Genomic DNA, 269,993 nt, shown 5'->3' with positions numbered 1-269,993 from the left:
GATTTAAAGGTAGAGGGAGTTGGAACACAAAATATAAAAATCAACAAGGTCAATATTGGAGTGATTTATGTAAAACTAACTTATACATTTGTTCATTTCAATTGGCAGAAGTTTACATTTGAAGTCATTCACAGAAGCCTGCAACTCCAAAGTTTTTGTGAAGTTAAAGAATACCTTCAGTATTAGACATATATATGCTATTATATAAGCTATTACCTTAATCTGCTGTTGTAATTTACAATTTGGAGCAAAGACTCCTTGTTGAGGCAAAGAAGTCAATCATTTTTATATGACAAATTATATAATTCGAACAACTTTTTAATGGACTATATTGAGTGCAAGAGCATCTAGCCAATTTTAAATCTCTGAAATTATTAGACTTCAAGTGGTTAGAAACATTAGTTTTCCTTGTTTTTATATTCTAATACTGTTAAGACTGAACCAATGCATTTGTGTCAAAACACAAAAGTGACAGCAGCATTTAATGAAGATGGTGCATGTAATACAAGATGACACCCATGCTAATAACCGAATCTTACCAGGATGGATTATGTACTTGCAAAGCAAGTATTACATACAGCAGTATTACTCAAACTAATTTCCAATGTGACCTAATTTTAACTTAACCTCAACTTCACAATGGCATTTGGAGATGGATGAAAACTGCTGGCCTTGCCAGTGGTGCCCGCATCCCATGAACAATATGTAAATTAACATATGACAAAGCAACAAGGTAACATTTGGTATATAATTATTCAAATGTTCATATTATACATCAATATGTAATGCATCATATAAATATGAAAGTCTGTTGTTTTTTTTAAGCACTTTATAGAAGTATCATAGAGATATACAGCATGGAAACAGACCCTTCGGCCAACTTGTCCACGCCGACCAGATATCCTAAATAAATCTCGTCCCACTTGCCAGCATTTAGTCCATATCCCTCTAAACCCTTCCTATTCATATATCCATCCAGATGCCTTTCAAATATTGCAATTATATTAGTCTCCACCACTTCCTCTGGCAGCTTATTCTATGCACACACCACCCTCTGTGTGAAAAAGTCATCTCATAGGTCCCTTATAAATCTTTCTCATGTCAGTTTAAACCTACACCCTCAAGTTTTGGACTCCCCCATGCTGGGGAAAAGACCTTGGCTATATATCCTGTCCATGCCCCTCATGATTTTTTAAACCTCTATAAGGTCGCCCCCTCAGCCTCCAATACACCAGGGAAAATAGCCCCAGTCTATTCAGCCTCTCCCTATAGCTCCATCCCTCCAACCCTGGCAACATCCTTGTAAAACAGTTCTGAACCCTTTTCTGTTTCACAATATCCTTCCTATAGGATGGAGACCAGAATTGCACAAATATTCCAAAAGTAGTCTAACCAATGTCCTGTACAGCTGCAACATTATCTCCCAACTCCTGTACTCAATGCACTGACCAATAAAGTAACGCATACCAAATGCCTTCTTTACTATCCCATCTATCTGCAACTCCACTTTCAAGGAACTATGAACCTGCACTCCAAGGTCTCTTTGTTCAGCAACACTCTCCAGGGCCTTACCATTAAGTGTATAAATCCTGCTTTGATTTGCTTTTCCAAATCAGCACCTCTAAATTAAATTCCATTGTCACTCCTCAGCCCATTGGTCAATCTGATTGTTATCCCGTTGTCCTCTGAGGTAACCTTATTTGCTGTCCATTACGCCTCCAAACTTACTAATTATTCCTCCTATGTTCACATCCAAATCATTTATATAAATGACAAAAAGCAGTGGACCCAACACTGATCCTTGTGGCACATCGCTGGTCACAGGCTTCCAGTCTGAAAACCAACCTCCACTACCACCCTCTGTCTTCTACCTTCAAGCCAGTTCTGTATCCAAATAGCTAGGTCCCCCTCTATTCCATGTGATCTAACCTCGCTAACCAATCTACCATGAGGAACCTTGTCGAATGCCTTACTGAAGTACGTATGGATCACGTCCACTGCTCTGCCCCCATCAATCCTCTTTGCTATTTCTTCGAAAAAACTCAATCAACTTTGTAAAATAGAATTTCCCATGCATGAAGCCATGTTGACTATCCCTAATCTGTCCTTGTCTTTCTAAGTCCATGTACATCCTAGCCCTCAGGATTCTCTCCAACAAATTGCCCATCACTGATAGGTTCACTGGTCTAAAGTTCCCTGGCTTTTCCTTACCACCTTTCGTAAATAGTGGCACCTATGTTAGCCAAACTCCAGTCTTTTGGCATCTTACTTGTGGCTAACGATGATACAAATATCTCAGCATGGGGCTCTGCAATCATTTTCCTAGCATCCCATAGAATTCTAGGGTACACCTGATTAGGTCCCGGGGATTTATCCACCTTTAAGCATTTTAAGGTGTCCAGCACCACCTCCTCTGCAATATGGACATTTTTCAAGAGGTTGCTATTTATTTTTTTTGGAAGGTAGGGAAGAACCTGCCAGAACCCAAACTGGTCATCACTGAGCAGGTTATTGCTGAGGAAGTGCTGTTTGACAGTGCTGTTGGTGACACCTTCCATCACTTTGTTAATGGTTGAGAGAAGACTCATGGGAGTAATTGGCTAGGTTGAATTTGTTTTGGCAATTGTATACATGGCATAGCTAGGCAATGTTTCTCCTTGTTATCCCACACTAATTGGCTGCCACGAGTTTGGGGATTTGGTGAGCACTTTCTTTTCTATAAATGTGTACAACGGCTACTTCATAACATTGGCAGGAGGCCATAAAACCCATTGCTGCCCATCGCCTGCACATCCTGGTCTCTGGGATATGATCACAAAGAAACCTGTTCTTTCATTCTAATGTAGTCAGTCATTGTATCTTAAATGAAGCCATCATGGAAAGTTTGTCAAGGTGTGACCCTTGAACTGTATGACTCAAATTTTGACATCACAGAGCAAGTCTTACTCTCCCAATATGCATTAGATTTGATTCATAAACAGTGTATATTTGAGGTCGTAGGTTGTCTAACCAGTTTAAGGATGTGGAGCTGCACAGTCTTACAAAGCGGATGATCTATCTCAGACTGAATATTAATGATGAGAGGATCTGAAAAAGTTCACTTTGTGAAAGCAGCAAGAGCAGTGGGTACACTCAACCACAAAATTCAATAGAAGGAAGGCTACTGATATCGAAAGGTTAGTCACAATGTTGTTATCTTGTATTGCAAGTGGTGAAGGACAGTGGAAAGGCACCTTTGGAAGGAATAGCTATATTTATTGTTATGTGTCTGCAGCCTGATTTCTGTTGTAACTAGCCCTCTCTCAGATTCTGCACTGCCAATCTGTGAGCATAATGCTTATTCCACTACATATCACAAATGATATTGTTTATAACTCTAGAACTATCATTAAAATGATCATGTTTTGCTTGATATACTCTAAAGTTCCAGGTAGATATTTATTCCCAGCCATCTGCATGTCTAGAATAGAGATTAATGTGACAGCCTCATCATCTCATGTAGCCTTTCTTCAAAATCTCTTTTCAATATGTCTGGCCCAACACGTATAGTACAGCAAGAATTTAGATTAAATTGAACTCAGATCTACACCAGCAGAATGGGCATCACTAACCATGCCGATAGCCCATCCCAGCATTTGTGATCCTGATCAGTGCTACCTGGTGCTACAGATGATCTGCAGTTTCTAGCTCACTGTGCTTCATAGCTAAGGAATAAAAACATTGTTTTAAAACATATTGCAACATTGGAGCTATTCTGGTGTTGAAAAAGCCAGCAATACAATCACCATTGTCCACCACCAATGTTTCTAACCAAGTAGAAACCAGGTTTTAACATTTTACCTGTTTGTTTGCTCAACAGTTTGAACAAGCAGAGGTCCTTAGCACAGGAGTCTCACTCTGACATCACATCACAGAGCAAACCTCACCATCACACAGGGCATCACAAAGATTTCAGACATCACAATAGGTTTATAAACTCGTTTTATTTTGAGGCAGGAAGATACAAAACTAATTTATAATAAAAGAAACAAGCAAAAGTAAATGAAACTGTCACTATGGACTGCTTTATCTAGGATGAATGTAAGCTCCTGGAAGATCTGAACATGTTCTCTTTGTGAAACATGGAGAATGTTAACATCATCAACCAGTAGATTCAAATGAGAGCTACTATAATTGAAAGGTCTGTCTCCTTTTGGTTAACTTCTAATTTGTGTGGACCTACTCTGTTAAGACTGTTGACAGGAGGTGGAATAGTACTTGTTGCCATGAGTAAATCTGGGCCTCATCTCGAATGGTGAATCAGTCTATCTCTCAGCTTTCTCCTTGGAGTCTCTGACTGATTAGTGCTGCTACGAATTCACATTAATGAAATGCATGTTATCATAGAACTAATTTAGATCCAAACTATTCTTGGGATATGGATACATTCCCCATCATAGCAACTGACCAAATTAATTATTCTTCAACTAATTATAAACTAATCTCAGTAATAATGACGATGAAACTATGTTGCAAGAGCTTCCTAATGTCCTTTGGAGAAGGAAATCTGTTATTCTTACTTGGTCTGATCTAGGACATAGCATTGTGGTTGACTCTTTATCTGATTTCAGAAGTCACTGAGTTCAAAAAATGCTAGCCTTACTGGTGTTGTCCACGTGCCATGAGGGAATTTAAATACTGTATATGCTGAAAGGAATTGGTTTATCCACCATGCCATTCTCTCAAACAGTTTACTGTTGAAAAGCTGCTCTGTCACCAAAACATAAAATGCTGGTGGAATTGGATGCAGATCCATGTAAGATCCCTGTCAGTGGGCCTGGCTCTCTATTTAATTTCTAATTCATTTTGACACAATGACCTGAATGAAGCCTAGTGAACATGGCAAATTGTTGCATCACTTGGAAAAGTTCTGTCTAACAGTATGATCAAACATGGCAACAAGTTTATAAAATGGGAATATTTCAGATTAAAGGCTACACCAGCAATGTAGTGAGCTACCCTAGTTCTTAATTTCTGGTTGATTCCCTTAGGAGTGAAAGCTTTTTGAAGGGAGCATGAAGGATGGAAATATTGCGAGCTGGTTCACACGTAGAATGCTGTTTTCATAAAAAGTTGATTTTTGCATGTAGCTGAAAGATTTCATATTGAGACTACTGATTGGTGTTCACTATTTTCTTGGGATAAAATGAATGATCAAATGAGGGCAGAGGTCAAGAGAAAGAGTGCACATGTTATATAATCAGCTTCTTAAATTTTCAAACTACTGAGACCTGAGGGTTAAGTCTTGAAGACTGAAAGGTGGAGAGTTGAAGGCATTCTTCACGTAGGTTAGAAGTAGTAGTTATGAAGACAGAAATTGCAAAATGCTTTGAAGAAAATGTAGAAGAACTGGCAGTAATAACAATACAAAGAACAGAATCCGCCAATCAGTTTTGTCCCTAGTATCTGTAATTAGAATATTTTGGGTAAAATGTTTTTGCAATATGAGGAGTATTAGTGATTTTTGACAAGATTTGTAGCTCAGATTGATGATAAGTCTGAAAGTTAGCTCACTGAGCTTGAAGGTTTGTTTTCAGACATTTTGTCACTGTACTAGGTGACATTATCAGTGAGAGTCTCTGGTGAAGCGCTGGTGGTATGTCCCACCTCTCTATTTATAGGTCTTGATTTCTTAAGGTGGGTGATGTCATTTCCAGTTCTTTTTTCAAACATCAAAGACATATCAGAAATGACTTCCATACTACTCAGACCCCCTTGGCATCACAGTAGTCTACAAACTTACCAACACACCTAAACAGCGACTAATGAACCTAAAAGATCTATCAGATACCAGCAGCAAAACTAGCATCATTTACAAGATACCGTGCAAGAACTGTAAAAAAACACTATGTCAGTCAAACTAGCAGGAAACATGCCACCAGGATACATGAACACCAACTGGCCACCAAAAGACATGACCCATTCTCACTAGTTTCCACACATACAGACAAAGAAGGACACTACTTTGACTGGGACAACCCACACATTCTAGGACAGGCGAAACAAAGACACGCACAAGAATTCTTAGAGGTGTGGCATTCTAACCAGAACTCCATCAATAGACACATCGATTTAGATCCTATCTACCTTACCTTGAAAACGAGGACCGGAAATAACATCACCCATCCTAAGAAACCAAGACCTATAAACAGAGAGGTGGGACATACCAACAGCACTTAACCAGAGACTGTCACTGATGATGTTACCTCATATGGTGACGAAACATCTAAAAACAAACCCTCAAGCTCAGCAAGCTAACTTGCAGACATATGAGGAGTATTTTCTGACTCTAATTTCCTTTTCTACCACAGGTACATAGCAGTTGCCCGGCTGTGTGAGAGGAAATTCAGTCCTTATTAAATAGCTCACAGACTCAAGGCAAGTAAAATTAATTCAAGTGAGAACAATCCTGACCCTTTAAGCCCAATTAATACCAGCAGGGATACCGTAAAGAAGGAAGACGTGTAATTGATGTTTTCTTCGTGTCATTCCTGTGTCAACTTTATTTCTCAATGCCAGCTGTACATCCTCTAAGTTATCTTTTAATTAACAACCAACAACTAATGCCTCCCTATCAATCTTTCTAAGTACCTTGTGAAATTATAACAAATAGTTGAGACAAAGATCATTGTGTTTTTTTATGGAAAAGTATGCCTGAATATTGGAAGCTGCAGAACTTCAGATTTCAGGACCTTAAAAAAGTTATCTATTATATTCTGAATGTTAAAGTCAGTGGGAGTTTTATCAATATCATCTCAGCTTTGCTTATATTGTTTTTTTCCACTTTCAGGCTGGGCAGTTCAGGTCCAGACCTCATGGAACTTTATCAGCATCAAAAACCATCTCTGTTCCCACTTAAGATTCAATTTAGCACCATCTGATGTTACCTATATTAACACATGTTGGGGTACTGCATAGGGCAGCACGGTGGCTCAGTGGTTAGCACTGCTGCCTCACAGCGCTAGAGACCTGGCTTCAATTCCCGCCTCAGGCAACTGTCTGTGTGGAGTTTGCACATTCTCTCCATGTCTGCGTGAGTTTCCTTCGGGTGCTCCGGTTTCCTCCCACAGTCCAAAACTGTGCAGGTTAGATGAATTGGTTGTGCTAAATTGCCCGTAGTGTTAGGTGAAGGGGTAAATGTAGGGGAATGGGTCTGGGTGGGTTGGTCTTCAGAGGGTCGGTTGTGGGCTTGCTGGGCAACAAGGGCCTGTTTCCAAACTCTAAGTAATCTAATCTAATCTTATCTCTCTCGGATTGTCAATTGGGCATCCACCCCGTTACTGATTGGGAACATCTCAAGGAGAGAATGATGCCCCAGTACCTTGAGCAGGGTCAAATCATTTGAGAGCACCATCCAACTTGTGTTGGTGTCAAATGGAGGCCAATTTTCTGAGGACTGAACTGATGTCAACAGAGAGGCAATGGTTGCCTCTTGCAAATAACTGACCAGTCTCAGCTGGTGGAGTTTGGGAACATCCATTCAGGCATCTGCATAGATGGCCACTTCAGAGCTACTTGATTTGGGACAAGAGTCTTTCATTTGATCTTGGAAGCTTCTGTATATATTGGTACTACTAATGCATCTAATGGTGGGAATAGGATGGAAAAGATTAGTTATTAAGCATAATTAACCAGCCATGTCACTCTTCAATACCAGAGAGATTCTCTGTCTCTTTTAGCTTTTTGTGTTCAGAGTAAACCTGTCAAGAATCAGAAAGGTGAGAGAACAAAGAGGAAAGTTTATTCAGAGAAAATGTCAAATGATATGCTTTCTGAAAGTGTGCTCAGACTAGTTAACAGACGTCAGTTTATAAATCTGTGAATTCACTACCTTTACTGTTCAGCCTTCACAACAGCAGTGTCAGATTTCACAACCACACTTTGAATTTGGATGTAGGTTTGCTCACTGAGCTGGAAGGTTCGTCTTCATGATGTTTCATCACCATACTAGATAACATCATCAGTGAGCCTCCGGATGAAGCTATACTAGTGGTATGGCCTCCTTTCGATTTATGTGTTTGTGTTTCCTTGGGTTGGTGATGTCTGAAAACGCACCTTCTAGTTCAGTGAGCAAACCTACATCCAGAACCTCAACCAGAGTTACAAATCTTCTCAAAACTTTTTAACACCTATGGGCACAATATGCAAAAATGGGAAACCAATGCCATCCAACAGAGCATCACCCGCGAACAGCTGTACTTCCTGCATGAATACCTAAGGAAACAGGTACTACCTAAATGTCTTAAATACATATCTCCACTTAACACCCCACTAGCCAAGAGAATACCAGAGCAAAATGGCCGCAGACTGCTTAGAGAAATGATTAATGATGCCCACAAATGAGTTTGTAAATACAACCGGGAAATTTCGCGTCAAAAATCTTTACTCACTATTGCAACAGACCATGAGTGGACAGACACAGTACAATAAGCCATAGACATTAGACAGCAGAAAACATAGAAAATGAAAAAGCTAGACCTACCAAAAAAAACTAGACAAACTTACACAAAATAACAACACAGACAACACAGAAACAAGGATAAAAAACTTATCTGACCGACCCTTAACAGACACTGAAAAAGCCATCTTAGTAAAAAGATTAAATTACAACTTCCTGGGTGCGGACAAGGAAGATTTCTTAGCAGCATTAGAAACAACACTGAAAGACAACCAGCCCACAGAAGAAACCCAGCAAACCATCAGACAGACAATTGCACCAACATTAAGCAGGAAAAAGGAAGGAAACACACTCAATACACAAGAAAGGAAAGCACTAGAAAGACTAAAAAAAATTGTTATCATACCTGCAGACAAAGGATGCTTAACAGTCATTTTAAATCAAAGAGATTACATTGAAAAAGTGAACACACTACTTGTAGCTACCAACACTTACCAACAAGTGGTGATAGACCCAACCCCACAACTAGAGAACTGAATCACAGCCCTACACAAAAAACTTCAGATGTCTGGAGAAATAAATAAAACTGACTTCCAAAAAATGAAACCAGATGGATCCAACACACCACGCTTCTATGGATTACCTAAATTCACAAACCAGGACCCCTCCTCAGACTCATAGTTTTGTTACCTGGAACACCAACTTACAGATTGGCCAAGGAGCTAGACCAAAGACTAAAGTAGAAGATTCATGTCACTCCATCCACTCCACTCAAGAATTCCTGAAGACCATCAAAGACATCAAGACAGAAGAGGATGAAATAATGGTCTCCTTTGGGGTTACAGTCCTGTTCACATCCATCAACATCAACCTGGTCAAGGAAACACTGACTACACTATTAGAAGACCCAAAGACACATACACCAAACACCACCAACTTCATCAGCAAGGACAGTATCATCAAGCTAGTGGACCCAAGCCTTACCACCCACAAAACCTACAGACAAACCAACAGAACACCCTTGGGATCTCCGATATCAGGGTTCTTAGCAGAGGCAGTAATGCAGAGATGTGAACAAACAGCTCTGCCAATCATCCAACTCAAACTTGGGGTCCGCTACTTGAACGACACTTTTGTCATCACTAAATGAAACAAATTAGAGGAAACCTTCAAGACCATCAATAATACCCTTACTGGCATAAAATTCACTAAAGAGGAGGAAAGCAACAATAAACTGCCATGTCTAGGTGTCACAGTACAGTGAACAGCCAATGGGGAACTTCAAACTAGCGTCTACAGGAAAACAACAGACACAGACCAAATACTCAACTACAGAAGCAATCATCACAACAGGCACAAACAAAACTGCATGAGAACATTACTTCAATGAGCCACTATGTGCTGCAGCACAGAGAAACTATGAAGAGCAGAGGAAAATCACTTATATACTTAATGGTAAGGTGCTTGGAGTGCTGGTTCATAGTTGCTTGAAAATGGAGTCACAGATAGGTAGGACTGTGAAGAAGGCGTTTGGTATGCCTTTATTGGTCAGCGCATTGAATATAGGAGTTGGGAGGTAATGTTGTGACTGTACAGGACATTGGTTAGGCCACTTTTGGAATACTGCATGCAGTTCTGGTCTCCCTGCTATAGGAAGGATGTTGTGAAACTTGAAAGTATTCAGCAAAGATTTACAAGAACGTTGCCAGGGTTGGAGGGTTTGAGCTATAGGGACAGGCTGAACAGGCTGGGGCTGTTTTTCCTGCAGCGTCGGAGGCTGAGGGGTGATCTTCTTAGAAGTTTACAAAATCATGAGGGGCATAGATAGGGTGAATAGCCAAGGGTTATTCCTTAGGGTGGGTGAGCCCAAAACTAGATAGCATAGGTTTAAGGTGAGAGAGGAAAGATTTAAAAGGGACATAAGGGACAACTTTTTCATGCAGAGGGTGTGTGTGAAATGAGCTGCCAGAGGAAGTGGTGGAGGCTGGTGTAGAATATATTGAAAAGTATAACAAGGGTTAAATATGCAAATTCTAAGGAAAAGGAAACTTGCCGGGTCAGTTGAAATCAGTTCAAGGTAGACATGAGCATATGTCACAAACAAGTAGCATTCTAGATTTTGTGTTTAGAATGTGTAAACAATTATGAGAGTAAATACACCATAAGAATTTGAGATAAACCCAGATCAGACACAGTTACACAATTATTCTAGGCAACCAGAATATAACTGTTACTGTTTCTACTAATAATTGCATGACCATTCACAACTGGTTATGCTACGGAATGAATAGATTATCCATCAACTTGGCTTAGTCGGCAGAATCGCAAAGATTGCGGAGACCCCGAGGATATCCCATACACCCATCGGGGCCCCGAGATAATAAAAGTCCACACGTGTAAAAATTTTCAGAGACAGTCAAATGCTTTCTGAGGAAAGAACCTTATTGTCAATAGGAAATAAGAGCCCAAAATATAAACTAGATGTCTATAATCCGGTGACTCCACACCCTTGGCACATAAAAAGCCCAAAGGTCACAAAAGATCCAGGGCCCCAAAATAGGCCGAATGGCTCTAAAAGCAGGAGCATAAACATCACTTAAGATGTGTAAATCTGAGTTGCCCATGACCGTGCCCTGCCCGGCATATTGAAAATCTCCAAAATTTAAAGAAATATATCGAACTACAATCCAACCTCTCTACAATTCTAACAGAAGTGCATGAGGAATATAGAACCTCCACAGGTCAAATGTCCCTGGATGATATTAAATGTGTTTGGGGTTAAACCACCCAATCAAAAGATTTAAAAAACAGATTTGCTGGTCTCTATGTATAATGAAACAGATTCAACAGCGACAAGAAATCATTGACGTATCTAATCAAGATCGTGAAGTGAATAATTTAAACAAACAATTGAAAGCTGTTGTGCAGAACTTAAAACAACAAAACAAAAATTGGCTGAGGAGGAGAAACCTCCAGTAATGAAGAATCCTTCACCTTCACCAAATCCAAGTACTCCCCGATATAATTGGCTATGGGACACTCTCTAACCAAATCCTCCAAACTCTACTATTCTGAGCCCAGTGGACAACAACACTACCCCTTGCTCAATCAACTGGAGAGCAAATTATGAAAGAGAAAGAGAGCTGAATCTTCCATTGATCCAGTGACAATGTGGAGCCCTGTTTTGCCCCTTTATGGACCAAGCAAAGATAAATCTGGTTCTGGCAAACACTTGAAAAAGGAGGAAGGATTGAATACAAATATGAATGGGTCAACTGGCACGGAAATGACCCTGCGCTGCCAAAAATGAGAGACAAATGGTCCAAAGAACTACCCCCTCCCAAAAGGAAAGATTTTCAGACCCGGAAGCAACTGGATGGCTGCTCTTTCAAAACAGGTCAGAGAGAGAGACAGAGAGAGAGAGAGATTGCTATTTGAAAAAAGGTCAGAGAGAAAGAGAGATACCAGTTTTTGGTGGTGCGTTCATTGAACTAAGTGTTAACACTTTATGGTCTGGTTTGAATGCACATTTGTTCGTTGGAAGTTAAATGTTATCCTGTGTAATATTTGTGTTTTCGTTTCCTGGAGCTTGAGATTCTGGAATTTGCATTTTGGGCATCTGTGGTGATTTGAGAATGTGGTCTGTGCCTGTATCAGTGTGAAACATGTATGATTACATCGCTTTAAGGAACTAGCAATGGTAGTATAAAGCAACAATTTGCAATGAAATGTTCACTTAAAATTTGTGTAATAAAGCTTAGTAAAAATTACGTTTTAGCGTTGAAAATTATCACATTTGGAATTTCATTTTCTGGCCAGAGTGAACTTCCAAATACTGTTTTAACACATGAGTGCATCTAATTCTGTATAAGATTTGCTCATTGTACTTTGGTGTGAGAGAATCCAAGTATTAGGAAAATGGGAATTTTGGAAATTCTGATGGTATGTTCTAAAATCTGAAAAGACTGACATCAAGGAGTTTTGGAAAGGAGAGTACTATCCAACAAAGGAGGTAGGCTTTTCCTTTGTTAGTTATAACACACTTATTTTCTGTACAGGAGGAAGAGAGATGTTTGGTATAATTATGCTGAGGAATTTTCACCTCATCCCTTAAACCACCACTAATTAACCCATTCTGCTTGAAGTGGAATGGATGGATACTTTTAGTCTTTCAGATAAGAGTACAAACTTCTGAACATGTCTGCAGACACAGAGATAAATGAGGAATCCTCAACTCATCAAGCCATTCACGTTAAAAACGCGTCATCATTGAAAAACCACTGTGAAAACATTTAGGAATTTTAATGCATAAAAATTGTTCGTGACTTTGGGGTAGAAAACAGAATTTTAAATTTGGGCAAATGTACATAGAGATAGAGCAAATATCTAGATTGAGCTATAAAATAAGTTTAAATGTGGGTTGTCTTAGAGAAAGATGATGTTTTGCCTGAATCAAACAGAAACTTTTTATTTCTGTTTTAAACTATTATTAGATGATTTACCACGGACAACGAATCTCTCTAGGTCTCTGGAATTAGATAGGTGGCAATAGTTAAATGGCAAAATTGGATGAGATGAAGCAGTAAAGGATGGAGAGTAGTGGTAGAAGGAAAACAAAATTAGAATAATGGGTTGAAAAGGCAATTGAAGTTAACTGCATTTTAGTGAGAAGGAAGTTTAAGTGAGATTACTAAACTGATAACTTTCTCTTGGTGATGTTTGTGTCCTTGTCTTTCCCTGGTGAACTTGGTACTCAAACCACTACCCAAGGCATCAGGACTGTATGTGGAAAGATAAGTAAAATCTCATAGGTATTTTAATAAGATCATATGAGAGTCAAGGATGGCCTTGGTTACTAATGTAAGTTTGCAAAACTGAGTGTTACCTCGGAAGTAACAAACATGAGTGAATGCTTGGTTAAAAAAGTTGCATTAAAGAATGGGCATGTGCAGACATGCGGTGGTGGTGGAAGCAGAGTCATTAGGGACATTTTAGAGTGGCTTTGAAGGGCACAAGAGCATTGGTTAAACGATAAGACACCGACACAGTATCCATACAGAAACTCATTTTAAAACAGTAATGAAGTGAACAAGCCCAAAACATGATGACGCACAGATATGTCAATAAAGAGAACTGGTGAATTTTGAGTCCATATATGATGTTAACAAGCAACCAGTGACTGAACTTGAAGCTTGATAAGAGTTGTTGCAATTGCCCAAAATGGGGAAGTTGATTGTATTGCATTTCTGTTGTGATTCTTATTCTGTATTTCATGTTCATGTTGCTTAAATGTTGAAGTCAGCAAATGCTGTAGCCTGAAGTTTGGAATTTTACTGCTCTCAAATGTACTAAGTGACCTACATATTATTGTTAGCCTGCTTTACTTGTGTGATTCTGTTTGGAAAGACTCAAAGGGGGGGTAGTTGTGGAATATATTGAGAATTGTGTGATTAACTACAGCATAACAAGGGTTAAATTTGCAAATTCTAAGAAAGAGGAAGCTTGCCGGCGTGATTGAAATCAGTTTGAAGCAGACATGAGCATCTGTCACAAACAGGTTACTGTCTAGACTTGTTGTTAGAATGTGTGAGCATCTACTAAGTCCAGTCTGTTCTGATGCAATGTGATAGTTCAGTTCCCGTGCGATCCTGCATTATAAGAAAATCATAGAACATAGGACATAGAAAAGTACAGCACAGAACAGGCCCTTAGGCCCACGATGTTGTGCTGAGGTTTAATCCTAATGTAAAATATAATAACCTACACACCCTTCAACTCACTGCTATCCATGTGCATGTCCAGCAGTCACTTAAACCACTTAAATGTCCCTAATGACTCTGCTTCCACCACCACAGCTGGCAATGCATTCCATGTATTCACAACTCTCTGCATAAAGAACCTACCTCTGATATCTTCTCTATACCTTTCTCCTAATATCTTAAAACTATGACCCCTCAGACTAGTCAATCCTGCCCTGGGAAAAGTCTCTGGCTATTGACTCTATCTATTCCTCTCATTATCAAGTAAAAGCAGCACCATTTAAAGCAATGGGACCAGAATTGCATTACAGCCAATACAGATAAGGAAAGTTCATGTTTTACAAATAGTGGTCTAAATTCTTCAGTCACGTTATAGCTAATTTGTGTTGAAGAAACACGCATTATAGCAGAACCGACTGTAAATGCACTAAAAGAATGTGAGCCAAATCCAGATCTGACGTAGTTACACAGTTATTCTCAGCAACCAGCATGTAATTGTCACTGTGTCTGCTAATAAACGCTTGACCATTCATGACTGGTTATTCTATGGAATGAATAGAGTATCCATCACTGGTACAATTACAACATTTAAAAAGCATCTGGATGGTTAAATGAATAGGAAGGGTTTAGAGGAATATGGGCCAAATGCTGACAAATGGAACTAGATTTGTTTAGGAAATCTGGTTGGTATGGACATGTTGGACTGAAAGGTCTGCTTCTGTGCTGTACATCCCTATGAGTCTATAATGATCAGACTTGATGGGCAGACTTTCCTAATTCTGTTCTTTTATTATGTTGAAGTCTCTTTGCTGTACCTCACATCTCACAGCCAGAGACCCAGCAATGCATCAGAGACAAAATTCCTGTTTATTCCTATTATTGAGCAACAATTTATAGTTCAGCTGCTATGGTCAAACGTGCTTCAAAAGCTGCAGATATCAGCAATGAGTTGCCATGTAAGCCTGAGCCTCCTGAGAAAACTTTCACTTCCTAAGTTCAGTGCATCATCCACCCCTCTAATGCCCCAGCCTGACTGGACTGCAAATACAGAAGCAGGATCCCAATTCTATGTCAAAATCTGTTCCTGAATTTATTGCGTTCCCAAATTCCAACGGTCTCTCTAATGTGTGCATTTTCATGAAGATATGATACTACCTATTGCTTTCCACAGGCTTTTGAACAATTTAGTGAAATTCTCTGTGAAGATTCAGTTGGAATGGAAACACATCAGTGAGAACAATCAATTTCTCTGTCATCCATCCTTACATGGATGATCCATTCTGAGGTATTGCAGTATATTGCAGAAGTAGCGGCTACAGTTAATTATTTATTGGCCCACACCTTGTGGTTCTCCGATGCCCCTGTTTCTTAATGCTGCTGTGCCAGAATAACACAAAGATGACAGTACATTTACTAAAGGGTGGCATGGTGCCTCACAGTGCCAGAGACCTGGCTTCAATTCCAGCATTGGTTGACTGTCTGTGTGGAGTTTGCACATTCTCCCCGTGTCTGCATGGGTTTCCTTTGATTTCCTCCCATGGTAAATTGACCATGCTAAATTGCCCATAGTGTTCAGGGATGTGTAGGTTAGGTGCATCAATCTGGGGGAAAATTCAGTACTAGGGTAGGGAAATGGATCTGGGTGGGTTCCCTTTCAGAGGGTCGGTGTGGATTTGTTGGGCCAAATGGCCTGTATAAAGAAGGCTTTCTGTAAAGAAAGCCTTATGTTCTCCAACACTGTACAAATGTTACTCCAGATGACATTGCTTGTCTTGCTTGGCCACCTAGATGCTTAGTGTGGTATTCATGGTTGCTAGATGTAAACAGCTGAATACTGGAATTTAGATTGTGCTTTTTGTTAGTTGGCTGCAGTGGTTCTGTCTACTTCATTGTAGATCCATCAGCTGTCTTGCATATTGATCCATTGTAGCTCCTGTCCATGCTTCATCTGCCATTCATTGTTCTGCTAGTTGTTTCAACTAATCTGTTGACTTGTGAAATTGCCTAGCTTTATCTAAGGTGTGCTATTTCCTTGTTTCAAAAGCAACGTTATATCTCAAATACAGATACACACTGTTATTCAAGTTCACCGACTGCTGATTCTGCCATGTCTTTCCATCACCCATAATGGAGCCTACAATAGTCATCCAGCTCACTGCTAATTGTACACTAAAAATTCTGCTGCTGATAGCTGAGTGTACATTACGGACGCCCAGTTTTGAAGGTGAGGTTTTGTCTCCACCGGGTCTGTGTGATGATCCCTGCAACAAATGCTATCATGAATCAGCAGGGGTAGATAAGTGGAGAAAAGGTCAAGTAAGTACTTCTCTTTTCTTCTCCCATCACCTGCCACTGTAGGACACAATTCACTGGCTATGCAGTGGTGCTATGTATGAACTGTGACATCTGTCTCCAAACTCCAAACCCTTGCTCAGAGTTTCTTCCAATTGGTGCTCAACATGGAAGGGAGCACTGATCTATCAATGGGGTTTTTAAAGATCTAAAGTCAGAGAGCTTTAGATGGAATTCTGTAGCTTAAGCAAATGAAGGCCCAGGTTTGACCTGATACCACAAGACCCCATATAGGGTCTGAAGTTAATGCTGGAGTCTTGCATGTCTTGTCTGTGTATCACAATGCTGTACCTTCAGCGTATACTCAGCTATGATGGTAAAACATTACCAGCATGCTGGATGACAAGTATGTTTCTGTGAGTAATGTTTGTCAGGTTGTTACTTGATTAATACGTGGAACAATTCCCAAGTTTTGCACATTTGTGAGGAGGACTTTGCTGGGTCAGCCAGGCTAAGAATGTTTTTGTTGTTTTTCTGTATCCATTGCCTATATCCAATGTTGAGAGGTCTTGTCTTATTATTCTTCTGCTTTTTTTGAAGGAATTTGGAACATGTGGGGGCTCTCTAGGCCAAAGGTGGACCTGGAGTCACACATACACCAGATAGGAAAGGATGACTGGTTTCCTTTCCATTCTGAAGAAGGGTCCATGGAGTCTAAGTGTTAATTGTTTTCTTTTTACAGATGCTGCCAGACCTGCTCAGTTTCTCCAGAAATTTCTGTTTCCCAACAGATTTCAGGTCTGATGGCCTCATGTTAAAATTGCTTATACGAGCACTTTTTAAAAAGATTTATTTAATGAACCGAATTCAAATCCACAAATGTCATGATGGGATTTGAACTTTCCTTTCCTATTTGTGAATCCTGTTTTCTGGATTATTAATCCCATATAATTATATTATAAGGAATGGGGATCAGATCCCAGTTAATAAAAGGATAGTTACAGCTGGCATTTTAAACAAAATTAGAAGTTTTGTTCAAGCTTTAATGACAAAGGTGGGAATTCTGATCTGCTTGTCAACAATTATCAAGTCATTTTCAAGAAGTGACTGCTGGTACCAAACAGGGTGAAGATTGGCCAAACCCAGGATTTAAGACCGGGTGTTAAGATAGTAGCTGCAAAGTAGGAATGGAAAATAAATCACCTCATTTCATGAGAAATATTTAGAGGTATAGTCATAGAGATGTACAGCATGGAAACAGACCCTTCGGTACAACCCGTCCATGCCGACCAAATATCCCAACCCAATCTAGTCCCACCTGCCAACACTCGGCCCATATCCCTCCAAAGCCTTCCTATTCATAATACCCATCCAGAGGCCTTTTAAATGTTGCACTTTTACTAGCCTCCACCACTTCCTCTGGTAGCTCATTCCATATACATACCACCCTCTGAGTGAAAAAGATGCTTCTTGGGTCTCTTTTATAGCTTTCCCCTCTCACCCTAAACCTATGCCATCTAATTTTGGACTCCCCCACCCCAGGGAAAAGACTTTATTTATCCTATCCATGCCCCTCATAATTTTATAAATCTCTATAAGGTCACCCCTCAGCCTTCGACACTCCAGGGAAAACAGCCCTAGCCTCTCCCTTTGGCTCAAATTCTCCAACCCTGGCAACATCCTTGTAAATCTTTTCTGAACCCTTTCAAGTTTCACAACATATTTCCAATAGGAAGGAGACCAGAATTGCACACAATATTCCAACAGTGGCCTAACCAATGTCCTGTACAGCTGCAACATGACCTCCTAACTTCTGTACTCAACACTCTGACCAATAAAGGAATACGTATCAAACACCTTCTTCACTATTCTCTCTGCCTGCGACTCCACTTTCAAGGAGCTATGAACCTGCACTCCAAGGTCTCTTTGTTCAGCAACACTCCCTAGGACCTACAATTAAGTGTATAAGTCCTCCTAAGATTTGCTTTCCCAAAATGCAGCACCTCACATTTATCTAGATTAAACTCCATCTGCCACTTCTCAGCCCATTGGCCCATCTGATCAAGATCCTGTTGTAATCTAAGGTGACCTTCTTTGCTGTCCACTATACCTCTAATTTTGGTGTCATCAGCAAACTTACTAACTATACCTCTTATGCTCACATCCAAATCACTTATATAAATGATGAAAAGTAATGGACCCAGCACCGATTCTTGTGGAACTCCACTGGTGACAGGCCTCCAGTCTGAAAAACAACCCTCCACTACCACTTTGAGCCAGTTCTGTATCCAAATGGTGAGTTCTCCCTGTATTCTATGAGATCTAGCCTTGCTAACCAGTCTCCCATGGGGAACCTTGTCGAACACCTTACTGAAGTCCATATAGTTCACGTCCACCGCTCTGCCCTCATCAGTCCTCTTTGTTACTTCCTCAAAAAACTCAATCAATTTTGTGAGACATGACTTCCCACGCTCAAAGCTATGTTGACTATCCCTAATCAGTCCTTGCCTTTCCAAATACATGCACATCCTGTCTCTCAGGATTCCCTCCAACAACTTGCCCACCACCAACGTCAGGCTCACTGGTCTATAGTTCCCTGGCTTGTCCTTACCAACTTTCTTAAACAGTGGCACTATGTTATCCTCCAGTCTTCCGGCACCTCACCTGTGACTATCGATGATTCAAATATCTCAGTAAGAGGCCCAGCAATCACTTCTCTAGCTTCCCACAGAGTTCTAGGGTACACCAGATCAGGTCCTGGGGATTTATCCACTTTTAAGTGTTTCAAGACATCCAGCACTTCCTCCTCTGTAATATGGAAATTTTTCAAGATGTCACCATCTATTCCCCTACAGTCTATATCTTCCATATCCTTTTCCACAGTAAATACTGATGCAAAATATTCATTTAGTATCTCCCCCATTTCCTGCGGCTCCACACAAAGGATGTCTTGCTGATCTTTGAGGGGCCCTAATCTCTCCCTAGTTACCCTTTTGTCCTTAATGTATTTGTAATAACCCTTTGGATTCTCCTTAACTATTTGCCAAAGCTATCTCATGTCCCCTTTCTGCCCTCCTGATTTCCCTCTTAAGTATACTCCTACTGCCTTTATACTCTTCTAAGGGTTCACTCGATCTATCCTGTCTATACCTGACATATCCTTCCTTTTTCTTATCCAAACCCTGAATTTCTTTAGTCATTCAGCATCCCCTATACCTACCAACCTTTCCTTTCACCCTAACAGGAATATGCTTTCTCTGGATTCTTGTTATCTAATTTCTGAAGGCTTCCCATTTTCCAGCCATCCCTTTACCTGCAAACATCTGCGCCCAATCAGCTTTTGAAAGTTCTTGCCTAATACCGTCAAAATTGGCCTTCCTCCAATTTAGAACTTCAACTTTTAGATCTGGTCTATCCTTTTTCATCACTATTTTATAACTAATAGAATTATGGTCGCTGGCCCCAAAGTGCTCCCCCACTGACACCTCAGTCACCTGCTCTGCCTTCTTTCCCAAGAGTAGGTCAAGTTTTGCACCTTCTCTAGTAGGTACATCCACATACTGCATCAGAAAACTTTCTTCTACACACTTAACACTATAGCAGTCCCATATGTTTGGAAAGTTAAAATCCCCTACCGTAACCACCCTATTATTCTTACAGATAACTGAGACCTCCTTACAAATTTGTTTCTCAATTTCCCTCTGACTATTAGGGAGTCTATAATGCGATCCCAATAAAGTGATCATCCCTTTCTTATTTCTCAGTTCCACCCAAATAACTTCCCTGGATGTATATCCTCCCTAAGTACAGCTGTAATGCTATCCCTCATCAAAACACCACCCCCCTCATCTTTTGCCTCCCTTTCTAACCTTCCTGTAGCATTTGTATCCTGGAACATTAAGCTTCCAGTCCTGCCCATCCCCGAGCTATGTTTTTGTAATTGCTATGATATCCCAGTCCCACGTTCCTAACCATGCCCTGAGTTCATCTGCCTTCCCTGTTAGGCCCCTTGCATTGAAATAAATGAAGTTTAATTTATTAGTCCTACCTTGTTGTCTGTTTTTTCCTTGCCTGCCTTGACTGTTTGATTCGCCTTTGTTCTCAACTGTACCAGTCTCAGATTGATCTCTTTCCTTATTATCTCCCTGGGTTCCACCCCTACACCTTACTAGTTTAAATCCTCCCGAGCTGCTCTAACAAATCTCCCTGCCAATCCGTCCTTCTTGTACAGGTCACCTCTACCACAAAACAACTTCCAATGATCCAAAAATGTGAATTCTTCTCCCGTACACCAGCTCCTCAGCCATGCATTCATCTGATCTATCCTCCTATTCCTGCCCTCACTAGCTACTGGGAGTAATCCTTTTTAAATTTCTGCCTAACTCTCTGTAATTTCCCTTCAGAATCTCAACCTTTCCCCTTCCTATGTCATTGGTTCCAATGTGTACAATGACCTCCTACTGGCCCCTCTCCCCTTTGAGAACATTCTGCACCCTCTCTGAGACATCCATGATCCTGGCACCAGGGAAGCAACAGACCATTCTGATTTTTTGCTGTTGGCCACAGATACGTCTGTCTATACCTCGGACTAGAGAGTCCCCTAACACAATCAATCGCTTGGAACCCAACGACTTCTCATTACATTAGAGCCAGACTGAATACCAGAAAATTGGCTGTTTGTGCTACGTACCCCTGAGGTTCCATCACCCCCTACATTTTCCAAAACAGCATACTTGTTTGAAATGGTCAAGAAGACCCCTGCTCTACCTGCTACCTCTCTTACCTTTCCTGGAGTTAACCCATCTATGCGATTGTATCTGAGACTTTCCCCCTTCCTATCACTGCCATTATCACACCCCCTTGCTCTTGTAAATTCCTCATTGCCTCTAACTGCCTTGCCAACCAATCAATTCGATCTGATAGGATTTGCAACCAATGGCATTTATTGCAGATATAATCCTCAGTAATCCGTAGACTCTCCCTAAATTCCCACATCCGACAAGAAGAGCATATCACTCTACTAAGGGCTATTTTTGCTTCTTTCAATTTACAGACCCAGAAAATAGCTCCGTCTTCCTTTACAAAATACTGCTCCAGGTTAAATTAATACTTATGGCTTATATTTTAAGTTTAATCAAAAGACATAGCTCAATAAAACATACTATCAAGAAAGAACCCACTCTATTCCTTACTGCCAACTTATTTTAAGGCCTCGCTTAAAATCCACTTATCTGCTTCTGTCCTGTGACCTTTCCTAAACAGGTTCCTCCAAGATCAATTGTGGATTTCACTGTTTTTTAATTTTCCCAGACACACTCCAATGTCCAGCGATACATGAATTCAACAGCAAAGGCAGTAACTGCTAACTCTGTCAGTTAGCAATGTGGGTTTCTTGGAATCAGACTGATTGCCTGGACTAGTTTTTAAACACTTAAAATGTTCGGAGAGGAAATTAACTTATATTTTCTCCTGTAAATTGACCTTTCGCTTTTAAATTGTTTTATTGACAATCCTAGAAAATGATCTGATCTTGACTGGAGTGACAAACCTATAGATTAAGGCACAACAATTGATTGTCATTTTTGCATGTGCTTTTGTTTAAATTAGAATGTAAGAAATTTATCATTTGGAACTTCATTAATTTTGTTTGGTCCAATTTATGCAGGGTACAGTACGGACCAGATAAAGGAAGAGATGAGATGGGAATTGCAGACTGGGGTCTAATGAACTTTGAGTGAGAGTTCAGACAGAGTACAGATATAAAGTCCAATTAGTATATTATTAATGTAAAATAATGGATCTTGAAGCTTCTCCCAGCTGGTAGAAATAAACTACTAAGTTGCACACATAATAATTTTATTTGAAATAGACCAAGAAATGCCATTTCAAGTAAACACTCAGTAATTCTACCTCTTTTCCCAAAGTCCCCAGACAGTCTCACTTACTTAACCTAACCACTAATTCCCTTTAACTGGAACTATTCTCTCAGGAACCTCTCAAGGTGATTTTTTTTTAGGGATAGAAGATACAAGTCAATTGTATTATTAAGCCTTGGTCAGACCCTGTCTGAAGGAATGCATTCCATTTGGAGCATTATATTGGAATTTTTATTGGCTTTGAAGGGGTTGCCGTGCAAATTTGTCAGGATGCAATCATAAAGAGGTTAGATTATTAGGATAGGTTATATAAATTTGGATTTTTATTTACTTCAAGTTCAAGAAAGGTGCAGGATGCATTTAAAATACTGAAGGATTATTGATTAGGTCACCTGCAGAGAAGCTCTTCTGATGGGAATCCAGAGTAAGGAGGAACAATCTTAAATTAAAGCAATGCAGTTGGAATAAAGGTTAATGAAAATCTGAAACTTTACTCAAAAATCTCTGGATGTTGGGTCAATTTTAAGGTTCAAGATCACATTAACTGGACTTTGTTGGGTAATAACATGAAATGATATAGTTAAAAAGGTATGGAAATACAATTGAAGTTTAGATTTGCCACTGATCTTGGCTCAATTGGCAAAATGTTCCAAGTACCCTGCATGCAGCCTTGCTGTGAACATTAATTTCTTAGAAAGCCAATTCAGTTGTAGTCTTTTCATGGTATTGAGAGTAAGGCTAATTAATTTGCCAGACTCTAAATCAGTCCAAGGGATGAATAAAATATGTGGAAGTTAAATTATCTAAATTTGGGAAAAAAAAGGAACACAGAATGGCAATGTACCAAGATACATATCACAAGGTTACCACTCCAGGGAAAAAACATAAAGATCAATCATATCATGGTGTACACAGCTTTTAGCAAGGTGTTTCACAAGGTTCCCCATGGTAGGCTCATTCAGAAAGTAAGGAGGCTTGGGATACAGGTAAATCTGGCTGTTTGGATATAGAATTGGCGAGCCCAGAGATGACAGAGGGTGGTGGTAGATGGAAAGTATTCAGCCTGGAGCTAGGTGACCAGTGGTGTTCCTCAGGGATCAGGTCTGGGACCTCTGTTCTTTGTGAATTTTATAAATGACCTGGATGAAGAAGTGGAAGGGTGGATTAGTAAGTTTGCTGATGACATGAAGGTTGGTGGAGTGGTGGGTAGTGTGGAGGGCTGTTGTACGTTGCAACGGGACATTAACAGGATGCAGAACTGGGTTGATAAGTGGCAGATGGAGTTCAACCTGGAAAAGTGTGAAGTGAGGAGAAAGTGAGGATTGCAGATGCTGGAAACCAGAGTTGAAAAATGTGGTGCTGGAAAAACACAGCAGGCCAGGCAGCATCCAAGGAGCAGGAGAATCGACGTTTCGGGCATAAGCCCTTCTTCAGGGCTTATGCCCAAAATGTCGATTCTCCTGCTCCTCGGATGCTGCCTGGCCTGCTGTGTTTTTCCAGCACCACATTTTTCAACTCAAAAGTGTGAAGTGATTCATTTAGAAGTTCGAATTTGAATGTAGAATACATAGCTAAAAGCAGGATTGTTGACAGTGTGGAGGAACAGAGGGATCTTTGGATCTGTGTCCATAGATTCCCTCAAAGTTGCCACCCAGGTTGATAGGTTGTTAAGAAGGAATAAAGTGTGTTGGCTTTCATTAGCAGGGCGATTGGGTTTAAGAGCCATGAGGTTATGCTGCAGCTCTGTACAGCCCTGGTCAAACGCACTTGGAATATTGTATTCAGTTCTGGTCGCCTCATTATAGGAAGGAATTGGAAGCTTTAGAGAGGGTGCAGAGGAGATTTATCAGGATATTGCCTGGACTGGAGGGCAAGTTTTATGAAGATAAGGGTGAGGGAGCCAGGGTTTATCTCATTGGGGTGAGGAAGGACGGGAAATGATTTGATAGAGGTGTACAAGATGATGGGAGGCATGGAGAGAGTGGATAGCCAGAGACTTTTTCCCAGGGTGGAAATGGCTATCATGAGGGGGCATAATTTTGAGGTGATTGGAGGAAGGTTTAGGGGAGATGTCAGAGGTAGGTTTTTTTTACACAGATAGTGGTGGGTGTGTGGAATGCACTGCCAGCCGTGGTGGTAGATTCAGATACAGTAGGGACATTTAAGCGATTCTTGGAAAGGCACATAGAAGACAGTACCATGAAGGGTATGTAGGGGTTGATCTTAGAGTAGGATAAAAGGTCAGCACAACATCGAGGGCCAAAGGGCTTGTACAATCTCTGAGCCTTTGGGCAAGCTTTGTGGAGATGATATCAATGATTTTTCATTCAATTATACAATCAATTACTTGCTGAATAATCACATGAAAGTGTACAAACAAGATTATTCTTTGCTAGTGAGATATTACAGCCTATTCATTATAAAGTTAATATCGACCATTTTTATCCAAGGGAACAATTTCTAGGATGCCAGGTGTAATGTTGAAATCTAATACCTTCGAAAGCAGTTAATTTTAAAGGCACATCTAATAATAACTTGTCAGTTGACCTTCAGTGTTCTATTTACAAGAAAAAGAGGAGAGCACTTTAGAATATTAAAACAAACAAGTGTTAAGTTAATTTTAAACAAGTTGTTTCAACATTTCTTAAGAAAATTTGTGTATATTTTGTGCCGTAACTGCAGATTTTGTACCAACATACAATTTAGATGTCAGAGGTACACCATACTAGTAAATTAATGTGCAAGGGTAGTTGATACATTACCCAGGAATTGGGAAATTGCGGACAATGTCCTGTTCCACAGGCAAGACAGACACACCTGACAATTGAAGGGACTGACATTGAGAGTCTTCAACATTGACTCTGGCATCTAATTAATCCTATCCAGCTCTGTCCCTCTATTGGTGAAAAGCATGCCATCATGTTTAAAAATCACTTGAAGGAACAGTTTCACAGACAAAAAGTATACTCAAGGCACCTGGAGATTTGAACACCTATCACCAAATGCAGACTGGTAGCAACATTACCTACCAAGAGGCTTGGATACAGAGTAGGCCAATGTCAGTAGTGAGGGAATCAAGATGGAGCCTACATACCTCAGCCTCATCAAAATTAGCTATCATGGATATATCTGCCCATGACAGTATTGGTGAAGTCCCATTTTCATGTGCTGAGTTATAAGATGTTATTCGATCGTCCATCTCACTTGCTGATGCTTTGCACTATGGTGGTCAATTCTGTTTTAATCATAACTTGGTGTGCCTCAGGAGTCCCACTCTGGCCTAGCAGTGTCAACTGCAAAGGAAGAGAGTAGGCTGATAAGATGACATACTTGACCAACTGAGTTTATCATTTTCCTGTCCGGGAGCAAGCAGGAGACAGAGTGGAGATGACGTGGAGACCAGGAGGGTGCTGGGAAGATGAGGACTTAGTATAAGTTTGGGCAGCGGCTAATCCCAAGAAACTACACGTGTAGTATCTCCCTCCCGCACTCCCCCTTCCTCCCCTAACCAGAAGAAAAAGATTCTGTAAGGTAAGGCTTTTAGTTTTTCTCTTTCTTTTCTTTCATATATTTAAGTGCATTGTTTGGTTTTAGTTAGTTGATATAAAGCTAAGGCTTACAATGGCAGTGGACCTCAGATCCGTGGCATGTGCTTCTTGCTTGATGTGGGAGCTCAGGGATGTGGCTGATGTTCCTGACTCTTACACTTGCAAGAAGTGTGTCCAGCTGCAGCTCTTGTTTAACCGCATCACGGCTCTGGAGCTGTGGATGGACTCACTGTGGAGCATCCGCGATGCTGAGGAAGTCATGGATAGAGCATGTTTAGTGAATGGGTCACACTGCAGGTTAGAATTGCTGAGGGAGACAGTGAATGGGTGACCACAAGGCAGAAGAAGAGTAGCAAGGCAGTACAGGTGTCCCCTGCGGTCATCTCCCTCCAAAACAGGTATACCGTTTTGGATACTGTTGGGTGAGATGGCTCACCAGGAGAGGGTAGCAGTTGTCAAGACCATGGCACCATGGTGAACACTGCTGTTCAGAAGGGCAGGACAAAGACTCGTAGGGCCATTGTCATTGGAGATTCTATTGTAAGGGGAGTAGATAGGTGGTTTTGTGGCTGAAAACAAGACTCCCAGATGGTATGTTGCCTCCTGGGTGCTCGGGTCAGGGATGTCACTGATCAGCTGCAGAGCATTCCGAAAGGGGAGGGTGAACAACCAGTTGTCATGGTGCGTAGAGGCACCAATTATATAAGTAAGAAAACGAGATGAGGTCCTGAAAGCAGAATTCAGGGAGCTAGGAGAGAAGTTAAAAATGAGGACCTCAACGGTAGTGATCTGGGGATTACTACCAGTGTCACGTGCTAGCCAGCGTAGAAAAGAAAGAATAGACAGGATGAACACGTGGCTTGAGGGATGGTGTAGGAGGGAGGGATTCAGATTTGTTGGACCTTGGCCCTGGTTCTGGGGAAGATGGGACTATTACAAATCGGATGGCCTACCCCTGAACCAGACTGGAACTAATGTCCTTGGGGGAGTTTTGCGACTGTTGTTGGGGAGGTTTTAAACTAATGTGGCAGGGGGCTGAGAACCAGAAGAGAAGACTAGTAGACAGCAAGGTGGAAACTGGAGACTGTAAGGATCATGAAGTTAGCATTACCAGGAGGAAGAGTAGGCAGAGAGCAGATGAACACAAAAGAATGGTGGCCTGATGTGCATATACTTTAATGCAAGGAGTATGGTGGGTAAGGCAAATGAACTTAGGGCTTGGATTGGTGCCTGGGAGTATGACATCATTGCAATCACAGAGACATGGTTGAAGGAAGGGCATGATTGGAGACTAAATGTTCCAGGATATAGAAGCTTCAGACAGGACAGGGAGGGAAGTAAAAGGTGGGGGGAGGAGTTGCATTGCTGGTCAGGGATGATATCACAGCTGTGCTAAAGGAGGACACTATGGAGGGCTTGAGTAGTGAGGCATTATGCGTGGAGCTGAGAAATAAGCAGTTACATTGTTGGAGCTGTATTACAGGCCTCCCAACAGTGAGTGTGAGGTGGAAGAACAAATAAGTAAACAGATTATGGAAAGATATAGAGGCAATAGGTTGGTGGTGATGGGAGATTTTAATTTTCACAATAATGACTGGGATACACTTAGTGTCAGAGGTCTGGATGGGGCAGAATTTGTAAGAAGTATCCAGGAGAGATTTCTAGAGCAGTATGTCAATAGTCCGACGAGGGAAGGGGCCATATTGGACCTGGTGTTGGGGAAATGAGCCAGGACAGGTGGTAGAAGTTGCGGTGGGGGATTTCTTTGGGATTAGTGACTTCAATTCTATAAGTTTTAGAATACTCGTAGATAAAGATGACAGTGGTCCTAAGGGAAGAGTATGAAACTGGTCCAAGGCCAATTATATCAAAATTAGGCAGGAGCTGGGAAATGTGGATTGGACACAGCTATTTGAAGGGAAGTCCACATTTGATATGTGGGAGGCTTTCAAAGATAGTGCAGGATAGGCATGTCCCGTTGAAAGTAAAGGATAGGAAAGGCACAATTTGTGAATCGTGGATGACAGGAGAAATCATACGACTAGCCAAGAGGAAAAAAGAAGTGTACATAAGGTCCAGGCAGCTAAGAACAAAACGGGCCTTGGAGGAATATCGAGAGAGTAGGACCAGTCTTAAACGAGGAATCAAGTGGGCTAAAAGGGGTCATGAGATAGCTTTCGTGAGCAGAATTAAGAGAATCCCAAAGCTTTTATTCTTATATTAGAAGTAAGAGGGTAACTAGAGAAAGGATTGTTCCACTAAAGGATAAAGAAGGAAGGATTTGTGTCGAATCTGAGAAAATGGGTGACATTCTGAATGATTACTTTGCATTAGCATTCACTGAGGAGAGGGTCATGATCAATGTTGAGATTAGAGATATAAATTTGAATGGTCTGGATTACGTTGGCATAAGTAGGGAAGATGTGTTGGGTATGCTAGAGGTTATTAAGGTTGACAAATCCCCAGGACCGGATGGGATCTATCTCAGGTTGCTGAGGGAGGCGAGACAGGAAACAGCTGGGGCCCTGACAGATATCTTTGTAGCATCCTTAAACACAGGTGAGGTGCCGGAGGACTGGAGGGTTGCTCATGTTGTCCCCCCATACAAGAAGGGTAGTAGGGATATTCCGGGTAACCATAGACCAGTGAGCCTGACATCAGTGGTGGGAAAGTTGCTGGAGAAAGTGCTGAGGGATAAAATCTATTTATAGTTGGAAAAGTATGGGCTTGTCAGTGATAGGCAACATGGTTTTGTGCGGGGGAGATCGTGCCTTACCAACATAGAGTTCTTTGAGGAAGTGACCAAGTTGATAGATGAAGGAAGGGCTGTAGATGTCATATACATGGACTTTAGTAAGGCTAATTGGTTTGATAATGTTCTCCATGGTAAACTACTGGAGAAAGTGAAATCACATGGTGTGCAGGGTGTTCTAGCTGGGTGGATAAAAAACTGGTTGAGCAACAGGAGACAGAGAGTAGTAGTTGAAGGGAGTTTCTTGAAATGGAGGAAGGTGACTAGTGGTGTTCCACAGGGATCAGTGCTGGGGCCACTGTTGTTTGTGATATACAGAAATGATCTGGAAGAGGGCACTGTTGGTATGATCAGCAAGTTTGCAGATAACATCGAGTTTGATGGAGTAGCAGAAAGCATAGAGGACTGTCAAAGAATGCAGGAGAATATAGATAGACTGGAGAGTTGGGTGGAGAAGTGGCAGATGGAGTTTAATCCAGGCAAATATGAGGTGATTCATTTTGGGAAGTCTAATTCTCGAGCAAATGATACAGTAAATGAAAGAGCCTTGGGAAAAGTTGATGAGCAGAGAGATCTGGGAGTGCAGGTCCATTGTACCCTGAAGGTTGCTGCACAGGTGGATAAAGTGGTCAAGAAGGCATATGGTATGCTTGCCTTCATCGGACGGGATATTGAGTATAAGAGCAGGCAAATCATGTTAAAATTCTACAAGACATTGATCAGCCACATTTAGAATACTGTGTACAGTTCTGGTTGCCACATTGCCAAAAGGATGTGGACGCTTTGGAGAGGGTGCAGAGAAGGTTTACGAGGATGTTGCCTGGTATGGAAGATGCTAGCTATGAAGAGAGGTTGAGTAGGTCAGGATTGTTTTCATTAGAAAAAAGGAGATTGAGGGGGGACCTGATTGAGGTCCACAAAATCACGAAGGGTATAGACAGGGTGGATAGAGATAAGCTTTTACCCAGGGTGAAGGATTGAATAATGAAAGGTCAGGCTTCTACGGTAAGAGGTGAAAAGTTTAAGGAGGACACATGTGGCAAGTACTTACAGAGAATGGTAGGTGCCTGGAACACATTGCCAGCAGAGGTGGTAGATGCGTCTGGACAGATGCATGAATAGATGGGGAGCAGAGGGAATCAGATGCTTAGAAATTGGGCGATAGATTTAGACAGTGGATTTGGATCGGCTCAGGCTTGGAGGGCTGAAGGGCCTGTTCCTGGGCTGTAAATTTTCTTTGTTCTCTTTGTTCTTTCTCTTTGCCTCTTCCAAACAATTGGCCTCCAGAGATCATGGTCATCTACGACTGCCTTCCGGTTGTCAGTGTGCGCCAACTTCACATCTTGCTCGTAAGTGTGCTTGCAGCTGAGGTTTCAACAGCGGAGGGCTGTGACCTCACGACTAGTACATAGTAGAGAAAGCATTTGGGTACATGGCTATAATCAATGGAATGAATTGAGGCAACAGACATCCTTAGCTTAGGAATGAATTCATGATGGAATTAACAGTTTCCAGAAGATCTCAGTTAGTGGTCTTGTCCTGCCAAAAGATGCTGACAATTGGCCGAAGATAGTGAGGTGGAAACTTGTTTAAACTGCCTTTTCAGGGGATCCAAGATGGCGGCGACCCAGCAAGTCTGAGTCTATAGTGCTCCTCCCAAGACTTGGGCAAAGTGGGCCACCCACCCCCACCACACTCACTAAATCATTTAAAATTGCTGTTTAATTTAATTAGTTGCTTAGTATTAAATTTAAACAATCTAATCTTTGGTAAAAATGACTAAAGGGAAGGGAGCCCGCAGCTCTCAGCAAGCAGGAACCCCTCCCCCACCCTCTCCAGCTGCAGCTGAGACGTCTGCAGCCGCCCCAGGGGACTTACCTACGGTGGTGAGCCTTGTGGAAATCATCTCCAAACTGGATGTGAAGATCGACGTTTTTATTGAAGAATCCCAAAGTCAATGGGACTCACTCTCGGCTGCGCTGCAAAACCACGACCGAGACATTAAAGAAATCGAGCGCCGAGTCGGAGGGTCGGAGCTAAAGGCCGCGACCTCCGAAACTACAGTGTAATCGGCTGTGGATCGGGTCCGGACTCTCGAACAGCGAGTCCGGACCTTAGAGAATCACATTGGTGACCTCGATAATCGAGGTCGTCGAAAAAATATTCGTTTGCTGGGCCTTCCCGAACGGGAAGAGGAAGGCCAGCTTACAGCTTCCTCTTCCACAGTGGTGCACCTGGAATGTCAAGGGGAGTTATTCACCAGTCAAAAAGGAAGAAAATATTATTAAATCTCAAGAAAGAGTTGATATAGCTCTCCTACAGGAGACACACCTGTTGGATAAAGAACACTTGAAATTACGACAGGGTGGATTTGATCAGGCCTTTTTTTTCTTCTTTTAGCTCCAAAAGTAGGGGAGTTATTATTCTTATTCAGAAGAATTTCCCTTTCAAAATCCTAAATCAGATAAAAGACGAATCTGGACGATATATTCTGATTAAAGCCCTTATAAATGGAGAGGAATATGGGATGTTAAAATTTGTACTGCCCCCCAGCACACCCCTTTAAATTTATAACGGAAGCCTTCTCAAAATTGATGGCTCTTGGTGCCCGTCATACAATTATAGGGGGAGACTTTAATTGTATTATGGATCCAGAAATAGATAGGATTCCCAAGAGTACTGCAGGAGTATCTCCCAGATCTAGACAACTGGTGGATTTGAACAAAGAATTAGGATGAGTAGATGTATGGAGATGTCTTCATCCACAGGGCAGAGATTTTTCTTTTTACTCCAATCCACATAAATGTCATACCAGAATTGATATGTTTTTCGCCTCCTCGATTATTTTAAATTCCAATCATCCTGTAAAATAGGTAGTATAGCAATTTCTGACCATGCTGCTGTACATATGGAAATCAAGGCGAGGAACAATGAGACATCCCCTCGGCATTGGCGTATGGACCCCTTCCTGATGAAAAATAGTAAATTTGTAAAGTACTTCTCTCAAGAATTTAAAACTTTTTTAGAAATTAATTTAGGTACGGCTAGCAACCCATCAATGATGTGGGAGACCATCAAAGCTTACACGTGAGGTTTGATCATCTCCTACTCAGTGACCCAGAAAACATTAAAGGGAGAACAACAGCGTCTGCTCGAAGCTCGCTTAAAAGCAACTGAAACAGCATACGCCGATAGACCTTCTATTATCAAATTGCAAAGGATTACGGCCCTTAGGACAGCTCTAAACACCACCTTACCCAAACGGCTAAGAGGGAAATATTATTCGCAAAACAAAGGTTATATGAATTTGGCAACAAACTGGGTAGATACTTAGCATTTCTTGCAAAAGAAAAGGCCCCTCAAACTACCACGTCTATCAAGGAAAGTACAGGTATTTTGACTCATGATCATAAAAGGATTAATGCAATCTTTAGAAAATTTTATTCTGATTTATATAAATTGCAGGATTGTGAAGACAGGATCAGGAGAATGCAATCATTTTAAAAAAAATTGACCTTTCTGGGCCTAACTCCGGAACAGGTATCGGTCTTAAATGCTCCCTTAACAGCCCAAGAAATACTTGATGCAATCAGGCAACTTCAGAGCGGTAAGGCATCTGGCCCAGATGGTTTTCAAGCTGAATTCTATAAAGAATTTACAGGAATATTGACTGGTCCACTGATGGACATGTATAACTACACATACAGTCAGGGCTGTCTCCTGCCTTTGCTGAAAGAGGCAAATATCTCTCATCCTTAAAAAAGGAAAGGATCCAGAAGATTGCACGTCATACAGACCAATATCCTTGCTAAATGTAGATTTTAAAATCCTTTCTAAAATGTTAGCATTGAGACTAGAAAGGGTACTGCCACATATCATAAAGGAGGATCAGACGGGGTTTATTAAGGGCCGTAGATCATCCAATAATACTAGAAGGGTTTTGAATATGATTCAAGCCTGCCATCAGGGAAAGATACCAGGAGTTGTAGTCTCATTAGACACGGAAAAGGCATTCGACAGGGTTGAATGGTCATATTTGTTTTACACATTAGAAAGGTTTGGCGTTGGAAAGGTGTTTACCAAATGGGTCTCAACATTGTATAGTGATCCCAAAGCAGTTGTGGTTACCAATGGATTAGGTTTGGATAGCTTCAGTGTGGATAGGGGCTGCCATCAGGGATGTCCTCTCTCGCCATTGCTATTTACGCAAATAATTGAACCACTAGCAGAAGCTATACGGGCTGATCCTAATATAACGGCCCCGAGGATTGGTACAGGTAAACATAAAATTACCCTTTATGCAGATGATGTTCTTCTATTCCTCAGTAATCCTCTGATGTCCGTACCTCGCTTAATCCAAGTTATTAATACATTTAGCGCATTCTCAGGCTATAAAATTAAATTCTCAAAATCGGAGGCTATGCCAATGGGTGGCCTTGCTATGATACCCCACTTAGTGGACGGATCCCACTTTCCCTTTTGGTGGTCCCTGGAGGGTTTCTTATATTTAGACATTTTTATTACCCCAGTATTTGGTCAGTTATACAAGGCTAACTTTGTGCATTTACTGGAAAGGATAAGTTAGGACCTCCAGCGATGGGGAGACCTTCCAATTTCCTGGCTGGGTAGAATAGCACTAATTAAAATGAATGTCCTGCCCCATCTCCTATACCCTATAAGAATGCTTCCGGTGATGCTGCCGAGGCTGGCACTACGTAAATTATATGGCTGGTTGGGTTCCTTTATCTGGAATCATAGACGGCCCCTCATTAAGCTGAAGAAGCTACAGCTGCCACAGGCAAGGGGCGGATTGGATTTCCCAGATTTTAGGAAATATCAGTTAATTTCCCTATTAAGTTACATAGCTGATTGGGTCTTGTCTGACCCGCAATCAATCCGGCTGGACATCGAGGCTTCTCAAGTAAAATGCCCAATTATTAACCTTTTATTTTCAGACAAGAGGAAAATCATTACGGATCACTGTAAAAACCCTATAATACTAAACACAATTAAAGCTTGGAATATAATGCGGCAAAATGAGGGCAACTCACATAAAACATCCCCCTATGCGCCGATAGTGGGAGCATGGGGGTTCCAACTGGGGTTTACAGATGCCACTTTTAAACTCTGGAGATCCAGGGGTATCTCATGTCTAGGGGACCTATTTAAAGATGGGGTCCTGATGTCTTTTGAACAGCTGCGTCAGAAATTCGGATTACCTAATGGAGACCTCTATCGATACTTCCAAATTCGAGACTATATACGGAAGAAAACTACATTATTAGATAGTCTTTATAAATCAGATAAAGAATGTAGAGTACTACAACCAATGGGGGTATCCGCCATTAGTACTATTTATCATTTACTACATGATGAAGTATTGGGAGATATGGACAATCTGCTTAAAACATGGGATCAGGATTTGGGACTAGAAATCTCTATAGAAACGTGGAATGACATTTGAGAAAACGCCAGAAGAATCACCATCTGTAACAGAACTCAGGCTATCCAGCTGAAGATACTTCATAGGGCCCATATAGCACCGGATCGATTGGTAAAATTTAAGGCAGGAGCATCTCCAATGTGTCCCAAATGTAAAATAGAGGTGGGCACTCTTGTACATTGCCTATGGACCTGTCATAAGATCCGTAGATACTGGACTAAAGTAGCAAGTACCCTGACAGAAATTTTAGGAATAGAAATTAAAGTGGACCCTGTATCTCTCCTTTTGGGCTTTTCGAACTTACCCTCCCTGGATATGCACGGGAAGAGACTATTTTCTATTCTCTCTTTCTGTGCAAGGAAAAATATTTTGGTAAACTGGGTGGCTGAGGGTCCCCCTGGACTTTCAAATTGGCACAGATTAATTATGGAATGTATTCCCCTCGACTTCCTTGCAAATATGGTGCACCGAAAGACCAAATTATTTTATAAAAAATGGCAGCCCTTCTTGAATTATATGAATATAGATATTTCAGCTATCTTAACAAGGGCTTTTATTTAATTGAGATTACGAACCTGGCTGGTCCGGGGCCCCTTGGGAGAGGAATCCCGCACGAATACGGGTTTTGTTACATTTGATGTTAATACATTCCGAGCGTGTATCTCAACGTGGTGTTCTCAAGCAGGTTGCTGTTGCTTCATGCTCCTTTACTTTCAGGGGTTATCATTGATAGCAACCTAAACTAGGACAAACATACAAGTATTGTGTCCATTACAGCAGGACAGAGAGTGCCACTAAAATCAATGCTGGGGCTATAATTATGTACAATATAATGAATGAGGAAAGTGAATGTACTAAAGCCACATATGTGAGTAACACAAAATAGGTGGGGAGGAAAGTGGTGAGGACGACGCAAAATATCTGCAGAGTGACAAAAGATGGTTAAGTGAATGGGCAACAACTTGGTGACTGGAATATAATAGTGTCATATGGCATGGAAGCAGGTCCTGCAGCTCACATGTCCATAACCAATCAGGTTTCCCAAACTGAACGAGTCCCAGTTGCCTGTGTTTGGCCCATATCCCTCTGAACCTTTCCTTTTCACGGACATGTCTAAGTGTCTTTTAAATGTTGCAATTGTACACAACTTCCTCTGGCAGCTCATTCCATATATGAGCCATCCTCTGTGTGAAAAAGCTGCCCCTTGGTTATTTCTAAATCTTTCCCCTCTCACCTTAAACCAACACCTCCTAGTTTTGGACTTTCCTACCCTGGGATGACCTTGTCTATTCACCTCAACTGTGCCCTTCATATTTTTATAAACCTCTATGAGGTCACCACTCAGCCTCCAAACCTCCAGGGAGGAAAATAGTTCCAGCCTATTCTCACCTGTCATTATAATCAAACCCTCCAGACTTGGCAACATCCTTGTAAATCTGTTTTGTATCTTTTCCAGTTTAATAACATCTTTCCTATAACAGGGTGACTAGAATTGTATGCTGTACTCCAGTTGTGGTCTTACCAATGTCTTGTACAGCTGTAACATGCCATCCCAACTCCTGTACTCAGTGCTCTGACTGATGAAGGCAAGTGTGCCAAATGCCTTTTTCACCATCCTGTCTACTTGTGATGCCACTTTCAAGGAACCACATAACTGCACCCCTTGGTCTCTTTGACAACACTCCCCAGGATCCTACCATTAACTGTGCAAGTCCTGCCCCTGGTTTGTCTTACCAAAATGTAACATCCTGCATTTATCTCAACTGAACTCCATCTGTCACTCCACAGTCCACTGGCCCAGTTGATCAAGGTCCTGTCACTCTTAGATAACCTACTTCACTGCCCAGAATGCAATCAATTTTGGTGTTATCTGCAATCTTACTAATCATGCCTCCTATATTTACTTCCAAATCTTTTAGAGAAATGACAAACAACAGCATAGCCTGCATCATTCTTTGCAGCACACTGCTGGTCACAGGCCTCCAGTCTGAACAAGAACCCTCTACTACCACCCTCCATCTCCTACCATCAAGCCAATTTTATCTCTAATTTGCTAGCTCTCCCTGGATCCCAGGTGATCCAACCTAATCCAACTAATCAGTTTAACATGCAGAATCTTGTCGAAGGCTTTGATAAAGTCCATGTTAATATTTGCTGCTCTGTCTTCATCTATTACCTCTTCAAAGAAACTCAATTAACTTTGTGAGACACAATTTCCCATGCATAAAGCCATACTGACTACCTCTAATCAGTCCTTGCCTTTCCAAATGTATGTAGATCCTGTCTCAGAATCCTCTCCAACAACGTACCCACTACTGACATCATGCCCACCAGTCTGTAATTTCCTGGCTTTTCCTTGCAACCTTTCTCAAAAGAAGGCACAACATTAGACATTCTCGTCTTCCAGAGCCTTACCGTGGCTGTCAATGATATAAATATGTCTGCTAGGAGACCTTCAATTTCTTCCCTAGCTTCCCATAATGTCCTGAGATAAACTTGATCAGGTTGCAGGGATTTATCTACCTTTGTGTGTCTTAAGACCTTCAGCATTTCCTCTTCTGTAACATGGACTCTTCTCAAGAAATCATTATTTCACAAATTCCCTAGATTTCATATCTTTCTCTATAGTAAGCAACGAAGCGAAATATTTGTTTTAGATCTCATCCATCTTCTGTGGGTCCATACATAGACAGCCTTGTTTATCTTGAAGAGGCACTCTGCTCTCCCTAATACTGTTTTGTCCTTAATATAGAATCTGTTATGGTAAAGGAAAATCCAATCTGCCACAACACTTTCATGTCCCCTTCTTGCCCTTCTGATTTCTGAGTATATTCCCACACCCTCTATACTCCACAAGGGAGTCACTTGAACCCTATTATATGCCCTCATTTTCTTCACCAGAGCCTCAATGTCTTTAGTCATCCAGTGTTCTCTACGCCTGCCAGCTTGGTTCTTCACACTAATAGGTGCATGCTGTCCCTGAGCTCTTGTTCTCTTGCATTTGAAAGCCTCCCACTTGCCAGATGTCCCTTTACCTGCAAGCAGTCTCCCCCAATCACCGTTTGAAAGTTCCTGTTTATTACCATAAAAATTGGCCTTGCCCCAATTTAGAACTTTTAACTTGTGAACCAGGCTATCTTTTTCCATAACTATTTAAAAACTACTAGAATTATGGTCGCTGGTCTCAAAGCGCTCCTCTACCAATATCTCAGTCACTTGCCGTGCCTTATTTCCCAAGAGGAGTTCAGGCTTTTCCCCTTCTCTGGTTGGGAATTGATTGAGAATGTTTTCTTGAACACACAAATTTCTCCCCATCCAAGCCCTTAACACCATGGCAGTCTATGTTTGGAAAGTTACCATCCCCCTCTATTATTCTTAGAGCTACCTGAAGTTTCCCTACATATTAATTCAATTTCCCTCTTGGGGGAGGGGTGTGGGAGTTAATCCCATCAAAATGATTGCCCCCTTCTTATTTCTCAGTTCCACCCGTATAGCTTCAATGGACGATCCTTCAGAATACACTCTCTAAGTACTGCCACGATGTTTTCCCTAATCAAAAGCGCCACTCTCCTGCCTCTCCTCTCCCCTTTCCTTCCAAAAGCATCTGTACTCGGGAACAATGAGCTCCCAGCTCTGTCTCTCCATCAGCTGTATTTTTGTAATAGCAATGATATCCCAGTGCCATGTTCCCATCCATGTCTGGAGTTCATCTGCCTTACCTGTCAGGCCTCTTGCATTGAAATAAATGCAACTTAATTCATCAGTCTTCCCTTGTTCCCTGCCATGATCTTACCTGCCTTGTTTATTTAACTTGCTCCCTTGAACTTTTTATCAGCCTCAACCTTCTCTCGTCTCACTACTACTTAGATCTCCACCCCCGGCCAAACTAGTTTAAATTCCCATGAGTAGCTCTAGCAAATCTCCCTGCCAGGATTTGATCCCCCTCCAGTTCAAGTGCAACCTGTCCCTTTTGTATAGGTTCTGCCCCAGAAGAGATTCCAATGCTCCAAAAATCTGAATTCCTGTCCCTTGCATCAGCACCTTAGCCATGCATTCATCTGTCCTTTCCTCTTATTCCTGCTCTCAGTAGCATGTGGCACCAGAAGTAATCCAGTGACTACTATCCTTAAGGGCCTGATTTTCAACCACCTGCCTAACTCCCTACATTCACTCTCCTTGACTTCATCCCTTATACTGTACTATCTATGTCATTGGTCCCAATGTGTACACCTCTGGCTGCTTACACTCCCTTTGAGCTTGCTGCAATCGTTCTGAGACATCCTTATCGCTGGCACCAAAGAGGCAACGCACCATACTGGAGTCTAACTCGCCTGTTTGTGTTTCTGACAAGAGATTCCTACAACAACGTAGCAGTATTTAGGAGTCATACTTTTGCCTACTGCTTTGCCAAGTGATAGAATACACTTCAACTTTAGACAGATCTGTCAAGCAATTGAGCCTTCGATTACTAATATACAGCAGTCCCTTCAATGAGCAATACTGACCAATTAAGAATGCAGAGCATGTTGAAATCAAAGCATTTGGAGAACATCACGTCTCATTTCATACCTCAGAATCTCAGAGCATACGAGAAACAAAATAAAACAACTTATCAATGACTAAAGCTCTTCTCTCCCAAAATACACAATCAGGAATGCAGACAGTTGACTGTAAGCTGTTATCAAAGTTAACATAATAAAGCCTTCAATCCTGGAGAATTAGTATCAATCACCAGTTTGTACTAGATTTTACTCATGGAACAGTAATTTCCAAAATGAGAAGTGATACATGACCTTTACAAAGGAATATAATTCAGACAATCACACCAGTGAAGTGTAACATCACTTCAAGACTACTACACCTTCACAGGGTGGCACGGTGGCACAGTGGTTAGCACTGTTGCCTCACAGCGCCAGAGACCCAGGTTCAATTCCTGCCTCGGGCGACTGACTGTGTGGAGTTTGCACATTCTCCCCAGGTGCTCTGGTTTCCTCCCACAGTCCAAAAAAAAATGTGCAGGTTAGGTGAATTGGCTATGCTAAATTGCCCATTGTGTTAGGTGAAAGGATAAATGTAAGGGAATGGGTCTGGGTGGGTGGCAGGTCGGTGTGGACTTGTTGGGCCGAAGGGCCTGTTTCCACACAAGAAGTAATCTAATGTGGGTAGCACAGTGGTAAGCACTACTGCCTCACAGCGCCAGAGACCTGGGTTCAATTCCCGCGTGGGTTTGTGTGGGTTTCCTCCCGGTACTCCGGTTTCCTCCCACAGTCCAAAGATGTGCAGGTTAGGTGAATTGGCTATGCTAAATTGCCCGTAGTGTTAGGTAAGGGGTAAATGTAGGGGTATGGGTGGGCCGCACTCTGGCGGGTCGGTGTGGACTTGTTGGGCCGAAGGGCCTGTTTCCACAGTGTAATGTAATGTAATCTAATCATACTGTTCCTCAAAACAGAGGAAGTCTGAGTAAATAGAAAGGGATAAAGGGTTTATTTTTAAATAGACACTTGCCTTTACTGATGATTCTGCAAAAGATTTAAACTTGGTGCTCTGTACACACACACAATTTTCACAAACTACTGCAATTCCCAAGCTTCCATTGCATCTCTCCCCCCCCCCCCCCCCCACCAACCTGATTAACTAAGTCACAGAAAGATTTGTGGATGGTCAAAGACGGTTATAAGTCAACAAACGCAGATTCTGGTTTGGGCCATTTTAAAAGATTTCACTGACAGTCTGCATTAATGGGCAAGAGGTTACAGTTTAAGTTGCAACCCAAAATCAGTGTGTTTTACATGTGGAAGCATGAATAAAATGCTAAGGCAGACAGTTTAAGGAAGTTCGCATTTGGTCATAGATATTATTCATTGCAATTTATTGTCTCTAGAGAGGAGTCATTTTCAGTGCAAATTGAAAACAGTCTTTCCTCAATACATCCAATCCTGTGTCCTTAGACAAAATAAGCTACTTTTATATTACTATATTGCTAGGGAATTACATTAAGATGTACACAATCTGAATGGTGAGCTGACATTTACTCCAAATACTTTGGTCTGCTTGAAGGTTGCGCGCTAACTGCATACTATGCTAATGTGTCATTGTATCAGGAAATTGTGCTTTAGGGCTTGGCCTTGTATGGAGAATTTTGCGACTGATATTAGTCAGTATTTGCCATTGTCAGCTGATAAGGGAAAGAGATAATAGTGTCTTGATCTAAACAGACAGCAATGTACATCAGGACTGTACTCAATTGCCCTGTTAGAGCCAGTGTGGTAGGTGGATGGGAGAAATAGAGATGATTATTTAAGTAGTCAAACAGTGGATCTGTGCAAATGTCTGCACAAAGCTAAAATCTATTTGAAAAAAAACCTGCTGCTTATTACTGAGTTCCCAGTTCAATAGTTTGTGACAATTTTAAAAATTGCATCTTTCAGAAGCATGCAGACGCTCTGCATGTCCTCTACTAGCCTGCTCCTGCCATATAACATTGTCCCTGGATTATCAAGGTCCAAGACAAGTCATTGAACAATGTGGATCAATTCCTATAACTTGGAAGCCTTCGAGTGAGGACCGACATCAACAATGAATTTCAACATTACCTCCAAGGTGCCAGCATAGACTTTGGGGGTCTAATGAACTGAGTACTACTTTAAAGATAGATAAAACAATAAGTGTTCATTCAGTCTGTTTAATTGTCTCTCTGCTCCTTTTGCTGTTTGTATCAGCTCTGTTGGAGATGCTAAAGTTTGACAACTTTGTAAATCAGTCTTGACCCAGAGATTCCCATAAGTCAATGGGGATTCTGCATTTCCTTCTTCCTCCCACCCACTCAGGAAAGGTGGAGGATATCCTTGAAGCATTTTCACTGCCTTGCTAATCAATACCAAAGAAGAAACTCGGATTGTAGAGCTGGCTTTGGAGTCTTGTGTCAAGCTTGAGAATAACATGGCCTGGCTAATGCAGCTGTTTGACAGTAATTAGTGCTTCCACACAGATGGTGATGGACCAAGAGAGGAAAATGACATTAGAAAATGCTCATTTCAAAACTGATTTGCAGATGTATGAATGGTCATATTTCTCTCAGGATTAGAGATACTTGCTGTACAATGTCCATGTCACTGAAGCAAATACAATTGTCCTATTATGTTACTTGCCCTTACCGAAAACTTGGTACTGGGTTTGAGGTCTTTGTCAAACACTCAGTTCCTCAGACAGCCGGGTCTATGCTGGCACCTTGGAGATAATGTTGAATTTCATTGTTGATGTCTGTCCTCACTGGAAGGTTTCCAAGATACAGGAATTGATCCATGGTGTCCAATGGCTCATCATGGACTTTGATCATCCAGGGACAAAATTGCATGGCAGGTGCAGACTGGTAGAGGGCACACAGAGCTTCAGCCTCAGGCACTGAATGAGTTGACAATGGCTCAGGGAGGAACCTGAATGTCACATAAGTATTTTCTGTGTACTGCAGCTTGATGACAGAGGTGGGGTGATCTTAGTTTTGGACTGGAAGCTACACAGATTGAAATGTGTGATGATTATCTATGAAGAAGCTCCATTCCAGTTTGAAGCTTCAAGAACATGCACAAAATGTTATGGTTAGGAAGAGGGGATGATGATACAGCCTTGCCTGACCCTAATTTGCACATATATTGGGTCTGGTGGATCCATTAGCAAGCATCATGATAAGTGGAGAATTGTGACGACAGAACATTGCACAATACCCCCCAAACTGTGAGTCAAAAGGTATCAGATGGTGAAGAGGACCATGGATGAAAGGTAGCTCTTTCTCTCAATTTTTCTTGGACTTGCTATGAAAAATCTGTCCACTGTGCCTCTTACTGAACAGAACCCATATTGAGACTCTGCTATTAGGAAGCAGCAGTTTAGAAGGATTTAGTGGCTTCCATTGCCAGACAACAAAGGAGACCACTATAGTTACATTAAAAAAAACCCTCATTCCCTTTCTTAAAAATGATCACAATTATGGCACCTAGGAGATCTACAGACACACTTGCCTCCTTCCAGATAAGGGAAATTAGGTCATATATTTCTCCATTGTATTGCAGTATTTTGGCAGGGATTGCAATGCCCTTTTCAGCTTCATTTTGGGCTGTGGTCATGAGGAGATGGTTTTATGTAGCAATGCTATGGAATGACATTGAGGCCACATGTTGAGGACAGAGTCCTTTTTGTTCTTCTTTCATGGCTAGGGTAATGTTTAGCCATGTAATGAATGGCATACACTATTTGAGAGCAGATAAAAAGTTACCCACATCACACAGTGGACCTGGAGTCATGAGATCCCAGAGCAGGTACACACAGAAGAATTTGCTTCACTAAAAATGGACATTAACAAACCAGATGTGGAAGACAATGGTCACTATTATTGAGACTAGATCTCAATTACAGATTTAATTTAAAGTTTCATTCCTTGCCATTGTGGGATACATCACCTACCACCACATCACTTCCCCTTAAATATATACAATCATACATTACTAAGCTGACAGAGTCATCCTGGAAATTTAGATCAAGTATTATTGCAAACAGCCACACTACACTGAAGGCAGTCAAATAATGCGATGAGTAATCAGTTTCTTGATATCCCCAAACCCCAGCCTGACCACAGTACTCTCTTCACTATTATGTTATTGGACACCATGGAGGGTGTTATTGGAGGCAAACCTCCACTGACTGAAGACATTACTCAAAGTGAGATAGCTTATTGAAGGCTAATCATCTCAGTCACAGAACATTACTACAAATGCCTTTCAAACCAGCATCCTCTGTTGATGCAGCTGCTTCACCATCCCTCTGCCACAAGTTTAGAAATAAGACTGGTCACTAATGATTTTGCAAATATTCAATTCCTCAGATAATGAATCATCTACATGTAGCTAGACCAGGACAACTTCTAGATTTAGGGCAATTTTAACATTCAAACCAAACCAATCCAGCCCAATCCAGCATGCACATCACTAGCAAAAGACTAAATTAACATATAATGAAAAATTACTGTCACCAAATCTTCCACCATAAATATCTTAAGTGGTTACTATTGACCAGAAATTGAACTGGGGCAGAAGTGTCACTTCATTCAGATTTCCAGTATCTTCAACATTTCACTTCTACAAAAAGAAGATGGCTACTTTAGCCACTCTCTACCCAACAGCACAATGATCTTCACCACAAGGAAGAAAGAAGTTAATCACTATCTGATTGCCCTTGATCAGAGTTAAATGTTGGCCTTACAAGTGACACTCATCCTAAGAATTAACAGAAAAGAACCTGACTTAATACCTCAGTGTTTAAAAAAAAGAGAAAGCTAATAAAAGCAGTAGTTCTAAAGCCACAGATAAACAAAGCATTTGATTACTATACCTTATCTAGAAAAGGCATTTAAAAATTGGCTTTCTTTTGTGATTCAATCAGCAGTGAAGTCAGTAATCTGACTCTTCTGAACAGCAAGGTAAAAACAATGACTGCAGATGCTGAAAATCAAATACTGGATTAGTGGTGCTGGAAGAGCACAGCAGTTCAGGCAGCATCCAACCTGAAGGGCTTTTGCCCGAAACGTTGATTTTGCTGCTTGTTGGATGCTGCCTGAACTGCTGTGCTCTTCCAGCACCACTAATCCAGTCCTCTGAACAGCAATCCAGTCAGTCACCCCCCCTTGTATTTTCCCTACATCTCAGTATTGTTTTAATTCTCCAGGCATTTATTCAATTCCCTCAAACTTTAAATTTGTTTTCCCTGCACAAATTCAGAATTTCTCCAATATGCAGTAACCAGACTAGATGGATTAGAAGCCTAATAAGGTATGGATTTGTAATTATCTAGAAGGTTAACATTTTTGTTAACTCAACAAAAAGTGTGTCATGATAAATCTTAACCCAGATATTGAGGATATGCATATATTTGTTATATAAAAATGTATCAAACTTTTTCATGAATGAATGAATGAATGAATGAATGAATGAATGAATGAATACTTTGTAGAGTACAAATATTTTCATAATGTAGTGAGTTTTTGACAAATTATTTTTTAAAAATTAAACAAGCAAAGACAATGGTGATAACTCTGCATGGAAAATCTAATGTCAGGCACTTTCTGATCTGCAATTTGGACACCAAACTGTAATCACTTGAACAGAATACAGACAAAAAACACACAATGAACAAAAAGAAACTGTAAGAGGACAGAAAAAAATCCATTCATCTAAAGCACACTTCTGTATCTCTGGAAATAATGTTATAATTTAGTGGTATTTATTAATATATTCTAAAACATACATCCATAATGTTACACAATTTCAGCACAATGTTAAGATCTTGATGAATGAAAATTGACTTCATTCTCTAAAGTTTCACCAGTTCTGAAATCAGTCCTTAAAAGTCAAACACCAGTTTCCGGGGAGTCATGAACTGTTTCACTGTTTCATTAGTCACCTGTTTGCGTCGCACTTGGTGTTCTGTTACGATTGACTGCAGTGTTTCAATAAGAACCTTCTTCAGCTCTCCTGTAAGCATCTTTCCACTTGAATAATCCTAAATAAAATCAATTTTTAGATGTAATTAACATGTATTAATAATACTAAGGTAACTATGGATGAGGAAGGCCATTCAGCTCATTTAATTCATCCATGCACATAGATCTTTCCCTTACAGTATCCAACTTTTAAAAAAATTAAATCTGGAATTTACACATCCAATACCTACAAAAGATCTAATGTACTCAGATTCACACGTTTACAGCAGAGAAGACAGTCAGTCATCATGTCCCTGGTCTGCCTACACTAATTCCATTTTTTCAGATTTTGATCCATAACTCTTGGATTCTATGGAAACACAAGCAAATATCTAAGTAATGTTTAAATGATAGGAGATCTTCTGACTCAGTCACATTTTCATGCAGTGAGTTTGAAACTCTCACCATCTCAAAACATTCTAGACACTCCATCTACCCCCCTCAATTGTGTAGACCTTTACCAGATCCCCTCTCAACCTTTGCTATTCGAAGGAAAACAACCGTTGCATATCCAATCTTCTCGTAGCTCAGACTCTCCAGCCAAGGAAGCATCCTGGTAAATCACCTCTGCACCTGCTCTCACACAAATCACATCTTCCTAAGAATATCTCAGTTACAATCTAATCAGCATTTTATGCAGTTCCAGCATAACCTCTTTTCTCTTGCTTTCTCTACCTTGGCTAATAAAAGAATCTCATGTGCCTTCTGAATTATCTTATCTCCCTGACCTGTGATATCCTGTGGATATACACAAAATTATCCCTCTGATTTTCAGAGCACAGGAGCCCTGCACAACCCCACTGGAATCAGAGTCACAGAAACATCGCTAACATCACCTATTGCTTCCCACCATCAAGCCAGTCCTTGGATAGAAGGGGGATAGATAAGGCAGATCCTGAGGAAGGATCACTGGACCAGAAACATTAACTCTGATTTCTCTCCACAGATGCTGCCAGACCTGCTGAACTTTTCCAGCAAGTTTGTTTGATTTCCAGCATCTGCAGTTCTTTCAGTTTATCAAATTGAAACTGGTTGGTGTATTGTTTTCTTTGATATGATTTATTGTAGTCACGTGTACCTAAGTACAGTGAAAAGCTTTGTTTTACAAGCATTACAGATGAATCTTAGCAAACAAGGACATACAGACCCATACAATAGATGCCAACGTAATAATTTCTATTCCATGAACATTAATCTTGTGCAACATTCTCTCATGAAGTATCCTAAATGAATGCATAATGAAATGGCATCAGTGCTAGGGTTTTAAATTATTTACTATCTCCTTGAATGGCTTAGGTGAAGGGTCTGATTGTGACTATATTGCAGCCCAATTACATGGTAAAGATAAAGTTAAAAATCACACAATACCAGGTTATAGTCTAGCAGGTTTGTTTGGAAGTACAAACTTTCGGAGTGCTGCTCCTTCGTCAGGTCCTTGAGTCTGACTAAAGGTGTGACGTTGGACTCTATGTATTCCAACCTTGTATTGTCTAAGCTGTCTTTTTTTAATATATAAAACCTTAAGCTATCTCTGGAATACGACTTTAAAGTGGTGCTTGGATTTACATATTAATGAATTGAAACATGAACCCATTCGAAAAGATCAAAGACTTAACAGCAATCTAGGTTTGTTCAAAACATTGCATCAGTTGCATGATATTGTGATCTTGTGCTATAAATTCTGTATCTTATGATCCTGCCCCACTAGCTACCTGACAAAGGAGCAGCACTCCGAAAGTTTGTACTTCCAAACAAACCTGCTGGACTATAACCTGGTGTTGTGAGATTTTTAACTTTGCTCACCCCAGTCCAACACTAGCACTTCCTCATCATGGCAAAGATAGATAGGAAAGTGGATTGTGATGAAGAAATTAGAAAAGGTTAAGTGAGTGGATAAAAAAAATTGGCAGATTGAGTATAATTTGGGAAAATGTGAGGTTGTCCACTTTAGTAGCAAGAATAGAAAGGCACAGTATTTAAATGGAGAGAGACTGCAAGAGAGTGATCTGGTGGTCCTCGAATATTAGTCAAGATGTAGCATCCAATTAAGGCAAATCTAAGTATAGCAAGGATTAAGAATAGAAACATAGACCTCTATTGTGGGGGGAAATGGAGTTTTAAAGTAGACAAATTTTGTTACAGTTGTAGATATTGAATAGTGAAACTGCACCCAAGATACAATTTTGGGCATCTTACTTCAGGGCAGGCACATTTGCATTTGAATTCATTTGAAGAAAAGTTAACTCAGCTGATTTCCAGGAAGCTGGGGGTTATCTTATAAGGATATGGTGGAGCAGGTTGGGCCAATACAGAGACTTTAGAGGAAAGAGGTAATATTCTTGGCTTATTATGCTTACTTAGATCCAATTCACTACCTCACTCTCCAACCTTGACATTCAAGCTGGGATTTTGAATTTATCATTCCCAGAATCCTCCACCCACCAGCAAATCATTATTTAAAGCCTTGGTTATTCAAATTATTAGGCACTGGCCCAAACATGATTTAAGTGCAGAACATCCCAGTGGAGCAGCCTTCTCTTCTGCCATGGCTGGCGTCAATGCTCAATGAATTGAAACTTCTACTTCCCACACCACACATTCAGCCATGTTCTAGTCTGTTTGTCCCTAGCATCAACTTTTGCATGGCGCAATTAAATGTTCAGAGATTACTACCTGTGAGGTTCTGTGCTTTAATTTCAACCAGGTCAGATAAATTAGTGTGCAGTGATACTATTTGGTCAAGGTGAGGGAATGGAAGATAATAAGTGCTAAGAAGTCTTGAAAAAAGTGGCAAATAAACTGCACTGACCTGTCTTATTTTCTCCAATTTCTCATCATCTTCTAGGAAAAAGGTTAAGTACATGTAAGATACGTCCACTTCACAATTCCCACCGAACTGTTGGTGTTCTTCAATAGTATCCTTACCACCTGAAAAAGCATGCTTGTTGATCTGAGGAAACAAAATTACAATTGACTGCATTAATGCTTCTGAAATAAATATATTTTATATTTAATGGAAAATAAAATGCATTCAGTGAAATAACAGTTGTTGACAACTTCAAAAGAACAGTACACAAAATAAAATCTTCATTAAACCTTATTTTACACAGGAGGAAAGCATTTTAGCCATGGCTAAAAAATGGGGAACATTACCTTTGTTTTGATCTGTTTTGGAGTATCTGTGAGAAAAATGGATGAGTTGGAGTCACTGGCACTCATCTTTGTTTGTGCTCCTTGCAGGGCAGGGAAGAAGACTGAATGCAGCAGTGCTGGCTTTGGGTAGCCAATCCTTGGAGCAACATCCCTGGTCATCCGAAAATATGGGTCCTGTGAAGAAGTCATCCAAGCAGTTAACCAGAATTGAATTCTTACCCACCCCCCCCCCCCCCATCCAAAGCTATTCTGAGTATATAGTATATTGTTTAGAAAAAATAAAATTTAGAAAAATGAGGAAGGCAGAGGTAAGAGGCGGTGGCAGAGAGAGCCAAAACAAAAATGAAGGAGCCACACCACAAAATGGAAGAAACTGGAAGAAAAAGAAAGGAACAGAACTGAAGGAGCACATGCTGGAACAAAATAGGTAGGGCCTTCAGGGAGCACGAATATCAGAAGTGAGAAAACAAAAAACACTGAATTAACATCAGCATCAGGAAAAGTGTTGACTGGTGGTTTCTGGTTTGATTCTGTGAAGTTTAGACTAAAATAGAAGGCACAGCACAGGAGACTCCTCGTGTCCTGGACTATCATAATTGCAGGAAGCCATCAGTTTGAGTTTCACCACAAAACATCAACAAGGTTAATTGCAACATGAAGAATATGCTTCTGGAGGTGATCACATCACAGCATAAGGATGTGCAGCCACACAGGGAAAGGGTACTCAGCTGACAGTCAAACACAAAAGCAGGTAATGCAGGAACTCTGTACGTTTTGCTCTCCAACTGTGGTATTTAGTTCTGGATACTGAAGATGTTGGTTTTGGGGAGTACAGTGAAGGCCAGCCCAAAGGCTGTTCAGCTAGACAGTGAAGGTTAGGAAAACAATAGTGAAAGCCAATTAGTAGTTAAGGGAATACACAGATGTTTCATGCGATTGCAGATAAGATGTTGCCCCTCTGTTGACAGAGTCAAGGCTGTCACTGTATGAACTGCAGAACATTTGAAGGTGGTGGGGGGAAATGGTGTAAAAAGAAGTAATGGCAAACTGATAACAATGACACAGGTGTAAAGAAGGATGAGACCCATAAGCAGATTCCAGGAAGTAAGAAATTAAAACAAATCTATGGAAGGAATACATCAACAGTTTGAGCCTGATTTCTGAGGTGGCAGGACTAACGTTTAAAGAGATACTGGCTCAGTTAGGATTATATTCAATTAGAACACTAAATTTCTGAAGAATTTCTCATTGTAATACATAAAATTCTAACGAGTCTAAACAGAGTAAACGTAAGAAGGATGTTTCCTGACCAGGGTGTCCAGACCCAGGGATCACAGTTTAAAGGATATGGGAGTGGCCATTTAGGATGGAGGTGCAAAGAAAGTTCTTCACCCCTGAATGGTGAGTCTGTGGAATTCTCTGCCACAGAAAGCAATTGAGGTCAAAGGTTTGAATATTTTAAAGTCAAATAAAGTTCTAAAGAGATAAAAAAAAAGATCATGGGGTGAAAGCAGGAGCAGCGTACAGAATTGGATGATTGCCTATGTTCATACTGAATGGCAGAGCAGGCTTGAAGGGCTAAATGGTCTATACCTAGTTCCATTTTCTATGTGAAAGAGAAAAATACCTCAAAAGCATAAATAAAGAATGATTGAGCTGCTATTGTGTAGCAGGAAACTGTTTGACTCATTGTGTCTACACCAGTTTTGAGCACTTTACAATTTTAATTACACTAGCTTTGTATTCCAATTATACTAACCAATCGAATTTAAATCCCATCAACAACTGAAGGACTTTAAACTCAAGTCTCAACAGCATTAATCTGTGCCTTGGATTAAGCAATAACGTTACCACTATGCTCCAATACCATTAATCTCTGAAAGACATTAGGTTTCTGTGATATTGGGACTGCTTTTGTGTAAGTCAGGCCTGTACAAGAAGTTCAGTCTCAACAGAGCTAGGAACAATGTCTTGGCGGGGGAGGGGAAATTTCCAAGCCCTTGGGGAAGAATCAAGACTCGCTGAACAGGATAATAGAAACCAACTTTTAAATTTAGAAGAGAGTGAACAAAACTGCAAAGACAAAGCTAAAGAATTAAAGAGAGAAAATGTAAAGTCATGGAAGCAAAGTTGGAAAACAGAGAACAAGTGATAATTTCTGCAGAACTCAATCCAAAACAAACTTCATGCCAGGCTAATCCTCAAAGCATATATACATACACAGACATCTTTTCTGACCTTGTACTATTCAAAATTTGCACAATGAAATACTTTTCAAAACGATATTAGAAAACATGGAGCTCCTTTTGCACAACAAGATCCGAAGAAACTAAATTAGATAAGTGGCCAAATAAATTTCTTTTGATCATGTTGATCAAAGGATAAATATAGACTAGAACACTGCCACGTTTGGAATAGGGCAGCTTAGTTGTCAACTTTGCCCTGATATTGGCATATATCTGCTTGTTCTCTGGCCCCTAAGGTTACAGATAGTGTCTGATGAAAATGACTTGTAGGGAATAAAAATGTGTAACAAAGTGTAAACAATTAACATAACTCAAAAGAGTGACACATTTCAAGCATATGTATTTTCTTTGATTAACAGCAAGCTCTGACCTGGTCAATAGCACAGGGAATGAGACACGGAATATCCTTTTGACCGTTAAAGATTTGCGGAAATGAGGTACTGAAAGATGGAGCAGCTTGTATAGCAGGGAAACTGATCTTTCCTGTCAATTAAAAGTACTGAGTTAGACATTGCAAGATAAGTTTCTACACAAAAGCAGTCAAATATTTAAAGTGACGAAAAATAAGGTGACTTCTACTATAAAAGATTTGAAGTCACATTTTGCAGTACAAAAAATGTATAGTAACAATGTATTATTGTTGTTACTATACATTTATACCACTATAGCTCATATTTACTCATTGTATAACCCAGAACCAATGCAATATCTGTTCAGTTTAAATTAGCTTAATCATAGCAAAAATCATTTATAGAATGTTCATTATTTAATTATGATAGAGGTTCTTGCAGAGATTCTCATTGTATGGTGGTGTTTAGAAGCTAGTCCAGTCAAAAGAAGATTTTAATTGGAGGTCACAAGTCTATTCTTGGGACTATGTAGCATTTTCCAGTTTACTGGAAAAACAAACAATACAAGCCTGCTCAAAAAAGACTTTTGACAAGGTTCTTGATAGTTTCAAGAATGGTGAAGATGTTGTCCGAAACCCAGAGTAAGGATAGAAAAGTAACAAATTAAATGTACTGAAGATTATACAAGCATGATGGATTCAGTACAATGACAAGCTTTCAACTAAAATTTTAAAAATAAAAAAGTGCTATAAATCCTACCTATACAGTCACTATCTCCAAAGCCAAAGATCCCCTTCACTTGATTAAAAGTAACGTGTTTCTGGATCTTAACCACATTCTGATAGAATCCTGAGCTCTGTCTGCAGCCAGAAGAGAATTAGCAATTTACACCTTGCAAATAGTTAAAAAATAAACACATGACTTATGGTTAAAAAGCAAACAGTTCTAAAAAGTTACCATAACTATAATTTTAATGGTATAACCTATCCCTAATATGGAGTGGAATCTTGGTTAGACAAGTAATTTAGAAGAACATCCTCTTGCACAGTGCACCACAGCTTCTACACACAAAGCCATGGAGGCAGAACATATTTTTGATCGCACGGTAAAGAGACACAATAAGGACAAAAAAGTCCAACTATCTTCAGCTGATCGCACATCCTTCCAAGAAGTCAGTTGTAGTACAGTCCTAGTGCGACATGCGTTGGGAACAAGCCTCCCGTCCATTTTATCAGCCAGTTATGAGGGTGAGTAGCAGTCAACCAGAGCAAACGTAGGCCTTATGTAAATGTTATGAATTGCAAAATTGAATACTCATACTTTGGTATGGCTTTTATTTTGTAATTTTAACATAGTAAATTTTAATTATTTGCATTTTTTCCCCTAATGATAGATGCACTGCTATTATTAATAATAGCAGTGATAAGCAAAGTTTGTTCGATTTACTCTAGTCATACCTTCATGTCAAAAGTCATGCTTTTGCCATTCAACATTACACTGTCACTTTTAATAGGTATTTTCTCCTTCCTACAGTGTGGAAACAGGCCCTTCGGCCCAACAAATTCCTGGCACTGTGAGGCAGCAGTGCTAACCACTGAGCCACTGTGCCGCCCAAATTGCTTCTTCCTCTGCTACAGACATAGCATGCTTCTCTGAGCATGCAACACATATTAATCATTGTAATCAATGGCTGATAGCGAGGAACAAATGTCTTTCCAGACTGCAACTATACAGAACACCAAAGGGAAAAAACAAGTAATGTGCCAAGTGTTATTTTTATTAACAATTGTTTAGAAATCAACAGTTGATATATTGGGAATATTTCACTATATTGGGAAAATGCAGGTGCACAGTAACAATGCCAATTCACGCAACTAATCTGCAGAAGGAAAGCAGATTAAGTGTTAAGCTTTTATTCTCAAGAGTCTACATAATTTCTAGTTCCACTAATAGAAAAAAAAGGGTTGCATAATTTACACAATACTTTCAATTAATGCAACCTACATTCCATTTAAAATTCTCTAGTTAATAATCAACTCTCTCATTTCACAGAAATGGCATGGTGTAGAAAGATGCCATTTGGTCCATTGCATCTGCACTGGCTCTCAAAATGAGTATGATTTGGTTCCTTCTCCTAACTTTTCTCCATACCCTGCACATTTAAATTTTAAAAATCTTATAATACTTTCTTGAATATATCAATTAAATCTGCCTCTACCTCACTTCTAGGTAGTGTATTCCAGAACTAAACCCGTGTGTCAAAGGTTCTCTCTCTCACCACATTTGCTTCTTTGGCTAATCACTAAATTTCTGCTCCTTGTGCTTAAATCCTTTTATGAGCAACAAGTTTCTCCTTACCTACACTAACCAGCCAAACGTTGTATGGTTCTCCTTTTAAAAAAAAACTTATTCTTTCCAAAAAGTGTCCTGACCTTTCCAATCTATCCTCATTACTGAAGTTTCTCCTCAGAAACATTTCTGTAAATCTCTTCTGCATTTTGTCTTATGCATTTGATCTTCCTCATTGTGTGGTCCTGCACATAATACTCCAGATGATGTCTAATATGTGTCTTGCAGAGGTTCAGCATTACCTTCTCGCTCTTGTACTTTATGCTCCTAATAATAAAGTCCAGAATACTGTATGCTTTATCAACTTAGATTAAAACCATTTTTCCAATAAAAGTATGACAGAAATCATCAGTATATCACACTGCAACGTACATACCCCATGTAATCCAGATCAGAGAAGATAAAGGTTTTATTGATATCAAAGCCACAAGCAATGATGTCTTTGGCATTCTCAACTGCATAGTTATAGGCTTGTTCCAGCGTCATGTCTTTCCACAGATATTTCTCATCATCAGTCAGCTGAATTACAAGAGGTACATTAAAAATATCTTGGAGCCACCTATTTAATAAAATGTGAGGCAAGGACTTTAGAAAAATATAAAATCAGTCTTTAGATTGAAATGATATTTCATTGAAACAATGGTCTCAACTAGACAAGATGCACTGCAGAAATCAACCAATGCTCTTTTTTGTGCTTATGACCCAGCTACCTTTTGCTGGGTCAAAACCCTGGAACTCCCTCCTTGACAGTAACCTTGGTGTAACTACATTAAATAGACTGCAGCAGTTCGAGAAAATGGTGAACTTCTTTCTTAAGGGCAACGAGGAATAGTAAATAAATGCTGGCCCAGCCACAGCCCACATCCCCTGAACAAAGGAAAAAAAAGCCAGCCAGGAAAGCTTTTTAAATGAGCACTTCCTGCTAACACAAAACTTGACAAAGATGCAAATACTACCTGAAAATACTGCTTTGCAACATTTTACTTGTAAAGTGATGGACATAACCAAATCAGGAGACTGTTGAATAGAAAATTCATTTGCAGAGTTTACAAATAGTACATCCTTAAATTCAAGCTGCTGAACAATATTTTCTGTGAATAGAGTTTTAACACAGCTTTTGGAGCTCTCAGGCCAAGGTTAAATGTTGAATTAACTTGTAAGTAGCCAGCAGGCTAAACAAACCCATAATCTGCCAGTTCTGGCAGTGAAGAAGGCAGAGTCACTTCCAGGCTTCAGCATCATTTTAACACAAGTGGCAAAATGCAGATGTTAAATGAGCACCTCACCTCTCAAAGTGGTTCATCAATTTCGGTTTGGTGCTATTAATCCCCTACCTGAAGCCCACTCAGCTAGCCTCAAAAGGTTTGTCCCACAAAAAAATACTAAACTGATAACTAGGGTAATAGGTTTGCCAAATAAGGTGTTTGGCTCCTAGTGGTAAGCCCTATGAAAAGGTGTCAGCAGGAAAAATGTTAGCATTAGCAGACAAGTCAATGGCACAATATTAACACTAATTTCAGCAAATTAATTTTAAACACATATCGGCATTGTTCTCTTAGTTAAAGATGAACTGCACAAGTAATATCCAAACTTACTTTGTGAAGATGAATGGAATAAGGTGGCCCACATGCATTGCTTCTGATGAAGGACCACGCCCTGTATACAGGTAAAATGATTTTTTCGTCTCAAAAGCATCGAGGATCTGGTGCATATCCCTTTGAGAAAAGGATGATTAGAAATACAACCTGGAGTATAATTCATATAGCTTTTCAACACAGATAAACAAGATTTGAGGGCTAGTTTTCTGATGCTTGCTCACAATGCAAACTCCTTTCCAAATAAATTCCATTAGTCAAATAATTCCATGCATCCTTTAAAAATTAGAATACATTAGAATATAATTAGAATACGTTTTAGTTGAACTGATTTCAATAACGTTTTACTTATGGTGAGATTACAGTTTGTACAAACCTACTTGGGATTCATTTTCACAATTTCTCCAGCAGTTTAAAGTCTTTAGGTTTTGATCTAAACACTCAGTTAAAGCTAAATAAAAGATTATTCCTTTATATTATAAATATCAAATGACAATCCTATCTTCAAATGATGCTGAAACAAATCACTAACATTTGTGGCTTTGTGACAGTTAACAACAAATGACTGAATGAGGGATGATGACAGTTAATAGATTGGTGAACATGATCGTGGTAATATTGAAATATCACTTTTAATCACTCTTCTGTCTCAGTCATTCTGAACAGAATATATTTAATGTGAGGTTCCAGAAAATCAAAAGATGTTGAAAGATTATCTTTTAAAATAGTCCAGGAACCAGGACATTTAAGCATATAACAAATTGTGTTATAGACAAGTTGACAAGATGACAGTTGCTATAATGACAATTTGAAAAGGAAAATTCAAACAGTTGGAATTAAGTTACATGCACTGCAGAAACATTTTATGGGTACAAAGAGAGATAAAACTTTACTAACCGATGAGAGAAAAAGATTCCTCTACGAAAGAAGCGATGAGCTTTCTGACCAGTGACTTGTTCCATTCGGTTAATTAACTCCTGATCAATTTTGCTGCTTCCAAACCGAACTGTAAACAACAAGGTTTGCAAAATTACTGGATTAGTATGATACAGGACCATAGGCAATATTATTAATAAATTGAAGAAACATTAACACATTACAATTTATTTTAAAATTATAAAATAAGTTTAAAACATTAGTAGAATACTCCAGCTGAGTGACCAAAACTGTACAAAAATAATGTTCCTGTGCATGCAAGCAAGATGGTTAAATGGTGTTCCAACACCAATATTGTAAGCCTGTCAAAAGGCTGAGGATTTAATTTTTATTTACACTCAAAATACAAACTGTCCTGTTTACTTAGTATATTGTAAGAGTAAGAAAATGTAATATACAAAGATTATTTATCTATTTTACACATCAGTCTTCATTCCACATTGACCGATCATTCCTATGTGCTGCTAATGACTCTAACCAGTGGCAAATTTTCCCTTGGATTCCAATTGACTCCAATTTTCTAACACTCCTCGTTTCTACATAGGCAAATGCAGCCCTAGGTGTCAAGAATAGTCACCTTGACCTCATGTCTGGAATTCAGCTCTTTTGCCCACGTTTGAAGTAAGGTTGTAAGTGAGGTCAGGAGCTGAATTGCCCCAGCAGAACCCAAACTGAGCATCAGTCAGCAAATGCTGTTTGATAGCATCATTGGTAACACTTTCTATATCATCAGTAAAGTGATGGAGAGTAGACTCATGCACACGTAACTGGCCATGTTGGATTTGTCCTGCTGTGTCTAGGACACACATGCAATATTCTACATTACCAGGCCATTGCCAGCATTGTTGCTGTATTGGAACAGCTTGGCTGTGGAGCACAAGTCTTCAGGACTATTGTTGGAATGATTTCAGGGCTCACAGCCTTTTCGTAATACCCAGTGCCTACAACCATTTATCGATATTATGTGCAGTCAACTGAATTGGCTGAAGACTGGCATGTGATGCCTGGAGGAGACCAAGATGACTCATCCACTCAGCACTTCTGGTTGAAGATTGTCAAAGTTTCAGTGTTATCTTTTGCACGGATATGCTGGGGTTTTCAATGAGGATGGGAATATGCGTGGAGCCTCCTCCTCCTCCTCCTCCTCCTCCAGTGAGTTGTTTAATAATCCACCACCATTCAAGATGTGGCAGCACTGCACAGCTCACATCTGATCCATTGGTTGTGGAATCACTCGACTGTATCATACTTCTGCTTATGCTACTTGACACACAAGTAGTCCTGCTGTGCACTTCTCAAAGGGTTGATGTCCCATTTTTAGGTATGCCTGGTGTTGCTCCCAGCATGGTCTCTCACACTCTTCATTGAGCCAGAGTTGATCCCCGGCTTGATGGTAATGTGTCAGGAGATCAGATAGTGCCAGAGTATGAATGTGCTGCTGTTAACAGCCTTCACTGCCTCGTGGATGACCAGCTGAATTGCAAGATCTATTCAAAGTCTAACCCATTTAGGGTGCTGACAGTGCCATACAACGCAATACAGAGCAACCTCAACATGACAATGGGAATTTATCTCCAAAGGATTGTGGGGTGATCATTCTTACCAATTGACGTGGACAGATACATCAGTGGCAGGCAGATTGGTGGAGGAGGAGGTCAGGCAGGTTTTTCCCCTCTTATTGGTTCCCTCACCACCTGCAGCAGTCCCAGTCTAGCAGCTCTGTACTTTATGACTTCACCACCCCAGTCAGTAACGCTGCTATCTCACCACCCTTAGTCACGGAAACTGGGGCCTGATTATGCAACAGCTACAAATTCTTTTCTGGGAAAAGTACATCAGTGAACCAACTGCACCTGCAGTTATGAGCACTTCATGGTCAGCTTTCTTCACTTTTTTTGAATTGTCCTTAACTTTGATTTTTTACAAATTTTTTGCAGACTTTTTAAATTGACCGTTCCAAGACAATGCAGAGCTCGAGTAACATTCAACCTGCAACACCAAAACGTGCAAATTTACATAATGTCCAACAATCAGAAGTAAAGAAAATGGATATTCACCAATCAATTTGTCATAGTCCACTCCTTTAGCACTGGATGTCTGCACAGTCCATGGATCCACATAGTCTCCACCATCTTCTGTAATAGCCAGACTATTATTGTTAACTGTTGTGCTGTTAGTGGGTGGAATACCAACCTTGTACTCCTGGCCTGCCAGTGTTTTATAATCCATTTTGAGTGCCAACAGTTCCTTTACAGCTGCATCAATTTCTTCCTGTATAAAAAAATTGAAATTTTGCACAATGAATCATTCTTTTTAAAATGAAAGAAAGTTGTCTATTATTTGCATTCCTTTAGCTACATTCACTCACTTCAGCTTCCAATGCCAGACCCCAGAAACCAGCCAGGAAGATTAACTGGTGACTTATACCAGAACTCTGCCAAATGTTGCTCTGAAGCTTATATATTAAAAAAAACAAACTCCAAACGTTCATTTAACTTCCTTTTAAAAACATAACATAAATCGTAAGATTGGGCATTACTTACCTTGGTGGTAGCATCTATGTGAAAGAATTTTTTTTAATTTTATAATTCACAGTCATGTGGAAGCTGGCTGTCTTTCAGTTCCAACTGATTAATAAAGTCAACTCAACTCAATGCTGTTTTCAATAGCAAAGCTATAGGTGGCCTTAACCTTTTGAAGATAAAAAAATTTCAGTAGGAATCCAAGTGATTTACAAGAATGTTGCCAGGATTGCAGGGTTGGAGTATAGAGAGAATAATGTGGGACTGTTCTCACTGGAGGCTGAGAGGTGACCTTATAGAGGTTTATAAAATTACGAGGGGCGTGGATAAGGTAAATAGACAAGGTCTTTTCCCTGGGGTGGGAGAATCCACAGTTAGAACGCATAGGTTTAGCGCGAGAGGGAAAAAATTTAAAAGGGACTTGAGGAGTAACTTTTTCATGCAGAGGGTAGTGTGCGTATGGAATGAGCTGCCAGAGGATGTGGTGGAGGCTGGTGCAATTACAACTTTTAAAAGACATCTGGATGGGTATATGAATAGGAAGGGTTTGGAGGGATATGGGTCAAGTGTTGGTAAATGGATATCTGGTCAGCATTGACGAGTTGGACTGAAGGGTCTGTTTCTGTGCTGTATATCTCTACGACTCTCGGCTAAACTTTTAGACACAGACTACAGTAGATATGGAGATCTGTGGATGCATAAAATTCGTGCTGCCAGCTGCCATACAAATTTCCATTTCCCCACTCTGCCCATTCGCCAAACACATTTCGAAGCAGCTAGTGCACCTTATCAAATCCTTATTAAGATTCATTTTCAGAGTGAAACAGAATTTCCCAGCCACATCCATAGCTTCCTAAAGGTAGTCCCCTCAGGGCAAGCCAAGGATCAGGTTGGCTTTGAGATCTTTCCTGTCTGACTCCAGCTATTGTTGCATGCCACCTTGTGGTGGACCACCACTGTGGCAGCCTGGTTACTAGGTAATAAGTTATATTAGTTGGAAAAAGCTCACCTCTATTTTGGGTGTATCGTCTCCATCATTTATCTAAAAGAGCAGTTTTTGCTTCTCCAGTGTTTAAGGTCTGTTATTGGATCTCTAGCTTCATCAGGTTAGAGTCATAGAGATTTACAACATGGAAACAGACGCTTTGGTCCAACCCGTCCATGCCGACCAGATATCCCAACCTGATCTAGTCCCACCTGCCAGCACCCGGCCCATAACCCTTCAATTCATGTTACCATCCAAATACCTCTTAAATGTTGCAATTGTACCAGCTTCACCACTTCCTCTGGCAGCTCATTCCATACACGTACCACCCTCTGCATGAAAACATTGCCCCTTAGATCTTTTTTGTATCTTTCCCCTCTCACCCTAAATCTATGCCCTCTAGTTCTGGACTCTTGCCATATTTAATGACAATGCAAGCCCATTGCTGGCCTATTACAAGCACAGGAATGGGAACAGGCCACTTAGCATGCCAAGCCTGACCACATTCAATACCTTAAAACAATAGTCAAAAGACTGAGCCTCCACAGACCTCTGTGGTAGAGAATTCTGATGGTTCATAACCCTCTGAATAAAAGAGATTTTGAAACTAATTGGCAATTTGGGGACAATTACAGACGACTAGCTATTTCCTCCTAGCACAGGCTTCTGATCCCCATTTCACAGAGAGGTGACCCAAAGCACAGGGAAAAAGCCTGCCCATGCTATATACAATACAACACAACTTATTGGTTTTATACATTTTAAAATTCAATTTCTTGACATGTACACACAATCACATTGAATTTCCACTATAGAAGGACTAAGGCACTTTCAATTAAATCAGCAAAATAACATGCAGCAATTAAGTTTCATACATTCTGGAATCTTCTTTGATTTTACAAGTTGCTGTAGAAGGCAATTTCATGTATGGTTTGCCATATGTCATTACCGGTTCTGCACTGAGGCAAGTCCAACCAAATTGCTCTAGAAAGCCAGCACAGACACAACAGGCCAAACGGCCTCCTACCATATTGTATCCATTATTATTTCAGGGACTGAAAGATTTCAACTTTTCTGTTTTATCTATTTTTATATTCTAAAGTTTGAAGTTTAAAGAGAATAATAACCTTTTGATAACATCTTTGATAAGTGTCATTAGTAAGCTTTCAGAGCACAAGCAATTACTTGGTTGAGGGTAACGTTATGGCATGAATAGGAACACAGAAATGATCCATGTATTCTCAAAGTGCGCTTCTTCAAAACAGCTCAGTGAGAAAAGACGCAAATAAAAACTGAATAATAAACTAGATTATTATTGAAATGATTGAAACAATGTGAAATATTCAATACATTTTATACACAAAAAGGTTGTGACATCAGACTAAATTTAAAAGTTTAGCCAAATTTACAGATAAAATTGTTAATACTATGCACTAGTACAATTCGGATAAAATCACCTTTGGCGCTTTGTTTGACTTTAGCAGTCGGACAGTACCCCCTTGGAGAGTCACTTTCTCATACAACTCCAGGAGGGTCGCCGGTAAAGACATCTCACCATCAGGAGGAGCTGACATTCTCTTCAAAGCTTAATATTGGGACCTGCCAATAAGTTCAGAAAGTAGATGTTATTGATGCAGGAGGCCGAGTCCTGAAACCCCTCACGTACCCGGTGTGATAGAGGGTTAGTATTGCCAGGCCCTGTCTTACCCCTAACCCTCAGAACCCCCCCCCCCCATCCCCCATCCTCCATCCTGCCGGCCTCCGCCTCCTCACTTACGGCCCCGATTGCATCAGAAACGTGCAGCTATCGCCACCTCCCGCGCTGAGAGCACCCGCAATGGTACTCCGGCCCCTGAGTCGCCGGGGCTCCCGTGTCCGCCTCCGCGTACCGAATATCTTGGGGAAAGATTGTCGAATCTGGAGCAGACACGTTCGCAGCCAGCCTGACTCTCGGAACTAAATGTCAATCGGGTTGTTGCGCGGGGGAGCGGAAAGGAGGAGGGACCGGAAGTTGGTCAGTTTGCGGTGTGGCTTTAATCGTTGACGGTGATAGCGTTCACCGAAATAATTACTTCCGCTACCTAGTGTCATTCTACCCACCGCTGACAAAGTTTTAAGGCAGATCCCGCAATAATCCCAGAGGTGAGGGGAGAGTGACAGTCCTTGAAATCAGGCCGCATTTAACTGAGTGTGGCATCAAGGAGCCTGAGCAAGACTGGAGTCAGTGAGTATCAGGGCGCAAACTCTCTGCTGGTTGGAATCATAGTTGGCACGGAGGAAGATGGTTGTGGTTGTTGGGGGTTAGTCATCTCAGCTCCAGACCACTTCTGTAGGAGTTTCTCAGGATAGTGACCTAGGCCCAACCACTGCTCCTGTTTCATCAATGACCCTCCATCATAAGGTCAGGTTTGGGGATGTTCACCAATGATTGCACAATGTTCAGCACCATTCATGACTCCTCAGATACTGAAGCAGTCCAGGTTCGAATGCAATAAGCTGACAAGTGACGAGTAACCTTTGTGCCACACAAATGCCAGGCAATGACTATCTCCAATGAGAGACAATCTGACCATCATTGCTTGATATCCAATGGTGTTTCCATTACTGAATTCCCCTACTATCAGCATCCTGAAGGTTATCGTTGACCAGAAAGTTAACCAAACTCATCACATCAATACAGGGTGTACAGAGCAAGCAAGTAACTCACCTCCTGACTCTCCAAACTCGTGTCCTTCATTTATAAGGCACAATTCAGGACTGTAATGCAGTACTCCCCACTTGCCTGGATGGGTGTAGCACCAACCCCACTTAAGAAACTTGACCCCATCCAGGACAAAGCAGCCTGCTTGATTGGCACAATATCCACAAGCACCCACTTCCTATCACCAATACCCAGTTACAGAAGTGTATACCATCTACAAGATGCACTTTAAAAATTCACTAAAGATCCTCTCATATCACCTTACAAAACCACAACCACTTCTATCTTAATGGACAAGGGTAGCAGATACATGGGAACACCACCATTTCCCTCCTTAAGGGTATTGCAAGTGAACTTACAGAACATGGACTGTAGCTGTTCAAGAAGGCAGCTCATCACTGCCTTCTCAAGGTCAACTAGGAACTGACAATAAATGCTGGCCAGCTGCTGACACCCACATTCCATGAATGAATAAGTAAATAGTTGAGCGGAGAGGTGTACTGGTCAGGGAATCAGTTACTCGCTGCTAGTAATTAGCATTCTGATAGCCTCATCCAACACTGACATGCTTAAAGCTCTTTGACATCCTCAGATGATATGGTGCACTAGAGCCTGGTGAGTGAAAGTGTAAGAAGGAGACAATTCAGAGATGAGCAAGCTGTGCAAGAGTTGAAGGGAAAGGATTATGGGAAAATGGCACAGGAATAGAGGGACTCAATGAGTATTTAGAGGATGAATTATGAAAATAGCTGCTTCCAAAATGCTGCTTCTCCTTTCAATGTAACCCCATGTCATGTATTGCACCACATCACCTGCCATAGGATAAAAGAGGATAAATATTAAATGCTGGCACTATGTTAGATTCAGAAACGGAGAGAAAAATGCATCATAATGTCTAAGAAACCAGTTTTCGTTCTTTGAACTAATAAAAGTATTATAATTACAGGAAACTTCTACAGCTTCAATGCCAGGAGTGGAGTGCAGATTCTATCCATTACAAATTGCCATATGGATTCCCTGGTTGCTTATGAGTCTTCAGATTCAGAAACAGATTATGACGAAAGTGATGAAGTTATTTCTCTTCAGAGAGAAGATAATTTTGTTCATTCAAAATTTCAATCTGCATTTCCAACTACCACAGAATGGGAATCAACTAGATGTGAATTTGCATTACAAGTTGCATCTTCTGAATGTGCACATACGGAACGCAAATGGAACAGTACACAGAATTGTACACAGACAAATATTTGTGTAATTCCAAGACCTCCAGAGCAGTTTTTGAATGAGGAGCCATATTTTCAGTTTCCTCGAAAGGACCACAAAAATACATTGAATCTGAAGTGGAAATCTGACAGAATTCCTGTAAAGATGGTCCCCTCAGCTCAGAAGAGAGCATTTCAAACATCAGCGGCATCTGCTCAAAACATTAAACCTTACATACCCAAAAGACTAAGGCAAAAGGATGTAACTTCTAAAAGCAATGACTTCAAAAACAGCACAGAAGTTTTGACCTCTGAGATAAACTGTACTGCAACAGAAGAACACCAGTTAAGTCATTTGAACAGAATTTCAGACTTCATTAAGCCTTACCTAGAAAATCAATACAAAGTTACAAATATTCCAAAATGCTTAGTCTTTCAGATCTCTGAGCACAAGGGACCAGTAACTGCAATACATTGGTGTCCTGTGCAAAAACACAGTCATTTACTGCTCTCTGCTTCCATGGATAAGTCTGTAAAGGTATGGTTCCATTTTGTCAAGAATAGATGGTAGCTTAACTTGAGATTTTGAAACCAGTTTATCATCTTTGTTGAGATAAACTTTAATACATTGTGGTGGCTGATATGACGAATGAAAATACTATCCTAATGCAGTAAGGGAAATTCCTCTGCACTTGAGTGTTGTGGTAGATTGTGTTGAGAATAGATTAGACACTATCTTCTAACTGATCTGTGACATAGTTACTTCAAGAAAGCTTTATTGTGACACTGCCTCTAAGATTCGACAAAGTGAGTTATACTGGATTTTGGGGTTTTACCCCATAATGCACTACCAGAGCTTAATCAACTGTAATTTCCTGGGCTGATTGTAGGCTATCCAGTCCTCAATTCTATTTTAAAATAGAGTAATGTGATGGGAATATCAAAATATTGGAAAGTAGCCTAAAAAACATTGTCTCGCTTTCTTCTTTGAGATTCCAGCAGCAGATTGGTACAGCAGGTAAACTGGAAGATATTTGGATCACTTGGGTTCACTATCACATGAAAATGCTTGACTATTGGCTTAACGGCAGGAGATAGAGAGTGGTTCTGGAGGGTTGTTTTTCAGACTAAAAACCTGTCACCAACATTATTCCACAGGAATTGATTCTCGGTTCTCTTGTTTGTCATTTATGTAAATGATTTTGATGAGAATGAAGAAGGCATAGTTAGTAAGTTTGTGAACGACACCAAAATTAGTTGTATAGTAGACAGTGAAGAAGGCTTTCTAAGATTACAAAGGGATTTTGATCAAATGGGTCAATGGCTTGAAAATGGCAAATGGAGTTCAATTTGGATAAATGCAAGACATTGCATTTTGGTTCAACAAACATGGTAGGGCCTTGGGTAGTTTTGTAGAACAGAGCAATCGAGGGGTTCAGGAATTTAATTCTTTGAAGTTTGCATCACATGCAGACAGGGTGGGTAAAAAGGCGTTTGGAATGCTTACCTTCATTGCTCTGTCCTTTGAGTACTGGAGTTGGGACATTATGTTGAGGTTGTCCAGGCTTCTTCTGAAGTAATGTGTCCAGTTCTGGTGGCCCAGTTATAGGAAGGATTTTATTTAGCTGGAGAGGGTTCAGAAGAGATTTACCAGGATATAGCTGAATATGGAAGGTTTGAGTTACAAAGACAGGCTGGATAAGCTGGGATTTCTTTCACTGGAGCATGGGAGGTTGAGGTATGTCCTTATAGAAGCTTATAAAATCACGAGAGGCATAGATATGGTTAGTAGTAGTGTTTTCCCTAGGATGGAGGACTTTCAGACTGGGGGCACATTTTTAAGGTGAGAGGAGAGAGATTTTTTAAAAAATGAGAAGCAAATCCTTTATACAGAGGATGGTTCACGTGTGGAATGAGGTTCCTGAGGACTTGGTGGATGTGGGCACAAACACAGTGTTTAAAAACATAAGATAAGAACATGAATAGGAAAGGTTTGGAGGGATATGGGGCAGGGGCAGGCAGGTGAGACTAGTTTTCTTTGGGTTTATGAACAGCATGGACTGGTTGGACCGAAGGGTCTGTTTCTGTGCTGTATGACTTTATAAGTTTGTACTCTAAGGTGATTAATTTTGTTCAAATCCATTTTGGCTGAATTGCATCTGATACATTTGGAAATATATCTTTCAAAAGTATATCTTTCCTAATGTACATTCTCTTATCTTACAATGAAATGTCCTGAAACACATTTTGGTGCTTTTGGGCTGTCTTTGCAAGTGACTTTATTTTTGAAATTCCAAAAAAACTGTCAAAAGATCATACGATCTGAACAAAGGAACGTAGGAAATGTGAAAAAAAGGATACAAGTTACCATAGACCTACCATACCAGATGACTGGTGGTGTTTTAACCTGAGGGTCTTAATGCCTCAGGTAAGGGGAGAGGTTGAGAAGGAGAGCTCTTCACAGTAACCTCAGCTGGCGCAGGAATTGAACCCATGATATTGGCATTACTCTGCTTTGTAATCCTGCTACCCAGCTAACTGAACTAAATGAGTAGGTCAATCACTTCCTCGAATCTGTCCCACCTTTCAATCAGATCATTGTTGATAAGAACATAAGAAATAGGAGTAGGTCATCTGGCCCCATGGCTGATCTTTTCATGCACTCAGCTCCACTCTCCAGCCTGCTCACCATAAATCTTAATTCCTTCACGTTCCAAAAGGTGGAACCTTTGCCTTAAAAACATTCAGTGAGGTGGCGTCAACTGCTTCACAGGGCAGGGAATTCCACAGGTTCACAACCCTTTGGGAGAAGAAGTTCCTCCTCAGCTCAGTCCTAAATCTGCTCCCCCTTATTTTCAGACAATGCCCCCTAAATAACGTTTCACACTCCAATGAAAATAACCTCCCTACTTTTGTCTTGTTTATTCTCAGCATAATTTTATATGTTTGTAAGATCCCTCTCAAACTCCAATGAGTATAAAGTTAAAAATCACACAACACCAGGTTGGACTATAACCTGGTGTTGTGTGATTTTTAACTTTGTACACCCCAGTCCAATACTGGCATCTCCAAATCATGACTCCAATGAGTATAGTCACAGTCTGCTCAATCTCTCCTCATAAGCCAACTCTTTCAACTCCAGAATCAACCCTGTGAACCTCCTTTGCACCTCCTCCAGTGCCAGTACATCATTTCTCAAGTAAGGAGAGCAAAACTGTACACAATACTTGAGCCCTCACAGCGACAGCATAACCTGAAAATAACTAATTTCTTCCTTTTCTAATTTTGGTCAGTTCAGAAACCTCAACCATATCATCCCCTTTAATGAGCAATATTATGTAATTATCACTTGTACCGCGTCTTCTCAAATGCTCTTCGAAAATCTTAACATATTACATCCACCGGTTTCACTCTTAACTCCTCCATCAGTGACACCCTGAAAGAACTACAGTACAATTGTCAAACATGGTTTCCTATTCATAAACTGTGGTGGCACTGCCAAAGCCCATTATGATTTCCTATGTTTCCTCTGTTATTATGTTCTGAATAATAGAATTTTGTGTTCTCCTATTGATTAACATTAGGCTAACTGATCAAAAATTTTTGTTTTCTTATTATTGCATTGCACCTTAATTGTCTTGTATTTGCTCACCAATGTGATAGTTGAAACAGACCTTTTATGTATATGATTGTGGTGCACTGCTGCTTTCCATGTACCTATTAATTACATGACTAAAGAAAGACCTCCTCACAATAGTTAAAAATGTTTTCCCAGAGTACACAAAAGCCAAGTGTGTGGTCATTTAATGACTTTGAGTGATGATCTATTATTCTGTAGAGAAAATACATTTCTGATTCTAATTACAGAGCTCTGATGATGTAAATAAATAGACTAAATCTTATAAAGGGGAGGAAATACATCAAATTGTCCAGTCACTGAAATAGAATTAGTTTTGGATTGTTTTCAAATTGAGGTAATTCTGGGACACACTATAAAATTCAGAAAAAGAAAGAAAATTGTGACTAAATCACATTAAGCATGATCTGTACACTTGCTTTTCGTTCCTCATATAGAAATAACCTAATGAATACCTGAACGTAAAAAAAGGAGATAGCTGAAAGTAGGTAATATGATGCAATCATAAAGTAATGTTACATGATTTGATGGGTTTTAATGGTGCCATTAATATGAACTGTATGCCTTCCTTTTCAGTTGTGCCATCTGTAGTGATTGTAATGAGATCAGCCAGGTGGACATCATAGAATAGGAGTTCCCTGACTGGGGCTGTTAACCTGGTCCAATCAGGGAACTCAAGTTGACAGTTAAAAACAGGAATGTCTCCCATACCTGCACGCATACAACATGGGTGCTGGGGAAAGTAAGCACTACCGCAGTTAGGTGGTAGTGTGGGAGTAAATGAAAAAAAAAGAACAGGATTGTCAGACATCCTGTTCACTCTGAGGGCTGGCTCTGAGGGAGCTGGATCAGTGTCAGGGAGTAAAAAAAACAGGAGTGTCTCCCTGCACACACACAATATGGGTGCTGGGGAAAAAATAAGCACTACTGCAGTTAGGCGGTAGTGTGGGGGTAAAACAAAAAAGAAAAAAAAAAGGAGTGCCCAAAAAAAACAGAGGATTCAGAATCTCCTCAGCTCAGGGACTGATTCCAAGCCAAAAATAAGAGTGTCTCCCACACCTGCACACACAAACATGGGTGTGGGGGAAAAATAAGCACTGCTGCAGTTAGCCAGTAGTGTGGGGATAATGAAAATAAAAAATTAACAGGAGCATCAGAGATTCTGTTCAATCTGAGAGCTGGCTCTGAGGGAGCTGCATCAGTGTCAAGGACTCTCCTTGATTGTGTCAGAGGAGGGGACTGATTCTGAACTAGCTGGCCCACAGTCAATGCATTGGAAAGAGAAGAAGGAAAAAAAACAGGAGTGTCAGACATCCTGACACTCTGCAATTTGCCTCTGACGAGATTGTACCGTAGTCAAGGACTTTCCGTGTATAAATAAAGGGTGTCTTGGTAATGGATTATATCAGCCTCTGTGGAGTTATTTCACCATGCAGTAATGGTTTATGTTTTGCATTGTTCTCCAGTGCCTTAATTTAAAGCTGTGATACAGGATTGTTTACAAATATTTTGATGTCTGTGATGCTTATGGGAGTTAGTATCCTGTGGTATCTACTATTTAGAGTCATAGAGATGTACAGCACAGAAACAGACCCTTTGCTCCAACTTGTCCATGCCGACCAGATATCCTAAATAAATCTAGTCCCATTTGCCAGCACTTGGCGCATATCCCTCTAAACCCTTCCTACCCATGCAGATGCCTTTTAAATGTTGTAATCGTCCCAGCCTCCACCACTTCCTCTGGCAGCTCATTCCATACACACACCACCATCTGTATGAAAACACTGCCCTTTAGGTCCCTTTTATATCTTTTCCCTCTCACCCTAAACCTATGCCCTCTAGTTCTGCACTCTCCCAACATGGGGAAAAGACCTTGTCTATTTATCCTATCCATGTCCCTCATGATTTTATAAATCTCTATAAGGTCACCCCTCAGCCTCCAATGCTCATGATCAACAAGAGCCAGATTAACTTCTTCTCCCCGGGCTTAGAAGAACAGAAACCAATTGTTTTGCTGCCACTTATTGCTCTGGTTGGAATTGGATAACTGAGCAAGGATTGATGCTTGAATTTGGGATCTTTCTAGCTTATATGGTTCATCTGTTCACTGTCTTGCACACTCAAGGCATTGAATTTCTTTTGTACATTTTGTAAGGAAATGTTGGCGAGTTAGTTGAATAAAATTGCAATGAGGACACAATTAAACCAGATTAGATTACAGTGTGGAAACAGGCCCTTCAGCCCAACTAGTCCACACCGACTCGCAACCCACCCATACCCTTACATTTAATTAATTGATGCAGTATCTTAATTTTTTTGTGATTTCTCAATCCACTATATTTTATGGAGAAATTAATGCAAAATTATCTCTTTGGATTTGCTTCTGTTGTACATTAACATTAACATCACGCAAAGAAAATTATTTCATAGAATATATAGAACACAGAACATTACAGCGCAGTACAGGCCCTTCAGTTTTCAATGTTGCGCCAACCTTTGGAACCAATCTGAAGCCCATCTGTCTATCCTACACTCATCCATATGTTTATCCAATGACCATTTAAATGCCGTTAAAGTTGGCGAGTCCACTACTGTTGCAGGCAGTGCCCCTACTCCTCCCCGAGTAAAGAAATTACTTCTGACATCTGTCCTATATGTATCACCTCTCAGTTTAAAGCTATGTCCTCTTGTGCTAGCCATCACCATCCGAGGAAAATGTCTCTCATTGTCCACCCTATCCACATCTCTGATTGACAAAAACAGCCTCAGGTCCCTCAGCCTTTCCTCATCCTTGCAGTACACCACTATCCTGTCAGTGCTTAGGATCTAGAATGCCCTACCTGAGCACGTTGTGGAGGCAGATGGAATTACGGTTTTCAGTAGGGGATTGGATAAGTGCCTGAAGAAAAACACAATTGCAGAGCTTCCAGGAAAGTGTGGGGTAGATGGACTACTACCCATTCTTCATTGCTTTAAACTGAGTGGCTTGCTAGGGTCGTTATAGAGGGTACCTAAGAATCAATCACATTGCTGTGGATTTGAAGTCACATATCAACCATACGAGGGAAGGACAGCAGATTTTCCTCTTTAAATTTAGTGAAGCAGAGGGTATTTTAAGGCAATTGCTATTAGTTTCAAGGTGACTGTTACTGTGAGCCTGAAAATCCTGTTATATGTATATGCATTTAATACTTTGCTGCCCACATCAGTGTTTGTTGTTGAAAGTCATACATCAAATGTCCACTTTCTGTCCACACTTTTACTCTTTTCTATCCACATATACCATTTTAAATTGCTGTGTGGTGTATCCCATTCTGATTTAGTCGATGTCAACAAGTACTAAGTTAAAATCACACAACATCAGGTTATAGTCCACCAGGTTTATTTGGAAGCACTAGCTTTCGGAGCGCTGCTCCTTCATCAGGTGGTTGAGTCATACAGTATTGCAGATAATGGCCACGAGGTGGCTCTGTTTACTAATTTGTAAATAATTAATGTGCCCTTGCTCACCACATTGTACATACAAAATGCCATTGATATTTAGATATATCATCATTAAATTGAGGACTTTTTAAAAAAAATCTGATAATAAATCTTAGCTTTGATCATGTTTCTTTGATTTGTTGAATATTGTTCTATTTCTGGGTGGGTGCAATTTTTATGGTTGCTGAAGCATTTGATTGCTGGGGTTGAGGTGTTGAAATTTGTCTGTACAGTATTACTCTTACAGAATGTGGTGCTTATCATGCATGATTGAGATTCAGATTTATATTTATATTATGCTGATGGATATATGATACTTGTTGAATCTCCTGCATTCTTTCTATCTGTCATTTGTTCTGTATAACATACAACTGTCTTCAGGTGCTAGTCAGGCTGCTGCTTCTCCCTTGAGTGTGGTGAAGATTTTTTAAACTCATTCATGGCTGCCTCGGCCAGCAGTTTTTGCCCATTCTTAATTGCTGTGGAGAAAGTGTGTGGTGAACTGGCTTCTTGAATTACTACAATCCATGTTGTACGAAGCTAAAAAGGAGGGAATGCCCGGATTTTGACCCCATTCAACAGTGAAGGTACAATGATGTTGGTCCATGTCAGGATGGTGAGTGACTTAGAGGGGAACATGCTGTTCCCAGTTGGTAGTAGTCCCGGTTTTCAATCAATGAAAGCTTTATGTTTGGGTCTTGTATTTCTTGTGCATTTTTGTCAAAGTGTTGCACCTCTCTGAGGTAATACACAAGTCAAGCCCCACTATTCCTGGAGTCATCAAAAAAATTAATGATTTTATAAAATATGCAAAATTCTCCAATTTTCAGTCTTTTAGACCCAAGCTGATAGGAAGGACAGAACAAATTTCTGTGCTTAACTAGGATTACTGTTAATTACAAATAAATAGATACCAGTTACAAGTAACAATTATGAACCATTGGCATATAAAGCTACTATCGAACTCTCTAACCTGCTTATATAAGTCCTTGTACAGACACATATAGACAGAGAGAGAGAGAGAGATACAAAAATTATGAGTTTTATGGGTGGAGGGAAAGAATAGGAACGCGTTCATTAATCCCTGCCCACTAGGTTTACAGCGATGATTCTTTTGGTTTAAGAGGATTTGTTGCTCCTCGATTTTTCACTTGCTTACTGTAGGCAGAAGGTGGCTGGTTCGCCCTTATGAGATCTCTGCTTTATTGGTTAAAAAGCCACAGCTTATAGCCACTGGTGGGGGAAATAAACTGCTTTCCTTAGGCTTGACATGCTTTTTACTACAGAGAGTAGGACAGCATCTTCCTTTTTGGATGTCTGCTGGCTTCTAACCAGGTATTCGCATCCACAAGCTGTTTAACTATCCAGGAGTCAATCATATAATTGTTGGATGGCAGGAGCCTTTGTCATCAATAATGGTCACTATTGGACTATTGGAGTTGCTGTCTCAGGGAGAAATAACTGGTAATTTAACCTGAGGGTCATAATTCCTCAAGTGAAGGGGAGGTTGAGAAGGAGAATCCTTCATGATAACTTCATCTGCTGCGGGAATTGAACACACGCTGTTGATGTCACTCTGCATTGCAAGCTAGTCATCTCGCCAACTGAGCTAATTGATTGCCAACCAACTCTGGGGGTTGGACTTGGACTTACCTGAGCATCAGGTAAATATTGACCCTTTCTCTGAAGCATATGAGAAAATGGGCCCTTCACTACAGACCCAGAAAACCAAGGTCATCTTCCAATCTACTCAGTGAAACATCTCCTCCCTCTCTAGGCTAAAATCAGTGACAAAGTCCTGGAAAATTGTCCATGTTGTATACTTTGGGAACCTCCTTTTGACAAACTGGGTATAAGCAATGAAATTCAACTGCACCTCAGGTGTGTCAGCTCAGCCTTTGACCAACTGAAATATTTGGGGACCAGAGTCTTAAACTCGAGAGCATAATCATGATTTACTTGACAATTGTGATTTCTGCTCTCCTATATGGTTGGACTTCGAAGCGCTGGAGAGGTGCTACTAACAGTGCCTTCACAAAATTCTCCAAATCTGCTAGCAGACCAACATGCCCAGCAAGAGTCACTCAAAACCAGCTCTGCTTGGTGGAACATGTCATTTGTGTGCCTGACACCAGACTTGCGAAACAATACTCAGAACTCAGTCACAGCTGGAGACTTCCAGGGACCCTGAGGAAATGCTTTAACAATGTCATTAAAGCAGCCTTAAAAGGATCAAACATACTTGCTGACTTATGGGAGATCCAGGCTTATGAGTGACCAAAGTTGAAAAAAGCTCATTTGAGAGGGTGCCATGCACATTGAGTGACTTTGTTTGGAACATGCAGGAATGAAATCAAGCTGTTGGGGAAGCCTACAAACAACCAGCCTGTAGATTGTGGATTGGACTGATCAGCCATTTCAAAACCCACCAAACTAGAATAGAAACATGTTATCCTTCATTCCAAGGGAAGAAGAAATGCTGATTGATGTGACTTTTGGATCGGACTATTTTTACAGGGTAGATACAAGTGAGTTTTTTTCACATTCAACCTAATAAAATTTGTGCAAATTTAGATTGAAGATCTAGTGTAAGTTTGCAGTCGAGATTTCACAACTGTTTGACAACACTGTTGACTGGTATCGCTATGTCCCTCAAGAAAAATGCACATATTTTCTCAGCTTTTGCTTTCATAGTATGAATGCAACCAGTATTAAGATAATATTAGTACTCTACTTTTCTTGAGTGGAATCTTCCTGGTACCATGGAGGCAGCTGTCAAGGGAGGACCAGAAGAAATATCTGAGAAATTCTCATCCGGTCAATCTTCCTGGAGATGAATCAGTACCTACAGAGGCTACCCATCTGTCAGTAGTGACTAGCCAGTCTGCATAAATAAGTACCTGTTTGTGGGCTAATTAGACATTCCGCTGTAAATCGTTTTGGTGGTGAGTGGTTCCCACACTGAGTACTAGGTTGACAGGCGACTGATCTGCAAGTTCGGAGAGGCCATCAGTCTCCTCACCACAACCAGTGGCCTCACAACTGTTACTCTCATTCACTTCATTGAATTTAATATCACTTCAGAAGGTACCTAGAAGTGTCAGCATCCTAATGTTCTCTCTGACAGTGTCAGAACCCATCACTAGAAGCAGGACTGCTGTCCTTCCAAGGCTGAGGGTCCTCTGGGTGTTCAACCTTAGGGATCTGCCCTAGACAGTCGATACAGAAGCAGCCTCCTTATTGGTCACACCTCAGCAGATCTCCCAGTTGGGTGCCTGTCAGGCACAGCAGGGTTGGGGCCTGCATGCTCGTTGTCTAAGACTAAAAGATTCTGACCTGATGATGGCAGCAAAGTAAAATAAACTGCTAGCATGACCTTTCCTATATAAATGGAATAAAATTAAACAAAAAATCTGTGAATGCAGAAAATCTGAAATCTACACAAAATAGTGTAAACAAATAGCTAATCTAACTGTACCTGAGTAGAGAAAAGATGGGTTGTGATATTTGTCTTTCATCAATCTAAATATATGTCAGATCTATATGTCTGTTGTGGTTCTGCTCGCCAAGCTGGGAATTTGTGTTGCAGACGTTTCGTCCCCTGTCTAGGTGACATCCTCAGTGCTTGGGAGCCTCCTGTGAAGCGCTTCGGTGATCTTTCCTCCGGCATTTGTAGTGGTTTGACTCTGCAGTCAGCTGGAACTGACAACCGGAAGCAGCAGAGTCAAACCACTACAAATGCCGGAGGAAAGATCACCGAAGCGCTTCACAGGAGGCTCCCAAGCACTGAGGATGTCACCTAGACAGGGGACGAAACGTCTGCAACACAAATTCCCAGCTCGGCGAACAGAACCACAACAAACGAGCACCCGAGCTGCAAATCTTCTCACAAACTTTGACCTATATGTCTGCTGAACATTAGTATACAAGCACCTCTTGCATTTGTGAGATACTGTATATTGCAAGTTCTCTATTCATGACATTTTATGGGGTGTATGTGCGAGCAAGTAATATTAGAGTTTTTGCAGATGCATTGATGTTGATAGTGGCCATTTACAGTGTGTAGGAATGAAATTGAATTTTATAGAGATTTCTATTTTAACAGCCTGTATTTTATTTAGAAATCATAAAGCTAAATTAATAACAGAATATTTAGTTACTTGCAAGCTGTAATGTTTGATTTTGTATGGAAAACGGTGTTCAGTTACATTTCAGTTACATTTCCACCGAACACTGTAGTGGGAGTATTACTCCTTCAAGAACTGCAGTGGTTCAAAGAATTATACAATGCATCCAGTTGAAGTGTGGATCCGAAAGTACAGCTGTTACAGCTTCATTTTTCTTACTTTCGTGTTATGTGGGCATTGCTGGCTAGGCTCACATTTATTGCCCATCCCTAATTACTGTGGAGAAAGTACTGATGAACTGCTTTCCTGAACTTTTGCAGTCCTTGGGATTTAAATAGACCCACAGTGTTATTTGCAAGGAATTACTGGATTCTTACCAAGTGACAGTGAAGGAGTGACAGCATAGTTCCAAGTCAGCATGAGACTCAAAGAGAACTTACAAGAAATTATGTTCTCATGCATCTGCTACCCTTGTTCTTCTAAGTGCTAGAAGTGAATTTGGAAGCTATTGTAAAAATAGCCTGGATAAGTGTATTGCCACAGTACATTGGTGGTGAAGGATATCCCACAAGAGAGTAAATTAGAGTACACTTGGTAACATTGTGCTTTGTATATCATGTGAACTACTTAGTTAATCAGAGAGTGGTGCTGGAAAAGCACAACAGGTCAGGCAGCTTCCAAGGAGCAGGAGAATCAACATTTTTGGCATAAGCCCTTCATCAGGAATGAGGCTTGTGGGTCGGGGCTGAGAGACAAAAGCGAGTGGCTTGGGGTTGGAGGGAGGTGGCTGGCTGGGAAAGCGATAGGCGGATGAAGGTGAGGGAGAAGGTGATAGGTCAGCAGGGACAGTGATGGATGGGTCGGAGGGCAGTGTCGAGTTGGAGGCTTGGGATTGGGATAATGTGGGGTGAGGGGAAATGAGGAAGCTGTTGAAATTCACATTTATCCCATGTGGTTGCAAGGTCCCAGGGCGGAATGTGAGGCGTTCCTCCTCCAGGTGTGGGGGTAGTAACGGTTTGGCGGTGGAGGAGGCCCTGGACCTGCATGTCCTTGACGGAGTGGGAGGGAGAGTTGAAGTGTTCAGCCATGGGGCGGTGGGGTTGGTGGGTGTGGGTGTCCCAGAGATGTTCTCTGAAGTGATCCGCAAGAAGGCGTCCTGTCTCCCTGATGTAGAGGAGACCACACTGGGTGCACTGGACGCATCCATCAACCCCACCACCCCATGGCTGACCACTTCACCTCCCCCTCCCACTCCACCAGTGACATGCAGCTACCTCCCCCCCCCCCACCACCCCATTTAACTCTCAGCCCTTACCCACAAGCCTCATTCCTGATGAAGGGTTTATGCCCAAAATGTCGATTTTCCTGCTCCTCAGATGCTGCCTGACCTGCTTTGCTTTTCCAGCACCACACTCTCGACTCTGATCTCCAGCCCTCACTTTCTCTTACATAGTTAGCCAGTCTGATTCTGCGATCACTACTTTTGTCAATGCTGTGTTCTCAATTCTTTTAGAGGCAGTTTTTCCACTCAGTTGAACAGAAAGATCCTGCTGAATAACACATTTTTGCCACCCAATGCTTGTAGCAACCAGCAACAGTAGATTTTGTGCACTCAGAAGTAGAAAGATATTGATGTGCATTAGCATTAATTTGGGGTTTACATGGTTGGAAGATTTATATCTAAAGAGCACAGCTTTAACAAGATTGACTAAAGAACCAAAATGACAGGAAATCTTTTTCGCTGAACAGTTAATATTTAAAATAAGGTGTCCGTTGAGTGATTCAATGGTAGTTTTGAAAGGGAATTGGATAGGAGTTAAATTATAGAAGGATATAAAAACAGCGGGGTGGAACCTAATGCTCTCCAGGAGGCAAACAAGGCCACATCATTGAGCAGTCTGGTGTGGGGTAGGGGACGTAGTCTCCCCTTCTGACCCCAATTTATGTTCAGTGAAGGTTGGCCACGAGCAGACCTTCCTACCTGGGTGTCAAATGAGGCCCCTAAGTGAAGCAGTTTTCTGCATATCCCCCTACTGGTGATGTTCAAACAGTGGCAGGCAGCGGCTCGACACAGAGAGAGATGACAAGCACAGCCTCTTGATTTAGTTGCATCTATGTAGGTGGAAACCCTCATTCAAAGGCAATTCTTGATGGGATTTCTGTTCTAATGGTAGAAGTGCAGCAAATAAGTGGAGCGCTGAGCCTGAGAGATTTAATTCCTTCCGGGCTCCTGAAGACCAAGCTGGTGCCACCAAGTTTTAGTAACAAATGCCTAGGTTTTAAGGAGTGTTCAGGCAGAGGTAGGACCTTTGTACCTTCAGTCACCTGCATCCTACTGTTAGGATGGATTGGATCACTGTTCCTCATCTGCACCCAACTGTCACTGCTCACTCCCAATGACCATAGTTTAGTGAAGGGAGAAATGAAAAACATGACACCACCTGGGCAGATGTCTTCTTTCATAAAGGTAACTGCCAGGGTAGAAAGGTACCAAGCAACCCAACTGACTCAACTCATCATCACACCAAAGGCGTGAATATCATATTCTCGGGGTTATCATTGTTGGTTACCAGCTTTGGATGACATAGCAAGGGAAGGAGAATCCCATCAAGCTTGGTTTGCAACCCACGAGAAAAGGGAAACTTTGAATCCAAACTTATTGGAGACCTCACGGTCACTTTCCTAGTTCACATGGCATTGGAGTTCTAGGCTTAAGCGTGAGGTCAACTGGTGCAAACTGTACTCACAGTGAAGCCCCTTTGCACAGGCAGGAAGGAAAACTATTGTTCACCACAACTACAATGCAAATAAGTCCTGTAGCAATGGGAAAGGTGGGAAGATTGCAAGTGTAAGATGATACTGGAAGTTGCGGTTTCAATCCTGAAAACAAACAGCTGGGCTGAGTAACCAAATAGCCTTTTTGAAGGACATCACTATTTGCTGCTGAATTGAAGGGGAATCTAGTAAAGGTGGCCTAAACAAATGCTTGTCTTCTCACCTCCCAGTTGGCTTGCTGCATTCAATGTGCATCACACAATACAACCAAACTGTGGCAGAGAAGAAAATATGAACTCCCAACCTTACTTCAAAAGGTCCCAAAAGAAGTAAAATTCTGAAAGGCAGCGTTTAAAAAAATATTTCATGAGATGTGGGTGGTGTTGACTAGGCCACCCCTAATTGCCTTTGAGAAAGTATTGGTGAACTGCCGTCTTAGCCTGCTGCAGTCCTTGTGGTGTAGGGACACAAACAATTGTCAGGAAGGGAGTACCAGAATATTGACCTAGCAACAGAGAAGGAATGACAATGGAGTTTCTCGTTAGGATGGTGTGGGGCTTGGAGGAAACTTGTAGGTAGTCATAATTTCCATGTGTCTGTTGTTCTTGTCTTTCTGGGTGGTTGAGGGTGCGAGTTTGGTAGGTGCTGTTGGAGAAGCCTTAGTGTGTTACTGTAGTGCATCTTATAGAAGGTACACATTGCTGCCATGATGCATCAGTGGTGAAGGCAGTGAGTGTTGAAGGTGTAGGATGCGGTGCCTACCAAGTGGGCTACTTTGACCTGTATATTGTCACACCTCTTCAGTATTGGTTCAGATGAGCTCATCAAGGCAAGTAGCCGTCAACTGGATCTGACACATCTCCCGCACATCCGCCCTCACCACTTCTTTTCTCTCCCGAACAGCAATAGGATTCCCCTTGTCCTTTCCTACAATCCCACGAGATCCATATACAGAAGACTATCAGCAGCCATTTCCACCACCTCCAGCTAGATGTCACCAGTAGACACATATTTCCCTCCCCTCCATTGTACACCTTCTGCAGGGACTGTTCCCTCTGCGACACCTAGTCCATTCTTCCTTCACTCCCAACACCCCCGACAGCCACACTGCACTTTGGCCTACAGTTGCTCAAGAGGTAATCCCTACCCATTTACCTTCTCCCTCCTCAGTATCTAAGGACCCAAACATACCTTCCAGACGAAGTAGCATGTGCACTTCTTGCAATCTAGTCTGCTGCATTTGCTGTTCACAATGTTGTCACCCCTACATTGGGGGAATGAAGCATAGACTAGGTGACTGCCTCGCAGAATATCTATGTTCTGCACACAGAAAAGTCCCTGAGCTTCCAATGCCTGCCACTTTAACACACCAACTTGTTCCCTTGCCAACATCTTCGTCTCAGTGCAAGCTGGAAGAACAACACCTCATTTTCCATTTAGGGATCCTACAGCCTTCCAGACTCAATATTGAGTTCAATAAGTTTAGGGACTGACCTCTCCCATGTCCTAGCCCACTGCCCCACACACCAGGCCTTGTAATCTTTTAGTCTGCCATTACAGATTACCTATTGTTAGCCACTAACAGTCTCCATTAACAGCTATTCATTCTCTCAGCCTGATCGTTATCCACTCCGTGTCTGTCCAACTGTTCTTCTCTCTCTTTGCCTCTATCCCCACCCATTATTTACTCTTTATCCCCCTCTGCCATCCTATCTTCTGCATATAAACTGACATTTTCTTGCTACCATCAGTTCTGAGGAAGGGTTACTGAAACCGAAATGTTAACTCTGATTTCTCTTCACAGAATAGCTGAGCTTCTCCAGCAACGTCTGTTTTGTTTCTGATTTACAACATCTGCAGTTCTTTCAGATTTTAGCTGTAGAGTTAAAAATTACACTACACCAGTTTATAGTCTCACCAGGTTTATTTGGAAGCAGTAGCTTTCGGAGCACCGCTCTTACATCAGATGGTTGTGGCGAATCAGATCATGATCACAGATTTTATAGCCAAAGCTATAGAGCATATGTATTTATATTACTCCTGGAAATATTTTTCTGTTAAAATCCAGACACTATATAAATGTAGGGTACATTTAACTGAAGGGTGATGATTACAAAGAATCTGAAGACAAAATCCTTATAAAGAAAGATCTGATTTTATCATGAAATATAAATTATTTTGTAGTTATATAATTGTGCTGGCCTGACCAATCAGGTATTCAGAGTCAAAAAGTGTGGTGCTGGAACAGCACAGCAATCCAGGAAGCATCCGAGGAGGAGGAGAGTCGACGTTTCGGGCATAAGTCCTTCATCAGAAATGTAGGAGTGAGGGGAGGTGCCCATGGGGCTCAGAGATAAATGAGGTGGGGCTGGAGCGAAGGTAATTTGGAAGGCTACCAATTGAGATAAATGAAGGTGGGGGCTGATGGTGATAAGTCAAAATGGAGGTTGGAGCGAATAGGTGGAAAGGAAGATGAACAGTTCAAAAGGGCGATATCGAGTTGGAGGGTTGAATCTGGTATAAGGTGGGGAGATGGAAAAGATGAGGAAACTGGTGGAATTGACATTGAGGCTGTGTGGTTGAAGGGTCACAAGGCAGAAGATGAGGTGTTCTTCCTCCAGGCATTGGGTGGCTTGGATTTGGCAGTGGAGGAGGCCCAGGACTTACATGCCCTAGGCGGAGTATTCAGCTTCAGTGTTTGCAAAAAACAAAATCATTAAATTTGATTCTGCCTGATATGCACTCTCTATAATGGATAGTGTGATGCTCATAAAGTTACATTTTAATACAGATTTTTGATACATGCCATGTACAACTTTATATTTATTATCATCATTGTGAATACCTCTTTCTCCGACATATTGAAACACTTTCTATACTTAAGTCTAGGAAATTCCTTTTTGGCTAAATGTACCTAGTTTTGGTGATTCACTTGATGGGCTGAAGGGCCTTTTCTGTACTGTATGATTCTATTCCTACTGTAAAGTTTCTCTGACATGGTTCAACAGCATTTATTATGTAATAAAGTCATATAGCAGGAAGAGTCAAAGCATCATACAGCATGCAAACAGACTCCTTGGTCTAACTTGTTTACACCAACCAGATACCTTAAGCTGGTCTCGTCTCATTTGCTAGCATTTGGCTCATATCTCTCTAAACCCTTCCTATTCAGATACCCATCCAGATACCTTTCAAATGTTCTAATTGTCATGTCTCCATCATTTTCTCTGACAACTCTTTCCATATATGCACCACCTTCTGTGTGAAAAAGTTACCCCTCAGGTCCTTTTCAAATCTCACCCCTGTCACCTTAAACATATGCCCTCTAGTTTTGGAATCCCACCTCTGGGAAAAAGCCTTGTCTATTTACTCTAGCCATGTGCCTCATGATTTTATAAATCTCTATAAAGCCACCTCTCAGCCTCTAAAGCTCCAGCCTATTCAGCCTCTCCCTATAACTCAAATCATCCAGTCAGTTGTCCCATATCCTTGAATATTTTGATATTTCAAGTGCTCATCCAAATATCTTTTGAAGGTTGTAAGGTTTCCAACCTACACTACATTCCCAGGCAGTTCATTCCAGATTCCCACCACTCTCTGAGTAAAAACGTTTTTCTCCAATCCCTTCTGAATCTCATGCCCCTTACCGTAAAAATATGCCCTCATGACTGACCATTCAACCAAGTAGAACAGCTGCTCCTTACTCACCCTGGCCATACAGTTCATAACCTTACATGCCTGAATAATGTGCCCTCTCAGCCTTCGCTGCTCTCAAGAAAAGAATCCAAGCCTATCTATTCTGTCCTTATTGCTCAACTGCTCCATCCCAGGCAGCACCCTGGTGCATCTCTACAGCAGATCTGTGAGTAATTATCCCAGATCCCTGTGTTCCTCGAAGCTAACCAATGGCTGGCATTCATTGTTTCCTCTTTCAAAGTGCCTCACCTCACTTTTTATCAGGATTAAATAGCATCTACCACCATTCTGTCCATCTGACAAACCCATCTGTGCATCATCCAATAACCTACAACCATTTTCTTCATTATTAACCACTCTACCTATCAATCCTGGTATCATCTGCAAACTTGCTTAACATTCCCCATACATTTTCATCTGTATCATTTATGTGTATAACAAGTAGTAAGGGTCCCTGTGCTGATCCCACTGCTGGACATCGATCCCCAGTCACTTAAACACCCTTCCTATTCATATACCCATCCAGATACCTTTCAATGTTCTAATTGTTATGTCTCTATCATTTTCTCTGACAACTCTTAGTCCTTCACTAAGCCAGTTTTTGATCCATCTCACCAAGTTTCCTTGAGTCCTATGTGTTTTAACCTTTTCAATCCATCTCCCTTGTGGGACTTTGTTAAAATCTTTGCTAAAATCCATTGAAACGATATCAACAGAACTTCCTCATCCATTTGATCACATTTGAAACAATACTATGCCTTTAAGAGGAGTATTTTGTCCTGGATTTTTTATGAAGAAAGCTTGAAACCAGGACGGAAAACAGCTTGTGAGGCCTTGGGTTTTTAAAAAAATGTTGGAACGATAGAAGCAGCCTGAATGGGTGGGGTCAAGCTCCCATAGAACGAGGATTTTTAGTTTTTGCTTTCAGCAATTGCTAGGATCTTGAATCTGGATGTAGAAATCTTATTCCTCTCTCTCTGCTACACCAAAGCTGAAATTCTCTTCCTGCTGCTAGAATTGTATGTGAGACAATCTACTTTACTGCATTTGCCTTTGCTAAGGGTGTGTTTATGTGATGTTACTATATCGGATTACTACTGCATTAATTAGAAGTAGTTTATATATATTATTTTTTTAATCATTTCAATAGAGTTACAGTTAAGCCAATTCTGTTCTTTTATTTTTATTTTTCTATTATTTTAGCTGTAGTATAAAAATAAAGTGCGTTTTGCTAAAAGTCTAGTAGTTTGACCAATCAAATTGCAACTGGAATGCAACAACTAACACTTAACTATAAAATAAGGAAAGTTAGGGTCTGGGTTTCTTAACATATTTTGAGGGGATTTGGTTTGGGCCACAACACATTTTTGAAAAGTTCTAACAAATTTTATGGGCCTGACTATCCACAATTAACTTATGCTTTTCTGAGTAGATATTAATTCACTCCAACAAAATTTTCTCCAATAGTTTTCCCACCACTAACATGAGACTCACTGGTCTGTAGTTTCCTGGTTCATCACTATTAACTTTCTTAGAAAGTAGAACCACATTAGCCATCCTCCGGTCTTCTAGCACATTTCCCCCCCTGCCCAGCAACCGTGGCCGGAGAGGAAATCAAAATTTGTGTTCGAGCCTCTGCAATTTCCTGCCTCAATTCCCAAAGCAGCCTGCGATGCAGTTCATCTGGGACAGGGGATAAGTCCATTTTGAAGCCCATCAGAGCCTCCAATTTCCTAGCTCAAGCTGGACAAGTCCCTCATAGCCCCTTTTCCTGAGTTCCGTACCTACATTCTCCTTTTCCGAAATGAAAACCAATGAGAAGTATTCATTTAAAATCCTTTGAATATTCTTTGGCTTCACAGACAGATTACATCTTTGGTCCCAAATGGCCTGTACTCTTTCCCCAGTTAATAGAACATAGAACATAGAAAAATACAGCGCAGTACAGGCCCTTCGGCCCTCGATGTTGCGCCGACCGAAGCCTACCTAACCTACACTAGCCCAATAACCTCCATATGCTTGTCCAATGCCCGCTTAAATGACCATAAAGAGGGAGAGTCCACCACTGCTACTGGCAGGGCATTCCATGAACTCACAACCCGCTGAGTAAAAAATCTACCCCTAACATCTGTCCTATACCTACCACCCCTTAATTTAAAGCTGTGTCCCCTAGTAACAGCTGACTTCATTAGCAGAAAAAGGTTCTCACTGTCAACCCTATCTAAACCCCTAATCATCTTGTACACCTCTATCAAATCTCCCCTAAATCTTCTTTTCTCCGATGAGAAAAGCCCCAAGTGCCTCAGCCTTTCCTCATACGATCTTCCTACCATGCCAGGCAACATCCTGGTAAACCTCCTCTGCACTCATTCCAATGCCTCCACATCCTTCCTATAGTATGGCGACCAAAACTGCGCACAATACTCCAGATGAGGCCGCACTAGAATCTTATACAACTGCAACATGACCTCAGGACTCCGGAACTCAGTTCCTCTACCAATAAAGCCCAGTACACCATATGCCTTCTTCACAGCACTATTTACCTGGGTGGCAACTTTCAAAGATCTGTGTACATGGACACCAAGATCCCTCTGCTCATCCATACTACCAAGTAGTCTACCATTAGCCCAGTAATCCATCTTCTTGTTACTCCTACCAAAGTGAATGATTTCACACTTAGCTACATTGAATTCCATTTGCCACCTTACTGCCCAGCTCTGCAACTTATCTATATCCCACTGTAACCTGCCACATCCTTCTTCGCTGTCCACAACTCCACCGACTTTCGTGTCATCCGCAAACTTGCTCACCCAGCCTTCAAGCCCCTCCTCCAGGTCATTTATAAAAATGACAAACAGCAATGGTCCCAAAACAGATCCTTGTGGAACACCGCTAGTAACTGCGCTCCAAGATGAACCTATACCATCAACTACTACCCTCTGTCTCCTTCCAGCCAGCCAATTCCTAATCCAAACCTCTAATGCACCCTCAATGCCATACCTCCGTAGTTTTTACATTAGCCTGCCATGGGGTACCTTATCGAACGCCTTGCTAAAATCCATATACACCACATCTACTGCTTTACCCTCGTCCACTTCCTTGGTCACCTTCTCAAAGAATTCAATAAGGTTTGTGAGGCACAACCTGCCCTTCACAAAACCATGCTGACTATCCTTGATCACATTATTCCTATCCAGATGTTCATAAATCCTATCCCTTACAATTCTCTCTAAGACTTTGCCCACAACAGAAGTGAGACTCACTGGCCTATAGTTACTCGGGCTATCCCTGCTCTCCTTCTTGAACAAGGGGACCACATTCGCTATCCTCCAGTCTTCTGGCACTATTCCCGTAGACAACGACGACATAAAAATCAAGGCCAATATCTCCGCTCTCTCCTCCCTAGCTTCCCAGAGGATCCTAGGATAAATGCCATCAGGCCCAGGGGACTTATCTATTTTCATCCTTTCCAGTATTCCCCAGACCTCTTCCCTACGTACCTCAAGGCCATTCATTCTAATCACTTGTGACTCAATATTCACATCAGCAACAGTGTCCTGTTCCTGAGTGAATACTGATGAAAAGTATTGATTTAGTGTCTCACCAATCTCCTCCGCCTCCACGCACAACTTCCCACTACGTTCCTTGACTGGACCGATACCTACCCTAGTCATCCTTTTATTCCTGACATACCTATAGAAGGCCTTTGGGTTTTCCCTAATCCTACCAACTAAGGACTTTTCATGTCCCCTTCTCGCTGCTCTTAGCTCTCTCTTTAGATCCTTCCTGGCTACCTTATAACTCTCAATCGCCCCAGCTGAACCTTCACGCCTCATCTTTACATAGGCCGCCCTCTTCCCTTTCACAAGGGAATCCAATTCCTTATTAAACCACAGCTCCCTCACAAGACCCTTTACTCCCTGCTTGACTGGTACATACTTATCAAGGACACCCATTAGCTGTTCCTTGAACAATCTCCACATATCATTTGTGTTCTTCCCTTGAAGCCTATTTTTCCAATCCACGCATCCTAAGTCATGCCTCACGCATCATAATTTCCCTGCCCCCAGCTAGAACTGGTGCCCTGCAGTGCACACTTATCCCTCTCCATCACTAGAGTAAAAGTCACCGAGTTGTGGTCACTGTCCCTGAAGTGCCCACCTACCTCCAAGTCTAACACCTGGCCTGGTTCATTACCTAGAACCAAATCCAGCATAGCCTCACCTCTTGTTGGCCTGTCTACATATTGTGTCAGGAAACCCTCCTGCACACATTGGACAAACACCGACCCATCTAACGAACTCGAGCTATAGCTTTCCCAGTCAATATCTGGGGAGTTAAAGTCCCCCATAACAACCACCCTGCTACTTTCACTCTTCTCCTGAATCATCCTCGCAATACTTTCCTCTACTTCTCTCGGACTATTAGGAGGCCTGTAGAAAACTCCTAACAGGGTGACCTCACCTTTCCTATTTCTAACCTCCGCCCAAACTACCTCAGATGGCAAGTCTTCCTCCATCACCCTTTCTACTGCTGTAATACTATCCTTGACAAGCAATGCCACACCTCCCCCCCTTTTACCCCCATCTCTGACCCTACTAAAACATTTAAACCCTGGAACCTGCAACAGCCATTCCTGTCCCTGTTCTACCCACGTCTCTGTAATGGCCACAACATCGAAATCCCAGGTACCAACCCATGCTGCAAGCTCACCTACCTTATTTCTTATACTTCTGGCATTGAAGTATACACACTTCAAGCCACCTTCCTGTTTACAGGCACCCTCCTTCGAGATCGATGCCATGTTCCTAACCTCCCTACAGTCAAGGTCCTGTACCCTAAAGCTACAGTCCAGGTTCCCATGCCCCCGCAGAGTTAGTTTAAACCCTCCCGAAAAGCACTAGCAAACCTCCCCCCAAGGATACTGGTGCCCCTCAGGTTCAGGTGTAAACCATCCTGTTTATAGAGGTCCCACCTTCCCCAGAAAGAACCCCAGTTGTCCAGAAACCAGAATCCCTCCCTCCTGCACCATCCCTGTAGCCACGCATTTAACTCTTCTCTCTCCCTATTCCTCGACTCTCTATCACGTGGCACAGGTAACAAACCAGAGACAACAACTCTGTTCGTTCTAGCTCTGAGCTTCCAACCTAGCTCCCTGAAAGCCTGTCTAACATCCTCACCCCTCTTCCTACCTATGTCGTTGGTGCCAACGTGGACCACGATCTGGGGCTGCTCCCCCTCCCCCTTAAGGACCCGGAAAACATGATCAGAGACATCACGTACCCTTGCACCTGGGAGGCAACATACCAATCGTGAGTCTCTTGTCGCCCCAGCAAAACCGCCTATCTGTGCCCCGAACTATTGAGTCCCCAATAACTATCGCTCTACCTTTCTCCACCCTTCCCTTCTGAGCAACGGGGACAGGCTCCGTTCCAGAGGCCTGAACCTTTAATGTCTTCCCTTTAATGTTTTTGTCGAATACCTTAAGATTCTCCCTAATCCTGTTTGCAAGTCCTTTTGCATGCCACCTTTTTTGCTCTTCTAGTTGCTTTCTTCTGTTCCCTGTTGCATTTCCAATATTCCTTGAGGGCCACAGCTGAATTGCTCACTTTGGGCCTGCTAACAGCCTTTCTCTTCTTCCTCATTCAGTCCTTCTTTGTTGTCCAGGGTTCCCTGACCATACTGCGCCTATATTCCCCCCTAAAGGGTACATATTGGACCTGTATTCTCCCCAGCTCCTTTTTGAATGCCCTCATCTGCTCCGCTGTAGCCTTACCTGCAGGAGCTGTTCCCGGTGAACTTTGGCCAGATACTGCTTTATTTTAATAAAATCTGCTTTCCACATTGCAAAGCTGCCTTTTGCAGGCCATCTTTCTCCTTGTCCACAGTAAACTTGAACTGTACCGTGTTGTGGTTGCTTTTGCAAAAATGGTTTCTACACTGCTACATTGAATATTTGTCTGGCTTCATTCTCCAAACCAGTCCATTGCTTGTTGGGCCGTCACCTGGATACATTTCAAGAAATCCGCCGTCTCTAAGCCCTTGTAACTATGACTTTCCTAATTTATGTTGGGAAAGTTGAAATCCCCTCATATACTTACCCGATTATTATTCTTACATACTGTCTACATATTTGCTCCTCTATTTCCCACTGACACTTTGAGAACCTGTTCACTCCATTCTTGTAACTCTTTAGGTCTTGCTTTTGTAGTATAGGCCTTAACCTGCTCCAGGAATCAGATTTAACAAGTTTATTTAATTTAAAAAGTAAATTTTTAGCCGTTTGAACCTATTTTGCTAATCAACGTATTCAGTGACGTTATTATACACCTCTGGAGTAGTTGGGACTTGAACTAGCTTGTTCAGCTTAATTAGCTGCACCCTATGTGTGATAGCATTAGGAGAACCTGTTTGGCCAGCCTGTCCTGTGTGGCCATTATCACACTGTCACATACAATAATCTGATACATATTCCACTAAAGAGCCAAGCTATTGATTGAATAAAGAATAATATCAGCTAAGCTGTATCTAGCCCCTGTAAATGTCACACTATTAATCTATTTTCCCAGGCAGGTCAAGTCTTATCAGCCTGTGAAACAGTTCTCCAGTGTTGAAGAAAATAGTGATTCCCCAAATTAAAAGATTGCCAGTTTTGCTCTTTAAGTGGCTTGTTATTCTGAGGCACTTTAAATCAAACCTGCAGTATTCAATAGTAATGATGTGAGTAGCATGGATTACAGAGTACATGAATAATCTTGACCCACTTCATGTTGCAATATACTGCAACATGTGTACACTCTAACATATGGTCATCAAATGGTCGGAGATGGGGGATGTGGAGGTCTGCTTAAAGGAAGACGCTTGTCCTGAATGTTGTGATTCCACTCCAATTAAATGCTGCCCTTTGAATTTCATGCTAGCCAAACAAGGAGGGAGGGAAAATTGATGCACTAACTCTATCAAACATATCTTTTTTCAGGAGGGTCAAGCTTTCATGGTGGTTCAGTGCCAACATCTTTAACGTCTGGACAATGGCCGCAGCTGGAATTGGTGAAACACAGGGATACAGAAGAGAACGGCCACATTTCCTGTTGAAAGAGCTGACTTTCCCTCTTTTTAGGGTTTTCACCTCCTCCCAGCATGGTCTGTGAGCCCATTTTCTGCTTGTTTGGGAATCATAGAGTCCCTGCAATGTTGAAAGAGGCCATTGTCCCCATCGAGACTGCACGGACCCTCTGAAGAGCATCCCCACACAAACTCTTAACCTAACCTTGTAATGCCACATTTACCGTGGCTAATCTACTTAACCTACACATCCCTGCACACTATGGGCCAATTTAACATATCCAATCCACTGGACCTGCACACCTTTGGACTGTAGCACCTGGATCACCTGGCAGAAACCCAAGCAGACACAAAGAGAATGCGCAAAGTCCACACAGACAGTCACCCAAAGCTGGAATTGAACCCGGGTTACCGGTGCTGTGAGGCATTGGTGCTAATCAGCATGTTGCTCTATACCCTGCAGCTCCTTATTATGGTTGTTGCTGCTTCACTTGTTTCTCAACTGAGGAAATTCAAGGTGCAGTTGTGAAATCTAACCCAGTGCTGTTTGTGAAGGCTGAACAGTAAGGGAAGTGCAGTGCAGTGCAGTGCAGTTTGAGTGAGATCACAGACAACCTGTCAACTAGTCTTAGCGCACTTTCAGAAAGCATGTCATTTGATGACTTCTGAGGCTGATACTTACTGAAAACATTTTCCTCTCTATTCTCTCACCTTTCTGATTCTGGACAGGTCTACTCTGAACACAAAAAGTTAAAAGAGACAAAGGGTTTCTCTGGTTGTTACCTCAATATTGAAGAGTGTCATGAGCTGGTTAATGATACTTAATAACCAATCTTTTCCATCCTCTTCCCACCATTAGATGTATTAGTAGTACCAATACATACAGAAGCTTCTAAGAATCAAATGGAGGACTTTTGTCCCAAATCAAATAGTCTGAAGTGGCCATCTATGCAGATGCCTGAATGGATGTTCCCAAACTCCACCAGCTGAGACTGGTCAGTTATTTGCAAGAGGCAACCATTGCCCCTCTGTTGACATTAGTTCAGTCCTCAGAAAATTGGCCTCCATTTGACACCAGCACAACTTGGGATGGTGCTCTCAAATGATTTGACCCTCCTCAAGGTATTGGGGCATCATTCTCTCCTTGAAATGTTCCCAATCAGTCATGGGGTGGATGCCCAATTGACAATCAGAGAGAAATCTATGCAGTGCCCAAACATGTGTCAATATAGGTAACATCAGATAGTGCTAAACTGAATCTTAAATGGGAACAGAGTTGGTTTTTGATGCTGATATGTTTACATGAGGCCTGGACCTGAACTGTCCAGCCTGAAACTGGAAAAAAAATACAATATAAGTAAGGCAGGGATGGTAATGATAAAAAGCCCAGTGATTTTAACATTCAGAATACAATTTTGAGGCTGTGAAATCTGCAGTTCCACTGTTTCGAATATTTAGGCATGCTTTCCCTATTTGTTGTAATGTAACAAGTTATTTAGAAAGGTTGATAGGGAGGCATTAGCTTTTGGCTGTCAATTAAAACATAAATCAAAGGATAGACAGCTGGCACTGAGAAACAAGCTGGACACAGAGGAATGACATGAAGAGAACTTCAGTTAAATGTCTGCCTTTTTTCTGGTATCCCTGCCGGTACTAATTGAGTTGAGGTCAGGATTGGCTTTCACTTGAATTAAATTCACTTGCCTTTGAGATTTTGTTTCTCACGACTTTAGTCTGTGGGCTATTTAATAAAACTCCATTTCCTCTCACTCAGCCTGGCACGAGCTGTATACAGAGCAGCAGCACGGATGGGGAAAATTTAACCCATTGTGTCTGTGCCAGTTTTTTTTGAAACAGCCGTCTAATTCGTCCTGCTGCCCTGCTCTCTGTTGTCCATTTTTGATTATCTTAAACTCGGGTTTGGTGTTTACAACTTTGTAATCTTGATATTTTGGTGTTTTTGTATTTTGCATTGAGAAGAATATCACCTCCAAAGGATAATACATCTTTTTCCAATGTCCTGCATCTAATGTACATATAGGTCTAAATGTAACATGGAATATAATCAGGGTGTATGGTGACTGGATCAGAGAATTAGATGCTTTCACCTCTGACATCTGTGATCAAATTACATCTTAGTTAATGGGATAAAATCTTTTCTGTCTACTTACTAAATGTGCAAAATGGAATTAATTTTGGCAGCACTAAACTTAAGGACATTAAAATGCCTCTACTTTAGCAGAAATTAGCTATGACAATTATGTTAGTTTAAAACAATTCTGCGGTTGGGTGAGTTCTGCTGAGATTCAGACTCCTCACATTGCTATGGCAGAGTAAAGCAAGGTTAGCTTTGTAGCTAACCATGCTATAACTGCTCAGAATTGATGACATTGATGTTCTGCATTTCCTGCTGCATTTCTGTTTCCTGCAGAGTCTGGGCTGAATTGAATGCTATTTCTAGTGTGAAAATACACTGGTTTAGTCCTTACATTTTCTAGTCATATATGTGTTTGTAAAGTCATTTTTATAAAATCATCAAAAGCTTTATAGGTGATTCAAAAGCTTAGCAAGTATTTGAACATTATAGGAAAAGCATGATTTGTGACAAAATCTGCTGCTAAGTACAGTAGCTGAAAATGTGTTGCTGGAAAAGCACAGCAGGTCAGGCAGCATCCAAGGAGCAGGAGAATCGACATTCCAGGCGTAAACCCTTCATCAGGAAACAGTCCCTTGAGATCAAGGATGACTTTTCAGAATGGAAATCCAGACTGAATTTGCAAACCCTGCGACAGAAGGAATGAGGAGAACGTGAGGACTGTAAGTGCTGGAGATCAGAGTCGAGAGCGTGGTGCTGGAAATGCACAGCAGGTCAGGCAGCATCCGAGGAGCAGGAGAATCGACATTTTGGGCATAAGTCTTTCATCAGGAATGAGGCTTGTGGGCCGGAGGGCTGAGAGATAAATGGGAGGGGGGGTGGGGACAGTGTGAGAGGAAGAAATGGAGGGCTTGGAGGCCTTCGTCATGGCAGATAGAGATATACAGGGACTGGATGTCCATGGTGAAAATGAGGCATTGGGGGCTAGGAAAGCGAAAATCTTGGAGGAGGTGAAGGGCGTTGGTGGTGTCCCAAATGTAGGTAGGGAGTTCCTGGACTAAGGGGATGCTGTCAAGGTAGGCAGAGATGAGTTAAGTGGGACAGGCGCAGGCTGAGACAATGGGTTGACTGGGGAAGTCAGGTTTATGAATCTTTGGTAGGAGGTAGAATCCGGTGGTGCCCTCCACTTCAACCCCAACCTCACCATCAAACCCACAGACAAAAGGGGTACACTGGTAGTTTGCCGCACCAACTTCTACACCACTGAAGTCAGATGCCAACTTGCAGACAACTCCTCCTATTGTCCCCTCAGCCATGACCTCACCAAACCATCATCTCCCAGAATATCCACAACCTCATCACCTCTGGGGATTTCCTGTCCACAGCCTCATTGTCTGTGAACCCTGCACCGCCTGATTCTACCTCATACGAAAGATTCACAAACCTGACTTCCACGGTCACCCCATTGTCTCAGCCTGCGCCTGTTCCACTGAACTCGTCTGCCCATCTTGACACCGTCCTGTCCCCCTTAGTCCAGGAACACCCCACCTACGTTTCAGACACCACGCACGCCCTTCACATCCTCCAAGATTTTCGATTCCCTGGCCCCCAATGCCTCATCTTCACCATGGACATCCAGTCTGTACACCTCTATCCGCCATGACAAAGGCCTCCAAGCCCTCCGTTTCTTCCTCTCACGCTGTCCCAACTAGTAACCTTCCACTGACACCCTCATCTGCCTGGCTGAACTGGTCCTCACCCTCAACAACTTCTCCTTCCAATCCTCTCACTTCCTTCAAACCAAAGGGGTAGCCATGGGCACTCACATGGGCCACAACTATGCCTACCACTTTGTCAGGTACGTGGAACAGTCCATTTTCTGCACCACTCCCAACCTCTTCCTCCGCTATATTGATGACTGTATCAGTGCCGCCTTGTGCCCCCACGAGGAGGTTGAACAGTTCATCAACTTTACTAATACTTCCACCCCAACCTCAAATTCACCTGAACCATCTCGGACACCTCTGTCCCCTTCCTAGACCTCTCCATATCCAGTGACTGACTAACCACAGATACCTGTGCCCACACCACTCCCCTCACCTCCGTCTAAGGCCCCAAAGGATCCTTCCACATCCGACAGATACCTGTAACACTATCAATGTCATCTACTGTATCCGTTGCACCTGATGTGGTCGCCTCTACATCGGGGAGACAGGATGCCTACTTGCAGATCATTTCAGAGAACATCTCTGGTACACCCGCACCAACCAACCCCACCACCCCATGGCTGAACACTTCAACCCCCCCCTTCCACTCCGCCAAGGACATGCAGGTCCTGGATCTTCTCTACCACCAAATCATTACCACCTGGTGCGTGGAGGAAGAAAGCTCATCTTCTGCCTTGGGACCTTGCAACCACATGGGATAATTATTCCAGTCCCAAGTCTCCACCACAGCACTGCCCTCCTGACCGGTCCATCAGCTTTCCCATCAATCTACTCCAACCCCTCTCTGACCTATTACCTTCTCCCTTTCCTTCATCTACCTATCACATTCTCAGCTACCTTCCCCCCCACCTCACCCCTCCTCCCATTTATCAGCCCCTCTAGCCCATAAGCCTCATTCCTGATGAATAGCTTATGCCCAAAATGTTGATTCTCCGGCACCTCGGATGCTGCCTGACCTGCTGTGCTTTTCCAGCACCACACTCTCAACTACAGATGGAATGAGTAGAGTTTGATGAGACAGTGGGTTGGAGTCTTGAGTTTTTGCACATTTATTGCACTGTAGCATTTTCCCTCCATCTATGCACTCAAAATGGTTGGCAGTTTTGCAGATGCTTCTTCAGTGGCTTGTATCAGGCTCGTGGATGATGTGGACCACCCAAAGCAGCTGGTTGACAGTAATCAGTATCTCAATGCTGGTATGTTGTCCCAATTTTGATAATAATTTTGGAACATTTGTCCTGCTATTGGATTTGCAGGATTTTTGTGGAGAAATTTTTGATGATATTTCTGTTGGGATTGGAGGTGCCTGCTATATATACATTGTCTGTGTCTTAGCTGCATGCTAAGGGAGGGGGGGAGCTAGTAATACTGCTATCTGTGCAGCAGGCACGGGATGGTGATGAATTTCTGCAGGTAGTTACTTTGAGAAGGATGCTGCATAATCCCTCTCAGTTGTCAGGTCAAAGGCAGTCAAATGGACTTGCCTTGCTGTGAAGATCATGTCCACTGTCTTAATGGAAGAATCGGTGGTATGACTCTGGTAGGAGCTCTTTAGTCACTGGGAGGAAGTGAGCGAGGAGGATTCATGCAATGAAGTTTCCTGGGGTGGACAACAGGGTGACCCCTCTGTAGTTGCCACAATCATCCTTGTCTTCTTTCTTGAAGATGGTCATAATTAAGGTGTCTTGGAGAGCCCTGGAATGCTCTCTTCCTTCCGGTTGAGACAGTTAAGTTATACATTTGTGTCAAGTATGCCTCTCCACTTATTTCAGTATTTTGGTTGCAATTTCATCTGCACTGGTGGCTTTGTTGGTTCTCACCTGTTTTCAGTCTTATGTTGGGCTGAGGTACTGCCGGGTAGTATGTTGTGGGATGATGTTGAGGGCATTCATGTAGAGGACTGCACATGTTTGACGAGATCTTCAAGGTGATTGCTTGCTATCTCCATGTCTTTGATGACTGCCATCCAGTTCCTAACTCTCAATGGGATAGCTCCTTGGGTGCTTGGGCCATTGATGGTCTTGTCTGCACTAGGGACTGCAGTGATTTTACAACCAGCATCTGCTCTTTAGATCTCAGACAGTTTGTTGGAGCTCGGACTATACTTTCCTGCTTTATTTCATGTTGTGTTGATGCTACCACTTCAGAAATACATCGTGTTTGAGAACTAGTAGCTCCTAGATAGAATAGAATAGAATAGCCTTTATTATCACATATACTCAATGAGTATAGTGAAAAGTTTATACATCACCAATTCCAGCACCAATTTAGTTACAAAAGTACCTTGGCACAGCTCCTCAGTTGCAAGATATTAGACCATAAAGAAATAAAGCATACAACATTTCAGAAATAAAAGTTCAGTACCCCAGACCACGACAGCACCTAGCTTCCAGTCCACAGTGGGCCCTGGCTCCACACTGCGCTGCCATGCTGGGAGGCCGCTGCGAGAGGACGTAAGTTTGCCACACCATGTTGGGGGACCCCTACGGGAGGAGATTGCTGCTCCAGGCCGGGAGGTCGTCAAGCCATGCTGGGAGGAAGCCACGCCACACCAGTGGGTTGCCGTGCCAGGCCGGGAGGCCACTGGGCCAGGCTGAGAGTCGTTGCCAGAGACTAGGAATTGTCACTTGCTGGAGGCGGGGAAACATCACTAGAGGCTGGGGACAGAGAGTTGAAGAGAAGAAAAGAAGAGAAAAAAAGCACTAAAAAGAAAAGAATGGGTGGAGTGGATGACCTCCGCCTGGCGTGTCCTACTCCCCCACCATCTCACAACAAACATCTCCTGGTCATTCTCATCAAACCAATCTTTGCTTCCTGGTAGAGAAACTAAGGCTGTCCTCACAGTTGATGTTTATGATGGGTTTAAAGTTTTACCAGAAATTGGACAGCCTATGGTCCTGTTTGTTGAGCATTACCCAGTGAATTGTTGTGGTCTAACTGTGTAGGTCCATTTTTTGCAGAATTTTTGAGTCCATTGATAATGAGTTTTCTATGCCAGTGCTTTTGCTGCTACTGCTGTTTATGGGCCATGTTTGTGGAGTTTGTACTCTGCGCTAGGCAATCATTGGTCCAGCTGATGTCAGCACCTTTCATGGCATGAGTGATGAGAACATTCTTACAGTTCCTTGCTTGCACAATGTTTTAATCAAGGCAGTGCCAATGTCTGGAATGAGGGTGTTGCCATGAGATCTCTTATTTGAGTCTCTGATGAAGTAAGGGGTTTGTTCTGAGTGTAGTATATTGTTGATAGAGGATTGACTAAATAATAGAAGACAGAGAGTATTGATAAGGGGAAGATTTTCTGGATGACAAACTGTAACTAGTAATGTGCTTAGGGATCAGTTCAGGGGCCAAAAGTATTTACTATACAATATCAATGATTTGGTTGATGAAAGCCAATGTGCTGTCGACACATTTTTATCTATTTGTTCATGGGATGTGAGCATCAGCTCTTTTTGCCCACCCCTAATTGTCCAGATGTCCGATAAAAGTCAACCACATTGCCAAGGATCTGGGATCACATTAAGCTCCATCAGGTAAGAAAGGAAGATTTCCTTCCCTGAGGATATTAGTGAATCAGCTGAGTTTTTATGGCAATTGACAGTACTTACACGTTCACCATTTAGGTAGCATCATCATTATTCCAGATTTTTTATTGAATTCAAATCTCATCATCTGCCATGGTATGATTTGAAGCGATGTGTCCAGAACGTTGGCCTGGGGTTCTAGATTGCTAGTTAATTGACATTTCACTACATCATCAGTTGCAGTTGGCACAAAAATAGGTGGGAAGCTGAATGGTCAGGATGAACTCGAAGAGTGATATTGACAAATGAGTGGGCAGAAACCTGGCAGATGGAAAGTAATGTGGAGAGGTTTGAGGTTATGCACTTTGGCAGGAAGAATAAAGGAGCTGAATACCATTTAAATGGAGAAAGACTGCAGAAATCTACAGAACAGGGGGAACCTAGGAGTCCTCAACCATAAATCATGAAAAGCTAGCATCCATGTCAGTGGGTAATAGGGAAATGAAATAGAATGTTGGTCTTAATTTCAGAGGGAAGTGAGTACAAAATAGGAGAATTTTGCGAGAACTATACAAGGTACTAGTCAGACTGCAACTGCAATACTCTCAACAGTTTTGGTCCTCTTATCTAAGGAGAGATATACTGGCATTAGGGGAAGTCCAGAGAGGTTTACTAAGATAGTACCAGTTATGGAAATATTGTTCTCTGAGGATCGGTTGATTAGATTGGTCCTGTAGCCCTAGATATACAGAAGAATGACAGGATACCTTATTGAAATATATGACATTCTTAGGTGACTTGACCAGATAAATATGGAAAGGATGTTTCCCCTCATGGGAGAGTCTGGGACCTGAAGGCATAATCTCAGAACAATGAGTCATGCATTTGAGACAGAAATGAGGGCTTTTGTTTTTGAGGATAGTGCATCTGTAAATTCTTTACAGTAGAAGGCTGTTGAGATTGTTTCATTAAGTGTGTTCAAGACTGAGATAGATTTTTAATTAGTAAGGGAATTGAAGGTTATGGTTTAAAGGCAGAAATGGAGTTGAGATTTATCAGATTAGCCATAATCTCATTGAATGGCAGACCAGACCGGGTAGGCTGAATAGCTGACCTCTGCTCCTTTGTCTTAGGTGTTTTGGTTAGATCATCTTCAAAGCATTCTGTTGGTGTTTGCTTTCCTTACCCCTTCCTTGCTAGTCACACCTTTCCAGAGATTTGTGTCCTTCTCAACTCTGACATTGAAATCAATAAGGAGAATCAGCCTGTCTTTGTTTAGGACATGGCATAACTACTGATCAAGGTTGGCATAGAATTAGAGTTTCTGAACCTTCTAAAATCCCACAAATCCACATGCTGTCACTTGCTTTGCAATTTTGTGTGGTATTTTTGGGAATTCTATCCATTTAGATAGTTGGGAATCCTATTCATCTGGACAACATTCATTGCATTCCCATCATTAATCCTCATTTTGTTCACTTGTGGGTCACTGGCATTAGTGGCTGGCCAGCATTTATTGCCCGTCATTGGTTGTTCTTCAGAAGGTGGTGGTGAACTGCCTTCTTGAACTTTATGCATTTCTGCAGTGCATCTTGTAGATTGTACACACTATTGCTACTGAGCGTCGGTGGACAAGGCAGTTAATGCTTGTAGATGTGGTGCCAATCAAAACAAGCTGCTTTGTCTTTGATGGTGTCCACCTTCTGGTATGCTATTGGAGCTACCATCATCCAAGCAAATGAGCAGTACTCCTGACGTGTTCCTTAAACATGGTCAAGAAGCTTTGGGAGTCAGGAGGTGAGTTACTTGCTATAGTATTCCTACCCTTTGACCAGCTGTTGTAGCTAGTATGTTTATGTGGTGGGTCTGGTTGAGTTTCTGGTCAATGGAATTCCCCAAGATGTTCATTGTGGGGGATTCAGTGATGCTAACACTATGGAATGTCTTATAGATTGTTTTGGGTAGATTGCCACTTATTGGAGCTGGTGATTGCCTGGCAATTGTGCGATTTGGCTTGCTACTGATCAGCCCAAGCCTGGTTGTTGTCCAGATCTTGTTGCATTTGAGTGTGGGCTGCTTCAGTATCTGAAGAGTTGCGAGAGGGGGTGGACATTGGGCAATCATCATCAAACATCCCCACTTCTGACCTTAGGTTAGAAGGAAGGTCATTTATGAAGCAGCTGAAGATGGTTGGGCCTAGGACACTCTCCTGAGAAATTGCTGCAGAGATGTCCTGGAGCTGAGATGACTGACCTCCAACAACCAGAATCATCTTCCTATTGACTTGAGCTAGCGAAGAATATTCTCCCTGAATCCTATTGATTCCACTTTTACTACGGCTCCTGATGTCACACTTAGTCAAATGTAGCCTTGAATTCAAGGGCTGTCAGTCGCACCTTTCCTCTGGAATTCAGCTTTTTTGTCCATGTTTGAACCAAGGCAGCAATGAGGTCAGGAGGCAGAATCTGAACAGGGCATCACTGAACAGGTTATTGCTGAGCAGCTGCTTCTTGTTAGCTTTCCATTACTTTACTCATGATCGAGAATTGACTAATGAGGCAGTACTTGGTTAGTTGGATTTGTCCTACTTTTTGTGTATGGGACGTATCTGAGCAATTTTCTATAACATTGTTGGGCAGGTGTCAGTGTTGTAACTATACTGGAAAAGCTTGGCTATGGGAGGAGCAAGTTTGATTGGATTAGGTTAGATTTCCTACAGTGTGGAACAGGCCCTTTGGCCCAACCAATTCACACCGACCCTCTGAAAAGTAACCCACCCAGACCCATTTATCTCTGACTAATGCACCTAACACTCTGGGCAATTTAGCATGGCCAATTCACCTGACCTGCACATCTTTGGACTGTGGGAGGAAATCCACACAGACACGGGGAGAATGTGCAAACTCCACACAGAGTGTCGCCCGAGGTTGGAATCGAACCTGGCACCCTGGTGCTGTGAGGCAGCAGTGCTAACCTGGAGCAGAAGTCTTCAGTACTATTCCCAGAGTGTTGTCAGGGACTCTTGTTGCCTCCAACATTTCTTGACATCGTGTGGAATGATTAGCTGAAGACTGGCATCTGTGTTGCTGCAAACCACTGGAGGAGGCCGAGATGGATCATCCACTGTGCACTTCTGGCTGAAGATTGTGGGATTGTTTCAGCTTTATTTTTTGTACAGAGGTGTTGGGTTCTTCCGTCTTTAAGGATGGGGATATTTACAGAATTTTATCTTCCAATGAGTTGTTAAATTGTCCACCACCATTCCTGACTGGATGTGTTTGGCAGCTTCACCAGGTTGACACCTAATTTTAAACATGCCTAGTGCTGCCCTTAGCATGCCTTCCTGCAGTCTTCATTGAATCAGGACAGATCCCCTGGCTTAAGTTGGGGAATGTGCCAGATCATGAGGTTGCAAATTCCGCTGGAATACAGTTCTGCTGCTGTTGATGGCTTGTAGCATCTAGTGGATGCTAGATATGTTCAAAGTCTGTGGTGAAAGTGCCACACACAGTGCTGGAGGGTATTGTGAAGACAAAATTTCATCTGAACATGGACAATGCGATGGTCATCTTTCCTCCACCCAGAGTGCATTTTACACCCTTGCTTCCTTCAGTGCTTCCTCCAAGTGTTGTTCAATATGGAGGAATATTGATTCATCAGCCATGGGAGAACAGTAGGTGGTAATCAGCAGGAGTTTTCCTTGCCCATGTTTAACCTGAAACCATGGGGTGCGGAGTCAAAGTTGAAGACTGTTAGGGCAAGGTCCTTCTGACTGCATATCATTGTCCTGCCACCTCTGCTAGGTCCGTCTTACCAGTGGCACAGGACATTATCCAGAGATAATGATGACTGATGACTGGGACACTGTGAGGTTTGATTCCGTTACTAGACTAATCAGGCTGTCAGCTAATGTTCTGGGCACCTTTGAATCCCAGCTTGGTAGATTGTGGAATTTAAATTCTATTAAAACCATACCTGGAATTAAGAAACCATTGTTGATTATCAGAATAAACCATCTGGATCACTAATATCCTTCAAGGAAGGAAATCTGCCATCCTCACCTGATTTGGCCTGAGTTGAACTCATAGTTGAGTTAGCACTGCCAACTTGTTCGCTCTAGCCCCCTGATGTTAGTAAGGAGGACTTTTCAGGGTCGACAGGGCTGTTTCTGTTGCTGTCATTTCCTGTGCTGAGGTTGATGCCAAATGGTCTAGCTGGTTTCTTTCTTTGTTAAGAGTTCATTGCAGTTGTTACAACTAATGGCTTGCTAGGCAACTTCAGAGGGCAGTTGAGAGTCAACAGCATTGCTGTGGCTCTGGACTCACTTGTAGCCCAGACCAGGTGAGGATAACAAATTTCCTTCCCTGAAGGACATTAGTGAACCAGATGGACTTTTCTGACAATCACCTATGGTTTCATCAATAGATTGTTAATTCCAATTTTTATCAATTGAATTCCACATCTGTTGTGGTGGGATTTGAACTTGGCTCCTCAGAACATTAGCTGGCTTTCTGGATTAATAGTCTAGCAATATTACCACTGGTTAGGTTAGGCAAACACAATCTGCCTTTTACAACTTATTTTTAATGAATTCAGGGGATGGACTTTTCTAGGTAGGTCTCCATTGATTGCCCATCCTTAATAGCTCTTGAGAACATATTTATTTTTGCTTTGATTGTTCTTTCTTAATTCTTGTCCGCTGTTGATGTTAATTGGCCTCGCCCTGTGTCTGGTAGAATTATTTTTGTTTTTTGTAATAATGGTGTCACATTTGTCAGTCCCTAATACCCTAGTACCTTCCCTGTAACTATAGAAGATTGAAACATTATGGCAAGGACTTGCTTCTGCTTTCTCCATCTTCATTCCTTCAGTAACCAGAGTTCCAAATCATCCAGGCAGGGTGTCTTATTGGCTGTAAGTACAGTCAACCTTTCCAGTACCTTCATCTTGACTTTCATTTGTCCATTGCTTCTACCAACTCTGAATCCACTAATATTTTGTCAGATTTCTTCTCCTGTATTCACAGCTTGAACGGATGGCAGAATCAGAAATCCTCATCACGTTTTTAAACATGAAGTTAATTTGCACTCATAATCTACATGGTCGTGGGCCAAGAAATAGAAAGTAGGATGAAGGTGGATCACTTTTTGTTTTTGGCTGGCACAGAGTGGCTTTCTATATGCTGTAAGTCTTTGTTATTTTTATGAATTCCTATTCTGAGGAACCAGGAGTATTTTTTCAGTTCAACTGAAAGAAAGTAGGATAGTAATTAAAGTAATATAATTGAAGCGTTATCATCATGGAAGTGTGAATCACATATCACAGTGACATCTCACTTTGTTAATCTGAAGAGCACTTTACAGAATGCAGTGTTGGATCGTGTGTAATCCTGGGAATGACATGCAGTCAATGGGAATTGATATTTCTTCAAAAATATAAGAAATAAGAGATGCTATAATTTTTATTAGGGGAATCCTGTCTAACCCAGAAGGCCCAATCTAATAGGTACATTCTGCTGATTAAGTAATATAATTTGGGCTGAAGCATTCGCGAGTTCATCAAATTTTCTGTGTCCAATATGATTTGCTGCACATCTCAACCATCAGGTTTCTTCTATAAGGTTACAACTTTTCTTTTTGTCTAAGCTGATCAGTTCTGTCATTGGAAATGTTTGTATTTAGTCTAGAAAACAACCAGAATAGAATTCTGAGAATGCTATATCCTTTGAATATAGTTATTTATCGGAAACTTCTGAAACGTGTTCACCCATTAACTTCATGTCATTCCCAGGGTTATGCATGATGTGACATTGTCTTCTGTAAAGTGCACTTTAGATTAAATTATGTGTTTAGAAAATCCACATATAGGAATCAGCAATAAACATTTACTTACCAATTTTCTCCAAATGCTTGCTGTCTCATGTCACAGTCTGCTGTATCTTAAAGCTGATGTACCGTCTCTTGTTTTAGGATCATGCTGATTGGAATTCTGTAGATGCAATTGACCATGTTGTTCTTAAATCAAATCAACAATAGAAGCTGTAAAAAAAAAAGTTGTAATTTTAATAGCACAATAAATATGACATGGTACCATGATTCACAGAGCAATGACAAACTAGTCAAATTACTAAGTCAAAGAAATGTAACTAAGCAAGATGATTACTGCACTGAAACTATAAACTAAGTAGTGGCATTTAATGAAAGACATGTTAGCAGATTCTGTCACCACTGTTAATAATGCTCTGATTTAAGAATAACTGATTCATAGTTGTGCCTTCTAGACAGGATCACCATTGCCTGACAAGTGATGAAAAGACAGCTATGGAAATACTATGCACAGAAGCAGTGTCTAATGAAATGTACTATAAATTGTAAAGATGACTGACATAATAATGTGTATTAACACTTATGGCAGAGGACTTGGCATAAAAAATGTAAATTGCTTGTTTTTTTGGAATATTAACCAAGTACACTTTGAAAGTGAATTGAACATCATCCCAGAGAAGTGGATATTGAGCAATAATTCACAAATTTTATCTGAAATATTGACTCACTGCTAAGTAACATTTGAATGCCTGCAGGCAGGAGAGACAGTGGATGAAGTTAACAAGGAGTCAAAAATGACAGGAAAAAGGCAGAAATGTGGAGCTGAGCTTTATCAGATAAGCCGTGATCTCATTGAATGGCAGAACAGACTCGATGGGCTGAATGGGAGGTGGATTTGGCTGCTTGCAGGGAATTAATTTAACTAATCATTTATGTCTGCCATTTACATTGTCTTTTCAACAAATACCCAAAATTCAAAAGTATTTCCTTATCTATGAAATGCTTGAAACTCCTGGAGATGTGTCATGTAAAGGTATATTACTCCCTAGATAATGAAATACTATAAAGGGCTGTTTGTGCAAAAGACAGAAATGATTTCTTTTTTCATACATATTTATTCAGAATAAATACAAATGGAATAAAATGTGAGACCACTGTCATTAGGAAAATGACATCAGCCATTTTCTACACCAATAGATTACACACCTTGTGGTGCAAAATTGGCTATTTAATAATTCTTGTATATAATAACAACTATAACTGGCAACCTATTCATTACATCAGTGTGCAATATCTCTGTTCTGCTTTTTTTAAAGCATAGGCTTCAACTGAATTTAGTGTGTTAGTGTCTATGCTCAAGTAAACACTTGTATTTCTAAATCAAAGGAAGTTACAGTATATGTTTAAAGATTGATTGTCTCAAGCCCAGTGTTATAAAGCCTGTGTTCCAAGTTTTCCACATTAAAGGATTCTAGAAGAATGTTTAAGTTGTACGCAAATGAAAATACTCACAATTTTGTTATAAGAAAGGGAATACATTGTACCATATTTGGTTGGATGTATCAAAGTGAGGAACATTAAAAATGTATATTTTTCTTATCAGCCTGTTCGGAGATGTTATTACACATCTCTGGAGCAGGTGGGATTTAAACTCAGCCAGGGTCCAGGAGTAGGAACACTGCTACTGCATTGCAAGAGAGCCATGTTATAGATTCTGTCTCTGTCCTCCTTTCAGTGAAAGTGACATCGAGCACTGTCCTGTAGGTTTAACAGTGCCAAGGACATCCTGTTAATTATAAGCATGTCCTTGTCTTCTCATTCTCAGTTGTATAATATAATGCTGTCATCTCCACGCTAATTGTCCTGCACCAAAAGAACAGAGTTTGTGATCATATTGAAAGAAGACACATGAGTCCGGGTTCCACCTCAAATCCAACTCCTCAACTCCCATCCTGAAAATGATCCGCAATATCATTACCCCAGACAGCTACTAAGGCTTCAAAACTTCAAGCATCCTTCCATATATATGTGTATTGCATTTACAATGGTACTATTAATTTTATTGTATTTAATTAACAGACTCTAATAACCAAAGTGAGCTACGAACCAGAACTGATAGAATGTCTATTAGTTTGTCTGATAAATTGATTCTGACTCAAAATGAAGAGCAGCGTGCTATACGACAGCATAGAAAGATTGTAGGACAAATGTGTTCTGCTTTGGCAGTAAATTTAGCATAAATACATACGCAAATCACAACTCATTCTTTATCTTCTTGCTTAGCTGTTCATCTCTGCAGGAACAGCACACAGTACTGTGGCAGTGGAGGTAACTGTAGTGTATCCATATTGGCTAATGTTTCCAGAGTCAAATAAACTGATGTAATGTAAGATATCTAATTTTATATTAGTTTAATTTCTACTAACTCCATTTATTTTCAGTGATCTCTATACAAATTGACTAAAATTCAATTTTTCTTTGCTGAAATGAGACAAGTAGCTAAAGTTTTCCTCTTGCTTTCGAGTCACTTGCATCCTAGTTCTGATGAGTTCCTGGTGAAAAGCTTCAAGTTCTTGTCCATTTTTACCAATATTTAAGCATTTAATTAAATTAGTTTTGGAGACAACTTCAGCAAATAGAGAAACTAGTTTTGATTGAGCTTTTGAACTAGTTTTTATTGGATTGAAAATACAGATTATTTGCAGAAGATTACATTTACTTTGCTTTATGTGATAAAATAATTGCCTTTAGATGTTACTTTTATATCATTTTTTAAACAGAATGAAAAGACATCCCCAAAGAAATTAATGAGTATTGTACTGAGGCATCATGATAATCTAATTCTACTTTATCTAAATAGTCCTTAACAACATGTATTTGAGAATGCTTTAAAATAAAGTAGTAGTTAAGAATGAAGTAGTGTCAAATTCCTTGCTCTGTTTGCCAACTTAGATCTACTAGAGTCCAGGTCTTTTAGTTAAGAATTCAAACATATTTGGGCAGCACCAGCCAGTGTTTTAATAAAACAGTGATTTTTTCTGCTAATAGGCAAGCAAAGTATCTATTTTTTCTATATAAACTGAGTGGAACAGAAGGTAGAAATTATTTTTCCATTGTCGTCATCTTTAATTTCTTCCTTAAGGACTGACAAAATGAAGAAAGGAATTAATCTGTATTATGGGCAGTATTATTTAGGAAAATTTGGCAAGTTGCATTTATACAACACTTTTAATGTAAAAAATGTTCTAAGGTGATTAAGAAAAAACGATTTTAAAAAGACCAAGAAATTTATTCTGTGCAGTTGCAGAATAGAACAATATTTCATGGGCAATAACAGAGTGATAGAGATGTACAGCACAGAAACAGACCCTTCGGTCCAACTTGTCCACGCTGACCAGATATCCTAATCTAATCCAGTCCCATTTGCCAGCACTTGGCCCAAATCTCTCTAAACCCTTCCTATTCATATAGCAATCCAGATGCCTTTTAAATGCTGTAATTGTACCAGCCTTCACCACTTCCTCTGGCAGCTCATTCCATACACACACCACTCTGAATGAAAAGATTGCCCCTTAGGTCTCTTTTAAATCTTTCCCCTCTCACACTAAAGCTATGCCCTCTGGTTCTGGACTCCCCCAACCCAGGGAAAAGACCTTGTCTATTTACCCTACCCATGCCCCTCATGACTTTATAAACTTCTGTAAGGTCATCCCTCAGCCTCCGATGCTCTAAGGAAAACAACCCCAGCCTATTCAGCCTTTCCCTATAGCTCAAATCCTCCAACCTTGGCAACATCCTTGTAAATTTTTTCTGAACCTCTTCAAATTTCACAGCATCCTTCTGATAGGAGGAAGACCAGAATTGCATATAATATTCCGAAACTGGCCTAATCAATGTCCTGTATAGCCGCAACATGACCTCCCAACTCCAGTATTCAGTATAAAGGAAAGATACCAAACACCTTCTTCACTATCCTATCTACCTGAAACTCCACTTTCAAGGAGCCACAAACCTGCACTCTGCGCTCTCTTTGATCAGCAACACTCCCCTGGACCTTACCATTAAGTGTGTAAGACCTGTTCTGATTTGCTTTTCCAAAATGCAGCACCTCACATTTATCTAAATTAACTCTACATGCCTCTCCTCAGCCCATTAGCCCATCTGACCAAGATCCCGTTGTACTGTGAGGTAACCTTCTTCACTATCCACTACACCTCCAAATTTGGTGTCATCTGCAAACTTATTAACTATACCTCCTATGTTCACATCCAAATCATTTATATAATTGACAAAAAGTTGCTGACTAATTCTGCTTCCTTGGTTTTAATTGTGTGCCATCTTGCAAGTTTTGGATTATACAAAAAGAGAGCTTAAACAACCTGTATGGGGAATCTTGCCTTACTAAGTGAAATGAAGTATGTTTATATTAGGATGTTATAAACATAAATTAACCATTTTTAAAGAGGTGCCTTTTTTTTCAAGAAAAGTTGGCAGATGCAACAGTAGCTTTCAGTTCAGAGATTTCTTTCATTGTCCTTGTCTTAAACTATATTGTCCTGTAACCAGTGAAGATGCTTTGTATATGACATCAGCAAGCAAAACAAGCCTTTTAATTGAATTATTCTTATCAGAGGTACAAACGTAAATTATTGTCCACAAACTATTCAGTCATTCAGCAAAGATCACCGGTGAGTAATGCTTTGCATTTTATGTTGATGTGATAAAAGACTGGCATGACGTTAACATCAATGTCTGAAACATCTAATTTTCTTAAAATGTCACACCATTACATATCTTTTGTGCAATTATTTAGTGACCAAATTATTAGACTGTGTTGGCAGGTCTGAAATGATGTGGGGAAAAAAATGTTTCTTTGCCCATTGTGATGCTATCCGTAGCTTCACTTTATGACATTCTAGTAGTTATCTTGTCTCACAGGAAATTATTCATTGGTTCCAGAATTATAATGATGATTTTTTTTCATAATGTTCCAGGCAACATTTCTACTTTAGTTTATCTGATTTATGGAATTTGTTTTGGAGAAATGAAGCCGTATTTCTCCTACAAATAGGTGCTAGAAAAACTGAATGGCCTGAAGGTGGATAAATCATCTGGACCAGATAACTACATCCCAGAGTTCTAAAGGATATAGCTGAAGAGATAGTGGAGGCATTATAGGTGATCTTTCAGGAATCGCTAGAGTCAGGGTTGGTCTCAGAGAACTGGAAAATCACTAAACCCCTAAAAAAGATGGAAAGTGACAGGCTGATTAGCTTAACCTCGTTCATGGGTAAGGTTTTGGAGTCCATTGTGAACGATGAGATTTCTGAATACTTGGAAGTGTATGGTAAAATAGAGCAAAGTCAGCATGCTTTCGTCAAGGGGAGGTCATGACTGACAAATCTGTTAGAATTCTTCAAGGAAGTAATGAGCAGGTTATACCAAGGTGAGCCAATGGATATTATCTACCTGGATTTCAAGAAGGCCTTTGACAAGGTGCGACACAGGAGGCTGTGACCAGTGGAGTGCCACAATGATCCATGTTGGGTTCTCTACTTTTTGTCATTTACATAAATGATTTGGATGCGAACATAAGAGGTACAGTTAGTAAGTTTGCAGATGACACCAAAATTGGAAGTGTAGTGGACAGCGAAGTGGGTTACCTCAGATTACAACAGGATCTGGACCAGATGGACCAATGGGCTGAGAAGTGGCAGATGGAGTTTAATTCAGATAAATGTGAGGTGCTGCATTTTGGAAAGCAAGTCTTATACACTTAATGGTAAGGTCCTAGGGAGTGTGGCCGAACAGAGAGACCTTGGAGTGCAGGTTCATAGCTCCTTGAAAGTTGAGTTGAGGGTAGATATGATAGTGAAGAAGGTGTTTGGTATGCTTTTTTTTATTGGTCAGAGTATTGAGTACAGGAGTTGTGAGGTCATGTTGCGGCTGTACAGGACATTGATTAGGTCACTGTAGGAATATTATGTGCAATTCTGGTCTTCTTCCTATTGGAAAGATGTTGTGAAACTTGAAAGGGTTCAAAAAAGATTTACAAAGATTTTGCCAGGGTTGGAGGATTTGAGCCATAGGGAGGAGCTGAACAGGCTGGGACTGTTTTCCCTGGAGCGTTGGAGGCTGAGGGGTGACTTTATTAGAGGTTTACAAAATTATGAGGGGCGTGGATAGGGTAAATAGACAAAGTTTTTTCCCTGGGGTGGGGGAGTCCAGAACTAGAGGGCATAGGTTTAGGGTGAGAGGGGTAAGATATAAAAGAGACCTAAGGGGCAACTTTTTCCACAGAGGGTGGTGTGTGTATGGAATGAGCTGCCAGAGGAAGTGGTGGAGGCTGGTACAGTTGCAACATTTAAAAGGCATTTGGATGGGTATATGAATAGGAAGGGTTTGGAGGGATATGGGCCGGGTGCTGGCAGGGGGCACTAGATTGGGTTGGGATGTCTGGTCGGCATGGACGGGTTGGACCGCAGCGTCTGTTTCCATGCTGTACATCTCTATGACTCTATGACATAGAGAGGATGTTTCCTTAAGAGACAGTCTAGAAGTAGGGTCACTGTTTAAAAGATTGAAATAGTTTTATCCTCTCAGAGGGCCACTTCCTGAAAACATATTGGAAGCAGAGTCCTTGACTATCTTAAAGGCAGAGATAGATTCTTGTTAAGCAAAGGGCGTGAAAAGTTATCAGGGGAAGGTGGGAATGCAGGTCGGAAGTTACAGTTAGATCAACTTATAATCTTACAATGGCAGAGAGGCTGAAAGGGTAGAATGATGTTTTCCTTTTCCATATTCATACGCCAAATGTATGTTGCCCCAGCAACTTGGACTCCTTGGAGATGTTTTGGTTCAGTTGCTAGATGGTTGATGTGGATTAGTTTGATGCCAACAGTACAGGATTCAATCCACATTATGCTTGGTATGGTTACAGGACCTACCAACTTGCCCTACTTGTAGTGCATATCAAGACACAATGTTCAAACCTGTTTTTGAGCAAAGAACAGAAGAAGAATGATGAACAGTATCTCACCTAATGATGGGGTGTGGAAAATTTTGTTTCTGCAGCTATTCATATAAAGACAACTGAAATGTATCATCCTGACAGACATGCTTACTAAATTGGTTTTAAAATGTATTCCTTTTTTGAAAGACTGAGTCTGGGAGATGTGCAGTTACTCTGGCATGGATTTATGCATTGTAAAGAAACTACAGAGAAACATCTAACCTGCTAAAGGAATACATATTGTGCTCGGCTGAGTTGATTTTGTAACTTATAATTACTGTTTCAACCCTGTGTAACCAAAGATTATTTCATCTTAAATAGTACATGAGAGCTTAAATGCAGGCACCGGAAAGCTTGATTACCAGTGTTTGTTTACAAATCCTGTTTGTGTACAATTTGCGAAATGAGATTACATTGTAGCCCAGTGCGACCAAATGCCAAGTTAAAGTAGATGAGGATTGGAAGGACTGCAGATGCAGTAAACCAAAAACAAAAACAGAAGTTGCAGGAAAAGCTCTGGCAACACCTATGGAGAGAAATCAGAGTTAATGTTTTGGGTCAAGTGAGACCACCGGTTCTGAGGAAGGATCAATGGACCCGAAACGTTAACTCTGATATCTTTCTGCAGATGCTGCCGGACCTGCTGAGCTTTTCCAGCAATTTCAATTGTTGTTAATGTAGATGAGGCGTGCTTACTGTAGCATTAGATCATTTATCATACACCATTCATCATTAATAGTATTACTCAATATGTCATTCTGACTGCTTTAATGAACTTCCAAAAAAAACACTGAACATAAGAATACAACATCTAATCGAGGAGCAGGAGTAAACCGTATGTTCCTAGAACCTCGTCTGCCCTTCAGTACAATAATAGCCGACCTTCTGTCTAAAGTAGTGATGGAAAAGGATAGCCAGGATCTAAAAGTTAAAGTTATAAATTGGAGGAAGGCCAATTTTGACAGTATTAGACAAGCACTTTCAAAAGTTAACCGAGGGCAGATGTTCGTAGGTAAAGGGACGGCTGGAAAATGGGAAGCCTTCAAAAATTAGATAATGAGAATTCAGAGATAGTATGTTCCTGTTAGGGTGAAAGGAAAGACTGGTAGGTGTAGGGAATGTTGGATGACTAAAGAAGTTGAGGGTTTGGTTAAGAAAAAAGAGGAAGGATATGTCAGGTACAGACAGCAGAGATCAAGTGAATCCTTAGAAGAGTATAAAAAACAGTAGGAACATACTTAACAGGGAAATCAGGAGGACAAAAAGGGTACATGAGATAGCTTTGGTAAATAGAATTAAGGAGAATCTAAAGAGATTTTATAAATACATTAAGGACAAAAGGCTAACTAGGGAGAGAATAGTACCCCTCAAAGATCAGCAAGGCAGCCTTTGTGTGGAGCCGAAATTCGGGGAGATACTAAATAAATATTTTGTGTCAGTGTGGGAGAGGACATGAAAGATATAGAATGTGGGGAAATAGATGGTGACATCTTGAATAATGTCCATATTACAGGAGAGGAAGTGTGGGATGTCTTAAAATACAGAAAGGTGGATAAATCCCCAAGGCCTGATCAGGTGTACCGTGGAACTCTGTGAAAAGCTGGGAAAGTGATTGCTGGGCCCCTTTTTGTGATATTTGTATCATCAATAATCACAGGTGAGGTGCCGGAAGACTGGAGGTTGGCCAACGTGATTCCACTATTTAAGCAAGGTGTCAAGGGAAAGTGAGGGAACTTCAGACAGGTGAGCCTGACATCGGTGCTGGGCAAGTTGTTGGAGGGAATTCTGAGGAATAGGATTTACTGATTAGGAATAGTCAACATGGCTTAGAGCATGGGAAATCCTGTCTCACGAGCTTGATTGAGTTTTTTGAAGAAGCGACAAAGAGGATTGATGAGGGCAGAGTGGTAGATGTGTTCTATATGGATTTCAGTAAGGCGTTCAAGAGGGTTCCCCATGGTAGACCTGTTAGCAAGGTTAGATCTCATGGAATACAGGGAGAACTAGCCATTTGGATACAAAACCAGCTCAAAGGTAAAAGACAGAGGGTGGTAGTGGAGGGTTGTTTTTCAGACTGGAGGCCTGTGACCAATAGTGTGCCACAAAGATCCACTGGTTTTCATCATTTATATAATTGATTTGGATATGAACATAGGAGGTATAATTAGTAAGTTTGCAGATGACCCTAAAATTGGAGGTGTAGTGGACAGAGTACCTCAGAGTACAACAGGATCTTGATCCGGTGGGCGAATGCGCCAAGGAGTCGCAGATGGAGTTTGGAAAGGCAAATCAGGGCAGAACTTATACACTTAATGGTAAGGTCCTGGGGAGTGTTGCTGAACAAAAAGACCTTGGAGTACAGGTTCATAGTTCCTTGAAAGTGGAGTCTCAAGTAGATAGGATAGTGAGAAAAGGTTTAGTATGCTTTCCTTTATTAGGCAGAGCACTAAGTAAAGGAGCTGAGAGGTCATGTTGCGACTGGACAAGACATTAGTTCAGTAACTTTTTGAATATTGTGTGCAAATCTGGTCTCCCTCCTATCGGAAAGATGTTGTGAAACTTGAAAGGGTTGGAGGGTTTGAGCTATCAGTAAAGGCTGAATAGGCTGGGGCTGTTTTCCTTAGAGCATCGGAGGCTGAGGTTTATAGACGTTTATAAAATCATGAAGGGCATGGATAGGCTAAGTAGACAAGGTCTTTCCCCTGGAGTGGGTGAGTCCAGAACTAGATGGCATAGATTTAGGGTGAGAGTGGAAAGATTTAAAAGGGACCTAAGCGGTAACTTTTTCACACAGAGGGTGGTGTGTGTATGGAATAAGCTGCCAGAGGCTGGTACAATTACAATATTTAAAAGGCATCTGGATGGGTATATGAACAGGAAGGGTTTATAGGGATGTGGGCCAAATGCTGGCAAATGGAACTAGATTAGGTTCGGATATCTGGTCTGCATGGGTGAGTTGGACTGAAGGGTCTGTTTGCGTGATGTACATCTCTATGACTCACTTGCCCAATCTACCCCGTATATCTTACAGCACAAAAGAAACCCTTTGGCCCATTGAGATTGTATTTAAATATATACACTAATGCCAAAGCCTTGAATGTCATGACATTTCCCACCTCTACTACCCTACTAGACAATACATTCCAGATTCCCAAACCTTCTGGGTGAAAAAGGTTTTTCTGAAATTCTCTCTAAGTCACCTGGCCTTAAAATTGTACCATCACATTATCTACCCTTCAACCAAGAGGAACAGTGCTTCCTATCCACCCTGCACATGCCCTTATAATCTTCAATTAGGTCACTCATCACCTTCTCTGCTTTAAAGAAAACAACTTGTGCCTATATAGCCTCTGTTCATGGCTAAACTGCTTCATCCCAGGCAACATCCTGGTGAATCTCCTTTGCAACCTCTGTCATGCAATCACTGCCTTCCTATAGATCCTCTAGATTGCCAATCAGAACTGCATACAGTGCTCCAGCTGTGGCCTAATCAAAGTTCTGTACAGCTCCAATATAACCTACCCATCTTATATACATCACAACTGATAAATGTAAGTATCTCATATGCCTTCTTAACTTGTTCTGGTGTCTTCAGGGATTTGTACACAATTGTACCAAGATACCTCTGTTCCTCTGAGCTTCCTAGTGTTCTGCCATTCATTGAGTACTGCCTTGTTACTTTTTCTAAAGTGCATCACTTCACACTTTTTAGGATTGTGTTCCTTTTGCCAATGATCTGCCCATCTGACCCACCCATCTGTATCCTCCTATAACCTAAACCTACTTCTTCATAGTTAACATTTGTGTCATCTACAAACTTAATTATCATATTACCCCCAACCACATTCTCAACATTATTAATTATATAGATCATAAACAGTAAGGGACCCAGCATATTATTTGACTCCATGCGAGATTAGAAGTCTGTCTGTGCCAGATGTGAATATATTCAATATGAAACAACCAAACTCATTGTGATGAAGATTTCCATTGAGTCTCAATACTCAGAGTAAAGAAATTTCTGCCCACCTCAGTACTAAATAATTGACTCATTATTCTGATACTTAGATGTCCCCAGCCAGTGAAAGAATCTCCCAGTGTCTCCCTGTTAATACCCTCTAGAATCCTGTACTTGCAATGCATTTCTTGTTCTAAATGTAAGAGAGTAAGGGTTAAATCTAATAGCGCTTCATCAATGATCAGTCTTCTCATCCTAGAAACCAATCTACTGAGCCTGCTGGTGCTAGTGAACTCTTCTTTATAGCCCTGGTTGTTGTTTGAATAAGACTTCTAACAGCTGAAATAAACAACATAGGTATAATTTTGTGTTAAACCGTTACAAGAATTCTGTGTAAAATGTTTGTTTTTGTGTATAGAATACTATTTTCCAGTTTATCAATTAGCATTTAACAATGCAGAGCTACTAGTGGTGGAGAACAAACATTCAGACACTGTGAAGGGAGGAGCATTATTCCAGTGACGTAAGAACAGAAAATAATGTATTATTAATATTACCATGCTTCAGTTTTTTTTACAGTTTTCTAATCTGTTGAAAAGATTGTGGTCTATTGATTGCTGTTTTTTACAGGTGTGTTACTATTTTTCCACATAGATACTGTGTTAGCAAATTTACTCTTTGTCCGCACTTGTCAGTGCACTTCAAAGCAGTTTATTATCGTGAAATACTTTCAAACATTGTGAGGTACTTATACCTGATATATTGAAAGCTTACTGGATTAGTGGTGCTGGAAGAGCACAGCAGTTCAGGCAGCATCCAACGAGCAGCAAAATCAACGTTTCGGGCAAAAGCCCTTCATCAGGAATAAAGGCAGTGAGCCTGCAGCATGGAGAGATAAGCTAGAGGAAGGTGGGGGTGGGGAGAGAGTAGCACAGAGTACAATGGGTGAGTGGGGGAGGAGATGAAGGTGATAGGTCAAGGAGGAGAGGGTGGAGTGGATAGGTGGAAAAGAAGATAGGCAGGTCGGACAAGTCAAGGAGACAGTAACTGAGCTGGAAGTTTGAAACTAGGATGAGGTGAGGGAAGGGGAAATGAGGAAGCTGTTGAAGTCCACATTGATGCCCTGGGGTTGAAGTGTTCCGAGGCGGAAGATGAGGCGTTCTTCCTCCAGGCGTCTGGTGGTGAGGGAGCGGCGGTGAAGGAGGCCCAGGACCATTCGCCATGACCAGGGCCTCCAAGCCCTCCGTTTTTTCCTCTCCAAACGTCCCCAACAGTACCCTTCCACTGACACTCTCATTCGTTTGGCCGAACTGGTCCTCACCCTTAACAATTTCTCCTTTGAATCCTCCCACTTCCTCCAGACCAAAGGCGTAGCCATGGGCACACGTATGGGCCCCAGCTATGCCTGTCTCTTTGTTGGCTATGTAGAACAGTTGATCTTCCGTAATTACACCGGCACCACTCCCCACCTCTTCCTCCGCTACATTGATGACTGCATTGGCGCCACCTCGTGCTCCCGCGAGGAGGTTGAGCAATTCATCAACTTCACCAACACATTCCACCCTGACCTTAAATTTACCTGGACCATCTCTGACACCTCGCTCCCCTTCCTGGACCTCTCCATCTCCATTAGTGACAACCGACTTGACACTGACATTTTTTACAAACCCACTGACTCCCATAGCTACCTGGATTACACCTCTTCCCACCCTATCTCTTGCAAAAATGCCATCCCGTATTCCCAATTTCTCCACCTCCGCCATATCTGCTCCCAGGAGGACCAGTTCCACCATAGGACACACCAGATGGCCTCCTTCTTTAGAGACCGCAATTTCCCTTCCCATGTGGTTAAAGATGCTCTCCAACGCATCTCGTCCACATCCCGCACCTCCGCCCACAGACCCCACCCCTCCAACCGTAACAAGGACAGAACGCCCCTGGTGCTCACCTTCCACCCTACAAACCTTCGCATGAACCAAATCATCCACCGACATTTCCGCCACCTCCAAAAAGACCCCACCACCAGGGATATATTTCCCTCCCCACCCCTTTCCGCCTTCCGCAAAGACCGTTCCCTCCGTGACTAACTGGTCAGGTCCACACCCCCCTACAACCCACCCTCCCATTCTGGCACTTTCCCTTGCCACCGCAGGAACTGTAAAACCTGCGCCCACACCTCCTCCCTCACCTCTATCCAAGGCCCTAAAGGAGCCTTCCACATCCATCAAAGTTTCACCTGCACATCCACCAATATCATTTATTGTATCCGTTGCTCCCGATGTGGTCTCCTCTACATTGGGGAGACTGGGAGCCTCCTAGCAGAGCGCTTTAGGGAACATCTCCGAGACACCCGCACCAATCAACCAAACCGCCCCGTGGCCCAACATTTCAACTCCCCCTCCCACTCTGCCGAGGACATGGAGGTCCTGGGCCTCCTTCACCGCCGCTCCCTCACCACCAGACGCCTGGAGGAAGAACGCCTCATCTTCCGCCTCGGAACACTTCAACCCCAGGGCATCAATGTGGACTTCAACAGCTTCCTCATTTCCCCTTCCCCCACCTCATCCTAGTTTCAAACTTCCAGCTCAGTTACTGTCTCCTTGACTTGTCCGACCTGCCTATCTTCTTTTCCACTTATCCACTCCACCCTCTCCTCTTTGACCTATCACCTTCATCTCCTCCCCCACTCACCCATTATACTCTATGCTACTCTCTCCCCACCCCCACCCTCCTCTAGCTTATCTCTCCATGCTGCACGCTCACTGCCTTTATTCCTGATGAAGGGCTTTTGCCCGAAACGTTGATTTTGCTGCTCGTTGGATGCTGCCTGAACTGCTGTGCTCTTCCAGCACCACTAATCCAGTATTTGATTTTCAGCATCTGCAGTCATTGTTTTTACCATATTGAAAGCTTAATCTATCGGTGCCATTATTGTTTGCAAACGCATGCTCTTTGCTGTAGCAAAAGTGGGAAAATTAACAAAAACTCTTTGCAGCCCTATGTATCCTGCAGAGAAAGATTAAAATAATTCCTTCCATCCTGAATATTTTTAAAAATGGAGCATTTAAAAAAATTCAACCACTGCATTCTTTAGTCCTTTTTTTAAAGTATCATCCATCAGAAGAAAGAAAATGCTTTTACAAGCATGTTAACATATCTTTTGAAATTGCAAAGTTTGTAACAATCAATGACAAACTTTTGAAATAGTTAAGGGTGAATATAGTAACATTTTTGTACACAGTAACAATACTTCATGAAGATATATATATTGAAAATCATACATTGCACTGTATAGTTAGGATGTTATTAATACGTAGGAAGCAAATTTAAATGCCACATAAACTGTGCTGCTTTAAATGTATATATTTTAGCTAAGTTAATTTGCTTCAAGAAAGATTGGGAAAAGAACCACAGAAATTATAATGTTGGATGTATTTGTTCAAAAATATATAGCCTAAGTTACAGCCAACGGACATAGAAATTAATAATTCTCACTACAATTATGAAAATTACCCATAATGATTCAGCAAAAAAAATCTCTCATTGTCCCTGGAGTTGGAGTACTGCTTTAGTTTTAGAATTAGATATATTGTCTAAGCTTTTGTTGAAAATTGCCTGAGCTGTGGGATATTTGTGTGTGTGAAAGAAAGAATCACCATATCATCCCTTGCTATTATGGAATTAAATTATTAAGGATGCATCATGCTGGCTATGTAGAAGATTTATATGGAAGTAAAAGCATCAAAGAAAGTCAGTGTGCTTTTAATAAATTATTTTATTCAATTTAAGATGTTAAATGTAAATCTGAAGTAAAGGAGTTTGGAATGAGGTTTGCAGTAACAAAGTCTTCTGTCTGAAGGCAAGACCTCAGCAGCTTGCTCAGCTTGGATATTGCAGTGGGAATCAACCAGTTAGCTATGACCAGCTACGACAATTGAGTTTGCTGTGGCTTGAAATCTGGTGGTGGAAAGACCTTCACTGATGCGTACAACACTCAAATTACAAAAGGACTGTAGGAGGAAAATACTGGGAAAATAGCTGTATCAAAAACTGAAAAAAAATTTAGCATTAGAAGAAGATTAAATAAAATTAATATTAATGATATTGCAGTTCACTTTTTTCCAAAGAATTGAAAGCTATTTATTAATTAGCCCAAGTGAAGCCTCAATTTCTATTTAATATTCTTGAGTGAAGCCCAGATCCTTCTAATGTGAGCATATAAAACCCATATCCTTAGTAATAAGGTTTATATTTTAATAAGAAATGAATAATGTTCTTGATTGTTCAAGTCAATGTAGTTTGCTTTCCACTTTGTTAATTAAATTGTAGCCATTAGTTAAATTATCATGGTTATGCTGCTAGAGAAATCAATTTTTTTGTACAAACAAGTTATGGTAAAACACATTGGCATTGAAATTCCCTGGATCACTAAATGCTTATGGAACATATACCTACCAAAGTATAAGTTTCCTTCTTTAAAATTCATGTTTACTTATTCTCAGCTGGATAAGGGCAACAAGTGATGAGCCATTCAAACCAGCAAGGCCCTAGGTATGAATAGAGCTGTGCTGAGTTAGCTGACATGAATTGGTCAGCAGAAATAGAGCCACAATAGACTAAATCATAAGCCTAATTTGTGTACTTGATTTTGTTTTTATGAGGACAGCATTGAAGTTTTTTTTAAGTTATATGGCCATGCATCTCACATTTCTCTAAGGACATTAAGATTCAGCCATGCCTTTGGCTGAATATGTCGACCAGAGCAGAAGTGGCATTTATCTCCCTTTAGAATCTTAGCAAGCTAGTTTGGTTCATTTAGGACTGAAATCAAACTTGGGAATTGTAACCAAGTATCACAAAGCATTTTCTCTTTCAATTTTAATGCTAGAATGTATTTCTTATGGAACGTAAGTTTAATTGCTGATGATATTTTCTGAAAATGTAATTATTGGGTGACAGGTTGTCTGAATCAAAATTATGTTAAAGCTACTAAACTAAACTGACTGGAGATCTACTTCAAGTTCAGAGACTGCTCGCCATCAATCACTATCCTTTTTCCCTGAAATTTAAATTACTGTGATAGTGAACTCCCTGACAACGTTGCGGACTGTATCAACACCAAATTGATTGCAGTGGTTCAAGAACAGCTTACCACAACTTCTCAATACAAACCTTTGCCGATGAAGCCCACATCTAACTGAGACCACCATTTTTAACAATTGTAGACAAAATAGTTACTTGGTCGTGCTTGGATATTGCAAAAAAGAGGGGCATGTTAAAGCTATTCATCCGGTACTCACTCAGACAAATACAAGATAGCCAAGTTTTAAACAGGTGTAACAGTTTAAACCAAATGCTGCTGATTGTTTAGTAAGTGGTCTCTGATTGGCTGAAATATTGCAATGGAGAAAACAATGGGGAGCTACAGGTTCCCAAGTTCCTGAAGAATTCAAAAAATGGAAAGGGCTTGAATGTATTCCTTTTGTTTCCTGAACATGCACCCCTATCTTTCATTTCATGCCATTTCTAATAAATATAAATAAACCACGTTTTGAACTTGACTGATTATCTTAAATTGGTTGCTGGTATTGCTATTGGTTCACTCGGGTTTGTTCAAAAAAGGCTCCTTAATCACAGAATTACACATTAACAGCCACAACCAAATTAAGGTCATTACTATGCCTTTATTTATATAACTCGGTATCTTTTATGCTTTCTCTATCGGCTTATTAACCTGACCTGTCACCTTCAATTATTTGAGCACGTTCTACAGAACTCTATTCTGTCCACCCTTTGGAATTATGTTTCCTTTGTATCACTTCTCATCAAAATACATCAGTTTACATTTCCCTGCAGTCTAATCTGTCTAATCTGCCACTTGTCTGCCCATTCCAGTTAACCTTTCTATGTCCTCGTGATGTTTAATACCATCCTTCATATTATTCTCAAACTTCAAGTTTTGTGTGATATGCAAATTTTGAAATTGTGCCATTCTTGTATATGAAAATCAGTGAGGAAAATCACTGTGTCCACTCCAGTCTGAGAATCAGATGTTTTGCTACTCTGCTTCCTGTCAATCAGCCATCATTGTAGCCTTGCTGCCAATGTCTCTTTTATTCCACGGGCCTAAACCCTGTTGCCAAGCTTTTTTTTTAGATTTTTTTTAGATTACTTATAGTGCGGAAACAGGCCCTTCGGCCCAGCAAGTCCACACCAACCCGCCGAAGCACACCCACCCAGACCCATTCCCCTACATTTACCCCTGCACCTAACACTGTGGGCAATTTAGCATGGCCAGTTCACCTAACCTGCACATTTTTGGACTGTAGGAGGAAACCGGAGCACCCAGAGGAAACCCACGCAGACACGGGGAGAATGTGCAAATTCCACACAGTCAGCCTGAGGCGGGAATTGAACCCGGGTCTCTGGCGTTGTGAGGCAGCAGTGCTAACCACTGCTTCTGAGGTGCTTTTAAAATGACTTTTAGGAGTGCATAGACACCACATTAATTGCTTTACTTTCATCAATCCTGTCTGTTTCTTCATTAAAAAAGTTTAATGAATTTAGTTAAACATAAGTTCCCATTAACAATTTAGAGCTGGTTTTCCTTAATTAATCTAAATTGTGAGAGATTGCAGAGCTCAGAGTTGCAGAGGGATTTGGGTGGCTTGGCGAATGAATCACAAACGGCTTGCATGAAGATACAAATTATGAGGAAAACTAACAGAATGTTATCATTTATTGCATGGGGAATTGAATATATAAATAAGAAGTACAGGGCACTGCTGAGACCACATCTGGAATATTGTGTTTAGTATTGGCTACCTTATTTAAAAAGAATGGAAATGCTTTGGAAGCAATTCAGAGATGAGACAAAGTTCTTTTCACAAAGGATCCTGAGTCTTTGGAACTCTTCCCGAAAAGTAGTGGAAGAAGAGTCTCGGAACCAGTAACATTGTATTTCCTTAAATGGACAGAAACATATATTAAAACAGAATAATGCCTTATTAATTACGCAGCATTATAATCTTAATCTTAATAAATGAGTGCCATCTGGTTTAATATTCTAAATGCCTTAGAAGATCCAGTGTTGTTGCATAAGACTTAAAGACATTGTTCATGAACTATATTATTATATTAATAAATGATTATTAATCCTGGTTACTTGGCATGTGTTAAGGAATACAGGTTGCTGTTAGCAGTTGTTGGACGTGTATTGTTTTTAAGAATGGATGAATGAGAATAGATTATCCCAACCACTTGAATCTTTATCAAGATTCTTTCTCAGAACCAGTCTCCTTTTTTTTGCCAACTAAGTATTGATCCCAATAAGTTTCAAATGATTCAAATGATTTGATATTTATTGCACTGATGGCATCTCAGTGCCATATGAGATTGATTCTTAAGTATGAAGAAAGCCCCTTCTGTTTCTAAAGAACCCAGTTCCCTTCCTGTGAGTATCTGGGATTTATTTGGGTGTCCCTATTTTATAGTATACATATGTAAGATTTCCAGAATGATTTCCTCAACCGTAGTCAGGAGCAGGAATGGAGTTGTTGTTTCTTTACGTTCTTTATCCGTGAGACGTTACTGCTAATTATGACACCTCCATTTTGTTCAGCTGCACAGAACATGTATTAAACCTCAGACTCACAATTTATAAAACAATTTTCTTTGATCATGGTTGATTAGAATACCACATTTTCAAAGTATTGCAATTAATTTTTGAACAGTATACATATCTTGAATCAGTACATAACAAGACGGAATGAACTGACTGAATCAAAACAAATTTCAACCAAGGATAAAGCTTGTTAGTGACCTAAACATCAGGACTGTTGTGTTTGAAAGCCAATTTAGTAGTCTTGGTTTAATCTGGTGTTTGAATAATGTTACCATGTCAGAATGCAGCACACCTACAAAACTAAATGTTAACATCTTACTGCAGCATGTGAGGCTGATAATATAGATGCCCGTAGATTGATTTTCTTGTCTCTCAGGTTGTAAAGTATTTAAACACCAAAGAAATAGAAGAAAATGAAAACTGCAGATGCTTCTCCTGCTCCTCAGATGCTGCCTGACCTGCTGTGCTTTTCCAGCACCACACTCTCACCAAAGAAATAGATCATGGGATTTCAGGGATTCCGTTAATACCAGTGGAGGGCAGGAGCTGCTGTCTGCAGTTTATGCAGCTAGATTACAAAATGTTGTGCGGTAGTTTTTATTATTGAACATTTAATTGTTTTCTTAGTATAAAGAGATCTTCAGCTGGAATTATCCTGCATATGAAGGCAAAAACAGGTTTTGTGCTGCAACACCTGACATTACAGAATTTACACCAGCCTATTAGTTAATGTTTCTGATTATAGAAACTACTGTGGCATTTCTTTGCATTTGTAGTGCAGACATATCAAAGTGATGATGCTCTCATGCTTCAACATAGATATATATTGGACACCTGAATGCAGCACAATGATTTGTTTGTAACAAAAAGGAGAGATCTGTTAGGAATAGTAGTATTAAACTTTAGGACCAGATAATACAGCACTGTTCTAGATGCGTTGAGTTTACACTATATATTTTAGAATAATTAATTTCATCATTAACACTGTGATGTAAAGTTAATGTTAAACTTCAAGCCAATAACTAATTTTGTGTTAATAGTGCTTCAGTTTGTCAACTATAGCAAGTCACACAACACCAGGTTGTAGTTCAACAGGTTTATTTGAAATCATAAGCTTTCAGAACACTGAAGTGTTACCTGATGAAGGTGCGGCGCTCTGAAAGCTTATGGTGTCATGTGACTTCTGACTTTGTCGATCCCAGTCCAACCAGCAGCTCCCATCATAACTATAGCAAGGTCTGGGTTCAAGCTCCATTTCAGATCCAAGTATTGAGGAAGCACAGTAATTTTGGAAGTGCTGTCTTTTGGATCAAATATTAAATCCAGATCTACCCTCCTGCACAGATCAATATCAATGATACCAAGTAGTTTTTCAAAGAAAAGCAGCAAAGTTATCGTTAATTCCAAATAGTCTTATTGAAACATTAACTTTTTTTCACAGATGCTGTCTGACCTGCAGAGTTTCTTCAAAAAAAGTTTGTTTTTGTTACTTCAGATCTCCAGCATCCGCAATATTTTGCTTTTGTTTGAGATATCCCAACGATCCTGGGCAACATTCCTTAATTAATATATAAAGCTGCATTATCACATTGCTGTTTGAGTTTCTCAGTATAGATTAGCTGCCATACCTCCTGCACTACAACCGTAGTGATTCTTCAGAAGGTTCATGTGGGAAATTCTGTATAAATCTAAGCCTTTTGTCAGGCTCATTTCATATGCCTGTGAACTGGGCAAAAACTGGGAATTGAAGCAGGGAATTTTCTGACCCCTGTGTATTTATTTACTGAATAGACTGATCATGTCACTGGTTGAACCCTGAAATAACAACAATGAGAACCTGAGTTAGAACAAAAGGAAAAACATTTTTGTCAGAAAGTAAATTAAAACAATCACCATGCTTCTGAAATGGACAGGAAATAACTATTCTAAAGCATAAATATGTTTCTGTGCAATTGTGGCACATGTCTGTCAGGATTGATTAGTTTTAATAATTTTGCATGAAAATAATCAGTAGTTATCTCTTTGCAGCTTGCAAGGAAATAGAATGATAAAATACTATATTTGCTTAGTGTAACATGTCATCGTGATGAATTGTGCACACAGCAGCCAATTCAATCATGATATTGTCATACACTACAAATTGCTCACTTGACATGGTTGTTCTTAGCACTCTTCTAAAAAAAGTCAGAGTGTAATTATGTGCATTGATAGGTGGCTAGGAATTTTTTAGATTCAGATAACACTGTTAATCCTCTCAAGCTTCATGATTTGACATTATTTAAATTGGTTAAAATCACTACCTGATATTATGCTGTATTTATCTTGGTGTATATTCCAGTCAATTCAATTCTCCTGCTTCTCTGCAACTCACTAGGTAACTAACAGATAACCACATGCAGTTTCTGTCAGGATGGTGAGTGATGTTATTCAGATGATGGCAGCATAAGCCTTATCATGCAGATACAGTGGGAAATTGTAAGTACGATGACTGAAACATTGTACTCTAAACCACATTCCCCCAAGAAATGCCACATTGCTTATAGGAGCATGTTCTGGGATACTTAAATTCAATGGGAGAGGAAAGCACAGCTCTGTGCCGTTGTACAGCCATTGAGACCTTTGGCATGTGTTTAGGAATTGTTGACTGCTCTTTCTGCTCCATACCTTTTATCTACAGTTGTCCCCATCTTGTGTCCAATCCAAACACTGCCCATAGTGCATTCCCCATTCTTATCACAACATGCTGGCTGCAGTCCTCATTCTTGACTTTCCAAATTGCCGCAGAATAGCACTGCATCCTGATAACTCCACCCCATGACATTTAATTCCCAATCTCCATTACTGACTGTGGCTCACTCCCAGAATGTCCTGGGAGGACACCTCCAACTGAGGACACCTCGATCCCCTGACTGACTTATCTCCCCAACTGGAATACTTTAATCCCTGGAATGGTTGATTTTAACCTGCAGGACTGACCGTGTCCCAATCCCCGTTCTGTAAGGACGTGGATCCCCAAAACCCTGATTCCACAAAATGGCTGACTGACAATGGCCAAGTCCTCTCAACTGAGATCAAATGATGTCTATGACTGACTGTGGTGGTAGTCCCTGACTGATCATAGTCCCTCATGATTGGACTAAGTACTACTTCCCTTAGATTTTAAGACATGGCCATTGGCTGAAGCATATGTGGTGTGTTTGCCACAAAAACTGCTGACACATTCTGTACATTTGACATTGATTTAGTATGGTGCTGTACACCAACATGTCCACCCCTTTGACTTCTCAATTCTGGCAACCAGGACGAGATGCCTAACTTCCTGTCTTCACTAAAAGACAAACTACTGTGAGGTTATAAGTCGCAAATGAGGTGGCAATATGAAGAAAGGCATCCAAGCGATGGCTAAGTGAATGAGCACGAAGAAAGTGTTAAAGTACAGATATGAGACAGCCCAGGGAATCCCTTGTGGAGTCAGACATGGAAGCCTGTCTTGGTTCATCCCAGAGATCATACTCGTTAGAAGTCTGGAATAAAAAAAAACTTTTACGGACAGTTTAGTTTAATTTTAATTATCTCCATCATTAATAACATCACTGTTACAACGTCGCACTGATACCTATAAGTCAGGCTAACTGGATTCTAATAATCCAGGAGAGTAGAAATCGCTCTTCTTTCGAGAGCCCTGGCCAGCTACTCTGTCCTACTATCAAAAACAGACTATTTTTATACACAGGTTTACAAAGGCGTTGCTGTCACAAACACAGAAGTTAATGAAAGCACTGCATGTTCGAACTAGACAGATAATAGCGAAGGACAATAATTTTGGAGAAAGGTTTATTTTATAGTGAGTTTCATTCCGGGATCAGAATTAAACATTGTTTATTAATTTCACAAAGGAACAGCGTGAATGTTATCACTCGGTGTCTTGTTTATACAGATTCGCTGATGTTAAGGCAAATGTTCAGTATGCAGCAAATGTGTTCTATAATTCTAAATGCTTAAGGACAACATTTAAGGCTATAAACTTTCTAATTCCCTTCTTTTGTTATTTCATGACAACTACATAGCTTATACAAGTATAAATTAGTCCATTTAGTCGATTTGTATTCTTAATAAGTCAAGTGCCTCCTCTGGCAGGTCCAGAGGAGCAGAATCTGAACAATACTGAATTTCAACATGGGAGTCTGGGCATGGAGGTACAGGAGTAGACAAGGGTTGATTAACCAGATTCCTCTTTGGTTTAGGTGAAAAGCAATGTACGGTCCATTTCGTGCATAAGTGGATGACAAAGTCTACTCCTTGGATGAGACCAAGGACTATCAGTACGTCCCACACCATCCATTCGTATAGCGACCATAGCCAGCAAGTGACACTCCGTCCACATGAATCAGACGATGGTGGAGCGGTACCTTCCCTGGGTCTTGACCCGTTTTGTTAATAACATCTGTGTCATCCAAAAGGTCCTTTGAGAAATCATTGATGTAGGTGCAATGTTCCAGGCCAATGACTGAACAAGTGCCTCCTTCTTTAGCAAGGAGGAAATCTAGCATGAGCAGATTTTGAAGCGTCATCATCTGGGTCTCCTGTAACTCTTTGTTCACCAGCTTCAGAGCGTGGGCAGTTGAGTTGGCAAGTTTTTCAATGTCATACGTAAGGTCACTTATGTGATCTAGGGCCATCTCAACACCCAGCCAGGAATAAGACGTCCAACAAGGTTTGTTGATAGAAGAAGTTGTGTAAGTCCCGTTTTGTTTCTCCTCTACTTTTTGTTCCATACTGATTCACATGTTGGTGGGAGTTCTGTTCACCATCTACTTCAGGTACTTCGTGGTGGAGGGTGAAAAGTGGTAAGGTTTATACTAAGGCACAATGTCTGTACCAGTCATTGGTAAATATGGATAGGCTTTGTTTTCGCAAAGCTAAAAGGAGTTTCTAGGGTGCACTTCTGTGAGTGAATGACAGTCCACTCAGAGCAAGAGTTGAATCTTTTAAACAGTAGCTGCTATCAAACATTCGGTTGTTCAATGTATTAACGGATAGACAGTAGGAGTACGACCAGTGTCTTTGATAATATTTTTACGTAATTTTTATTTTGCTTGCTCCATGTTGTTGGTACCGGAAAGTCTTTCAAAGCACCATTCTAACAATGGAACAACGTTTACTTTGAATCCTTTAGGTTGGCTAGTGCACTTCACACAGCAACGCGCTTCTTCTACCGAATGGGTTTTTCCATCACAAATGAGGGATTGCATAAGTGGGTGAGTCCTATTTATACACTGTACATCAGAATGACGGAGAAGTGAGCAGATAACACGTGGATTAGGAGGTTTAGCTTGAATAAAGAAGCCATTAGTAAAATTTGGAGGATTGAATGCGCATAGTATTTTTGGACTTTTTTCATTTTTCCAGCTTGATTTTTGATTATAGTAGCGACTGAATACAGGAAATGTGTAAAGTATGTAAAGGTATTTCTGTCTGTGGCGGTAGGTCGGATAGGAGAGGATTCCATCAAGAAGGTACAGGTGGTCAGTCTCATGTCAATAGGTGCCTTAGGGTTTGGTGATTTTGGTACTATGTGCTCAATACTGCACTCTGTATGGTTCATTTTGAGAGGGAAACAGACAAACATTTCAAAGTAAAAGTTTTCGGTTGACAGAGCGGATGAGGTTATGGAATTGTGCCATCTCATAATGACTGGCATAGAAGTGTTGCAAGGATGACAATACGATCGAGAGTGATGTTTGGATAAACGAGGTTCAGCTGGGCAGCTGCATGCACGATTTTCAATGGTATTAGTACAGGTTTCATTTATACAGTCACATTGGAGTTTTAGCCGGTCTGAGATATCACAGATGGGTTGGTTACATTTGGGCACATGTACTTGGGTTAGGTTTTCATTGGATGTCTATATCAGTACTAACACTAAGACTGTGAGGGGGATACAAGCTTGCAATGTCCTTTGTAGAACCATGTTGAACATTCTTCTACCTTTACTGCCGTTTCAGTTGTCAGAAGAACTAGATAACGACCTTTCCAGCGGGGGCCCAACTTTTCACGATTAAAGCCTTTCAATAGTACATGGTCACCAAGGTTAACGTTTTTAAACATGAGAGCTCTTTCTTCTTCCTTCCCTGGTACTCAATAGGCTTCTTTGACCTGTTGATGATAAGATGGCAATGCTTCGGTTAGCTTAATCAGGTACCTGTGCATCTCTTCTGCCATGACATGCACATCAATAGGGTGTTGGGCAGTTAATGGTGCAGACCAGGGAGTTCTCAGGGGCTTTCCATATATCACTTCAGCTGCTGAGAATCCTGTCTTTTTCTATGTTATGGTTCTCATTAAAAAGGGCAATTGGGAGTACTTGCAGCCAATTAAGGCCTGTATTTACTACCAGTTTGCTTGGCTGACCTTTTAAGGTACCATTGGCTCTTTTTACAGTTCCCACTGCTTGGGGATGGTTGGCACAATGGAATTTTTGATTCATATTCTCTTACATAGTGCCTTGTTTAGCTCTGCACAGAAGTGGGGCCCATTATCGGAAGAGATCTTTACTGGTATTCCCAATCTGGGTATGATTTCCCTTAATAGAATTTTACAAGTAATTGTTGCTGTGCAGTCAATACAGGGATAAGCTGCAATCCATTTACTAAATACATCGATTATCACTAAGCAATACTTATAACAATGACATCGAGGTAACTATAAAATCTAACTGGATAGTATCAAATGGTGCACTTGGCAAAGGAGTTTCATCTAGTGGACACTTTACTTCTTTTCTGGGATTATGCTTTTGACAAATTAGGCAATTTGCAGCTGCTTGTTTTGCTTTGTCTTGCAGACGGGGATTCTACCAAGTTTGGAGAATTCTGTCCATCATTCCCTCCTTACTACATGCATATGTGTATGAACATAATCAACTAGAATAGGCAAATGTGAGTCAGGCAGACATGCCTGTCCTACCAGCGTAACCCAAAGCTTATTATACCTATTTACCTAACAACCATGGTTCATCCATCTTTGTTTTTCCTCATCAGAGGCGTCCCCCTGATGGGCCCATATTTGCTCAAGGTCAGGTATGGTCGGGTGTCAGAAGAGGAAATATGAGAGTCTGTTTGGTTTCCTAGTCATCATTTGAGTAACCATGTCTTTTTGCTCAAAAGCTGCTTTCTTAGCAGCCATGTCAGCGGCATTGTTGCCTTTAGTAACATCGGAAGCATGAGAGGGAAGTTGAATAGCACTGAGGAGATTAGCAACATAAGCAGCATTGAGGATAGGGGTTCCTGATGAGGCAAGGAAGCTGCGCTGCTGCCAGAATTGACCAAAATCATGGGCACATCCAAAGGCATAGCGGGAATCAGTATAGATGTTCCTTCAGCAAGGTGAGCAGCTTGCTGGGCCGAACAGGGTGGGTCGACAGAATAAGCTTCTATTTGTACGGGACAAAGTGACAATCACATATTCTGACAAGCGTTTGCCCTCTGGAGAGATAGAAGAAGAACCACCGACATGAAGTGAAAGGTCAGCGTTCACAAGAGCCTGATCCTTAAGGTCAAGACATGGTTTGGTAACAAGGTCATTTATGAGAACACAATCACGGGAAGGAATAGGCAATTCAAGAGGTTCTTCCTGCATGAATGTAGTGGGGTTAATGTTAGAACAGTATTCAAAGGAGAGAAGCCGATTCTGAAGTAGCGAAACCTCATAGCGACTGAGGGGAGCCATAGTGAGGTGTTGATTACATTTTGAGGTAAGCCAGGACAATGCAGAATGTGAGATACAGACTCCTACATTTTGATGTAAAGCTATATTAGAGGCAGCTACTACCATAAAATGGACGGCAGGGAGAATCGGGGTGCAGGAAGGCATACCCTGGGCAACAGAGTCAAGCTTAGTAGAATAAAATGCAACTGGGCATCAAGAGGAGCCATATTGCTGGGTGAGAACAGCTGTAACACAGGTGTCAAGGATGAAAAAGGGTTTTGTGTGGTAAAAGGGGCAACCTGCTGAGATCCCTGGGGAGGGCGACCAAGAGGTTGCTTCCACTCTGGCGATCAACCGGGGGCTGCTTTGGGAAAGAACAGTTCTTGGACCAGTGTCCTGGTTGATTACAATTGAAACAAACATGTGATTGTTGGGGGACTCTAGGCGGTGAAGAGTAGTGAGAGGATATATCAGGAGTAAGGGGCATCATGGACTGTTGGAGAGGATACATAGGAGGACCCCAAGGTCCATTGGGATGTTGTGAATGCACGGATCGTGCCTACTGTCCTGCCATACTGGATGACAGTATGAGGGTTCCATTTGATAGTTTGACTGACCTTGCAGACAGAAAGGTCTTTTTTGAATCCTGGGTTGAGGTTTAGCCCCTGTAGTTCGGGCATGTTCTGTCTTGACTTTGCCGATGAGAGCCTTACTGTTAGGATCCTTTAGTTCCCAGAAGTAACAAACCTCTTGGCTGAAATGTACAACGTGGGCATCTTGCTAGTGGATGTTGTGGGTTTTAATAGCTTCCTGTACCAGATCAGGTAAGATGGTCATACATAGGGCATTAAATTGGGTTGATTGCCCTTGTGGGTAGGTAGCGTCAACAGAGTTAAGTTCCATTAGCATTCCTTAAACCAGGTAAGGAACTCCTCAACCCCTTCACCAGAGCTGGGTTTATATGTTAAGACTTTACCCACATCAACTGCACGATGCACTCCTTGGCGGAGACAGGTAATAATCCAATCTGATCTATTAGGTTCGGCGTTGTGTCAGACTACAAGCTGGCTATGATTATAACATTGTAAATATTCTAAGAACTCAATATTTTTCAGGGGAAAGGGTGCATTCTCAGAGGCGAAGTAGGTCTTGGGAGGCAGCATTATAAATGGTCCAATCCTATTAATGTAATTAACAAATCCCTCAGGATTCTTTCCATAATCTGGAGCCTTATTGATAATGTTTGAGAGTTCATGAGGTTTCCATGGTTGGTATAGATCCACAAATTGGGCTTGTCCCAGATTCAGGGCCTGTGGGTTAGGAACTCTTCTATTCGGGACATTTCTCTTTGGCCCTCCCACATCAGGGTGAATGCAATGACTGATATTAAGGTCCCAAAACTTTGACTGCAATTCATCCATGAATTTGGGATTTATTAGTATAGGGGCAGTGGAAATCAAAGGAGTCTCTTCAGTGTTTCCTCCACGTTTTACTTTTAATTGACTCCTAGTGCGGTGGGCTACAGGTTCATAGTAAGCCGAATCCTTATTTAGCTGAACAATTGGGGGAAGGGCATGGGCCTTGGCACGTTCGTCCTCAGATTAGGGAGGGGAGTTCAGGCGACTTTTTGTTTTATGAAGCGTGTTCGCGTTGGCCATATTGTGAGTGAGTTTTGAGGGGGAACCGGAGGAGATTGGCTAACAGGACGGGAGGCGTAAAATATTTCCTTCTCCGAATCTGCATCCCATTTCTCAGCCACAGATGGATCAAGATTCTTTAGTAATGGATCTATGGGAGAGAGGAGGGTGGGGTATAAGGAACAGCCTTTGTCCTTTGTTTTTCATTTTCTCCCTAGCCAATTCCAATTCTGCTTCTAAATCATGTGCTTCACATTTGTGTTTTAGTTCTGTCCAATTTAGTTTAGATCCTTCCTCAGTTAATGGACTGATTCCCCTTTTAATCCAGTTTTGTCTCCATGATGATTTCATGGATTTTTCCCATTTTTCCCCACCTACCTATTTCCAAGCTGATGTGGCTTCTTTTTGCTTACTCCCCTTTCTTTTTTCCCAAATCCCTTGTTCAATTTTAATGAGTAGATTTAAGTAAGTGTGCCTCCTAGAGGCCAATCCTTATTCTGGTGAGCAGCTGCAGCCGATATTCTACTTAGTTGTTTCTCATAATTAGGATACAGACTTATTATTTTATCATTTCGCTTCCATCTTATCTAGAGTTGCATCCATATTTATCCCACCTATTTATCATGCCTACTACCCTGCCATACTGGATGACAGTATGAGGGTTCCATTTGATAGTTTGACTGACCTTGCGGACAGAAAGGTCTATTTTGAATCCTGGGTTGAGGTTTTGCCCCTGTAGTTCGGGCATTTTCTGTCTTGGCTTTGCCGATGATAGCCTTACTGTTAGGATCCTTTAGTTCCCAGAAGTAACAAACCTCTTGGCTGAAATGTACAACGTGGGCATCTTGCTAGTGGATGTTGTGGGTTTTAATAGCTTCCTGTACCAGATCAGGTAAGATGGTCATACATAGGGCATTAAATTGGGTTGATTGCCCTTGTGGGTAGGTAGCGTCAACAGAGTTAAGTTCCATTAGCATTCCTTAAACCAGGTAAGGAACTCCTCAACCCCTTCGCCAGAGCTACTGATATACAGGGGCTCCAACCCCACAAAACACAGGGGCTCCAACCCCATAAAACACAAAACAGACACAAAACACAAACATTCACTCACCAACAAACAAATGTTCATCCGAGCTGAATCTTAAAGGGTTAAATGTTCTGCAAGCTGCAGGGAATCAGCGCTGAGTTTCTGTCTGTCTGTCCCACTCGTGCTCTCTCTCTTTCCCACACACCCACGAACATTTTAGAAGATAACAACCCGACTATGAACAACAAGACTAATTATTTCTGCAAAACATTCTTGCCATTCTAAAACCCTGACAGTTTCTGTTTTTCGTACCCATTTAAACAATCTCATTTAGGGTTCCATCAGGGTACTATGAGAGTGAAATGGGGGAAGCCACACACGATACAGACTGAGAGCAATCAAGGTATAATGTTACCTTGTGAGCACATTAGTCTTGGGTCTGACCTGTAGGTGAAGCTCCTCTTTTCCAGTTTCACTCAAACGTAGCCCTTGTTGGAACCCTGCTCGCAGCACCAAATTGTTAAAGTACAGATATGAGATGGCCCAGGGAATCCCTTGTGGAGTCAGACCTGTAAGCCTCTCTCGGTTCGTACGGAGATTGTACTCTTTGGAAGTCTGGAATTAAAAGAATTCTTACAGACAGTTTAGTTTAATTTTAATTATCCCCATCATTAATAACATTACTGTTACAACATAGCACTGACACTTATAAGTCAGGCTAACTGGATTCTAATAATCTAGGAGAGAGAAATCGCTCTTCTTTCAAGATCTCTGGCCAGCTACTCTGTCCTACTATCAAAAACAGACTATTTTTATGCACAGGTTTACAAAGGCGTTGCTGTCACAAACACAAAAGTTAATTAAAGCACTGCATGTTCCGAACTAGACAAATAATAGCGAAAGACATAATTCGGGAGAGAAGTTAATTTGATTCTGATTTCGTTCCGAGATCAGAATTAAACATTGTTTTTTAATTTCACAAAGGAACAGCCGTGAATGTTATCACTCGGTGTGTTGTTTATACAGATTTGCTGATGCTAAGGCAAATGTTCTTATTTATCTTATTTTCCCTGCCATACCATTTTCTAGTATGCAGCAAATGTGTCATATAATCCAAAATTACATTTTAGTCTAAATGTTTAAGGACAACATTTAAGGCTATAAACTTTCTCAAAAACAAGCCAAGAGACCTGTGATACAACCTGAATTGAATTGAATTTATTGTCAAGTGTACCGAGGCACAGTGAAAAGCTTTATCTTGTGAGCAATACAGGCAGATCACATACATAAGGAGCTTAAAAATGTGTTGCTGGAAAAGCGCAGCAGGTCAGACAGCATCAAAGGAGCAGGAGAATTGGCATTTCGGCTGTCGCTGTGCACAAAGCAACATCGTATTGTAAGGTATTGCTTTGCTTCAAATTGTAGTTGTGAAGTGCTGAAGTGGATTATAAGTGCGTCCAACATGTGCCATGGTGATGTGTTGAGACTGGTGATTTGCTGATGACAGATTCCATGTACAAGGAGTGTAGGTAGTTCCTGCCCTTGGAGTATGCCCAGAGATGATCGGGAAGGCAGGCCGTAAAATGTCTGAAGAAAATGCCAGCAAGCTGCAGTCACCAAGTAACTTTCACAATGAGAATTGGCACCGCTTAGTTTCTCATCACTACCTGGGAAAATAAAAACTGGCATAAAATGAGGCAAGATTAGCTAATAATGAGATGCTAATGCATGCAAAGACAACTCTCACCACTTACTAGTGAGATTCCTACCTAACTATTGAAAACCTAAGGGAAAAATCATACTTTTTTTCCTCAGTATCAAGGTTCTCATTTTTTAAATCTCGCCTTATTCTCCCAACTTTGTTCTAATGTTGGGAAAATTCCACCCTCAGGAACAATCAAAGATTACAAGGCCCAGGAGGAAAGATAAAAATGCCTGAGAGTGAATTGAGACCATTCACACACTAACTAGTGCCACACTAACTGAGGAAGTGGTTCGAGAGAGTGAGTTAGTGCTGTAGCCAGCTCCATGTCATAGAGTCATAGAGATGTACAGCATGGAAACAGACCCTTCGGTCCAACCCCTCCATGCGGACCAGATATCCCAACCCAATCTAGTCCCACCTGCCAGCATCCGGCCCATATCCCTCTAAACCCTTCCTATTCATATACCCATCCAAATGCCTCTTAAATGTTGCAATTGTACCAGCCTCCACCACATCCTCTGGCAGCTCATTCCATACACGTACCACCCTCTGCGTGAAAAAGTTGCCCCTTAGGTCTCTTTTATATCTTTCCCCTCTCACCCTAAACCTATGCCTTCTAGTTCTGGACACCCCGACCCCAGGGAAAAGACTTTGTCTATTTATCCTATCCATGCCCATCATAATTTTGTAAACCTCCATAAGGTCACCCCTCAGCCTCTGACGCTCCAGGGAAAATAGCCCCAGCCTATTCAGCCTCTCCCTGTAGCTCAGATCCTCCAACCCTGGCAACATCCTTGTAAATCTTTTCTGAACTCTTTCAAGTTTCACAACATCTTTCCGATAGGAAGGAGACCAGAATTGTACACAATATTCCAACAGTGGCCTGACGAATGTCCTGTACAACCGCAACATGACCTCCCAACTCCTATACTCAATACTCTGACCAATAAAGGAAAGCATACCAAACGCCTTCTTCACTATCCTGTCTACCTGTGACTCTACTTTCAAGGAGCTATGAACCTGCACTCCAAGGTCTTTTTGTTCAGCAACACTCCCTAGGACCTTACCATTAAGTGTATAAGTCCTGCTAAGATTTGCTTTCCCAAAATGCAGCACCTTGCATTTATCTGAATTAAACTCCATCTGCCACTTCTCAGCCCATTGGCTCATCTGGTCCAGATCCTGTTGTAATCTGAGGTAACCCTCTTCGCTGTCCACTACACCTCCAATTTTGGTGTCATCTGCAAACTTACTAACTGTACCTCTCGCACCCAAATTATTTATGTAAATGACAAAAAGTAGAGGACCCAGCACCGATCCTTGTGGCACTCCACTGGTGGCAGGCCTCCAGTCTGAAAAACAACCCTCCACCACCACCCTCTGTCTTCTACCTTTGAGCAAGTCCTGTATCCAAATGCCTAGTTCTCCCTGTATTCCATGAGATCTAACCTTGCTAATCAGTCTCCCATGGGGAACCTTGTCGAACGCCTTACTAAAGTCCATGTGGATCACATCTATGGTCTGCTCTCATGAATCTTCTTTGTTACTTCTTCAAAGAACTCAATCAAGTTTGTGAGACATGAACCTATTTCCCTACAGTCTATATCTTCCATATTCTTTTCCACAGTAAATACTGATGTATGCAGAGACCAGAGGGAGATGAGAAGGATCGTCAAGTTACGCACACAGTTTGTGTGGAATACCATTTGGAAAACAAGAGTGGACCTTGGGAGGTGAAAGATGGTTAGGCATTCCAAGTTAGAGTGACTTTGGTGGGAATTAAAATCTGCTACAAGAGTGAAATACATCTGAAGGAGCATCTAAGTGTCAGTGCAACTTTGTGACTCTTAGTAATTACTGACATCTGGTTTGATTGCTAGCAAATCTATGGGATTTGTCTTGGTCACATTTAATGTGCAAGGTTTGGGGCTTGACCACAGTTTACTGTTGATTTTACAATTTGGGCAAAAAATACAACTAAAATGTTAACAGTGTTGGAGAAAGTCAGCAGGCTTGGCAGCATCTATGGAGAGAGAAACAGCTAAAGTTTCAGTGTTAAGTTTCAATGAAAATGGTTCGTATCTAGCTCATAGCTACAGCATAGCATTGAGCTTGAGTGCTCATAGTTACCACATTATATTGAGGCTGCGCTTTGTTTTATAGATCTTAATGTGTCATTGAAATTCCAACTTATATGCTGTGCATGGCAAAGACTTCTCAAATTCGTGTTATAATTGCCTTAACAAGTGAAACACTTTCCATGAACTTTCTTTTACATTTCGCTAAATACTTCAATATTGCCCATGTCCTTACCATGGACTGATTATTGAGAAAATTATGTCTCTATTTAGAAAAGATGAGGCTATTTAAGTAGGTTTGCGTAGAATCTCTGCATTCCAGAAAGAGCCTGTTCAGTCCATCAAATCTGTACCAACCCTCCGAAGACCATCCCATCCAGACTCAACCACCTACAGTATGCCCAGATAATGTATACAGACAACAAGCAAACTAATGTCATTTACAAAATATGTTGCAAGAGCTGTAACAAACACTACATTGGACAAACAGACAGAAAACTAGCCACCAGGATACATGAACATCAACTTGCCACAAAACAACATGACTCCCTCTCACTAGTATCTTTACATACAGATGAGGAAGGACACCACTTCGACTGGGACAACACATCAATCCTAGGACAAGCCAAACTGAGACACGCACGAGAATTCCAAGAAGCATGGCACTCCAACCGGAACTCTATCAACTAACACATTAACTTGGATCCCACCTACCACCCCTGAGAAGAAGAACAGGAAATGACACCACCAACCCAAGGAAACCTAAACACATAAATAGAAAGCAGGCCATGCCACCAGTGCTTCATTGGAGGCTCACTGATAATGTTACCTAGTATGGTGACAAAACGTCTGAAAATGAATCTTTCAGCTCATCGAGCAAACTTACATCAAGAGTACATATGAAAGGTTATTACTCTAAGTAGGAGCTTGTTATGTTTGGGATAATATACTTGTTTCAGAGAATATTAGCTGGCTAGCAGAAAACAGAATTTGCATTAATGGGGTCTTTTTCAGATTTGTAGGATATGGCATGTGGTGACCCATAGGAATCAATGCTGGTCCCTCAACGTTTTACGATTTATAATCATGAATTAGATTGTGGGATCAGAGGCATCGTGGCTAAATTTGCAGATGACACAATGGTAGGTCAAAAAACATGTTGTGAAGATTACATAACAAGGATGCAGACCAATGTAAAGTGAGTGGGCAAAAATCTGGCAGATGGGGTATCATGTGGAAAAATATCAAGTTGTACTTTGACAGGAAGAATAAAAAAGCAGAACATTATTTAAATGGAGAATTATTGCAGAGTTCTGAGATGCAGAGACCTAGATTAGCTCATGTATAAGAAAGAAAAAAATAGTATGCAGGTACAACAAGTAATTAAAAAGTCTAATGGAATGTTATCCATTGTTATGAGAAGAATTGAACTTCAGTTATACACGGCATTGGTGAGATCACATCTCTAATACAGTGTGCAGTTTGGTCTTATTTAAGAAGGAATGTAAATATGTTGCAGGCATTTCAGAGGTCATTTACTTGTTTTATACTTTGTGCAGGTTTTCTTTTTATTTGTTCATGGGATATGGGCATTGTCAGCTGTGCCAACATTTATTCACCCATTTCTAACTGCCCAGAGAGCAGTTATGAGCCAACCACATTGGAGTCATGAGTCAGCCAGAGTGGGTAAGGATAGTGGATTCCCTTCTCTAAAGGATATTAATGAACCAATTGGATTTTTACAACAGTCAACTGGGGTCAATAAGGCTTGCGATTAACTCCAAATGTTTATTGAATTCATATTTCACAATCTGTCCTAGTGGAATTCGATCCTACATCCCCAGAACAAGAGTTTGGGCTTCAGGATTTCTCATCCAGTGACATTCTCATCCATTGTGCCTGGTTATCCAGTGAAGAATAATTGGACAGGCTCTGCTTATTTCGATAAGCAGGAAGTGAGTCGATGATTAGAAGATCCTGAATTTTCTTGACAAGGTGAATCTGGAAAGGATGTTGCATTTTGAGATAGATTTCGAACTAAAATTAGGACTCCCTTTTTAAGACAGGTGAGGGAAATTTCTGTCTGAGTATTGTGTGACTTTGGAACTCTGCATCAATACGGTATATATTGGCCACTGAATATTTTTAACGGTGAGATTGCCAGATACTTCTTATGCAAAGGAATCAAAAGGTTATCCAGAGTGAATGGGAACATGGAAATTGGAACATAAAAAGGTCAGCTGTCATCTTATGGAGCTTAAAGGTGTGAATGAGCCACTTCTGCTCCTAATTTGTATGCTTAAATGAGCCTTGGTGAATTGCTGATTGCACTTTACAAATGGTATACAGTTCCTTTATTTTATTTATTCATGGGATGAGGGTTTTGCTGCCTAGGCCAGCATTTATTGCCTTTCTAAGAATCAACCACATGGCAGTGAATCTAAAGTCACATGTAGGCTAGACCAGGTTGGGATTTGCAAAAGACATTAGTGAACCTGATGGGGTCGACAATAGAATTCATGGTGGTCATTAGACTCTTAATTTCAGACTTCTTTTTATTGAATTCAAATTCCACCATCTGCTGCAAATGGATTTGAAAACAGGTCACCAGAACATTCTGAATCTCCAGATTAATAGACTAGTGTAAATCCCTTGAGGCATCACCTCCTCAATAACTAGCATCCCTTGTGATTCTACCCTCAGGAGCTCCTTCAATGACAATTGCAACTGTTGGTGATTGAATCCCAGTAAATGAAACCATTTCCTTTTTACTAGGTATGACTCCAGCCAGTGGAGAGGTTTTCCCTGATTGCCATTGACTCCAGTCTTGTTAGGGTTCTTTGATGTTGTACTTTGAACTCCTGCATGACATGGAAGACAGGAATTTTCATTTCACCTCTGGAGATACACTCATTTGATCTAGTTTGAACCAAGGTTGTAATAAGGTCAGGGGGTCAGTAATGCAATCTGAGTGTCAGTGGGCAGGTTACTGCTAAGGAGCTGTTGCTTCATATTTCTGTCAATGACCCCTTACCCATCATTTTGCTGATAATCATAAATACACTGATATGATAGTAATTGGTCGGATTGGATTTGACTTCTCTTTGTGGAGAGGGTATGCTGAGATAATTGTCCACATTGTTGGACGTTTGGCAGTATTGTGGTTGTATTGAACAGCTTGGCTAATGACATAGCTAGTTCTAGAGCACAGGTGTTCAGTACCATTGCCAGAATGTTATCAAGGCCCATAATGTTTGTAGTATCTAGTGCCTTCAAACGTCTTTTCATTGTACCATGTGAATTGAGTGATTGAAAACTGGCATGTGTGAAGCTGGGAACCTTAGCAAGAAGCTGAAGTAAATCATCCTTCGGCACTTGTAGATGAAGATGGTTGCAAATGCTTCAGCCTTACCTTGTGCACTGACATGCTGGACTTGCACATCATTAAGAACAGGAATACTGGTGGATTTCTTCCCCTTTTGGATAATCATCCATCACTATTTAAGACTGATTGTGGCAGGACTGCAGGACTCTGATCTATTCTGCTGTTTGTGGGAGGGCTTAGCTCCATCTGTCACAAGCTGCTTCCACAGTTCATCATGCAAGAATCCTGTGTGCTTCACTAAATGATGCCTCATCTTTAGTTGTGCCCGGTACTACTGCGGCGGGCATGCCCTCTGACACTCTTCATTGAGCCTGAGTTGAACCCCTGACTTGATGGTAATGGTAAAGTGGCCATATGTCAAGCCATGAAGTTAGAGATTGTAGATGAATCCAACTCTGCTGCTGCTTCTTGTCCACAGTGCTTCATGGATACCCAGTCTGAGATCTGTAGGATCTCTACCCCATTCACTATGCAGCTAGTGCCAAACAAGATGATGGAGAGTAACATTATTATGAAGAAAACTTTATTTCCAATAGCAGTGTCTACCCATTCTATTTTGGACTGTTACATCTGTGAAATATTGATGAAGATACTGTCAAGTGGGGTTTATTTCTCTCATTGTTTTTCTCACCTGCCATCGATCCAGTCTTGCAGTTATGTTCTTTCGAGGTCAGCCAGCCTGTTCAGTAATGGTGCAACTGAGCCACTGTTGATGATGATGTTGAAGTCTCCCACCCAGAGTATTCTGGATCCTTGCCACCCTTAGTTTTTATTTAAAGTGACATTTAACAATATTCATCAGCTTGAGGAGAAGGGGGTTTGTTCAGTAGTAATTAGAAGGAGATTTGTTTGCCCATGTTTGACTTAATGCTGTGAGTTTGTAGAGTCTATAGTTATTTTGGAAGACTCCAAAGGCAACTCTCTCTTGAGTGTATGCTACTATTCTATGGATATGTCCTGCCAGTGGGACACCACATAGTCAGGGATGATGCCGGTATCTGCGACATCGGTGTAAGGTATAATTCTGTGATTGTGACTATGTCAGGTTGTTGTTTGATGAGTGTGTAGAATAACTCTCCTAATTTTGGCACAAAACATAGTCATAGATTTATGTCCCTAGATATAAATAAGACAGATTTATAAGAGTTGACAGGGCTTGCATTTGCTTCTGTCAATTCTGGTGCCTAGTGTGGTCTGTTTTGTTTCATTTCTTTTTTCATTTCATGAAGTAATAGGTTTGAAGTTGACTAAGTGAGTGCAAATTCAATTTTAAAACTACGTTTCTATTGTTTGACCTTCCAATAGGTATGGGATGCAGTTGAAACAGGAAGATGCCTGATGACTTACCTGTGCCATTCTGGGGCAGTTCGTGATGCTCAGTGGTCTTTCTGTGGAAGAAATGTCCTCAGTGGTGGATTTGATTCTATGATTCATCTGACAGATATTGAAACAGGTATAGTGCTGTTATGATTTTTGTTTTAATTTTCAGATGTTAATCTTAGATGTAACCCCCCACATGAAAACAATTAAGATAGTGAAGGATGTGGTATAAATCCATCCGTACATGTTTTTCTATCCAATTCTATTGTTCTTTCAAGTTTGAAACTTCTGGTTTTCATGGTTGTGTCTTAAGCTTTGCATGCCTTAGCTGTGAAATACTAAAAATGTAATTATGGTTGAAAACCATATCTGCCCACAGGTTTAATCACTGGATATTTTCTTGGTTTTGGTGTGAAAGGATCAATTGAGTAATTTCTTGTAAAGATCTCTCTCCTTAGATTTCCTTCTCCAATTCACTATCACTATCACTGTTTCTGCTATCATATACAATGGAGGTGTAGTCTTTATGTAGTTTACGTGTAATGATGGTATGAGCTTTCATTTACCCGAAGACCCAAGAGTTTAGTAATTAAAGATTTTTATTCTTATCATGATTTAGAGACGCCGGTGTTGGATTGGGATGTACAAAGTTAAACATCACACAACGCCAGGTTCTTGTCCAACGGGTTTATTTGAAAGCACTAGCTTTCCGAGCGCTGCTCCTTTATCAGGTGAATGACGGAGCAGTGCTCCGAAAGCTAGTGCTACCAAATAAACCTGTTGGACTATACCTGGTGTTGTGTGATGTTTAACTTTATTCTTATCAGGTCTCTTTATTATGGGCAGCTTTACACAACTTTTTTTGGGTACTTGGGAAGGTAAAGGAGTGATCCAGGAAATTTGGCAAGTTGGATACAGAACTGACTGCGTTGTGGGAAACAGAGGGTAATTGTTGAGGGGTGTTTTTTTTAACTGGAAGCCTGTCTCCAGTGGAGTTCCACTGGTAGTAATGTTGGGCTCTTGCAGTTTATGGTACAGTTGGTTCTGCTATAATGCGCATTTCTTCAACATGAATTGGCTATGATGCAATTGAAGAATTTAGGCCATTATTTGTTGAACATGAACTTTCCTTGCCTGTATTGGCTATAACGTGATTCTAGTCCCATTGGTTTAAATGGTGCAGCCATTACGTGATTTTCTTAGAACGTTAGATTGGACAGGAACGAAGCTATCGCGTTATATCAGAACAGACTATATATATATAAATGATTTAGACTTGAATGTAGCAGGGTTAATTAGTAACTTTGAGGATGATATGCAGTTTGGTGGGGAGGAGAATAGCCTTAGATTACAGGACGATATAAACAGCCTGAACAGATGGGCTTATTGGTGGCAAATGGAACTCAATCCGGATAAGTTTGAGATGATGCACTTGGGTGGGATACACAAGGCGAGGAACCACATGATGAACATAAGCATCCTGGGAAGCACTGAGGAATCAGAGGGACCTTGGTGTACATGACCAGGATTGCAGGACAGATAGATAAAGTAATTAAGAAGGCTTGTGGAATACTTGCCTTTATTAGCCTTTATTGGGAGTTTAAAAGTGCTGGGAGAAGATGCTGGAACTGCATAAGACGTTGGTTAGGCCACAGCTAGAGTATTGTGTGCAGTTCTGGAATCCACATTGAAGGAGGGATGTGATAATACTGGAGAAGGTACAGATTTACCAAGATGTAGCCTGGGCTGGAGAGTTTAAAGAGAGATTGGATAGATTGGGGTTGTTTTCCTTGGAGCAGAGAAGACTGAATAGGGACTTGATTGAGGTATATAAGATTATGAGGTGCATAGACATTTCAGATGGGAAGAAACTTGTCTCCTTGGTGGAGTGATCAATGACCAGGTAACATAGATTTAAGGCAAGGGTCAGGAGGTTTAGTGGAGATAAGAGGAAAAGTTTCTCTTCACCCAGAGCAGATAATGGGAATCTGGAGGGAAAGGATGGTAGAAACAGAAACCTTGCCTCAGGTCATCCTTACCTGCAACCTACGAGATAGACAACATTGGGCAAGTCACATGAATACGTGCTGCACACACAGCGGATGGTGTCCCCACGGATAATGGTGGTATCTGTGTGGACACACTGACACGTCTTGCAGTGGCTGACGTGACAGGGTTGTATGGTGTTGTGGTCAATCTTGTCTTGAAGGCTGGGCAATTTGCTGTGAATGATCATCTGTTTAAGGTTCAGTGGTTGTTTTAAGGTGAGAAGTGGAGGCGTAGGGATGGTCTTGGCGAGATGCTCATCCTTATTGATAATATGTTGCAGGCTGCACCACAAGAATCTGATATGCCTTCTTCACTACCTTGTTTACCTGTGCTGACATCTTCAGGGATCTACGTCCAAAGTCCAAAGGTTAGATGGACTGGCCATGCTAAATTGCCTACAGTGTCCAGGGACGTATAGGCCAGATGGATTAACCATGGGAAATGCAGGGTTACGGGGATAGGGTGGGAGGTTGAGTCTGGGTGGGGTGCTTTTCAGAGAGTTGGTGTGTACTCGATGGGCCAAAACGCCTGTTTGCACACTGTAATTCTGTGAGCTTGTACATGAAGGTTCCTGTGTTCCTCAGTATTCCCTAGGGAACCTACTATTTGTTGTAATAATTCTTCCCTCACTAGACCTCCCAAAATACACCCTTTCGTTCTCCTTTGTTTTATTGTGATGGTCCCAGCTGATGGTAATATTGGACAAGGCAGTACTTTTGCAGTTTGGTTATTATGGAGGTCAGCCACTGAACATATTCACGTGAAGTTGCCAGTATACTGAAGACCATAGAAACAAGAGTAGAGGCCATTCAGCCTCTCCACCCTGTCCCACCATTCAATGGGATCATAGCTGACCTGTAGCCTAACTCCATATACCTTGACACATATTTCGTAATACCTCTGCTTAATAAAAATTTATCTCTCTGATTTAAAATTAACAATTGATCCAGCATCTATTGCCATTTGTGGAAGAGAGTTGTGGAATACATCTAACTCACTTTGTGTGTAAAGGTACTTTCTAACATCTCCCTGAACAATCTGGCTCTAATTCTCTGATTATTCATGGTTTCAGAGGACCCAGCCAGTGGAAGTAGTTTATCTTTATCTACACAGTCATTTCCTATTAACATCTTGAAGGCTTCAACACAGAGGTGTCCAACTTTAACACCAAAGAAAAGAGCATAAGTTTATAATACAAAATGTCTTTTTTTAAAAAGCTATATATTAGTCAGTTTGGAAAGATCATCTTGTAAACAGCAAAAACAAAGATTCTACTCTTTTTCTTCCAGTGATGTCTTCTACAAACATGCAACCTTAATGGACGAGTTATCAATTATTTTCTGTACATGTACCAGATGTCATTCTCTCCTTTCTTGGGACATGCAGACACAGGCTAGCTTACCAACTTCTCTGAATGAATTTCTTTGACTGCATTGAGAATGCTGAGCTGCACATCTGGTAGGGACATTTTCTTCTGATGGGAATCTTCTTCTGGCCTCTCTTTCTCTGGATCGTAAAAGTTCACCGTAGCAAACTCAGCAGTTGTCTCACCAGGTAGTTTGTCTAGTTACTTCACATAACTTGCATGATTTCTTGGAAATACTGTTTTAACTCAATGTTTACAAAAAAGTTTCTGATTCCTTTTTTAAAAAATCACATTCACAGAACTAAAAATCAAAAACGAATTTACCTCGACTTAAGAACCCAAGTTTCCAAAAAATAATGTATTATGAACCTTCATCACACTGTGCCACAAGTAGCATTCTGAGAAACTTTCAGCTGGTTTGTCCCTTGCAACTTGCTCAATTTTGCCATTATATTCTAAGTATTCAGTTGTCACATCTTTTGTAATAGTTTCTATCATTCCCCTGATCACTGATGACAAACTAACAGGTCTAGGGGTCTCTATTCTCCTTCATCCTCCATTCTTAAATCATGGGGTTACCTTTACAGTGTAATGCATTGCACTTTGTTAATATAATGTCCAATATTTCATTTTAATTTTCGTTATTTTAATGTGCAGACTTTATCTACACTTTACACTGCATCCTTTTGAAAGAAATGTATTTTTGTTAGCTCATTATGAGTTTATGGCATTTTTTTGTTGATAAGAAAATACATTATAGTTTGAAGGCATGGGCCAGTTGCACAGCTGACTTGTAAAATGCCTTTTCATTACCTTTGTTGATTCTCATTTATTTTACCACAACTTGACTTGAGATCATTAGTCAGGCTCATTCTTGTCGAAGTGTGGTTATTTTAAGGAGCAGCATCTGGCAGTGAGCTTAAGCCCATGATGATAGTACTTAAAACAGAAATTACAAGAAGGACTGAAGTGTGGAAAAGTCTTGATTAAGTACAGTACGTGATCTTATTAGGATGCCATGATCATCGCCAAACTATATGGCATGGAGATAAGTGTCATTCAAATAGAAATTTATTTTGCTGCTTTGTGGCAAATTAAAATCAAGAAAGCCATTAAAAATAATGTTCTGTTTCTCATTATATCTAATTAATTTCTGTCACAACAGCAAACTGTTCCTGAGGAGGGTAGAATCAAACTTGGTGTTTCCTGATGTGCACAATCAAATTCACTTGCTGGCTAAATTGGAATTGCTTATATTAGGGTAAACTCAAGATCCTATGTTGCAAGTTCCTTTAATTTTAGAGTGAGACCTTCCACAAATCCTTTTGTTCAGCAGAGTGTTTGGGAGTTTTCATGCCATGTTTAATTTCTGTATTTCAAAAAAATGTAGTTTGGTTCTCTTCTAATCTGAAAATAAAAAGTCCCAGCACAATTAAACAATGCAAGTTGGAAGTCACGTCTAGATTAGATTAGATTACTTACAGTGTGGAAACAGGCCCTTCAGCCCAACAAGTCCACACCGCCCCGCCGAAGCGCAACCCACCCATACCCCTACATCTACCCCTTACCTAACACTACGGACAATTTAGCATGGCCAATTCACCTGCCCTGCACATCTTTGGACTGTGGGAGAAAACCGGAGCACCTGGAGGAAATCCACGCAGACACGGGGAGAATGTGCAAACTCCACACAGTCAGTCGCCTGAGGTGGGAATTGAACCCGGATCTCTGGCGCTGTGAGGCAGCAGTGCTAACCACTGTGCCACCGTGCCACCCACTACCTATGCTGATTCCTGTACAATAATTCTTGCCAACAAGAAAGTGTTCTTATCCAGATGAGGGGACAGGATCAGGACGGCTCTGTTGCCTCCATGACTGAATAGTGGTAGTCAATCCTTGCTTTCTGGGCTTGAATACAAAAGAAAATTAGACCGGGAGTGTCAGAGTAGTTGTTTTTAACCATCAGTGGAAGTTGCTGCATTGGTTTATGTTACATTCTATATTATTACTATTCATACCAATGACCATCCTATTTATCCTTTTTGTTAGAACACTGGTTCCAGATCAATTCAGGTGGAGACTGTTCCAACGTTACAGATCCCCCAAGTTCCAAAACTGATGACAATGCCCCATGAAACGGAATTCCTCTTTCCCACACCAATCCCTGGGCCATGTGTTTACTTCCCTAACTTTCTTATCCCTATGCCAATTGGCACGTGGCTCGGGCAGTAATCCGGAGATTATGACCCTTGAGGACCTGTACTTCAATTTCCTTCCTAGTGCTTGATAATCCCCAAACACGTCCTCCACCCTAGCTTTGCTTATGTTGTTAGTCCCAACATGGACCACAACAATCCTTGTCATTTGGTAGTGCTGAACTTGAGCCTTGTTGAGAAAAAGACACATTTTGACAAAACTTTTCATCTTGCAATCAACAGGAGAATTCACGAGGATACTACCTTAAGAGACAAATCACTAATTATACTGAATCAGAGGAGATTGCTGATGGTTGCAAAGTTTATTCTGATTGGTAGCGGCATAGCCTTAGAGAATGACTGCTAGTTAACTGCTAAGCTTTGTTTAAATTTTAAACCAGTTATCTTGATTGGTCAAAATACTGCCCTGAGATTTGAACCAGGGAACAGCTGCCTTAATTTGTTGCGTTCAATTACGTACAGTGTGTGTACATGTTTGTTGCATCTACAAAGAACAGGACCTTATGTACGTAGCTTCCAGCACACACATATCTGCGTCACCCAATGTGCCCGATTGACAATCCTAAATTGGTTGTCAGCATTCTACTTTGCATCCTCTGGATTATTCAGAAAATATTGTCCTTTATGGATTTGCATCTAAATGTTGAATACTATGTTGCAAAAATTACAAGACCAAGTTTGGTTTGGTACAGTCAATGTCTTGCTTGTTATGAATAGCTGAAGGAACATGCTATTTGAGAGGATCCACTTTGATGTATGGCCTACACATATGGCATCACACTGGCATTAAAATTCATATACCGTATTATCATTTTAGCAGGACATCTTTTTGGCTTGACATTTTTGGCTTGTTATTACACCATCAGACAAAACAGCTGGTTTCCCCTGTTACTCAAACCTTTAAGATACCTTGCCTTTGAGGGTAATGTGAAGTTGGCTGGAAACTTTTCAAGAACAAAAGTGACTGCTTTGCAGCGATTCATGAGTTTGCACAGCGATAAGTGATGTGATCAGGATAGTCGGTATCCCACAAGATGGGTTTGATGTGTCAATTTTCACAATTATGCTTGCTCTTTGAAAAAAAAGCTGGGACCCTAGTTACAAGGTCGGTCTTATAATATGGAACTACAGGAGTCCCCAATGTTTGCACTGACTAATGAAGGTAAGTTTTTAGCAAATTGCAGTAGAAAACCACCCTTCTGATTTCTCAGCTGGACTATCAAGGAAAGGAAGCTAATTTGAGTGCAGGGTGGAGAATCTTAAAACATGTAAGGGCATCATTATATGCAGCTATAGATTCATTTTAGCAAACATCCCATTTGCATATCTGAAATATGTAAGGTGTAAGAGGCTTGGTGTCATTCCATCAAAGACATGTCTCTTATAGTATCCCACAGAGATATTTGTAAGAGCTGGACCTACAGGGATCCCATGGCAGCACTATCTTTTTTGGGCTTAGGTAATGGTATTCAAATTGAACCCAACTGTGTGAGTTGCTAAGTTCATAAATTTAATGAACATTTCTTGTTACAATGGTGGCAGATTCTGCATATCATGAAATGGTGCTGGAGTGCAGACGTCTGTGACATTGTTCAACATTGTTGAATAGGCTAGCGCATGGATGCTGCATTGTAAGTCTCGTATGGTCGTTGCAAATGTGATGTAATCCTTCATTGTGTAAGTGAAAATCTTGCTCACTACTGATTGTAGCATTTGGCCCAACCATTTCAACAGTTCATTTAATATAAAACCAGTCAGAGATAAGATAGAAGTAAAGGGACATCCTAGAATCCTTACAGTGCTGAAAGAGGCCATTGAGTCTATACTCAACCTCCAAAGAGCATCCTATCCAGAGCCAGCCCTATCCCACTCCACCCTAAACCCTATCCTCATAACCCCTTACTTATGGCTAATCCACCTAATCTTCACATTTTTGGACTACGGTCAGGAACTGAGCACCAGCGGAAACCCACATAGACAAGGGAAGAATGCACAAACTCCACATTTTTTTTCAAGACTAGGGAGCATATTTTTAAGGTGAGAGAAGAAAGATTTTAAAAAGACATGAGTGCTGATTTTTTTACACAGAGAGTGGTTCGTGTGGAGAATTAACTTTCAGAGGAATTGGTGGATGCGGCCATAGTTATAACATTTAAAAGGTATTTTAGTTAAGTACATGAATAAGAAATGTTTGGAATAATATAGGCCAAGCACATGCAGGTGGGACTAGTTTAATTTGGGATTATGGTCTGCATGAGCTGGTTGGACCGAAGGGTCTGTTTCCGTGCTGTGTTACTCTATGACTCAAAAACAGAAATTGCTGCATCTGTGAGGAGAAATCAGAGTTAACATGTCAGGACTGGTGACCCTTCCTCAAAACCAGACCCGTAACCTGTCTAGAATACTATCCAGAATATATCCGAGAAATTCATTTGCTTTACTATTGAGAGTGGAAAAAATATAGCAGTTCATGTGAAAATAAAAATCTTCTGGAAAAAGTATATTATTTTTATTCCATTTTCCTAATCTTTATGTTTATGCGTACCTGTATTACATCACAAGAGCCTTCAAGCCATCCATCCCTAGGCTGATCAAATTTATCCATCTTACAATAACAAAAGCTTGTTTGTACAAAGAAACGGCACAGTGGCTCAGTGGTTAGCACTGCTGCCTCACAGCGCCAGGGTCCCAGGTTTGATTCCAGCCTTGGCTGACTGTCTTTGTGGAGTTTGCACATTCTCCCTGTGTCTGCGTGGGTTTCCTCCGGGTGCTCCGGTTTCCTCCCACAGTCCAAAGATGTGCAGGTTAGGTGAATTGGCTATGCCAAATTGCCCCATCATATTAGGTCAATTAGTCAGAGGGAAATGGCTCTTCAGAGGGTCAGTGTGGACTGGTTGGGCTGAGGGGCCTGTTTCCACAGTGTAGGTAATCTAAAAACTCCTTTCCTACTCTATTTCCTTCTAATCACTGATGAATCCTCTTCCTGAGATTTGGAAAAATATCCAGGTGTCTCATTTCCCCCCTTTGTCTTGAGTATGAATAACTAAAATGCAGCCACTTACTCGGACACTGCTCCAGTACTGCATGCTTCACATGGTGAGCGTTTCTTTATGGACATCTAACAGTGATTAACTGCAGTTATAATTCTTATTTTTTTCCAGCATAGCTTGATGCTGGCTGCCAAGTGTGTCTGGTTTCCTATATCAACAAGGCTATCCAGTGACAACAATTTCTTATTAGTATATCCCAACAGAATCTATATAATTTATTTAATTTTTTTCTTCCAGAACTGCAGGTCCTTATTACATTCCTTCACATATTTCACTGTGAATGCATAATTGTGTTTCAAATCCCATTGAGTACTTCGTCTGTGCAATTTATATATTTTCCTGGCAACTTTTAAATTTCTGTCAAAACATTAACTGCTTTAGTTTATATATAGTGGCATTAAAAGCAATTTGTATAATGACTAATTGTTTGTATTTAAATATCAGCTCTTAAAAGAGTGTATTTACTTTCATCCCATCCTAGTTGGCTTAATCAGATATGTCAAAACTCCATGCTAAATTCCACCTGAGTTCCCCAGTAGCCAAGACCTTGATGTCTTTAGAAATGACATTTTTAAGTGTTATTCAATTAACACACCAGTTGATAATATACAAAGTTTAGAAATTTATCACAAGCATTTCAATTCCACAAAGCTTCATACATGATTACTATATGGGAGCCACAATAGAATGTATTGGGAGACATTTGTGTCTTGACTATTGCAGTCTGAAATCCACATTTGGAATTTGCAGCATGAGCTATCAGAGTAGAAGTTGGGCTGATTTTATTTTGGTTTCCTTCTCTACTTTGAGAACACTGTTCTTTTCTACTCTTGCTGCCACCCAGTTGAGATGAGTTAAATACAAAGTAAATATGAAATAGCAGCAAACCCAAATTGTTTTGCTTAGTGTAAAAACCGTGAGTTTTTACTTTTGTGCTTTTTAAACTTATGGACTAAAATGAGAAAGAACTGTTTTAAAAATAAGTGTTTAAGGATCGCTGCATGTTTAGAAAAGCAAGTAAGCTGAGACACTCAGGCAAGCATCATGTATACAGTGATTTGAACAAGCATTAATTGACATTTGGGTTGTGATGTGAACCCAAGGGATTTTGTGGACAGATGCAACTGGGTGGCAACAAGAAGTTGATTGATTGCTTTATGGACTAGTGCCCATTTTGCGATGACAAAAGTCTTTTAGCCTGCCAACAACAATGTGATTGATTCTCAGGGAACTGAATGTCTTGGGACTGGGAACAAGATAGAAGTGTTTGATCTCCATGAGCACAGAAGTTGTATTTCTCTTCTTTGTAATCAAAACCAATTTTAAACCTGAAGAAAATTAGTTACTCTTTCCTTCACCAGTTGTTGTAAGCTGTGACTCTTGATTGACAAATCAGAGACTTTCTTTTTATATTTAACCTATTTTTCTAATCAACCCACTCAAAGATATTATTACACCCCTCTGGAGCACGTGGGACTTGAACCTGGGCCTCCTGGCCACTACCACTATTTGCAATAAGGGACCACTACCACTTTTATAAGTGAACCAGCTATGTTGTGTCTCTTGCAAAACAACATCTGGAATGAAAAAAAATGACTGAAAAGCAGACTTCTGACTAGGAATTCTAAGGATCATCACAACAAACCAGGAAGAGGAACCACTTAATTGCCTCCCAGTTTTCTTCAACCTATAATCTACTTTTCCCTATTTTTTTTGTGTGTAAGTGTGAGTTTGTAAGCGGATTAGCGTTTTAATTTATTCTGTTATATGTTGATGATTTATAACAGTTTGCCTTGTGATAAATAGTAATTCTTAGGAAGTTCAGAAACCTGGTGGTGCTGTTTACCAAACTGGGTCTGAAGATCGGGTAAATTGGGAAATTTTGTGAACAGAAGTTGAAATCAACTTTTACAATGACCTCAGATATATTTCCATCCAGGTAAAAACAATGACTGCAGATGCTGGAAACCAGATTCTGGATTAGTGGTGCTGGAAGAGCACAGCAGTTCAGGCAGCATCCAAGTAGCTTCGAAATCGACGTTTCGGGCAAAAGCCCTTCATCAGGAATAAAGCTTTATTCCTGATGAAGGGCTTTTGCCCGAAACGTCGATTTCGAAGCTACTTGGATGCTGCCTGAACTGCTGTGCTCTTCCAGCACCACTAATCCAGAATATATTTCCATCTACCCTAATGAGTCTTGTACTATGTTGCAGTCACCTGTGAAACCTGAGGTGAAGCCTCAAATGTAGTTAAATCTTTGCATTAAATGGAATATCCAGTTATGTTACTTTTGTGTTTTCCAGCTGATGAATCTGAAGCATTAAACCATAGGGGATTTTTAACACTTCAATTTGCAATTACTAAAGTTTCATTTTTGTTAATATAGCTAAACAAATCATCAGTGTTCGTAATGAATGTCAAGTCACTTGTTTAGCTTTCAATCCTGAGAACCAAAATATCTTCTTGAGTGGAGGATTCAGCTCAACAGTGAGAGCATGGGATACAAGAACTTGTAAGGTACTGTAATACTTTACCATGTAATGCACACTTTCGATCTGAAGTAAAGTAATTTATAGCAACTAAGATGAAATGTGATTTAATATTCCTTTTGCATAGCAATGTAATCTGGTTGTCCTGCTATAGGAAGGATGTAATTAAATTGGAAAGGGTACAGAAAAAAATCACAAGGGTGTTACTTGTTCTGGAGAGTACAGAAAGCGTTTACAAAGATGTTAAAGGCAGAGGCTGTCTTTCTTGGAGTGAAAGAGGTTGAGGTTTTAAACCTTATAGAGGTTTATAAAACTGTGAAGGATATAGATAAGTTGAATAGCAAAGATGTTTTCCTTAGGGTAGGGGAGTTCAAAAGAAGAGGGCATAGATTTAAGGTGAGAGGGGAACCGTTTAAAAGGGATCCAAGGGACAACTTTTGACACAGAGAGATGTCCATTTATGGAATGAACTGCCAAAGGAAGTGTTCGATACAGATATGGTCATAACATTTGAAAGACATTTGGACAGGTACATGAATAGGAAGGGTTCAGAGGGATATGGCTCAAATGCAGTCAAATGGGACTAATTAGTTTGGAATACCTGGTAGGCATGGACAAGTCGAACCAAGGGATGTGTTTCACTGCCATATGATCTATGGCTATGACTTTGATGAAACTACCACAGTACAATTTTAGCTGACAAAATTGAATTAACTCTCATTTTCTGACTTTTTTCCAATTACAAGCTCATGATTTGATTTCATATCTAATTTGCTTCAATAGTTCAGCAAAATACACTTGACCTTTTGGAAGCTGGCTTCAGATCCGGATTGATGTGATGAACAGCTTCCTGCCAGCTTTAAATATTGATGTTGGGCACAGAACCAATGCTCCTAATACAGCCTTAAATGAGCAAATTTGCTCAAGATGATTAAATGGGGAATGGTAATTGGAGGCGGAGGACATTTAGGAATGAACTTCTGTTATTGAGATTAGTGGTGAAAAATAGAGTGGCTTTAACTCATATTTGCTACACTTGAGATTGTCAGGTGCTGTCTGTCACTGTGCATGTAACTAAAGACAATTTTTTTCGAAGGCATCTTCAAATTAAAGAGCACAAAACAATCAAAAACAATTCTTATGTTACCTTTTCTCATATCCATTCATGGACTCTGTGGCTGGGGAATCATTTATTGCCCATCCTAGTTGTTTGTTTGTTCTTCACTAATATTAATGCATTTGATCTTTGTATACTTCAACAACACCTGGACATCACAAGGTTTGTGAAGGTTTGTAGCTCAGGTTGAGGTTTAGGGCGTAGGTTTGCTCGCTGAGCTGTAGGTTTGACATCCAGACGTTTCATTACCTGGCTAGGTAACACCATCAGTGGCGACCTCCAAGTGAAGCGAAGCTGTTGACTCCTGCTTTCTATTTATATCTTTCTCCTGGATGGGGCTCCTGGGGTTTGTGGTGATGTCATTTCCTGTTCATTTTCTGAGGGGTCGATAGATGGCATCTAGATCTATGTGCTTGTTTATGGCGTTGTGGTTGGAGTGCCAGGCCTGTAGGAATTCTTTGGCATGTCTTTGCTTAGACTGTCCCAGAATAGATGTGTTATCCCAGTCGAAATGGTGGTTTTTTTCATCCGTGTGTAGGGCTATGAGGGAGAGGGGGTTGTGTCTTTTTGTGGCTAGCTGGTGTTCATGTATCCTGGTGGCAAACTTTCTTCCTGTTTGTCCTACGTAGTGTTTGTGGCAGTCCTTGCATGGAATTTTATAGGTGACGTTGGTTTTGTCCATGGGTTGTACTGAGTCTTTTAAGTTTGTTAGTTTTTGTTTGAGAGTGTTGGTGGGTTTGTAAGCTACTAGGATTCCGAGGGGTCTTAGTAGTCTGGCTGTCATTTCTGAAACTTCTTTGATATATGGTAAGGTGGTTAGGGTTTCTGGCTGTGTTTAAGCAGACAAAACACAGCCAGAAACCCTAACCACCTTACCATATATCAAAGAAGTTTCAGAAATGACATCTATAAAATTCCATGCAAGGACTGCCACAAACACTACGTAGGATAAACAGGAAGAAAGTTAGCCACCAGGATACATGAACACCAGCTAGCCACAAAAAGACACAACCCCCTCTCCCTCATAGCCCTACACACGGATGAAAAAACCACCATTTCGACTGGGATAACACATCTATCCTGGGACAGGCTAAGCAAAGACATGCCAGAGAATTCCTAGAGGCCTGGCACTCCAACCACAACGCCATAAACAAGCACATAGATCTAGATGCCATCGATCAACCCCTCAGAAAACGAACAGGAAATGACATCACCACAAACCCCAGGAACCCCATCGAGGAGAAAGATATAAATAGAAAGCAGGAGACAACAGCTTCGCTCCACTTGGAGGTCGCCCCTGATGGTGTTACCTAGCCAGGTAATGAAACGTCTGGATGTCAAACCTACAGCTCAGTGAGCAAACCTACACCCTAAACGTGGACATCAATAAGATGTCATATATCTAGAATGCCCATCACAGTCCAAAATTTGATGTCTTATAATTGATAGGCTCAAAAGTAATAATCTGAAAACAACAAGCCATAACTGAATAACTTGAAGATATTTGGGACTGCAAATACTGGAAAGTCAGTCAATGTAAGGTGGAGCAGGTCTTGATGAAGGGTCCCAACCTGAAATGTCGACTCTCCTGCTCCTCTGATGCTGCTTGACTTACTGTGCTTTTTCCAGCTCCATAACTAAACAACTTCCAATGCTCTTAGTCATTAATGACTGAACCTTGTCTATTAGCTGACAATTTCAAAACAGACTTCCCTGAACAGACTGGTTAGCTTCAACTTGACCACAGGTTTTCCCATGTACGGTTCTTCTCCACAGAGTTAACTTTGTGACTTAAGCAATTGGGCCAAGGATAAACAAAGTTCTACCTGAGCAGCTTTCCTCAAGACACCCAAAAGGAAAAAGGTCAGGAAGATGCATACATTTTCCTTGTTGTATAATGATACAATCATCAGCATTTGCTTTAATTCTCTCACTATGAACCAGCAGCTAATCATGAATAACCAAAGAGCCATTAGATTAGATTAGATTATTTACAGTGTGGAAACAGGCTCTTCGGCCCAACAAGTCCACACTGACCCTCCGAAGAGCAATCCACCCAGACCCACTCCCCAACATCTAACACTACGGGCAATTTAGCATGGCCAATTCACCGAACCTGCACATTTTTGGATTGTGGAAGGAAACCGAAGCACCCGGAGGAAACCCACACAGACACGGGGAGAATGTGCAAACTCCACACAATGTGCCTGAGGCGGGAATTAAACCCGGGTCTCTGGCACTGTGAGGCAGCAGTGCTAACCACTGTGCCAACGTGCAGCCCATTAATTAAAAAAAAATCAGGATGAAAAGTTTGCATTCCATCTCTGCTGTTTTTTGGCTGTTGGTACTGCCACTGGAACCTAGTTGGAAGTCTTGGTGACATTCTCCTTATTCTGGACTGAATACTGAAGATACTCAACATGAGTTGTGAAATGCAACATGAAGGGGCTCAGAATTTTGATTTCATTGCACTCGAATTGTTTCAATATAGTATTAAAGACCAAAGAAACTGTGTTACTGTTAACCAATAAGCAGAACTGTGTTTATTTAATTAAATGCAAAACTGTCTAACATTGCAGGCTGATTTTACAATTAAACTTTGTAACTTACAATCTTTAAAATTCATGATTCCCATGATATCAACCAACCTTGATTATCCATCAAGGATAAGGGCAACCGACACATGGGAACTCCAATGTCACATTTAGTTAGCACATGACCTTGTCAAAAATATATTTGAATTCCTTCATTGATGCTGGGCCAAAGACCTGGAACTCCATCCCTTACGACATTGTGGGAGCACCTTTACCACATCAACTGTTGTACTTTAAGAAGCTGCATTGACTTCATCTTTTCAAAGGCTTTTTGCCAATAATGTCTACATCTCATGAATAAATTGAAAGAGAAGCTATCCTCAGTTTTGAAAAGCATGCCATTCAACAATCACTAGTTTTTTGATCACTAGAAAGAAAAGTAATATTTTACCAGAATGTTCTTTTTGGGGTTAAGGAAAATAGATATGCCATGTAAATTATATTCATTATTTTTTCTAGGTGGTGAACGAATACAGTGCTGGAATACAGCAAACACTTGACATTCTTTTTCTTCCGGGTGGAAAAGAATTTCTTACCAGTACAGATGCTGTAAGCAGAGACTCAGCAGATCGTACAATCATTGCCTGGGATTTCAAGACTTCTGCAAAGATATCTAATCAAATATTCCATGTAAGCTTAACAGATGTGCGTTTTCATTTCTGTATTGAGATCATCCATGTCATACATTTTCTGTGAAGTCACACCGCAGAGGTTCTGTGGAGGCGGATGTAACAATGCAGTTAAGCTGTTGTGCTTTAATTGCCTAATTAATTATAGCAACCACTATTTGAACTGCAGTAAAATGTTTCCAGTTGACTTTTAGTCTTTTGATCAGATTTGAAGTATTGTTGCAAATCATAAGATACCTGAAGAGAGAGGTCAATTACCAGGAAGCAGATATTTAAAGTAATTAATCGAAGAATTAGAGGGGTGGAGGGGTGGAGGAGGGGTGATTAAGTACTAAACTTTTAAATTGATGGGTTTGGGATGGGAGGATGCGGTTAAGTACCTTTTTAACCAAAGTTCAGTGGACATGTGGAACTCACTGCCTGGAGAGGTAGTTAAGGCAAAAAACCCTCATTGTATTTTTTGCTTAACACAATTTCATATGCTCTTGAAATGCTGTAACCTACAGGTCTATAGACCAAAGTCTGGAAAGTGAAACTAGGTTAAGCAGCTCTTTCATTTGTCACAGACAAGATGGCTAAGTGGCCTCTTTCTCTGCCATAAATTCTTCTATTTCAATGCAAGGCTTTACAACCTAAAGTATTGGACAAGATAACAGAGTATTTAATGTACTCACTATTATTAATGTATAACTGGCACACAACTTGTGATAGGGAAGAGCAAGCCTGTGAATTATGAATCATAACAAATTACAGTTTATGTCATTGCACTGTTAGCCTTGCAAAAATGGCGGTTTGTCCTCAAGATCTTTGAATGTTGTCGAACTGTTGCATTTGCACATTATTTGTTGATTAAACGGTTGTCATAGAAGGTTGAGACTGCACCTCAAAGTGTTAGCACCTTTCTAATATCCAGATGTATGTTCCTGCAATGCCAGACAAACCTTGCTGCCCAAAAAGAAACTGTGAAGTCTCATTCATGCAGATTGAAAATTGCTATTTATGACAATTCTAAAATGTAAAACTTGAACTTCTTTATTTCCTTTCCTTTCAGTATCCTTCTCCACAAATCTATATTTTCCCTGTTCCTTTCTGTACTGATTTGGTCTTAATTCACACCTTTTCTACCGGTTGTCCCTCTGTTTCTTCCTCAAACTTTAATTCTGGTGAAGAAGATAAACTGTTCCTCCTGCCATTTATTAAGATTCCAGATTCTTGGTTGCCCTTGTTGTGTCATTATTAACGCACATTTTCAGCAGCTTGCAGGAGAAAGAGTTTTAAAGCTGAAGGGTGAGGAAAGATCAACACATTGAGGTTTCTAACTCCAGCAAAACCTGGGCTGATATTTAGCATGCATTATTCATATCAAAGTATGGCAATTGCTGAAAGTAAATGATGCATTCTTGCTGTCTGCATTGTGAAATGATAATTACATCTTTGCAGTATTTAGTAATTGAAACTGACAGAAAATGATTTTTCCATAATGCGTTACAAAATAACGTGCAGATTTGCACAGTTGAAAGGTACATTCTTGAATTTGGATAAGTTCATTACTTAAGATACGATAAATGCAATGCCAAAATATATTTTCGTATGTAATTTTTCAGCCTAGACTAAGCTCATTTGTCAGTATGGGAAAATGCTAGTGAGAGTTTTTAAGGGATTTCAATTACATACCAAAGATTCATTTCTCTAATATTGACTAAATTACGAAGAGTCTGAAAAAAAATAGAAACTGTTGTATTTGTTTAGCTGCTAAAACCATTAAATTTTTATTATGGACCCACAGAATATGTAATAGAATTTTAAAATTCCATCCTTTCCCATAGGAAAGATATACCATCCCATGCCTGGCTGTTCATCCCAAAGAACCCGTCTTTGCTGCTCAAACCAATGGCAACTATATGGTGTTATTTTCTACCCAGCGGCCATACAGGATGAACAAAAGGAAACGATATGAAGGCCATAAGGTATTTTAATGGATGGTTTTGACATTGGAGTAGACAAAAACCATTGTTCTTGTTTAGCATATGCCTATTTTATAATTTGTCAAAAAATCCGAAACATTACTTGGGAGCTCAGATTTAACACATCATTTTACAGTTAGATAACATAGAGATTGTTTACTAAACAGTTTTTACATCTGACAGATCTTCAACTATATCTACAAAAACAGAATACATTTTAAATGGATATTTGCATCTGTCTTTAACGGCAGAAGGTGTAAAAGAAAATTCTGAAAATTTTAAGAAATCAAGTGTCAAATAAAAAATATAAGTTTAAATATATCAGGTATTAGTATAGATTACAGAAGTATTCCCATTGGTTTGGCAAGTGGAATTTTGGAATTTATTGTTAAAGGAACAGAGTATAAAATTTGGGAAGTATTGCTGCAACTGTGCAAGGCATTAGTGAAACTTTTCCTAGAATATTGGTCCCCTTACTTTAGGAGAGCTGTGGTTGCATTGGAGATGGTTCAGGGGAGATTGACTTAATTGATTCCAGAGATGAGGGTTTTCCTTATGGAGAGAGATTGAGCAATTTAAGCCTACACTCTCTGGAATTTCGAAGAATGAGAGGAGATGTATTGAGATTTATAAGATGCTAAAGGGGATTGACAAAGTCAATATAGAAAGGATGATTTCCCATGTGGTACAAACTTAGTTAGAGGCAAAAAAAACGGCAGATATTGAAATCCAAAGTAGGCATGCAGGAGACTGCAAGAACAAAGCAGGCCAGGCCGCATCAGGAAGTGGCGAAGTCAGTGTTTTCAGTGTAAACCTTCTTCTGGACTGGGGGTGGGTGTAACGGAGCTGCAGATAAAGGAGGTTGGGGGACGGTTTTAGGTAGGGAGAGGCTGGGAGCGGTGAGGTAGGAATAGGTGAGCATAGATAGAAAGTACAACCTTGTTGGTCGATGTGAGGAATGAATCCAGTTAGTAGCTGGAGGAAGGGACAGTCAGAGGAATGAGAGGGAGGGAGAGGGGCTGGATAGGGAATTGGGAGATGGGAAAAGAAGTTATTTGAAACTGGAGTTGAGTCCCCCGGGCTGTAGGCTGCCCCATGCAGAAGATGAGGCATTGTTCCTCCAATTTGTGATCTGATTCACTCTGGCAGTGGAGGAGGATGAGGATGGTCATGTCAGAATGGGAAGTGGAATGAGCGGTGACTGGGAAGTCAGGTCAGACTCTGCGGGCCGGGCTGAGATGCTCAGTAAAACGTGCCCTGAGTTTCACACAGGGTGTTGGAGTGGAGGTGACGGCGATGCATGGAGAGGAAGCGCAAACCAAGGATTTGCGAAGGGAACGGTCCTTGTGGAAAGCAGAGAGGAGTGGGGGCAATCTAGAATTAAGGGTATAGTTTTAAGATGAGTTGTGTGGAATTCACTACTCTACCGTGTGGTAGGTGCCAGGGCATTGTGTAAATTTAATGAGGAGATAGATTTATATTTAAAAATGCAAAAGTCCTTTACCTTGATAGCCCACAGCCAAATGCTTTAAAATAGGTGGGCCAATTTATTGTGCACAATTTATTGTGTCAGGAAGGACATACTGGCCTTGGGGTGTATTTAGAGGAGGTTCATGCAAATGGTCCCAGGAATGAAAAGCTTAACCTACGAGTTACGTTTGAGGATTCTGGGTCTATATTCGATGGAGTTTAGAAGGATAAGGGAGGGGATCTAATTGAAACATACAGAATACTGAATGGCCTGGACAGTGTAGATATTGGGAAGATGTTTCCATTGATAGACGAGACTATGACCCGAGGGCATTGTCTTAGAGTAAAGGGAAGACCTTTTAGAATGGAAATAAGGAGAAATTTCTTTAGCCAGAGAGTGGTGAATCTATGGAATTCATTGTCACAGAAGGCTGTGGATGCCAGATCATTCAGCATATTCAAGACTGAGGTCAATAGGTGCTGGAGTATCAAGGGAGAGAATTGGAGTATGGGGATGAGAAACTTGTCAGCCATGACTTAACAGAGGAGCAAACTCAATGGGCTGAATGGCCTAATTTCTTCCCCTCGGTCTTATGGTCTTATTTGATATTGATCTTTCAAAATTCCCTAGATTCTGTAATTGCACCCATGGATTTGGAAGGTAACAAAGGTAACCCTATCACTCAAAAAAGGAGGAAAGCAGAAAGCACAAAATTATAAACCACTTACTATAATATCAGTGGTAGTACGCAAAATGCTGGAATCTGTTTTTAGAAACATTCTAACTGCTCTATTTGGCCAACCTTGTTATGATTCTCAGAGTCAGCATGAATTTATGAAATGAAGATAATATTTAACAAATTTGAGGATGAAATTTGTGGAGGAGGTAAGGAGGAACCAATGTTATAAATATAATGTATTTGGCTTTTCAAAATGCAACCATTAAGGTGCTTCATGTTATTCTAAGAAAGTGTGGCTTATGCGATTGACAATTTATTCGCGTAGATTGAAGATCGGAAGAATCTTCAGAAAGAAAACAGAGTGCAGGAATAAGTAAGTCACTTTTGATTAGTAGCTATAATGAATAGGCTACCACAAGCATCAGTATTTGGGTCTCAGCCATTCACAATCTAAATAAGTGTCGTGGATGAGGGGCCAACTGTAATGTATTGATGATGATACGTTAAGTTGAAAATAGTCTATGAGGAGGACACTGAGCGCCAGAAAAAGGATTTTAGACAGGTTAAATGGCTATCATGTAGAGAGCTATGAGTTATCCACTTTGGTCGGTCAGATAGAAAAGCAGAATGTTTTACAGAGTGAGAGGTGGGAAACATTGATATCTCAGAGGGATCCAGATGGATGTGCTTGACATGAATCATAAAGTTAAAATGCAGGTAGAGCACTCAAACAGAATAGTAAACAGTATATTAGCTTTTCTTACAAAACGATTGAGATTTTTTTCATTTATTCACCGCATGTGGCTGTCAGTTGGTAGGCAATTTATTGCCCATCTATAATTTTCTTGGGAAGTATATTCAGTTGTATGTAACCTTTGTGACATATATCTCGAATTTCAAAGACAATTTTATTCTTCACCTAAGCAAGGTTACAATTACCTTAGATCAGAGATTTTCAAAAAGTGTGTCATGACCGCCAGAGTCTGGTCAGGGAATGAAAATTTGGGGTTGCAAAATCTGAGGCTATAATAATAACTGCACAGCATTGGGCAATATTGATTGAACTACAATTTTCTGGTGTGCTGTGTGGCAAAACTCTGGCTGGTTATTGCGAGATCCACTGGAATTTCAGTCAGCAATAATTAACATGTGGCACTTGGGAGAGAGATCCTTTCCCAGTTCTCATAATCACCACTCCCCCACCATCTCTCAAAACTCTGATATGATGCTAATGCAATCACAATGGAAAAATAGTTTTGGAAGCACTGCCTTAAAAGGAATGCAGCAAAATTTCACCAGACTGATAACGGGATGAAGTTTGTCAAATGAGGATTGATGCAGTAGACTAGGTTGATTTTCTCTGGAGTTTTGAAGAATACGATATAATCTTATAGAAACATATAAAATGTTTAAGAGCTTGACAAGATAGATGCTGAGAGAATGTTTCCTTTAGGCTGTTGAGTCTAGAATTAAGAGGGACTGTCTCAGATAGGAGTTTACAATATTCTTTTATTGTCACATGCACTCCATTATAGGAGTACAGTGAAAAGCTTTTACAATGTCCGCCTTGTTATGCCAACATCTCCGATACAAGTATCTGTCTACAGCAGAGGAATAAAAGTAGTTGCATTATTTACCGAGTTGAAAAATAAGTTAAAAATAAGACATCATTAAAGGATTGACATTACAATAACGTAGGAAATTTCAAATAGACATTAGTGTAGCAGCTCAGTGCAGGGCCTGCACACGTGGTCTGACCGCCTGCACCAGAACCCAGTCCAACAGCTGTCCCTGCTCCTCCCAAAGCCCTAGAAAACTCCATACCAACATTCAGCTATTCCAGGTAAATTCCAGGACTCCCTCCCCCGCGCCATTCTCTGCCTGGGACTCACTCCCTCCGTGGTGCTGCAGGACTTCTTCCCCACACGTTGTCCTGGGGCTTGCAGCCCATGTGCTGAACTAGAGCTTCCTGTACGCACTGTACCAGGGCTCGCTGTTTGCCCTGTTCTGGGGCTCATAGCCCTCGTGGTATTCAGGGGCTCCAGACCTTCAGCTTCTTCCTCTCTAGTTGCTTCCACTAATAGGTGGACCACATGTTACACTGCATCTTATTCAGAACACTGGGTGCTGTCAGGTAGTTCTGCTAGCTTTTAACTCTCTTAAAGGTACAGTGCGCCCACATATTCATGACACATCCTCTCTTAAGAAGAAATGAACCACCATAATGAAAAAATGGCTTTTTTCTTTTTTTTAAACACATTACCCTTTATACAGCTAACTTTAATCTAAGTTCACCTCAACTTCTTCCCATATATCTGTGTATATATAACTTGTCCCAAGAACATCACCTCTGCTTTCGTGAATTCAGTGTTATTTAAATTTATCACCAGCTTTGCTTCTCATAGTCGTTCAAAGAGCTCTGCCAACTATACCATGTGATCTTTCCAGGACTTACTAAAGATCACTACATCGTCCAAACAGACTGCACAGTTTATTAACCCAGCCACAACTCTGTTCATGAGTCCTTGGAATGTGGTATAGGTTATCTGTCTCAGGAGCCCATTTGGAGTTACAAATGCAGAAATTTCTTTTGCCATCTCTAATAAAGATACCTGTCAGTAACCACGCAAACGGCATTGTCCTTTTGATAATCCATGCAGAATCATTGAATCCCATCCGGTTTGGGAACTAGGATGATCGCTCTGGCTTGGTTCGATGATGTCCTCATCAAAAATGGCCTCCACCTCCATCTGGACCTGTCTGGCTTTGAAAGGATTAAGCAGATAGGGGTGCTGTTTTATCAGAGCAGTATTCCCTACGTCTATTTTATGTACCACAACATTAGTCCTCCCAATTTGTTTCTTACATATGTCCTTTTACTAATGTAACAAATCTTCAAACTGCGTTCTATGCTCCTGAGACAGATAGCTTACTAACCTATACCACTCCTCAAGGACTTGTTCATTTTTTAATCACTTTAACCTGCTTCATTCTATGTTGTGCTCTCATTAAGTGCTGTTTAGCTAACTCACCTACTTGATTTAGTCTCTCCCTCACCTCTGATACAAAATCTAAGTGTGAGATCTCCGACTTTGGGCCTGTCAATTTTACTTTGATTAATTTCAAAGGGCCTCTCAGTTCATGACCGAAAGGGAGTGAACTGCGTCGATCAATTTGGGGCATCACTAATGGCAGAAAATACGAAGGGGATACCTTTATCCCAATAATTTGGGTAATCCTGACAGAATGCTCTCAACATGGTCTTCAAGGTTTGATGCCAGCTTTCTAAAGCGCCCTGAGATTCAGGATGATACGCAATGGATTTAAAGTGCTGTATACCTAAGCTATCCATAACCTCCTTAAACAGCCTAGCAGTAAAGTTTGACCCTTGGTCCGACTGAATCTCTCTGGGTAGCCCATACTGTGTGAAGAAAGCTACTAACTCCTCTACCACCTTTTTTGCCTTGATACTCCATAATGGAATTGCCTCGAGAAATCTGGTAGACACGTCCATTATGGTTAACTAGTACTGGTTCCCACTTATAGTTCTTGGGAGGGAACCTACACAATCAATTATAACCCGCTTGAAAGGTTCTTCAGATGTGGGAATTGGCAACAAAGGTGATGGTTTTATTACTGCCTGTGGCTTACCTACCATTTGGCATGTATGACATGTACGGCAAAAGGTAACCACATCCTTGTGCATTCCAGGCCAATTAAATGTTTTTGTACCTTAGCCTGAGTATTTCATACCCCTAGGTGACCTCATACAGGTAGTCAATGTGCTACCCATACACCTCCTGTCTGTATGCCACCAGCAACATAATCTGGTGTACTTCAGCCAGTTTCTCCTCTGCACTGACCTGCCATGATCTCCATTTCTGCCGTAGGATTCAATTTTTCAGATAATAACCCTCCAGAATATTCTCTGCCTCCTTTTCAGTGTATGCATCTACATACATATCTGATATCATCTTGTCTTGCTGTTGCAAGTCTCTTAGTCTTTCAGGACTAAACACTTCTGTCTGACCCTCTGCCTCTTCAGGTTTTTCTGCACTATTACGTCAAACAGGGTATCCACTAACTGAACCTCGACGCTTTCACCTTTCTCTTTTCGCCTTGTGCTGTAACTTATGATAATGGGATCTTGTTCGCACACAATCTTGGAAAATACCAGAATATTTCTGTTTTATCTCCACTGTTTATTGGTCTTCCTTGGGGTTCTCCACAACAAGGGGTGTCACTCCTACTTTGGATCCTACCAAATCATTCCCAAGAACAAACTGAATCCTGGAACTGACACTCTGTCAATCACTTCCACTGTAACTTCCCCAGTCTTGAACTGGCACTCCAACCTGATCTTACATAGGGGAATGCTAAATTTCTGTCCGTCTATTCCACGAATTACTGCACTCTCGGGTAACTGATCAGAAAAACTGCATATTCACTAATCCCTTATTATCAGTGACTAGTTAGTTCCTGTATCTCTCAAAAGTATAACTTCTTATCCTACTGCCCCTATTCTTTCTGAGTAAACTTTACTCACAGAGGAAAATTCTTTGTGGAGGTCAGGTACTAACTCCATACCCAGCCCCTGCCTAGGCTGTGCACTCTCCTGCAGCTCCATGACTCTTCTTGGGGTCTCCTTTACTACATTCACTAATGCCAGTGGCTTAGCTTCTTTTACCACATGTTTTCCCACAGTGCCTTTCTTTAACCTCCGGCACTGTGACTTTACGTGTCCCACTTTCTGGCAATGAAGGCACCTTTTCCCAGTGCTCTTCTGTACCCACCAGCACAGTAATTTTCCGTGTCGCACTCCATTACAGTGAAAGAATCTGAGGCCTTTCACCTCCTGTCCACCCTCTTGGCTTCTTTTTTATCCTGTGGTAAATTCTTACCAGTGCACTTTACTCTTGGTTTTGTAGTGTAGGATCTTCCCTTCTCCCAACTTCCATTCCTCACAGGACGAAATTCTGGCCGGACACTTGTCTTATGCACCAACATGTCCTCATCTGCTAATTCTGCTGTCCTTCTCACTTCCTGAACTTTCTTTTCTTCCATGTGAATTCTTACCATTTCTGGAAGTGAGTTTTTAATCTCCTCCAGCAGAATAATCTCTCTTAGAGCCTCAAAGGTCCTATATATTTTCAAAACACGCACCCATCAATCAAAATGACTATGTTTAATTCTTTCAGACTCAACATAAGTCTGACTTGATTCCTTCTTTGTGTTTCTGCACCACTGTCTTACTGATTCTGGTACCAAATCATAAGCACTTAAAATAGCCTGTTTAACCTCTTCATAATCTCTTGACACCTCATCTGACATTGCGGCAAATACCTCACTTGCTCTGCCTATCAATTTAGTCTGAACTGGTATTACCCATAAATCCTTGAACCACTCCATCTGCCTAACCAATTTTTCAAATGAAATAAAGAAGGCTTCAACATCTTTTTCATCAAAATGTGGCAGAGTTTTGACATATTTATATATATATCCACTACCTTTTCTCTTAATTTCCACCGTTAATCTAATTTTGCTGACTAAGTTCAAATTCTCTTTCTCTTTCTCTCTCCCATTCTTCTGCCTCTCTTTGCTCAGCTAAGAACTTCTCTCTTTTATTCTCTGTCGCTCTTTCTTCTCTCTCTCTTTCTGTTTCCGTTTGTTTATCTTCTAAATCCATTTTCCTCAAATGTAATTGATGTTTTTCTACCTCTACTGCACTTGTCTGTTTTTCTGACACACCTTAGTGTTTGAGTAAATTCCTTACAATTTCAGCTTTACTTTTATCCTTGGTGAAACCCAAATCTAACGTATTTGCTAATTCTAAAAGTATGGCCTTTTTCTTTCTTTCTAAACTTTATTGGCAAATTTGAGAATCACCTTCAAATCCCAGAACCTCTTCAGCAATTTTAAGAGCCATTTCTCTCATTTTTAATTTAATCAACCGCAAGTTTCCGAAATTAAACAAATTGCCTCACCTATGTTTTATTTAAAGATCTAGGACACTAACCTGCAAGTGTTTAAATCTGCTGGTATTTTTCATACCCCCAAATCTATTCAAATCTTTCTACACCAGTTGAAATCCTGATGATGAGCCCCCAAGCTGTTATGACACTGGGTAAACTCTCCTCCTTAATTTACGTGAGTAACACAGAAAGATTTATCCCATGCAGCAATCTGAAAATTTGAGAGGCCAAGAACTATTTAAATAAAAAAAAACTTTATTTCTTAAAGTATAACAGAGAATAACGAACTAACAATTATTTACAACTCCTTCCTCTAACATATCTTTTATCTTCCCTTTATATTGTTAGTCTTATAAAATCTCCTAATTAAGATTTACCAAAAATTCGAGTTTTCAAAACCAGCCAGCTGTTGAATCTTCTATTTGTATCTTCCTGTATCTTCTTTTCTTCTTCTTAGGGATTATGCTTCACAGGTCATGGATTGATAAAGGTACCTTTAAGAGAACTATTTTTCGGGCAATCTCTGCATGTTAGCGGCATGGCAGTTCTCCTCCCAACTATTCAATTTTCTCCAGTCTTAAAACCCCCAAAGCATCAAATTGTGTCATTGGTTTTTAAGATTGTCGATATACTAAATTCAAACTTGATTGGAATTTGGTATTTTTCGGGGTATAATTTAAACTGACTGGCCTAATTTGAATCTGTTTCTGTCTCCAGGCAAACAGCTACCCTAGCTACCCCAGTAGGTGGACCACATGTTACACTGAATCTTATTCAGAACACTTGGTGCTGTCAGATAGTTCTGCTAGCTTTTAACTCTCTTAAAGGTACACTACGCCCACATCTTCATAACACGTCCCCTCTTAAGAAGAAATGAACCATCATAATGAAAAAAATGGCTATTTTTCCTTTTTTTAAACACATTACCCTTGATACAGATAACTTTAATCTAAGTTACCTTAATTTCTTCCCATATACCAGGCAACCAGCTGCCCTAGTTACCTCAGTAGCTAGACTATATGTTACATTGTATCTTATTCAGAACATTTGGTGCTGTCAGGTAACTTTTTTAATTCTCTTAATGGTACAGTAAGCCCATATCTTTATAACATCACACATTGACAGATATTTGAGTATTAAGAGAATCGAAAGGTATAAGGATAGTTCTTAAATGTATAGCTTTGCTACAAGATCAGCTGTGATGTTACTGAATCGCAAAACAAGCTCTGAGGGAGGAAGGAATGCCCTTGCTACTGATTTCTTATTATCTGAAATCATTTCTCACCTTTTTCTGTGAATGTAATTTCATAGACGTCAGGAACTTCATGGAACAGAATTTGGTTATTGGAACTATGGGCACAAATAACAGTTTTATCTCATTCAGGTCTGGAAAAGACATTGGGAACAGAGTTCAGGCTGTTCAAATATCTTCTGAAATTTCTGCACTTTTTGTATTTTACCACCCCTTGTTTTGAAAGCATTTGCCTTAGTTTATTTGATAAAGCATAGAAAATAACATTTGGTGAGTTTTGAGAAGATTTGTAGCTCGGATTGAGGTTCTGGATGTAGGTTTGCTCACTGAGCTGGGAGGTTCATTTCCAGATGTTTCGTCACCCTATTATGTAACATCTTCAGTGGGCCTCAGACGAAGCAGTATACATGATTCCTGCTTTTTATTTATATGTTTGGGTTTCTTTGGGTTGGTGATGTCATTTCCTGTGGTGATGTCAATTCCTGTTCCTTTTCTCAGGGGATGGTAGATGGGGTCTAACTCGATGTGTTTGCTGATAGAGTTCCGGTTGGAATGCCATGCTTCTAGGAATTCTCGTGCGTGTCTCTGTTTGGCTTGTCCTAAACTGGATGTGTTGTCCCAGTCGAAGTGGTGTCCTTCCTTCGCTTTATGTAAGGATACTAGTGAGAGAAGGACATGTAATTTTGTGGCTAGTTGGTGTTCATTTATCCTGGTGGCTAGTTTTCTGCCTGTTTGTCCAATGTAGTGTTTGTTACAGGTTTTTGCACAGTATTTTGTAAATGACATTAGTTTTGCTTGTTGTCTGTACAGGATCTTTCAAGTTCATTAGCTACTGCTTTAGTGTGTTGGTGGGTTTGTGGGCTACCATGATGCCAAGGGGTCTGAGTCGTCTGGCAGTCATTTCTAAGATGTCTTTGATGTAGGGGAGAGTGGCTAGGGTTTCTGGACATTTTTTGTCTGCTTGTTTGGGTTTGTTGCTGAGAAATGGGCAGACTGTGTTCATTGGGTACACATTCTTTTTGAATACACGGTATAGGTGATTTTCCTCTGCTCTGCGTAGTTCCTCTGGGCTGCAGTATGTGTTGGCTCATTGAAGTATGACACATATTCTGGGTCACACATCCAGTCTCCAACAAAGTGAAGGCTGGAAAATTTAAGCAAATGTTTTCAAATCTATGCTCACAAAACTTCAGTAAAAACTATTCTTTTTGACCCATTCATGATTTTTGTATTTCGTTTTCCTTTGATTTCTGTGTTATACTTGTGCTTTTTAAATTTTATTTCTGTGGTGGTATTTTATGAAATATTTTTCTTCGTTCTTTTCACTCTGCATTGTTTCTAATTGCTGTACTGTTTTCCCTTCTCTTTGCTCCTTGCTGTCATTATTTCTTTTTTATGAATGCTTGTTTTTATCCACCTTTCCTTCATTCTTGTTCATTCACTTTTGAAATCTGTGCCCAATATATATGTGCACAATCCATGCTAATTTTCCTTAAAATATGTGCATGTGCACGTGCACGTGCGTATCTGATGAATAATCGCTTTTGTGAAATCCCTGACCACATTTTACGATATAAATATGCTACATAAATGCAAACTGTTGTTCTGCTCTCTCTTGTTGGAATTGGCCTGACATTTGTGTGACACATGTTACATAGAACCAGCAACCTAAATGTTGTTGTTGCTCATTCTTGTTGCGTGGGCTACTTCATATGAATAGAGCTGAACATTGTGAAATGATCAACGAACAGCTTAATTTATGATCTTATGATGGAGACAAGAATACTGATAATGATTCTGAATCTTGAACCATTTCACCTACTTATGGAGCTTAAGTTTCCAAACTTTCTCTTTTTTTTATTTGGATGCCTTGTGACAGATCAAGACTTAACAACATCAGTGCTCAGAGTTGGCTTTGCACATTGCAGATCTCGAGCCAAATTGTAAAAAATTGTTTCAATACAAATAATTCTTAATAGAAAAACATTTGCAATGACCAGGGTTTATTATCATTATACCTTAAATTAATTTTCTCTCTCTATTTTACAGGTGGAAGGATATGGAGTGGGCTGTGAATTTTCACCTGATGGGGCTATAATTGCCACAGGAAGTGCTGATGGGACACTGTGCTTTTACAACTATCTGAATTCAAATCTAATTCAAACTTTGCCAGCCCACAAGGAGGCCTGCATTGATGTTTCATTTCACCCTGTGCACCCATCTATTATTGCAACCTGTGATTGGGGTGGAGAAGTCAAAATATGGCAGTGATGACCTGTAAATTGCAGCTGTATTTGAGGAGTAATTGTGCATTATCATTGATTATTTTGTCCCTTAATTACAAAACAAGTCACAGTTGTCCACAGTACCAACAAAATGCAGTCTTCATTTTCCTTTATCTGCTGATTAATTCAGCAATATTTATTGGGTTAACAACAGGTATGAGTATCAGACAATGCTCAGGTCTCTGCACACTAGATTAATGCTATTAATGCTCTTATGCATTGTGGCCAATATGTCCAGCCTCTTGTAGCTGTAAGGAAGGTATTAGACATCTGAAATATCTACATTGTTCTTTACACATAAATTGTGGACATGTGGAGTATCACTATCATTTAGTGATTATTTAATGTTTCAAAAAGCACTGAAGAAGTAAATCAAGCTATGACCATTCACATTACAGTATTAAACAAGTTGTCTGATTTGTGTATATTTGATTTTGTAGTGAATCCTATGATTGTATCGATAACATCAAAAGAATGATGCCACATGTATTTATAACAGTCAACGTGCAATCATCCTGTTTCCAATATCATTATCATTATTGTAAACCCACAATTTATCAGGTTCCAATAGGATAATATTTTTAAATAGTCAAAACTTGTGAATCCATTTTTGTGCTATTTTGATTAGCTTGCACAACACTCTCTGGAAATGCTAACCAGAACTTACAGCTAACCGTTGATTAAACAAATTGAAGGGCAGAAAGGTCAACCACAGGCCTGTTGGTCTGATCTGAAAATCAAGATAACCAGATTCAATTATTGTTCTGTGAAAAGTATGACAGTTAATTGTTGAAGCTGACTATTTAAAAATAAAATCAAATAAACTATGAATTATTTGCTGAAAATAAAAGCAAGTTATTTATTTTCCTTAAATACTTCCATTTTTTCTTTATTATTTGGGTGTATTAAGCATATGAGGTTCAGTATTTCTTTTAATACCATTTAGTTACTTCACCCTTGAACTAACTTCCACAATTTGCAGATATTACTTTGCACTATATATTCAAAAATAACATTTTGTTGGAACCTGATAAATGGCAGGATCAATTTAAGATCGGTGTTGATTTAGTTTGAGTACTTTAAAATAACACTGCCTATAAATGGAAAAGTCTTCTGATTTGTTGCTTTCAATGAATTGAAACAATTATTTAATATGGTATGAGAATTTTTAAAATTAATTACATTTGGCATAAATTCTATAAAGGATGTGTGGAAATGACAGGGAGATATAAAGTTAAGTACATTGCTATTTAGTATGCCAGCGCAGATACAATCAACACAACTACTTTCTGCTGTGCGATTACATTTTGATTTTATGCTGTTTCAAAAGTCAATCTAAATGTGTGATATTTCAAAGGAAAATGGTAATAAAAATAAAGTCTTTCTTCAAATAAATTCTGTCTAGTTTGGGAAGTGAACACTGTGTGAAAAGTAGAAGTTGAGTTCTGCACTTTGCAGCTGTATCCCATATTAGTGATTTTTGAGAAGATTTGCAGTTCAGGTTGATGACAAGTATGTAAGTTAGCTCGCTGAGCTTGAAGTATCCCACATTCTACTTTGAGATCTTGTAAAATTCTGTTGCCCCTGCCTTAAGTCACAGCAAGTTCTGTTCCCCTGTTATCTCTGTGCTCTCCAAACTGCATTGGGCCCCTGTCAAACAACATACTGCTGCTAAAAGTCGCTACAACCAGGCATTGAAAGCCCCAAGGAAGTGAAATAATGTTGAGTTGACAAAACATAGTGAAGTTATGTGCTATGAGTATCCTCTTCACTTATCACCCATTTATAACCCTTGACTATTTCGTTGATATTTTAAATGGAATAATTAAATAGCACTGCACTTTTGGATCAATGTTTATCTGTGAGTTAAGCTAAAAGCAAACTATCTTGCAAAGCACTTTACATGTAAAGAATAGTTGCTAATGCATAGAGTAATACACAAGAAAGGGAGGGTGAATAATAATTTGAGATCAGTTTGTACTTTAATACATAGTTATTGCTCTTAGTAGCTTAAAGAGTACATTTTCTGACTAGGACTCATGACATTAGATAAATACTATTGTACTTCAATAGAATTTGCATAGTACTCCTCACATGAAGCACCCACAAGGGGGAGAGAGATAAGGTAATGGGCAGGAAAGAAAGTTAAAAGAACTGGGAAGTGAGAGATCAATGGCATTGTTGAAAAGCTGGGATTTTAGGAGGTCTTTGAAATGCAGGGAGCTATAAAATTGCAAGACATTTGGGGTGGAATTCTTGAGAGAAAACGTGAACTTCATTTCCTCTAGGCAGGAAATTTAAAAGTTAAGAGGTACTTCTCTGAAAATGACAGTAAAAGATCTAAAATGACCCATTGCCACCATTGCTGTGACCATAGCAATGTTTCCTAGCTTACAGCCAGATAATTCCAGAGAACCCAAGTTAGGGTGTAAAATCCATTTAAAATACTAATTATGACATTATAAAATCAGACATACCAACTGGTAGTTTGACTGAATAGGATCATCAAAATAGCTTCTTTCTAGACCAGGAAGAGAAGGATGCCCTTTCAGGTTCCACAAAAATGCTCACTTTGGCTCCAGTCACCATGTTGGGACCTTTATTTTACAGCTTGAAAATGATGGTGACACCATTTAGAACAATAGACAATATACTGTATAAGGGAAGGCAATGTTCAGTGTAAAAGGGAGGGTTACTTGGAAATCTATTAAGTGAACATAGTAAATAAAAGCCAGGTAGAGAAATGGAAAGGAATGTAAGAGAGCTCAGATCTAGAGTAGCTGACATTTTGCAGCATAAATTACAAGGATTCATCAGTAGCCAAATTAAAGATTCTTTTTAGTTTGCCATTACATCTTGTAATGAAGAACCTTCAAAATACTTTACATATAATATATTAGTGATGTCTGCGGATGTTATTCCAGTACTTGGATGTTGAAGTTGAAGTTGCTTGGTAACATGATAACAATCATAAAACCCTCTGGAACTGAGATAAACCTATCAGCTTGGTTTCCTTCTGTCAAAAGCTCGACGCACAGTCCCCTGAAACAGAACCCATTACTGCCTGGCTGGAAATGAGAACAACCAGATATGTTCACAGACTCTAAATGTTACTAAATACACCCATGCAGGTCAGTTATATCCAGATCTTAGAAGTTTCATCTATTGTAAATAAAACAGATTACGAGACTTAACAACTGACCTGAGAGTTGAAAAACATAGAAAGTATCTTTAGCCAGGGGAAATCCTTAAGCTTGAATTTCATTTTCATAAGATCTTACATTAAGTTAGATATTCTTTATAGCTCAACTTTTGAATACATTCTTCACCCAACTGTGTAATGAAAAAATAAAGACTTAAACGTATTTATTTCTGTTCTACTTTAGCTGATGAAGACCTGCCTCGAGAAAAGTAATTTCATTCCATTCAAGTTATGACTTGAATGCAGATTAATCTTTAAGATTTCAGCAAGTGATAAGTTTTATTGATGGTTCAGGATGAAAAATGGTTAAATGGTTGGTGCGTTTGTGCTTCAAGCTTCTCAGTTATTTACGGCACATCTCAGTACCGTTTATTTGACTTTGGAAATGAAGGAATCCAGGATAATATAAGTTTGCCTACTTTTAGTTGAGTATTCCTTAATCTCTGAATGTAGCCTCACAAAAAGCTTGCTGATTTAAATTTTCCTATATTTTTCCTTTGTCCTAAAGTTTTGGAATTGGGAAGTTATGATTTTTGTGTAAATGCAATAGGAAGGATGTTATTAAACTGGAAAGAGTGCAAAAAAAGATTTACAAGGATGCTACCAACATTGGAAGGTTTGATTTTTTATAGGAGATCAGAGTCAAGAATGGGGTGCTGGAAAATCACAGCAGGTCAGGCAGCATCCAAGGAGCAGGAGAATTGACATTTCGGGCAAGAGCCCTTCATCAAGAGTTTTTATAGGCAGAGGTTCTTTTCCCTGGAGTGTAGGAGGCTGAGGGGTGACCTTATCGAGGTTTATAAAATCATGAGGGCATAGATAAGGTGAATAGCCAAGGTATTTTTCTCAGGGTAGGGAAGTCCAAAACTATAGGACATAGTTGAGAGGTGAGAGGGGAAGGATTTAAAAGGGACCTGAGGGGCAACGTTTTCACACAGAAAGTGGTGCATATATTGAATGAGCTGCCAGAGGAAGTGTTAGATGCAAGTACAATTACAGCATTTAAAAGACATTTGGAATGGTACTTGGATAGGAAAGGTTTAGATGGATATGAGCCAAAGGTAGGCAAATGGGTCTAGTTCAGTTTAGGAAATCTGGTCAGCATGGATGCATTGGGCTGAAAGTCTGTTCCTGTGCTGTATGACTCTATAACACTTTATATTATTTTATTTTATATACAAAGTGCAAACTTCTTTACTATTCATTATATATAAGTAAGAAAAACACAAGTTTTGGTTTTCATCTTGAAATTTAAGAATTCAACTTATTCAGTCTGGTGCAATAAAAATCTCTAGGAATTGCTTGTTATTTTTGCAGACTCAAAATCAGGTGACTTGGCTATTATGGTTACATGTTATGATCCCATTTATGAAAGTTCTGTTCATGTACCTACTTGGTAGACATAACATAGATCTGGCTTTACATAACATAATCCTTTAAAGAATAGAATACTTGGGAGAACCAGGGGCAAGAAAATAAGTGAGAGGATTCCAGGGTTGTGAATTAAAATACATAAAATAATCTATTATATTAATTTGAAAACAAGCATAAGCAATAATGACTAAATATTGCTGAACAGACAAGGTAATGGATGTAAATCTTACACACTGCATTTGCACAATTTAGACGCTAATATTCAGCATTAATATGCAGTAAATATGAATTAATAGAGAAACTGGTTGAACACCCCACACCCTGCATTTAAATGGTCATTGAGGAGAAAATCAATCCCTTGCATATCTAGGTGAGAGTGGGTCACTAAATTTTATTAATTGCTGTGCCTCGTTGATAAAGCTTTCCATGTTTTCAGTTTTGAAGTCCAAGCCATGGAGACCCCTCAAAACTCTCTTTAACTTACACTGCCTCATCAACTGTTCATGTCTTGGTAGTTCAATCTCTTCACCCAAAACGTAAGAGGCAAAAAGGTATTCCTGAGGCTGCTCCTAAGAGTTTAATTACCAGCACAATTGACTTTTTTATCACATAGCTAGCCTCACTAAAATGCTTCCGATTCTGTTCGCTTGCAAGATTTCTCAGTTGCATCAAATAAATGCTACTTGCAGGTTCTACTTGTCATCAAATTCCCTTCGCACTTTGGTAATGGCCTTCTACAATCTCTTCTGTCAGGCAGAAGATACAGAAGCTTGAACACATGGACCAACAGGTTCAAGAACATCTTCTTCCCTGCCCTAATTAGACCAATAAATGGACCTCTCTAACTTCAAATAATGTTGATCTTGCTTTGTGCATCTCGTGCAGTGTAACCTGCACACCTCACTCTGTCTAAGCACCCAATGATCTGCATGTCTTTGTTTGCTATGATCTGCCTGTACTACTCGCAAGACAAAGTTTTTCATTGTATTTAGATATATGTGACTATAATAAATCAAATCTGACACCACACTGTCATAAGCACTGAACTATCATTGGTTCCCAGGGCTGCTTCTTACCATTAACCATTTTCTACAGCACAAAGCTACCACTTCTCGGACTTTTTCTGAGCCATAACTGCCTGCAATCTACCAACAATGGCAGTTTTGGTACCAAGCCCCCTCTTCAGCTTCAGCACTCTCCCAGCTCCAAACTGTAGCTAACGTCTCCCAGCAAAGAAATCAGTTGGATGCCGAGAATTTTCCTAATGTCTACACATCTTCATGATGATTATTTATTAGAGTTATTTGAGGAAGTAACCAGTGCTGTGAATAAGGTGGATATGCTACATTTAGATTTAGATTTAGAAGACATTATATGAAAGGTTATTAGATCTTATGGCTTGGGGCATAACATACTGGTATGGATAGAAGATTGGTTAGCTATTAGGAAACACAGCAGTCATGAATGGCTTGCTTTCTGACTGACAAGGTGTGCTGGATGCAAGACTCAGTGTTGGAGCCTCATCTGTTTACAATTTATGTGAATTACATGAATGAAGGAACACAAGGTATAGTTGTCAAATTTGCTAATGACTTACAGATAGTTAGGAAAGTAAGTTGTGAACAGAACATAAGGAAGCTACAAAGGGATATAGATAGGTCAAATGAGTGGGCAAAGATCAAGCAAATGGAATGTAGGAAATATGAAAATGTCTATTTTGGATGAAGATTTGCTTGCTGAGCTGGAAAGTTCATTTCCAGACATTTTGTTACCCTACTAGGCAACATCTTCAGTAGACCTCCAGGCGAAGCACTGTCCATGATTCCTGCTTTCTACTTATATGTTTGGGTTTCTTTGGGTTTGTGATGTCATTTCCTGTGGTGATGTCATTTCCTGTTCTTTTTCTCAGGGAGTGGTAGATGGGGTTGAACTCGAAGTATTTGTTCATAGAGTTCCAGTTGGAAAGCCATGCTTCTAGGAATTCTCGTGCGTGTCTGTGTTTGGCTTGTCCTAAGATGGATGTCTTGTCCCAGTCTGTAAGGATACTAGTGAGAGATGGTCTTGTTGTTTTGTGGCTAGTTAGTGTTCATGAAGCAAAAACAGAAATTGCTGGAGAAACTCAGGTTTGCCAGCATCTATGGGGAGAAAGCAAATTTAATGCTCCAAGTCTGGTGACTCTTCACCAGAACTGTTCTAATGAAGAGTCAATGGACTAGAAACATTAACTCTCCTTTCTCCCCACAGAGCCTGCCAAACCTTCTGAGTTTCTCCAGAACCTGAGAGGACTTGAGAGGATGGATGTGGAAAGGATGATTTCTATTATGAGAGAATCTAGAACTAGAAATCACTGTTTGAAAATAAGGGGTCAACCCATTTAATATTGACATGAGGCCATATAGACATTTATTTTCTCACAGAAATCTGAAAGTCTTTTAAACTTTCTTCCTTAAAAAGCTCTGATCAAGATACCGTTGTACTCTGGCATAATCTTCTTCACTGTACGCTACACCACCTATATTAGTGTAATCTGCAAATGTACTAACCATATCACATGTACTCACATTTAAATATTTTAAATAACTGACAAAAAGCAGTGGATCCAGTAGTGGTCACAGGTCTCCAGTCCAAAATGCAACCCTCTACCACCACCCTCTGTCTCCTAACTTCAAGCCAATTTTGTATCCAATTGGCTGGCTCCCCTGGATCCCATGTGGTGTGACCTTACTAACCAGTCTACCATGCGGAACCTTGTTAAATGCCTTTGCTGAATGGACTGCTTCAATATCTGAGGAGTTGTGAACGGTGCGGAACATTGTGAAATCATCAGCAGACATCTCCAATTTTGAGCTTATAATGCTGAGGATGTCTACTTTGAAGCAGTTGGAAATAGTTGGGCCTAAGACACAAACCTGAGGGATTCCTGCAGAGATGCCCTGCAGCCTGAGTTAACTGACCTCCAACAACCCCAACCATCTTTCTTTATCCAGGTATGGCACCAACCAGAGGTTATGAAGATTCAGTGGGACCATGGAATACTCCATTTGAGTAGTGCGCAGACCCGAAGGGCCTACTTCTGTTCCTAATTCATATGTTGATCATATAGCTTGCTCTGAGCTGTCCTTAACCTAACGTTTGGGTTAATATCCCTCATTAATAATGTATTATTTGGTAAGTAAATGAGTTTTACAACAATTAGATTTGACTGAATACTTTTAACTAATTTAGTTTTAACTTGCAAGATAAACAATTCCTTTGCCCAGTTATCACGGCAGGGAGAATAGACACCATGTCTGCAGTTCAGCCAGCTGTTTCTGACCCTCTATTTCCAGTTGTTAACCTCTTAAAAGATTGGAGTTCATAGTGCTTTTAATGTAATGGTGTTTCCATTACACTTACCCTGGCTTCCACAGTTAAATTTCAGTTCCTAAAGCTCAAAATTATATGCTAAAATACAAGAGCCATGACATATATATTCACAACATGTACATTTGCAAATTTGTACAATCATTCAGGAGATTCATTTTTTTCTTTGGATTATTAGTTTAGTAGATTTCCATAAAGTTGAGCCTTTATGAGGCTGTCCTTCCTGTAAAGGCCACTTATCTTTAAGGGTTTTTCTTGTTTGCTACTTGAAACAACATCATCCAAGGGAACATTATGAACCATTAAAAATTTAATGGGTCGTTGGCATAAGGATTTAGCCGAAGTGTTTGAGGCAACATCAACAATTCTATTAATGTCCGAAACGGTATTTGTATTTTTGATGTACATTTTATTTGTATTCCTTTCACTTGGCAATATTTTAGGACCATCTTCTGTCTCTGTGTATCTCAGCATGGAGGAGCTTTCTTGTTTATTGTGATCAATCTCTGAGCAAAGTTGACAGTTCATTGCACCAAAGCCTACATCTGTAAAGGTACTTTTGTTGATATCTTCACCATCAGGGAAATAATTTTCTCTGATGAAAAACTGGTTCATGTTGTTGGTTGTTTCCTTCATCAGATGACTATTCCATTGCTGCTCAGCATCACTACTCAAAATCCTTCCAGAAATCCTGTGTGAAGAATTATTTGTATAGTGCATGTTGGCTTTCTTAAGTTGACCCATTCTGTCTTTTTCTAAGTTGTTCTCATCTTCTTGATCATTGTACAGCTTTGGGATTGTTACATGCTTAGTACTGAACCAAAACAAGTGTGGTGAATCACTAAAGTCTAATGGAGGAGTGGCAGAGCATTGTTGTGTGCTATCTTTATAACATAGTGCCACGTCTGTGAATTGTTGTAGTGGTTTTGTTGGAATGAAATCACATTTCTTGTTTTCTTGCCTTTCCGAAGTGTTGTATTTTCTTTCATGAATATCATCTTTCAAAACAACTTGTTGGGTTAGAGGCAAGGTTGATTTAGCTTCTGCGGTTCCTTTCTTCTCAGCTGTCATGGTGCTGCTTAGATAGCTGGAGGAACTTGGTATTGATGCAGTATAATTTGAAAGCATTTCACTTGTGAGAGTTGGACTAAAGCCCTTGGCTTCTGTGCAGCTATCTGTAAAGCTCCGTGTTTTTAAAAAATGAGCATTTCTAACCTGCCATCTGTCTCTCTGTTCTGCAGGGCAGTAAAGAGCTGTATCACTATGATATAAGTTAGACTTGCAAGGTGACCATTGGTCAGGTTTATTAATGCTGTTCAAATGATCATATGTAACCTTTCTTGAGGGTGACACAGGATTTGCAGAGCCTGATAAACCAGTTGGTTCAAGTTTCTGTAAAACGTCAGCTTGAGTGTTGAAGAAAGATGAATGACATGCAGTCCCAGGAATATCACATCCAAATTTCTCTGCATGGATTCGAACCCTTTCTTGAACTTCTGCCGGTAGCTGTGGTTAATCAAAAAATGGTCAGGTAACACCACAATTGTGCCACCTTGATAACAGACTATAGGATTCTTATGAATCAGTCACACACTATCTGAGCATTTAGTGAATAGCCTTTCTATTAACAACCATTGACGGGTTAACTAGAAAATTACAGTGGTATGTTTACAGTGTTATTGTGTCCTGAACACTGGAAAACTAGCAACATGTTTAAGTGTATAGCTCAATGACAGTGCTGCGTATGTTTTTCTATATTGCTTGAATTCTCCAGATTCTTAAAAATTGTATTGTAAGCCTGGTAAATTTATGACTACATCGTATCAGGGTGATGTTACAGTGGTACAACAATCATGGCTGTTTGAAAGGAGATACGGGCATTGAAATTAAGTACTGCCATTCATTTACAGCCATGTGCAATGCTACTCAGGCAAGTGGTCTTGGCTGCAAGTCTGAATGCAGAAGCTGATTAGAACTTTTCTCCAATAGTTTCTGAGAACAATATTCATCATCTGCAAAAATTATTGCTGAAATCTTCATAAGATCTGTGTGAACTGTGTTGTGTTTATCTATTTGCTTGTTCATGGGATGTGAGTGTCATTAACTGGGTCAGCATTTGTTGCTTACGTTATGGGGGATTTTAACTTGTAGTCACATCATGTAGATGTTGCTTCATTCTCTGTGCCTTCTTCCTGTTTTCCTCTAAACTCTAGCCCCAACACCAACACCAAAATGATAAAACAGAAGATGCCCTTTAAGTAACTCATGTTGCTAAATCAAAATCTCTTACTTGTGATGGAGTTAAAGTTCCCCAGCTTTAGACTATTGGAGGAAAGTTAGCCTTTAGAGAGGAGCACTGCTAAAGCAAACTGTTCCAAAAAGTTACTTATAACTGGACAAACTATTAAATCTGTCTGGGAGGGATGCTCTTTGGAGGGTCAGCGTAGACTCCATGGGCTGAATGGCCTGCTTCCACACTGTAGGGACTCTATGATTCATATAGAATCATTTTCCCTCTTCAGTGGCATGTTTGGAACTGGAAAAAGCGTTTAATCAGATGGGAGGGTGGAGGACACTACCTTCTGCTTCCATCTGAGGGTCTAAGGCTGGTGGTCAACACCCGCCCCCATGCTGTCAGTTGAGGCCTTTAAGTGGACTATTAATGACCACTTACAGTTGCCATTGCACTGCTGCTGATGTTACATAGCTGTGAGTGTAACTGTTGCTATGAGACATAAACCTGTGTGGGTTGCTTTTTGATGTTGGAGCAACGGGGTGGCAGTAGCCAGTGGTGGGTCCTCCTTCCAAAGGCAATCGTTGCCTAATTGAAGGACATGGAATCAGGAAGAGAAGTCAACTGAGAACCACTCCCAACCTTGTTGCCAATGCTCCCAACACAGACCATCACGGGAAGCCCTTCCTGCCATTACTTAACTGTTACCTGCATCGCTCTGTGATCCTAGGCCTCTGGTAAGGGGGTTCAGTCCCACAGCATCTGCTCTCTTTCCTCTCCACCTATACATATTGTTATGAAGATATGGGCGTGCTGTACCTTTAGGAAAGTTAAAAGCTAGCAGAACTACCTGACAGCACCAAGTGTTCTGAATGAGATATAATGTAACATGTGTCCAGCTACTAGGGTAGCTGTTTCCCTGGAGACAAAAACATATTCGAATTAGGCCAGATAGTTTAAATTATACCCCAAAAAATACCAAATTCCAATCAAGTTTGAATTTAGTATACTGACAATCTTAAAAGCCAATGACACAACCCGATGCTTTGGGGGTATAAGACTGGAAAATTGAACACTTAGGAGAAGAACTGCCACAGCACCAGCATGTGGAGACTGCCCAAAAAATAACTCTCTTAAAGGTACCTTTATCGATCCATGACCTGTGAAGCATAATCCCTAAGAAGAAGTAAAGAAGACATAGGAAGATCCAAATAGAAGATTCGACAACTGGCTGGTTTTGAAAACTTGAAATTTTGGTAAATTTTAGTTGCGTTTTATTGGACTAGTATAATATGTGGATTACTCCCAGTGCTACGAGCTAGTGAGGGCAGGAATAGGAGGATAGAGCAGATGAATGTATGGCTGAGGAGCTGGTGTATGGGAGAAGGATTCACATTTTTGGATCATTGGAATCTCTTTTGGGGTAGAAGTGACCTGTACAAGAAGGACGAATTGCACCTAAATTGGAAGGGGACTAATATATTGGCAGGGAAATTTGCTAGAAATGCTTGGGAGGATTTAAACTCGTAAGGTGGGGGGGGGGGGGGGGGGGGGGTGGGGTGGGACCTAGCGAGATAGTGAGGAAAGAGATCGATCTGAGATGGGTACAGCTGAGAACAGAAGTGAGTCAAACAGTCAGGGCAGGCAGGGACAAGGTAGGACTGATAAATTAAACTGCATTTATTTCAATGCAAGGGGCCTAACAGGGAAGGCAGATGAACTCAGGGCATGGTTAGGAACATGGGACTGGGATATCATAGCAATTACAGAAACATGGCTCAGGGATGGGCAGGACTGGCAGCTTAATGTTCCAGGATACAAATGCTACAGGAAGAACAGAAAGGGAGGCAAGAGAGGAGGGGGAGTGGCATTTTTGATAAGGGATAGCATCACAGCTGTGCTGAGGGAAGATATTCCCGGAAATACATCAAGGGAAGTTATTTGGGTGGAACTGAGAAATAAGAAAGGGATGATCACTTTATTGGAATTGTATTTTAGACCCCCCAATAGTCAGAGGGAAATTGAGAAACAAACTTGTAAGGAGATCTCTGCTATCTGTAAGAATAATGGGGTAGTTATGGTAGGGGATTTTAACTTTCCAAACATCGACTGGGACTGCCATAGTGTGAAAGGTTTAGATGGAGAGGAATTTGTTAAGTGTGTACAAGACAATTTTCTGATCCAGTATGTGGATGTACCTACTAGAGAAGGTGCAAAACTTGACCTACTCTTGGGAAATAAGGCAGGGCAGGTGACTGAGGTGTCATGGGGGAGCACTTTGGGGCCAGCGACCATAATTCTATTTGTTTAAAAATAGTGATGAAAAAGGATAGAGCAGATCTAAAAGTTGAAGTTCTAAATTGGTGAAAGGCCAATTTTAACGGTATTAGGCAAGAAGTTTAGAAAGCTGATTGGAGGCAGATGTTCACAGATAAAGGGACGGCTAGAAAATGGGAAGCCTTCAGAAATGAGATAACAAGAATCCAGAGAAAGTATATTCCTGTCAGGGTGAAAGGGAAGGCTAGTAGGTATAGGGAATGCTGGATGACTAAAGAAATTAAGGGTTTGGTTAAGAAAAAGAAGGAAGCATATGTCAGGTATAGACAGGATAGATCGAGTGAATCCTTAGAGGAGTATGAAGGAAGTAGGAGTATACTTAAGAGGGAAATCAGGAGGGCAAAACGGGGACATGAGATAGCTTTGGCAAATAGAATTAAGGAGAATCCAAAGGGTTTTACAAATATGTTAAGGACAAAAGGGTAACTAGGGAGAGAATAGGGCCCCTCAAAGATCAGCAAGGTGGCCTTTGTGTGGAGCCACAGAAAATGGGGGAGATACTAAATGAGTCTCCCCATGTGAGACTGATTAGCAAGGTTAGATCTCATGGAATACAGGGAGAACTAGCCATTTGGATACAGAACTGGCTCAGAACTGGCTCTGGCTAGAAGCCAGAGGGTGGTGGTAGAGGGTTGTTTTTCAGACTGGAGGCCTGTGACCAGTGGAGTGCCACAAGGATCGGTGCTGGATCCTCTACTTTTTGTCATTTACATAAACGATTTGGATGCGAGCATAAGAGGTACAGTTAGTAAGTTTGCAGATGACACCAAAATTGGAAGTGTAGTGGACAGCGAAGAGGGTTACCTCAGATTACAACAGGATCTGGACCAGATGGGCCAATGGGCAGAGAAGTGGCAGATGGAGTTTAATTCAGATAAATGTGAGGTGCTGCATTTTGGGAAAGCAAATCTTAGCAGGACTTATACACTTAATGGTAAGGTCCTAGGGAGTGTTGCTGAACAAAGAGACCTTGGAGTGCAGGTTCATAGCTCCTTGAAAGTAGAGTCACAGGTAGATAGGATAGTGAATAAGGCATTTGGGTATGCTTTCCTTTATTGGTCAGAGTATTGAGTACAGGAGTTGGGAGGTCATGTTGCAGTTGTACAGGACATTGGTCAGGCCACTGTTGGAATATTGCGTGCAATTCTGGTCTCCTTCCTATTGGAAAGATGTTGTGAAACTTGAAAGGGTTCAGAAAAGATTTACAAGGATGTTGCCAGGGTTGGAGGATCTGAGCTATATGGAGAGGCTGAACAGGCTGGTGCTGTTTTCCCTGGAGCGTTGGAGGCTGAGGGGTGACCTTATAGAGGATTACAAAATTATGAGGGATATGGATAGGATAAATAGGCAAAGTATTTTCCCTGGGATCGGGGAGTCCAGAACTAGAGGGCATTGGTTTAGGGTGAGAGGGGAAAGATATAAAAGGGACCTAAGAGGCAACTTTTTCACGCAGAGGGTGGTACATGTATGGAATGAGCTGCCAGAGGATGTGGTGGAGGCTGGTACAATTGCAACATTTAAGAGGCATTTGGATGGGTATGTGAATAGGAAGGGTTTGGAGGGATATGGGCTGGGTGCTGGCAGGTGAGAATAGGTTGGGTTGGGATATCTGGTTGCCATGGACGGGTTGGACTGAAGGGTCTGTTTCCATGCTGTACATCTTTATGACTCTATTCTCAAAGGGAAGATAAAAGATAGGTTAGAGGAAGGAGTTGTAAATAAAGTTGTTAATTTTTACTTTAAGTAGTTCTTGGCCTCATGAATTTTCACAGATACTGCAAGGGATCAATCTTTTCTGTATTGTCAGTTTAAATTAAGCAGGAGGGTTTACAATATCCTATGCCTATATGCTTCCTTCAACTTCAGCAGATGAAAGAGCAATGCTCTGAAAGCTTGTGATTTCAAATAAAGCTGTTGGACTACAACCTAGTATTGTGTGACTTGTGACAGTGTCCACCTCAGTCCAACACCAGCATCTTCACGTTTTTTTTCACTGGTGTTGCTGTGTGATCTCTGATCATCTAACAGTTTCAGTCGTGATCCTGATTGCAGGGAAAGGCCTAATGCTGGCCTCTCCACTGCCCAACTGGGGAAGGCTGCCTGTATCAAGCACCAATGGTAACAATGTGGATCTCTTGCTGGGTCTCTACCCTTTAGCTGGTGGAAGGCAGATTATGGGGAATTCCCAGACATGATTTTAAAAGGTACTGCTGCTGTTAAGGGGTGAAATTTTGGTGTACACACATTCCCTTTGAATTTTGCCTCAAAATGTCACATAGATAAAGTACTGGAAAAGGTTTAAAATTCCAATTGCTTTGTTTTATCTTTTGTTGAATGTGAGTTTCCAGGGACATAGTTGTTCTCAGTTACTTACATTGTTTTCTGTTAATTTATCTATGGTTATTTTGGCTTCCATTAGCTGATTGCATAAAGTGATGACTTCATGGCTGAGATTTCTCTTTTCCTCTTCATGTAGTTCTACCTGTGTGTACATCATGAATACAGTTAAATATTGCATAAGATGGATCAATTACATTTTTTTGAAATTCATATGTGTAATTTGCAAGGCATATTTCAAAATAATGAGTTAAACAAAATAACAGTGCTGCACAAAACAATGCACATTGAAAGGAGATTAATTTTCAAATCAATTTATTTAAAATTTAAATAAATTGTATTGTACTTACAATAAAATTAAATTACTTACAGCAATTCAAATATATCTGGGAACACTTAAAACATTGGCCTGAATCGTACTGTTTTTGGCAAAATGTGAACACAGTTGAGTTTTGGAGTGATTCTGACTGTGAGGCCTAGTGAGATACCTCAGTGTATTGTATTAAACATGCTTCGTTAACTACCTACCCCAGTCTATTGTGTCCCTCATGTCCATTTCTATCCCCATCTTACCAAATGCCCTTCCCAGAACAAGTTGCCACATGGAGGATACCAACTGAAAGACCAGCATTCCTTGCACCTGCCATCTTTAAAGACTGCTTTACACCCTTATGGGCGCTGGTATTCTGAAACTACCCTGCTCGGTCAAGAACATTTCCCAAAGAAGTCTGAGAAGGAGAAGGTGACATCACAACTCTTGGACAAGGACATTGAGATCCTGGTCAAGGGGGTGGAGCAAGAGAGAGGAGTCCTATTCCTGGAGGACCAGTGAAGGATGCCATGTCATTAGGCCCTGGCAGCCTAGTCTGAGGTCACCATCCAGATCAGTGCCAACTCCATGGTGCAGAGGAGCAACTAACATTATCCAAAGAAGGATATCCACTATCCAATAACCTTCTCTGCTCCATTGGGGTATGTTTCACACACTTCTGTCTGCTACTTTACACTCACTTTTTCTCTGCTCCTGTATGCACCTCCCAACAAAACTCATGCTCTGTCACTTTCACACCTTTCCTCACTCACTCTCACTACCCACTTTGCAATCACTTATGCCACTAACTCTGCACGGTCAAGAATGCTCCCTACAGTCTCACATGATCTCACCATTTTTCGCCACTCACTTTCGCTGCAGCATCCACAGTAACCTTAATGTCAGTGTCATTTATTGAACACTATTTCTAACCACTGGCCATGGAACTTCTCATTCTCATGCCTTGCAGATCCTGCCAGCATTTCTAGCAAAACTGCCTGCGCCCCCCAGAAGCCACATCCTGAACCTTTAGGGGTGAGAGCAGCAAGATCTTAGAGGAAGCACCAGCAAGGCTGCCTCCTACTCCCCCACCAGCTCGATACTAATACCTTGGAGGGAATGTTCGAGAATGTGGGAGCACAAAATGGCAAGGGCCTCACAGTAACAGTTCTCAGCCAACTGAGGAAGGATGCCCCCAGTCCACTGGCTCCTGAAGGACACTCTGAAACCAGGTACCCGCTCAGCACCAGGCAAGAGGGGATCCTGTTGCATCAGCAAAGAGGGACTTTGTCCACTGGCACAGGGAAGAACAGCAGTGACAGACAGGTATGTGACACAAGCTGCAGCAGTGCAGAGAGTGATATGACCGTCTGTCCCCCTCTATATCTGCTGGAGAGGAGCATACTCCTACACCCCATTCCTGCTCCCCCCAGTCACTGAACCACAGAATGGTGAGTATTGATGACAAAAGGATTGGGAAGCAGAGGATAACAAAAAAAAACAATGATAGGGAGAAGATGAAATATGAGAGTAATCTAGCTAGTAATATAAAAGAAGATTGCAAGATTTTTAAGAAATATATAAAAGCCAAGAGCGAGGAAACATTGGACATCAGACTGCTGGAAAATGAGGCTGGAGAAATAGTAACAGAGAACAAAGAAATGGCAGAGGAACTGAATAGGTACTTTGTACCAGTCTTCACATCTGAGGATTTTACCAGCACACCAGAACTTCAAGTGATGTGGTGGCCACTACTAGGAAGAAGGTGCTGGGGAAGTTGGAAGGTCTGAAGGCAGATAAATCAAGAATACAAGAACAGAGTTGTACTGCTACAGCTGTATAAGGTTCTGGATAAGCTGTTTTGGGCCCTGTATCTAAGGAAGAATGTATTGGCATTGGAATGGGTCCAAAGGAGGTTTACAAGAATGATCCCTGAGATGAAAGGGTTTTGTCATTATAAGGAATGGTGGAGGACTCTGGGTCTTTACTCAAAGGAATTTAGAAGGATGAGGGTGGATCTGATTGAAACTTACAGAATAGTGAGAGGCCTGAATACAGTGGATTAGGAGAGACTAGAATCTGAAGGTACAGCCTCAGAGTGAAGGAATGACCCTTTACAACTGAAATGAGGAGGAACCTTTTCAACCAGAAGGTAGTTAATCTGCAAAATTTATTTCTGCAGAGGCCTGTGAAGACCAAGTCATTGAGTGTCTTTAAAACAGAAATAGACAATTTCTTGATTAGTGAGGAGGTCAAGTGTTCAAGGAGCAGGCAGAAGAATTGTTGAGAAACATACCAGCCATGGTGAAATGATGGAGCAGACTCAATGGGCCAAATGACCTAATTCTGCTCCGATGTCTTATGGGCCAGGGAGCCTGGTACACACTCCAGCTGCCCCTTCAAGGAGACAGGGCAGAGCCAGGAGGCACTCAGCTGGAGGTGGAACCACACACAGGCCCTTGAGAGGTCTACTCTCAGGTCATTTCAGAAAGCCTTCCACGTCTACCCCGCCAGTGTCTGACCCTTGGAAGGTCATACGGAGGAGATGCACTCTGACAAGATGCACTTCAGCACATCTGTACTGTTCAGACACAATCACCCCGAGACCACCTGATGAAATCTTGAGGCCAAAGGACTCCACTGAAGAGCAGGGAACGTCCACCCCTATTATGGAATACAGTACAGCCCTGAAATGTAGTGGGAGAGAAAGGAAGAAGAAAGCATATTGAGGCCATTTGGGTGGTAAAGGTGGCAATGCACTGAACATTATTTTGATTTGTTTTAAAATAAATAATACTGTTTTGATCTTACATCTAGTTATTTGTCTTTGTGTAGCTCTGAATATCACTGCCCCAGCATGAGACATAACTTCATATTCCCATAGGATGTACCTTGGAGTGATGTTTGTGTTGAGAACCTGCTGCAGTATCCGGAAACAAAAGGAAGAAGGTGTATACAGGGTATCGGGTCCTACTGACAGCATTATTCTTTCCTGTAACATGCCTATTCTTTCCCTGGCCTCTGTGTTCAAAAGTGTTGGTGTCAATGAAGTGGTCAGACTTGAGCAGGGAGGAGCATAGCAAACAAGGCCAATGCTCGTCAGGATTAGGGACCTTTCACATCTATACCTGCACAGGGCATGGGTCTGTGGTCTTTCCCATTAAACCTCCTCAGATTGATGGCCAGGGGTTTCGGGCAAAGGACCACAGTGTCAGGCCATGCTGTAGGCCATTTCAGACTCAGATGAGGAAAGAATTCTTCATTCAGATGGTGGTGAACATTTGGCATTCTGAATCACATTTCTGGGCTTTTTATAATTGGGAACCATAAAAATAAAAGCTTTAACAGTCAGGTAGTAAATAACTATTTAGGTGCTTAACCAAATATTGATTTGTCAAGTTACCATTACTTCACTTTTACATTTCTTATGGAATTGACAAAGCAGCTTTTCAGTAACTTTCTGCTAAATCATCAAATGTGATTCTGTATTGGCTCCCAATTCAGCTATGCCTCTATGGAGCCCCAATACCTTCTGACATACTTGTGTTCCTCCAATTTATGCCTTCACTTGCACCCAAGACTATGTAGCTGAATTTCAAGTGAATACCATCTGCAAGTTCACTGACGACACCACCGTTCTAGGACAGATATCTAACAACAATGAGTCAAAATAGGGGAGATAGGGGGCTTGGTGACATGGTGCAATGAGAACAACCTCTCTCTCAACGTTGGCAAAACTAAAGAATTAATCATTGACTTCAAAAAGAGAAAAGGAGAACATGCCCCCATTTACATCAATGGAGCAGAGATTGAGAGGGTGGAGAGCATTGGCATGATGATAACCAACAATCTGTCCTGGACTTCCCATGTAGATGGCCAAGAAGGCACAACAATGCCCTTTCTTCCTCAGGTAGCTCAGGAAATTTGGCATGTCCGTAAAGACCCTCACCAATTTCTGCAGATATACCATTGAAAGCATTCTGTCCGAGTGCATAATGGCCCGGTATGGCAACTGGTCTACTCAGGACTGTAAGAAACTACAGAAGGTAGTGCGCGCTGCCCCTACCATCACAGAAGCCAGCCTTCCATTCATGGACTCCATTTATATGGCTTACTGCTGCGAAAAGGCTGCCAGCATCATCAGAAACCCATCCCATCCCAGTAATGATCTCCTACAACCTCTTTGGTCAGGCAGAAGATACAGAAGCTTGAATACACATACACACACACACACACACACACACACCAGCAGGTTCAGGAACAACTTCTTCCTGGCCATTATTAGACTGATGAATGAACTCTCTAGCCTCAAATAATGCTGATCTTGCTAACGTTGATCTCACCTAGAACATGCCCTGTACAATGTAACCTGTATGCCTTTTTCTAAGTCTTTTTGAACTGCACCTCCTTGTTTACTATGATCTGCCTGTATTGCTCATAAACAAAGCTTTTCACTGTACTTCAGTACACATGACAATAAATAAAATCAATTCAACTGCCGTGGCCTTAAGCTCTGGAGTTCCCCTCCTTGCCTTCATTTCCTCTTTTAAAACGTTAATTTAAATCTGCTTCTTTGACCAAACCTTACTTTGTTTTGTGGTTTGGTGTCAAGTTTTATTTTGTGACATTTCTCTGAAGTAACTTGGGGCATTTCATTCTGTTAAAGACGCTATGTGAATACAAATGGTTGCTGTTGAAATCTCTTTAGATTGCATTGAAATGAATGAAGACAAACAATTTTCACTGTCTCCGAAGGAACCACTTCCATTGATTAACTCACTGAAATATTGGTCCTGACATTTGCAGGGAAGGAACCACATTCCCTTTGGGCCACCATAGAGGAGGCACTCCACTGCTTCGGATTCAAGAAGTTCCATAAAGATATCCATCTTATGGAAACAGCCCTGCTTGTACCCCTTCAACTGTTAGGATTTCTGAACTCTGGAAGAGTTGGCTTGTATGCTGTTAAAGTAAAACTCCACCTAATTGTGAGGCATGCATCCTTCTTAAATATATTGGAACGCTTGGCTTGCCACTGGAGAAGGTTAGTTGTGATACATACTCCCTCCTCTGCACCTGCCTCCATTCTGTCTACTTTGGGAAATGAATACTCCTGTTTTGAATGTTGTCCCCCCCACTTTGTATACCTTTTGTTTCCATTGTCTGGTCTAAATGAAATTTTGCTTCTGCTTTTGTTGTATTGTAATCACAAAGTAATATTTATACTCAAGTAACAAGTTCTTAAAAATTACGAATGTGCTGAACAATATAAAAGTGACAAGCTAATTTGTTGATTGTAGTTCTGATACTGCCCAGGACTCCTGGGATAACTCCCCCGCTCGTCTCTGAATTAGTGCCAAGGCAATGCTGATACCCTCCTGAATAGGCAGATGAGTTTGACACAGTACCATGCAGCAATACAGCATTCCTTCTAAACTGCACTAGGTTCTGTCAAACTTGTGCGGCACTCAAGGTGTAGAGTGGGCTTGAAGTGAGAATTCTATTGTATGGAGGAAATAGTGTACCAACTGAGCCATAGCTTACACTGACAAATAGCTTATCATAGTCAATTTATCAATACTTCACAAAGTAGGAACAGAGCTGAGACATTTCAACTCAGTTTTCTACTCAAAAGACTGTAAAAGGTAGAGCACTAAATGTTGTTTTTACTCTTCTCCAACTACCTACCCTAACCTTAGCCTTCACAGTACTTGTTACTCCAAAGTAAATTTCTCCTTTTACTCTTCTAATTATTTGTACAGTCTCTTCAATGAGGTTGCTAGCATAATGCCCTCTTCTTAATCTTCTTCTGCTGTCCTCGTATTGTGGGGAAATGAGTTTAGATGGTAGAGAAAATTGATTTACATCTAAACAGTTTAGCCTTAGATTTAAATAAAGGCCCCTGACATGAAATAGACTCATGTATTCCAGACTGATCCCCATTAGAATTTATGTAAGATTTCAACCATAAGTAATAAGAAATATATTTGTGGCTATAATTTATGTTGACACGATACCTAGCTGAATGAACAAATACATTTTACCATAAAAAACGATGATGAACTAACTTTTCATTTCATTTCGAAATCAGGCGTTACCAATCTGCTCAAAATTGTTCCTACATTTGCATTAGTCAGCTAATTGCTTGGATATTCCCAAAAGGAGACAGTCATTACTCCACACCAGATTAATAAAATGAAAATTGACAGTGTTTACTGAAATTGTTTCCAGGCCTTTACAATAACTAAGTCTGCTATGTCATTTTTAACATGAGCATATCGTTGTTCAATTTTCTCAATCTATTAGTTCCTATCAATCATCTGCAAGAGCTGCTTTCCATAATCAAACTAATGGAGTTTAGCCGCATTGTAAATCACAAATCATCATCAATGTAAGAACAACCGGCAAACTCACATTTGATATGAAAACTATTTTGTTTTCTGCATCAATGTGATCTATATATAGTCTAGAGGATACATCAGACGAGCTTGCTAAATCTGCTCTGCCTTGCTGTGACCAAAATGTATGTAGGCGCTGAACAGTGGCAGGAGCTACCAGATAAATACCTGAGGAACGGAATCATTCAGACCAAGACTGAGTCAGTCAGAGTGGCCCTGAGGACTGTCAGAGAGGGACTTGGGACAGTCAGAGGAGGCCTGTGGGACAGTCAGAGGGGGACTTGGGACAGTCAGAGGGGACATTGGGACAGTCAAAGGGGGCCTGGGGGACAGTCAGAGTGGGACTGGGGGATAGTCAGAGGGGACCTTGGGACAGTCAAAGGGGGCCTGGGGGACAGTCAAAGTTGGACTTGGGACAGTCAGAGGAGGCCTGTGGGACAGTCAGAGGGGGACTTGGGACAGTCAGAGGGGACCTTGGGACAGTCAAAGGGGGCCTGGGGGACAGTCAGAGTGGGACTTGGGACAGTCAGAGGAGGCCTATGGGACAGTCAAAGGGGGTCTGGGGGACAGTCAGAGTGGGACTTGGGACAGTCAGAGTGGGACTTTGGACAGTCAGAGGGGACTGGGGGACAGTCAGAAGGGACCTGGGAGACAGTCAAAGCGGGACTAGTTCTGTCAGAACAGGACTGAAGACAGTTCATAGGGTCACTGCAATTTGAGAGAAGAAATTCCTGCTCATCTCAGGCCTACTGGACATCCCCTTACTCTGAAATCATGTGCTCTAGTTCCAGAAGGAATACAACTTCAGGATTTACCCTGTCAAGACCCCAGAAATTCCTTAGGTTTCAATGAAAATCCCTTATAACTGAGTTTTAGCAAAACTTCCCTTTTTTTTACTGCATTCCCATTGAAATAAAGACCAATATTCCATTTGCTTTCCCTATAACCTACTGAGTTTGGATGTTAGCTTTTTGTGATTTAAACACAAGTGTCCCAAAATTTCTCTATTCCTTTACTTTTGCAGTCTTTTCTCCACTTTATTAATATTTATTTTGGTCATTCATGGGACAAGAATGTCACTGGCTAGGCCTGCATTTATTGCCCATCCTAACGGGCAGTTAAGAGTCAATCACATTTCTGTGGGTCACATGTAGGCTAGAACAGGTAAGGATTTCCTTCCCTCAAGGACATTACTGGATCAGATGAGTTATTTCCAGCAATTAACAATGGATTCATGGTCATCATTAGACTCTTAATTCTAGATTTTTATTGAATTCAAATTTCACCATCTGCCTTGGAATATCACCTGGGTCTCTGGTTTAACAGTCCAGTATTATTACCAATACACCATCGATCCTCTACCCAACCCCAAACATCTCTATTTTTCCTGCTAAAATGCAAAACCTCATATTTTTCCATATTATATTCCATCTGAAGACGTTTTACCACTTTCAAAACTCATCCATATCCCTCTGCAGACTATCAGCACTTCATCCTCAGCACTTGCCTTCTCACCTATTTTTGTGTCATTCACAAACTTGGTGACAGAATATTCACTTTCCTATCCAAGTCGTTCGTGTATATTGTAAATAATTGTGGCCTTGGCACGGATCCCATGGTAACAGATAAGACCTCAGACTTGTACATAGCCTGGGTACTGTGCTTTATTTTGTACTGTGTTTATTGTTGATATAGTTACAACATATGACAGTAACAATATACATGGTTGACAGACTGGCTACATGCTCCACTTACTCCATTGCACTGTGCTGCTGAAGGTGAGGTGAGGACCTTTATATTGGAATATTAAATGCTAAGCTGTCAGCGAACTATCTTACAGGTACCGTGCCTATCTGCTCTGGAATCTTAGCAGTATGATAGAAGATTAAATCCCTCACTGGCCCAACAATAGTTACTTATCTGCTAGGAAGTGTTTCAAGCTACATTCTCTCTCAAGCCATTTTCCTTCTTACTACTGAGTTTAGTTGTAGTTTAATTCATATTAATCATGAGAAACTGAGGAGAACCACGATTATCACATAGTTTGTTACCATTCAATCAAATCTGACATTTGAAAGCTACAAGTTCACACATGAATCAGCACCTTTACTCACATAAATACGAGATTGATCACAATGTGCTTAAATTTCTCAATTTTGAAATGTCATCTTTTACATGGAGTTTAAAATCATCTATTTTTTAAACAGTTAGGGTATCCAATTAAAGGATACAATTGCAACCCATCATAGCAACTCAATCTTAAGAAGACACTGTCCTCATGTTTTGTTTTAAGATGGGAAAAGTGCCATATATTATATATTACTATTCAAGATTTTCACCAATACATAGGCTAATGCAACATGTCAGCAGTCATAGTCTGTGCTTGTATGAAGTGATAGTTTAGTTTATGCTTAAGGAGGTTGCAGAAGATTACAGAGGTGAAGGGACATTTTTTAGTATTGAGCTGTGCACTATTGGATTGGATCTTATGGGACAATGTATTCCCTGCTACTCCTGACCAAAATGGTGCTTATCCTGCAACCTATCTGCTGTGAGCAACATTATGTTGGGATCAGCCTTAACTGTGTCAGAGTGGGATATCTATCCCCACCTGGGTGGCAGTCTCAACTTAGAGAGCTGTGAGGGTGCTTTGTATATTTTCAGCAAGGCCTCTCTTTGAAATAAAGGCCAACATTCCATACAGCTTCACCATTACCTGCTGAACCTGGATGCTAAATTTTGTGATTCATGCACCAGGACCCCCCAATCCCTTTGTGCTGCAGTTCTCAGCAGTCTTTCCTCATAAGGTTCAGTTCTTCTATTCTTCCTGCTAAACTGCACAACCTCCCATATCACATTCCATTTTTTTAGATTAGATTAGATTAGATTACTTACAGTGTGGAAACAGGCCCTTCGGCCCAACAAGTCCACACCGCCCCGCCGAAGCGCAACCCACCCAGACCCCTACATCTACCCCTTACCTAATACTACGGTCAATTTAGCATGGCCAATTCACCTGACCTGCACATCTTTGGACTGTGGGAGGAAACCAGAGCACCCGGTGGAAACCCACGCAGACATGGGGAGAACGTGCAAACTCCACACAGTCAGTCGCCTGAGGCGGGAATTGAACCCGGGTCTCTGGCGCTGTGAGGCAGCAGTGCTAACCACTGTACCACCGTGCCGCCCAAATGTTTGCCCACTAAAACCTGTTTATATCCTTCTGTAAACCTCTTGTGCCAGCCCCAATACTTGTCAGCCTATTGTTGTCATCTGCAAATTTGCTGATAGCACATTCACTTCTGTCATCTAAATCATTAATATATATTGTATAGACTGCTCCTCTAGTCACACATTTGGATGATTGGTCCAATTCATTTCTGTTCAATAGTAATCCCAAGGATGTTGTGTGGGATTCAGCAATGAAGATCCAGTGACAATATGATGGGCTAAATAGCCTCCTTCAGCATTGAAATACTTTTGATTCTCTGTGATAATTGACATTTATCAGCCTAAATCTAAATATTGTCTAAGTATTGTGGCATTTGGATACAGACTGCTTCAATATCTGAGGAGTCATGAATGGTGGTGCACACCGAATCATCAAAAAACATCCACATCTTTGAATTTCTATTTGGAGAGAAGGTCATTGATGAAACAGTTGAAGATAGTTGGGCCTAGGAGACTCCCCTGAGATACTCCTGCCAAGATGCCATGGAGCCGAGGTGACGGACTTCTCAAAACAAACCCACCTTCCTCTGTGCCAGGAATGACTCCAAGCAGTGGAAAGCTTTTCCCCAATCCCCACTGATTACAGTTTTGCTAGGATATCACACTGGATCAAATATGGCTTTGACATTAAAGGTTGTCACTCTCACCTCACATCAGGAATTCAACTCTTTTGAAAATGTTTGAACCAAGGTTGTAATAACGCAGAAGTGGGTACTGCAGATGCTGGAGATTAGAGTGGTGCTGAAAAAGCACAGCAGGTCAGGCAGCATCTGAAGAACAGGAAAATCGACATTTCACGCAAAAGCCCTTCATCAGGAATGAAGCTGGGAACCTCGGGAGTGAAGAGATAAATGGGAGGGGGTGGGGCTGGGGAGAAAGAAGCTGAGAGTGCAATAGGTAGATGGAGCTGGGGGTAAAGGTGATAGGTCAGAGAGGAGGGTGGAGCGGATAGTTGGGAAGCAAGATTGACAGGTGGGACAAGTTGTAATAAGTCCAGGAGCTGAGTGGCCCTTGTGTAATCCAAGCTGGGCATCAGTGAGCAAGCTCTGTTTCTCCCAATGGCTACTACCTGTGTTTCTCAAACATTCTGTGTTTGTACCAATGAGCTGGGTACCTATTATTTAATTTTATCAGTGACTTCTTCATCACTTTGCTGATGATTGAGAGTAGACTAGTTGGTGGTAATTGGCTAGGTTGGGGTTGACCTGTGTTTTACTGACAGAACATATATGGGTTTTTTCCCCCATTGCCACTATATGCTGTGTTGTAACTATATTGGAAATGCTTGGCTATGTATGTGGTTAGTTCTGGAACATGAGACTTCAGTATTATTGCCAGAGAATTTCCAGAGTAGTATCCAGTGTGTTCAGTCATTTCTTGATATCATATAGAATTTACTGAATTAGCCGAGACTAGCATCTAGCATGTTGGGCAACTCAGGAGAAAGCCAAGATGGACCATTCCCTTCCCTCTTCTGGTTGAATTCTCTTTTGCATTGATGGTGAGTTATCATAGGAGGTTTCTGGATGATATTAAACTTACTTCATTAAGCCCTATCCCTTTCCCTCAACATCTCAGCCAGAAATAATTTGCTCTTATAAGTTAACAGTCTCAAATGAATGACACCTTGCAACTGATAAAGGAAATGACTTATGTTTTTGAACTGCTGCAATGATGTAGGTACAGCCTAATAGTGCTATGAAGAATGATTAGGACTTTGACCCAGCGACAGTGCAGGAATAACAATATACTTCAGTCTTTTCTGCTTTATTGAGGATGAGGATGAGGATATATGGAGTCTCCTCCACTAGTTAAAAACCAAAAGAACTGCAGATGCTGTAAATCAAAATCAAAAATAGAAATTGCCAGAAAAGGTCAGCAGGTCTGGCAGCATCTGAGGAGAGAAATCAGAGGTAATGTTTCTGGCCATTCGTCAGTTCTGAAGAAGGGTTGCTCGATCAGAAGTGTTAACTCTGCTTTCTATTCACAGATGCTGCCAGATCTACTAGGCTTTACCAGCAACTTCTATTTTTGTTTCTGATTTACAACATCCACAGTTCTTTCGGTTTTAACTGGTGGAGAAGACTCCTTATATTCTCATCCTCAATAAAGCAGAAAAGATTGAAGTATGTTGTCATTCCTTCACTGTCGCTGTGTCAAAATCCTAATCATTCTTCACAGCATTATTAGGATATACCTATATCTTTCTGCAGAAGCATCATTCAACCCGAAATGTTAACTCTGAGTTCTCTCTACAGATGCTGCCAGACCCGCTGAGCTTTTCCAGCAATTTCTACTTTTGTCTCCTGCACCAGTTACTCTTTATTTGTCCATTACTTATCTATGCTATTTAATTTGTGATATGCCTGTATTGCTCACAAAACAAAACTTTTCACTGTGCCTCAGTATACATGACAATAAATTCAATTTAATTCAATTCTACTCATGATTGAAAGTAGCTTACATCTGACCCAATGACAGCAGGATTATCTATCACATGCTGCTTGGCATGGCACTAGTCCTGTGTTGCAGCTTCACTAGGTTAGCACCTCGTTTCTGGGTAAGCTTGGTGCTGCCCCTGGCGTGTCTTCCTGCATTCTTCATTCAACCAGGCTTGATTCCCTGGCTTGATCGTGGTAGTAAAGTGGGGGTATGCTGACCATAAAGTTACAGATTGCGGTTGAGGCCCACAGCACCTCAAAGATGTCAAATCATACTGAAAAACGTGATAGCTCAGACATAAAATTACTAATTAAGTTTATTTTCAGAAGCAAATTAACACAAAAGCAGCAAATTAATCAACAGATAAAAATAACAGGATAAATCTTACTTTCTCACCACCAATGATATGAAGTTATTTTACTAATGCAATGCACATCATTACCGTTATATTTTATCACACTTACTAGTGAGTGTGATAGATTAATTAAACTAGGAAAGGTTCAGGCAGGCTTTGGCAGAAGCTGATCTGAATGTTCCTTCCATGTGTTTAACTATCTTTATTCCAACCAAGAGATTCCTATATGAACAACAGGCTTTATAACCTCTAACAGCTCATCTAAATAAGATGGTCAGATTGGGACACCCATAGGATGTAAGTGCTCCAAAGGATGTCAACTCGGGATTAGGAACTGCAGCTTTGGTCTCCACTTTTCTGGACTGTCTAAATGTTCACTCTGTTAAAGAACTGTTTATTTGAATGTATTTCAAAGAAGTAAAGGATCATAGATATCCCAATCCAGAAATTCAACTCACTTAGGACAAAGCAAACTGCATTAGTCTTTATCATTGGATTGCCTGCTGAGACAGCCAATAGAGATAACAGATTGAACAATGATGTATTTAACCTTGTAAAGGTCTGGCGCAATTACAAATGCAACATTATGTTGCCAGCCCAATGATTAATCTCAAGTAATGTTTTGATCTTCTGAAATTTTTATAGGCAGTATACTGGGATAATATTGAATGTATTGCACTTTAAATGCAATGCTCTTAAAAATATAATGTGTGATTTTTCAGAGACATGAGATAAGACAGAATCTAAAAGCAATTACCAAACAGTGTTTTCTATCTCTTATCCAGGCACTGTTGAAAGATTGAAAGATACATAGAAACAGAGAAAAATAGGAGCAGGTGGGGGCAATTCAGATCTTGAGCCTGCTTCCCCAGTCAATATGATTATGATTTATCATCCAATCCAGTATCCTTCCTGCTTTCTTCCCATACCTCTAGCCCTAAGAACTATATATAAATTATTCTTGAAAACATTCAATGTTCGAGCCTCAACTGCTTTCTGTAGCAGAGAATTCCAGAGGTTTGCCACTCCCTGGGTGAAGATACTTCTCCTCATCTTAGTTCTAAATGGCTTATCCTATATCCTTAGACTGTGACCCTTGGTTCTGAACTCCCCAGTTATTGGGAATATTCTTCCTGCATTTAATCTGTTTAGTCCGGTTAGAATTTTATAGGTTTCTATCAGAATGCCCTATTCTTCTAAAGTGAAAATAGTCCCAACCGATCCAATCTCTCTTCATGCTTGTCATCTTAAGGGAAGAATTAGAATTGGTCTAGGGAATTAGATCTCACACACAGCAAACTGTAAGTACAAGAGCTAAAAATAACTCAAGCTAAGTAATTGAGGAAATCAAATTGATAATTGTGGCATTCATTTATATATATGATTTGGATGCAAACATAAGAGACATGTTTAGTAAGTTTGCAGATGACACCGAAATTGGAAGTGTAGTGGATAGCGAAGAGGGTTACCTCATCTTGATCAGATGGGGCAGTGGTGTGAGGAGAGGCAGATGGAGTTTAATTTAGATAAATATGAAGTGCTACATTTTGGAAAGACAAATCAGGGCAGGTCCTGGTGCATGTTGCTGAACAAAGAGACCTTGGATGCAGGTTTACAGTTCCTTGAAAGTGGAGTTGCAGGTAGATAGGATAGTGAAGAAGGCATGTAGTATGCTTGCCTTTATTGGTCAGTGTATTTAATAAAGGAGTTGGGAGATCATGGTACTGTACAGGATGTTGGTTAGGCTACTTTTGAATACTGTGTGCAATTCAAGTCTCCCTGCTGTAGGAAGGATGTTGTGAAGCTTGAAAGGGTTCAGAAAATATTTACAACGATGTTGCTAGGTTGAGCTACAGGGAGAGGCTGAATAGGCTGGGGCTATTTTCGCTGGAGCGTCAGAGGCTGAGGGGTAACCTTATAAAGGTTTATAAAATCATGAGGGGCATGAATAGGATAAATAGACAGGGTTTTTTCTCTGGGGTAGATGAGTCCAAAACTAGAAGGTATTGGTTTAAGGTAAAAGGGGAAAGATTTGAACGGACTCTAATGGGCAACTGTTTCATGCAGTGGATGTTGCATGTATGGAATGAGCTACCAGAGGAAGTGGTGGAAGTTGGTACAATTACAACATTTAAAAGGCACTTGGATGGCTATGTGAATAGGAAGTGTTTAGAGGGATATGGGACAAATGTGGTGAATGGGACTAGATTTATTTAGGATATCTAGTCAGCATGGACGAGTTGGACCGAAGGGTCTGTTTCCATGCTGCACATCTCTATGACTCTGTGACTATGCACATAACCTAAGAGGCATGTTGAAGAAATCATTAGGATATTTTCCACAGCACTTTCATCAGGGAGATCCGTCATTCTGACTGTTGTACTTGCATCCACTGGTATTCAAAAGCAATCAGTTGCCCAAAAATTATATTTTTGTGAGTCATCATGCCATTCACTCACCATCCTATGCAGCTTCTTTTCAAGATCCTGGTTAACTCTTTGCAATTCTGTCTGATTGCTTTGTGTCCTAAAGGGCAATAATAGAATATTAAAACAATTATAATCAAAAGGCTCACTTAGTTATTTCTCTCTTGCCATTGAACCAATGTGTGTTTAATGACCTATCCAAAGAACATTTCCTGAGTGCGAGGGTGGATTCACAACTTGCTGTTGCTTGTTGAGAAGCAGCTTTGCTGTACATCAGTACTGCAGTTACTGTGCGAAGGTTATTGTCACTATCAGGACTGGGCTTGAGGTAGCTGAGTGAGATTTCTCAAGGGAGATAATCTTACTGCATTTCAGTTACAAGGTCTTGGGACAGGATACCTGGTTTACATCAAAATTTAGGAATAAATGTGAAACATAAAAAATTTCAATTGAAACTAAACTTGGGGTGTGTGATTGTAACTTGAGAAAGAACGTGGCTGCACCTAATGTTGTTTTAAAAAAATATGACATATATAGAATGTATGAAAAGCAGGTCACAAATTTGTAGGCCATTGAATGCCTCAAATCATAAGTACATTTCAAAGAAATGAACCAGTAGATACAGTCCAAATTAATTGTTTCAATAAGTAATCAGTCCTGTTTCAGAATTGGTTTTCATAAGATGAATATTTCACTTTGTAGTATTTAAGCATTTCATTATTATTTCTATTATTTTATTTCAAATTCCAACCACACTTATTGTCCAGGTTGCAAAATGATAAAGACCACAATATCACATGATATGGTACTGCTCAACCTTTTACAGATATTTTTGAACTGAAGCTTGGAATTTGGTAAAGCTATAAAACCTATACTTGACTCAGTACCTTGCCATCCACCTAAACCTTTGCCATTTTAACGCCATTTTCACCAACAATACACATGATTAATTGAAGGCCAGTTGATGTTTATTTTTCTGGAAGATTCGGGCCTGTTATGTATATCACCAACAACTTTCATACTCGGACTCATTTAAAGTTGAGTGGTGTGTTATTGTTTCCATAACAAACTTCAGGGAAGTTTAAAAACCATGACAGAATTGTATTTGAAAACTCACAAAAAGGGAGGATGGGAGCAGAGAAACATCATTCTTAGTCAGGAATCCAGCAATTCCTGTGAATTACCTTGATGTGACGAGTGGTTCAATCAGAAAGAATATGAATAACCAGGAACCCAAATACCATGTACTCATTTATTTTAATGGAAATAAGTCCAATCAGTGAAAGTACAAACTACTGATATATGTGCAGTCTATGCATAAAGAAATCTAAGGGTGCTTGGTGCAATAATGCAATAATTTCATTGAGTTCAAAAACCAGCATGACGATAAAGACTTCCTGCATATAATTTTAATAGCAAAGGTCAGCAGAAGTACCAAATTGGGAGCCATATTTTGTCATCACCCTAAAAGTTTTGTTTGAAATATCAGCAGGATCAATTCTGTCATCCTCAATTTCAAGATCAGCATTAGAATATGGCCTTAACAAGAGAAAGAGGAGTTAAACTAGTGAAATTTCTCCAACTTCCAAGGATACATTGCATCTTGTTAATCATTTGCCATTTGGTTGATGTTATTTTAAAAGGTATTGGTCTAGAAATTTGTCCAAAGTATTGGTAGTATGAAATTGTGTTATCTCAAATTTAGATATCCCAAAATCTTGGTTGTATCCAAGTAGTCAAACATTCCCACCAGCAGAATAGCAAATCCGATAATGATGCCCCAAGAAGGCAAAGTTCCAGACTGGGAACTCCAGATTAATTGTTCTCAGCCATGTTTGTCTGTACCTAAGGAACAAAAGCACTGAGATCTGGACTCCACCATTGTGTTTGTCAATCATTTCAAAGTACAAGGTGAATATCTTGGAACAATTTGACAGCATTCTCACCAGCAAGGAAGAGAATGAGAGAGGCCACTATCTGACATTGAAGAAGCTCTGCTCTGCTTGAGCAGAAAATGTTCCCATCTCTAACCCTGATCCTGCAAGAAAGGGGAGTCACCCTGGCAAAGAGACTGAGTAGCTAGGAGATGATGTGCAGCGATGGAGGTCTAGACTGAATGAAGAAAAGTTATGGCATTGTTCTTTGCGGAGTAAGCATGAGTATGTGGCAGCTGTAGCAGTTATAACAGATGATTGGCTGCAAAATGTCCTTGCCCATATCCATCTGAATCACAGAATTGTTACAGTGCACAAGAGGCCCCACTGGGTATTGGCTTTCTGTCCATTGTGTCTGTACTGGCTTTTTCAGCATTTTGATTTAATGCCAAACTCTTCTCTTTTCCCTTTAACCCAGCACATTGTTTGTAGTAAAATCAATAAATACCCACTTGACTGCCTCAGTAAAACATGCCTCCACCACACTGCTAGGCGGTGCATTCCGATCCCAATCACTCACTCTGGTCCTCAGTCTTTTTACAAGTGGGAACAGTTTCTCCCCAATGATCTGTCATTCTCTCTAATGATTATGAAAGCGTCCATCAAATCTCTCCTTACCCATGTCTCTCCAAGGAACATAATCCCAACATCTTCAATCTATCCCATAACTGAAGTTTCACATGCTTGGAACCTCAAAACTCTTCTGCACAGTCCCATATACATTCACATTCTTTATACAATGTGGTGCCCAGAACTGGACATGGTACTCCAGCTGATGCCTAACTGCTTTATAAATTCTTAATAAACTCCCTGCTCATCATAGAATCATTATAGTTCAGAAGTCGGCCATTTGACCCATCGTGCAGTAGACTGCTCTATTACCCTAGTCCCAATCTCTTGTCTTGTCCCCACTTCCCTGCACATTATTTCTATCCAAATGATCATTAATGCATTCAAATGCCTCAAGTAAATTTGCCTCTAACACATTTCCAGGTAGGGCATTTCATATCCCAACTACTCTGAGTGAACACCTTCAATGCTGAATGAAAATGTTGTTTTCTTACAGCACTCATGCTTCATTTGCACATCACTTTAATTCCACGCCCTCTCATTATTTTTTTTCTTTTACAAGCAGGAATACCTGCTGCCCATCCAGCTTGCACATTGAGATTTAGGAATCATCAACTACATCTCCTCTCAGTCTTCTTCTCTCCAAGGATAACAATCCCAGCTTCTTCAATCTATCCTCATAACTGAAATTTCTCATTCCTGGAACCATTCTTCTACCAATGTGCATCACCTTCTATTTCTTTGCAATAAACTTCATTTGCCACCTATCCAGCCACTCCACCAACTTGTCAATGTCCTTGTGTGGGTCTACACTGTCATCCTTACAGCTTACAAATCTCTTACAAAATCTGCAAATTGGCCAGTGCACTCAAGATCTACATCATTTATATATATATATCAGTAAAAATAAGGGTCCTAACACTGACCCCTGGGGAACTCAAATACAAACCTAGTTCCAGCTCAAAAAATATGTTAACTAATAAGCTCTGTTCCTGTCCCTCAGCCAATTTTACATGCACTTTTAACTGTCCTTTCTATTCATGACCTGTAACTTTATTTATAAGCTTATGAATTGTGTCTTTGTATATTAAAAGTCTTTTGGACATTTAAAGGCAACACATCACCAGCCTTATGTTCATCAGTTCTCTGCTTTCTTATAAGAAAACCTCCACCAAGTAAGTTAGATAAAATTTTCCCTTAGCAAACCCATGCTAAATCTTTTGAGTCAACCATACTTTTATTCCAAATTATTGTTTCTAGAGGTTTCCCAATACTGAACTTAAACTGACTGGTCTGAATTGCTGGGACTGTATTCACAAATATTTTTTGAGCAAAGGCTTAATGTTTGCAGTTGTTCAATCCTGTACTTAACATCTGACACCTGTTATAAGCATACTTTTTTCTTCCTTAAAAATTTCCATTTCCCTTGTCACCAAGGTACCTCTGTATTTGTTTGTCCCACTCAAGTGAATATACCCTGACTCTGTTCAAACAATCTCCTTTTTGAAGGTAGCCCATTGGTCAGAGACTATTTTTCTCATTAAACTTTGTTTCAATCTATCCAGTGAAGCACGGTTCTAGCCCCATTGAAGTTAGCTCTTCGCCTGTTGATTATTCTTTGTCATTTCATTTCATTTACCATTGTTATCCTTGACCTTATAATACAATAATCACTGTCCACTAAATGTTTTCCTACTGTCATTTGATTTACTTGGTCCACCTAATTCCTAAGAATAAGGTCCAGCAATGCTTCCATTCTTGTTGAATTGGACACAACTGTTATAGAAAAAATTTGCGATATAATCTAGGGATATCTGTAGCTCAGTTATCCCTACAAGACCACAGGCTCACTGCCTTTATTCCTTGATAAAGGGCTTTTGCCTGAAACGTCGATTTCGAAGCTACTTGGATGCTGCCTGAACTGCTGTGCTCTTCCAGCACCACTAATCCAGAATCTGGTTTCCAGCATCTGCAGTCATTGTTTTTACCTCGTTGATTTTAACCCTACTGCGAATCCTCTTGCAAGGATGCCTGCCTTGAAAAAGTTTTCCTCCTCTCTCTACAAGAATCTCAGGGAGTCCCTCTCCCACTGCAACTCCCAGGTCATTTCCTCTGCCCTGAAGCTCTTCTATGCTACTTTCTCCCCACCCCCACCCTCCTCTAGCTTATCTCTCCACGCTTCAGGCTCACTGCCTTTATTCCTGATGAAGGGCTTTTGCCCGAAACGTCGATTTCGAAGCTACTTGGATGCTGCCTGAACTGCTGTGGTCTTCCAGCACCACTAATCCAGAATCTGGTTTCCAGCATCTGCATTCCTTGTTTTTACCTACAAGACCACTAACTAGTCTAAATTTAGGTGATTAAAATCCCCCAACATACCTACTCTATGGTGTCTACACATCTCTCTAATTTTCTTGAAGATTTTCTTGTTTCTTTCCCACTAATTCGTGGTCTGCAAATTATGCTGAGTAGTATAATTGCATCTTGCTTATTCATACGCTATAGCCAAATGAATTCTGTTGTTGACCCCTCTGAAACATCTTTTGTCTTCAATACTGCAATGCTTTAATTAATCAATAGTGCTACCTTTCCTCCTTTCTGCCTTTTCCTATCTTTTCTGTACACCTTGTAACCAGGAATATTTAACACTCTTTGATTCAAGTCTCCATTGTTGCCACATTATAATTCCACAAGAGCTGTAACTCTCCAGTCTTATTAACTATATTCCATGCCTTTACATTTGTGTATTGTGTAACCTTCACACTTTTTCTCTTACTTTGATTCCACCTATTAACTTATTATTCTCTACTTTAATGAAATCTGCCTCTCTCAGCATTTCATGCATCCAAGTACTACCTTCTAATATTCTCTTATAGTTCCCTTACTCTAGCTGGGTTAGTTTAAACCCCCCCCCCCCTCCCCCTAGTAGCATTATGAAAACACCCAAAAAGGAACTTGGTTCTGCCTCTGTTCAGATGCAGCCCATCTGGCTTGTAGAGGTGCCACCTTCCCCAGATCCAGTCCTGGTGTCTTGGCAATCTAAAACTCTGTCTCCTACATCATCTTTCCATGCATTCAACTGCCTTATTTTCCAATTTATGTACTCACTTGCATGTGGAGATTACTACTTTAGAATCCTGCTTGGTAGTTTTCTACCTAGTTCATTCAGTTCTGATTCCAGGGCTATATTCCACTTCCTACCTATGTCATTAGCACCAATGTTGCCTCCCCTCAGAAAAACGTTCTGCAGCTGCTCTGTGATATTCTTGAATTTGGAGCCAACATGCCAGCCTGGAGTCATGTTGGTGGCTGCAGAAATGCTGGTCTATTCCCCTAACTATAAGAATGCCTATTCGTCCCCGAGACCCGGGTTCAATTCCTGCCTCAGGCAACTGTTTGTATGGTGTTTGCACATTCTCCCCGTGTCTACGTGGGTTTCCTCTGGGTGCTCCGATTTCCTCCCATAGTCCAAAAATGTGCAGGTTAGGTGAATTGACCATGCTAAGTTGCCTGTAGCGTTAGGTGAAGGGGTAAATGCAAGGGAATGGGTGTGGGTGGGTTGCTCTTTGGAGGGTCGGTGTGGAATTGTTGGGTCAAAGGGCCTGTTTCCACACTGTAAGTAATCTAATCTAATCAGTCTCCTAATAGCTGGGCCATTCTGGCTGCGCTCTTCCAAGGATCTAACTCTATCCCCAATATCCAGAATGGAAAACTAACTAGAAAGCAGGACATCTGGGGATGTCTGCACTCTCTGTGTGTCTCTTTTGGACTGCTTGCCTCAACCTTCCCTGCAGTGTTACCTCCTTCTGAACAGTGTTACCTCCTTCTGAATGGACCACACTTGGTTCTCTGCCTCTTATGCACCTAAAAGGAGCTTGAGCTGGAGCTCAAGCTTGTGCAACCAGTGACACTTCCTGGACATAACTTGTGTAGGTCATGAGAAGTTCTCACAATTCTCCTGTGCTACAGGATGACTATTCCTCTTAGCGAAGTTGCCTGCTATACCATAGGCTTATAATTCATTACTTTGACTTTAGTTAAGTTTACTTCCTTTGAAATTACTCTTTTACTATTACTATAAACTAGAGATGAGTAGCAATTTCTTTTCCCTAACTCACTAATCAGCTTCCTCCACTATGCCTTGTTTTCAGTCTGTGCTAGTTTAAACATTCCTGCTGTTCAAAATGACTGGTGTTGCAATATTGTACAGAACAGCAGTTACTGTTAAACAATTAACTCACAAATTTCCTGGGATGTCACAGTTGCTGTTTCTCTGCTGACGAATCATGTTCTCAAACTCTCCATCACCCATTCCTGAAGAAGGGCTGATGCCCGAAACGTCGATTCTCCTGCTCCTTGGATGCTGCCTGACCTGCTGCGCTTTTCCAGCAACACATTTTCAGCTCTGATCTCCAGCCTCTGCAGTCCTCACATTCTCCTATGATCTGTATGTCCTTGTTTACTATAATCTGACTGTACTGCTCCCAAATCAAAGTTTTTCACTGTTCTTAGGTTCATGTGACTACAATAAATCAAATCAAATCAACTCTTTCATGATACATCGCCCGATTTGTAGCATCTAGCCAAGGTGCAAGGATATAAGTTTGAAGTGAAGTATATATCAGATGTCAGGATGATTATATCTGGGACTCTGAGCAGATTACCCATCTCATACAAAGACCAGGATAATCATCTTGATCTGCACAATAAAACCAAAAGAACAGTGGATGCTGGAAATCAGAAACAAAAACAGAAATTGCTGGAAAGGCTCAGCAGATCTGGCAACATCTGCCAGAGAAATCAGAGTTAATCTTGGTAGTTCAGTGACCCTTCCTCAGCACATTGATGCTCTGGACTATAACACTGAAGATGTTATCAAGATTGATCTATTACACTTTGACAAGAGCCAGTGTGAACAGCTGCAATCGGCCACTGCTGAAGGTGAGCAATAACTAGAGCTGCAAAAGATAATTATCCAGTGATGGCCTGCAATACTAAGTACCTGAGAAAATTAATTCACTTTTGTCATACAGGGTTGATCTTGGTATAATCACAACAAGTCATTTTAAAGGGTAAACAAGTCCTAATAGTAGAAGCATTATGTAAAAACGATATTGAACAAACAGCTGGCTAGCAAATGAGTCTGCATATTGGCCAGGAATGAATCAGGATAGTCAATGACTTGTGAATGCATGCCAAAAGCCCAGCAGCAGATGAAGTATCCACACAGTATTCCAGCCAGTCCTTGAGCAAAAGTAGCAAGAAACTTACTCACAGAGCTTGGAGAAAATTACATTATTGTGATGGATTACTTCTCTAAGTTTCCCATTGTTCCATGATTTAGCAATACAATGAGTGCAACTGTTACTAGAATGATGGATACTATGTTCAGTTTATCCAATATTCCAGAATGGATCATCTTTGGCAGTGGACAGCTATACACTAGCAAAACATTCCAGATGTGTACAAAGTGAGGAGTGACCCATATGTTGAGGTTGTTAATTTGCATTGCTGTGTTATCATGCAGCACCAATGGGGAAAGGATTACCATCCCGAGTATAACTTGTGATCAGAAGGCAATGATCTTACCCAGCAATCAATTATCTAATGATTCTGAGGAACAGGATATTATTCTGACAGGATATTATATTTTGAAAGATGAGAATGAATGAAATACCTGATGGGTGAGCAGATATGGACCTACTAAAACTGCACACTGAACAAACAGTATGAATTAGAGATACAATGATACCAGCTAAGGTTTCTAAAACATGCAATTAGCCCAGATAACACAAACTCATAACTGATCATGGTGCTGCATTGTGAAGGACAGGAGCATACTCAGCCCAACATGCAACACATCAAAATACACAAAGTAATTGAAGTGGAAAGTTCTGACAATGATGATGTATGATAATACTAAATGACGGCAATCAGCAGTAAGAAAACCAATTTGTCAAACAAGGGCAACAGAGAACAATATAAACCTCTCCAGAGAGGCTAGAATGAGTTGTCAAACTTCCAAAGTGTTACATTGAAGTTTGAAATTTTCATCTTGTAAATTCTCTTTTCGCTGTTTGTGTAATAATCAAACTAACAATATGTGACTATATATGAACATGTATTTGGGTTTTATTAATATTTTGAGAAAGGGAGATGTGTTATATCTCATGGTCTACCTTTAGGAGACACAGTGCGTCGTTATACTTTTAAGAGATCATGGTATTATCACTATACCATGGCATTTGACGGATATGAAAATGAAGGATATGAAGATTACATGCTCCATCTTAACTCAGATCACTTAAAGCATAGCAGGAAAGCATGCAGCTCTGATATAATCCAATAGCTTAATACTACCCTAGACATCAGGTATCTGTGAAATGTAATGTTTATATATTTTAATGAAATGTTTCAATATGGGCAAAAAAGGGACATGAAATAGGTTTGGCAAATAGGGTTAAGGAGAATCCAAAGGGATTCACTCAGAGAGTGATAGGGGTGTGAAACGCCCTGCCTGCACCAGTCGTAGACTCACTATCTTAAAGGGCATTTAAATGGTCATTGAATAAACATATGGATGAGAATGGAATAGTTTAGGATAGATGGGCTTCAGATTGCTTTCACAGGTTGGTGCAACTTCGAGGGCTGAAGGGTCCTTTGTTCTATAAATACATTAAAGACAAAAGGGTAACTAGAGACAGAATAAAACCTCTTAAAATCAGCAAGGCTGCCTACGTGTGGAACTGCAGAAGATGGGTGAGATACTAAATGAGTATTTTGCATCAATGGAGAATTTATGGAAGATACAGAACATGGGGAAATGAATAGTGACATATTGAAAAACATATTGTCCATATTACAGATGAGGAGGTGCTGAATGTCTTAAAACGTATAAACGTGGATAAATCCCCAGGACCTGATCAGAACTTGGGTTTAGTGGGATGTAGGCCAAATGCTGGCAAATAGGACTAGATGGCAGAAGGGAGGCTGAGGGTGAAATTGAGAGGATATCAGAGAGGTGGTCACTCCCCAGACACAGGATAGGGACAGCTGGGTTACTGTCAGGGGGAAGTAAGGGAACCGACGGTCAGAGCAGGGATCCCCTGTGGCTGTTCCCCTCAGCAATAAGTATACCGTTTTGGATACTGCTGATGGGGACGGCCTACCAGGGGTAAGCCACAGTTATTAGGTCTCTGGCACTGAGGCTGGCACTGTGGCTCAGAAGGGAAGGAGGAAAATAGAAAAGCGCTAGTGGTCGGGGACTCAAAAGAGATTGACAGGAGATTTTGTGGTCAGGAACGGGACTCCAGGAAGGTATGTTGCCTCCCTGTTGCCAGGGTCTGAGATGTTGCCGATCGGGTTTACAAGATTCTGAAGGGGGAGGGGAGCAGCCAGAAATTGTGGTACATATTGGCACCAATGATCTAGCCAGGAAAAGGATTGACAATCTGAAAAGTGACTACAGACAGTTAGGTTGGAAGCTGAACAGCAGGATGAATAGAGTAGTGATTTCAGGTTTGCTACCGGTGCCATGAAATAGTGAGATGAGGAACAGTCAGCGAATGCAGCTTAACACGTTGCTACAAGGCTGGTGCAGGAGGGAGGGCTTCAGATACCTAGACGATTGGGATACCTTCTGGGGAAGGTGGGACCTGTACATGAAGGACAGGTTGCACCTGAACTGGAGGGGTAATAATGTCCTGAGTGGGAGATTTGCTCATGTGATTCGGGAGGGTTTAAAATAGTTTGGTGGGGGGGGGGTGAGAATCAGAGCCACATGTCTAAGAGGGGGTCAGTTGCAGACGTGACAGTGACAGGATATATTGAATTTAAAAGGAAGGTTTCTCACGCGATGAAACAAAGGGATCGGTTAAAGTGTGTCTGCTGTAATGCAAGGAGTGTCCAAAATAAGAGTGACAAACTGAGAGCATGGATCAGTACTTGGGACTATGATATTGTGGCCATAACGGAAACGTGGGTTTCACTGGGGCAGGGATGGTTGCTTGATGTTTCAGGGTTTAGAACGTTTAAAAAGAACAAGGAGGGTGGAAAAAGAGGAGGGGGTGTAGCATTGCTAATCAGAGAGTGCATCACAGCTACAGAAACGAAGGTTGTAGAGGAAGGTTTGTCTACTGAGTCAGTATGGGTGGAAGTTAGGAACAGCAAGGGAACAGTCACCGCATTGGGGGTTTCCTACAAACCACCTATTAGCTGTAGAGAGATTGAAGATCTCATAGGTGAGCAGGTTCTGGAAAAATGCAGAAGTAGCAGGATTGTTGTTATGGGTGATTGTTGTTATGGGTGATATTTGCCTCCTCACTCTCCATGGGAGTCATACCAGAGGATTGGAAGGAGGTGAATGTTGTTCTTCTTTTCAAGAAGGGTAATAGGGAAATCGCTGGCAATTACAGACCAGTCAGTCTTACATCTGTGGTCAGCAAAGTTTTGGAAAGAATTCTGAGGGATAGGATTTATGACTATTTGGCAAAGCATAGTGTGATTAAAGGCAGTCAGCATGGCTTTGTGAGGGACAGGTCATGCCTCACAAATCTTACTGAGTTCCTTGAGGAGGTGACAAGACAGGTTGACAACAATCAAGCAGTGGATGTCGTGTATATGGATTTCAGCAAGGCATTTGATAGGGTTCCCCATGATAGGCTCATTCATAAAGTCAGGAAGTATGGGAAGCAGGGAGATTTGGCTATCTAGATTCAGAATTGGCTGGCTGACAGAAGGCATGGAAAGTATTCTGCCTGGAGGACAGGGTTGAGTGGGGTCCTGCAGGGCTCTGTACTTGGGCCTCTGTTCTTTGTAGTTTTTATAAATGACTTGGATTTGGAGGTTGAGGGGTGGGTTAGTAAATTTGCAGATGACACAAAGGTTGGAGGTGTCGTCGATAGTATAGAGGGCTACTGCAGGCTGCAGCGCGACATAGACAGAATGCAGAGCTGGGCTGAGAAATGGCAGATGGAGTTCAACCTGGATAAATGCAAAGTGATGCATTTTGGAATGTCGAACTCGAATGCTGAATATAGGATTAAAGATAGGATTCTTGGCAAAGTGGAGGAACAGAGGGATCTGGGTGTGCAAGTACATAGATCCCTCAAAGTTGCCACCCAAGTGGATAAGGTTGTTAAGAAAGCATATGGTGTTTTGGCTTTCATTAACAGGGTTTAAGAGCTGTGAGGTTTTGCTGCAGTTCTACAAGCCCCTGGTGAGACTACACTTGGAATATTGTGTCCAGTTCTGGTTGCCCTATTATAGGAAAGACACAGATACAAAGATATAGGAAAGGCTTGCCGTATGAAGAAAGGTTGAATAAGCTTGGACTTTTCTCTCTGGAGAGAAGGAGGAAGAGAGGAGACCTGATCGAGGTGTACAAAATAGTGAGAGGAATAGATAGAGTCAATAGCCAGAGACTTTTCTCCAGGGCAGGATTGGCTGGTATGAGAAGTCATAGTTTGAAGATATTAGGCGAAAGGTATAAAGGAAACATCAGAGGTAGATTGTTTACGCAGACAGTTGTGAATGCATGGAATGCGTTGTGAGCGGTGGTGGTGGAAGCAGGGTCCTTGGGGACATTTAAGCGACTGCTGGACATGCACATGGATAGCAGTGAGTTGGGGGGTGCGTAGGTTGTTACTATATTTACATTAGGATTAAATCTCGGCACAACATCGTGGGCCAAAGGGCCTGTTCTGTGCTGTACTTTTTTATGTTTTATATTCTATTTACATAGGATATCGAGTCAGCATGGATGAGTTGGACCGAAGGGTCTGTTTCTGTGCTAAGACTCTATGACTCTATTGTAATATTAAATATTTCAATAACTATCCATGTTTAGTTTCTTATGTTACAAAAAGTAACGTAAGCATTGCCACATCAGGTAAAAATACCTTCCTAAAGGCAAAACCAAACTCAATACCCATTGCATTGTAGGGATTTTTCCCTCGACATAATTTGTATTGATAAGCCAGTGTATATACATTTCAACATCACTGTTTGCTATTGTTGTTTGAATGAAACAAGCCTAATGCCAATAAATATTTCAAATTAGGGCCACATTGTGTCAATGTAAGATGATTATGACTATTGTTATTACCACAAAGTAGTACTGCCACCATGAGAATCACTTAGCCAGATATATAACAATCCCTAAAGTAAAAAAAATGAAATTATAAGCAAGCAATTCTTACAAAGCTTCTTGAAATGAAATTGTGGTCTCTGTTGCTTTGGGAAGCAACAGCCATTCTGTTTTACACTGTGTCATAAAATGGAAAACAAACATTTTACTGGAATAATTCTCCTGCATTAATGAATAAAATTGAAAATATTTTGAAGTCCAATCAAATTATTAATTTTGTTTCTAGATTCGTTTTATTTGAAAATAAACCTTTGTAATGTTTCTGTCAGCTCTTTCAGCTTTTCCTGTGTGTGTTGAAGTTCTGTCTCCAGATGTAGGTAAGTCATGTTCAGTTCTGGCTCCTGCAGTTCGAGTTGGTAATTTTGGAGCTGTTTTGGTGAAGAACTGAAATAAAAAAGAATGCTGTTAGTTTTGCTTCCATCATGCTTCAGACATTTTTAAACACTCAGGTGCTAAGTGCTTCCTCACCTAACCCCAACTCTCAGTACCATTTTTGAAATTTAATCCTTAAACATTTTATCACCATTATGCTCTTTTCTGTAGTTTTATTGAGAGTAAAGTTTGATTGTCTTGGTATTTATAAATCTAATAATAGTAATATGCAGGTTTTGACTTTCTATATGTTTGAGTAGTCAGCGCATTGACATGGTGTGTGGAATTTGGCACAGCATGTAGAACTGGAGACTGACTGCTGAGTGACAAAGGATACCTGCTCTATATCTGGCTCATAACTCCTGACCACCACCTCACCTTATGTAGATAGCACCAGACAAAGAGAACCATGCAGTCGCCATGAGTATGTGAAGCAAATCATGACCACCATGAAACAGAGGCTAAGATCTCGGGAATATCCAGTAAGAGTGGGCAACTGGAGGGGCGATTTTTTCCAATATTGTTTATGTCTACTTCTATGATTGTGTTAAATTGGAATTTTAATTTTGAGGAGAGATTACATTAACTTGGTTTGTGTTCTTCGGAATTTAGAAAATTAAGCAATGATTGACGTTTTCAAGATACTAGGATAAACAGATAATTTCTGTCCATGCAAACTAGTTCTGTTGTTAATAGCAGAAGAAGAATCTAAAATATCAGAAACATACCTTTTAAGAGTGAAATTTTAAAAAATTTAATGCAAACAAAGACTTGGTGCGTGGTGAATTGTACATTTTAATTCTGAGTTTGTTATTTGAGGATTTGAGGAAAACTGGGTATCTTTTCCTACCACCTTACTTAAAAACCTAATAGGGAGCAAGGATTTAATGAGACTAAAAGAACATAGAAGATTGACCCCTGGGCTTACTGTGGATTGTCTTCCTATCCTAATTTCTGGACAGGCCATTTCTTAAGAAGGCAGAGTTCCTTTTGGAAAGTGACAGTCATTTCCTTAATATATGCAAATTAGGGTGGAATCATATTGTTAAAACCCCAACACCATTTTCACCTTAAACTGCCCTGTTACGGTCAGTTTCTCAAAGCATCCACCAACCATGGGTTGTACAAATAACAGGGGAGTTGCTTCCGGTAATATTTTAGAGGATCCTTAGCTGGAGTCAGGGAACATTTGAAACTGGTCTGGTGTCAGTCATTTTACTTTTTTGATTTGTATATTTTCAGCTCAAACATTCGCGGTTTCTTTGCAATTGTAGATAACAAAGTATCTTCCTTGACATGTTAAACTGTAGAGGACTTTAACTCTCAACCTTTTCCCAATGCTTAGGCAAATGCTTGGCTGACCCATTAGACGCTCAAATTTCCATCAACCCCTCAGTCAATAACCTGTCTGTAAGGAGCATAACTAGCTTTGGAAGATTGCTGATTCAATATTAATAAGGCCACAACACAGAGGTCAAGCAAATCAAGAGCAGAAGTAAAGGCATTCAGCCCATCAAACATACAATTCACTCTGCATCATGCAATTCTAACCAATGCACATGAATCAAAAGTCATATCTATTTGTTTTTCAAGAATTAATAATAGGATTAATTTTATAGATTATACAACTGGGGCGGCACGGTGGCACAGTGGTTAGCACTGCTGCCTCACAGCGCCAGAGACCTGGGTTCAATTCCCAACTCAGGCGACTGACTGTGTGGAGTTTGCACATTCTCCCCGTGTCTGCGTGGGTTTCCTCCGGGTGCTCCAGTTTCCTCCCACACTCCAAAGATGTGCAGGTCAGGTGAATTGGCCATGCTAAATTGCCCGTAGTGTTAGGTAAAAGGGGTAAATGTAGGGGAATGGGTGGGCTGCGCTTCGGCTGGTCAGCGTGGACTTGTTGGGCCGAAGGGCCTGTTTCCACATTGTAAGTAATCTAATCTAATCTAACTCTACAATGTCACAACAGTGAAGATATGAAACTTCGTGATTTTTATGAGCACTTATCCACATACAGGAAACACAGGAAATCTTGACAGAAAATATTTCTCTAAAACTCTTATCTGAGTAAATATTCTCATAGATTGCTGTGACAGAACGGTTTATTTAGAAAGTTTGGTTCACCTCTTGCAAATGACTACATTTGCACTCGTAATAGCCAATTAAATGGTCTAATTTGCAGTTATTAATGAATGTTATGGGACTCACTGAAAATATTGGTAATTAAAACATGTTAAAAATTAGCTGCTTGCCAGTAGTAAATATGACGCTGCGAATTGTGAATTCAAATATGGCGGTATATAGTACTCCAATTTTGAGAAGGAATTTAAAAAAACTTCTTTTTGTTAATACAAAAACCTGAATTTTCTCATTTTGAGATAAAGATTTGTTGAGTGAGAATCCAGTACGTGATGGCTCAGAGCCACGTTTCTAACACAGTCGTCTACGCTTCATCTCATTGATTATTCATATGGGGTCTATGGCACTCATCTTATGAAATTGCATGACAGGGATGCAGAATCATAGGATCCTTACAGTGTGGAAGCAGGCTATTCAGCTCATACTGACCCTCCGATCAGCATCCTACCCTGACACCCCATTCTATCCTTGTGACTTTGCATTTCCCATGGCTGATCCACCTAGCTTGCACTATGGGCAATTTAGCACAGCCAATTCACTTAACCTAACAAAACTGTTTTTTTAGATTCCACATTTGGGTGACTGTCTGTGTGGAGTGTGCACATTCTCCCCACGTCTATGACGGTGCTCCGGTTACCTCCCACAGTCCAAAGATGCGCATAAGTGGATTGGCCACGCTAAATTGCCCATATTGTTCTGGGATATGTAGGCCATGTGGATTAACCATGGGAAATGGTGAATTACAGGGCTAGGGTTGGGGGACTGGGTCTGGGTGGGATGCTTTTTGGAGGGTCGGTGCAGACCCTATGAGCTGAATGGCCTCTTTTTGCACTGTAGGTATTCTATGATTCTATAAATACAAAAACACTTCCATCTTCAAGCAACTCAGAGACTTTCACCTCAGTCTATCTGGATTAGACCTCAGAGCACATTGTGGTGAGAATATCACTGATATAATTGGTTGAGAAAAAATGTGCTCCATATCTCTGACCCTCAGAAAACAGCCAGAGACCAGGTACTGTCTCAGCCTCAGGCAAAAGATGATTCTATAGCCTCAATGATTAACAACTATGTGAAAATGCACAGGCAGTTTTGTCAGAAGCAGTCTGTGAACAGGAATGAAGGATGGAGGAACCCATCAGAGTAATCAGTACTGTGATGATGACTCTGGCATGCACATGTTTTGCTGTCTCCATGGAGATGTTGGCAAACGCTAAGGAGACAGAAGTCCAGTATACCCAATGTCTGCTGGACTACACATGGACCTGCACCCCAGCACTGTGATTGTTGGTGCTCTGCATCAATAGCAGGGTGAAAGGGGGACAAAGGACTTCAATCTCTCTCCACATGGCTCTTTATCTCAGGGAGGCAGACTGATGTCAGCAGGGATCCACATGAACAGGGAGCAATACACAAGTCTCCTGAAGCTTCATCTCAGGACAGTCCAGAGGTGTCCAGCCCCTTACTTCTACCTTACCACTTTGTTATCGCACTATAAAGCTCAAGTAAGTTAGTTAACCATGATTTGACTTTAACAGTTCAATACTGGCTTTTCTTAATCTGCAGTTGTCCAAGTGACTGTTAACTGTTTTTCTAAGAAGTATTCCTATCAATGATGTTGAGTTGACTGGTCTGTAATTGCAAGGCTTATCCACACAGCTGTAGTAGTTGCAAGCCTTCATTCCACTAGTGCCAGATCCACATTTAATGGGGATAAAAATATTATGGCCAGTGACTGTAAGGCCATGAGACCATAAGATGTAGGGGCAGAAGTAGGCCATTTGGTCCATCACGTCTGCTCCATCATTCAATGAGATCATGGTTGATACAATATTTCTCAACTCTATTTTCCTATCTTATATCAATAACATTTGATTCCCTTTCTGCATAAGGACCTGTATAATCATAATGTCTACCCTTACTTCCTTGAGTACTTCAGATGCATCTGACCTGGCTCTGGTGATTTATCAACACGAAGTACAACCAGTTTTTTGTAATATTTCCTTTTTTAACCCATGATTACCAAAGCATGCAGTGTCTTACCTTCCTTTTTTAAACAATGATTTGCACCAATTCTTAATTCTTTATTCTTAATAAAGATAGGTGTAAATGCTCCTTTAGCGACTCGGGCAGAACATCTGTTTCCAGCCATGAATCTTTCTTTTTGGTTCTTACTTTGCCTCATTCATCCTCTTACTAACCCTTTCCTATTTATGTGTCTGTAGAAGTGTGTGTTTTATGTCACTTATCAGTCTTTTCTCACTCTTTTTTTTATTGTAATGCTATTAGGGAACTATATTTTTCTCACTTCCTTTCCGAACCTTCTGTATTCAGTTCACTTGATTAAGAGCCTGACATAAACTCCTGAAGTAGGACAAAAGGGATTGATACCATTAAAATTGATACTCGAAAATGCATTCACTGTTTCAAGTAGTCACTGTAAATCGATGCAATACTTGACCAAAGCTGGAGTATTGACTCTGCTCATGTTCCGATAATAGCTTCACAATCTGTATGATCTTCTGCACAGAGAAGGACATAAACAGCAAATTAATGCTGACAAGGTAGTTGAGTAAAGAGTCGACCTAAATCTGAAAGTTGAAATAACAGGGAACATCTACAAAGAAACTTGATAGCGAAATTAGAAAGTTAAGCATTATAAAAAAACTGTTGTAGAGTTTGTATTTTGATAGCTTCTTTGAAATACGCATAGGCTTGGTTTCGTTGAACCTACACACTCAAGAGTCGTCTTTTGACCAGTCTAAATATATTCATTTCTCCATCATCCTTTCCTCTCTTTCATCATCCCCAGAGCCTCCTTAATCAATATTGCCATCCTATCTACTTTCTTTCCTCCCCTACTTCTTACTAGTAGGCCTTTTATCCAAGAACATTTTGTCTAACATTTGGTTGGCCTCTGCTATTTCTGTGATATCATATTTCCACTTGTATAAATGAACATCCAGCTCACCAAGTTTATTTCCTATGTTCAGCATATTAATGTATACCCACTGTAAACCTAACTTAGCACTTCTTCTTTTCAGTCTTATTTTGACCTCAATTAATAACACTAATTCCCATTCTGCTACCTAAACTATACATATGTTTTTCCAAATGCTTTGTGAACTTTGTCTTTCTGCTGCAATGCTATCTCCTACTTCCTATCCCTTGCCAATGGAGTTTAAGCCTTTCTCCACAGCATTAACAAACTCTGTTAAGTGAAAGGAGTCCTATTTTCCCCTAAAGCTGAACACAAATTTTCAGGACTTTCAAGCCTTCCCTCCTGAAATATCTCTCCCAGCCACGCATTCATCTGCTCTGTTATCCAGTTTCTAGGTTGTCTAGGTTGTGGTACTGGAAGTACTCTTGAAATTGCTACATTCAAGGTCTGCTAAATGGAATATTAAATAAAATCCTGTAGTATCCTATATAATTTAATAAAATGCTGAGTTTGCACTTGAAGTCAAGAAACAGGAACAGAAGTAGGCCATTTGGACCCTCACCCAGTCAACCATTCAATGAGAGCATAGCTGATCTGATCATGGTTTTTACTCCATCCTGCATCACCCCCTAAATCTTGTCCGCCTTTGTAGCCAAAAAAATTATCCAATACCTACCTTAAACATATTAATTGACCCAGCCTCTCTGGGGCAGATAATCACACATGTTCTAGCTTTCTGTTCTTCCTATCAAAATGAACAAACTCATATTCTTGCACATTATTCTCCACTTTTTACCAACTCACTAAGGTATATCTTTTTGCATCCTATCTATTCTTCCTACCTATATTTGTATTGTGAGTAAGTTTGGCAACAATACACTCAATTCCTTAATCTAAATTATTAATAAAAATTGTAAATACTTGAGCCCCAAAGCTTCAGCATTGATTTCTGACACTGTTTCCCAAAAGTAAACCAATCCTTTATTCATACTAAGACAACACCCTAAACACCACCAATCTTATGAACTAACCTCTTTATGCTGTAACTGTATTTTTCAAATGCACTTTTTTCCTGCAGTGAAGAACTTGAATATTGCTGAAAAAATTATAATCTATTGAAGCTTATTGTCTTCCATCAGACGAATTGCAAGAAAAGCTCTTCACGGGGAAAATCAACATTTATACTGCATAAGAAGAGAATGCTGTTTGGTTGGCAAATTATTAACTCTGATTGTTTGAAATGTTGGGATAGATGATGCAACAATTAATATGGATTTCAATGAACTGCCAAGTTCTGTTTTTAGTTTTAAACTAGGCAGGTTAACCTTGGTTGATTGGAAATCCTAAATTGGTTGTCAGCGTAATACCTCGTATATCCAGCAAATATTATCTATTTGAAGAATCACATCTAATGTTAGATATGGTTTTGAGAACTTTGCAAACATGGGTGGGTGTATACAGTCAGTACCTTGTTTGTTGTGAACAGCCAGTGGCACATGCTATTTGATATGATCAGACAGTCTTTGGAATATCAACCTCACATACCTGGCATTGTACAAAGCCTGAAATTGATATACCACATTACTCAAAATGTTGATGGGCAGAACATCTTTTTGCCTTGATGGCAATATTCTGTTTGAGGTGAATGTTTCTCCCTTCCCAGTGTGACTAGCTTTTCCTTTCTTCCCAGTCCACACTGCTTTTCCCACACTTCTTCGCAGCTCAGGGGTGAAGTGTTGCTGACAGCTTGCTGGCTTTGAAGTTTGAGTACTTACTGACTGCCTGTGTCTTCTTCAATTGGTAGTGTTCTTGAAAGTGCTAAGCCAATGTTATTAAAAACTTTTGTATCCAGTTTTGGGAGGATTCTATCTGCTCTTGTTCCTTTGAGGCATTTCAGTAATAGAGTATGTAGTGATTGTAACAAGGTCAGCCAGGAGGACTGCCTAGATTATGAGCTCCCTGCTTCGAGATGTCAATCTGGTCCAATCAGGGAGACCTGGCTGAAGATAAAAACAGGAGTTCAGACTTCCTGACATTCTGGTAGTTTTCTCTGATGAGGCTATACTATAGTCAAGGACTTTAAGGGTGACTTGGTCACAGGTTACCAGCTTCTGTGGAGTTATTTCAGAGGTGGTGACAGTAAAACACATCCTGAAAAAACTCACTCATGACAGTTCTTTTTGAGTGGGGGTAAACATTTCTGGCATCATGCCGTTATTTAGAAAGCTAGACTCGTTTGACCCTACTGTCAAAGACTCGCCCAAAGAATGTGTTTTTTTTTCTGGGCAAATTACATTGGGGCAGCTGAAAAGCAACAAGCAATTCTCCTGACAGCTCGTGGACCCATAACTTTTCCGGTTATTAGGAGCTTAACTTTCTCTCAGGCATCAGACTCAAAAACCTTTCAAGACTTGATGGGTTCAGTTAAGGAATATTACAATCCCAAGCCTCCTTTTATTCTGAGATGCTATCATTTTTACTTGGTAATTAGAGAACCAGAGGAATCTGTGTCAGAATTTTTGATTAGGTTAAGAGGACTGGCAGAGGCATGTGACTTTAGTTTAATCCTTAATTTGATGCTGAGGAACGGTTTGGTATGTGGGATTAATGACATCACCACACAAAAGCACCCACTAGTTGAAGCCTAACTGGACTTCTAGCAAGCACAACAACTGGCTTTATAATGGGAAATGTAGCAAGTGGAGTGTATGATTTGTAGTGTATTTTAATAGACATGGATGCCCTTGCCAGTCTGACTGAGCTTGGGAAACATCATTTGAGTGAAGACAATTGCATAGCCTCACTCAGGACATATCTAGAACAGATGGACTCTAAATGACACTACAGCAAAACCCCAAAACAAAGTCAAGACTCAGCCAAACAGTTAAAGTTTTCTTCAGGATATGGACTGGCAAGCCATTCTTATTGCTGCCAGTATGCGGACTTGAGATAGCAAAGGATTCCCACTAGACCTAAATTGAGTAAGAGGACTCATAGGCCGGTATCCAGGAGAGTGTGTAAAGTCTACCTACATCTAGTTGGGAACAGTTAAAATGCTTAGAAACATTCACATCAGAACCAATCAATATAACCATCCAGTTCTAATGGAGGTCAATACCAGCAGCTATTTTAGTGATCGCAGAACCAGTCTTTAACAAAATGCTCTTTGGCCTCCAACCCTTAAGTTTGCACAAGACCTCAGAGAAACTGAGAACCTATACTGATGCTGCCCAGACTGCAAGCTGGACTGTAAAGATAATTCCTTTGCTTGTCAGCCTTCTGATATCTGCCTCTACTTTTGTCCTCTACTTTAAAACAACACCTTTTTCAGATATAAATTTGTAATAATTACAGACTACAAATCCCCGGTAGAACTACTTAAAGAGTACAAGGCAGTCCCTTCCATAGCTTCAGGCCAAATTCAGCACTGGGCTCCACAACGAAGTGCGTATAATTACAAGTTGGAACACCGTCCGGGAGGCCAAGTAATGAATGTGGATGCATTGAGCCATCACCCAATCGCAGATATGGTGGTACCACCAACTGGAAGAGTCCGCAATGGTTTTTAATTTTTTGGGCATACTTCCAGTCACAGCTGACAATATCAGACTTTGGATGTAGAAAGATCCAATCATGGCAAAATTGTAATGACTGATGGTGATGCAGAAATCCAAAGGGCTGTCACAACCAGAATTCACATTTTTTGGATCCGGAAAGACCAGATCACAGTAAAGATTGGCATATTATTACAGGGAGCAAGAGTGATTGTCCTAAGCAAAGCTCACCGCAGATACTGGCTGAACTCCACCAGTGTCACCCAGGGCTGTCCACAATGGAGATGTTGGTGAGCAGTTATGTCTGTGGACAGGATTGGATGCTGACATTGCTGAGTTGGTGAAGCAGTGCCCAGAGTGTCAACAAGGACAAAAATTACCACCAACAGCTCCCCCACATTTGTGGGAATGGCTGGGTAAACCCTGGACTCAGCTACACGTTGAGTATGCAGGTCCTTTCCTGCACTCAATGCTCTCAGTCATTGTGGATGCCTATTCAAAATGGTTGGAGATGCATGGAGTTCATTTGTCAAATACAGGGACGATGGTAGAAAAACTGCACACATCTTTTGCAATACACAGACTGCTGGAAGTGTTGGTCACAGATAACGGGCTATTGTTTACCAGCAGAGAATGTGAGTAGTTCCTAAAGTTGAATGGCATTTGACATATAAGGACAGCTCCATACCATCCATCATCCAATGATCTTGCAGAATGAGCAGTTCAAATGTTGAAGGCAGGCTTAAAGAAATAACCTATAGCTCCACTAAATACCAGACTCTCCTGGTTCCTATTTGATTGCAGGACCATCTCTCATACAACTACAGGCACAGCTTCAACAGAATTGCTCATGGGAGAATACACAACACCAGGTTAAATCTGATCTTCACAGAGCTGGGGTGGGGTGGAGGGTGAAACGCCATTAGGAACACCAACGTTGGACACAAGATTCCGCTAAGTGAGACAGACAGTTTATTTCAGGGGACAAAGTTTGGGTAGGAATCACGGGAATGGCAAAGGGGCATGGTCAACACAAGGTCAGATTCTATGACATAATAAGTTTGGGTAAGTGCAATGGTCCTGAACAAGCACATGGACCATATGAAAGCTGCAACCTCACAAATGGGGTGGGAGCAAAGTGTGTGCAGCTTCTTGGAATAGTCAGAAAGGCTGGCAGAACCCTGGGGTTCTCCCTCACTGTCTAGCTTTGAAGAGAGCTTGGAATATGAGATAGATCTGACAGATATTGCTGCCTGAAGAAGAGGATGAATTTATTCCGAGATGCTCCAGGTGCAAGTGGTGAACTATTGTACATTCCAGGCTGCCTGTATCCAGGCAGAGTCGGAGGAACCTGACCCAGTGCTAAAACACTCCAGGGGGAGTTACAAGAAAAAGAACCAGGCCGTGTCCTCAAATTCAGATAGGGGAGGGATGTTGAGATTGTATTGAAGTTAGCAAGGTGGATCTCATAAAATATGAGTTTCCTGATTGGGACTGTTAATCTGTTCCAATCAGGGAGTCCTGGCTGACAGATAAGAACAAGAGTTTCAGCAATCCTGACACTCTGGGAATTAACTCTGACAAGTCTCTACAAGAGTTGACTTTTCACATGTAAATAAAGGGTGACTTAATGATGGGATACCAGCCTCTGTGGAGTTATTTCAGTGTGAACTGTTGATCAATATGTCATATTGGGCTCTGTGTTATTGAAAGCTGCCACCAATCTCCTTTTTGATGCTAAGTCTAAGGGTCTGTCCAATTATCAGTGGTGGAGGATAGACAACTGACAAGTCTTTACAAGAGGTACTCAACATACATAACACAAGACAGCTGTTTATATGATAGCACATGTACAAGTTACATTGACTTGTCAGATTGTCAGGGGATAGAGGTGACACTTTATCCCCTCATATTAGACTGAGTATCAGAGCTGTTTACACATCCTCTACTGAAGTTTGTAACAAAGGTGACAGCTTCCCTACTGTCACACATGAGGGTATTAGTGAATTTAATAGAGTCCTCTTGTTCTTCACCTGTCCAGTTCCTCACATATTGGATAATCTTGAATATTGGGAAGAAATATCCACATAGAAACCATCCAATGCAACTATCTGACGATCATCTCAGTAACCAAAGATTTTCTTCCTTACCCGCTGTTCCATAATTGTTAACCGGATATGACTTCCTAAAGATTTTATTCTCATGTCCAAGCAACTGTATGTATGTTGAAACTTTAGGTGAGATCTACTCAAGAAATGTCAATTGTTTGACAAGTTGACCCAGGAAGTCATGGCAGGATGATGGCAATACAAAACAGTGTGAAAATCCCATTTTTCTGATGTAATCACCATGTAGAATTTTGGGACCCATATTTAGAAATTGCCATCTCATGTATGTCAAGAGCTACTACTAGTGTCTATTATCCCCCATAATTTTATTGTGCTCAGTAGTAACCAATACAGCACAAAACTGGTTTAAATTGTTTTAAAATTAGCTTTGATATTTCTGCTAGCAGTTAAAAAGAAAACTGATATTTTAGAAACATTGCACCCAACAAACAAATGGTGTCCAATCAAATATCCTTTTCAGATTTTCCTATAAATACCTTAAGCTTCATTTTCTGTTCCACACGATCCTCATCTCTTGCATTGAAAGGGACACCTATATATTCTAATCTCCAGATATACAAACTTGTCACAAAACCTTACTTCCTAAGGCATGTTTTGCATCCATGCATGTCCATGCATGTAGAAGCATTTTTCATTCATTCTGCATCTCATATGCTGAGATGGAAATTTTCTCTGAGGTTGAACTTCCTATATTTTTACCAACATATCTAAAAAAATTATTTTGGATTTTCAACTCTATGTCCTACACAGGCAATCATCTGATTTTTTAAAAGGAGTGCTTCTGCTGCATTTCTGGCAAAATCGATGGTATACAAGTAATTCCTAAGAAATTTCCATTCTTATTCTCCATGTAAATTCATACAGCATGCATATTTCAATCTTCTTCTCACGCAAGACCCACACCTCCAATATTGGTGTGTGCCAACAATACTTTCCTATTGATTGGTGAAATTTGAGAGGCTGAGTCATTGTGTGCCCGGGGTGGGATGAAAGTGTTGTCTGCAACTCTGCTACATTTCTGTCTTCACTTGAATTAAGTTCTCGTACCAGTTAAGGGCCTTACTGATCACTGAAGGGTCTTTCCTGTCATGGCTGCAATTTTTTTTCAGCTCCATGCAGGACAACAAAGAGATGACCTACCCCAACCATTTTACCAATGCAGCCAGGCAGAGAAGGAGCCCACAATCTGTACTGACCTACACACGACTGAGGTACTGGACTTCAGGAGACAGTGGCCATTGAGAACCTAGCTTCTGCTCTTGTTTCTGACCCTGCTGCCCTCCTCTACCCACAATCCCCTGAAGACCTCCCAACAACAACACTTAGACATATCTCAGATGAACCTCCATTTTGAGGATCTGGTGTATCTTTTATTGACAGAAGCTCTGACCTCCTCCGTGGCAAGGCCAGTTCTGGATTTGCCAGGCTTTGGCCAACAGGTCTTGGTGACCAGGACTTTCTCATCCTAATACCAGTAGAAAGCCTGTTGGCAATAATCATCTACCTGATTGCCGGAAGATATGTCATGCTTTCTTGATAGAGCATGGGTTTTCCAAACTTTTGTCTAATCTTTCAGACTTTGTCCAAAATTGGGAAGATACTGACCATTTGTTCTATCCAAAATGCTTTGGACCTGCCCTTCATTTGTTTCATATCCTATCTTCTTCTATTGCAACCTTTTTAAAAAAAAAACTATCACCCCTTTCCTTTAATTAGGATGACTTTTGACAATAAGTGATCATAACAAATAAGTAATATATTAAGTAGATCAATACTAATTAGTTCCTCTTATGCTTGCCAAAGTGACAATATAATTTGAACAATTTTAAAGCTATTGCTTTTGTTTCTGATGAGTAGATAATTTTAATTGCAACACTTAAATAAATTAGATACCTCTGCTAAATATTTGACTGCTGGATCTTAAAGAACTACAAATTGACATGTTCCATTCTTGGTGCAGGGAGCTGTGATTCATATCCTATTTGTGTTAGTGCCCTTTGAGGTGATTGTCATGCAAACCTCATCCTATCGGTTCCTGAAAGAGGATTCTCAGTGCTGGCTGGCTTTGCAAACTGTGGTGTATGATGGACGTGGAGTGCAGTGAGTCTGGCCTTAAAGGCAGTCTGTCCCACATGAAGGAAATAATTGAATACATTTTGCTGGGATTTATATATAGAAAATGGAACAATGCAGATTCAGCATGGGAACCATTTGTGGGGGAGTTGAATAGGAGGAGAGATGCAGTGGCAATACAGGAGGAATAGAGTCAGGAGGCTCTCATTGACCACCTTCAGAGGTAAGTGGGATCAGGAGGTTAAGGATCTAAGTCAAAGTTTGGGTTAGATTGATACAAATTAGAGCTCTTGATAGTACATCAAATTTGCACTCCTTCATAGCATTTCAGTGTACATTGGGAATACCAGCACACACAAGCTCTTCTCAAGAGCTAAATAATGTTAAATCTTGGTGTTAAGGAGATGAAATTCTCACCCACAACCCTCGTATTGTCCAAGATGGTGGTGGAGTAGGACTCCTCAGCTGGAGCACATCCGCTCCATCCATTTCTTTTCTTTTTTTACCTCTTTGTTTCACTTTGAATTCTATTCTTATTTATTCTTGGCATTTTCCCGAACACCCAGCCTCAGCATGGACTCGGACTCTCAGGCTCAGCGCAGACCTGGCAAAGCAGCCTCCCAGCCCAGCATGGGCTCAGTGTGGACCTCTGGCCTCAAGATGATTCCAGAGCAGTCTTCCAGCCTCGAGATGAAGCTGAGCGTGGTCTGGAGTCATGGCCCGGTGTGGACAAGGCTAGGTGCTGGTGTGGACTGGGTGGGAAGGACTGTTATTCTGAACTTTTCATTTCTTTATTTTCTAATATATTGCATGATCTATAATGCTGGACTTTTTATTTCTTGATTTTTCTAACTTTTTTTCCCCGAAAATTATACTTAACAGTCTGAACCCAGGTCCCCTTGTACCTGAGATGGCATCATAAGTGGCGACGTGTAAACTTTTCACTGTACTCATTTGAGTACATGTGACAATAAAGCCAATTCTAATTCTAATGATATACACTGCTAAAATTACCCATCCATACATGCTTATTTTCAATACAATTATGAATTTTGTTCACAAGTTCACAGCAAATGCATGAAGACATATAACTGACTGCAGAGTTATCAGGAATCTTTGAAACATGTTTCAAACCTGAGAAGATCTTTGTTCAGTCTCAAGAAATATTTAAGTACCAAATATATTTTTTTCACTGTAGGAACAAAAAGGTAAAGGTAATTTAAATGCTAAATTATAATATTGCTAATACTAAAATAATTTTCTTAGTTATAATTTTATAATGGAGTGACTCTGGGTATCAATTATATTCGAAGTGTTTCAAACTCTATTTACAGGTTAGTGGAACTGAACCTGGAGTGTGAGAGTGCATAAGTACAGCTTGAGCACTTTATAATAGAAAGCAAAAGGAAAAGAAAGCCACATTTTAAATAATGTGGCTTTTGTCTTCCTTAGATATTATTGTGACTATAACATTGTTCCATCAAGATACTTTAAATTAGAATTGTCTGTATTTTCTTTGCTTAGATATGAAAGTGTTAAAAATAGCAACAGGTTAACATACCTTATTTTCTCCAATTTGGCAGCTGGAACCTGAAGGAGAATTAAATTAAAAAATACTCAAGATATACATTCACTTTTTGAAAAGATCATTCTTTAAGGAGTTAAAATGAAAATGTTTCCAAAACTTTACTAAATTAATTCCTATGAGTTAACTTTATGAATAATGAAGAATACAGTTCTTGTAGAACATGAGTCTATAGCGGTATTATAACGACAGCTTGGCATCACAAAATAGCATTATACACTTTGAGCACTATGCACTGAGTCTGTTGAATACATTGAAATATAGCCAGGATCAATGAACTTTTTAAAAAAAATAATTTTGGGGACAGAAGGAAGAAGGGAAGGAATGTAATTGGGCATGCATCAGAACTGAGTTGGATGTATTTTTTCCAGCTTTCATCTTTTTAAAAAAGTCTTCAATCTTTTGTGAATATAGTGTCATGCATTGTTTCAAGGGACTTCATTCAACATTTGGACATGAGATAAAAAAAATAAGTGCAGGACATCAATACAACCCTTCATAGTGGAAGACTGTGTGTTTTTGTGCTTTTCCATTCTAACTTTCATCTCTGAGTTAATTGTAACTCTGGTGAAGAGTGCCAATAGACCGGCTGCTCAGAGTTAACTTTACAAAGTGCAGTTTTCCTAATGTAATCCAAGTGGAATGGGGGACATTGGAATCAGGAAAAGAGATTGTACAGCACATGTTTCAACTAGGTATGTCTTAAAATGGCAATCAGATTTTTATGTGTGCTTGAGACCTCTGATTGGCAAATTAGGAAATTAGTCTGGACACAGGCAGGCACCTTGGCTTCTCATCTGCATGTTAGACAATAGACAATAGGTGCAGGAGTAGGCCATTCAGCCCTTCGAGCCTGCACCGCCATTCAATATGATCATGGCTGATCATTCCTAATCAGTATCCTCTTCCTGCGTTATCTCCATAACCCTTGATTCCACTATCTTTGAGAGCTCTATCCAACTCTTTCTTAAATGAATTCAGAGACTGGGCCTCCACTGCCCTCTGGGGCAGAGCATTCCACACAGCCACCACTCTCTGGGTGAAGAAGTTTCTCCTCATCTCTGTCCTAAATGGTCTACCCCGTATTTTTAAGCTGTGTCCTCTGGTTCGGCACTCACCCATCAGCGGAAACATGTTTCCTGCTGCCAGAGTGTCCAATCCTTTCATAATCTTATATGTCTCAATCAGATCCCCTCTCTAAATAATGGTGTCTAAATAATGGTGAGCATGGCATTAATGTTAGTGCAACAGTTCGACTAGTGGACATGGTTTCAGTGCACTATTGCTCTCAATCATAGATCTGATTAACTAAAATTTACCAACTGGTATTTGTAAGAATGTGTAGTCTTGAATTTTAACTTACCGTCTTAATATCTCTAGGTAACGATGAAGACCTGTACTTTGAGGAAGTTTTGCTTGGAGATAACATTAGCAAGATAGGTTTCAGTGATCTTGTTCTTTCTGAATCTTCTAAGATTTTCTGCTCCATGGTATTTTAACTGCCTGTTAAACTATTTTTCCTGGCACACAGATCTCTTCTGTAGTACTTTTTACTTTTTGATTCTTTCTGTTTTGAAGTTGATTAGAGGTCTTTTGGTTTATGTCTTGAAGACCATTTATAAATGAACTAGCTGACAGGTCAGGGTGACTGTGTCGAACAGCGTGGATGTTCACAATTCTGGAAGGAAGTCAACTTAGTTTCTATTGGTTTATTCCAACGAGCGTTTGATTCACAACTGTAAAATTCAATGGAGCTGAATTTTCAAAGTTCAATCTTTTTCATTTGTAAGTCCTTCGGATTTTAGCTTTTCCAGGATGAAAATCCCATCACTCTGTATCACTTATTGCACATTTTCAAGACTAAATTAATCAATTTTCCAAAATGTCCAGTGTTCATCTTCTGATCAATCACTATTGAGAACAAAACAGTCTTCACTTAAGCTATGTGTGGTGTTTTGGATGCCAGTCCTTTTCTGATATGGAGAACAGGCTTCCATAATGTAGATTAAACTGTCTGTCCATGGCTGTCAGAGAATGGAAAACAGGGCAAAATAGGCCCAACCTTGATTTTTTTTCTAGTATCTCTTGTTTGTCACTTTTAATGGCTGAGAGGTATATGACTTTGTGTCCTTGTGTACATCTGATTAGTCATTGACCCCACCCAGTAATCAATCCAGCTTTCAAAACTAATGCATCATTGATTGAGGTTTTGAGATATTTAATTTGATGTGCATGTGTCACAATGGCTTAGTTTCCTGATGCATGCAGGCAAACAAATAAATGTGAAAAAATTCTGTTTTATTCCGAGACCTTAACTCAACTCATTGCTTTCAGCTAAATTGACCCAAAAAAGAACAATCAATAGTACCACCAAATTACTTCTACAGCTAGACATATGAATCAACTAAATCAATGTTTGATGCATTGAAACGTAGCAGCTTTCAAGGACATTGAGTATTCTGTTTAGATACTTCACTCTAAATTGATTAAAAACATCACATGGCATTCTGGTGTGCCTGAAGTTGAGAGAGGATGATAGGAGTCAATTTTTAAATTTGGAATTATAGACCAGCCTGCTCTACCTTGTGAGTTTTCATTGGATGTGACAGCAAATCTCTAGAGATGTTCTAATTCCTGCTTCAGAGTTCAATTTCAAATTCATTTGGAAGCCTTGTTTTGAAGAGAGAGATTTAACCCCATCTCGCTAAATATTGTTTGAGTACAAATGAGATGAGCAATTAGTTTAGAAATCTCCACGTCAATTTTCTCTGAGAGTAATTGTGAACTTACGAGTCAAAGAATGTGCCTAGAATTAACATCAGCTCTGTGTTTAATATCTAATGATACATGAGCTATAATAGTTTCTGAAGCAGCCTAATACAGCGTGCTGAAGTACTTTTCCAAACAAAGATTGCAATTTGAACTTGGGGCAGGTTTAGGTTGTAGTCAATGGTTTGGGAAATGTTTTGGGGTAGGGTTTTGCATGATTTCAGGGATGGCGAGGAAAATTTGAAACTAAATTGCTGCTCTGTGAACCAGGCCTGGGCTATATAAACTCTTAGGCCTCACTTAATTCCCACTAGTTAATTTTTCACCTATTGAGAAGCAATGACTAATCATGCAGCCTGCAAGCTGCTTGCCAACAGAACCTTGTCCAGGAAAAGTGAAATTTTACTTTTCTGTTTGGGGCCCAGAGAACTGCTCCTGTTGTTCTTGGCCACACAAAAAAAAACACGTTTGTTCTCAGTCTTTTTGACTAATTAACCTCAGCAGGTCAAGGGTACTTTGTATAAAATCAACCAGGTCTTGCTTCTGACACCATCCCTTGAGGAAAAATGTGAATGTATAGATGTTGATTAGAAGTAAAATTGGGTTTTCTTATGATTGTGTTGGACAATTTGGAGAGATGAGCATTATTAATCGAATTTCTTTTTACCATAGTAGAACAAACATTCCAACATAAACAGAGTGGTTGTCAAATATTGAGGGACATGTACTCTTTCGCTGTGGCTTTTAGAGTCCAATGCTGTAGAATGTGGTTTTGTGACACCTCTTTTTTTTCATAGAATCATAGAATGGTTATAAAGCAAAAGTTTTAATGTGTTTGCACCAGCTCTCTAATCATTTTAAACGAGCGCGCAGGTAGGACTGGATTGGGTTGGGATATCTGGTTGGCGTGGACAGGTTGGACCGAAGGGTCTGTTTCTATGCTATACATCTCTATGACTCTATGATAGTGCAAGTCTCCAGCCTCCTTCTCTCCAATGAAACAACTTCTCCAATCTTTCTTCATAACTAAAGTGACTCATTCTGGAACCATTCTTGTAAATGTATTCTGCACTCGCTTCAATGTATTCAACTCCTTCCCATGGTGTGGAACCTAGAACTCCAGCTGAATTCTAACCAGCATCTTACCTAAGTTCATCATATCCCCCATGTTCTTGTAGTATATATCCCTGTTAATAAAGCACATGCTGCATGCTTTAATAACTATGCACATACACACCCAGGTCTCTTTACCCTTCTATGCACCTTTCTTTTATACTGTCTCTCTATATTCTTTGTACCAAAGTGCATCATCTCACACTTCTCTGTACTGAACTCCATCTGCCACCTCTCCACCCACTCAACCAATGGGTACATAATCTTCTGGAGTTCCACACTGTCTACTCAAAGTTTACAATTCTTCTAAGTTTTGTGCCATTCACAAACTTTTAAATTGTCCCTTGCACACCAAGCTCTAGATCATTTTCATCTTCCAGCCAGAAGAATATCCATCAACCATTACTCTTTGTTTCAAATGCCTCAGTCATTTTATATCCTATGTTGCTGCTGTCCATTTCATTCCATGACCCAAACCTTTCTTCACAATCTGATATGTGACATTGACATATCACTCACCTTTGCAAGCCATGTACTCAGCATGACTTTCTCCTCATCAACCTTCCCTACTCCCTCTTTAAAATCTCGAGCAAGTTAGGTAGACATGATTTTCCCTTAACAAATCAATGCTCTTCCAAGTCAGTTCAGGGTTTTCTACATGATTATTAATTCTGTTCCAAACAATCCTGTTTTCTCCAACAAAGTTAAACCAACTGGTCTGTAATTGTTGGTGTGCTGCATGCCAATTGTCTCTAAAATATGTGCATATGTTTCCAGTCAGACGTCTGTACTTCAGGAATGATCAGCTCACTGAAATCTGCAGCCACACATCAGACTCAGAGCAGGGCAGGGATGCCATTGCCCCTTGACTGTGAAGGTGACAGTGACCAGGGATCTCTGGCTTCTTTCAAGCTAAACACATATGCAATAGATTTTACAGCCCACTGCTATGTAAGGGAAGTCAATGAAGCTTTCTATTTCAAGAAAGCTGAATACACTTAATTCTTTGAGAGAAAAGCAGTGTGTGGATCAATGTGGATTGCAGGTTTCTCTGTTGTATAGGACATCATTGTCTGCGCACACATTTTTGTTCATCACATGTTAGCTCTGAGATTTAAAACACCCAAAAGGAGTTCCACTCCATCAAACTACTGCATGTACTTTTATGTACAGTGCAGCATGTTGTACAATGGCCAATATCCTAGCAGCATTCACCATATCTTCTGTAGCAGTTTGCTGTCCATTTATTTGGGCTACCATGACATCATGGTGCCCAGTGGTTAGCATTGCTGCCTCATAGCGCCCGGGACCCAGGTTCAATTCTATCTTCAGGTGACTATCTGTGTGGAGTTTTCATGTTCTCTCTACGTCTGCATGGGTTTCCTCTGGGCGCTCTGATTTCCTCTGACAGTTCAAAGATGTGCATGTTAGGTGTGTTGACCATGCCAAATTGCCCTGTAGGATCCAGGGATGTGTAGATTAGGAAAATTAGCCATGGGAAATGCAGGGTTGCATGGATAGGGATAGGGGAACTGGGTCTGGGTGGGATGCTCTTCAGGAGGTCAATATGGACTCGATGGGTTGAATGGCCTGATTCTGCACTGTCGAGGTTCTATGATGACCATGCAGAGGGTGACTGTTTATCATCATGAGTCATTCTTTCATAACATGATTTATGATTCCGGTGCAAAACCTTCTACATATGGCTAGCGTTCAATAAATGAAAGCTAGACTGCCACAGAGAATGTGATAAAACACACCAATGAGATGCTGAACCAATGTTTTTGCTGCCTACATCGCCCTAGAGGAGCTCAGCAGAATTTGGCTCAGCTCACGTCAAGGTCTGCAGTTGTTTGCTGTACAATCTGCACAATCCAGCAACACAAGGGAAAGAGAGGAATGAAACAAAAATACACAACCCTTTTTTTTGTCGGCTGTGTAATCAACTCAGCTAACTGTGGTCCTGGTAAATCAAACTCAGTTTCACATTCTCAAACTGACCAAATGCTTTTGTTACTGACTGTTACTGTATCCACGTGGCTACAATGCACAAATTAAAGCTACCAAATAAATAAACTCCACAAACTGAATTGGTTTACTAATTTTAACAAAGCTGGTGTCTTCTGCATTTGGCACGAATTTTACAAAGTCATGAATGAAAAAACAATATTTCAATGTATCTATTATCAAAACCTTAGATCACTTCTGGAAATTGTTTTAATCCAAACTTGTTTGTTTTTCCAAAGAGGACTAATGCAGTCAAAATGACTGCAGATGTAAATTTATTGGCTGTCTGGAGAGAGAGAGGGACCCTGAAATGTCTAACCTGACAAGATATCAAGAAAGTTTCAAATGGCTGGAAATAAAAAGCATTCAATACAAGCTGGACTGTAATCTCCTGTAAATGACCTCAAACAGTGAACATAATGGAAGATAGGACAGAAATCTAGGCAGGAGAAATGTTTAATGTCTTCCCCTTTAAAAATATAAAAGAACAGAGGTTACAAGCTAATTCAAAAGGTGTTGGTGTGTGCTAATGAACTGAGGTGCTTGGGTATGTCGAGGGCTGAGGCATTTGTGCTCGAGCCTGGGTTTGAGCATTGTGAAAATCACAGTCAGAGAAACACTCATTAATCATCCCTGTATTGTAGGTAAAAGATTCCATCGCTCTGAATGCTGGAAGATAAGCAGCCAGCAAGTGAGTCAAAAGGAAGTGATGTAACAATTTCAATTACCCTACAGCGCCCAAGAATCTCAATGTCCCATTATCTACTCTTTACCAATCATTTGTATAGCTTTTAATTTGCTTTATGGGCTCACTAGTCATTTCTAACCTATGTATTTGTGTATTATTTAAATACTTTGAGTGTTTAGTAATTAATACACTCATTACTTTTGTTAATGCAAATTAGTTCCTTTTAAAACACAGATTCATCTGGTCTGGGAGAAAGGCATCCACAATGGAGAGGATCCTTTATAAATCAAGTTGTTGTCTCTGATTGAGGTGACGGATGAATGAAGGAGGAGAGCCAGTTAACCCTTCCTCTCTTGGAGCTTAACTGTTTGAGAGATCTCATCTGGAACTGTAACCGTTTGGAGAACATTGCTGAGGATCTGGTTGTAACTAATTGAATGAATGATGAAGAATGATGATTTATTGTCACTTATAGTCTACAATGAACAATGCAGGAAAATACAGTGAAAATCTTCAACTGTCACCACAATCCTGTCACCACAATCCACCATAATTTTGAATAGCTTAAGAATAAAAAGATACAACTGGAAGAAAATCCATCTTCATTCCATTGCCTCCACCATGAGACCTGAGCCCTGAACCGGCACACCAGCCACACCTGAGCTGCCACCCCTCTGCTGCCGATGCCAGACTCAACAATGTCAGACACCACCTATTCATCATTGGGCCAACCTTGCCAATGGGAGAAAGTGAGGACTGCAGATGCTGGACATCAGAGTCGAGAGTGTAGTGCTGGAAAAGCACAGCAGGTCAGGCAGCCTCCGAAGAGCTCGAAACGTCGATTCTCCTGTTCCTCGGATGCTGCCTGACAGCTGTGCTTTTCCAGCACCACACTCTCAACCTTGCCAATGGGCTGCAGATGCCGAGTCCCTTGCTGGACCCACGCACACCCCACAACCAGGAGACCCCAGCTCCTGGCCTACCACAAGCAAGAGCTATTGTCACCATCATGCTGATAGCTAGGAGCCCCTGACCTTGCTGCCATGCCTGCTCCAGCTTCCCACCCATGATGATTTTAACGTCATCTTCTTCGCTCCTGCGGACAGGAAGAAGATGAGGGAAAAGGGAAATAAGACAAAAAAAAGTAAGGGAAGAAGCAACCAGTCTGGAACAGATGGGCCCAGAAGCCCAAACACTTGCCGGTGCTGCTGTCATGGATCTTAGAAGACTCGTCGCTGCGCTTTCAACCCATGAATGCAACAAAAGAATTAGAGCTGATAAATTGGCACTGTGGAACCAATTTTTGAGAAAAAACTGCAAAAGGCTTTCTTGAGTTTGCATTGCTGTAATATAGAGATGCCTAGCTTCAATTCGAGGACATTCCCAGCAGAAATAGGGGGTGTTACTTTTCAGGATTTAAACATTTTGTCCATTAAACAGTAACACAATTTTGCAAGGCCTTTTGGCAAAATTCTAATCCTGAAAACCTGAAATTTTAAAACGGCAGCCAATGGTTTACAAATGGAAAGTGAAGACAATGAAACTGATACAAAAAATGTGGAGAGGTTAACAGTGGAAAAGTGGAAGTCAGAATTCAAAAAGGAGAAGGAACTGCAAAGGGTGGGTGAAGGGATGGCAGAGAGAAAGAGAGGAGAGATAGAGAAATTGGAATGAGAAGGAAGAGCAAGGAGAGAGGAAAAATAAATTCTGGAAAAATCGCAAGAAAGGGAGCCTATTCTAAGTTGACTTGCACTAAGGGGGAGGAATCCTCCTGCATGCCGTAATGACACTAGCAGCTCAGACCTAAGGGAGAAGTCAACTTTCTTTGTCCATTTAATTCCTAAGCTTCAGGAAGCAGAGCTGAAACTCTTCTTTATCTATTTCAAGTGGGTAGCACAGCAGTTAAAGTGGCCAGGAGAAAGTGAGGACTGCAGATGCTGGAGATCAGAGCTGAAAAATGTGTTGCTGGAAAAGCGCAGCAGGTCAGGCAGCATCCAAGGAGCAGGAGAATCCTGCTTATGCCTGAAACGTCGATTCTCCTGCTCCTGGGATGCTGCCTGACCTGCTGCGCTTTTCCAGCAACACATTTTTCAGTTAAATTGGCCAGTCCAGTATTGGTGTTCATTGCTGCACAGTAGGCTTTTGGGGAAAGATTTACGTTCTCTTGCCTGGATAAAATAATTTGAACAGTTAGGTTTTGACCAGTGGGTATTGGCACTTTAGAAAGAAGCCACTTACAAAAGCTCCATGTGATCATTTTCCTTGGGTTCGAAAATTCCCATAGCTTCCCAACAAGAATACTCTTGGAGGAAGAGAGATTGACTGGGTCAAGGCAGGTAGCCGCAGTGGCTGATGGTTGTAATCTGATCCACAAACCCCTGTTCCAGAGCAGACCATTCCCAATGACCCTGAAATACATGGAAAAGGTAAAAGTGGGGAGAGTGAAAGGAAACCGAGCACCCATGGCTGAGAGGGAAATACTGGGAGGCCCCGTCAGGACAGAAAAGGTGATGCTGAGACCAATTGGACTTGCCTGGTTGTGTCACAGTATCCTGAACTAAGTTTTACAGAATTAAAATCTCTAGCTTTAATAATCATTCTCCTTGTATGACTTGGTTTGTTGAAGTAAAAAGGTAAAAACAATGACTGCAGATGCTGGAAACCAGATTCTGGATTAGTGATGCTGGAAGAGCACAGCAGTTCAGGCAGCATCCAAGTAGCTTCGAAATCGATGTTTCAGGCAAAAGCCCTTCATCAGGAATAAAGGCAGTGAGCCTGAAGCGTGGAGAGATAAGCTAGAGGAGGGTGGGGGTGGGGAGAAAGTAGCATAGAGTACAATGGGTGAGTGGGGGAGGGGATGAAGGTGATAGGTCAGGGAGGAGAGGGTGGAGTGGAAAAGGAGATAGGCAGGTAAGACAAGTCCGGACAAGTCACGGGGACAGTGCTGAGCTGGAAGTTTAGAACTAGGGTGAGGTGGGGGAAGGGGAAATGAGGAAATTGTTGAAGTCCACATTGATGCCCTGGGGTTGAAGTGTTCCGAGGCGGAAGATGAGGCGTTCTTCCTCCAGGCGTCGGGTGGTGAGGGAGCGGTGGTGAAGGAGGCCCAGGACCTCCATCTCCTCGGCAGAGTGGGAGGGGGAGTTGAAATGTTGGGCCACGGGGCGGTGTGGTTGATTGGTGTGGGTGTCCCAGAGATGTTCCCTAAAGCACTCTGCTAGGAGGCGCCCAGTCTCCCCAATGTAGAGGAGACCGCATCGGGTGCAACTGATACAATAAATGATATTAGTGGATGTGCAAGTAAAACTTTGATGGATGTGGAAGTCTCCTTTAGGGCCTTGGATAGAGGTGAGGGAGGAGGTGTGGGCACAGGTTTTACAGTTCCTGTGGTGGCAGGGGAAAGTGCCAGGATTGGAGCATGGGTTGTAGGGGGGGGCGTGGACCTGACCAGGTAGTCACGGAGGGAACGGGCTTTGTGGAAGGCGGAAAGGGGTGGGGAGGGAAATATATCCCTGGTGGTGGGGTCTGTTTGGAGGTGGCAGAAATGTCGGCAGATGATTTGGTTTATGGGAAGGTTTGTAGGGTGGAAGGTGAGCACCAGGGGAGTTCTGTCCTTGTTACGGTTGGAGGGGTGGGGTCTGAGGCGGAGGTGTGGGATGTAGACGAGATACGTTGGAGGGCATCTTTAACCACGTGGGAAGGGAAATTGCGGTCTCTAAAGAAGAAGGCCATCTGGTGTGTTCTGTGGTGGAACTGGTCCTCCTGGGAGCAGATCTGGCGGAGGTGGAGGAATTGGGAATACGGGATGGCATTTTTGCAAGAGGTAGGGTGGGAAGAGGTGTAATCCAGGTAGCTGTGGGAGTCGGTGGGCTTGTAAAAAATGTCAGTGTCAAGTTGGTCGTCATTAATGGAGATGGAGAGGTCCAGGAAGGGGAGGGAGGTGTCAGAGATGGTCCATGTGAATTTAAGGTCAGGGTGGAATGTGTTGGTGAAGTTGATGAATTGCTCAACCTCCTCGCAGGAGCACGAGGTGGTGCCAATGCAGTCATCAATGTAGCGGAGGAAGAGGTGGGGAGTGGTGCCGGTGTAATTACGGAAGATCAACTGCTCTACGTAGCCAACAAAGAGACAGGCATAGCTGGGGCCCATACGTGTGCCCATGGCTACCCCTTTGGTCTGGAGGAAGTGGGAGGATTCAAAGGAGAAATTGTTAATGGTGAGGACCAGTTCGGCCAAACGAATGAGAGTGTCGGTGGAAGGGTACTGTTGGGGACGTCTGGAGAGGAAAAAAATGGAGGCCTTGGAGGCCCTGGTCATTGCGGATGGAGGTGTAGAGGGATTGGATATCCATGGTGAAGATAAGGCGTTTGTTGAAGTGAATTTCAGAATTTTGCATGATAAGTCAAGAGTATGGCCTCTGGGTGGCTGCTTTGGCACCATGACCATCTCACCATGCTACAACAATAAAGGCTGATTTCAGACAAATGAAGACTGAGGAAGTCTCTATTTTTCCACTGAACTGAGGAGATTCTAACTCTCTGGTTGTGTTTTTTCTCTCTTCTAAATCCCCACACTACCGCCAAACAGCGGTGCTTATTTTTCCCCAGCACCCATGTCATTCATATGTCGGTGTAGGACACAGTGAAAAAAACAGCAAGTGCAGAAAACTTCATTCATATTCCACCATCAGGAAGAAAGGAAACACCCGATTGGCCAGTGACAAGCAGTACCCTGAAGAAAATCTCTTTACTAAGACAAGAGAATCCTTAAGCATGTTGATCTGTTAAACCCAGAGTTGTGATAGGAGAAGGTAAAAAATGAAACTCTGAAGTGCAGAAGTGAAAAAACTGGATCAGGTATAGTTACTTTACACAAAGGATAATTGGGATGACCTATTCGAGGGTACAACTGAAGTTTAATCATTAGCATTTTATAGATGGAATTAATTACATGATAAGTCTTCATCTATGTGACATGTGTGAGAGATACTAATAACATACAAGTCATATAGTCTGTTTTCAAATGTAGGGTTAATCAATCTGGTAGTTTTCCAGTGCTGTATAGTTCTATTGTTAATCTGCTGAAAATGTCATACCACTTGCCTGCTACACTGATGCAATTTGACAGTTGTAAAATTGAACATTTAACTTAGCTGCTATCTTATAAAAGATTCAACCAAAATAGTATTAAAGATTTAAGTTTCAGTCAACAACACCAAGAGTTTGGAACCAGCTGTGTCATTACCTCAAAAGTTGTTGTCACTGCAGCAAAGCTAATGTTCAACAATATGTAAAGGAGTGTTTCTTCTTCTTTTTGTTTCTTTAAAACCTTTGGACAGCTAGGAGAAAAACTAGGTTTACTAGGACAGCAGCATAAATTCACAACAAGGAATTCAGGACCTATTGTGAGTTCTGTTTATTAAATGTGGGTTCCTGCAATGTGCTAATACTCAGGAGCTAAGAGGTTGTTTACAAATGAAGTTGATTGGTTCTTTGCTAAATGAGCAGGTTGAAACTGGAAACAAGTTACACATACAGAGAGAGAGAAAGCGAGTTACAGAAACATATGCCATTGTTCTCCCTAGAAGTTGTCTGCACTCTGTAGTTTGTTTTAAAAAAACTCAATTTAAACTTGAACAAAACCAGTTAATTCTGCTGCAGCAGTTGCTATGAGGTCTGATTTTTGAATGGATAAATCAGGGATATTTTTCAAGTGAGTCAGTAACCCTACTTTTTACAAACCTGTGCAAACTTCCAGAGAAAGAGAACTGACCAGTAAGAGCTTGGTTAGCTTTCAACACCAGAATCATGAAGGGAATGCCATTGCCCTGGGGTGGGGTGTATGTGTGTGGGTGCATATGCATATGTGTAGCTATCAAGTAATTATTTATAATAAATAATAGTTCCAATTTAGTACAGAAATCTGGTCCATGCTTTTTATCAGCCTTGATCAGAAAATCAAGTAAATTGGTCTCCTGTACTTTGACAATAACCTTTAGCATTTGGTATGACTCCGGGAATAGCTGGCCTTGATTTACAGTGTGCTGCTCCGGTGCGTCATAACAGTTATTTCACAGAATATATTTTATTGTATGTTATTAAGTGAGTTCATTGAAATTCACGTAAACCAAGACAAACTAGGAAAATTCACTTTATTTTGAAGTCTTGAAACTTTATTTTGTAAGAATAACTCAAACATTGGTAAGGATCATACAATGTGGCTACAAGGGATAGATATCTTTTTCATCATTTCTATATCGTTGCCGATCTCAAAAGTTTTATTGATTTACAAAAGCAAATTAACTGTGTTGAGTAAAAGTAAGAGCCTTTTACTTGAATGTAAAGTGGATTAGAATGCAAATCCTATCTAATTTCTCAACTCTAACATTTCAAATAATCCCTGCCAATCAATCAAATTCAATTCCGTTCAAGCCATTTACACAGCTGGTGATTTTTGTTTTAGTCCTGACATTATTATAATAAATTGAACAGGAAGGAAGCATGGAAATTTAAGTTCTAACATCAATAGTCACCTTCTGGCTACCATTCACATTATTGAATTCAGTTCCAATACTTTAACAAGAACAAATGAAACCTAACATATCTCACTGACACCAGCACTCAATCTTTGAGATTAAAAACATGAATCACTAAAAGTAATCTAGCTGAGTAACCAATGAATATTAAAATGTAAGTTGTGTTTTGTTTTGGAAAGCACAATTCCTTTTATTGCACAGTACAGGAGAGCCTAATACAAGAGACAAGGATCAATTTAAAACAAGAATGAGATCAAAGAACAATTCAAAGATTCTTGTTGGTAATTTTTATGGAAAAAATGTGATTTTGCTGAAAAAATAATGACAGTAAAAAGAAAAGCAGATTGTCGGTTATAGGAATCTGAATCTGAAATAAAATCTTTGCCCATTGATTTGGGTGGATGCTGTTTCCATCTGTTCAGCGCAGCGGAGTAAATTGGTTAGCTCATTGTAGGTCTAGGGCAAATAAGTGACCTTGGTAGGTTTAACTGCCCATCTGTCTGATTTTTGTCATGTCGGCACAGTTTAAACCAGACAGTTAAAATCCTGTAAGGCTTCACAGCATGAGGAACAACTTGATTATAAACTGGACAAAACTACAAAATAAACATAGCAAGACTTAATGTGTTAATTTTTATTTTAACTCATTGGGATATGAGCATCACTAGCTGGGCCAGGATTTATTGCCTGTCCCTAGTTTCCCTTAAGAAAGTACTGTACACAAATCTAAATACATTAGGAAGGATGTTCCAGGATTTTAACCCAGCAACAGTGATTTCCAAATCAGGATTGTGAATGGCTTTGGGGGAAGATTGTAAGTGGTGTTGTAAATATGAAAAATAATGGTGTGTTAACAAAACACTCTTACTGATATGCAAATTGTGCAGCACATTAAGAGGATTAAGAAATATAGTATGACACAATCTTCAGAATCTATTGGTCAATTTACAGACACAAACGGCTACCCACCCTTCATGTGCCCAGTACTTAAAAGAGCTTGGTAGATCTGCAATCATCCATTAACCTCACCACAGGAAACTAAGCCTAGAGTTTAATAGTGGAAACATTTCACCTTTTTAAACCATTAGTGCTATGGCAATGTCAAATTTAGCCCATAAAAGGAAACAATGTACATTGCTTAGACTCATTCCCATATGTAGTCAATCATTTTTCAGGCTTTTAAAAATGTCAAATTTTATTTATATTTTCTTACCTTTCCTATCTTTCTCTTACCTCTTAGTCTAACTTCTTATTTATTCTATATACTCTACACCTGATTTTACTTTAGATCTCTCCCACCTCCCCACATTTCTGTCGCTGTTCCTTCTTTATTAGATTTCATTGGTTCCATCACTCATGAAGGCAAGATGCACAATGCCCTTATACTTGCACTACTGAATTGTTTTGAGCTGAACAGCATACCAAACTAACCTTGTGATTACTTGTTCTAGCAAGATCCAGCTCAGTCTATTTAGGTGGAGTAGAAAGGTTACGGGGTGGGGGGTGACAACATTAATTAGAAAAGAAATATATTAAGAGATGACAGGATAACAGTCGAGCTTATACTCTGTCTTTATTAAATTGACTGTAAGATAGATGTATACAATGTATACATCTAGTAGGAGTGACATGATTATGGGAATCCAGGAAGCACATTAATACAATGATGCATTTCTATCCCAAACATCCCACTTTTATACAAAAGGAACAACAAAATAATTGTATTTATACAATAGTTAATGATTATGCAAACAACATTCCTGAGCTGTTTGTAATTCTTATTATTGCATGCATGCATTGCCCACATGGTCTTTAAATTGCACTGGTCACTAAATGGTATCGATGCGTGTTGTCATAGAGTCATAGAGCATGGAAACAGACCCTTCGGTCCAACCTGTCCACGCCGACCAGATATCCCAACCCAATCTAGTCCCACCTGCCAGCACCCAGCCCGTATCCCTCCAAACCCTTCCTATTCAGATACCCATCCAAATGCCTATTAAATGTTGCAATTGTACCAGCCTCCACCACATCCTCTGGCAGCTCATTCCATACATGTACCACCCTCTGCGTGAAAAAGTTGCCCCTTAGGTCCCTTTTATATCTTTCCCCTCTCACCCTAAACCTATGCCCTCTAGTTCTGGACTCCCTGATCCCAGGTAAAAGACTTTGTCTATTCATCCTATCTATGCCCCTCATAATTTTGTAAACCTCTATAAGGTCACCCCTCAGCCTCCGACGCTCTAGGGAAAACAGCCCCAGCCTGTTCAGCCTCTCTCTCTATAGCTCAAATCCTCCAACCCTGGCAACATCCTTGTAAATCTTTTCTGAACCCTTTCAAGTTTCACAACATCTTTCCAATAGGAAGGAGACCAGAATTGCATGCAATATTCCAATAGTGGCCTAACCAATGTCCTGTACAGCCGCAACATGACTTCCCAACTCCTGTACTCAGTACTCTGACCAATAAAGGAAAGCATACCAAACGCCTTCTTCACTATCCTATCTACCTGAAACACCACTTTCAAGGATTCCAAGGCCTCTTTGTTCAGCAACAGTCCCTAGGATCTTACCATTAAGTGTATAAGTCCTGCTAAGATTTGCTTTCCCAAAATGCAGCACCCAGCATTTATCTGAATTAAACTCCATCTGCCACTTCTCAGCCCATTGGACCATCTGGGAGAAAGTGAGGACTGTAGATGCTGGAGATCAGAGCTGAAAAATGTGTTGCTGGAAAAGCGCAGCAGGTCAGGCAGCATCCAAGGAGCAGGAGAATCGACGTTTCGGGCATAAGCCCTTCTTCAGGAAGCTTGAAGAAGGGCTTATGCCTGAAACGTCGATTCTCCTGCTCCTTGGATGCTGCCTGACCTGCTGCGCTTTTCCAGCAACACATTTTTCACCATTGGCCCATCTGGTCCAGATCCTGTTGTAATCTGAGGTAACCCTCTTCGCTGTCCACTACACCTCCAATTTTGGTGTCATCTGCAAACTTACTAACTGTACCTCTTATGCTCGCATCCAAACCATTTATGTAAATGACAAAAAGTAGAGGGCCCAGCATCGATCCTTGTGGCACTCCACTGGTCACAGGCCTCCAGTCTGAAAAACAACCCTCCACAACCACCCTCTGTCTTCTACCTTTGAGTCAGTTCTGTATCCAAATGGCTAGTTCTCCCTTTATTCCATGAGATCTAACCTTGCTAATTAGTCTCCCATGGTGAACCTTGTCGAACGCCTTACTGAAGTCTATATAGATCACATCTACTGCTCTGCCCTCATCAATCTTCTTTGCTCCTTGTTCAAAAAACTCAATCAAGTTTGTGAGACATGATTTCCCACACACAAAGCCATGTTGACTATCCCTAATCAGTCCTTGCCTTTCCAAATACATGTACATCCTGTCCCTCAGGATTCCCTCCAACAACTTGCCCACCACTGAGGTCAGGCTCACCGGTCAATAGTTCCCTGGCTTGTCTTTACCGCCCTTCTTAAACAGTGGCACCACGTTTGCCAACCTCCAGTCTTCCGGCACCTCACCTGTGACAATCGATCATACAAATATCTCAGCAAGAGGCCCAGCAATCACTTCTCTAGCTTCCCACAGAGTTCTCGAGTACACCTGATCAGGTGCTGGGGATTTATCCACTTTTAACCATTTCAAGACATTCAGTATTTCCTCCTCCGTAATATGGACATTTTGCAAGATGTCACCATCTATTTCCCTACAGTCTATATCTTCCATATCCTTTTCCACAGTAAATACTGATGCAAAATATTCATTTCGTATCTCCCCCATTTACTGTGGCTCCACACAAAGACCGGCTTGCTGATCTTTGAGGGGCCCTATTCTCTCCCTAGTTACCCTTTTGTCCTTAATATATTAGTAAAACCCTTTGGATTCTCCATAATTCTATTTGCCAATGCTATCTCATGTCCCCTTTTTGCCCTCCTGATTCCCCTCTTAAGTATACTCCTACTTCCTTTATACTCTTCTAAGGATTCATTCGATCTATCCTGTCTATACCTGACATATGCTTCTTCTTTCTCTTAACCAAACCCTCAATTTCTTTAGTCATCCAGCATTCCCTATACCTACCAGCCTTCCCTTTCACCCTGACAGGAATATACTCTCTCTGGATTCTCGTTATCTCGTTTCTGAAGGCTTCCCATTTTCCAGCCGTCCCTTTACCTGCAAACATCTGCCTTCAATCAGCTTTCGAAAGTTCTTCCCTAATACCATCAAAATTGGCCTTTCTCCAATTTAGAACTTCAACTTTTAGATCTGGTCTATCCTTTTCCATCACGATTTTAAAACAAATAGAATTATGGTTGCTGGCCCCAAAGTGCTCCCCCACTGACACCTCAGTCACCTGCCCTGCCTTATTTCCCAAGAGTAGGTCAAGTTTTGCACCTTCTCTAGTAGATACATCTACATACTGAATCAGAAAATTGTCTTGTACGCACTTAAGAAATTCCTCTCCATCTGAACCTTTCACACTATGGCAGTCCCAGTCGATGTTTGGAAAGTTAAAATCCCCTACCATAACTACCCTATTATTCTTACAGACTGTTCATGTGGGTGATGTTCTTTCTCTGGTGAATGTTAAAAGCTACAGGGAAAGAATATTATCCACAGCTCTGGATATTCATGTGTTCTTCGTTTAGTAGTTGTACAGTTCATCACCCCACAATCTCAGCTCCGCTCTGGCACTAAGTTACAATAAAACAGGACAGCAGTCTAGCTTCTGCTGTGTCTTTATTGAACTGGCTGTAAGATGGATGCCTACAGTGAGTGCCTCATGGTAGATGTGACATGACAATAGCAAGCCTGAAGGCACATTAGTACAATATCTCAGGTAAAAATACATGTTGTGGATAGGGCTTATGAAGGCAAGGAACAGATGTGGAAAAAATAGTGGAAATTTATTTGAACCCATTTGGAAGCTTCAAATTGGCACCACTCAAGCAACATACACCGTGAAAGGGAGAGCCAAGGGTGACCTGAAATTGGACCTTGTGTGAGCTTCCAATACTTGCATTCAAATGATGTTGGAGCACTTTCTCTGCTGGTAACAAGTAGAAATGGGATTTCCACCCTTAACACCCTGTTCAGTAAGAGCAGATTCTAAACCAATGATGGTCCTGTGAGACAAGTAGAACATTTTTATTCTGGGGGCCGAGAGGAACACTCCTGTTCCAGAAAAAAATGTTGAACTGCTTTTAATGTGGTGTTCTTTCCCCATTTGTGAAAAGTTCTCAGACTGACACTCCTGCATTGACATCACAAGACTGCCAGCCTTGTAGCCTCTAGATTACCCAATCTTCATGGACTCACCGCCTGAAGCTTGTTTTTGGAAGTCTGATTTGAGCAGGTATTTGGATGTGGGATGTAAATGAGGGTCAGCCATTAAAATGAGATGGCTCCCATGGTCTGGGAGACAAAATTCTCCCTTTTCTTTCCTCTTTGCAATGGAAGCAATGATGGATGGGAGTAGGGGTGGGAGATGTTATGGCAGAAACCACAAGGAGAGACAACAACAAAGAGCTGCAGTGTGGTTGGATCAATAACCTCAAAGAGAGCTGCATTGCTGCTGAAGAGTAGGGAGGAGTGTTCAGAGAACCTCCTTCCTCCATTCCTGAGTCAGGCAATGCCGAGGTGAGGAAGATGCCCTTAGCTGATTTGGATGGCAAGATAATCTGGTTCACGTGGTCAAGGAGAGCTAATGATAGCAATGCTACAATGTGTTGGCTCGCAAACTTGTTTCTTAGAACGAAGAACAAAGAACAAAGAAAATTCACTGTCCAGGAACAGGCCCTTCAGCCCTCCAAGCCTGAGCCAATCCAAATCTATTGTCTAAACCTGTCCCCTACCTCCTAAGCATCTGTATCTCTCTGCTCCCCACCTACTCGTGCATCTGTCCAGACGCATCTTAAATGAATCTACCGTGCCTGCCTCTACCATCTCTGCTGGCAACGCCTTCCAGATGCCCATCAACTTCTGTGTAAAGTACTTGCCGCGTGTATCCCCCTTAAACTTTCCACCTCTCACCTTGAAAGCATGACGTCTTATTATTGAATCCTTCGCCCTGGGAAAAAGCTTGTCTCTATCCACCCTGTCTATACCCCCTTCATGATTTATAAACCTCAATCAGGTCCCACCTCAATCTTTTTTCTAATGAAAACAAACCTAACCTACTCAACCTCTCTTCATAGCTAGCACCTTCCATACAAGGCAAGGTTTCTTTACTGCACTTTAAATCCAGTAATATCCCTAAACCCATTTTATGAAGAACAAGAAAACTAGATAAAAAGAGAAATGTTTGGGAACTATTGCTCCTGGTGAATGCAAGACGTCCCTGTCCCTACTGCTCAGTAACCAAGTCTGCAACACGACTGATCTGATACCAGAGGTTAAATTATTGATGATTTTCTCCCGCGTCTGTAGTGTCGGGCAACAGTCATCCGCTAGAAGAAGTTCATTTGTTTAGGTAAATTATTTCATGATGTATTTATGGGTTTGATGCCAGGAGATAAAGGATCCCAGTGCTGAAACTCTCATGAATTTCATGTCTTTAATCCTGTATTACATTTATCTCTGCATGCCATTCCAATTTAAATACCATACTTCGCTACTGGAATGAAAACCAATCTAAAATGTCATTGACTGGCTAAGTTTTATCTTTCTTTTACAAGTAGCAGGGAGGGTGTTATTTATGAATACCAAGATTTCAAAATGGAGATGAAGCTGTGATTTTAATAAGGCTGTAGCTGCGTATCAGATGTGGTTTATGCAGATCTCTATTGTTTTCATGTTTGTTCATTTTGAGCTTTCCAGTAATGTCTATTTATTGTATGGTCTTTGTCCGATGGCCATTTAACATTCCAACTGAGTGTCTTTGTCTCCTGCTTGTTTTGTTTCAGGTTAGTTGATTTGCACAGGAGCATCTCTGACCTACAAGTGTGTCACCAATACTGTTCTCTCTGGAACCGGGAGGTAGTGTCATCCTTGCACAAAACCAAATCACACACCCACATTTCTCAGACCCAAACAAATACAAAGACCAGTCAGAAATGATCAATGCTTTGATATGCTTTTTCAAGCTCTGCCAGGTAACGCTTATTTGATTAGTTTTAAATAGAGATGGCATATATCATTATCATTTCATCTGCTACATGCTGAATATTTAGCTCATTATTCCTGCAATGATCCCAGTGGACTCACTGGTGTCTGTAATAGAAAGACCCCCAGGATCTCTAAGACTATCATTAACATTCAGTGGGGTCATTTAGCTAAGCTGGCTTGCAATGCAGAGTGATACCAAAAGTATGGGTTCAATTCCTGTACCAGTTGAGATTGTAATAAAGACCCCACCTCCTCAGGTAGAGCTCATTATTGGTCATCTCTCTCAAATGAGAGAGCAGACTCTGAGATTATGCCGAATGTCAATTCTTTTCTCAATGATGTAAGATAGGTACAATCTTTTCAAAGGAAATTACGAAAATTAGGTCAGCTAGGTTGGCAGCTATCCCAGGGTTCCACTGGAAATTAATTAGTAACCAGGGCAACAGTTGTGACTTGAGAGTCAATTTGCAACTTACTGTGAGATATTGCAATCAAAGTCCAACCTATCAATCCAGTTAATGTGCCTGCAGTGCGGTCTGTTGAAAGTTCGACTTGGCTCAGAATTTACATTCTGGGGTCAAAGGTCAAACTCGTAGTCAGAGGAGGTACATGAAAGAAAAGCTCAATATTAACAGAAGTCAGAAAAGATGTAGGAACGCCTTCAGGGTGGTGTATCAAGAAAAGCTTCATTAAATAATTCTGCGCTGACTCCTAGATAGGTTGATTCCCTGCAGCAACCAGCGAACAGGAATTTAGCAACAGGTAGCTGCAAACCTTTACGTCAGCTTTGGAGGAGATCGGTTGGGTGTGAACAGTCAATTCAGTTTCGGAAGCCGACTTGCTAAAGAAAATACTTCCAAGTTTTAAATTAAAGATTTGAATGATTGCCGCAGTTAAATTTGTTTAAGCTTGACAAATCAGTATAGTGTGATCAATGCAAATTCATTTGACAATAGACAATAGACAACAGACAATAGGTGCAGGAGTAGGCCATTCTGCCCTTCGAGCCTGCACCACCATTCAATATGATCATGGCTGATCATCCTTAATCAGTATCCTGTTCCTGCCTTATCTCCATAACCCTTGATTCCACTATCCTTGAGAGCTCTATCCAACTCTTTCGTAAATGAATCCAGAGACTGGGCCTCCACTGCCCTCTGGGGCAGAGCATTCCACACAGCCACCACTCTCTGGGTGAAGAGGTTTCTCCTCATCTCTGTCCTAAATGGTCTACCCCGTATTTTTAAGCTGTGTCCTCTGGTTCGGCACTCACCCATCAGCGGAAACATGTTTCCTGCCTCCAGAGTGTCCAATCCTTTAATAATCTTATATGTCTCAATCAGATTCCCTCTCAGTCTTCTAAAGTCAAGGGTATACAAGCCCAGTCGCTCCAGTCTTTCAGCGTAAGATAGTCCCGCCATTCCAGGAATTGACCTCGTGAACCTACGCTGCACTCCCTCAATAGCCAGAATGTCTTTCCTCAAATTTGGAGACCAGAACTGCACACAATTCTCCAGGTGTGGTCTTACCTGGGCCCTGTACAGCTGCAGAAGAACCTCTTTGTTTCTATACTCAATCCCTCTTGTTATGAAGGCCAGCATGCTATTAGCCTTCTTCACTACCTGCTGTACCTGCATGCTTATCTTCATTGACTGGTGTACAAGAACACCCAGATCTCTTTGTACTGCCCCTTTACCTAAATTGATTTCATTTAGGTAGTAATCTGCCTTCCTGTTCTTGCCACCAAAGTGGATAACCATACATTTATCCACATTAAACTGCATCTGCCATGCATCTGATCACTCACCTAACCTGTCCAGGTCACCCTGTAATCTCCTAACATCCTCCTCACATTTCGCCCGCCACCCAGCTTAGTATCATCAGCAAATTTGCTAATGTTATTACTAATACCATCTTCTATATCATTAACATAAATTGTAAAAAGCTGTGGTCCCAGCACTGATCCCTGCGGTACCCCACTATTCACTGCCTGCCATTCTGAAATGGAGCTGTTTATCACTACCCTTTGTTTCCTGTCAGCCAACCAACTTTCAATTCAAGTTAGTACTTTGCCTCCAATACCATGCGCCCTAATTTTGCTCACTAAAAGTCACTGAAGTCAATCCACAGATCAAATGGCATATTGTCTGACAATAACATAGTTTGTTTTGAACAAGTTAACTTTGTTACCAAACATAATTAAGTATATCATAGTGTAAAAGATTTTTGTGGATGGGGAGTGGATTTGCAGTAATTTGTGATAAACGCCAATGTACAATTTGAATTGAAAATCTATTTTGCTCAACTTCTTCAGTCACTTCCTTATATTTCGGTTAACACCTAAACAATTACAACAAAATGATAGACACAATAAGATCACTCTTGGAAATTAGTCAAGTGGGTGTGCAGTTGGTGGCATAAGATTAATGATCAAGCGAAATTGTTCCCAAACCGTAAAAAGGATTAGCTGCATTTCAAGTTTTATGGTGTGTCTTCAAATCAAAAGCATTCTTCACAGTGAGGTTACAAACCTATATCAATTGAGATGCATGAGAGGCTGTGGAAAAAATAACCATGAATGCTGGCTGATATTTGTTATTGGCTGATAATGTTCAAATGGTCAACATAAATTGGTCTGTTGCTGGTTCAAAGCGTTTGAATAGTGCCAGAATCAGGATTAGCAGAATTAAAATGCCTGTGCACAATCACTGCAGAGAAATTGTTTGTGTTCCTTTTGTTTATAAAAGAAAGAAACGTGTCTAACCAAACATCTCAGAGAGGAAAATGAAATGTGAGATTTCCTTTGTCAAAATCACGTAGCATTTAATCAGCTTGCATAAAAGAACATAAAAGAAGTCAGGGATCAAGGAAATGGTTAGAAGCTACGATGAATTCTGAGGATGAAATTAATTAATCCAGCTTGGCTATACTTTTGCATGCAAATCAAAATTCGCACAATGATTTTTAACACAGGCATTTTAAAATTATTTCTTTAAGCCTCTCATTCTGGCTTTTTGAAATGTTTATGAATCCATCTCAAAATAAGTAGCTTTTGAAGGTTTTATTTCCATTCAAGGCACTATATTAAAATCTTTCTGAAAAAGTCAGAGTAAATTGGATGAAGATTTAATATTTCCTGAACCACCTCAGATGATAAAAGATGTTGATTACTGTCATTTTACAGAAAATATTTGTCTGTGTGGAGTTTGCATATTCTCCCTGTGTCTGTGTGGATTTCCTCCGGGTGCTCCGGTTTCCTCCTACAGTCCAAAGATGTGCAAGTCAGGTGAATTGGCCATGCTAAATTGCCCATAGTATTAGGTGCATTAGTCAGAGGGAAATGGGTCTGGGTAGGTTTCTTTATGGGCAGCACGGTGGCTCAGTGGTTAGCACTGCTGCCTCACAGCACCTGGGTCCCAGGTTTGGTTCCAGCCTCGGGCGACTGTCTGTGTGGAGTTTGCATATTCTCCGTGTCTGTGTGGGTTTCCTCCTACAGTTCAAAGATGTGCAAGTAAGATGAATTGGCCATGCTAAATTGCCCATAGTTTTAGGTGCATTCGTCAGAGGGAAATGGGTCTGGGTAGGTTTCTTTTGTGGGTGGCACGGTGGCACAGTGGTTAGCACTGCTGCCTCACAGTGCCAGAGACCCGGGTTCAATTCCCCCCTCAGGCGACTCTCTGTGTGGAGTTTGCACATTCTCCCCGTGTCTGCGTGGGTTTCCTCCAGGTGCTCCGGTTTCCTCCCACAGTCCAAAAATGTGCAGGTTAGGTGAATTGGCCATGCTAAATTGCCCATAGTGTTAGATGTAGGGGAATGGGTCTGGGTGGGTTACACTTCGGCAGGTCGGTGTGGACTTGTTGGGCCGAAGGGCCTGTTTCCACACTGTAAATAATCTAATCTATTGAAGGAAAAATAGTGCAATTGCCACCTCGACAGGATTTTGGATTTGGCTAACATCTGAAACGGCTACCCAAAATCTAAAATTATACAAGACACTGCTTGATCCATTTTAGTGTCATTAGGGGAGTCAACAATCAATTATATTTTTACTGTAAAAATATCTAAAAGGGAACTAAATGTAACATCTCCAAGCTTGCTGTTGACACAAAGCAGTGTGGGAGGCGCAGGAATGCTACGGTGTGAGTTTGGACAAGTTGAGTGAGCAGGAAGGTGCATTGCAGATTTGTTTTATTTATTCACAGGATGTGGGCCTAAGGACACCAGTTTCCTCCCTTAAAGGACATGAGTGAACCAGATGGGCTTGTCTTTTTCTTCCCCTGACAATCAACAACAGTTTCATGATCATCATTATACCCTTTTAATTCCAGATTTTGTATTGAATTCAAATTCTTCTGTCTGCCATGGTGGGATCCAACCCAGGTCGCCAGATCTCCAGATTAACAGTCTAGTGATAATACCACTATGTTAACATTTTCTCCCATGATGTCTAATGTGGGGAAATGGGAGATTATTTACTTTTGTAGCAAAAGTTGAAAGGCACATAATTATTTGAATGGACTTAGATTGGGAAAGAGGGAATAGCAATGAGACCTGAGTGTCCTTATACTTATCCAGCCACTGAAAGTATCCATGTTGGTACAGCAGAACATGAAGAAGGCAAATGTTATACTGGCCTGCAGAGAGAGGATTTGGGTACAGAAGCAGCAGCGCCTTGCTGCAAATGATGTGGAAGTGCTATTGTTGGACTAGGGTGGACAAAGTCAAAAATCACACACCAGGTTATAGTCCAACAGGTTTATTTGGAATTATGAGCTTTCAGAGCGCTGCTCCTTCATCAAGTAGCCAGTGGGGCAGGATCATAGGACACAGAATTTATAGTAAAAGGTCAAAATGTCGTACAACTAATGCAGTGGATGAAGGTAATGCAGTTGATCTGGTGTATATGGACTTCAGTAAGGTGTTTGTTAAGGTTCCACACGGTAGGCTATTGCACAAAATACAGAGTTTCAGGATTGAAAGTGACTTTGTGGTTTGGATTAGAAATTGGCTAGCTGAAAGAAGACAGAGGGTGGTGTTTCATGGGAAATGTTCATCCTGGAGCTCAGTTACCCGTGGTGTGACGCAAGGATCTGTTTTTGGGGCCACTGCTGTTTGTCATTTTTATAAATGATCTGAATGTGGGTGTAGAAGAATGGGTTCGTAAATTTGCAGATGACACTAAGGTAGGCAGAGTTGTGGATAGTGCCGAATGATGTTGTGGGTTGCAAAGGGACATAGATAAGCTGCAGAGCTGGGCTGAGAAGTGGCAAATGGAGTTTAATGTGGAAAACTGTGAGGTAATTCACTTCGGAAGAAGTAACTGGAATGCAGAGTACTGGACTAATGGTAAAATTCTTGGCAGTGGAGGTGAATAGAGAGATCATGGTGTCCAGGTGCATAAATCCCTTAAAGTTGCCACCCAGGTTGATTGAGTTGTTAAGAAGGAATGTGATGTGTTGGCATTTATTGGTAGGGGAATTGAGTTTCAGAGCCACGAGGTCACACTTCAGCTGTAGAAGACACTGGTAAGGCCGCACCTGGAACATTGTGTACAATTCTGTTCACCGCAATATAGGAAGGATGTGGAAGTTATTGGAAAGGGTTCAGAGGAGATTTACTAGGATGTTGCCTGGTATGGAAGGAAGGTTGTATGAGGAAAATCTAAGGGAACTGAGGCTGTTTTCATTGGAGAGAAGCAGGTTGAGAGGTGACTTAATCAAGACATATAAAATAATCAGAGAGTTAGATAGGGTGGACAGTAGCCTTTTTCCTCGGATGGTGAAGGCTAACATGAGGGGACATAGCTTTAAATTGAGGGATGATAGATTTAGGACAGATATCAGGGTATTTTCTTTACTCAGAGAATATTAGGGACATGGAATGGCCTGCCTGCAACAGTAGTAGATTCACCGACGTTAAGGGCATTTAAATGAACATTGGACATACATATGGATAATAATGGAACGGTGTATGTACGATGGGCATCAGATTAATTTCACAGGTCAGCACAACATTGAGAGCCAAAGGGCCTGTACTGGGCTGTAATGTTCAATGTTCTATGTTCTATGATGCTATCTATCGAATAAACTTAGATTGCTGTTAAGTCTTTAATCACTTAGAATGGGTTGCAGGTTTCGATTAATTAATGTGTAAATCCCAAAACTTCTTTCAAGTCAAATTCCCAGGATAACTTAAGATTTTTAAAAATAAGATGACATCTCATCTCAGACAATGCATTAAAGGTGTGAGGTTAGAATCTGTCTGTATCCCAATCTTGAGCCAGACTGGTTCTATTTCCAAAGTAGGAATTTGTAAAATGTAATATGGACTGTGTGCTTGTGTCAAAAGATTGTGTGCTTTTTGAACAAAATAGAATGTATCTGCAAATACAAATCTGCAAATGCATTTGTATTTGCAGATACATTTGTTCAAAAAGCACACAATCTTTTGACAGTCAGTCCATGTGACATTTTATAAATTCCTACTTTGAAATAGAACCAGTCTGACTCAAGATTGGGATACAGACAGACTCTAATCTCACACCTTCAATGCATTATCTGAGATGAGTTGTCACTTTTTTAAAGAACCTCAAGTTATCTCAGGAACGTGACTTGAAAAAAAGTTCTGAGATTTACATATTAATGAATCAAAACTTGCACCCCATTCGAAGTGATTAAAGACTTAACAGCAATTGAGGTTTGTTCAATAGATCTCATCAAATGACACTTTGACATTTTACTATAAATTCTGTGTCCTATGATCCTGCCCCACTAGCTACTTGATGAAGTAGACACACTCTGAAAGCTTGTACTTCCAAATAAATGTGTTGAACTATAACCTGGTGTTGTGTGATTTTTAATGTTGCTGCAAATATACAGGGTCTTGGTGAGATCACCCCTGCATTATTGTGTACGTTTTTTGTCTCCTTTTCTGAGAAAGAATGTTCTGGCTATGGAGGGAGTGCAACAGCATTTATGAGACTGATTTCTATAATGGCAGAACTGATGTATTAAAACAGAGTGGATCAGTTGGGAATATCTTCACTGGAGTTTAGAATGACAGAGGGGATCCCAAGTGAACCTATAGGACCAGATTGCGTAAACACAGGAAGGATGTTCCCAATGACTAGGGAGTCCAAGACCAGGAATTACAGTCCAAGAAGATAGGGTGGGCCTTTTAGGAGTGAGAGGAGGAGAAATTTCTTCACCCAGAGAGTGGTGGGCTTGTGGAATTCTCTGCAATGGAAAGTGGTTGAAGTCAAAATATTGAATGTTTTCAAAAGGAGTTAAATATACTTGTTAGGACTAAAGGGATCAAAGGGCATGGGGAGAAAGCAGAGATGAGGATACTGAGTTGGACGATCAGCCAGGATCCTAGTAAATGGGAAAGCAGGCTCGAAGGACTGAATGGCCTACTTATGCTTCCATGTTTCTGACTACTGAGCATGTGTGTAAAGAGCTATGTACAATAATGTCAGATCACATGGAGGTGGAGCTGGAGCATGTGGATTCCAGAAAGTGTCCTCTCTTATCTTCCCTTATATATCATGATATATATAGTTGTGTTCAAGCAAACTTGTTCATGTTTACTCACAAGTGTAGAGCTCACTTTACTATATGGTAGCAGGTGGTGACCAGATCCATGAATCCCAAGGCAAGCAGCAAGGAACGGTTGAACTCTTATCCACAAACAGCGCAGAATGATGGACAGGGCCAGTTAAGTGACCTGACCCCAGAAAGTAGACAGAAACCTAATTACAAGCTCAGCAGTGAGGGGCGGACTTTAAACCCACCCAGCTACTGGACGGAGGAGGGGAAAGCCTGTGCAAAAGCGGAAGAAGTGCCGGAGAATATCCACAGCAAGGATTGTGGCAAGGACCAGGAAAATATTAATTGACCACAAGGAGTTATACAATGCCACAGATCAGAAGATTTAGAAGGTTTGGAAGAAACAAGCATTCAAAACAGTCACTGATGGCAAATGTAAAAAATCAAGGCACCATCATTGACATTGAGGAGCTCCACCAGCAGAAACTCATCCTAGCCAGGAGGGATGCTAATGCTGGGAGAAATACCAAGTCATAGAAATAGAAACAAGAAATTGGTGGCTGCAGGTGTCTCAGCAGTAGAGGATGTAAAAGGTGAGGATGATTTTTTTCCCTGGATGATATGACAGAACTACCAGAGGCTCTTGGCTTCCCTCATTTTGCAGACTGAGATTCCTTGTATTCTTCACTGTTAGTTCCCTTGCTTTGGAATCACTGTAATGAGGTTATGGGGGTGTGGGGGGCATTCATGTCTTTGCTTATTTCTGAAAATCTGCTGCATGTTCAACAATTTCATTCACTGTGCCTTGTGAAGGAAACAGACAGCTGTCTGCATAGCAGAAGCTAATAAATGAAATGGATACAGATTCAAGGAGCACATTGGAGCTCTGACAAGTATTGACTTTCCATTCAGTGGCTGTCACATACACCAAACGAGTTTGAATCACAGTCAGAGACGTTGTGAATTTTACGAGGCAAGATCATTAGGTGAGCTGTCAGCCTGGATTTTTATTTGCACTTCAGATCTCCTTTTCCACCTACAGGCAGCCTGAATGTCTTGCCGCTCAGGGGTGAACCCTATTTCACTGTGAGAGGTGTTGGGTATAAGTGGAAAGGTGAGTGTGTTTGTGGAATGGGTGAGGAGTGTTTAATTGGGTTTTTTTTGGGCCTCGAGGGGAGACTTCAATTCCTCCTGGTTCATAAGCAACAGTGGAAAGATATCTTGTGAATTCAGCCCTTCCAATCTTATTTGAGCTACTGTGTTTACCAAGGTTTTGAGAACCTGGCTGAAAAGACTTAAAAACAGCATGACTGTGAAAATGAAGGCACACACCCTCATTATGATATTTAAATAACCAGATGTCCTGCAGTTGTTGTCAGCTCCTCCAATTACTCTAGAGAGGTCAGGTATTTCAGAAATATGAGAAACAGGTGAAACGAGTTATTTCATGCTGCTTCTTTGCCATAGCAACACAAGTAGTATTTTATATCAAGTTAAAAAGATGGTCTCAGTCCCAGAGAGGTAGCATTTCATCATAACTGATGGATCTTATCAAGCTATATGTAACTTCACAAGGCAGGGTCAAAAATCAGGCAGGAAAAAGTGAGGACTGCAGATGCTGGAAACCAGAGTTTAGATTAGAGTGGTGCTGAAAAAGCACAGCAGGTCAGGCAGCATCCGAGGAGCAGGAAAATCAATGTTTCGGGCAAAAGCCCTTCACACCAGGTTATGGTCCAGCGGGTTTATTTCAAAACATTAGCTTTCAGAGCACTGCTGCTTCATCAGGTACTAATGAGAGAGAAAGATCTTAGACACAGAATTTATAAGGAAAAGGTCAAATGGTTATACAACTCATGAAAATGAATTGAATACATCTACAATGGCTCGTAAATTGTTAATCAGTTAGAATGCAGGTTTTGATTGATTAATAAGCAAATCACAGAATTTCTTTCAAGTCACTGCCCTGAGATAACTCAATATAAAGGAGGTGAGACCTCCAGTCAGACAGTGTACTTTAGGCATGTGGTTTTGTTGGAGTCTGTCTGTGTCTTAACCCGGAGTCAGATTGGTTTTATTTCCAAAGTAGGAGTTTATAAAATGCCACGCTGACTGACTGTCTAAAGATTGTGTGCTTTTGGAAGAAAATAGAATGTATCTGCACATATAAATCTGCAAGCACTTTTGTAAGAAATTCTGGGATTTGCATATTAATCAATCAAAACCTGCACCTCCCTTCTAACTGATTAATGATTTAAGAGCTCCAAAAGCTAGTGTTTTCAAATAAACCTGTTGGACTGTAACCTGGTGTCGAGATTTTTGACCTGGTCCAACACAGGCACCTCCACCTCATAAGGCAGAATACTGACCAGAATCAGTCAGTTGGATCTGCAGAATTTGGAACATAATTAAACAAAAGAATGGGACACAAATTCCCTGTTGCTTTCTCCATGGCAATACCTTGACCAATCAGAGTTGACTGGCCAACCAATCAGTCGCCTTTTCTCATGCTGTACAAATAGTAGTTCCCATTGAAATGTGGCATTCTTGTATCTGTCCTGATGAGTGCAAGATGAAAAGATTCAACAGTTTGTCTCGTTTTCAGCATCAACCCACTCTATTGATAGAAATATTCAAGTCCCAAATAATACTTTATCATGGTTGAATCTTATGTACAACAGTAATTATGATTTTTCCTTCAGGTGGAAAGTATTTTTGGATATGGTACAAATTAATTATTTATATAGCATAAATCAAGACTTGCTGAGATCAGTCATCCAATAAGCTGTTCAAAATTCATATGTCTAGGAGTGAATTTTCCCTGTTGGCGGTGCTATTTACGATTAGTACATACGCTCACTTTGACAAATATTATTTACAAACATAGGAAACTTTAGAGTCAGCTTTAACAAGATCAATGTGAAAAAAGGGCATTTGTTGTTGATGGAATAAAATATAAAAGTAAGGAAGTGTTACTGAACTCTTCAAGGCATTAGTGAGACTGTACCTGGAGTATTAGTGAGTCTGCACCTGGAGAGTTACTTGAGGAGAGATGTAGTTGCATTTGAGGCAATTCAGAGGAGGTTCATTAAATCGAATGAGAGGTGATGTAACTGAGCTGTATAAGATGCTAAAGAGGATTGACAAAATAAACCTAGAGATTACCTCATGTGGGGTAATCTAGGGGAAGAGGTCATAATTTTAGGATAAGGGGTAGCAAACTTTCAACAGAGATGAGGAGGAATTACTGCTCTTAATGGGCCATAAATCTGTGGAATTCACTACCCCAGAGTATGGTGGATGCTGGGACATTGAGTAAATTTAAGACAGACAGATTTTTAATCAGTAACAGGTTGAAGGGTTATGGAGAACAGACAGGAAAGTGAAGCACAGATGATGAGACATGATTGTAATAAATAGCAGAGAAAGTGTGAGGGAGGATGAATTGTCTACTTCTGCAACTTCTGTGTTCTCATGTTCTTATAAACTGTCGCTGGTCATAACAGGCCAAATGAATACCTTACACAACCAACCTTTTGTTTTCTTCTATTCATTCATGGAATAAGAGTGGCATTGGCTAGGCCAAAATTAATTGCCCTTGAAAAGGAAATGTTGAGCTGCCTCTTGAGCTGCTTCAGTAGTTGGGAGTTAGGAAGCAGCGTCGGACAAATACAAAAGTGATGTGAATTGGAACTGCTTCTACTACCTCCGCTGGCAGAGTGTTCCAGCACCTCCCATCCTCTATGCAAAAAACTTGCCTTGCACATCTCCTTTAAACATTCCCTCTCTTACGTTAAACCAATGCCTCCTAGAATCTGACATTTCCAATCTGCAGGAAGACCATATCCATACTTCTCGTTATGTTATATACTTCTGTCATGTCGCTCACCAGCCTTCAAAGCTCTCATGAAAATAATCCAAGTTTGTCCAAACTCTTCTCACAGCTAATGCACTCCTATTCAGGCAACCTCTCTCACACACTCCCAAAGCTTTCACATCCTTCCTGCAGTATGGTGACCAGAACTGCACATAACATTAAGAATCGCTTCCTGACTGCATGCCACTGTGATATAGGCACATACCCAGACATGGTGATGGTAATTTCTAGGACACTGCCTTTAAGATATGATTCTGTGAGAATGGTTATGCCATTCACTTGTCTAGTTGTGGAACAGCCCAGCCAATTTTGACACAAATCCACAGATGTTACAAAGGGTGAATTTGCAGGTTTGACATGACAGTGTGTGCTGTTGCCATTTATGGTGCCTTGGTCAATGCCACATGATCCATCCAGTTTAATTCCTTTTATTCGACTTTGTCATGGTTATGTCTAACCAAAGGGTGTTTATGAGTTAAGCACATTGCAGCAGACCTTAATTCACATTTATGCCAGACCAAGAAAGGCTGGTAAATTTCCTATCCTAAATGACATTGGGTAACCAGATGGGTTTCCATGGCAATCAACAATGGTTTCATGGTCACCATTAGATTAGCTTTTAATTCCAGATTTATTATTTTAATTCAAATTTCATCATCTGTTGTGATAGGATTCAGATCCATGTTGCTAGAGCATTAGACTGGGTCTCTGGATTACTAGTGAAGTGACGCTATCACTAAGCCAACTGCAACCCCATACACAAACAGCATAGTAAAACATTCCCTGTTAGATATGATTCCATATTTAGATAGCAATTGCTGAACAGTTGTGTGTGTGTGTGTGTGTGCTACACGAACAATCGAATTAAGATAAACAGTCAAACTGGTAATGTTGTTCAGATTTGCTTCCTATAAGTGACATGCATTCACAGGCAGGAAACTATCATTAAAATATGTGTTCACGTCTTACACCTTTTTTGAGTAACCTGAGAATTTGCTGAGCCTGTCGTTCCCCATTGATTTCTCTCTGGCAATACTTCAGCCAATAATTTCCTCCTGTAAAAAAATTGAGAAATAATTTGATTTTTTTTCCTAAGGAGTTCAGATGGCAAACTATATAAGCAGGTCCTTGGAAAGTGAATTTTATTGCAATGAGGAAATAATATGACTTTATTCAAGTTTAATAAAAATGTTGCTATTAATTTATGCAATATTTTTGTGTCAAGGGTGAAAATGTTGTAATGTTGCGTAGGCCTGCAGCAAATTGTCACTATTATTTGCAATAACTCAAAATGGTTGGCATGAGAAAGTAACTCGATGTGACAAACTGCAAAAGGAAATAATGCCAGAGCCTTTTTAGTCAGTTAGCAAACTGAACATTAACAAATGAAAGTCAGTTATTTTGCCTCAAAGATTAAATTCCTGATTTATTAATCTCTCTCTGTTCCTGCCCTGTACTAACGCAGTTTTTCAGGGACTGAGGCTAGAGGGATATTGTAAGAAGCTTGCATTCTACTCCTTCATTTGCCACCTGTACCTGGGGGGAGTCATAGAGTCATAAAGATGTACAGCATGAAAACAGACCCTTCGATCCAACTCGTCCATGCCGACCTGATATCTCAACACAATCTGGTCCCACCTGCCAGCACCTGGCCCATATCCTTCCAAACCCTTCCTATTCATACACCCATCCAAATGCCTCATAAATGGTGCAATTGTACCAGCCTCCACCACATTCTCTGGCAGCTCATTCCATACACATACCACCCTCTGTGTGAGAAAGTTGCCCCGTAGGTCTTTTTTATATCTTTCCCCTCTCACCCTAAACCTATGCCCTCTAGTTCTGGACTCCCTGACCCCAAGGAAAAGACTTTGCCTATTTACCCTATCCATGTCCCTCATAATTTTGTAAACCTCAGCCTCCGATGCTCCAGGGAAAACAGCCCCAGCCTGTTCAGCCTCTCCCTATAACTCAAATCCTCCAACCCTGAATCATAACGATTTATAGAATTTGACTATTTTCTTTCAAGATTTCATTGTGAATTTTATGAACTACAATATTTGGAGCATCAGTGATTTTTTTGTTTAATAGTCAGGTCCTTGGTATCCAAGACAAAGGTCCACTGAGAAAGCCTTGAAAGATCCAATTCATGGAAATTGAAAGCATTACTCGTTTTCCCTACTTATAGATAATATTCTAATTCTTGTTCACTCAAGATGGTAGCACAGTAGTGATGTAGCATGTGAGCTCCGAAGAACAGGTGCACATCTGCTTTGTCTGCTCTTACTTTTTTATTCTTTTGCCATTTCTTTCTCTTTCTTTCTTCATCTTCTGATGTCATGGGGAAGCCAGTGCGGTGTCAGTGGTGTCGGTTGGCTGTGGTGGTCGTGATGCCCAGAAGAGAACACCATTGAGAACTCTGGGTCTGACTCGCAGGTCCTTGGCTGTGGTGATGGTGGTGCCTAGAGTGAGGGCTTCTAGCTGTGGGACCTTGCAGAGACCTTGCAAAAGCTGTTTGTTTGCACTTGGAGATCTCTTGTTCAGAAGGTGAAACTCTATTGATGTAATTTTAATTTTATTCCTTTTGTAGTCTGAGGGCTAGTTGCCAGTATGGATTGGGGTGGAAGGACTGTAATTCTGAACTTTTTAATCCTTTGATTTTGTTTCTTTTGCTAATTTATTCCGAAGAATCCATACTTAAGAATCTGAACCTAGATACCTTTGCATCTAAGATAGCACCGTAAGTGATGACTTGTAAACTTTTCACTCTATTCGTGTCAGTACATGTGATAATAAAGCTAATTCTATTTTCGTAAAGTGCAGGGATTAAGCCAGCAGCAGTCTTAACTCTCCAACAATCCAGGCTTCTGAGACATTGTTAGCAAGACAAATCTAAATCTGACTGAATAGATCGTTAAACCAATCTGAATTGGTATACATTGTCTTCTGCAAAGTTGTTCTTTCAATACTTACAATCTAACATCCTTTTACCTGACAGAGGGTTTATGAACAAATTAGAAAAACAAATTTCAAAATGAAAGCAAAATAGTGCAGATGCTGGAAATCTGAAATGAAAGCAGAGGGTGCTGTGAAACTCAAGAGATCTGGTAGCATCTGTGGGGTGACAAAAGAAGCTAACATTTTGAGTCTGACATGAATTCTTCAGAACAAGGGGAAACATTAAATCATTGTCTTCTTATGGACAGGTGATGAGAAGAATGAGGGAGATTCATTTTAAAAACTTGAAATCTGCTTGTCTGTAGCACCGGAAGATTCATATTCCCACTGGGAAATGCACCAACCCTATTTCAAAACATAAATGTAGTCTCAACTCGCTTTAAACAGTTTTGTCAAATTTCAGTGCCTCAAGTATAAAGTAATTTACAATAATTTTACCAAAGATAGTCTACTGCTCAGGAATACCTCTGTGTTTCTTTCATTTAATGGTGTTTCCTGATGTTGAATCTGGGATACTGGCAGATGGAAGTTGAGGCAGCAACTTGGTGAAACCCACACACCCTCAATTCTCTATGGGTGGGATGGGTACAAAGCGCTGATTAGGATGAACAGACCACTTTATCTGTGATCAGAAAGGGGTACACTTGACAATATTATCTTATGTCCTTTTATTCTGTTACAAAATGTTTTAAATGTTCTTCTTATTGTCCAACCGAGTTACTAGAATCTGGCCATCATTTGGCTTTCTGTAAGAAGACAGCAAATGGTGGTTGATGGAAAATATTTAGCCTGGAGTCCGGTTACTAGTGGTGTGCCACAAGGGTCTGTTTTGGCATCATTGCTGTTTATCAATTTTATAAAGACTCAGACGCAGGCATAGGTGGATGGGTTAGTAAGTTTGCAGATGACACTAAAGTCGGTGGAGTAGTGGACAGTGTGGAAGAATGTTGCAGGTTGCAGGGGGACTTGGATAAACTGCAGAATTGGGCTGAGAGGTGGCAAATGGAGTTCAATGCAGATAAATGTGAGGTGATTCACTTTGGGAAGAATAACAGGAGGCAGAGTACTAGGTCAATGGAAAGATTCTTGGTCATGTGGATGTGCACAGAAATCTTGGAATCCATGTACATTGATCCCTGCAAGTTGCCACCCAGGTTGATAGTGCTGTTAAGAAGGCATACGGTGTGTTAGGTTTTATTGGTAGAGGGGTTGAGTCCCAGAGCATAATGTCATGCTGTGACTATACAAAACGCTAGTGCAGCCACACTTGGAATATTGTGTACAGTTCTGGTCGCCCCATTACAGGAAGGAAGTGAAAATATTGGAAAAGGTGCAGAGGAGATTTACCAGGATGTTGCCTGGTCTGGAGGGGAGGTCTTATGAGGAAAGGCTGAGAGACTTCGGTCTGTTCTCATTGGAAAGAAGAAGGCTAAGCGGGGATTTGATAGAGACATACAAGAGGATCAAAGGATTAGACAGGGTAAATACTGAAAGTCTTTTTCATAGGATGATGACGTCAGCTTGTACGAGGGACTTAGCTACAAATTGAGGGGTGATAGGTTTAAGACAGGTTCTTTACTCAGAGAGTGGTAAGGGTGTGGAATGCCCAACCTGTCAATGTAGTCAACTCAGCATATCAGGGAGATTTAAACAATCCTTGGAGACGCACATGGATGATGATGGGATAGTGTAGGGGGATAAGCTTAGATGAGTTCACAGGTCGGTGCAACATTGAGGGCCGAAGGGCCTGTTCTCTGCTGTATTGTTCAATGTTCTATGTTCTATTTGAATTTAAAATTAAAGTAACTTTTATTTTCAAATCAGCTACTTTTCCTTCATCATCCCAGTCGATCGATCTAACGTCACAGACTGAAGGTTGCGGCATGGAAATGAAACAAATGGAAAGCAACAGAGGCATTTTTTTAACAGTTTATTATGCACAAAATTATTACTGAAGCATTGTGATTTGGAAAGGACAGTTATATGCATAATTAACTAATAAGTATAATCCCACAATTGAGACTCATTCAATCCAGACACTCATTCAGAATTCATTCCAGCATTAGATGATCACCAAAGCACACATATAAAGACTAAAGTTCAATCGACTGAATTTTCTTCAGAAAGATTCAGCAGTTTCAGACCAAAGCAAATAAAACTGAAATGCCATCACATAGAAATGTTCATCCTCCAAGATCTCTTTCCTCCAGCTGAACTGTACTGAAAAGGTAGAAGTCTTTACTGGCATCACATCATTTCACACATTAATCCCGCTGAGACATACTAAATCAGAAGGCTTACTGCTGAGGAAAGAATGCAATGAAAGATGTAATTTTCTTCAGAGCAATCCATCACAGTGATTGAAAAGTTGAAAGTAAAGGGCTGCAGTTAATTTATTTCTGCTATGATTTAGAATGCAAGAGTGCATATATTGTTGTAAACATAAACACACAGTATCATACGCAAAACAAAATGTGTTGTTGTTGCTGAAACCCATCTTGAGACTAAATACCTTATAGAGGTTTACAAAATTATAAGGGGCATGGATAAGGTGAATAGGCAAAGTCTTTTCCCTGGGGTCAGGGAGTCCAGAACTAGAGGGCAGAGGTTTAGGGTGAGAGGGGAAAGATATAAAAGAGACCTACGGGGCAATGTTTTCACACAGAGGGAGGTATGTGTATGGAATGAGCTGCCAGAGGAAGTGGTGGAGGCTGGTACAATTGCAACATTTAAGAGGCATTTGGATGGGTATATAAATAAGAATGGCTTGGAGGGATATGGGCCGGGTGCTGGCAGGTGGAAGTAGATTGGGATATCTGGTCGGTATGGACGGGTTGGACCGAAGGGTCTGTTTCCACGCTGTACATGTCTCTATGACTCTATGACCTCTGGACTCAACTTCTCCAAATGTCTTCTCACCAGCCTCTGAATGTCCATTCATTGCTAAACTGGAATTTAGTCTTTACAAATGCAATAAAACCAATTTGAGGCCCCCATTGCAACTACTTAGTGTTAAAGGCTTTAAACCTAGTTTCACTAAAGAAAACCAATACATCTGGTCTAACAGGACTCACCAAAGAAGGTGAGATCACATCAATACTTAGCTGAAATGGATTAGGGAGGAGTATACATATGCCCCATGGGTCCAGAGTGTGGTGCAGGAACAGCACAGCAGGTCAGGTAGTACCCGAGGAGCAGGCGAATGGATGGTTTGGGCAAGAGCCCTTCATCAGCAATATGCCCCATGATCCCACATTAAAGGAGTGTAGCCTTCTGCTGCTTTCAACACCAATCTTGCTTCTGACCATCAAATTGTATTTCCCCATAATTCCTCCCCACCCCAGCCCCTGGTGGTCTGACCTGGCCACTGATTTGCACCTAGCGGTGTCATTCCTCAGTGGCCTGAGAGCTACAATCAGTGTTGCAGCAGGTAAATCTTCCATAACACATTGCCAGTTCAGCTACATCTCATTGCAGGTCACTCTTTATGGAAATGAGACCCATACCAGAAGTATTCTCAGCTCTACCTCTTAAGGTGTGCACACTATGAAGTGCAGGTTCAGTATTGAAGTCAAGGATCACAGACTTAACAGATGCAACAGAATTGGGAACATCAAGGGTCAGATTTAATGTGAAAGGAGGGTAGTTTAAAATGGAAAGAAAAGAGGTGGAAAATATTTAAGACTGTGATTAAGGAAAGGAGATCACTGATTTAAACTTCCAATTTTGGTAAGGCTGCATCGAAATGTTTTCTGCCATGAAAATTAAAACTTTGCATGTGAAGAAATTATGACCAGAAAGCTTTCATTCTACCCACAGAATACTTGAAACAATCATTTTGACTTCAAAAAGGTGAGAAGACCCTTTGAAAGCAGTAAAGAGATCCTCTCTTCCTATATAGTTGTGTGGTGCAACTGTCATCTGCCACCTGTCTGCCCAAACCTGAACAAGGTCCAGACCTTGTTACATTTGCTTCAGTGTCAGAGGAATCATGAATGGTGCTGAACATGGCACCATCATCAATGAACATGCCCACTTCTGACCTCATGATGGAAGGAAAGTCATTGATGAAGCAGTTGAAGGTGGTTGGGCCTAGTGAAATAGCCTGAGAAACTCCTGCAGAGATGTCCTGGAGCTGAGATGACTGACTTGCCAAAACTACAACCCTTTTCCTATAAACCAGGGATGACTCCAACCAGTGGAGAGTTTGTCCCTTTAAACCCATTGATTTCAGTCTTGCTAGAGCACTTCGATGCCACCCTCCATCAAATCGAGTAGATGCTAGTATTGTAGCTGTATTGGAACAGCTTGATCAGAGGCATGGCAATTCTGAAGCACAAGTCTTCAGCACCATTTATGGAATCTTGTCAGGGCCCACAGCCTTTGGAGTATTAAGTGACTTCATCCATTTCTCAATATCACATGGAGAGAATCAAAATGGCTGAAAACTGACTGTGATGCTGAGAACCTCTGGACAAGACTGAGACAAATCATCCACTTAGCATTTCTGGCTGATGACTGTTGCAAATGCTTCAGTCTTATCTTTTGATGTGTTCAGCTCCCCCAGCATTGAAGATGCGAATATTTTTTGAGTTTACACCTTCGATGAAATGTTTAGTTGTCCATCACCATTCACACCAGGATGTGGCTGAACTGCACAGTTTAGATCATTAGTTGTGCAATGGCTTAACTCTGTCTCTCACATGCATCAAATACTGTCTGCCCTACAAATCCTGCTTTGTAGTCTCACCAGCTTGATACCTCATTTTTATCTATGCCCAGTGCTGCTCCTGACATGCCCTCCTGTACTTTTCATTGAATCAAGATTGATCCCCTGGCTTATTGGTTATTTTGAAGTCTGCCAGACTATGAAGTTATGAATTGTTTAAGGACAATTCTGCTGTTATTATAACCCACAGCATTTCAGGGTTGCCCAGTCTTGAGTTGCTAATCCCATTTAGCGTGGTGACAGAACTTGATGGAGGGTATCACCAACATGAATATATGGCAATGTTTCCATAGATGTGTGCAGTGGTCACTCGAACCAATATTGTAAAGGACAAATTAATCTACAGCAGCATGATTGATGAGGATGAGGTCAAGCACTTTTTTTTCATTCGTGTTGGTTCCTTCACCACCTGTCACTGAACCAATCTGGCAGCTATGATCTTTCGGACTTAACCAGCTCAGTCACTAATGGTGTTATGAGCCACTTTTGGTGATGGATACCGAAGCTCCTCACTCAGATTATCTTCTGCAGTCTTGACACTTCACCAGTGTTTCCTACAAATGCTATTCTTCATGAAGGAGGACTGATGCATCCACAGAATGTGATAATCAGCAGAATGTTTTCTTGCCCACGTTCGACTAGATGCTAGGAAACTTCATGGAGCTTGGAATCAATTTTGAGAAATCCCAAGACCACTCCCTCCCTGTTGCTTACCACTGTGCTGATTGTCTGCTGGGAAAAAATGAGGACTGGGCAATAAGAGTTGCAAAGTGTGGCGCTGGAAAAGCACAGCAGGTCAGGCAGCATCAGAGGGGCAGGAGAGTCGATATTTTGGGCATTAGTCCTTCGTCAGGAATGCTCCTGATAAAGGACTTATACCCAACACATCGGCTCTCCTGCCCTTCGGATGCTGCCTGACCTGCTGTGCTTTTCCAGCGCCACACTTTGCAACTCTGATACCTCTGCTGGGTCCATTGGCAGAACAGATCATACCCAAGGATGGTGATGTTGTCTGGGATGTGGGCTGCAGGTTTGTTTCCTTAAGTATAACAATGTGAGGTTGTTGCTTGCCTAGTCTGTAAGGTAGCTCTCCTAATTTTGGCACCAAATGCCCTAAATGTTCTTAAAGACTCAACTGGGCTTAGTTTGCTTATTTTGTTTCCAGTACTCTACTGTTGCTATCAGGTGCTCTGTCTGGTTTGATTGCTTTTTTGAGACTTTTGTTTAGCGGTTTGAAACAACTGACTGACTTGTTAGGCCTTTTTCAGAGGGCCATTAAGAGTCAACCGCATTACTGTGAGACTGGAGTCACACATAGGCCCGATTAGCTAAGGACAGCAGTTTTGTCTTCTCTAAAATATATTAAGGAGCCATACTTTTACGAAAATCAACTATGATTTCAAGGTCATCATTAGACTTGTTTAATTCCAGATTTTATTGAATTCAAATGCCACCATCTGGTGGTTCAATTCAAACCCTGGTTCCCAGAGCATTACCTGCATCTCTGAATTACTAGACCTATAGCAATATTATTTTTCTGTTGTATCTGAGATATAATACAAGAATTTAATTAGTTGTAAGGAAACAACTGGACTAGGAGCAAATTGTCAACAAACCAGTCAAGCCACAGGGTCAAGGGTAGAAGATTTAACTGGACTTCCTAGATGTAAGACAGAGTCTATTGAAGCTACCAATCATGGCATTAAAAATTGCTTCATGTGGTCAAGAAGTACGACTCGCCAGCGAGATTAAAGAGGCTCGAGGAAATCTGAGAAAAACAAAAAAGTGAGCAAGATTATGAGTTTAACAGTATTATTTTGAAGGATAACCAGATTAAATTTCCAGCAAGTCACTTTCGATAAAATGAAGCATTGACAGATTTCAAACTCATGGTCGGCTAGCTAGTTTTTGACCAAAGACTAGATACTTCACTTCCCTTTGGGAATATGGATTGGTAAGAATACACCAGGAACACTTATACATTGCCAGGTATGTACCAAGAACAAGCAGTTGTGGATGGCCAGAGTTCATAGAATCATAGAATCTCTACAGTGTGGAAGTAGGCCATTCAGCCATTGAGTCCACACCCGCCCTCCAAAGGGCATCCCATCCAGACACAGTACCTAACTCTATCCCTGTAACTCTGCATTTACCACGGCTAATCCATCTAACCTGCATATCCCTGAACACTATGAGCAATTTACCATGACCAATCCACCTTACCTGCCCATCTTTGGACTGTGGGAGGAATCCAGAGCACCCAGAAGAAACCCACACAGAGATGGGGAGAATGTGCAAACTCCACAAAGAGAGTGACTGGAGGTTGGAATTGAATCCAGGTCCCTGGCACTGTGAGGCACTAGTGCTAGTCATTGTGTTGCCACTTGAATTCTCAAGTGAATTGACGATCTCAGAACTCAGAGTGAAATCTATAATTGCACTGGATTGTTAGAATTCTAAACCATTCTTATCATTCCTGAGGAAAATTTAGATACCGGAAATTAGGAAAGTTTATGGGAAGATACTGATGTGGAAAAAGGAAATGAGCTGTACATTTCCTCACTGAGGGATCTTTAAATGAAGTTGTTCACATGGCTAAGCAGTGCAGTGAACAAATTGATAGAGCAGGTTTGACTTCAATGCCAGATAATGAGTTCACATAAGTTCAAGTACAACATTTCAATCTTCACCTAGCAAAGAACAGTAATTAGTATCAGTGACTGACATTATGTTAAATGAACAGAAATCTCCCAGTAATATAACTATGGATGTGACTGCATCTAATCCACCTCAAGCTATCCACTGAGGGCGAATGAAAGCACCCAATCTACTCGAAAAATGTGAAGTAAAGTGCTTACATACTTCAACACAGACGTAGCAGCAGATTGAGAAGATAAACTCCATTGAAGTCAGAACAACATTCACAGATTCAGGAAACAGTGAACAAGAGATTACTTGACTCAGAAATCCAGGATATTGCAAGCATTAAAGTATTTGGTTCTCCCAAGTAGCGTTTTCTTATGCTGGAAATTCATGAGATTAAAGATCACACAGATGAAGTTATGGTGAAGCTGCCTGAGCTAACAGAGAGGAATTCCTCTGTGAAGAAAATGCAGGCAATTATACATTCTCTGGCTAATATAATGGAGTAAACACCAGGTTTAGCAGGAACTATATCTGCTGTGAAAAACATACAGGGGTTAAAAGGTCATCTAGCAGAGAAATGATTCATAGACCAAATTAAGGTCAACATTTGTAAAGAAAATTTGAGAAAAACAGGAAGAGTGAGCAAAGTTATGGTCTCGCCAGTATTCTGTTGAAGGATGCCCAGATTAAAAGTCCAGCAAGTCACTTTCAAGATAAACCAAGTCTAAGGAAATTGTAAAGTCTCCAGACTGCATGAATTTGTGAAGTCAGAAATTTGGAGATAATGTTAAAGGTAGTTATAGTCATGTGTCTGAAAATACAAATGTTATTAAGGGTAAAGGAAAAGCTTGGGAAAGATGTTGTTTAAGATAATGCTTCTGAAGGAGCTAATGGTGGAGATTGTATTATGCCTCACCCAATCAGATGGCATACATCCTTGGGTGGGAAACTGGAGTGTACTCAAGAGCCCAATAGTGGCAGATGTGCCATCCATTGTTTCTTGATGGTCTTAGTTATTATGTCTAATGAATCAATATTACTTGTATCTATTCCTGTCTAGGACTGAATGCTTTCAGTTGGTGGCTCAGAAAGTCTAAATTTCTATTTTGTACAAATATAAATTTGATTGTTTACATTCAACTGGAATATACTGTTTGAATTCTGTAGTTCACAGACATAAACAAAGTTTTCAACAAAGCCTTCAGTGGAAAATTGGTTGGGTGTATCTAAAGAGCCACTGAAACCAATTCCTTATTAAATGGGCAAACTAGGCCTTTTGTCCTAAAAGCATATAAAGCTAGTTAACCAAGTGCAACTGAGCATTTGAATGCAATTTAGAGCTGTATTGGGTGATTAGGGAGGCAGGAGGTAAAGGAAAAAAGTGCTCTATTACTTTTATAACTTCTTCAGCTTCCAGAAATTGATTTTTACTCTGTTCAAGAAGAAGAAGAAGAAGAAGAAGAAGAAGCAGAAGCTAGTTATTTGGTGAATATCTGGTATATGACTAAGGTTTACTAGTTTTCTAAGGTTTGACGTAATATAGCAACTGATGGCAAGGTTAATAATATATATGAAAACATAAGCAAATATATAGTTGATACAATAATTAAATAGTTAATTAGAACACATTAAGGATGGCAAGTCAGGTGATATGGCACAATTGAAGAATGTGGGATTTCCTGGATAGCAGTTTGATCTTGAGCAAACATGTCTGCAGCAAGTGTCTGAGTTTAGGTAGTGTTTATGTCCTGCATTACAGACACTGTGACACGTCACAGAGGGAGAAACATGGATTATTTATTCCAGGAGATGGTCATGCCTCTTAGGACTGAGTTGTTTGATTCAGTCAACGCTTGAGCACTGGAAAGTGTGATTGAGTGAGACAGGTAAGGGGAGCAGAAGATGGTGCCTTATCATTTGCAGTTGTCCAAACAGATTTGAGATTCTTTCAGCTGAGGCTGAGGGCTACAAGATGGATGACTTTGCTAACCATGGTACAGAAAGCCATTCAAGAGGAAATTTGGAAAGATGCAGTGTACTAGAGTAGAGACAAGGCCAAAGAGAACCTTATTAAAACAGTAAATAATAGATTGATATTCTCGATCTCTTACTCGCACAATCTACAAGTAAATGAACAGGTAAGACTACCATTTGGAAAAAGGATATAACTAAAGGCTCTGTATCTGAATGAGTGTAGTGCTTAAAACAAAACAGATGATCTGAGATTGCAAATTGAAGTAAATAAGTTCAATGTATTTAGTTTTATTGTAAATGAAGTGCAATATAAGTAACTTTAAACATTACAGAGACATGACTGCAGGATAATGTGGATTGGAATCAGAATATTGAATGGTGCTGGGCATTTAGGAAAGACAGGAAGCTAAAAAAATTTACTTAGGTAACTTTATTAGGCACTAACATTTTAGCACAATACCTGGGTTGACCTACGTTCAGGAAACCAGGATGTTTGGATGGTGATTGACAAATGCAAGAAGTTACTGATGGAAGTGGTGTACAGGCGACTGAACAGTGACTGAGGGTTGAGCAGAAAGGAGAAAAAAATAACAAGATCCTGTTAAAGCAGCACAACAATAAAAGTGAGACAATTTAGTCTAAATATCAACTGGAAAAGTCAGGTGTGCAAAGATTATCAAGATGAAGAGATCATAGAATGTTTTCAGGATAATTTCTTTGAACAGCATGTTCTGGAGCAAACCAGAGAACAGACCTGGTATTATACAATGAACAGAATTAATTAATGATCTAACTGTGAAGGAACTCCTATGTAGCAGTGGCCATACTGTGTTTGAAATTTACATTCAGTTTGAGGGAGGTAGAGTTTAAAGTTTAATTTAGAGCATCAGTATTTACTGTGGAAAAGGACATGGAAGATATAGGATGTAGGGAAATAAATGGTGACATCTTGAAAAATGTCCATATTACAGAGGAGGAAGTGCTGGATGTCTTGAAATGCATAAAGGTAGATAAATCACCAGGATCTGATCAGGTGTACCCTAGAACTCTGTGGGAAGCTAGAGAGGTGATTGCTGGGCCTCTTGCTGAGATATTTGTATCATCGATAGTCACAAGTGAGGTGCCGAAAGACTCTACATTGGCTAATGTGGTGCCACTGTTTAAGAAACGTGGTAAGAACAAGTCAGGGAGAACTATAGACCAGTGAGCCTGATGTCAGTTGGGGGCAAGTTGTTGGAGGGAATCCTGAGGGACAGGATGTACATGTATTTGGAAAGGCAAGGACTGATTAGGGATAGTCAACATGGCTTTGTGCATGGGAAATCATGTCTCTCAAACTCGAGTTTTTTGAAGAGGTAACAAGGAAG

General features: G+C 40.7%; 3 protein-coding genes across 7 annotated transcripts; 1 reads left to right on the top strand and 2 right to left on the bottom strand.

Annotated features, from left to right (window-relative positions):
• Nucleotides 1-44,354: 44,354 nt before the first annotated feature.
• Nucleotides 44,355-60,770, bottom strand: wars1 (tryptophanyl-tRNA synthetase 1). Of its 2 annotated transcripts, none has more exons than XM_072568508.1 (11): nucleotides 60,661-60,770; nucleotides 60,229-60,370; nucleotides 57,322-57,535; nucleotides 55,226-55,334; nucleotides 54,329-54,448; nucleotides 53,110-53,292; nucleotides 51,144-51,244; nucleotides 50,405-50,517; nucleotides 47,789-47,962; nucleotides 47,445-47,585; nucleotides 44,355-44,655 (listed from the first exon to the last, which is right to left on the bottom strand). In XM_072568508.1, exons 2-11 carry the CDS (start codon nucleotides 60,343-60,345, stop codon nucleotides 44,497-44,499), a joined length of 1,431 nt encoding a protein of 476 aa, XP_072424609.1. In that variant the 5' UTR covers nucleotides 60,346-60,370; nucleotides 60,661-60,770; the 3' UTR covers nucleotides 44,355-44,496. The 2 variants fall into 2 exon arrangements, with proteins under 2 accessions (XP_072424609.1, XP_072424608.1); XM_072568507.1 differs by having other exon boundaries at nucleotides 60,549-60,698.
• On the top strand, nucleotides 60,735-168,609 carry wdr25 (WD repeat domain 25). 2 transcript variants are annotated; one of them, XM_072568506.1, is made up of 7 exons: nucleotides 60,735-60,913; nucleotides 62,419-63,212; nucleotides 138,067-138,214; nucleotides 149,149-149,279; nucleotides 153,422-153,592; nucleotides 155,418-155,558; nucleotides 166,979-168,609. In XM_072568506.1, the coding sequence occupies exons 2-7, from the start codon at nucleotides 62,481-62,483 to the stop codon at nucleotides 167,198-167,200; spliced, it is 1,545 nt and encodes a 514-aa protein (XP_072424607.1). In that variant the 5' UTR covers nucleotides 60,735-60,913; nucleotides 62,419-62,480; the 3' UTR covers nucleotides 167,201-168,609. The 2 variants fall into 2 exon arrangements, with proteins under 2 accessions (XP_072424607.1, XP_072424606.1); XM_072568505.1 differs by having other exon boundaries at nucleotides 60,735-60,995.
• Nucleotides 168,610-169,624: 1,015 nt separating this feature from the next.
• LOC140476233 (uncharacterized) lies at nucleotides 169,625-226,712 on the bottom strand. 3 transcript variants are annotated; one of them, XM_072568502.1, is made up of 6 exons: nucleotides 226,030-226,712; nucleotides 224,643-224,671; nucleotides 210,123-210,257; nucleotides 197,256-197,322; nucleotides 182,098-182,205; nucleotides 169,625-176,659 (listed from the first exon to the last, which is right to left on the bottom strand). In XM_072568502.1, exons 1-6 carry the CDS (start codon nucleotides 226,153-226,155, stop codon nucleotides 175,328-175,330), a joined length of 1,797 nt encoding a protein of 598 aa, XP_072424603.1. In that variant the 5' UTR covers nucleotides 226,156-226,712; the 3' UTR covers nucleotides 169,625-175,327. The 3 variants fall into 3 exon arrangements, with proteins under 3 accessions (XP_072424603.1, XP_072424605.1, XP_072424604.1); XM_072568504.1 differs by lacking the exon at nucleotides 224,643-224,671 and having other exon boundaries at nucleotides 226,030-226,116; XM_072568503.1 differs by lacking the exons at nucleotides 197,256-197,322; nucleotides 224,643-224,671.
• Nucleotides 226,713-269,993: the final 43,281 nt, after the last annotated feature.

This window comes from Chiloscyllium punctatum, chromosome 4, assembly GCF_047496795.1.
Source record: "Chiloscyllium punctatum isolate Juve2018m chromosome 4, sChiPun1.3, whole genome shotgun sequence".
NCBI lineage: Eukaryota > Metazoa > Chordata > Chondrichthyes > Orectolobiformes > Hemiscylliidae > Chiloscyllium > Chiloscyllium punctatum.
Note: the sequence above shows the minus strand (reverse complement) of the source record. Positions and strands in the feature narration are given on the sequence as shown.

Excerpts from the sequence above, each read along its gene's own strand:
- wars1 (XM_072568508.1), bottom strand. The coding sequence starts at position 60,345 with ATGTCAGCTCCTCCTGATGGTGAGATGTCTTTACCGGCGACCCTCCTG. Across the intron at positions 47,963-50,404 it reads TTCCCTGTGCTATTGACCAG|GACCCATATTTTCGGATGAC; the intron begins GTCAGAGCTTGC and ends ACTTCTTCACAG. Across the intron at positions 44,656-47,444 it reads AATTGGAGAAAATAAGACAG|GATTATTCAAGTGGAAAGAT; the intron begins GTCAGTGCAGTT and ends GATTTTATTTAG.
- wdr25 (XM_072568506.1), top strand. The coding sequence starts at position 62,481 with ATGGATTCCCTGGTTGCTTATGAGTCTTCAGATTCAGAAACAGATTAT. Across the intron at positions 149,280-153,421 it reads GGGATACAAGAACTTGTAAG|GTGGTGAACGAATACAGTGC; the intron begins GTACTGTAATAC and ends TATTTTTTCTAG. Across the intron at positions 153,593-155,417 it reads TATCTAATCAAATATTCCAT|GAAAGATATACCATCCCATG; the intron begins GTAAGCTTAACA and ends CCTTTCCCATAG.
- LOC140476233 (XM_072568502.1), bottom strand. The coding sequence starts at position 226,155 with ATGGAGCAGAAAATCTTAGAAGATTCAGAAAGAACAAGATCACTGAAA. Across the intron at positions 224,672-226,029 it reads TACCTAGAGATATTAAGACG|GTTCCAGCTGCCAAATTGGA; the intron begins GTAAGTTAAAAT and ends ATTCTCCTTCAG. Across the intron at positions 210,258-224,642 it reads GCCAAATTGGAGAAAATAAG|TTCTTCACCAAAACAGCTCC; the intron begins GTATGTTAACCT and ends TTTTTATTTCAG.